The sequence below is a fragment of the Phocoena sinus genome, chromosome 14 (genome assembly GCF_008692025.1).
Source record: "Phocoena sinus isolate mPhoSin1 chromosome 14, mPhoSin1.pri, whole genome shotgun sequence".
NCBI classification, from domain to species: Eukaryota; Metazoa; Chordata; class Mammalia; order Artiodactyla; family Phocoenidae; genus Phocoena; species Phocoena sinus.
The window spans coordinates 46,050,238-46,338,595 of record NC_045776.1 but is presented as its reverse complement, the minus strand read 5'-3'; the positions used below and the strand labels follow the sequence as shown (position 1 = coordinate 46,338,595).

Below are 288,358 nucleotides of genomic sequence, written 5' to 3'. Positions count from 1 at the left end.
AACATGTTCCGTGTGTGTGTGTGTGTGTGTGGTGTGTGTGTGTGTGTGTGTGTGTGTTGGTTATTCTCAACAAGCATCCAGTCACAGCTTTTCAAGAAAGTGGGAATTCAAAGAGGTTTTATTTCCAAAGCTTATTTTAAAAGTGAGAAGATTTTTGCATGTTATGTTTTTTATATAACATTCCTTGAGCTATTTATCAAGGCACAGAATTGAAGAAACATGATAACAGCTAGTACTGGCTAGGAATTACTGTGCTTAATTAAAAATTAGACGTAGATACTGGCAACTTTGGTTTCACAGGATACCTGTCCTACCCACTGAAGGAAATTTAAATTCCACTTAGTACAATCAGTACATCAATACAGAGAAGTGTGTTGTAAGCAGATACTCTGCAGGAAGACAGAAGACGGTCTACGGCTGACTAGGAAAACAGACACAGAACTATAATTATTTTTATTGAGACTATTTAAATTGTGTTGGTTTCGAATGATTATCAAAAATATGTGCTCATTTTCATATTCAGAGACTTAGGAAATGTATAGGAAATAAGATTGACTCCTAGAGCTATAACAGTACTACCAACCACTGTTAGAATGCTATTGCATTTCCTTCCAATTTTACGTATGCATATAGACATTTAAATTTTTCTTGCAAAAGTGTGATTATGATTATATTATATATTCAGGTTGTGAGTAAGGGTTAAATTCAAGATTGAGTTTATGGATAGAGTCAAGGTCAATTTCATTGCTATGAAAACTTTATCTTATTGCAGTAAATATCTTACGACATGTTTTTAATAACCATATAGTACTGAATTATATAATTATGTTTTAAACCATTCCCCATTGTAGATAGTTAGATGGTTTATATGTTTGTTTTTCTCTTATACATTGCTAGGTGTCTTAATTATTAAGATAAATCTCTAAAAGTAGACTTTTATGGTCAAAACCTTTAAATACCATGTAAAGGCTATTTTACATGGATTACAAAATTGTTTACAGGACTTCTGATGCTCATAAGAAATATATCAAAGGATCCATTTCTTCACAAACTTAATATAATTGAATATTAACAATTTTATCTCTCTGCCAAATTCATGAGAAAATATAAAATTTTATTATTGTAATCTGTGTTTTTTTATATACTGAGGTTGCATGGTCTTATACATATACTTTATTTCTGTAAATTGTCATTTCATCTATGATTGCTTATTTTTTAATAGGGATGTTAGTATTTTTATTCATCTCTAAACAAATCTCAAACATAGTAATAAGTTATAAATTTTAAAATATCTCCCCAATTTTTATTTCTATTTTAATATTGTTAAGAGTGCCTTTTGACATTCATTCATGAAATAATCATTGAAATCTTGCTATGGGTTGCACACTGTTTTGAGCCCTATGACACAGAAATGAACAAAACAGTAAAAAATCTGGCCTTTGTGAAGCTAAAACAAAACAGTCAAAAATCCTGGACTTCATGAAGTTTGTATTCTAGTTGAGGGAGAAAGACAACAAACAGATAGAAAATTAACTGATACTATGTTAGAAGATGGCAATGTTATGGATAAAAGTGATACAGAGGAGATAAAAGATGCTAGTGATGACGACTGCAACTTTTAGTAGGGTGGTCAGGGGGAATGACATTTGAGCAAAAACTTGAAGGGAGGGGTGGGGCTGGCCAGGCAGAAGAAATAGCAAGTGCAAAGTCAACAGATGAGATATGCCAGTTATGTTTAAGGAAGAGTACAAAAAATACTGGTGTGGCTAGAATCAGTTGAGGTTGAGATGCCGTTAGAGAGGTTATAGGGACCTAGATAATGAAAAACCCAGTGCACCACTGTTAGACCTTGGCATGCACTTTGAATGAAAAACGGATCATTGCAAAATTTTACATACATAAGTGCTATGATTTGACTTATAGGCTCATTCCAGGTGCCATATTGGAAATATGTGGAAGCAGGTACCACGGTTAAGAGGATACTGCAATAATCCAAACAAAAGACAGAATAAGGTGATACTGATTTAGAATGGTCAGACCCTAGATATACATTAGGAAAGAGTTGACAGGATTTACTCAAGGCAAGGTTTTAGAAGGTGAAAACAAGACAGTGATGACTCTAAGATTTTTGGCCTGGGCAACTAGAAGGATGGAATGGTCCTTAAGATAGTCAAGTGAAAGAAAAAAGGCCATGAGATGAGATGAGATCACTCAGAGAGTGACTGTAGGTATAAAAAAGAAGAGGAGCAAAGTCTGAGCTCTAGGGAATGACAACCAGCAGAAGAGTCTGAGAAATGGCCATTTAGGAGGAGGAAAGATAGAAGATTCCTGAAATATAGGGAAAGAGATAGTTTGAAGAGGAGAGAATAACCAATGGGGCAAATTCTGTTGATTGGATAGAACAGTAACTGAGATTCAGACGTGCCATGAGTATAATGACATGGAAGTTGTCAATTACCTTGACAGGAAGAGTTTGAGTGAAAGCCTCTTGGAATCGGTTTGAGAGAAAAATAGGGGGAAAGGAGTTGGAAACAGCAAGTAAATACAACACTTGGGTTTAGTTTTGCTGCAAAGAGGAGTAGCGGCAGCTAGAGAGGAAGCTAGATGAGAGAGAGACTTATTTGAAATGAGAGTAATATGACTGGTTTCTATGTTGATGAGAAAGATACTTGGGGAAAAGATTCAGAATAGAGAAGATTTAGTGGAGCAACATATGGAGTTGGAAAGAAACCTCAGGATCTACTAGATTAATGGAAGACTTGACTTTAGATAAAAATATGGATCGTTTATTCATAGTGACATGAGGAGGGGAAAGATATGGACATAGATGCTGGAATATGGGTAGACATAGTGGTGGAAACTTGAACATTTCCTACTGATTGGCTTTCATTTTCCTAGTAAAACAGAAGGCAATTTCATCAGCTGAGAGTGACACATGCTTTATTATTTTATAAGGGCAAATCTGTTGAGCTGTTTTTTGGGGGGGTTTTTTGTGGGTTTTTTGGTGATTTCTTCCATTGCTTTTCAGTTTAGGAGTCCTCTCCCGTATTGAGGTCAGTTTTTAAATTTCCCCATATTTTCTTCAAGTTTTTTAATATATAAATTTTATTTTTTTAATTTTTAAGGGAAAAACTATCAAATAAACAAGTCTAAGTATGACACCAAACCCAGAATCCAAAAATTAATAACTGATAAACTTTACTATTTAAATATTTATGCATGGAAAAAATTTACTATAAACAAAGTTAAAAGACCAACCTAAAACTAATTCTGCATCAGCTGGGCTGCATTTGTGACTTGTAAAATGTGACAGTGTGCCAGTTTTGATCCTAGGCCTCAAGAGTCCTTGCATGCTTCCATGTTGTCTTTTGGAACTCGGCAATCACCATGTGAACAACCCTGGGTTAGCCTCCTGAAAGATGAGAGACCTCATGGAGGAGAGTCCAATTGCCCTTGCCGGGACACAAGGCATGTGAGAGAGCCACCCCATTATGCAGACACATTTGCCTGTAGCCATGAGAGTGAGCCCAGCAAGGATCAGAAAAACCACCCAGTTGAGTCCAGTCTAAGTCATTAACCTGCAGACCCATGAGCTAAATAAATGGTTGTTACTGTTTTAAGCCACTGAAGTTTGGTAGGCTTGTTATGCAAAGGTAGCTAACTCATATACTTGTTATGAGCATTTCTAAATGTTGTTGAGAGGATAAAAGATGCTTATTCAGCACCCTCTTCAGTCCCCAGAAAGAGTTAGTTCCATAATTATTAATAAGCAGTTAGTCAACATAAAGCTGATGTTAATTATAAGGGCAAATGTGAGCTTAAGATAATCTTTCCTAAATTGTTCTCTTCCAAGCACTAGTCTTACTACGTGTTTATGAAAAGAGGGATCTCTGTGGTGAAATAATTTTAAGAAAGGGTTCATACTACATTCTACAGTTGGAGCTCCACAATGTCCATTAGCACATAAAGCCTCTAAGAAGTTTTAGGTCATGGCCTAAAACCTAGTAAATACTCAACAAATGCTCATGTATTCATATCATCATCCTTATCAACATCCTTATTATTTGCTGGCTACAAATTAAATCTGTCAGTTCAGATCCTTGTAACTTTCTAGTTAATTGAGTTAATTGATTTATCTCTCAGATCCTTCCAGTCTGTTGACTTTTCATCTGAATATAGACTAAACAATAATTTTAAAATAATTTTATGAAGTTACTAAAACTCTTGATTTTGTCATTTTAGATGTTAAAAGAAAAAAATGAACTTTTATTGGTATGGCAGTGCAAGTTACACAAGGCAAATTTCTCAAAAGGGAGTTCTAAGTAAATAGATACCATTTTTATTAACAGCCTGTGAACCTAGGGTTTGGCGACACTCTTTGGAATTCACTACTCTGAGGTGATGATGGCTAAACGGAAAATGTCACAGGTGAAATATTCTCTGCTCTTTTTTTTTTTTTGCTGTACGCCGGCCTCTCACTGTTGTGGCCTCTCCCATTGCGGAGCACAGGCTCCAGACGCGCAGGCTCAGCGGCCATGGGTCATGGGCCCAGCCGCTCCACAGCATGTGGGATCTTCCCGGACCGGGGCATGAACCCGTGTCCCCTGCATCGGCAGGCAGACTCTCAACCACTGCGCCACCAGGGAAGCCCTCTCTGCTCTCTTAAAAACTGCACAGGTAAAAGGCAAAGTTAATTATCTTACTTACCATCAAAAACATAAACAAACATGAAGCAAAATTTTCAAGTAACGCTGGAAAGTCCCCTTGAAAATCCACCTCTGATGAATGCTAGTGGCCATGTATTATAATAATGAACAGGGCAAAAAAAGCAAGAGTATTTCCTCAGAGTTTAATCCTATCTATAAATGCAATGACCTTTCTTGAAACAAATAATAACAACAGTTTTCGTCTCATGTCTTTTCATTAAGCATTTCTCATTTGTTAAATTCTTCCTTTTTGGCATTGATTCTCATTGGTTATTCAGTGTTTACATGTTTTCTGCCATTTTACTTGGTGATTGTTATCAATCTACTAATTTTTTATCTGATAGCCATTTTCGTTTTTGATCTAAGCACCAAACACTTGGCAGTCTTTACTGGTCAACAGATTTAAGAAATGTCCTAGATTTTATTGTTTACCTGTTTCTCCTGCCTAAGTTGCAAGAGCTTGGAAAGCAGTTGACTTAATACACCTGGATAGTAATAATTCTGCTTGTTTAGATAACATCTCCAGTCAATGTTAGTCATAGGGATTGTGGAATAAATTTATTCCCCATGTTACCCTAAACCCTTATCCTAGGCTTCTGTATTAGCTTACTAGGACCGCCATAACAACAGAAATTTATTTTCTCATAATTCTGGAGGCTAGATGTCTGAGCTCAAGCTATTGGCAAGGTTAGTTTCTCTGAAGCCTTGATCTTTGGCTTGTAGATGGTGCATCTTTACCTGTGTTTTCACGTGGTGTTCCCTCCATACTTGTCTGTGTCTAAACTTCTTCATATAAAGACACCAATCATATGGGATTAGAGCCTACCTTAATTACCTCTATAAAGGCCCTATCTCCACAGTACTGGTGATGAGGACTTTTACATACAGATTTTGAGGGGCCACAACTCAGTACATCACAACTTCCTTCTTAGTTTTCCTCCTTAACTATATTACATAAATGCTCTGTTCTCTGTCTTTAAAATAAAGATAAGGAAGCAGTTATCTTCCAATGCTGGAAGTACCATAAAGACTCAGTTAAGTATCAGCTGATACTATTTTGGACCATCTATTACTCTACTCTGGATCTGTGAAATGAAGAGTAGAATTATCAAGGGTGGAGGAAAAACTGGAGAAAATGAAGCACAGACTGCTAAACACAAAACTAGTCTATGGCATAATGGTTAAGAGAAGAGGTTCTTGGGTCAGATTAAAATACAGCCCGGCCACTTATCAGGCATAAAACTTTATTCATTGCTTTACGTTTTAGATTGCTCATAAATCAATATTCTTCATCAAGATGTTGAAAAGGTTAAATGAGATAAGGCGAGGAGACTACCATCGAGGTCCTTGGCAACCAGTGGCTGTTATCAAAATTAACCACCCCAGGCTAATAAAGAATTCACTGTATCCCCACTTAACTCTCGTGTGCTTTCTATTCCAAAGAAGTGAATGAGACTATTTACCGAACCGAACACCATATTATTGTCCTGAAAATGATTAGCCAAAGAAATGTACCCTTTTCACTTAGGAAGAGGAGTGATGACTCTATGAATGCACTGTCTGTAAAGGGTTCTTAGGCTTACAGCTCAGTCCTTAAGCTTTGCAGGCTATTTCTTAGATTCAGCACACAATTTCTGAAAGCCCAGCAAGTAACTTCACAAAAAAATTCAGTTGATCCAAGATTCACTCACTCAATTATTATTATTAAATAATAAATAATAATAATTTATTATTTCACTCAAAATAATAAATTGGTCCCTAAAACTATGTCCAGGAGACCTTCAAGATGGCGGAAGAGTAAGACGCAGAGATCACCTTCCTCCCCACAAACACATCAAAAATACATCTACACGTGGAACAACTCCTACAGAACACCTACTGAACACCGGCAGAAGACCTCAGACCTCCCAAAAGGCAAGAAACTCCCCACGTACCTGGGTAGGGCGAAAGAAAAAAGAGAGGAAAAGAGTACGGATGGGACCTGCAACTCTGGGAGGGAGCTGTGAAGTAGGAAAGGTTTCCACACTAGGAGCCCCTTCGCTGTTGGAGACTGCGGGTGGCGGAGTGGGGGAAGCTTCGGAGCCGTGGAGGAGAGCACAGCCACAGGGGTGCAGAGGGCAAAGCGGAGAGATTCCCGCACAGAGGATCGGTGCTGACCAGCACTCACCAGCCCGAGAGGCTTGTCTGCTCACCCCCCGGGGCGGGCGGGGCTGGGAGCTGAGGCTCAGGCTTCGGTCCGAGCGCAGGGAGAGGACTGGGGTTGGCTGCGTGAACACAGCCTGCAGGGGGTTAGTACGCCACAGCTAGATGGGAGGGAGTCCGGGAAAAGGTCTGGAACTACCTAAGAGGCAAGAGCCCATTGTTTCCTGGTGCGTGAGAAGAGGGGATTCAGAGCACCACTTAAAGGAGCTCTAGAGACGGGCGCAAGCTGCGGCTATCAGAGTGGGCCCCAGAGACGGGCATGAGACGCTAAGGCTGCTGCTGCCGCCACCAAGAAGCCTGTGTGCGACCACAGGTCATTCTCCACACCTCCCCTCCCAGGAGCCTGCGCAGCCCGCCCCTGCCAGGGTCCCATGATCCAGGGACAACTTCCCCGAGAGAACTCACGGCGCGCCTCAGGCTGGTGCGACATCACGTCGGCCTCTGCCGCCGCAGGCTGACCCCCACCCCCGGCCTGAGTGAGCCAGAGCCCCCGAATCAGCCGCTCCTTTAACCCCGCCCTGTCTGAGCGAAGAACAGACGCCTTCCGGCGACCTACACGCAGAGGCGGGGCCAAATCCGAAGCTGAACCCTGGGAGCTGTGCAAACGGAGAAGAGAAAGGGAAATTTCTCCCAGCAGCCTCAGGAAAGGCGGATTAAATCTCCACAATCAAACTGATGTACCCTGCATCTCGGGAATATCTGAATAGACAACGAATCATCCCAAATTGAGGCAGTGGACTTTGGGAGCAACTGTAGACTTGGGGTTTGCTTTCTGCATCTAATTTGCTCCTGGCTTTATGTTTATCTTAGTTTAGTATTTAGAGTTTATTATCATTGGTAGATTTGTTTATTGATTTGGTTGCTCTCTTCCTCCTTTTTTTTATATATACAGATATATATATTTTTTTCCTTTTTCTCTTTTTGTGAGTGTGTATGTGTATGCTTCTTTGTGTGATTCTGTCTGTATAACTTTGCTTTTATCATTTGTCCAAGGGTTCTCTCGGTCCTTTTTTTTTTTTTAGTATAATTTTTAGCACGTGTTATCATTGGTAGATTTGTTTTTTTGGTTTGGTTGCTCTCTTCTTTATTTTTTTCTCTCTTTAATTTTTCTTGTTTTTAATATTTTTTATTTTAAGAACATTCTTTTCTTTTCTTTTTTTCTCCCTTTTCTTCTGAGCCGTGTGGCAGACAGGGTCTTGGTGCTCTGGCTGGGTCTCAGGCCTGTGCCTCTGAGGTGGCAGAGCCGAGTTCAGGACATTGATCCACCAGAGACCTCCCAGCTCCACGTAATATCAAACAGTGAAAGCTCTCCCAGAGATCTCCATCTCAACACTAAGATCCAGCTCCACTCAAATACCAGCAAGCTAGAGTGATGGACACCCTATGCCAAACAACTAGCAAGACAGGAACACAACCCCACGCATTAGCAGAGAGGCTGCCTAAAATCATAATAAGGTCACATACACCCCAAAACAAACCACCGGACGTGGTCCTGCCCACCAGAAAGACAAGTTCCAGCCTCATCCACCAGAACACAGGCACTAGTCCCCTCCACAAGGAAGCCTACGCAACCCACTGAACCAACCTTACCCACTGGGGGCAGACACCAAAAACCACGGGAACTACGAACCTGCAGGCTGTGAAAAGGAGACCCCAAACACAGTAAGTTAAGCAAAATGAGAAGACAGATACACAGCAGATGAAGGGGCAAGGTAAAAACCCACCAGACCAAACAAATGAAGAGGAAATAGGCAGTCTACCTGAAAAAGAATTCATAGTAATGATAGTGAACATGATCCAAAATCTTGGAAAAAGAAGAGAAAATACAAGAAACGTTTAACAAGGACCTAGAAGAACTAAAGAGCAAACAATGATGAACAACACAATGAATGAAATTTAAAATTCTGTAGAAGGAATCAATAGCAGAATAACTGAGGCAGAAGAACGGATAAGTGACCTGGAAGATAAAATAATGGAAATAGCTACTGCAGAGCAGAATAAAGAAAAAAGAATGAAAAGAATTGAGGACAGTCTCAAAGACCACTGGGACAACATTAACCACAACAACATTTGAATTATAGGGGTCACAGATAATTGAAACTTTCCAAATATTACAAATTTTAATTTATAATAAATTTCCTTTCAAAAGTATCTTGAAATCCTTTTATTTTATTTTGTAATAGAAAAGGATGAAAGGAAAATAATATTTCGGAGTGGATGTAATGAAAGCTACTACTAAGATTATCTACCATCGAAAGGAGAGAATTGCATCTAAGTATTGTATTTTGGATGTTTTATTTGCCTCTAGATTTCTAAACACAATAATGTCATTTGATTTTACCTAATTTCCATTGAATCGAAATGATATTTATGTTAAAGTAAAACGCACTCTAGAGACAATACAATAGTTCTCAGAAATGTAAAATGATTCCTTTTCTTTGTGCCTAGGTGCCTCTAACAAGATTCAATCTGCAGTTTACCCATCTTTTTAATAGTAGAGACTTTGGGGAATGAATGAAAATAACTGTGAACCTAGTGAAAGAAAAATTGGGCAGGAGGTATTGAGCAATCATGTTTTATGTATTCAGTTAGCAATTCCCTTTACCAAAAATTCTCTAGACAAATGAGAGGAATTAGAATGGTTATCCAGCACATTTTCTTTGAATTTCTTTTCAGCTATGCTTGGCATTCAGCAGTGATGTGTCACAAAGGTACATCGATGGCTCCACATCCTTAGTGTTCTAAGAACAGGGTAAGGAGCATGCAATGCAATAAATGACTCCAAAGTTACATGTTAAACTGTCATCTCTATCAGAATCTTTGGGTGTTTCCATTATCAGAAATATTATTCTTTGTTAGGGGGAGAAAACGAATTCAGTGTATCTTTTCTGAAGGTGAAGAGAAGTATTAATGTTTCCTTAAATGCAGACTCTCTGTAATCATACCTATTTAAATCAGCCTCACTGAGTACAGCAATGTCAGCATGTTATCTTGTAAAGAAGGATAAAATTATGCATCCTACTTGCTGAATTATTAATGGTGTTTAATTTCTCCAGCATTCACTTTTGATTCAAGGGTCATAAGCAGAAATGCATTTGCTGATTCACAAGAACAAAAATGGAAGAATTAGCCAACACTTTCCAATATCTATAGTCAACCATTGTCCTACTCTAAGAGCCTATTTCAAACCAAGTATATTATTCAGAAAAACTTTGGGGAATGAAAAAGTTAGCCTTGAGTTTTTAATGCAGAGTGATAAAGAAGAATTGGTGTTTTGAGGACACCAAAGAAGCGGAGCAAAATCCTTTCAAGTGCAAACAATCACAGTTTACAGATATACCTGCCACTCCAGAGTTCACCAGAAAGGGTAATCAGAATTTTATAGTGGATTTCAATTTATACGCTTAAAATGACTATTAGAGTGTTTTGTCAAGGTGGCCACAGGCAATCCTTTCATTTCTGGCACTGGAGTTGGTTTACGTAAAGCAATAAAAGAATAAGATGACTTGAAAAAAAAAAAAAGCAAATAAGCCAACACATCAACAAACAATAGAACTGTCTCTTGAAAATGTAGTTTTCCATAAAAATCTTAGGTTGCGTGATTTTGTTTAACCTCTCTATTCCTGCAAGTGTATATGCAAAATGGTTCTTCTGTTTAAAAAGAGTAAAATCTGAATAATTTCAGTCAAAAGCGGGAAGGGGATATTGTTACCTACAGGGGCTCGAGTCTAAAGAAGGAACAGTCAGGACTTGGAGAAGTTGGATATTGGAGTAGCTTTGACAATCTCAACAGGAGCGACCAGAGACCACCCTGTAGACTCCTAGCATAAGAATATTCAACTTCAGTCTCCTGTGCCCTTCAGTATTCTTGTTCAAATTCACATTATTGAGAGAGAACCCATAGCCCTCACTTGGGATGTGAGTATGTCCCTGTGGTAAGCTTGGGGGGGTGAAGAGTGGTTGCAGGAATGGGGAAGAGAGCGGAGAGAGAAATGACAGGGATGTGCAGTATACTAGAGTGGCATGCCCACTAGCTCATGTGGAAGGAAGCAGGGCTGCTCCTCCAATGAAAGGAGAAAGCTTTCTCTAGCAGAGGGATGGAAATATTGGCTGGACCCTGCTCCCCATCAAAAATGTAAGTAAACTGGGCTTCCCTGGTGGCGCAGTGGTTGAGAGTCCGCCTGCCGATGCAGGGGACACGGGTTCGTGCCCCGGTCCAGTAAGATCCCACATGCCGCGGAGCGGCTGCGCCCGTGAGCCATGGCCGCTGAGCCTGCGCGTCCGGAGCATGTACTCCGCAACGGGAGAGGCCACAACAGTGAGAGGCCCATGTACTGAAGAAAAAAAAAAAAAAAGGCTGCAGTGGGTAAAAGAGCTTAGGATGGGTCGCCAAATCTTCTATAAAAACAGGTCTATTTAATAATAGCAAACTACTCGTTGTTCATTACTTCTAATTTTTATTCATTGCTACTTTTAGGATTACAGGAACAATTATGCTTGGAATTGAGGTTGTATCTGCAGCAAAGATCTGTTTGGAGAAAAACAGCATATTTAAACTTGGAAATATCTGCTTATTTTGTAAATCACTGTTTAGGAAGCAGTTAGTGTATTTGGTCTATATTAAATATTTTGCTGATAATCAATTAAGTCCAAACATATTCACATTACACCTCCTATGGATGTGGTATGGTAATCAAGATATTTTGATTACCTTGAAGGAATTTAGAATATAGCAAAAGAAACAGAGTTAAAACATAGAATATCTCATGTAACATTGGTCTTATGATAGGGGTATGCATAAATATTTTGTAGTCACTCTAATGCTAGAAATGGCCAATCTTAAACATAAAATATAATACTTTAATGTTAAAATTCAAGTCCTTTGCATGACATACAAGATTCTCTCTCATCTGGTCCATAATGACATTTCCAATGACTTCCTCTCTTTTCCATTTATAACGCAGGAATATGTGTAATTTCTAAAGATGGACTATGTTCTTTTATGCCTCCATTCGTGCCTGTTTGGTTGTTTATTTGTTTGTCTGTTTCCTGGTTAGACTATGAGACCCTTGCACGGTGGCTTAATAGACCCTCATAACCCCAGCACCTGCCACAGAGCCAGGCATGTAATTGCCATCCATAAAGATTTATGAAATTAAACTGAGTTAATTGATTTATTCTCCATGAGATCTTGCAAGTAAAAATCAATGCTCATTGCTCTGCTCAGGGCTCTCACAATATTTTATCCTTCCTATCATTTTATTCTTTTTCTTCTTTATCATGGAAACGGTAGAGGACAAGATTGATGTCATTTTTCTTTTTTCTTCTTTCACCAGCTCCTTGCACAGTGCTCACCACCTACTGGGGTCAAATATATTAATTGAATTAATTATAAGTAGACTAGGCTGATCAAACACCTTACCCAGGAATCTCAATAGATGGCATCTTAGTTATTTTTCCTAACTGCCATTTTTTTAGTGCTCCCAAAACTTCAGACACTATATTTGATGCCATCTAATGTAAAATCTTATGTAAAGGATCGTTAAGATCTACCCTAGTGAGAAAAGCAGCAAAAGTTAAAATAGTCAAGTAGTTAGAGGCTCAAATAATAAAATAAAGATATGTAACAAGTGTTAGAAAAAGCAACTCTTAACCAAGTTATTTTCTCAGGAATGCACTCATCAAGATTATACTTTGTAGAACTTACTTGTTGTCCTGAAGACAATTTCAAGCATAAATATTGGCAAATAAACACCATCCCCACATTCCTCCCTTCAGTCCAACATCCTCATCTCATGAGGGTGTAAGTTATATTAGAAATAAAATTTTAAATATATGTTATACTAAAAAAATTAAAAATATATGAAATGGATGTTATGCTAGAAGTAAATATGTTTAATCTAATTTTTAAGAGTTTCATAAAGTGAAATTAGAAGCCAAAATATTCAAACACAAAAAGCCCAAATCTAATCATGTCTGATTCTAATCTCATCTCATCTAATTGTTGATTTAGGTTACTATAGAGCCAGAGTCTTCCCTGGTCTTGAATAAAGAGATGGGGACTGGATGCCAAGGATAAGAGAGCAGGGAGGGCCAGGCTGGACTGACTGTGGGATGGAGGAGAGCAAGGCAAACTGGGAGACAGAGAGGCAAAGAAATACATTACTTTTATTCTTTGTTACAGAAAACAGCTTTTGCTTTGAAGAAGTTGCTGCATATTTTCTGCCCCTGGCTGCCCCTATTTTCGATCACCCCACTCACCACAAAATTTATAAACATCTAAGCAGAAACAGTGAACAGAAACATTAGAATGTTACCTCTTACTTTCCACATTTTTTTTTTTTAATCAAAAACACATAAAGTGGAATTAGCTAGCTTTTAGTGGTAGGCTTTTTGAAAGGTGGTTTTTATCTACCACTTAATTGACATAAAATCTTTGAAACTCTGCTGATGGGTGAGCACTCCAGAATATCCGCCCCCCGCTCCAGTTCTAACCTTGGCACTTTACTTGGGTGATTGTCAAACCTAGGAATGGCAAAGAATATCCAGGCCTTCCTTTTTGAAACAGACTTGGTAATAACAAGCCAAGGGTCTACCTTATTTTTGCTGTGGTTGTTATTTGTCTGTTTGCTTGGTTGATTTTTATTTATCTGTGTTGTTTTATCTGGTATCTGGCAGTATAACAGGTACTTGAACACAAAGACTTGTCTTTCCTCTGAGTACCTCACAAAACCCAGTGACAAAAAATACATTTTAAAACTCTATCTTCTTTCCTATTTGGAAAAATTTCAGGCTAAACTACCGGGCTCTACAATGATTATATGGTGCTTTTCAACAAATTACTTGTGGTTTCCGTATTGAAGATATCATGATTAAATTAAGGAGGAAACATTTAGTATTCATCTGTTTTTCAGTGTGGAGGGAAAGATTCATTAGGTCATATCTATATCATCCGTTGAGCAATTTAGTAGGCAAGAAATATTTCGTTACAATTTCATTAATCATTCATTATCATCCACATTAGAATATCCACATAAGTTGAATGTTCAAAATAAACCATTCTGGACTGAAATCAAACCATATCCATCCAGTGGTACATTATGAAGCAAATTCTGCTTATATTTTTGCAGCAAAGCAAATTCAGCTGATCACAGCAGCATAACTTTAAAACCTACTGAATTTCACTGAAGCCTTTCTCAAATTCACTTTTGGGTCCAAACTAAGCAAGATAAATTATGTACCCAAAGGTGTTTTTCTGAGAAAATTATTAGGGAATGAAAAATAGAGGTTAGCTTGCCATGGCCTCAGTATCACTACTGTTGTCCCTTAAATTAGATTTTCACCGAGATCTGCTACTGCTATTCCGGCCTTGGCCTTGGTACACAATGTGCCACGGAACTGCAGACAGCAGCACAAGCAATTAGATCAGCTCATGTGGGTGTGTGATTCTGTTCTAAATTTGTTAAGTTTGGACTACACACAGTATTAAATAGTAGATCATAAGCTGATTCTAAATTTGGTTTCTTTAATGTACTCTATTTCATTTTATTTTACTTTTTCTTTATTTTATTTTTTGGCTGCATTGGGTCTTCGTTGCTGCGCATGGGCTTTCTCTAGTTGCGGCGAGCAGGGTCTACTCTTTGTTAAGGTGCGCAGGCTTCTCATTGCAGTGGCTTCTCTAGTTGCGGAGCACAGGCTCTAGGCATGCAGGCTTCAGTAGTGGCAGCACTCGGGCTCAGTAGTTGCGGCATGTGGGCTCAGTAGTTGTGGCGTACAGGCTTCATTGCTCTTCGGCATGTGGGATCTTCCCAGACCAGGGATCGAACCCATGTCCCCTACATTGGCAGGCAGATTCTTAACCACTTCACCACCAGGGAAGTCCCAATGTACTCTATTTCATTTTGATCTTGAGGCCTTAGTGCATCTGGGGAGTGGTTCTTGGGGGATTGGCAATTGGGCCAAGTAAGAATCACCTGGGGAATTTTTAAAGCATATGAATACTCATACACCTGATTCAACCCTCCATTCCAATGCCCTAACTTTCTCCATCCCAGATGTGTGTAAGTTGAAAAAAGTTGATCTAATATTTTGGATACCCAGCACCGTCCAATATCACAAATTACAGAGATTGCTAGGCTGGGTTTATGCTGCCAAACTTGGAGCCGAAATAACGTGGAGTTTCTCACTCAGCAAAGATAACAAAAAAGGAAAATCTTTTTGCCCCCAACTATAGAAGAGAAAATCAAAGGGACAGGGGACACAGAGTCAGGATGGCTTGTGTCCCAGCAGCGAAGAGTCGCCCCTGTCCATAGCAGAATCCACACCTCTAAAGTCAGCCTAGAAACAGATGATGGTTTCAAGGGTGGAAGGTATCATCCTCTTCCCATGTATATCAATCTTGACTGTTCCCTGAAACTACGACCAAGAAAAACTAGCACAATAAATACTGTTATTTGCAAACTGTTGCTTTATGTTATTATATCATTGGATCCTTTTCTGCTTGAAAATGGGAAAAGTGTGAGCAACTATGAAATATTCTAGTGTCCTTGAGAGACCATTCACTAAAATAGAGAAGGACCTAGAAAATGACTAGTCCTGTAATGCCTGTCTGAAACTCAGAGGTGATCACTGAGTTACCAGAATTTGGCACTTGCTTTTATGTATTAAACTTTATGAATTCATGATGATGACTCTTTCACTGACACTTTTGGTATACCCATGTCTTTTGGACCCAGTTTAGTGAAACTGTCAAAATTTTCAACTTGAAATTAAATTACTTTTTGCCATCTTCCTGGACATGTAAAGAAAGAAATCATTTACCTATTCCTTGAAGGCTGAACATGCTGCCATGTTTATTTCTGTATCCCACACAGCATAGATAGTTTATAGATATTTCTGAACCAAAAGAACTGCTACATTTGAAGTCTTCATACATGTGTACATCAACACCCCCATTTGATAACTAAAGATAAACACCTGAGTATAAGAAAGTAGGAGAAAGCCCAGCATTGTATTCTTTTAAGATTAAAGTTGTGCTGTCCCTCATTCACTCAACAGTCTTTTGTGTGCCAGTCTCAACAATGTGCCAGGCTCTTTTAGGCACTGGGGATACACAGAGAATCTCACAGTTTAATGAAAGTAAAGAGAGAAAAGATTACCTAATCTAGTGTGTAGTTTTCAATCCTCTTATTTTTATTTATCTCACACATCCGTTAATAGAACATCTATTATTTGATTTTGTGAAACAGATATACTTTAGCAACTTGTTTGGGAGAAGATGTGATTAATTTTCTTCTTGGCCTCTGTTAGACTCCGGCAGATGTCTGGACTAGTGATCTCTGCCTGTTATGGGAGTTTGGTATGAATTTAGCAAGCAAGCTTTCCCTAATTATTACTGTGTCTCACACAGACCTGAGTCAATTAGTGGGTATCTGAGTATTTTGACTTCTCTGCTGTGAAATAATACTGTAAGGATTGGTCATCACAGGGTAGATTGACATCTTCAACAAGGAGAGAGTATGCGATTTGAAATCATTTGTTGGAAAGAACAAAAGAATAGCTGTGCTTTGTAAGGAATAGCCTCATTAACAACTTTATGCTAAAGACCAAAGCTAGAGTCCACTATTAAAGAGAAACCAAAGAGAAAAACAATCTTAAAAATATAACCCACTGGGCTTCCCTGGTGGCGCAGTGGTTGAGAGTCCGCCTGCCGATGCAGAAGACACGGGTTCGTGCCCCGGTCCAGGAAGATCCCACGTGCCGCGGAGCGGCTGGACCCGTGATCCATGGCCGCTGAGCCTGTGCGTCCGGAGCCTGTGCTCTGCAGCGGGAGAGGCCACAACAGTGAGAGGCCCGCATACCACAAAAAAAAAAAAATATATATATATATAAAAATATATATATATATATATATAAACCCCACTAATTATTTTCCCAGAAAGCACTAACTGAATATAGTAAGGACTATAACTCAGATTTATAACTCGGATTTTTTTCCTAGTTTATGGCACATACGTGCAATATCATACTAGGAATACTAAATAATACTTGATTGCCTGGAACATCTTTGATTAATTAAAGAACAAAAACTTCTCACAGTTGCTTTTCACAGACGTTACGAAGTACCTAAAAGGTTCTCAGGGGGAGCAGCAAAAGCACCTGAGGTAATGAACTGATATATAAATTATATATCTGGCATATATATTATAGTTTGCACTTATATATATATTATGCATATATAATTATATATCCAGCATATAAATTATAGTTTATAGGGAAATTACAGTCCACAGTCAGACACTCAGGTGGAATGATCTAGCACCATGCAGTGTTTGGCATGTGGGAAAAGAACAATAAGATGGAAGGAATGATATCATTGTATAAGAAAAGTCCATGGATACACCTCAGTGTTTGAGAAGCAAAACCACAACTTGATGAAAAAAGTTGAGATAGATATGCTCAAAATATCTGCAGGCTGGTTCCCAGATCCTCTGTACCATATGGGGATTAGGAAATCTGTTCTCACAATGGCTTCAGGAAGAAAGGAAAGACCTACCCAAGGACACAGAACTGTTCTCTGGTGCTGTCCTAAACCTTCATAATCGGTTCTGTACCTTCATTTTCTGATATCATTTGCCCATCCTATCAGCCTGAAAATGTTTCAGGGCCCCTCCCAGCGATGTTTACAAACACTGTTAGGCTTGGTAGCTACTGCTATCTCTTTTGAAAGACTTGTATATTCTTAGGTTTAAGGGACTTATGACTTTGGCTTTAGACCTTTTGGTGAACAAATTACACCAGGATTGTAAAATGTGGTCAACATGAATAGTCACAGCTTGTCAATAGGGTCAAATCACATGGAACTAGAAATACTAATGTCACCGTTTGTTGTGGCTTTCTGACCTACAGACCAGTGAAATGACCTGGCCAAGTGTTTCCTTGTCCAATAATGCATCTCCATGTGGTAGAAGTCTTGAATTTTCCCCAGGCTCAGACTTCACTAGAATTCAAAGTATGCAGGCAGTGTATTAATGCTCAATGTATCCTGTAATGATTTTAACAATATTTTCCCATTATTTATTATGCCCTTATCTCACAATTATTTGAAAACAGGTTATAAAAGCCATTCTAGTTTGCAATATAATAAATTGAGGTGCAGAAAATAGAAGTGCAAACTATAATTTATATGCCAGGCACCAAGCTTGACATTTAAATATATTTTATAATTTAATATTCACAACAGTCAAGAAAGTTAGGAATTATTATACCTACTTTCAAGGTAAGGAAACTCAATCCCCCAAAAAGACTATATAGCTAGCCCCAAGTAACAGAAATCACTCTTTGAGGTTATTAATAATTTTGGCCCAAATAAAATTACTCTATGCAATTCTGAGATGGTAACTTGGACAGATACTGTTTTGTTTTTTTGTTGGTGGTATTAGTTTTGTTTGGCATCTACTTTATGCCTACATTTTTAAAGTATGTTTCACCAAAATTGTCTGACTCCAAAACTCCATGAAAGCCATCTGAGGAATAGATCAAGAATCAATTTGTTTTATAAAAATGCAATAGAAGTGTACTTCTTGGAGGAAGTCCAATATTTTGACATCACATTTGTAGGTTCAGGGACATTTCTAGGGTCTTAGAAATCTTAGATTTTAAGGTCTACACCATTGGTAAGAGATACAGGATAGAGTGAATCCAAAGAGGGAGCTAAAACTGAATGACACAAAATTGCTCACAGCCTGGGGACACAGTTTATTTATTCACACACATTTATTCAGTGCTACTGAATCCCCTGAGGAAGTTTCCATTTCCTCCTTTTCTCCTTCTAGGAACTTCTCTCTTGATCAGTGTAATTCCTTGACTGAATCCAGTTCTCTGCCTAGCCCATTTCTTCTTCCTGCTCTGTTAAAACAAGGAAGAAAAAAATCTACTATTTACATCCCTCTAGGATCATGGCAGTGGAGTTGGGCCTGTTCTCAGCAGACAATTAGAAGCAGGGCAAGTGGGCCTATGGATCAACCATTTAGATGATGACTCACTGCCCCCCAAGGAAGAATTTACCAAACCAATTTCCTAGGAATTATTTGCCTTTTGCCCTTTTTGACTAGATGGGGTAAATCAATTTCAATGACATAATTTCAGTTAATCTTTCCTGCATAACTTGTTTTGTTGCATGGATGTGAATCTTACCAGGTCAACCCCCAAATGCTTCAGAAGTGCTTAGGCTGTCAAACCAAACTGAAATGATTTGGCCAGCCGGGGTTATACAGAGTCAGAGGCTAACCTTGGAATGAATTACCTCATTCCTAAACCAGGAATCTATCCTCTCTCACTGCCTTTTTTTTTTTTTTTTTAACTAATAAAATTGGTCTAGCTAATTACTGGATTAGAAAACCTAAGACTGTATGAAAACATCCCTGATGGCCACAGAGGTTAAAGTGGGAAGAAGCAGGATGCATCTGTGTGCTGATTACCATTGAAGGACAAAAGTCTTCTTGAAAATCATGTTCTTCTCTAGCAACTAGCCCTTATGATGGATGTCCACCCATAGGGATTAAAAGGCTTCAGGGCTGCACAAATAACAATAATCAGATCAGGAATTGTTAAAAGCATAAGACAGATAAACCCAATGAGAAACCTTCAGAGGGAAGCAGATAAGCACTGCATCGGAGGGAAAAAGTCAGTGAGGCCATTCTGCTCTAAAAGTTATATTTTTTCTTTTCAAGAGAGGAGGAAACACTGATTAGAAACAGACAATTCGCATGCATTTTAAACAAAAATGAGTCCCATGGAATGCGTATCTTCCCAGTAGACTCTCGTCCCTGGGAGTCTGGGGCTCATTTTGCATCTAACCCTCTGTCATGGTAACCTCCCCTTACCTTTTTTAAAAAGTTGGGACCGGAAAATATACATCAGTCAGGTTATAAAGCAAATGACTGGTGACACATGAGCAAATTTAAAATGAGGGAAGACCCGTGATTGAAACAGACTCAGATTCAAAGTTGGGCTGTGGAACAGCAACAGATAAAATGCTTATTTATTTAATATTGCCTCACCCAGGTCAAAGCTCTGGCAGGGCTTCTCTTTTTTACCTCCTCAGAATCTTGATTGCCGAGGAAAAAAAATGAAATGATTCCCTGATGTAGATACGTGTTGTATCTGCCTCGACATCAACACTTGCTTTTAATACTGCCCTGAGTGACTGACGCATATCTTCAACAGCTTTATTGAGGTATAATTTACATATCATAACATTTACCCATTTTAACTGGACAATTCAATGACGTTTGCTACATCAGTAGAGTTGTGTAACCATCACCACAATATTTTCTCTTTGTCTACAGGCTTTTGCAGTTTGAATATAACTTGCCTAGGTGTGTTTTATTTGGTATGTATCCTCCTTGATGTTCTCTGACACTCCTGGATCTATGGTTCCCTGTCTGCCATTAATTTTGAGAAGTTCTTGGTGCCAGTATTTCTTCAAATATGTCTTCCACTCCCTTCTCTCCGTCTTCTGATATTCCAATTATGTATAGTGTATGGTACTCCTTTTACAATTGCCCATGGTTCTTGCATGTTCTGCTCTGGTTTTGCTTTTTTTTTTTTCTCTTTGCATTTGGAAAGAAATGAAATTGGACCCTTACCTAGCACCATATACAAAAACTAACTCAAAATAGATCAAAGACCTAAATGTAAGAGCTAAAACTATAGAACTCTTAGAAGGAAAATAAATAGGGCAAAAGCTTCATGACATTGGATTTGGCCATGCCTTCTTGGATATGATGCCAAAGGCACAGGCAACAGAAGAAAAAATAGACAAATTGAACTTCATTAAAATTAAAATTTTTATTTTTAATAAAAATAAAAGACATTATCAACAGAATAAAAAGTCAAGCCACTTACTTTTTGGGAGAAAATATTTGAAAATCAGATATCTGGTAAGGGGTTAATATCCAGAATTTATAGAAAATTCCTAAAACTCAACAACTAAAACCAAACAGCCCAATTCAAAATGGGCAAAGGACCTGAAGAGACACTCCTCCAAAGAAGACATCCAAATGGCCAATAAGTACATGAAAATATGCTCAACATCACTAATAATCAGGGAAATGCAAATCAAAACTACAATAAGATATCACCTCACATCCATTAGATGGCTGCTATCATAAAAACGAAAAACAGCAAGTGTGGGTGAAGATGTGGAATATTTGGAAACTTTGTGCACTACTGGTGGAAATGTAAAATGGTACAGCCACTTTGGAAAATGTGGCAGTTCCTCAAAAAATTAAAAGTAGAACTACCATGTGGTCCAGTAATCCCTCTTCTAGGTAAACACCCAAATGAATTGAAAGCAAGATCTCAAAGAGATACTGTTACACCCATTTTCAAAGCAGCATTATTCACAATAGCTAAAACATGAACACAGCCCAGGTGTCCGTTGACACTTGACTGAATGAACAAAATGTAGTAAATAATACATTAGAATATTATTCAATCTTTAAAAAGAAAGAAATTTTGACATATGCTACAACATGGATGAAACTTCAGGTTATTAGGCTATGTGAAATAAGCCAGTGACAAAATGACAAATACTTTGTAATTTCAATTATGTGAGACACATAGAGTAGTAAAAATCATAGACAGAGAGCATAATGGTGGTTGTCAGGGGCTGGAGAGAGAGGGGAATGGAGAGTTATTGCTTAATCAATGTGGAGTTTCAGTTTCACAAAACTGAGTTCTCTACATGGATGGTGGTGATGGTTGTACAGCATTATGAATATATTTAATACACGGAACCATACTTAAAAATAGTTAAGATGGTAAATTTTATGTCATGTATATTTTAGCACAATAGAAAAAACAACAAAAAAAGAAAAGAGCAACTAGAATACTACGTGATTAAAAATTAACAAGTACTCTTTATAACTGCTGGAGCTATGAACTGAAATAGCTTCTTTGGAAAGAAAGCTGGCATTATCTAGTTAGGTTGAAAAATGTTTATATCCTGTGGTCCCCAAATTCCATTTTTAAGTATATGCCCTAGGGGAAATCTTGCATTTGTGCAATAAAAGGCATACTCTAGATTGTCCAAAACAGTAGAGATTGTGATAATAAAAAAGTAAAAAGAATCCAAATGCCTATCATCTGTAGAACGGATAAATTGTTGTATATATTCTATGATGGAATATTACACAAAAGTGATAACTGAATTATACTATGCAAAGCAAAACCAAAAATTAATAATCAAAGTTGATAAGATACTAAAGCTTATGTGGAAAAACACTAAGAGAGAAAAACTATAAGGAAAACCACCTCTACCAGATATTGAAATAAAAAGATTCTATAATTATATGTTCAGCAAACTTCTACTGCACACTCTGCTCTCTGCTAAAGCGTCTATAATTAAACCATTATGGTACTGGTGCATGACTAGGCAGAACAGTGGAATAAAACATATAGCCCTGAAATAGAATCAAATACATATAAAAATTCAGCATGTGATAAAGGTGGCATTTCAAATCACTGGGACAAGATTGACTTTAAAATAAATGGTGCCAAGATAACTGTTTAGCAACTTGGAAAAAGATACAAGTAGATCTATATCTCACCCCATACACAAAAATAAACTCCAAATGGTTTAGGTACTTACATATAAAAAATTAAACCATACAAACACAAGAATAAAACATGGGCAAATGAATCTTTAACTTCAGAGTAGATGAAGACTTTCTAATTATGACTCAAAATACAGATGCAATAAAAGAAAAGATTAAGTTTGACCACATAAAAATTGAAAATTCATGTTGCACAAAATACCAAAAATAAAGTCAAAAGACAATTGAACAACTAGGAGAAATATATGTGACAGACAAAGGACTTTCAATATATGTGACAGACAAAGGACTAAATTCTTAATTTATAAAGAATTCAAAAATTGAGGGACAAAGAATCAAGTCTTCATAGAAAATTCTGAAAAGACATAAATAAACAATTCAAACAAAAAAGGAAATAAAATAGTCCTGAAACATATGGGAAAATATTTAAATTAAATCATAGTGAGTTATGCAAATTAACACTAAATGCAATGTAAGATCCTGGATTAGAATCTGGAACAGAAAAGAGCATTGCTGGGAAAAAATGGTGAGATCTGAAAAGGTCTGTAGTTCATATATCTTTCCAACGTTAGTTTCCTGGGTTTGATAATTGAACTATGCAAGATGGTAACGTTAGGGGAAGCTGCATGAAGATTATACTACACAGGAACTCTCTGTAGTGACTTTGTAACATTTCAGTGAGTCTAAAATCATTTCTAAATTAAAAGTTTAAAAAATCTATATATTTAGGGTCACACCATTTTTGGGAACACTGTTAAAAATCATGAGGGAGGGCTTCCCTGGTGGCGCAGTGGTTGAGAGTCTGCCTGCCAATGCAGGGGACACGGGTTCAAGCCCTGGTCTGGGAAGATCCCACGTGCCACGGAGCAGCTGGGCCCGTGAGCTACAAATACTGAGCTCTGCGCGTCTGGAGCCTGTGCTCCGCAGCAAGAGAGGCCGCGACAGTGAGAGGCCCGCGCACCGCGATGAAGAGTGGCCCCCGCTTGCCACAACTAGAGAAAGCCCTCGCACAGAAACGAAGACCCAACACAGCCAAAAATAAATAAATGAATAAATAAATTTAAAAAAAAAAAAAAAAAAAAAAATCATGAGGGAATGATAAGTATAAAATATAGGCTAGTGGTAACATCTGAGGGTGACAGATGGGAAATGGATTGGGGAGGGACACTCAGGGGACTTCAGCCATAAATTTGAAATTATTGTTCTCTGGGCATGAATACATGAGTATTTCTTGTAACAGGATTATACATTTTATATATTTGATACTTCTTTTGAATTACTGAAATATATTTAATACATGCCAATATGTGAGATTCTAGCAGAAACAGAGTTTGCATTAGAAAAAGGCTTTGTAGCAACTTGAAGTTGCGTTGCATTAAATTAGAAGACTCCTAAAAAGGCCTTTCGAAGTTGAGATTCTAGCAGAAACAGAGTTTGCATTAGAAAAAGGCTTTGTAAAAACTTGAAGTTGCATTGCATTAAATTAGAAGACTCCTAAAAAGGCCTTTCAACGTTACAACTTAAAGTGTTAGGTTTGCTTACTCCTCCATCTGTAGGTCCCTAATGTGAGCTGGCTTGCTTTTGAATATAGTAAAATCTTGGCAATCATGCAGTTTAGTTCTGAGCTCGGTATCAGTGGAGAAAGGGAAACAGTTGGAATATTTGCCTTTGGATACAATTTTAAGAAGAGCAAATGGAAGAGACTACTTACTGGCACATACTGAGAAAAATCCCCCTTCAGTGTGTCTCAAGATACCCAATTAAGATAAAATTAACACATGCAAATATTGATCCAGCTAAATTTGCCAAGGGTAGGTCTTATTATCAGTCAAGTTTCTTTATATCAAATAGCAAAGAACTGTAGAAAAGCCAGAAATGTTTTATATATTTTTTAAATCAGGGGAAATGTAACAGTGGAGAACACACTTCATTTCACTTTTATGGCTTGCATTGGTTATCGACTTGTAGTTTTGCTTATTATGACCGATTACGTGTAAAATACCAGTTTTTCCCAGGTGTTTAGCACTATCATGGGTAGTACTTTACCCTCAAGGAGCTAGCAATTGTATTTGGATAAGATACACACAAGTTAGATAATTTGCACAGAGCTAAGTGCATAAAATGGAAGGCAGAATATCGGTGAGACCTACAATGGCACATGTGCTCTGTGTGTCCTTAGAAAATCTCTATTAGAGATTTTATTGATCAAAGTGATTGGTGTTACTTTCATCACTTATTGTAATCACTTCATCCAGTTGTTGTAGGAAAAGATGTAACTTAATTCCACAAGAGTGTTTGAATGAATGAGCGTCAATTTCCTTAGTAAGATTTTTCTTTAAGGGTATAGTCTCCAAAAACAAAAATCTACCTTAAAAATTTTGCAATAGAGCAAACTCAAAAAATAAAAAGCACTTCATAAGAAAGGTACAGACAATTAGTCCTGAATTTGCTTAATATTGTCTTCACTGTTTATATCATTATACCAAGTTGTTGACCGTAATCTAATGGGTGTGTCTGGTAAGGAAAGTGGCTGATTTATTTCAAGTCTACCAAATTTTACAAGTCTGTGTGAGTACAGACCACATCAAAGCATTCACCTTTGGAGGGCCTATTTACCATGATGCTGACCCTTGACCAAAACACTTTGCATTTCCTCTTTTGGAACTGCTCTCTCAGAGCTCACAACGTATTCCGGGAAATCCTCGGTAGAGAAGCTTAAACCTTTGACAATGGATTCGATTTTTGAAAAGAAAGTTATGTGGAGTTCAGTATGGTTAATAAAATAGGTGATGAATCTGGCTAGTAGGATTCAGGGAGGAAAATGAGACATGATGACGAATGATGGTGATCGCTCCACGAAACATTTGAATGGATTTTGCACAAATGGCACCTTCATTAAAATGAGCACATAAACTTCCAATGCATCTATTTTGCAGAACAGTATTCATTTTTTGTTGCATTAGTTATGGTATTGACATTTAAACAAACAGCATTTCATAATTCCCTACAGTGGGGATTTCCCTGGTGGTCCAGTGGTAAAGAATCTGCCTTACAATGCAGGGGATGTGGGTTTGATCCCTAGTCAGGGAACTAAGATCCCACATGCCATGGGGCAACTAAGTCCGCATGCCGTAACTGCTGAGCTCGAGCGCTTCAACTAGAGAGCCCACGTGCTGTGGAGCCCACGCGCCACAAGTAGAGAAGAGAAAACCCACGCTCCACAACTAGGGAGAAGCCCGTGTGCCGCAACGAAGAGCCCACATGCCGCAGCAACAGCAACAAAAGATCCCGCATGCCTCAACGAAGGTGCCGTGTGCTGCAACTAAGGCCTGACACAGCCAAAAATAAATAAATAAATCTTAAAAAAAAATTCCTTATAGTGCAACATTGGGGCCTGGTTAAGGTTTGCTGTCTGGTTTCGGAGGAGACTTGCACGCATCTCTGACAAAACTATTCTGTTTCTGCGAGGTTAGGGCTCTTCGCTACAAGCCACTTCAGCACTGTCACCACCATGAGCCACTGCCTTGGATTCCCGTCTCTTCTTCTAGACCAGGTGGAGCACAGAAGATTGAAGCAACCTTTTCTTTCTTCACAGAGCTTGCAGCATAAACTAAAGGAAACCAGAAATCAAGACTGTTTCAGAGATGGGGTAGATGACAATGAAAGCCGCAGGTCACCAATCCCCCCAACCTACCAATTTGTTGAAATTTGATTAAAATAAAATGGAAAACACGTTCACTGAAGGAAGACGTACAGCTGAGAGACATGGTGGGTTGGAATAAGGGATGTTTTCACCCACAGAAGCTAATTGTACGCACATAGACCTCAATTTCTATCCAGAATCAGTTAGCAGAAGGTTTTCCTCTTCTGTTCTGACTGCTGCTTCTGTAATTTGCAGCTGTCTTTCCCCTACCAGAATCCTCCCAATCCAACCTGGCTGTCCTCCCAGGGCCCCTCTCGGAGCTCAGGGCAACTGATAGCTCAAGTTAGCTGGTCATACCCTGACTTTGCTGGTTCTTCTCTCCTGAACTCTTTTCTAAAAGATCAGGCCAGGGTCTTTCCTTTAGATTTTCATATTTCTTCCTCATTACTTTTCAGGCAGTAACGAAAGAGGTGAAGGGCATGAGCTTGAATCCCAGCCTAAGACCTTAAATAGCCTTTTGATCTACCTCACAGAAGTGTTATGAGGATGGAATGAGTTTGTGCACTAAAGCATAGCCAGAATCGGCTCTCAATGAATGTTAGTTATTATTATTTTTATTAACGCCTTATTTTCACTGTGCTCAACAAATACAACCTCTGTGGGCCGCCTCTGTACTCTCCCCTCACTACAAGCATTCAAGGATTCAAGGTCCCACCCTCTTCGGCTTGTGAGGAGGAGGGAAAAGGAATGCCTGTTACCTTCCAAGACTTTTATCTGGAACAGCCTTTATCTCTTTCTCTGTGGGGATTTTCCCCAGGCTCTTTTGTCCTCTGTTTCAGAGCTTATTTTTCCTCCCTTTTGTGTTACATTTGCTTCTATGGGGGGTGGGGGTGGGGGTAGAGTTGCCCTATTTATGAGTAGCCATCACCATGGTAACTTGGTATTTTGATACAGGCATGAAACAATTCTGAAGGAAAAAGAAGTCCCTTATTTTTCAACTCTGGCATGCAGATGTATGGGAATCAAAATCCTTGCCCAACATTCTATAGCTGGTTCAAATGTCAAAGCAAAGAAACAAGTTTTGTTGATATTTTAAATAACTATTGAGCAACCCCAGCACGCTATCAATTGAGCGGAACATTCTCACAATTAATTTCTGCCTCTTAGGCACTGACGCTTGCAGGCAACATGGCATATACTTTGGTGAATTCATTCTCTGAATGAAAAAATTGGTACCCATAGTCAGACAAAGAATTGTTGTGTTCACTTAAATTGCAAAGGCGTTGAAGGCATTGAAAAGGCAGTAAAAGATGTCATTTGGAGTTTCTGGGGTATTTTCATTGTTTATTGAGAGGGAACAAGACAGAAAATTTGAAAATCAGCCTGTTCTTAATAATCAGAGGAACATGGTTGCTGTATAGATAACTTACACACTGTATGTGGAACCAGGAACCGGCTGGTTTTGATTACTAAATATCTACTGTGTTCAAGGCTTCCTACTATGAGCTGCTAACATGTGTGAGTGAACAGTCACTCCTGCCTTTGACACTCTTCATTTGGTGAGGAAACAAATACTTACAATACAATGTGATGTCTCTATAAAGATAGCTACAGTACACTATCAGAGAAGAGAAGAAAAGAAGACCCCATAGAGATGAATTTTGAACTCTATTGTTAAGGGCGGCCAGCAGAAGACATTAGAGGAAATAGACTCTACCTAAATACTGGTGACACTACTGTATAGTATCTCTCTAGAATATGAACTGCTTTTATTCCCTCTGCCAAACAAGGGCAAACACAATCCCAACCTTGGCGTAATCCAATCACCTAGTTGTTCCTAGGTCCAGGCTTGCAGACAGACCCTGTGTGAATTCCCATGCTGAATTATTTCCAGTCTGCCCAATGTACCATCTTTTTTCTCACCATTGCTTATTTTGTTCCATCTGTCTGAAATCTCCTATCTCCTCCTCTTTCAACCCTACATGCTTGCTTTCTCTCACCAACTTTTGTTGACCTTCAGGCCTTAGCTTTGATGTTTCTTCCTTGGGATAACCACGGCTAATGCCCGGAGTGTGCTAATCCTCCTATTTGCCCCTGCAGTATTCTCCACTTCCCCTTATACTGGTATTTTGTGATTGCCTGGTTTCTGGTCTGACTCATTCAATTTCACTCACTTCACTAGGAAGCAATCAGTTGTTCCTTTTTGTATTCCCAGAGCCTAACCTAACTTTTGTTGAATAGATGTACAAATGAATAAAACGAGACATTGTCTATTATAACTGCTCAACAATAGAAGGGATTACCTTGTTGCATAATAATATTTTCTTGGATTCGTTATAGCGGATCTTCCTGCAAGATATTTTGATTTTTTTGGTCATTTAATTATTGAGTTCTAAGAGTTAAATATTTTGTGTACAAATTCTCTGTCTAAATATGGTGAAAATATTTTCTTCAAGGTTGAAGTTTGCCTATTTATTTTCTTTATAGTGTCTTTTGATAAGCAGAATACTTTAGTTTTGATGAAGCCTAATTTATCATTTTTTTCTTTTGCGGTTATTGCTTTCTGTGCCTAAGTCAAAGCCTGCCTGTTGTAAAAATATTTTCTTCTACTTTCCTTTATAATCTGTATAGTTTTACCATTTGTGTTTAGGTCTTTGATCCAAATCAAGTCAACTTTTATGTACAGTGTGAGGTAGGAGTCAAGGTTCTCATTTTTGCATGTGGATATCCAGATCTAGTACCATTAGTTAAGAGATTTTTCTTTCCACATTGAATTGCTTTGGCAAATTTGTTGAAAATCTATTGATTGTTGTAGGAGTATTTTGTTCCATTGATCTCTTTGGTCTATTCTGTAACAATACTATACTGACTTGATTATTATATCTTTATAGTAAGTCTTGAAGTCAAGTAGTAAAAGACCTCCCAAGTTTGCTGATATAATTATTGGTCAACTGATTAAGAATTGGCATCTTAGCAATCTCATCTTACAATTCATGAACATAGTATATCTCCCTATGCATGTAAGTCTTTCAGTATATTTTAGATTTTTAAGCATAGAGGTCATGAATATCATGTGTTAAATTTATATCTAGGGCATTCCCTGATGGTCCAGTGGTTAGGACTCCATGCTCTAATTGCCAAGGGCCCAGGTTTGATCTCTGGTCAGGGAACCAAAATCCCACAAGCTGTGCAGCGTGGCCAAATAAATAAATAAATAAACAAATAAAATTTATATCTAAATCTTTTACGTTTTTGTCACATGTGTAAATAGAATTATATTTTACTTCTATTTTCCAATTGTTGCTAGTATATTAAAAAAATGAGTTTTGTACATTGATATTGTATCCTATGACCCTCCTACATTTATTTGTTCAGTTAATAGATATTTTTTAATACTCCTCAGGTTAGTCTATAAAAGGTTATCTCTTTCTGATGTAAATATAAAGGATAAATCACTTGGAAAGTGATCACTCTCCAAGCTCTTTCTTTTTCATGAAGAAATAGTGCAATAATAATTAAAATGGTAGAAGCTACATCTATTGAGTTGTTACTGTACATACAAGATACTGTTCAAAGTACTTCATACATATTAACTCATTTAATGCTCAGAACAATGCTATGAAATATGTATGATTATTAATATCTCTATTTCCTGGTTAAGGAAATTGAAACTTAGGCAGAATAAGCTGAAGGTATTTTACAGTCTTTGTTTTTGTTACCAAGAACCTGCTCTATGGATAGAGAGTGTAATCTCTCCCCCCATACTTATTTCTGGTACCTTTGTTTTATCCACTCTTTGCTTCTTTAAAACCTTGTGTTTGCCTTTTATGCATTTCAGTTAATATCATTTTAGTAATGATAAGTTCCCTAAAATCTATTTTTTATTTATGCTTAAAAATACTATCCAACCTTGGCAAATATTCCCTTATCTCCATCTCTGCGGTGAGCTTCCATTTTTGTCCTTTTAACTGTAATACTTGCCTGTCACTAATACTAATTTTGACTAGAAGAAATAATCTTTTTCAGTCATAAGAAGTAATAAGCAATTTATGTTCCCGGAACAACAGTCTGCAACCTTTTTTTAGTTGGTTGTCCTCCATGTTGAATTATGTGTAATGGGAAATTGAGGTGAGTTACTGCCCAGTAGGGATTGATTTAGTACTACCAATCTCATTTCTTCTGGGTCCTTAGGTCCTAAGACTATCCAAATGGCGATGATAGGTCCCTATCTGTTTTGGTTTATTATGTCATCAGCTGCTTAAAATTTAAAGTTTACTTTTTGTAAGAGATACAGTAAAATTTTTTACAACCTCAAAAGATACTCTTTACTAAAACACAGCACAGCAGCACAAAGAGCAATTAAATAATGATAGCTCACTGATGTTTCAACATCTGACATCATCTTTGTTCTAGTATTAAAAACTAGTAATAGTCTCAAGTAGCTCACCATCTTGTTATGAGGAGATTTAATATACATTTAAATCTGTTAAATATTAACTAATATTTAGTTCAATCTGCAAAGAGCTGGCACACACTCAGAAACATGGGAATGGCAACCAATAAAAGGAAAATGGTTTCTTTCCCTGAGATACTTATATGAGAAAATATTATTAACAATAATGGAAGTTAGTCATTCACACTGAGAAGGCACTGTGCCCATAAGTGCCCTTGAAGCCACACATCAAATTTGCCTGTTTTTAAAATTCTGATTTATGTAGTGCCTTATTCACTGTGTAGTAATATCAGTCTTTGAAGTGCATCCCATAGTTATACCAGCCATAACCATTTCTTTTTGTTTATAAAAATAGCAGTGGGGGCTTCCCTGGTGGCGCAGTGGTTGAGAGTCCGCCTGCCGATGCAGGGGACGCGGGTTCGTGCCCTGGTCCGGAAAGATCCCACATGCGGCGGAGCGGCTGGGCCCGTGAGCCATGGCCGCTGAGCCTGGGCGTCTGGAGCCTGTGCTCCGCAACGGGAGAGGCCACAGCAGTGAGAGGCCCGCGTACCGCAAAATAAATAAATAAATAACAGTGAAGGAGCAGCTGAAATGTAATTTCCTGGAGCAGAGATCTAAGAATTGATAGCATCTTTTTAACCCTCTTTCTATCATTTTCAAACCCCAGTTCAAAAGGTCAAGGTTTCTGTTTGTGCGATTTCTAAACTATGTTGCCCCATAAAGTAATGGAATTAGCAATGATTGAAAATTACACATCAATCTAATGAATATGTGAAAATATTAAAATATAAGCACACTTCAGTTATTCAGTATAGTTTAAGGGACAAGACATTTTATTTCTTCAAATTTTCTGATTACGTGAGGTTTGATCCATTTGTTCTAGAAATATGAACCAGTTCACTCACCTTATCTCATTGAATCACTTCATATTTTTTTAAATATGGACATTAACAAAACACCAGTCTTGAATTTAGAAATGAAAATATTCATTGCATGGTCAATAGTCTTTGGAAAAGTATTATAAAAAGAGAAATTTAAAGTTTCCACCAAATCCCATAAGTGGAAGAGAGTAATTTTTCCCCCCAAATTGATTTTATTTCAAATATAAATTTTAATTCAAAATGTGATGCAAAAAAAAGTTTTGGAAAACAACTGGATAATTTAGAATTTATGTAATCTTATTTTAAGAGGTGATAATAAAAATGCAAATATGAAATTGCCTCTGGCTCTCTTAGTTAACAGAATAAATCTTAGTTGAATCATTTATCCCTCTTAATACATACTCATATTCATGCTGTAGCCTGAAAACTCTGGGGGAAAAGTAAAGGCCTTTCAAGGTATCTAGGACACCATTGGTAAACAGATTAAAGCTCATGATATTTGGCAATGTGCCTTCTTCCAGTGTCTTCTTCTCATTGCCTATGCTTATGTCCATATGGTACCTCTGTCTCAAGGTAGGCGGGATCTTGTTTTCCCCAAATGAACCAGAATCAAATTCATATTTCATGTTAATCTGCTTATTCTAAGAAATTAATGCTACCTGTCCCACATGCAGAATAACATGTCTTTGTCTGGGTTAACTGTTAGCATAATATATGGCTTTACCCTCTTGAAATGCCGTATTTATTTGGGGCTCTTATTGTATAGAGAGACCAAGTTTACTAGAGATTTTTCTACTATATCATTATGACAGTTGATTGATATTATGTATATGAAAAATATTTAAGTTAACTTTGCCTTTTGCAAGAAATTCTTAGGCCAGAATCTTTAGGGATTGTGAACCAACTAACCTTCTTTGATTTCTCTTGGACACTTCTTGGTTACCAGTTATATTTCTCAGGCCTTCTTTGATTTTAAGTAAAAGAAAATCATTTTAAGCAAAGAATTAAATTTAGAGCCAGGATTCAGGGGTCTCTTTTGGAACTTACAGAGGACAGTGGGGCTGGTGCTAAAGAAAGTCTGCGAAGGAGGAATAGGACTCCTGTCTCAAGGAGTCTCCTATCCCCTCTGATTTCTGTCTCTGCACAGTTTTTGGGTTAGTCCATAGTGGAGGCCAATTCCCTTTGTTTTTCAACCCATATGATGGAAAGTGGTTATTTAATAACTCCAAGCATACATTGGCCCCATTGACAGATGAGCAAGATGGAGCTGAAATCTTACTTGCAATGAATGAAATGTCTTCAGAAGTAAACTGGTATTAGCCTCATCCATTCTGGCCTGAAGGCTGAATTGTGTTGCATAGATATAACCGTTCCAGTTAGAAAACACATAAATGGTGAGGGGGATTGGCACCAACACAATATTTTAACTCTCAAATTCCTTACTTGGAGTTTTGACTTACAAAAGATATAGATAAGTGGAATATTAGGTCAATCAGTTCTCTTCACTGATTTTTAGTATTTATCAATAACCAATCAGATATCATTCAAATAAATATAGAGCGTTATTTAAGAGAAAGCTAGAATTGGCTTTGTAACCAGGCCTACTGAATCCTACTCTATTGTCCAGAGATATTAACAATATTTGCTGTTTGGAATCATATTTGGTAGCAAATCACATTATTTGCTCCTTTTTATTTTAGAAATAAATAGCACTAGACAACAGTATTGCTGAAAATGCAAGCACGTAGGTTCATATGCAGTCGTAACTCTAAAATATTGTTGACCCTGGCACTCTTCTCTGATGTAATGCGGTCATATTTGTTAGGTCAAAAGGCAGAGATGATAGATGAATTGCTGAGATCATGGTGTTGATGAAGCCAAGGTCAAAGGTAGAAGCTCTGTATGGGCGAAGATTTTTGCAGAGAGAAAATGGAAAGCCTGCATCTCAAATCTCACCTATTCTTGTTAATGTATACCATTAACAGGAGGGGAAACAGTGATAATGTTAAAGAAACTTCTTACACAAAAATGCATGTCTTCCTCTGTATCTAATATCAACTTCATAGATAAAGGGACATTTTCCATTTAATCAAAGAATATCTTGGTCAACAATAAAACCAGCAAATCCATACATTCTGGCCTTTATGGAAATAGATCCTCTTCACTTTCAACTATAAATCTAAAATATGTAAAGAACATTGTGAATTAATTGTTTAGTCATTCCCATGACCTAAAAAAATCATAATGTATACATATCATTCCAGAAATCTATAGCATTTTGTAAAACCTATGATTTTGCTGCAATAACTAGTGATCTGTTTTAATTTGCATAATTCCAGTTCTTAGGTTAGAAAAAAGAAGAGAGAGAAGTAAAGAGAGATTTATTATGTTAGCAGAAAAGATGTCTTGGGACCCAATATAGTGCTTTTACCTTGAGAAGTCAAACATTGTGTAACTCTAATCCATCCTGGATGCTCAAAGTCTCCACGTTTTGAAACTGACTGATGAGTCAAGGGATGTTTTGGGAAAAGCAAACTAGAAGTGTTTGGGATTTAAACAACATGGCATTATGCCTCGGTGTATATTTTCTTAGACATTTGAAGTTTTTCTTAACTAAGTCTTCCCAAACCTGTGTAGCAGTTTACCAGACTTGTTGACTTTGATGCCACAGTACGTTAGCAAATGCCGAAACTTTCAGGTAGCTTTGATTGAAGAGCTTGACCTATCTGGGATCCATGTGAGTAGTTTCACTGAGATAACGTAAATTAAAGCCAGAAAAGACGCAGCTAATACACACTAAGTACTTCTCACACAATTGTGAAAGGGTAAAACGATGAATGACCTGCCCACATCCTCTTCATTTTAATAAACACGTAATAGGATAAAATATACCAAAAAATTGTGATTCCTCTATTTTACTTTACTTACATAAAGTATACTAATGCCCGTGTGTGCACACAGATGTATCTCGTAAGGTCTATTTCTTTTCCTGATTCTGCCTACTTCCATTTTAGGTCTGGTTTATGCTGCCGTCTGTGTCTGTGTCCATCAAGCAAGCCAGTAGGTTGTGTCAGTTAACTCTCCATCACCTTCTGACATGATTCTGAGAGCAATCTGAGTGCCATTTATTCTCTGATGTACAGATTTCCTTTTAAGCTAGTGAAGGTTCCATTACTGCAACTAGGAGGAATAGACTTGTTTTTCTACCAGAATCAGAGTGGTCTCTTGTTTCTTTGATACTGTTGGATTTTCTTTTAGGAACCCTTTCCAATTTTAGCATATCTCTTTCCTACCCAAAAGGTCAGTTATTTTCTAAGTCAAAATCTCCCTTAAAGGAACATGAAAACAATATTCATAATACATTTATTAAATAAAACAATCACATGAAGAGCTGAACCATCCTATTAATATTAAAGTGCAATGAAATAGTTATATACATGTGCTTTCTTTGGTCGTTGACCACAGGACTTTATGAGAATCATTTTATTTTATTTTAATCTAATTTATTTTCCAGCTTTATTGAGATAAAATTGACACATAACATTGTATAAGTTTAAGGTGTATAATGTTATATGTTGACTTGATACACTTGTATATTGCAAAATGATTACCACTTTAGCATGAGCTAATACCTTCATCAAGTCTTATCATTTCTTTTTTTGCTGTGAGAACATTTAAGTTTTACTCTTTCAGAAATTTTCTAGTATAAAACATAGGATTATTAACTATAATCACCATGCTGTACAATAAATGCCCAGAATTTATTCATCTTATAACTGGAAGTTTGTACATTTTGACCAACATCTCCCATTTCCCCAACCCCTCAGCACCTGTTACCCACCATTCATTCTACTGTCTGTTTTCACAAGTTGGGATTTTTGAGATGCTACAAATAAGTGAAATCATACAGTATTTGTCTTTATCTGGCATTTCACTTCACATAATGCCCTCAAGGGCAATCCAGCCAATTTTGTTGCAAATGGCAGAATTTCCTATTTTTTTATCCGTTCATCTGCGGATGGGCACTTAAGTTGATTCCATAACTTGACTATTGTGTATAATGCTGCAATGAACATGGGAGTACAGATTATCTCTTCAAGATTCTGTTTTCATTTCCTTCGGATATATACCCAGAAGTGGGATTGGTGGATCATACGGTAGTTCTATTTTTAATTATTTGAGGAACTTCCATACTGTTTTCCACAGTGGTCATACCAATTTACATTCCCACTAACAGTGCACAAGGGTTCTTTTTTCACCACATCCTCACCAATGCTTATTATCTTGCCTTTTTGATAATAGCCATTCTAACAAGGTCTGAGGTGATATGTCAGCGTTTTTGATTTTCATTTCCCTGATGATTAGTGACGCTGAACACCTTTTCATGTTCCTGTTGGCCATGTGAGTATGCTCTTTGGAAAAATGTCTATTTGGTTTCCTTGCCCACTTAGTAATCACATTGCGTGGTATTTTGCTATTGAGTTGTATGAGTTCTTTATGTATTTGGATATTAACCACTTATCACGACTTTCCATAACCTAAGGCATAAAAATCTAAACTCTTTAGCATGCTATGCAGGGCTGAGCATTATCTGAACCTGATCCCACTTCAAGCAAGCCTAATTCCTTGTCACCCCATTCTATTCTACAGTCCCGTCAAATGACTTGACCGTTCTGAAAATGAGCCTTGCCATCGCACCCTGATGCTTTTGATTATGTCGTTCCCTTCTAGAATGTTCTCCCCTTGGGGTTTGGGAAATTATCCTTCCACACTCATTTTAAGAATTGCCATGATGAAGAAACAGAGTCATTTATTCTTTTTCATAGTTCCAATGCAATCAGCCTCATTTCTGCTGTGCACTTACCACGTCTTGTCGTGGCTAGTTATGTGACTCGTCTCGCTGTCGGGACAGAAGCCCCTGCAGGGCACACCCCAAGTCTTAATTACCTTTATAGACTCATGCATGGCATCATGCTTGGACAGCATAGAGGCTCAATCTATTGGTTGTTCAACAACTAAGTATCTTTCCAGGTTAACGTACAAAGTGGAATATGTTTCTTTAATACTTTGTAGTTTTTTGCACCACAAGAGTTGTCTCTTAAGGATAAAAAGATATTTCTTATTCCCATCTAAAGTGTTGAATTGAACAAAACCCTTTTAAGAATGCTTCGCTAAAAACTGAACTCTTTGACTTATGTGAATGACTATATTATTCTGCTGTACTATAAACACAGCCATAATATTGGCAGAAAATAGATCATCTTGGGAAGGTCAGATAAGTTTAGTTTGATGTTTTTAGTTTTACTTTGTCTTGACTGCGGAAAACTAAGCTGAAGTTATAGACTTCATTCGCAGGCTTATTCATAATGAACAACTGCTGTGATAATCACCTGTCAAGGTTAAAAGATCAAAATTACTATTTATATACATTTACATTTGACAAAGATTCTTCATATACCATTTCTTTTTGCCTCTCACAATAGCCTTTTAAATTGAATACACGATAGGCGTTGTTATCATGCCCATGGTAGAGATAAAGATGCCGATGCTGACAAAGTTTGTGTGGTTGATATGTAGTCATGGCATTAGTAATTGGCAATTAATTTTGGGGTGCTATCTCAGGACTTCTAGCCCTAAAATCCTTCTCTTTCCACTAAACTATGTAACATCCCTGATTCCATGAATCTGGCTACTTACAAACTCCTTCTAGAAGAAGACCAATCTATTCCTCGCTCATTCTTTCATAGATTATATATTTTTCTTTCTTATCTCTTCTTCTCCCCTTTGGACTACTTCTGCTATTTGCTGGGAACCTTAGCGGCATTACAATTATAAGGTCAACTTTCAAATATATTAAAAGGTTGACATCTTACCGGAATGTGAACAATTTACAAGTGAAGACTGAAATTTTGCTTTATTGGAGATAAAACCAGTTTTATGAATATTTATTACAATCAAAATGAAAACTAATTTAAAAGAATATGTGTTGGTTAAAAATATTGGATTTTAGAATTAGACATTCATGAGTTTTCCTCCAAGTTCTGTAATCCACAATGTGATTTTAGACAACTCGCTTATTTTTTTTGAACATTAGTTTCCTCAACTGTAAGATGGATTGTTGTTTGGATACTTTTAAAGGAAGATACGTTATTTACAGCACATCAGTAAGTGTAAGCTATGTATAAAACAAAGAATTATGTTATTGCTATATGACATTAGGCTAATTTATATTTTTGTTATTTTTAATATGACTTTTTACTGTTTTATCCAATAATCATTGATATGTACCACTGGATAATGTGAAACTAATCTACAGTCTCAGCCACATGATCTAATTTTCTCTCAAAATTCTGTTCACTAATTGTTAAAAAACCTATGGTGTGTGCAACACAACATTAGGATTACTAGGGAGTTAAAGATGTGAAAACTACATTTTAAGCTTCCTTGATCAAAACGGAATAGCTCAAAAAAAAAATTGAATAGCTCAGTACTTCAGTTACTCAAAAAATATATGATCCAGATAAAGTCAAAAAATCATCTGCTATAAATGAAGAATTGCAGCTTGCATTTAATTCTGAAAACACCAGTAAATTATTTTGTACCTTCTTTAAAACTATAGGCATACATTTTGAAAAGCACACACGGTGTTCAATTGGATATGCTGTTCAACTATACAGTCAATATTTGTCAATCATGTTTGTTCTCACATACCTTAATGAATTTTTATAATGGATAATTCTTAACATCTGACACCCACATTCTTAAGGTGATAAAAAGTTATAAGAGAAGAATAAAATGAAGAAAACTTTGGGTTATTTTTTTCCAATCACAAACATTTTTTTCAAATCTCTGAGATTAATGTCAGTTTAAAATTTGTTCTAGAAGATGCGACTTATGTCTATTAAGAATTAATTATCTGCTATACTTCTTTAACAAACTGTACTTTATTACTTTCTGAATATTTTCTTTATCTTGAGGAACCAAACCTCTAGGGCATTTTTTTTTTTTTTTTTTTTTTTTTTTGGGGTATGCGGGCCTCTCACTGCTGTGGCCTCTCCTGTTGCGGAGCACAGGCTCCGGACGCGCAGGCTCAGCGGCCATGGCTCACGGGCCCAGCCGCTCCATGGCATGTGGGATCTTCCCGGACCGGGGCACGAACCCGTATCCCCTGCATCAGCAGGCGGAGTCTCAACCACTGTGCCACCAGGGAAGCCCTCTAGGCCATTATTAAAAAATTAGTTCTTTAAGCAGCATTGAACAGTGCAGTGCAATGTCATATCTAGACCTCTGTATGTATAATCTAATAGAATTTAAGGCATGCACACCAGTCAACTGGTCTACTAACATGTAGGTACATGCAAATTTTACCAGCTAAATTAGGATATTTGAAGGAAAGCAAAAACATTTTTAACAAGGAATTTAAAAATTTAAAAATTCAGATATTTACAATCTGGATAGAAGGAACTCCTTTAAATTATAGAACTACACCCCTAGAGGTTTACACAAAGAACTATCTCTGTCAGGAGAATGTTTGTGGGCCTTCTGGGTCAGATGACTTTTCTTTCTGTGTATATTTGGGGATGCATCCTACATTTCCCACCACCTTTATTTCTTGGACTTCTTCTCCTTCGACTTGGCTGTACATTAGGACCCAGTGAGTTTCCCTACAGTTTCTTCCTTGCAGGCACCAAAGCAAGCGCGTTAAGCCCTTGCATGTATGAGCTAACTGCTGTGGGCAAACGCTGGAAGTAATAAAAATAGCTGCAATTTTAGATGTCTCCTGGGGTTTTGGTGTCCTTAAGAGCTCCATTACTTCTATTTCAATCTGTCAATCCTCACCCCGCTCTGTATCAACATTTCTGATGTATCTTTAATTGATTTCCACAAAACACCGGAAACACACAATATGACAAACAACAAAGCAAAACCCCCAAACCCTCCTGCCTGTCTTTTATGGGTGGAAATGGAGGGGTGGTTTATACACTACAGTGCTAAAAAACTGAAGTTGAATATCAAACATCCCTCACATTAATCTTTTCCCTAATGATATTTAATCACACGTATTCTCTCATCTTTACCCCATGCTTTTCTGACTTCCACCCCACACCACCACTCTCATTCCTCTGGATTTCAAATATGATATTCTTCATTCACCTCTTTTATACTCGGTCTCAACCCCAAGAAGTTATGTTCCTACACAATGCCTTATTTCCTGTAAGAGGAATTTGTATACCAGGTGGTTTAATTTTGTTTTTACTAGACCTCGTAATAAAATGGCTAGGTACTAAAGTTTAAAAAAGTTAATAAGCATTCATTATGGTGTGCCTCCCAGAACTTTCTTGAGAATTGGAGAATGTAGTTCCCCAGTAGCTGAGAAAGCTGCCGACAGACAGTCCTACTGGCAGTCTTCTTTCAAGATTGCCTCTACCGGAGAGTGCCCAGTTATCTAGGTCAGAAACCCTCCTAGGGCACCATGCATCCAGTGATTGGTCTACATGGGGCTGTAGAGATGCAATGTCCTTGCCTCAATTTAGAACAACTCTGAAGGACCATTGCAAGTTTATAACAGCCTGACATGTTAGCCGAGGTCTTCCTTGAGACAGCATGGCAGCTCATCATCTCCTTCTTCCTAATCTGGTTTCTTTCACTTGTTTTCCACAAACATCGATCACCAGAGCCCTCCCTGATAAACTTCCTGCATGCCAATCATCTCAGAATCTGCTTCCTTCGGAACTCATCCTGGGACATGTTCTTAGTTAAGTGTTAAGAAGTTACCAACTCTCTCAAGTCAGAAGGGACCTCTACAATACTTTTAGGCAAACCTACCTGGACTGGTTCTTCGCTTGGGTGATTTCACATGGTAGGTTCATTTGCTCAGAGTGTGGCCTTGGGTATTTTGGGATGGGAGCCAGGTATTAGTATTTTAAAAATACTGCCAGCACTCTAGTGTGTAGGTAAGTTCAGGAACCACTGGCCAATAACTCTGCCACTTCAAGTCTCTCTACTTTCCTGGCTGTACTTCCTTATTGAAAGGACCCTTGCTATCTCTTTGGCGTTCTTGTGTTTGATTCGGGGAATAGTTTTACTTAACGTTCATCTGTAGAGCCATGCTTTTCAACCCTGAGACCCATGAGCGACTTCAGTGTCCTTAGCTCAGGTTATGGTTCCTTCATTCTTCAAGATCTCCATGACTTATTTACGCATTGCATCCTTCCTAGAGAACTAGTGTAGTCATGTTAGAATTACGATTTGACAATAGAAGAATCAACTTAACATGCAAAAATAGTAGAAGACACCATGCATCAAAGGACAAGGGATTATTTTGTCACACTATTTACTTATTTTATCCCACCATTAAGAAGTCCATAGTTACAATAAATTGTTTAAGAAAAATAAAACTTATCAAGCAAATGAATGCTGAAACAAAAGAACAAACTAATAGCTCTATCTCTGTCCTCTCTGGGTTGTGACATCAGTAATTTCTGGGATAGCTAGGTACTAGCTTTTAATACATAAGGGAGACACATATTTGAGGCTTCAATCTATGTAGCGTCTTTCTGGAGATACATATGCTGTTCAATCTTCCAAGTTATGAATTTAATATTTGAGACCTAACATTTATACTGCCCTTTACAGTTTATAACATATCTTCACATCAGTTATCTCATTTGACATTCTCCAGTTGTGCCGAATAATTTAATAAACTGGGTAATACTGGCATTAAGTTCTTGTACAGAATGTAATCATGATTAACAAAAAGCAATTTAATGTATTTGCTGCTATGCCCTATACATCCATTTATTAAGGTTTAATGTTGCATGATGACCTAATTTTTGAAAGATTCCTATACATGCAGTCAAAGGGCTTAAGAGGAATGGTCCTATTAAGAAGGAATATTAGAAAGTGGATTTAGAATTAGGTGAGCCAAGCTAAAATAGATGATTCTGCTCACATAGCTCAGTTATTACGTCTGAATTTTTTTTGCAGAAGTCCACAAAGAAAATTTCCAAAGTAATAAAGTTTTATCATTTTAGGATCTATCATTTCCAGTCAATTTATTCAGTTTTTAGAATTTCAGTAGTTCCAAGTTTCCTGGATGTACTTGGATGTTCTTAATCTTGGTGATTAAGGAAACGGAGTTGATAGGTGTTGAAGCAGTCTGGTCATTGGGGCCTGGAATCATGGACTTTTTTTTTTTTTTTTTGCGGTACGCGGGCCTCTCACTGTTGTGGCCTCTCCCGTTGCGGAGCACATGCGGAGCACAGGCTCCGGAAGCGCAGGCTCAGCGGCCATGGCTCACGGGCCCACCTGCTCCACGGCATGTGGGATCCTCCCAGACCGGGGCACGAATCCTGCATCGGCAGGCGGACTCTCAACCACTGCGCCACCAGGGAAGCCCATGGACTATTTTGCTTCAATAAACTTGACTATTAGGGCCAAATACATTATATAAAATATAGTTAATGCTGCTTTTAGTAAAGATAACAGAGTTTTAAAAATAGACTGCAGAAAGCTGAGATTTTCTTCAACTTAAAGAGGTAAAATAAAGTCTTATCAAGGTAGGTGTACACATTGAAAAGGTGAAAGAATATGTATTATAGAATCTTAAAGTTCTTATGACAGTTCCAACTGAACCTGGTTAATAATCTTTGAAAAAATAAGAGATAACATTGAAAGTTAAAGTGAGAAAGCTTTTTGAAAGTGAAAGCATTTTCTTCTCTTGTAAATTATAAAAGCACATATGATAGGTAGATAAAGATGACTATGTCTTAATGACAATAGATAAGAATAGCTAACTTCTATGGAGTGATTACTATGATCAAGGTCACAGGCACCGTCCTCCCAACAGCCCTGTGACGTACCCCTATTTTACAGACAAGGACACTGAGAGACCAAGCAAATTATCGGAAGATATGAAGCAGTTAATGGGCAGAAGCAGGATCCGAACCCAGGGAGAATCACAGCCGCCTGTGCCTTCTGAGAAAGTTTAGTTTCTCCTTAAGGCACTTGAGATTGTTGCAGTGTTCTGGCAGGCCAGAAGTTAGTATATTGGAAAAACAAACCGGCTATGTTGGGTAAAGGAACAGAATAAAAGATTCATCTTTCTTAGCTGAGAAGAAAATGAGTTTCTGCTGGCAGACTGAATGTTCCCCCAGAGCCTTGGAAACGTTACTTTGATTTCCAAAATTGTTCAGCTTACACCAGAAAATGAAACGTTTGGGCTAGAGATGACAGGTGGGTCTCGTATGAATGAATGAGAGAGACTGTTGATAGAGGCTCGGAGAGGAAGGATGCTTGGAGCAGCTTTCCAGGTCTTGGGTCAACAGGGCACAGTGCTGTGTGCCTAAGATTGGGGAAGGGATTGATGAGTAAGAATGCTAGGACTGTACCAGTCTTGGTATAAACAGTCCAAGAAAATGACTTAGTGAGTATAAGGAACGATGAAATTTAAAAATTCCCCTCTCATCTTGGGGTCTCTGACTCCCCTCCCTCCCACATACCTCCTCGCTAATGTTCTCAGAGTGTCATAGTATATGTACGTTTCCTTGTAAAATATATGATTTATTTTAAAAATTTAGGTTGCACTCATTTAAAAGTTTAACTGAAGTATGTAAATTAAAGATACTCGACTGTCTTGACATCCCCAGTAGCAATCCTATATGGTGCCCCTAACATAAAGGATAGTGTGCAGTAGAGCTGCTTTCTCCTTTGTTCAATCACCCGTGTGTTTTGAGATAGTGTCAGCCCAGGAGCCAGACGGTTGGGCTTAAATCTTGGCTCTGCCACTTACTAGCTGAGTGTTAGTGGACAAGCCACGTAACTTCTGCTCTGGCTTCTCCATCTAAAGAAACTGGGGAAAATAAAAGCGACCTTATATATACTTTAATACATATATCATAGACTCCAAGCCATTCTGATGCTAGTGCTTTATTGTTGTTATCAAAAGGCATCACTGGAGAGTTTTCACACAACTTTAACAGAATAGGATGCTATGGGGCCTTCTCTGGACAGCCACCTGCCCCTGCCCTGCCAGCCTCTTATGTCCTCTGCCTGCCTTGTTTGCAAAAAAAAAACAAAAAAACAAAAAACTCTAGCCTCTTAGGCCTTCCCCAAGTTCCAAAGAATAAATTTAATCAGAGATATAAGAAAATGCAGAAACAAAGGAAAATAGTCAAGCAAGACAAAATAATAATAGTTTAGCCATTAAACAATGGCTCGTCTTCAAGGGCTATACATAACATTCTGAGCCATATCCTTTGAGCTGTTTTGCAGGTACTGAATCCCCCACAGGTAGAATAAGTTAACTGCATGCTGCCCACAAGCATGTAGACCTCAGACCGGCTGGAACCAGAAGGACTAGCTGACCAGAGATTTATGGCTCAGGTAATGTTCCAACCACAAGCGAGACATGGCGGCTCCTTGGAATTGCACGATGGAGACAATCACCTCTGAAAATAGAAGACTATCCCCTACCCAGCCAGTAGTCCATTCTTCTTTTCCCTATAAAATATCCAAGCAAACTTAGGGAGTGGGGAGTTGGTTCTTTGGGACAGGAGTCTACCTTTTCGCCACGATTGCCAGCTTCCTTGATAAAGCTGTCGTTTCTTTTACCCAACACCTGTCTCTCAGTAATGTATTCTTGAACGATGAGCAGCTGAGCCTGACTTTGATAACACAACTGTAGTGCTGCACCACCAGGCTGGGATTCACTCAGTAATTGCATGATGCTTTCTGATCTTGGAATTATTACATTGTGGGGGAAAAAAATGATAAGTCTATTAGAAACAATGAAGTAGGTAATTACTGTAAGCATTAAATGAGCCAATATGCCAAGTGACTAAATCAGTATCTTTGCACATAAAAAGAACTCAGTATGGTTAAAATTTTTCCATGTAGTTGAGTGTGTATGTGTTTTGGGGTATATGTGAGCAACAGGTTTAATTCAATAGAGTCTATGAGGCCATATTTTCTCCAAACACAAGAGTCAACTTCAATTTATAAGTTCATAGGGGGACTGGGAAGATAGGGCATTGATTCAGTTTGACTTACTCTGAAGGTCGTAGAGATCCTAGTGCAGTGATATGAACTAAGTAAGTACAGAAGGTGAAAAAACCCTGGGGCAAAGGAAGAAGTTTCTTTCAGCCTGTGGTTGTTGATGCCTTTATTTATACTAACGATCAAAAGGGATTTAAACAGGAAGGTAAAAAATAATCTCATGAAACAAGAAAAACATTATTAAAATACAGTCTCAAGTAACCCTCCAAATACAGAAGCCATTTAAAATTAAAATAAACTAAATTAGAAAATATTTTCATACAAACCAGTCATATTTCTCTTCTGACTTGGATGTTACCACAGTAAATGTTTTTACCACACACAATCAAAAACCCTTTTAGAAAAAAGCAGTAAACTCTAAAATTGTACTATGCAAACTGTATTTCCCACAAAGTAGAAACTGAAAAAATAAACTGTCGCTGATATATATGTATTAACATACAAGATAAAGGTACCATTGTAAAACTTGAAGCTTCTTACTCAAAGTACATTAGTTGCAGAGAAAGATCAAAAAACAAATTACAGTAGCAGCTGACTGGTATCCATGCAGTAATTAAGTTCATCATGCATTCCTGAACAAATAAATGCTTTTAAGAATTATCCTTGAGGTCAACATGTTGAAACTTTAAAAATTGAATAAATGAATCCATTATATTAAATATAGATATTGATTTAGAGTAATAGAATACCTCAAAAATATCAGCCCACCATCATGTTTCTGATTCATAAAAGCATTTCTAGTCAAGAGACCCACTCCACCCCAGCCCATTCTCCATCTATGAGTAGGCACTTAAAATAATCAGTATCACAATCCTTACATGGACATATATTTTGTTAAAAGAATAAATATATTCTCACACTTTCAAGTTGCACCTATATTCAGCACAATCATTTGTTGTAAGAGAAATTAAGGGAATCTGAATTACTTTAAATCTATAGATAATCTCCCACAAACTTATTTTAGCTAATTTCCACCCACTGAACTCTTAATTAGACTGGCTAACAGAGAAAAATGGTGATATATGAACTTTCATTACCTATACCTTATAGAAATGCTCACAATCAACCAAAAAGTAGTATCTATAGTAAGACTGAATTTGCTGCCTCAAGAAAAAGAGAGTTTTGTTGCTTTCCTCCTCCAAATGCCTTCTTTTAAAAAAAAAAAAATTATTTATTTATTTATTTTTGGCTGCATTGGGTCTTAGCTGCGACAGGTGGGATCTTTCATTGTGGTGTGCAGGCTTCTCTCTAGTTGTGGCACTGGGCTCCAGAGCGCATGGGCTCCGTAGTTGTGGCGCAAGGGCTTAGTTGCCCCGAGGCATGTGGGATCTTAGTTCCCCCGACCAAGGATCGAACCCGTGTCCCCCGTATTGGAAGGCTGATTCTTAACCACTGCACCACCAGGGAAGTCCCCCAAATGCCTTCTTAAAGGGGGTTAATCAACTGATATTTTCTAAGAAGAAGGGTTTTTGTTTGTTGATGAACACATGGTAGTAATACACCTGTCAGGTATTTTATATTTGTATCATCTCACTAGCATCTCCTATGAGTTAAAAAAAAGTGACAGTTCAGGGTAGTATGGCTTTCTTTAGGTCTTCCAGTTTTTCCTTTGAATACGAAAATGATACATTTTCCCCTCCCAATGAGGAGAAAATGTGTAAACGTACAACTGTAAAGCTGCAAGGTAAAAATGAGAGTGGAAAGAGACCTGTCTTTTTAATGCCTTTACTGTTTTCATACCATAGGAGTCAATCAGTTCACATGCCATTGGTCTGGAGATACCATGAAAAGCAGTGTGAACTATTAGTGGGAGGGTCACCTCATATGCCCAGTTCACTGAGGTTCACTTCTAAAAATACATGATTGGAGGTCACTGGTTGCAGGGATGGTGAATTGTAAAAACCAAATCAAGACCAAATTGTAAAAACCATTATCAAGACTGATGTTTTGACCCATCCTCTTTTATAGTGCCTGTTTGAAAATGGCAGTAAAACAAATGTAAATTTGTATGTTGGTTGCAAGGATATAAAAGGCAAAATTATTCAAAAATCCTTAACAATAAAGAGATGGACCAAGCTATAACAGGCAAATGCTAAAACAAAACCAATAGAAGAAGGAAGACAGGTATGGCTACATGAAGGACAGACAAAATGGAATTTAGGGCCAAAAGCACTAATAGTTGTCAAGCAAGATGTTTCCCAGTGATAAAAGCTAAAAACCAAACTAGAGGATAGAACAGTTTTAAGCACACATCAATATGGCCTGACATACAGAAATCCAAAATGCTACAGAAACTGATAAGTCAAAAGTAAGTAAAACACTAAATACTTGAAGAATAAAAGAAACAGGTTTAGAAAAATGTGTACCCTGTAATCAAGTGAATAAATATTCTTTATCAATAAATCAAAAAGCTAGCTATTTGAACAGAAAAATAGACACTTTAAACTACTCTGCTGAAGGAAAAAGGAAAAAAAGTAAAAGACAGAAAAAAAGGATACATAACTTCAGATATGAAACAGATTTTTAAAATCCTATATGGAATGTTCTATCAATAAAATTTTAAAATGTTAGATAGACACTTTTTCAGGAAGATGTAAGTTGTGAAAATTGGTCAAAAAGAAGCATAATGTCTAATACACCAGTTTCTACTGGGAAAAGCCTATCCCCACAATGGTAAAATTGTAGAATTCTAACAGATTTTTATGAATAGATAATCTCAGTTTATATAAATTATCTCAGAGCACAGAAAAAATGGCAGTCTTCCTAATTCTTTATTGAAGCCAGAATAAATCTAGGATTAACATTGAGCAAGAATAGTGGAAAAACATAAAAGTACAAAAAATTACATGTAATTTAAAAGTCCTAAGTAAAGTGGCAGCAAATCAAATACGTGAGTCTATTAAAAGAATAACATTATGACCAAGTAGGTTTATTCCAAAAAAGTTTGATTCAATATTAGAAAACCTAATGGCATATTTCACTATAATAATGGATTAATATTTTAGTATCTCTGTGGATGAAGGAAATGCATTTTATAAAATTCAACATGTACACCCATAAAATCTCAAAGTCAGCTAGCTATACCATGAAATATACCTATACCTATAGTAAATGTTATACATAATGATGAAATATACAAAACTATCCTATAGATAGAAACAATAAAAGCTATGATTGACATTATTACTAACCATACAGGAAATAAACTTAGTATTGATTTTGGAATAAGGAAAAAACCTCATTGTATGCAATAATGATTATCAGAAAAATCCAAGAGAATCACTAAAAATCTATTAGAAATAACACAGGAGTAAAGTGACAGTTAGAAACAAGAAAAATAAATAAACGTAGATAAATTTCCAATACAGCAGTAAAAGAACCATTTGAAAAAAATGCTGCAAAAGTAGATTGCACTAATGAAGTAAAAATTATAAAACAGTGTAATAAAATGAGATGTTTAATAAAACTCTATATATAATTGGAAAAGCGAGAGAGATTATAGTATTGGATGGGAGAATAGATGAAGCTATTAACTCTTCACAGCTCTATAAAATTTCCAAGAAAATTTGTTATGGAACTTGACAAAAAGTTTCTAAAATTAATGTACGAAAGAAAGATTAAGAATATAGAAAATTTTGATTAGAAGAAAGAACTGTGTGGACTGGCTTGTCAGAAATTATATTCTAGTATAAAGATCTAGTCATGTGCAGGGATTAAGTAAATGATCAGAATAAATGGTCTAGAAATAATCATACACTTCTATGGGAATTGTGTATATGATAAAGGTGGGTTATGATTGGGTTAACAAATGGTGTTTGGAAAACAGATCATGTTATCTAGGAAGTTATTTATTTATTTATTTATGGCTGCATTGGGTCTTCATTAATGTGCTCAGGCTTTTTCTAGTTGCAGTGAGCGGGGGCTACTCTTGGTTGTGGTGCGCGGGCTTCTCATTACGGTGGCTTCGCTTGTTGCGGAGTCCGGGCTCTAGAGCGCAGGCTCAGTAGTTGTGGCGCATGGGCTTAGTTGCTCCGCAGCATGTGGGATCTTCCCGGACCAGGGCTCGAACCCATGTCCCCTGCATTGGCAGGCGGATTCTTAACCACTGTGCCACCAGGGAAGCCCCTAGAGTGGATTTTAAAAGTTAGATTTCTACCTCATACAAAATAATTATCAGGTAAATTAAAGAGCTAAATAAGTGCAAAACCATAAAAAAACAGAAAACAACATAGGATAATAATTTTATAATTTGGAAGTGAGAAGACGCTCTCAAAAATCTACGGTTGAAAATACTGACAGAGTAAACCACATAAATGAAGTGTTTGTCCGTAAAACACCATAGACAAATTTACAAGACTAGCAAAAGACCGGGAAAAAAAATGCAGGTAACAAGTTCTTACTAATCAATTGGAAAAAGCCAAGTAATTCAATAGGGAAATAAAAATAGGCAATTCAAAGAAACACAAATGGCTAATAAACGTAAGAAAAAAATCACCAACCCATCTCTTTAGTAATCAGGAAAGTCATAATTAGCATGAGTTTATCTCATGTTGTGTATCATATTGGCAAAACTTTTAAACACGTGTAATGTTCCAGATTGTTGAAGATGAGGATCTATAGATTTTTATATACAGTGTTGTCGGGAGTGTCAATTGGTGTAGTGTTTATTAGGGCAATTTGGTCATGTCTCATTAAAATTTAAAATGCAGACATTTTTGTCATGGAAAATAACCCACTTCACAGAGATTCTAGCACTTTGTATGCAAGTTTTTTTATTGGCAATGTTGCAGAAGTGATCCAAATCGCTAGAAATGACCTAGAAAAACATGTTTCTTGATGGGGTCCATAAACCACGTTCATAAATATAGTCTTCAAGGTTTTATTACATTACATAGTTACAGTCATTTTACAGAGTATTTGAAACTAGCACTGTGGCCTGACTCAAAGGCTACCTTCCAAAGAAAAAAGAAAAAGGCCTTGGTTAGATTGTCTTACATTTTCTGGTTACTATTTTGAGCAGCATAAAATCCTTTTGCCAAAGAAGGAAGTTGCTGGCTTTTAGAAAGCCTCATCATCTTTTAGCTAAAAGGCACTTTGAAGTAACATTAAAACCCTTATAATTTTAGCCGTGTTTAATTAACTACTCTTCACATTCTTTAATCTAGCAATTCCACCTCCAAGCATCTAACATGCAAAGAGACAGGCAGAAGGATGTTAACTGATTGTAGCGTTGTTTGTAGAAGTGAAAAAGTTGGAAACACCCAATTACTTAGGACAGGGGTCCCCAATCCTTGGGCCGAGGACTGGTACTGGTCCATGGCCTGTTAGGAACCGGGCCACACAGCAGGAGGTGAGCGGCGGGTGAGCGAGTGAAGCTTCATCTGTATTTGCAGCTGAGCCCCATCGCTCGCATTACCACGTTGAGTTCCACCGGCATTAGATTCTCATAGGAGCGCGAACCCTAGTGTGAACTGCGCATGCGAGGGATCTAGGCTGTGCGCTCCATATGAGAATCTAATGCCTGATGATCTGAGGTGGAGCTGAGGCGGTGATGCTAGTGCTGGGGAGCGGCTGCAAATACAGATTATCATTAGCACAGAGGTTTGACTGCACAGAGACCTTAATAAGTCAATTGCTTGCAGGCTCATCAAAAGCCTATCAGTGAGTGGCAAGTGAAAACAAGCTCAGGGCTCCCACTGATTCTGCATTATGGTGAGTTGTATAATTATTTCCTTATATATTACAATGTAATAATAATAGAAATAAAGTGCACGATAAATGTAATGCACTTGAATCATTCCCAAGCCATCCTCCACCCCATTCGTGGAAAAACTGTCTCCCATGAAACTGGTCCCTGGTGCCAAAAAGGTTGGGGACCAGTGACTTGGGAAAGTGTTAAACTCTATGTGCATATTAAGGTATACTATATGTAGCAATTAAAAAGAACGAAGTAGATACATACACTAATATGGAAAAATTTCCAAGATTCATTCCTAGTGAAAAAGACAAATTACAGAAAATACATAATGTACAATCCCACTTTCATGAAAACAAAACAAAATAAAACCTTTATGGAAAGGTATATGTAAAAATGCTTTTTTGGAAAAGACTAGAAATTACATATTAAATAGCTAAGCAGATGTTCCTCCTGTATCAGGGCAGGGGGCTTCTACTTTCTGTTTCCTGTTTTTTTTAAATTTGAAAAAGTGTTTTCACAAAGGAAATGTAGTCATGAATTACTCCTGCAAAAAAGGGAAGTTTTGAAAAATACTATGTTTACATTTACTGATTGTGTATATATAAAATGCTTATTATTAGTGCTTAAAATTTATATATATGTGTGTGTGTGTGTGTGTGTGTGTATATATACACACAAGCATACCTCAGAGATATTGAGGGTTCAGTTACAGACCACTACAATAAAGTGAATATCGCTATAGAGTCACACAAATTTTTTCTGGTTTCCTGGTGCACATATAAGTTATGTTTAGGGCTTCCCTGGTGGCGCAGTGGTTGAGTCCGCCTGCCGATGCAGCGAACGCGGGTTCGTGTCCCGGTCCGGGAAGATCCCACATGCCGCGGAGCGGCTGGGCCCATGAGCCATGGCTGCTGGGCCTGCGCGTCTGGAGCCTGTGCTCCGCAACGGGAGAGGCCACAACAGTGAGGCCCGCGTACCGCAAAAAAAAAAAAAAAGTTATGTTTACACCATACTGTAGTCTACTAAGTAGGCATCAGCATTATGTCTAAAAAAATGCACTTACCTTAATTAAAAAAGACTTTATTGCTAAAAAAATGCTAACCATCATCTGAGGCTTCAGTGAGTAATAATCTTTTATGCTGGTGGAGGATTTATAATATTGCAAGAATTACCAAAATGTGACACAGAAACAAGCAGTTACGCAAATGCTGTTGTAAAAATGGCACAATAGATGTGCTCCACGCAGGGTTGCCACACACCTTCATTTTGTAAAAAAATGCAGTATCTGCAAAGCGCAATAAAGCAAAGGGCAATAGAACAATGTATGCCTGTGTTAGAGATAGTCTGTGACTGAACATCAACCATAGGAAAGTAATTGGGGGACTTCCCTGGTGGCACAGTGGTTAAGAATCCACCTGCCAATGCAGGGGACACGAGTTCGATCCCTGGTCTGGGAAGATGCCACATGCCGTGGAGCAACTAAGCCTGTGCGCCACAACTGCTGAAGCCTGCACGCCTAGAGCCCATGCTCCGCAACAAGGGAAGCCACTGCAATGAGAAGCCTGCTCACCGCAGCGAAGAGTAGTCCCTGCTCACTGCAACTAAAGAAAGTCTGAGCGCATTAAGGAAGACCCAACACAGCCAAAAATAAATAAAATTAAAAAAAGAAAGTAATTATATTTGTTTACCTGAGTGCTGCGAATTTTAAATGTTGCAACATTTGAATTTAAGAAGATAGTTCAGTTTTCATTTGGATGTACAGCAGCACAGAGGTGCAGTCTAAAAATCCATTAAAAAAAAAAGACTATTCCAATTAGCAAATTAGTAAGTTTCATTATGAAAATTCCCAGAGGTAAGGTCTGGCATTTAATGATTAGAAAAGTAACAGGAAAATATTGCTTACAGAGTGAATCAATAGAAAAGTAAATTTCACTAATATAAAATTATCTTTAAGTTAAGCAAAAAACCACATGGAGTTAATTAGAGGAGGTATACTGTGTAAGTTTTTTTCAAAGTGTACAACATAAGCATATGTAGTGAGATAACGATCATGAGGGATACAGGAAAATAGAGTGAGAATTTTTTCAAGTCTCTAAAAATCCATTTATGAATCATAGTATGACACTGAACAGTTTTACAAAACTGAGTAAGGTGGTTTCGCTTTTCTGTCCTCTGTGACTACATCAGGCTCCTACTGTACTATATGCTTGAAATTTGTTGAGAGTAGATCTTAAGTGTTCTCACCACATATACACAAAAAGGGTAACTATGTGAGGTGATAGATTCATTAAATAACATGATTGTGGAAATCATTTCACAATGTATACGTATATCAAGCCATCACATTGTACACTTCAAATATACAAAATTTTGTCAGTTATACCTCTTTAATAAAGCTGGGGGAAAAAAAAGGTCCAGTCAATGAATAGAAGTCAAACCGAAGTGTATTTCGCTAGATACATCAAACAATGGCTTCAACAGATTGCCTGGGAATTCCTGGCATCCGCTGCAGTTTCCAGGGCCAGCTCTATCCCTTTTTAGTGAGCTTTTCTTTAAATCGGTGCTCTAGTGGGAAAGGCCCGTTGGAGTCAGTTGTAACCTCAAGCACGAGCAGAAGGGCATAAAGGATGTTAAGAATGACACAAAGTTCACTGAACTTAAGGATGTGATTTGTATACCACCTTCAGTGTAGTCTATTCTTGTGTCACTCGATGTTTTTCTTCTATGATGAGAAGATCCACAGTGGTTCTCTCTGCTGCCCATTGGACACGGCTGCCACGCTAAGGGTTTTAGTGGTGAACAGTGCGAGAACTAATACACGCTTTTGTACTACGGTTCTCAACGCAACTCCAGGACCTGGATCTTTGCAACATTCAAAGCAGCTCAAGTAGAAAAGAAAAAGTTCAAACCAGTCACCAGATCCAAAATTAGCATTTTATTCAGAACGCTGGGGTCAGAGGTGTATCATTTATATTCTGGTACACAATACAGAGGCAAAGCTGTTGTCAGAAGTCTCTCCAGTTTAAAAGCTTTTTTTTTTCATTTTTTTAAAAAAACACACACTTTAGTAGTGCCACCAGTGTCAGGCCACCCCTTTCGTTTCTTATGTTTCCTTTTTTTTTTTTTTTTTGGTACAAATTATGTAAAACATTTGTGCTAAGAACTTTTCTCCCTCCCCAAACAAAAATGAAAATAAAAAATAAAAAAAATAAAAAAATTAAAAATTGAGTATTCTAACTACAGCTCAACAACTGAATCAAATGTCACTGTTTTGTAAATACTTTATCCATAACGAAAGATATAAACATGCAAAAAACCTGAATCCAGTCCAAATAATACATACACGTGTTCTGAAGTTTCTGCACTTCTCCATAGACTATGCCAATAAAACATTATGTACACATACCATTTTTACAGTGAAGTGGAAAAAATACAGTAAATAAAAAAGTGTACATGGATTAAGACCAAAATGTGTCTAACATTCTAGTTTATGAAAAAATTCAATTTTGCTACAAATTGGTGATATGAAAACTCCCTTTATTTGCAACCAGCTGCATAAGTTTTAAGATTTTAGTGGAAAAAAAAAACAAAAAAAAACTAAAGTCTAAATCTAGAAGTAATGTACATTTTCCAATCTCATGGTCTCATCCCCCAAGATAATAAAATTGCTCCATGAGTGGTTTTGTCTCTTTAATTCCGTATTTTTAATAAAAGCAAATGCATTGTAACAAAAGCGTGTCGAAGCATATCATGGTTTAACTTACTGCTCCCACCACAAAATATTTTGTCTTTTACTTATCGTTTCAGAAATCAGTACCATTAAAGCCTTAAACATAAAACTAATTCCAATCTGAAAAAGGTACAAAAAGGCACATAAAATCCCAGTGCTTCTGTACTGTAAAATTCAAGTGTAACTGAGCTCAGTGTCTTTCCAAACAGTATTGGATCACTGATATTCCCTCTGAGCCCAAACTGGTTTACAGCCTCTGCCACAGCCTCCAGCAAGCACTGTGCTAGTAGACTACAAAGTTCAAGCCTAGCTTCTGAATGCTTTTTGGGAATATCAGTTGAAATTGTTTGTACTTGTCCAAAAGCGAAGTTCACCCTGAAGTTCAGTCATCGCCTCCACCGTACATGTCGGCGAGTTTCTTGAAGCGGGGCCCCCAGTCGTTCAGGTAGTCATAATCCTGGTCGCCTCCACTACTGGAGGAGTTCAGGGAGCTCAAGGACCCGGCCGTGGAACCACTGCCTTCATAGTCAAACACTAAGAGGGAGTCATATGGCGGAGCTGTGGGATCGTTGTCAGCAGCTTTAAGGCCCTGCAGTTTGGAAGACAAGAAAAGGATGAAGAGAGGGTTACAATTAGCAAATCCACAAGCAGACGCTAGTGGTCCCGTGGCATCAAACACTTGTTTTTAAGTTTCCACCTGCAGACCACCGCATTTGCAACCCAGAGAAACTGGGGTTATCACCATGTTTGAAAGTTAGACAAAAACTAACTGTTGTCTTTTCCTCTGTGAAGAAAGAACCCTAAGGGGTCTAGCCCAGTGAGGCCGAAACATACCATGGGACAGGATTCATTGGAGAATGCGTTTGACAGGTGACAGAAATGAATGGCCAACTGCCTGAAGCTGTGAGGCAGAAGACCTTAAATGAAGTCTGGTAATGCATTCCTGTAACAGTACATCGGGCAAGACCAGTTTTGAATAATTACTGGAAGAGTAAGGTGCATGAAATAATACAGAAGGCTATGAAATCATGTGGTATGTGGACCCTCATCTATGTAGGGTCAGTCAGAGGATTCTGACAAACTGGCTTAAAAGGAATTATAGGCAAGGCAAAAAGAGAGACATAGAAATGAGTGCCATATGATCCTTGCCCTCTGTAAGCTTACAGTCTAGCATAATAGACATTATTGTAGTATGACATAAATGATAAACAAGTACCAAAACTATGAAGTCTAGACAAAAATTATCAGAATGCTGAAAACAAACTTCGACCGGCGATGAGAGCTACGTGTCCAAGGAGGAAGTGGCATTCTATTTGACATAAATTTGGAAAGATGTCAAAGGAAGAAAGAAGACGGGCCAGATGTGATTACAATACAAGGAAAGTTATTCACTAAATCATTTATGTTCTCAACAGAACATAAAATGTGAAATTAATTGATAAATTGTGATCAGGTATTATTTTTTAAGAACGGAGTGACTTCTAGCTCCCACAGGCTTTAGAAACGTCATGATCCAATATCAATACATAGTATAAACATTGAGGAAGAGGATCCTGCCAATGTAAAATAATATGTATATACATGGCTCTTAAAAAGAACTGGAAAAATGAGAATCAATGAAATGCTTATCAACACACTTAACTCCTGCAAAAGATGCTTTCTTTATACATAACTCATGTATCTGAAGCTATCGTAATTCATAATTATGCTCTACAAAACTTTAAAGATTTAATACTATGTCTTTTTGCCACATACTAAGTATTTTTTTCATACTAAAAATACTAAGTATTTTTTTCTCTAATTTTTTCCCACTTCCATTCTAGTAAGTCCAAGATATACCAATGTCTCCAAACAATCATTCTCTTTTCCCACAACTCTTAGATGTAGACATAGAAAATGGACTTGAGGACACAGGGTGGGAGGGGGAAGCTGGGACGAAGTGAGAGTAGCATCGACATATATACACTACCAAATGTAAAACAGGTAGTGGGAAGCAGCCGCATAGCACAGGGAGATCAGATCGGTGCTTTGCTATGACCTAGAGGGGTGGGATAGGGAGGGTGGGAGGGAGGCTCATGAGGGAGGGGATATGGGGACATATGTATGCATATGGCTGTTCCACTTTGGTGTACAACAGAAACTAACACAGCATTGTGAAGCAATTATACTCCAATTAAGATCTATTAAAAAAAAAAGGCCGGTGGGCTTATGGTGGCTTCACTCATCCAAGACGTGATGAACTGTCCATCTTTAGATCAGTCCTTCCAATCCACATGTGTTTTATGAGTACATATATGTTTTTTATCAGTAGAAAGGAGGAGGGAGAGGGAAAAGAGCATGAAAATTGAGGTCAGAGTCAGCACACGTAGTGGTTAAGAGCGCAGACTCTGGGGCGACGCTTCGGCTCCGCACGCACAGTACTAGCTGTGGGACCTGGGCTAAGTTCTACCAGCTTCATTTCCTCATCTGCAACTGTAATCACAGTAATACGATCATTACGGAGACCAAATAAAATAAAGGGACCCAAGGGCTCACCACAGTGTCTGGCACTTGTTAGAGCTCAAGGAATATTAGTGATTTTTTTTTTTTTTTTTTAACTTTTAAGGTTAGAGAAAAAAATTCTTGCTTTGGAATTTGAAAAAAAGAAAAATAGATGTGAAGACAAGAGCATTTTAGAAACAAAATGGCAGCTGCTTGACTTCAATCAAAAACCAGAAAGAAAAGTACACCCTACCGCTTCCCCATCCCAAAGCCTGTCTCACCAACAATCCTAACCTTATATTAAACACCACTGTTCCTCTTCTCAGGTAGACTATTTATAACCCAGACATGCCTGTGTAAAGTAAAATAAAACAAGTCTTCCTTGAACTACTTCAGTATATAAAACACAAATAATTTTGGATAGGAGTTTCTTGATCATATTTGCAGAATAAGCTACAGGGCAATTCTGTTAAGACGGAGAACTGCAAACTCCCAATTTCTCAAAATTCCTAATTCCTTTTTGTGGTAGATTGTGTTACTGTCCTCAGTGATTCACCATCCTCTCCCTGTGGGTGGATCACACGCCCGCAGCACCACAAGTGCCTCTCTGGAGCCAGCTGACTTCCCTAACCCACTGTCAGGCTTGGCTACCCGACTGGCGTTGGCCAATGAATGGAAGCAGCTGCGTGGAGGAGACTCGAAGAGCCTAACATGCTTCCACCAGGCCCCTCGCCTTTCCCCCTCTGCCAGGAGAACAGCCTGCCCCAGAGGAAAGTTTTCCTCCTGCCTGGATCCTGAAATACAGAAGATATGTGAATCATGGCATCAGCACCAAACTAGAAATACGGAAAGGTGAAGACGAACTTGAAAGGGTCAATGGCAGGGCATCATGTGTGCCTGGATTCCCTGGAGATGAAAACCATGGCCTGTGCTTCCTGTGACTTAAAATAAATGCTAGAAGCTCCCTGGTCTTCACCGGTGTGTTAAAGGGCCCAAGACTCTTCATCAAATGTCTACGCCACCTAATTAATTTCCTTAAAACAAATATAACACTGGTGATAATCCAGCTCCATACTCACCACCGAGGTTCTCAAAAATATTTCTTAAAAATTTTTTTAATCTCCTGCCCTGACTTTCTGGTCATTCTGATAGCAGTTGAATCTATGCTTTACTTTTTTTTTTAAAAAAGGGGTTAAGGCTATAAAACCGCTGAGAGGTCACTGTGCTAGCCAGAACATCAAACACTGCCTCAGATTTTCATGATTACAAAAGAGCAAAACCCAGTGAATGTTTCAAGAATTCTTAGGCAAGAGCCATCTTTCTAGGCTGAAGGTAAGAACTTAAAAGTCCCCTCCACTTGGAGAGCACTGATTTGTATCCGAGAATAAAATATGACGGTTCCGGCTGAGGCATTATATCAATTCCGGGTAGTATTTTGGTAATTCTAAAAAGATCGTAGTCAAGTCCTGAGAAACTGATGGTGACAGGCCGGCAACCAGGGTGAACGTACCGATAAATCTGGGAGTGGGAAGCGGGGCACACGAGCTCTGGTCCTCCCTTATGGGATTCCTTTATTTGTACGTGTGGACACCACGTCACATGATGTGTGACACGCTGTTGCCAAATTTACAAGCTAACTGCATGTGTTTCTCTCTCCCTACCTGGGTTTGACTAAATCTAGAAGAGGACGCGCTTGTTTCACCTTTCCTGGACAGGCAGAGCTTGAACTCTGGATGAATCTGAACTAGTTTCCATAGTGAACTGCCTCTGTCAAATCAAAGAGCTGTGGCCCTGGCTGAATTCTTGCTGACCTTATATTTATAGACTTCTGATCCCATGCTTTATGGATGGAGACATGCTTCTATAGGGACTATAAAAAACCCACATTCTTGGGTGAGGGAACACACGAAGGATGTAAGAGGAAAGAGGTCCTATTGATCCCTTACATTCAGTCCTCTATTGTCTCAAATCCACCGCCTTAGTTCAGGTCATCATTATATCCTGCCTGGACCACAGCAAAGGCCTGACTGGTCTCCCTGCCCCCAGGACTACTCCTGCTTTTTTTTTTGGGGGGGGGCAGTGTGCAGCTTGTGGGATCTTAGTTCCCAGACTATGGATGGAACCCAGGCCCTTGGTAGTGAAAGCGCAGAGCCTTAACCACTGGACTGCCAGGGAATTCCCTATTCCTGTTTCTTACTTAGAAACAACTATTGGTTCCTTTCTCAGACGTTATTTGATTATTTGATGTCACATCCTCCCCACGCCAAGTAAAACTTTCTGATTGCTATACCCTACAGCAGTGTTCCCAAAATAAGGGAGGAGTCCCCCTAGGTGTGTGCAAGATGATTTTTAATTGGTGCACAGGCACTTTAAAACAATTATTTTTATTTAAAAAAAAAGTTACAATTGATTAAAAGTTTAATTAAGTACATCATAGATGAAGTCTGCAGACATGGAAAAAACTAGGTGTTACTCAAATGCCTGATGCCTGATGTTAGAGTAAGCTATAGGATGATGTCAAAACCCTCTGAGGAGCATTCAGTGAACCTAATCTGTTCACCCACCTCTTCTGTTGCAACTCTTCTCAATTCCAGCAACCATAACTGAATTATTCACCAAAATCTCCCCAAACCTAAAAAAGTCATGTTCTTAGTGTACCTCCATGTTATTTATGCATTCATTTCCTGCTAGCTGAAATGTGATTCCTTTTGTTTAAAATGTCCCATCTCATATTTTTTCATTTAATTTCCATCCATCCATCCATCCATCCATCCACTGTTAAAAATGTCACTTCTGGGATTCCCTGGTGATGCAGTGGTTGAGGGTCCGCCTGCCGATGCAGGGGACACGGGTTCATGCCCCGGTCCGGGAAGATCCCACATGCCACGGAGCGGCTGGGCCCGTGAGCTATGGGCGCTGAGCCTGCGCGTCCAGAGCCTGTGCTCCGCAACGGGAGAGGCCACAGTAGTGAGAGGCCCACATACGGAAAAAAAAAAAAAAAAAGTCACTTCTGCTGCCTGGAAGTTTTCCCCTAACCATGACCGAGAGTAATTCCTGTGGTCTCTCTGGTCCTCTTTACTTTCATTGCCATGTTTTGGTTACACTAGATTGTGACATCCCTTTCTGCTGAGGTGGTGGTGTATTCATTTCATATCCGCTGTCCAAAACACTGCTTGACATCCAGTAAGTATTCTAGATGGTAGCTTTGTACTGTTGTCCGGGGCTTAATTTTTTCTCCTCAGCACCTCGTTCATGTTTGTATCTATACCTTTCAGAAGAAGCTAGGATTTAGGTTTAAAATATCTGCCGACATAAAAGTATACCATGATCACATGACAGTGGAATTTTGTGACTTATCAACGCCAACATTACTATGTCTCCTTCTGGGAAATTCATTTTACTGAAAGCATTTTTTTGTTTTTTTGAAAAGGAGAGGTTTCTATCTGTTTTATTTACAGTTACAGGGCAGTAGAAAGTTTTTACTCCTGAATAGTAACTTGTAATGATAATACAATACTAATGATAATTAAGAGATTTTACTATGCAACAGTCACTACACCAAGCACCTTACATCGACCTGATTATTCATTCCTCACTGCAATCTTAATAGAAGTGTCTATTATCATCCCCATTTTATGAATAAGAAAACTAGAAATCCAAGTGGTTACGTCCAAGGACCTTGACCTTGTACAAGGTAACAGAGCTGTTAAATGAGGCACCTGGATTTGAACTAAAACGCCTAACTCTTGTAGGAGAAGACAAATATATTTTTAAAAGAACATGTTAAATTTAATTAATAGGAGAAAAAAGGCAACAATTTTAAACTTCAGGAGTTTTAAACAAAGTATTCCAGGAGCACCTTCCATAAGTTTTTTAATAATATTAATCAAAAGTCAGTCCTTTAATAGAAATATGTCCTTGGTTTTTAGATTCCTGAGATAAAGAAATATACAGAATTAGTATCGTTACTGGAGGTATGCTAATATCTACTGTCGGGCTGAGATTAAATGACACTGTTTCAACTTTTCACCATCTGAAGGTCTTGTTTAAAAATCTCAAAATAGAATGAAATTCTGTGTTTAAAATTCAAAAATGTGTGATTTGTTTTACCCTACCTACCATCTGGAAACGCTATCATTTTTGAGATTTATTATTTAAATAAACAAACTAGAAAAATTTCTCATGCGTTTACCTATTCCTTACACCTGTAAACACACTCCAATTATAATCACCACTATATTTTTCTTCCTTTGGAACATTCGGTACTATGCTAAACCAAATAAAACCTGGGGATAAAGAAATCTGTTTTTATTTTAAGTGTATTTATAAAATGTGCTTGAGTTCTTTCTAGGTGACTTCAACCACTTTTAAAACTTTACCTGTATTTATTTTTATCTGTCCAATTATAGAAAGATACTGTACAGGTCTTAATGCGTGTCTTAGGTGGAAGAATCTACACAGTGGGTCTGACTGTAATCTCTGATTTAGGCCTTTGAACAGTTTGAGCTCTTTGGACTTTTCCACAGACCTGACCATCACATCCCTCGACCCTCTTTTTAGTTGTTTTCTGTGACACCTTAAACGCCTTAGACTTTCTTTTTCCTGTGTCCAAAAGTAGGGCATTTCTAGGTATAGATTTTGGGTTCCCCTTTCTACTCCATATTCCTCTGCCTTACAATCACATTCAATTTCAAGGATTCAGTAGCCATTTGGGGAATAATTTCCAAATGTGATCCTTTTGTCCATTCACGTACTCACCGAACCAGTGTGCCCCACAATGATTCCCCAGGGATACACCTCTTCCACTGGACCACAGGAGGGCCCTGAGGGGAGGCAGAAGGGATGCTTGGGATAGGAGTCATGGAGGGAGGCAAGTTCTAGGTACATTGGGATGTCGCAGGATGGTGCCCACCCAAACTCTGTGTCCCTGACCCTTCTTGGTCTGGTAAAGACTTGACTAATATCTAGAAAAAGGGCAAAGGACACTCCAGGCAGGAAAAACACTGTGGGAACTGGTGCTGGCATGGAATCACAAGCTGAGAAGAAATTACAGGTAGAGGACTCTGTTGCTGGCCTGTAGGATGCAGGTAGGGGAAGGGCCTGAGATGAAGCTGGACCACCTAATAAGAACCAGATCTAATGGGTGTCCTCTGCCTGGCAAAGTAAGAGTTCAGATACTGGAACGTTTGCCTGGTACAGAGATCACGCTAGCAGCAGCGCAGGGAACTCTCACAGAGAGAATCTCTGTCTAATGTCTCATCTACACATCACTGGCACAGGATGTACACACCATAGATATTCGGTAGTTATCTGGTAAATGAATAATCCTTAACCAAGCTCAAGATGATTTCCAAATGAGCCATTTCTAACAAATGTAGACAATTTTCAAAGTATGAATGGGTTGTATTCTGGAAGTTAATCTGCAAGTCAGTTGTTCAGAACAAACTTCTTCATATACGTATTCACACATGTTCGCTACGACCTCCAGCCACTTTATAGACCGTGTACCTGGGCGCTGTTTTAGGAAAAGGCGATTCCAAATAGAAATTCCTACTGTGTACGTTTTCCTACTGTGGCATTAGAAGGGTTGGGTAACTGAACCTTACTAACTAGATACTCTCCTCTCTCTACTGAAGAAAATCCAGTCATGTTAAAAAAAAAAAAAAATGAGTGAACGCACCAGACACAAACACAAGGTACACAAAACACGCAACTTGGAACAGCCAATATCCTCACTTCCTGAATGTAATCGGCACCAGTGAGAGTGAAAGCCTCCAGACATGGGCCCCAGTGAATCCCAGCCAAATGCACATGGGTGATGCTCATGGCTGCATGCCCTACACACCCGCCACAGTCCTTGAATTCCTTGAAACAACAGAATCTAAGAGTTACGCAACATAGTAGATGTTTAGGTTACACAAAGAAGAACGGGAAATAGCCCCCATTTCAGAGAGTATGGACGCACTCATAAGGAAGAAATAAATACTAACAGTGACACCCCATGGTGAGGGAGAGTCTTGTAACCTTCCCAGGGGTATCAAAGGGGCTTCACAGAGAAGGGGCGCTTGAGTTGAATCTGAAGGCTAAATGAGTGTCTCACGGAAGGTCAAGAAGGAAGGGCTTTGCAGAAGTTATAGTTAAACCTGTGATGCTTTTGAGGAACTACAAATAGTCCAGGGGGCTGCAGCACAGAAAGGGAATGTGGAGGGAAGAGAGGGCAGGAATCAGATTACAGACAGCCTTAGAAATGACCCTTAGTGCTTGAATTTTATCACGAGAAAAGCAGAGTGTCCTGGATGGGATGGAAGCCCACAGAACAGTGACACTTCAGGGACTGGCAGAAACATTCAGGTAAGTATTTGCTGAATTACACCAAAGCCAGAAATCTTGCTTGAAAAAAATCCAGTGCCTACACCTACAGTCAAAGGTTCACTATATCTTGAAACCTGACAACCATAGGAATAAATAATTTCTTGTAATGACGAAAGCTAAATTAGAAGTAAAATCATCAGAAGTGGGCTTCCCTGGTGGCGCAGCGGTTGAGAGTCCGCCTGCCGATGTAGGGGACTCGGGTTCGTGCCCCGGTCCGGGAAGATCCCACATGCCGCGGAGCGGCTGGGCCCGTGAGCCATGGCCGCTGAGCCTGCACATCAGTCCGGAGCCTGTGCTCCGCAGCGGGAGAGGCCACAGCAGTGAGAGGCCCGCGTACCGCAAAAAAAAAAAAAAAAAAAAATCATCAGAAGTAAAATCATCAGGCACTCTTATATATTCAAAAATATCTAGTTATATATATATTATATTTTATATAATATATATTAGTTTTATAATATATATATTATATTTTATATAATATATATGTTTTATATAATATATATTACATTTATATCATATATATTCCTGCTAATTCCCCTAACCAGGCCTATATGTATATAAGTAATCTGGAAAAGTCGGGGCATATTTTTGTACATAAAGGAGTTACCAGCATCCTGTTTTCGCCTTCTATCAGCTTTTAAATCGTGTGTACTACAAATTAACCTATTACCAATTTAACAGAAGTGAACAGATAAGTTCAAAAAGTAGCATGTATTTTAGGAATAGATAGTAATGAATATTGTGAAGACAGATAAGTTAATTTTGTTTCAAAACTTTTCCTACAAACTATAAGAGCATCTAAAAATCTAAGGTAGATTGATTATGTAGATGTAATATACAAATATTTCAAGGAAGCTCAGGAAATGAGTCTTATCTGCACGAGACTGAAGGCAATATATACAACAGATGCTTTCCACTTTGTAAGGCACTGAGACCAATTCTAATCCTGGAGATTCTGAGCGGGAGGATCTGGCCAGAGAACACGGGCCCTGCCATATATTCGCGATCAATATCAATATGTATCATTTTCTTATACTAACAATAAAAATTCGAAAGAAGAATTGCAGGGCTTCTCTGGTGGCGCAGTGGTTGAGAGTCCACCTGCCGATGCAGGGGACACGGGTTCATGCCCCGGTCCGGGAAGATCCCACATGCCGCGGAGCGGCTGGGCCCGTGAGCCATGGCCGCTAAGCCTGCGCGTCCGGAGCCTGTGCTCCGCAACGGGAGAGGCCACAACAGTGAGAGGCCCGCGTACCGCCCAAAAAAAAAAAAAAAAAAAAAAAAAAGAATTGCAGTAAAACTGTAGACATGATCAAAAGAAGCATTATAAATCATCTGACTTCAAAACTTAAGGATTAAGTGTAGGAGAACTCTAGGTCAGTAATGAAATAAGAGAATGCCATAATAATTTTGACAGTGGAAATCATATCTGTTATATTCAACAGAGAATTAGCTGCCTCTTGCAGAAGCTCTTAAAACTCCTCAACTAGACAAGTATTTAAATCACTTACATAATATTTAATTTAGCTGCTCTTCCTGTTAATCTCATATGATGGACCTCTCGTTGTTGGGTAGGCACTGAATTCTCACCATTTGTGGCATTCAAAGGGTACAGTGTGAGGAAAATGAAGGTGAACTCTTATTACATGTATCGGTGCTAATAAATGAAATTAGAATTCACTATAATATCGTTAGCCTATTTATTACTTGTAATCTAGGGAAAAAATTCTTTCGGAGAGAGTGTGACTAATACTGATAATATATACGGATGTCATTTACAAATGCAGAATATTAGTTGATCCGTCTCTTTTGGGCTGACCAAAGCCATCTCATCTGTTCTCTGTTACTGAAGCCACATTTCCTTTTGCATAAAGTTAGGAAAAAGAATTGTGTTTTAATGAACTACATAGCTGTATTCCCAGCAAGTTGTGGTCTCCATAGTACTAACTGTTAGCATAAAATGAACACCCTTATAAAAAAAAGTGAGTCTCTTTTTGCACCTCATTAATAAAGTCACCGATGTCCCCAGGGTGCGGGGCTGCAGATCGAACCGGGTACTGGGGCTCAGCATGGATGGGTCTCTCATCCAACCGTCGGATTCCGACCGGCTTGATGGCATCTGGCTCCACGGTATCAGGCTGCTGGAGCTGGCTCAAATCATAGTCCTGCAAGAGACAAAACCAACACCCCATGGGAGACGGGCATTAAGATGGAAAGTTACAACCTCTGTTTTTAAACTCATACCCAGAATGCACAGAAATGAATGAAATTTAACATAATGGAAAAGTTGCCACTAGGAGCTTTTCATGTTATGATTAAATATTTCTTTCACGCAGCTCTTTCTTCTGTGTTTTTCATTTCGACAGTCTGTGCGCCATCTGCTTTCCTATGTTCCTCATCAGTTTCCAATGGGAAACAGCAGTGAGATGAGGTCCCACTACAAAGTGACTAAAAAACCGACTAGAAAATATAGTTGTACCATAGAAGTAAAAGTACTAGCTTAATGTTGATGGGGCTCAGGACAGCTACCCCAAACTATGGCATCGTGGCGTATTAAATATCTGAGGCTCAAGCACTCTTTTTAAAAACGGCAGAAGCAGGAACGTCCCTCTGACTCTTCCCACCTCACCCTTCTTCCCTGAAACAGGTCGTAACGTTCCCATGTGAAAAGCCCCCTCCTGGACCAGGAGGAGGAAAGTCCTCTTCATCATCAGAGACTAGGATTTGGGACCTAGAACTCTGCACAAACAAACCTTTCTTTAATGATAAAAGAATCACGTGTTTATGATATAAAACCCAGAAAATAAAAAAGCTATAAAGAAAGCTATCTCATCTGTAATTCTGCAATGCAGTGGTCATATTTGGGTGTATTTTATTACTATAATGAAATGTTATTTTTTAAAAAAAATTTTTATTGGAGTATAGTTGATTTACAATGTTGTGTTAGTTTCCAAGTGGATCAGTTATACATATACATATATCCACTCTTTTCTAGATTCTTTTCCCATATAGGCCATTACAGAGTATTGAGTAGAGTTCCTTGTTCTATACAGTAGGTCCTTATTAGTTACCTATTTTATTATATACAGTAGTGTGTATATGTCAATCCCAATCTCCCAATTTATCCCTCCCTCCCTTACCCCTGATAGCCATAAGTTTGTTTTCTACATCTGTAACTCTATTTCTGTTTTGTAGATAAGTTCATTTGTACCCTTTTTATAGATTCCACGTATAAATGATATATATTTGTCTTTCTCTGTCTGACTTACTTCACTCAATATGGCGATCTCTAGGTCCATCCATGTTGCTGCAAATGGCATTATTTCTTTTTCTTCTTTTACGGCAAACCTTCTTAAAATAACCCTTAACTTCCTAGTTACTTCGCCATTTACTACTCTTAGCCCAAACCCTTTGTCTTGTCAATTCTTTACAAATTTACTGTTTCTTTGTCTAAAGGGTATAAGCTCTTCTTGCTCTGGTCACTTCTTCAGGTCTTCATTCTCTTGTGAAGGTCCCCATGTACAGGTAAAAGTTCGATCAAACGTGTGTGCTCTTCTCTTTGTTAATCTGTCTTTGTTGGTTTAATTTTCAGACTCAGCCAGGGACCTGAGGAGGGTCGAGAAAACTTTTTCCTCCCCTACAACGTTATATTGCTTTCATATTAAAAAAAACTGTTGCAAGTGTATTTTCCTTTACTTAGAGGAAGGCATTAGTTCATCAAGGTTTCAAAACCACTTCACTCCTCCCTCCCTTCAGTGGTCTAGAGCAGGGGTCCCCAACCCCCAGGGCACAGACCAGGCCCCACAGTAGGAGGTGGGCGGCAGGTGAGAGGGTGAAGCTTCATCTGTATTTACAGCCGCTCCCCATCGCTCTCATTACCACCTGAGCTCCGCCTCCTGTCAGCATTATGGTGAGTTGTATAATCATTTCGTTATATATTACAATGTAATAATAACAGAAATAAAGTGCACGATAAAGGTAATGCGCTTGAATCATCCCCAAGCCATCACCCCACCCCACTCCGGTCCGTGGAAAAATAAGTCTTCCGCAAAACCGGTCCCTGGTGCCAAAAAGGTTGGGGACCGCTGGTCTAGAGTCTGCAAACTATTGTTGGTGGGTCCAGTCTGATCTGTGGCCTGTTTTTCTTGAAGAATGGCTTTTACATTTTTAAAGGATTATTTAAAACAACGGTAACAATAAAGAAGACAAAGAATATTCTACGGAGACTATATGTGGCCCCCAAAGCCTTGCTATCTAGCCCTTTAAAGAAAAAGTTTTCCAACCTCTGGCCCAGAGGTAAGAAGCCAGGGAGTGTGGATTCTCTTCTGGTGCAGTCCTGTGGGAATGTCTTGGAAATACAGCCTGTTCACTTTGAGGGGCAGAGAAGAACTTGGGAAGAAGGATGCTCTGGGCATTGGTTGGACCTTCAGAACTACTTTCGGCTTTAGCATCAGCCAGCTGGACAGGAATGTCCAAAGACACTAACTGTAATGTGGAAATGCATCAAAATTTTAGGTTTGGGCAAATACTTTATAGTTTTCAAACCTCTAAATTCTGGTGATATAAAACGTCACATCCCCAGCTTAACTGAAATTCTCTAATTCACTGTTGATATTTACAGAAAGTACAGATTTGCTGGTACTCTTTTTAGTTCAGGCTTCATCTCTGTCTGAAACCAGCTCAAAACTGTTTACAGTTATCTCTACAGTGGTTTTGATTCATCGACGCTTGAATATTTACCATGTTCTGGCAATGCTCGAGATCCTTTACATATGTTTGCTCATTTAATGCTCTGAACAACACAGTGTGACGTTAAGTTTTATTATCCTCATTTAAGAATTGAGGAAACTGAGTCTCAGATCACCCAAGTCATCTGTCGATGGCTCCATATCTACTGAGACACAGAGACAGGCTCTGAGTTCAAATGGATTAGACTCTAAAGCCTAGCTCCTGGCGCAGGCATCTGGGAGGGCGAGTCAAGTCCCAGCTACAAGGTTGGATGGATGAGGGAGAAGGGGCAGGAATGTGAAGAATGATTACAACAACAAAGGAGTCACTGACATTCAACCCACTATGTACCAGGAGCTATACCAGCCTCCTGTAAGTGTCTTCTCACTGGTACTTCTCCTTTCTTCTTTCTGAGGAATGCTTTATTACCATAATTTTAGATGAAGAAACAGACTCGGAAAGGTTGAGTAACTTGTCCAAGGTCACACAGCTGGTATTCAATTGACATGAGAATCAAAACCAGGTGTGTCTGACTTCCAAATGTCAATCTAACACTGAGCTCTGTTCGTTGAGACGCCCTAGTTGTTCTGACAACCCTCCCCTAAACAACTCTTAACCAAGGGCTTCAACTAAGCTAACGAGTGAAGGCACTCAGGAAAAGCTCCTCCTCTGAGGGATGGACAAGGTGTTACGGGAGGGGAGGCAGGCACACAGAGTAGGACAAGCCAGAGTGGGATGTACGGTTGGTACATCGCCAAGTATAAAACGCTCAGAGAAGGAAAGAGCGCGTTAGGTTCGAACCTTGAATGACACGTGGGTTTGGGAGAAAGGACCATTCTGGTGGAATCAACAGCGTGAGCAAAGGCATGGGGATGCTGTCTCCTTTTGTGAGCGTAGAGTATTTCAAAGCACCCATACAAAACTTGAGTGAAGACACCTTGATCTTGCAGACATGGGCTCCATTTAAAATTTTATAGGACGTGTGAGTTATTTATAGACTATCTTAAAGCAGAGGCACATAATGGTATGACAGACGGGAAAGCCTTTGAAATGTTAAAATGTTATACAAAGTAAAAAGAGGGCTTCATTTAGAGAATTCTGAATGCTTACATATGAAGAAGCATCGTTTTCCAGGTGATGTTTAATTACATAACTACCAAGCTTAACAGAGGGGCTTAACCATGAGTAAGCATGTCTTCTGACAATGATGGAAGCTTTTTTTTTTTTGCGATATGCTGGCCTCTCACTGTTGTGGCCTCTCCCGTTGCGGAGCACAGGCTCCGGACGCGCAGGCTCAGCGGCCATGGCTCACGGGCCCAGCCGCTCCGCGGCATGTGGGATCTTCCCGGACCGGGGCACGAACCCGTGTCCCCTGCATCGGCAGGCGGACTCTCAACCACTGCGCCACCAGGGAAGCCCGGAAGCTTTTTGGAGAAAGGGAAAAACAGACTCTAAGTACAGGGATGATGACAGTTAATAAATATTTTTACACTGAGGGTGAAAAATGCTCTATTAGAGGTCTCAATTACATGAAATTAAGTAATTGAATCTTATGCTTGAGGACTGTCTTTAACCTGGTGACACATTCCTTGACCATCCTCAGTATATCACGACAGCTCCATATAAGAATACAGAGTGATTTCTTTGGCATAACTGGAGCCACGAGAGGCAGTGGGATGTTTCTTACGTGGAAAGGACTTGTCCACCTTGATTTCTTATACAGCTCCCACTATATCCAAAGGTTACAAGCAGAAATGCATTATGTTTGGCTGACAGTGTTGAAAACATTTTCTAATAAGTTGTCAACACTCAGACTTTGGGATATTTTACCTGAAAATAGGAAGATGTGGTGTAAAACCAGGCTTAACTTCTGACACAGAAAGCTGTTACAGCTGAGAGCATCTATCTCCTTTGGACAAGGACAGACTGTCCACCTGGCCTGCTTCGCTTATTAGTGTATACATGGATCAGCATATTCATTTACAGATTCTTACCTTTCTTTGGATAGCCCTTTCCTACTATCTTAAGAACCAGAGCAGGAAGTCTAAAGATGTCTGTGGTCAATATGTCAGGCCCATAGAAAGTGCTCACTAAAAATGTGTTGAATAAAAGTCTCAGGGATGATATTCACGCCAGATGTGCACAAGAGCAAGAAATGTGCTTTGGATCGCATGACACACCATGGCAGTGATTCACAATGGGGAGGAAGGGAAAAAGACCCCGGGTCCCATTGCTGAGACTCTTTGCCATGGTGAGTACCTCCCCCTCCATGATGCAAACGTGTCATGTTCCTCAGATACACTGATATCTAAAAAAGAGGCACAAAACCACTGATTTACAGGAAACTAGAATCTGGGTTAAAACACGTGGCTTAACTTTTCTCTGTGATGGTTTCCCTTGTCTATTGCAAATACGGGATATGAAAATCTGATGGTGGTATGAAGTGGGCAGAAGTGTCTTCAGATCACAGAGACGGTTTTTCTGTCCACATCCATCTGTGCTCTATGGCAGAGTCCTGCCCCGAGGATCCAATTTTAAGCCTTTTGGTAAGGGGTCACTCTATGTGAAATTATACACCCTAAATTATATATCTTTATAATCCCATGATGCTTTACTTAAACACACAAATTACAGCATGTAGGATAAGAATTCTAAAGAGAATTACAGAGACTGAAAACATTCTCAGGGTCACTGGGTTCATGGCCTTACTTCTGAAGATTAGAAAGAACCCCAGAAGAAATCTTTATTTGGTTCCTAAAACTCTCTAGAGAAACAGTGGATCTGAAAATTCTCTTACGATTGTCAACCTTACTTTGTCAACATTAACTTCCCAGAGAAATCCAGTTTTCAAACGAAGGCCATGGAAAATCTTATTTTAACTAACGTTTGGAATATGTGTTATTTGGCAATGATCATGGGAAGCAGGCATAGAATTAGGGTTTTTAGATATTAACATTGCAAGTAACTGAAAACACTTCTTTTTGGGTCTATGATTTAAAATGTCTTAAAGGTGACACAATTCTGGGAGAGTTAGTCAGCAGCTTTAACTCTGGTTCTGTCTTATTAAATTCCACTGACTTGCAATGATCTACAATTGGTTCAGAAAATGATACCACGAATTGACCTGAAGGCATTTGGTTACGTTTAAATAAAATAAAATGCTGCTTCAGTATAAAGTGAAATTCTAGATTCCCAGGCAAAAATTTCAGAAAGCTCTGTGGCTGGTAGAATCTACAGAATCGTGCAATTATGCCTTTTTTAAAAAAAATTAATTTATTTATTTGCGGTACGCGGGCCTCTCACTGTTGTGGCCTCTCCCGTTGCGGAGCACAGGCTCCGGACGCGGAGGCTCAGCGGCCATGGCTCACGGGCCCAGCCGCTCCGCAGCATGTGGGATCTTCCCAGACCGGGGCACGAACCCATGTCCCCTGCATCGGCAGGCAGACTCTCAACCACTGCGCCACCAGGGAAGCCCCAATTACGTCTGTTTTATAGAGCGATGAAAATATTCATTTACCATTTCATGAGTATCCAAAGAGAGCTTACTGGGTGCCTGATGCCATTTTTAGCTCTGAGAGTGTGAAAGAAGGAAACCAGCCTTTACCTGGTGCCCATCATCTGTCAGGAGTTACCTTAGGTGCCTCCTTATGTGATATCTCAGACGCTCCAAGCAAAATCCTGCCAAGAGAGTGCTGTTCTATCCCATTGATTCCCATAACTCAGAGAGGTTAATGATTTGCCCAAGATCATTAAACAGTGTGGAAGGAGCAAACAGAGACCACCAGAGCAAGCAAAATAACAACTAAAGAAAGCTGTATCTTCATATATAGAGAACAGACCTGTGGTTGTCAAGGGTGGGGCGGGGTGAGGGAGGGAAGGACTGGAAGTTTGGGATTAGCAGATGCAAACTATTACATATGAGACGGAAAAACAACAAGGTCCTACTGTATAGCACAGGGAACTACATTCAATATCCTGTGATAAACCATAATGGAAAAGAATATGGAAAACAATATATATTTGTATACCTGAGTCACTTTGCCATACAGGAGAAATTAAACACAACATTGTAAATCAACTATACTTCAAAAAAAAGGCTGTACGTTGTTGCCTGGGCCAGTGAAGAAAGGGACAGAAGAGTTTGCTGAAGGGGGGAAAATGAGGGGCTTTAAGAGCCAGAAGGGAAGTTCAAGGTGGTTATGCTAACTAGGCAGTGGAATCCAGGACTCTGGTCTGCGCACAGCTGGTTAAAGGCCTCACTGACTTTCAGTCAGAAAGGAGTCTTCACCTGGGTCCAACAACAGTCTGTCACGTGAGGGAGGGGGAGGGCTCTCAAAGTTCCTGGTCCTTTCTCAGCCTCCACCGGTGAGAACCAGGGATGGAACACAAGAGCCAGTTTGGCTGGTTGGTACAAGTGGAAAATGTTCCTTTTACAGTAGCAAAGGCAAGTAACTTTCAAATCCCCATACAGATAAGGTAAATATTTTTAATGTTTCAAGACTGAGTGAGAGAAACAAAAATACTAACATGAAAGTAAATGGACAAAATTCTCAAGGGAAAAAAAAAAGGTACCCGATACCTTTTACTTTTTCTTGCCTGTGGCAAAGGTAAGAAACCCTTCAGTCAGCCACAAAAAGGAATGGAAGATGGAAAAGGAGAACATTATTACCTCACCCTATATAGCTCCTGGCGTTAAAATAATTGAATAAAATAACGATAAGGTGTCAACACATTACTATACAGCCGCTGACAGCTAAGTTGAATACACTTGCAAGCTTTATGTAAATTACATTACAACCTGATTTTCTTCCCCAGTGAGGTGTAGTTATGTTGGTAGCTATTTACACAGGGGAATTGATGTGGAAAACGAGGTTGATTCTAGGGATTACGAAAGCCCCCAAAACAAAAGATTTGCTAACAGCTTTTCTGGTTTAAATCATAAGCCTAATAGAAATAAAGTAACTTGGAGACTTAATATATAGATGAAGGTCCCCCATTCTCTGTTTTCATCTCACTGGAGAGCCACTTTACCACTCCCCACAGTGGGAGGGAGGTGAGTCTCCATTAAACACATTCATTGCTTCTGCTTCCGTGGTTTACTGTTCATGCTGCCCTGTCACAGCTTCTTTTAAAATTCTGTTTTCGAGAATGAGCACATTCTTTGGTGCAAAATTGTGGTTCTGCTTCAGAAACTGGCACTGTTGAAATTTTATCATAACTTATTTCCCATTGTAAAGTTATGGCACGTTCTTTTGGAAACAAATGCAGCAAATACAATGCAATTCAATTTGATTCAACAAAGACTTTCTGAAGAGTCTCTTGGGCCAGAGACTTGGTTACTGACTTCATAGAGCTTTTAGTCTAGTGTCTTTTAAAAGGACACATTTAAAGCTAATATAAATTTAACATAATAGATAAAACTATTACAAAAATACGGAAAATGAAGGTGTAAGGAGCTGTGAAAGAGGTGCTGCTGAAAGAAATAAGGATATGGATACACAAAGCATTTCTAGCAGAGTAACAGGGGCTTCAGAAAGATGATATGCTCCTCTCAAAATGTGAGTTTTACCCTAATGTTTGTGATTTCCCAGTCTTTCCATGTAATTCAGTTACAGCCTTATAAACATGGACATGTTTTCTTAACCCTTTCAAGCACTGTCTTGGGAGACAAAAAGTATAGCTTTCTGAATGCATCTTCAGTAACACATTCTCACCCCAAGCCCCAACTTCTCCTTACGTAAAACAAAAATGTCACCACTCTGAAAAGGTCAAGGTCATTCTGTCTTAGCGTGACCTATTATTCTATCTTGGAGGAAATCTAAAGATAGGTAATAAAGTAATGGCAGTATTTGGCTGGGAATATGGTGACGGCATCAAAATACTTCACTCGTTTATGTCACGTTGTTTTGGAATTTCCTAAAGAGATACAGTCTTTGTTTTAAGATAAATTTACAAATGAAATCAATACAGAAAAGGGAGTATAGTATTGTGATTTTAAAAAAATGGATTCTGAAATCAGAGCATCTGAATTCAAATCCCGGCTCTACCCTATCTATCTGGGTGACCTTGGGCAGATTACATACATTTCCTGTGCTAACCTTCAGAGTATTCAACCTTTGGACAAAAGAGTGAATGAAGACTTCATTAATGGAAAGACGTCTATAGCAGGGATCAACTTTTCCTGTAAGACCTGATAGTAAATATTTCAGGCTTTTTGGGCCATCGAGTCTCTGTCAAAATACCTCAACTCTGCTGCTGCTGTGTGATAGTAGCTATAGGCAGTACGTAAGCTGTGGACATGGCGCAAGGCCACACAAAATGGAATTTTTATAAAGTTCCAATACAACTTTATAGAAATAGGCAACTGGTAGATTTGGCCAACTGGTAGAAGTCTGGCATATACCACTTAGTATCCTAGCTTTTTTTTACGTCCTGGTAACACATACTTGGCATACAAATCTTTATCTCTGTATTGCTGGGTAACTTTCCATTCCTCTAAAACTAAATGTAATAAACTTAAAATCGGTCAGGAAGAATAAACATTAAGATGAATTACATAAAATACTGTGTTAATTTACGTGAAGTGATCAGGACAGTAAATAAAAAAGTCACGTGCAAATCAAGTGCACATTAAAAATATTGAATGCCCAGTAGGGAATGGGTACCAACCAGTTCAGACCATATGTTGTCTGTAGCCTACCAGTGAGTCACCTGGCCATGAGGGTTTTTGTAAACAGCATGAGAAAAGGGATGGCAGTGTGCTAACCCAAATTCCTGGTGAAACTTTCCTTTTGTGAAATCAGTGTCACTCTTTCAATAGCTAATATATACTGGAGTTTGCAGGTGGGTATAAATGCATGAACAACTTGGAAACATATTTACAAGAGTGTGCTTTGGCCAGCAATGAAAATGTTGAAAGTGGTCTCCACAGCTATGTCCAGAGTCAGCCATCTGTTAGCTTGTTTATAAAGCAGAATGATTTTGTAAAGCAGTTATTTCGAAGAATCAAATATACCAGTTTCATTCTCTGCTTGAGTCAGAGGGTCAGGCTTGGTTGCCCACACTGGGGCTGGTTCCTGAGATTGGTGGGTAATCTTTAGAGACCGTCTTGGCTCAAGCAGAGACCCCTGGTCTCAGGGAAGTGGCTGGTTTGGTCTCCAGGTGCTTTCTTGTACCTGTGTCTCATCCTTCTGTCTAGGTATCCAGCGTGGATTTTAGATTTTAGTACCTGTTGCCCAGATTGTATCTCAAGTCTTTTCATAACTTGGCTGCTCAAATTGCTTTTCCAAGATTCTACACTTGTCAGTGTCAAAATGTGCTCAATTTTGCAAGCCATGCTTAACGAATTAATTGGGTCTTACCCTTTGCCTGTTCTAAAGCCAGGTTACCAGTGGTCATCTAATAAACTGAGGCTAAGCGCCCAGCCTCACTGTTTCTACAGAGTAACACCTGCCTGCCATAGACCAGCAAGAGTAAATAAAACGCCTTTCATGTGACCTCCATCCCGGTGCATAAGAGCTGGGCCTCTCAAGTCACACGGACCTGGGTTTGAAAACTGGACTAATGGCAATATCTACTACACAGGGTTGCTGGGATTATAAAAGATTATAAAAGACACGTGAACTGAGAGCAGGGCCCAGGGCCTGACACAGGACAAGTATGTAATGAAACACTGGCATTTATGAATCTGATCATCATTTCCTGAAGCCATCATAGATTTCAAAAAATGAAAGTGAAGTTATCAGGCTGTAATGGTTCAATTAACCCTGTAGAAAGGCTTGCAAACTAAGAGATTCTGGAAGAGGGCCCAATGCACAAACATTCTATGAGTGCCTGCGAGGTGCCAACTGTCCTAGATGCTGGAAGGAAAAAATGAATGTGACAAGTCCCTGCTCTCAGGGCCTTTAAGGTCAGGACCAGGGCTGCACACAAGATCTCAAAATAGAGGCAGACACGGGATACGCTCTGGGAGCACGTAGCAGAGACACTTGATTCAGCCTGCGACCCTGAGAGATGTCCTGAGATGGAATCTTGGGGGCTGAATAGAGTCAGATGGGGCAAGACTGTGGACTAAGCCATAAAAGTGTGAAATAGCGTGAGAAGTTCAATTCTACTGCAGTTTAAAATGCAAGGTGGAGGATCAATGGGAGGTAAAACTGAGTCATCAACCCGCAGAGTCCCCCTTCCTCAAAGCCAAACCCTGAGTCACAGGAACTGTGGGTTCTTTCCCCATCTCAGGCACTTCAACTCTGTTAAATGTGCTTTCTGAGTCATGGAGATGCCGATCTACTGAAATACTGAGACTAATTTCTAGAAATCGCATGAGACATTAATTTCATTGAAAAAAAAAAAAAAAAGCCAGTCGACACTCATACAGCAATCACATCTGGATCTTTTGGGCTTTGGAATCCCTGCCCACTAAAAAGAGCTCCTGGTACGACTCCTTTTATCCTTAAATATGTGATTCCTTTCACGTGCAAGTGCTGGGCCTCGATCAAGAAGACTTTAGTATCCCCGGGGTGCAGGGGCAGTGCTCCCCAGGTGGGGGACAGCTGCTCTCCCTGGATTTAGGTGAGCCTGACACACAGTGTCCCATTTTCCTGCTGGACCTCCTGTGTCTCCTCCGTGTCCAGGGACCCACTTCTTTCTGACACATCTGGATGGGTCAGATTGATGCTCTTGATCTAGCTGTGGGTAGTTACTGTGAGAAAGCATGTTCTCACAGAACCTCAGAAAGATTCTCTAAACTCAGGTACCTAACCAGGGTGGCTAGAGCCTTCCAGCTGGTCACCAAACCCATTTATTCTTCTCTCAAGGCAGGAGTGGAAGTGATGTGTCTCATTTCCTGGCCTGGCCCATGAAAATCTCCCACAAATCATTCCTCCTGCCCTTCTGTCACCCAGTGACACATGTATGTATGGCTAGGGTGACCTTGGAAGCCACATGTGGAAGATGGGGGAGTCACTGGCACTCTGAGCGACCACATGGAATGGCACAAACTTTCTGTCTCCATTCCAAACTCCCATGACTCGAAACCCAATTACGGCCAAGTAAGCAAGAAATAAACTTCAATGAGGCTTAGGTCACTGAAATCTTAGAGCTTGTTAGAGCAGCTAGCCTATTTTAACTAAGAGATCTGCCTAAATATATTTGTGGCTAATTCTCTTTCTTTCTTTCTCTTTTTCAAAAACCAGTACTACAGGAAACTATCCCATGGTTTCAGAGCACTGTAGTACCTTCTTCCCATAGGAATTTGGTTTTGTTCATCCAAAGCATAATAACTATTATATAATTGAATCAGAGTCTGCGAAAAGGGGTATCTACAAAGGATAAGCTGATAACATAAATCCATAAAGCTGGCCTGGTATGGAAAAAAGGAAACCAACAATTACTGGGACGCGCTTGCTGCTTAAAGAAGACGTCTCTGTTTAGTTTCCAACGATCACTGCCATGTCAGAATGCAGGCCATCTTTCCATTTTTTGAGAGGACAGGAAGAGCCAGAATCCTTTTATGTGAATTTTTGTCGGTTTTTAAACTCTGCCAGCTGAATAAAACACAGCTGCGGGCTTTTCATGAACAGACCCCCTGTGTCTGAACTGTGACTTTCAAGTGATCCAGAATCCAGCTTTCTGACATAGCCCCAAACCATCAGGGCTGGTAGCAGGTACCTTCTCAGAGAGCTCAGCACCATCTCTAGTGCAAAAGACACTAGCCCAGAGCATGTCTCGAAGACTTCAGGAACCAAATTTGGGCATTCCGAGAGTCCCCATCGGCCTGGAATGTGAAGCCTGCTGAACCCAAGAGGTGCTGGGCCTTGGGGCAAGAGACTGAGAGCAAACAGCTTCTTAGCCAATTGTGAGGCTATGCTCGACAGCAGCAGTAGGTATGGGAATTCAGAGTGGTACCCAGTGGATAACAAGGGCTGAGAACCCAAGAGTGACCCAGAGAGTGGCGTCTTCATGCAGCTATTCACGCTTTCCGTCCGGATCAGCTCTGACCAGCGTCAGAGTTAATCTCAAACGAGTTGACTCTGCGTGTGCAGATGACAAGCCTGCTCCCTTACCGCTACCCTTGTTCCCCTGAACCACCAGCTGTTGTCCTAAGGCTCCCGGCATCCACTGACTGTCACTGGAGAAACTTCTGAACGTGCGTAGCAGCACCTTCTTCCATAGACCCAGAGCCCCCGAACAGCCCAAGGCCTCGGGAACGGAAAATCTTCCCAAGTTAAATTTTAGGAGCAGAGAAAACCACTGTAGATCCTGGAGCCTACTTCAAGGAGGGGACGGCCTTCTTCGGATAAATTCAGATGACATTGTGCAAGGCACTGTTTTCATTGCTAGGCTGAGCTTCAGCTTTGCCGATGAAGGTACCATCTTCTTTGGGCTCAGGCCTGCTGGGATTTAATCCCCACCTTCACTACTTTCTAACAGTGGGGACCTTCTTTGCTGGACTGGGGGAGGGTCAAATGAAATTACGGAGATAAAGCACTTAGTACAGGTATTCAGTACCGTGCCTAATACGTAGGTTACCACACACACCCCGCCCCCCCCAGCAATAGCTTCTGCTGTTATCATGGAGAATGAAGCTGTATCATGTCAAGAGGTTTAGGCAGGGGTTGTTTAAAGACAGCACTAGTGAGTACTGCAAACATGATACACATTCAGTGTGTGTCTGTTTAATGTAACAGTAACCGTAATTAAGTCTAAGATTTAGAGAGCAGGAAGCTAACAGTTTCTGTTTCCCATCCTGGGGCTAAAAGGGGATGGGTTCCAGGAGAAGTGAACTGTCAGGCGGTTCCACTGTACATTCACCCATATTTTATTAGTGATTCTGATATGGAAGGAACCAGATACAAAGATCGTGAAAAGGGATCCAGTGTCTGCAAGCAGCTCCACTGACCAAAAGGGCACTGAAGGACATTTACTAATGAGGATAATTAAACATGACTTGATAAACACCCAAAGCCCCCCAATCACGGCAGTGAAGCAGATAAAGAAGGGACCTCACCCTCTGAAAAGAGACTGGGCATTATACTGAGTCTGTCCAACTGCCAACAGCACTGTGAGGAAATAATGGTTGTGTTCAGAACACATCTAATGCCAGTTTCAGAAACGGGCCTGACCTAGTCACATGACAATGGAAACCAGAGCAGAATATCCACACGTACCCGAGAAAAGTCTACTGTCCACAAGACAAGAGAAAAGATATGGAGGTGTTTTTTTGGTCTGTTTGTTTTGTTTTTCTTTTCTTAGGCTCTACAGTTTTAGCTATTTTGTTAAAGAAACTAGCAACCTGTGTTTTGGCACGGAACTTAAACAGAGATGCTAATCAACAGCAGGGAAGATAAAGGCTCCCTTGTAAAGGACCGTTTTGCTTTGTTTTCTTTCTAATCAGTTAGCTCCTTAAGGATACTTCCTCTGGGCGGGAAGAATAAGAATTTTGGCTAAGCCAGCTTTAGGCTAGGCATCACAGCCTCCTGGCGACAGCTGCTGCAGACCTGCCTTTGCCTGTAGCCACAAGCCTCCACCAACTAGCTAAACTGACCTCTGAGGTCTACCCATCTTTGAAAGCTGATGATTCTGAAAGACTGTCTGGCAGAGACGTCCAGCAGACCACAGCCAGATCATGACAAGCTGTCTGCTTCCTATGGCACAGTCTCCAACCACATCTGGAGGTCACACCCATGCTCTGTAAAATACCTGCTACGTGTAATAAAAATCGACCAAAACTTGTCTAGAATGTAACATGGCACCAGTTCCATTTCCGAGGCTCACTCTTGTAAAAACATAATGTCTTCAAAAAAAAAAAAAACAATAAAAAATATGAGCCAAAGTCTGTTGCCAAAAAGGCTTAATGCATGCTTCAAAGAAATAGAATTTCTAACAGGAGCCACATGTGAATTATGGACAATAGTATACAGTATACTTCACAAAACTGAACTTCTCAGGAACCGGCTATGACTTTAAGATTAAAAAGCAATGGCATCTTGTTTAGAACATGGAGAAGCATTTGGCATAAATTCACTTAGAAAGTAAGAGTATTAAATAAAGTGTTTCTTTTTCTTAAGGAAAAAAAGTAAATGATAAAGTCCATCCAAAACTTTAAAATAGAAATCTTGATGAAATCTATTGGAGAAAATATCCTAACAGATAGAGAGATATATTAGAAAGCTCTAGTAATGAAAACAGCATGGTATTGGCCTAAGAATAGACAAATAGGACAACTAGTACAGCACAGAGCATCTGGAAGCCACCCCACAGGTCCACACATGTATAACCACCTGCTTTATGACAAACAAACCCCTTCAATGCAGTGGAGATGGGTTATCGTTTTAGTAAACAGTGCTGGATAGCCAGCTAGGAAGAAAACAGAAGAGACCCCTGATCTATATCTTTTTTTTTATTGGAGTATAATTGCTTTATAATGCTGTGTTAGTTTCTGCTGTACAATGAAGTGAATCAGCTATATGTATATCTATATCCTCTCCCTCTTGGACCTCCCACCACCCCCATCCTACCCAACTAGGTCATCACAGAGCACTGAGCTGAGCTCCCTGTGCTATACAGCAGGTTCCCACTAGCTAGCTATTTCACACATGGTAGTGTATTTATGTCAAACCTAATCTCCCAATTTGTCCCACCCCCCTTCCCCCTCTGTGTCCATATGTCCGTTCTCTACGTCTGCTTCTCTATTCCTGCCCTGCAAATAGGTTCATCCGTACCATTTTTCTAGATTTCCACAAATATGCGTTAATATACGATATTTGTTTTTCTCTTTCTGGCTTACTTATATTACATGAATAATCCATTACAGATGGATCACAGACTTAATATAATAGGTAAAACCATAAAGCTTCAAGAAGGCAAGATTGGGCTTCCCTGGTGGCGCGGTGGTTGAGAGTCCACCTGCCGATGCAGGGGACACGGGTTCATGCCCCGGTCCGGGAAGATCCCACATGCCGCGGAGCGGCTGGGCCCGTGAGCCATGGCCGCTAAGCCTGCGCGTCCGGAGCCTGTGCTCCGCAGTGGGAGAGGCCACAACAGTGAGAGGCCCGCGTACCGCAAAAAAACATAAAATAAAATAAAATAAAATAAAAAAGAAGGCAAGATTTTTTTGGGGGGGGCATTCATTAACTCAGGGAGACAAAGTTTCCTTAAATAGGTATAAATGCACTAACCATAATGGAAAAAACTGATAAATTAGACTTCATTAAAATTAAAAACTTCTTTTCATCATAAGGTACCACTAAGAGAATAAAAAAGCAAGCTACAGAATGGAAGATATTTATAATACATTTATCCGACAAAGAACTGATATCCATAGTATAGAAGGCCCTCCTACAAATCAATAAGAAAAAGACAAACAACCCAATAGAAAAGTAAACAAATAAGCTGAACAGACACTTCACAGAGAAGATATCAAAATGGCAAGTAAGTCAGTAGGAACATCCCAATTAAATCATAACGAGGCATATACCACCAGAGTGGCTAAAATTTTGAAAGACTGAGAAAACCCAAGGGCTAGTGAGGATGTAGGGCAACTGGAAGTCTCATATGCCGCTGTGGCCGGGGGAGTGTGAACTGGTACAATCACTTCGGAAAACTGGCAGGATTGTACTGAGGGCTGCACCTATGTGCATATTCTAGGACCTAGAAATTCAATCCCTGAGCACATACCAGCACAAATGCGCCAAAACACAGGCATAAGAACATTCATAGCAGTTTTATTCATAATAACTCAGCTGGATCAACTCAAATGCCAAGTGTAGTAGGATGGATAAATAAAATGTGGTCAATTCTCACAACACAACGGTATTTGGCAATGACAAGAAATGAACTACTTCTAAATGTAGCATGGATGAATCTTACAGATAAAATATCGAGTAAAGGAAGCCAGGCAGGAAAAGTACCTACTGTATGACATCCATTTTTATAATAAAATCCAAAACCAGGTAATGCCCATCTATGGTGATGGAAATAAAAAATACTAGTTACTTTTGACACAGGGCATACTGCCTGACAGGGGGGTACACAGTGAGCTTCCGGGGTAATGGAAACATGCTTTGTTGACATGAGTGGTGATTATACTCTGAAACAGGGAGGAAGCCTGCTTCTGGTTGGGATAGAGAAAAGCATGAGATTATCATTGACACTCTAATGCTAAGAACAAGCCAGGTATGTTACTAAATCACAGATTTCTGAGAACATAAGATAGCTAAAAACACAATGAGATCTAACTGAATGAAAATAAAGAAACCAGCAAGCCCTTTCTAGGAGAAAGGAGACCCATAACTGTTCTTATCCCCGGAGGAAGAGTGAGAAGAGTCATTCAATGGTAAAAGGACAGATCACCCCGACTCTGAAGGAAACTTTAGTGGCCGTGAGTGGATATAGGCTTGATGGAGTCACATCCTTGGGGAGCCTGTACCCACCACCAGCTCCTTCCCATAGCCCTTTACCTAGCGCACAAACTGGGGGTCCACCAAAGGGTGGGTGCAGGGCCACAGATCTGTCATACTAAGGAGGGAGTTTGGATTTGATAATTTCCAAAGAGCAGATGGGGTGTGCATCCAGAGACCGGACTCTCATGAGGAGGCCGCTGCAGGTCAGTGATGCTTCTGACCTAAGTGAAGGCAGTGGCCTGGATGATGGTGAAAGTGAATGGATCTCATGAACCACTTTAGAGGCAGAGGAGACAGAACCTTCGGTGTAGGCTTCCTATGCTGCATATTTTATTCCGCTATTATGAGGTACAAGTTAGAGTGAATAAAAAACCCGTTATCTAATTTTGTCACAATTTTCTATAATGAGAACTGCAAATGGGAATCGTAAGAGGATCAGAGAATGGGTGGAGGCTCTTGATCTAGACGAAACTGCCATCAAAGAACCAAGAGGCAACAGGAAGACGCCACAGGAAGACCAGCGCTCTTTCAATAAAGAAATGAGCCACTGAGGTCAATCCAGAGCAAGTTCCAGAAGAGTCTTTGGACTATCAAGAAAGTGGGTAGGAAGCGACACATTCGTGCCCAAGAGTTGATCTGGGAGCAGAGAAAATTTCCCGGGTCAGGTAAAGAAGAGGTTGAAGATTGATAACAATTTTAATAAATCTTGCAATAGGTAAGTTTTACCATTTGATCTCAAGCATCAATCTAAGTGGACACAGTCAGTAATGGAAGTTAAGTCTTTCCTAAAATAACTACAACAATAAAATTTCATTAAATAATTTCTTAAAGGAATTGGAAGGGAAGAGAAAAAGCCAGATCAGCTGACATCAAGTACCCTGGTCCAGACCCTCGGATGCTGTGAAATATCTTGGTTCTTGATTCTATGCAGCATCCAGTCATGACTGATGTCCTTCTAGTTGTTACTATTTTTACCGAAGCTTCACTGAGTCGGGCTTAGGTTTATGCCTAGAAAATTATGCACAATGACATGAAAAATAAAATGCTGAAAGAAGATTTATGAGATAATGTGATCAGTATAATGTTTGCTGTTCTTGAACATAGCTCAGGAAAGTGAAAGGACAGATTAATGAGGGATTAAGCCAAACATGAATTTTAATATCCAAAGACATTTATAAGCAAGAAACCCTGGGGTATATTTATAGAGCCACTTTAATTAGTCAGTATTCAAAACAGCTTTACACATGAGTCAAGTTTTCAACAGATTTAAAATACACATCTCTTCTAAATGAGAGAATTGAGGTATTGTAAACCAAGCATGGAATCAGGAATCGGAAGATTCGGGCTTGAGTTCTGACTCTGCCAGTTACAGACTTGGAGAGCAAATCACAAAACCTTTTCAAATGGAAAATGGAAAACTCTGATGGACTGCCACAAAGATGAAACACAACAATGGGTGCGAATGTGCTTTGTAAAACAAAAAGCGATATATCCTCAAAGGAGTAAAGAAGAGAAAGAGAACATATGTTCAGAAATTTGCTTGAATTAATTTTTCAAGTTAACAGTCCTATCACTAATGTCTACGTATATACTCTGCAGACAGAGTATTTTGAATTTACTGATAATGATCCCAGACCCAAGGATTCTGGGTTCTTTACCTGACTACTACCCCCAACACTTGCATTAGTATATGGAAGTGAGAGCTATCCAATGTATCTAAGAAATACCTCTCACAGGGATTGCTCATGGATTATACTCATACCTTCCAGATAATTTCAAAAGGAACTGTATATTGATAACTATATAGTTAGTTTAGGCTGTATCATCAGACAGACCTGGATTCAAATCCTACTTCTATCACTTCCTAGTTGTATGAATTTATAGACTCCAACAATCCCTATCTGTTTGCTAACACAAAAGTGGACATAGTCACAATACAGTACACAGCTTTCAAAGATTTAAGAGGTAACAGCATTTAATGTGCTTAGCAGAATGCCTGGTATGTAGTACAGACCTCGAAAGTGTTAGTTACAATGATATCTACAATGTTGCTTCCCAGCAGATAAAGTTCTTCATTTTCCACCTATTGGTCATTCCCATCCTCGAACAGGGATGCAGCTCCTTATGTACACACAGAAGCGCATGTTATTCTATAACCAGTCAGGAGCTCAACATTTATTAAGCAACTACTGTAAGCCAGGACCATGACAGACATCACGGGTACAGAGGTGAACTGGATATTGTCTCTTACATTCTCAAGGATGTAAGATTCTTGGGAATTCCCTAGCGGTCCAGTGGTCAGGACTCAGCACTTTCCCTGCCAGGGCCCGGGTTCAATCCTTGGTTGGGGAACTAAGATCCCACAAGCCATGTGCGGAGTGGCCAAAAAGAAAAAAAAAGTAAGATTCTTGAGGGCAGATCTTTGTTGGCTCTGCCCACCTCTGTTACCCAATGATTAAAATAGTGCCTGATTATTGAATGTGCTTGGTAAGTGTTTATGAAATGAATAGCTTGTGCTTTTTCTGCCATACTGATAAAAATCCAAATTCCAACATAGAAACTATTTTTACTTTTAGTTTGGATATGCAATGAAGAAAAACTGTAAAGAAAAACATTTTTATCAGTACGGATATAATTAGTATTAGGTGTAAATCCTGGGCTCCTTGAATCAATGTTAATGATCTTCTCACAAAATAAATACAATGACATTTGGCACTTTGGAAAAAAAAAATCAATAAGCAGCACAGGCTGGAAAGAATTCACCAAGTGTCTGAGAATGTGATAAAGGAAAAGAAACTTGATCCCATTCTTTTACTCTATGTATTAACATTTTCCCCACCACTTTAATTTTTTGTTGTTGTTGTTTGTTTCTTTGTTTTGTGGTACGCGGGCTTCTCACTGTTGTGGCCTCTCCCGTTGCGGAGCACAGGCTCCGGACGCGCAGGCTCAGCAGCCATGGCTCACGGGCCCAGCCACTCCGCGGCATGTGGGATCTTCCCGGACCGGGGCACGAACCCGCATCCCCTGCATCGGCAGGCGGACTCTCAACCACTGCGCCACCAGGGAAGCCCACCACTTTAATTTTAAGATGATAAAATTTCACTTAGAGATTTAAAGATTTAAAACATTGCTCACCTGGTCTTCTTCTCCTCCACCTTCTTCATCGTATTTTAAAATATTATCTCTTACATCGTCTTCTGGATCAATTAAAAGTTGCTTGGCTTGGCGTTCCTTATCCCGACGTTTCATCCATACTACAAACATCAGAACGAGGACTAGGCAGAAAGAGAGTAAAGACGTACAGTGTAGTAATTTTAAAAACTCGACCTGTCTAATCACAGTCTTCAACATTAAAAATTTATACTTATATGGCTGGAAAACTTGTAATGCGTCTTCTACTCTGTTACCTATTTCTGGCCTCACATGACCAGAGACAAGACAAAGCAGAGGCCCTGAGCGCTAGGTTTAGAGTGTGAGGACCCGGGTTCTGCAAACTGGTGCCCTGTGAACTCACTGAGTGGACGTCTGTCCTCAGTTTTACCATCTACAAATGGGGACAAAAATTATTTCTGTCTTTTACTTTGTCTTGCCAGAGGATAGGATACGCTTAATATAATGGCTTGTAAATTTTAGAACAGCAAACAACAGTAAGTGAAATAGTCACTCGTTATTTAATTGCTGTTTCATTCCAGTTGATCCGTCATCATTCTACTCCCCAAATCAGAGAGAAGGGCACTTGTCAAGGACGGGACGTGCTGGCCAAGATGCCTTTGGTAGTACATTAGACCTGGATCAGCGACTTGATCATGAGGATTTTTGACTCCCAAGGGCCTGGGTCCTTCTACTGCACTATTGTGCTTTTCTGTTTCCTATTCCACTGCATGTTTCAGGTAAAAAAGCCAGGGGATTAGTTTGAGCACTGAAATAACATTAGGCGTTCATGCTTTACACTTCTGTGCCAGGATTAGAATCATAAATTTTCCAGTGCGTTGATGCTAAAATCAGCATTGATTCATTTTCCTTCAAAATGGCTTGAGTCACTTCTTCATGCCACAATCCATCAGCTCTAAGTCTTTCTTGATAAGGTTGGTGTATATGCCCCATGGTAGTTGAAACTGAAACATATCCTTAAGTGTACATCTAGTGCACATTCCTTCTAAAATCTGGGGCTATCAGTTTACATCCTGAAGCAAAAGATTTAATGACTCTATTTGAGCACATTTTTATTATTGGCCATAAAAGTAAATATCCTCCTTTTAAAGCCATATACATGATCTCATTTGCCATTGTTCCAGGGCTAAATCTACCAAGTGGATTATTAGTACAGCATGTAGGTTTCAAATTATAGTGAGAGTAGTCTCCACATAGGAAGTAAAAAATGCTTAGCCCTCTACAGTAATTGCTTAGAAAAAAAAAAGGGACAGCATTCTAAATTACTAGAACACTTGCAAATGGAGAAAACATAAAAGAAATGGCCAACATTTTCAAGAAAGTGATTGGTGCATAGCATGACCGCACAGTAAACTAAGTCCTGCTGCTATTCAACAATACAACACAGGGTCCAGGCAATTTATTCTTTTAACCTGCATGCTTACAAGTGGCTCCTAAAGTACTTCCCAGTGGTTAATTCCTTGCATTCCACTGAACCAAAGACTGCAAAGTATTTTAAAAAGGAGCAATTCCTTAATCTAGACTTGCTCTAAAGACAGACAGTTTATTGAGCTGTGCAATCATTTCTATTATCCAATGTGCCGTATGAAGTACAATCTCTCACTATTTTATGCAGCCCGTCGAAAACAAATACCTTGATCCTTGCATGGCTGGAGCAGGTTGCTGACTGCACTTTATATGGAGGAAAGCAATACACTTATTTTCCTAAATCACCAACTACGTGCCATGAATTCAGACTCGAATCCTAAGAGAAGGGCTCCAACTGAGCACTGTCTAATATTTTTCTATGAAAAGAGTTTGCTACAGCTCCCCAAGCGATCAGCATCAGAAAACTGCAACAGGGCACGAAAGAGGTAGGCTGGCTGGGTTTGCTGCAAACACGTAAGTGCTTGCAAGGATGCTCAGGGCTTCTCTCATTCTGAAGTGGGCGTGGCTGCAAGAAAATGCTCAGAGGTGGAAGAGAGTTGTTAGGTTACGATGAAAGGCGACAATAAAATGTTACTTTGCTGAACATCCTAGAAGCAACAAGAATTACACCTAAGAGACGAGGAAAGTACTCACTGAGCAGGATGATGATGCAAAGCAGGATTGCAATGATGGCGCCCGTGCCCAGCCCTGCGCCCACAATTCTGTCCACATCTGTGCAGTCCCCGTTGGAGTCACACTGGCAAACCTTCACGCGAAGGATGGAAATATTTGACTTGGGAGGATTACCCGAATCTGTGATTATGATTGGAACTTCATATATCCCGGCTTCAAGAAATTTTATCTTTAAGTTGAGCTGAGCAAAATCACCTATACAAAAAAGGGAAAAATACAGTCTGATAGTTCATACATTATACGATTCAAAAACACATGGCATTTTCCAGAACGTATTACTCCCGAATGGTACATATAAAGCAGTTTTCAACTATCCTGCACTGTCAAGTTTTGTTTGTTTTTTTTTTGTCTCTAAGGGCTTCTAATATCTTATTTAAACTTTAAGTAGCTTTTAAAATACATTTAAGGGGATAATAAAGCACTTAAAATTAACTTTTCATGCCAGGTCAAAGCCTCTCAACTGCACATATATTCAAATAATGAACCTGTTCTCACCATTAAGCCGAGTGATGGTCCAATTTCTCTTAATAGTCACTGGAGACAAAGGAAGATCAAAAGCAAATGGTCCAGCGTTTGGATCAATGTCATAGTCAAGTGCCGTGATGTTAATTGAATTGGGGTCCGGAGTTTCGCAAGTCTCTGCCTCTTGAGGTAGCACTTGAGGGGCATTGTCATTAATATCAAGTAAATAGATCTGCAGCGTTCCTGTTCCACTCATAGGAGGGATTCCTTAAAAGGGAGAAAAAAACCACAAACCGACGCTGAACAATTCTTTCCCTTGAGACTCACTTACGATGAAACTCTAAGTTTCCAGCCTGCTTGCCCCTATCACTGCGTAACCTTGGAAGAATGTAGTTGCCACAGCATCTCGGCAGACTGTTTTCGGTACAAGGCCACTTCATGCCTCTTTTGCAGGATGACCCTGTGCTGCCCCCGCTGGGGCCGCGGGCGCTGAGGGGCGGTAACAAGGCGCATGCGCACGCCCCTGGCCCGGCCAAGGGTGATCCGGCGCCCTCGCCGTCCTTACTCTGGGCCCCGTGCACATCGCGCTCCTCTAGGCACCGGGGATTGTAAGAGAAGCAGAACCCCGGGCTCATGATCTCATGGGCCCTACTCTTTGAGGGAGAACCAAGCCGTGTGCACAAAAGAACCCAAGAATGCTTTTCAAGCTCAGACACTGCTCTGAAATATCGAAACAGTCTACAGACAAGTGATATGGACCCACAGACCTCATCTTGGGGAGGAGCCCATGGAGAAGAGACATGTTATTTACTGATCAACCAACTACTTCCTTGAGAAAGTATTAGGTTGCTCCCTATACGTTATTTCATTGTCATCCTACGAAGTAGGTTTAAACAGATAGGCACCGAAGTTTCTGTAAACTGGTCACAGTCGCACCCTCTTAGAAGTGGTAGGGTTGCTAGTAAAGACTCGTCTGCCTGACCCCAAATCCATTCTCATTCCACTATAAAATGCGGTCTCTGTACTTACCACTTGTGAAAATTTAGACTGCTGATTTGGACTCTGCTGTGTTATAAATATTTATAAATAAATATATAACAAATATAAAAAATGTAATGAAAACATTATTATATAAACATTATATCAAATATATAAGACAATTACATTTAATTATATAATTTATATATATTATATAAATCTAATATAATAGAAATATAGGAATTTTCTAAATAAGCCTGAATATGGAAACCCAGAGGTTTAAGTGACCTGCCCAAGGTCATGAAACTAGGAAGGTGCACACATACACTCCTCAGGAGGGGACAAGGAGAAATCTCCACGGACCTCTCTAAGGAGTATGGGTGGCTCTGAGAGCAGGGAGTTTAAGGTGGAGCAGTAGGATGGCTGTTCACCATATTCTAATAGCACCAGAACCACTACGATTCTTTGTAGTTTGAGTTAGCTTCACATTTAATATTATTTGACTGCCATAACAACTTCACAGAATAGCAAGCAGCAAAAACAACAATTAATAAGGAAACAAAGGCACAGAGATTATAACAGCTTGTCCAATTATTAAGGAGCAGAACTAGGGCTCTAAATCCAGTCTTGTGATTTAAAGTCAAGTGCATTTGCAAAGCATCACAGCTACACAGATTTAACTGCTCACTTCTCTCTTGTATCAAACGCTCTTTCAAGTAGAAAACAATCCACCTTGGTGAATGAAAAATCTGGTTGTAACTCACAACCAACATATATACATATAATTTTATAGCTCTTTAAATCTCAACATAATGGTGCAAGATATATTACTTTAAGTTTCACTGTGGAGAAAGCTACCACTTACATCTGGCGAGACAAGATACAACACACACGAATGCTGTGCTTTGATGTGAAATGGCAAAAGAGGTTCCTGCCAAGTTTCAATTCTAAATATTTGAACAGTAGGTCTCATATTAGAAAGTATAAGAAATATTGCTTTGGCCCTGTCACCTTGTAGATTTCTGACAGATAATGATCTCATTGAATCTTATTATACAGGATTTGGAAAGGTTCTTTGAAACTGTTCTCATCAAAAATGTTGATATGCAACGTTTTTCAAACTGCATATCTCAGCCACCAAATAGAAAAGCCTACTATTTTTATTAGATGCTAACATTCATAGTCCAACATTAAAATGATTTTAGAAGATGGTCATGATTCAGTTTTAAAACTATTAACACATATAGAAATGTTTATTTGAGTGTTTAGTTTGTGCCAGGCACTGTTTTAAAACCTTTACATGTATAAGCCTTGTTATCTTCCCCTGTACGCTATGAGTTATATACTGCTACCATTATCCCTATTTAACAGAAAAAGGAAATGGACAGATTTAAAACCTTGTTGCCAGTCCTGCAGTTAGAAAATGATAGAACTGGAGTCTGGACCCTGGGGGTCAGGTGGAACTTCAAAGCTTCACTCTTAAACCATGTCATATTGAGAGCTGAAACAAGTCCGACTCCAGTTTAACGTGAGTCATTTTCATCTTACATATCTAAAAAAAAGTGCTCTCTATTAATATCAGCCATTTAGAATCCAGCAGAGACCCAGAAATAAAAAAGATGCTAAACTATAAGTTTATGTTTTTCAAAACCAACACACTAAAGCTCAAGTACTCAATTATTTCAATTTAGGCATGAAATTTAGAGTTTCCTAGCCTGTGGCAGACTAGAGGTAGAGAATTAGAAAAAATGCTAGATACAGACAAACTGACGGCAACAAACACATTGACTAGAAGAAATATAAAAAGACCACCTCAAAAACCACTGTGTCTGGGCCACAGAGGCATCAAGGTGCAGCAGGGCAGAAAAACCACAAAGGCTTGTGATCACAATACTAGGTGACCACGGAGGGTATAAGGACATTGGGAACATTCATTATAGAAGACAGGGAATGTATCACAGAAAGCCCAGTGGAAATGGAAAATAGAAATTGGGGCCTTAGAAGAATGAAGGTCAGTTTTCTAGACAATTGGGTTTTGTAGAAAACTTCATTTCCTGATGATGCATTTGTGATAAGGCTCTACGCTCTTAACAACATCCAGGATAATACAGTGACTATATTTAATTACGTACCATTGTCAGAAGCAAGGAAAGTAGCGTTATATATATTATTTTTCACATTTGGAGATTCTCTGTCCAAAACAGCAATTGTAGTTATCTGCCCATTCACAGGATCTATTTTTAGCCAGTTGGCAGGATCAGATAATTTTGTGTATCTACAAAATGAAAGCACAATACATTTAATATTTTTGACATGACACTTAAAAAATAAAGCCTATTTTTCAGGTTCAGTCCCAGGTGAAACCGGTGCGTTAACTTGCATTTTTGTAGATGATGGTTGGACATGCAGCCGTAACGCGGGAAAGAATTTCTGTGGCAGTGGTTTGGGGAGGTACATGACGGTTGTGTGCTGCATGGGCAGGCGCACAGGAAACATTGCAGAGGTGTTCCAGGGGAAAGACCAGGAGCCCAGTCTCCCTACTGCAGTTTGGGGTTAAGGGGGATTTGACAGATCTGATTTTAAGCTGTTATCTAGTTCATAGGATAGCAACCGTGCAGAAAAAATAGCTCAAATATATCTTCTAAGCGCGCAGGAGCCCTAATGTATAGGGCTTAAGAGAAATTTTCATAGAAGTTGAATTTTCTATCACAGAACACTCCTAAAACGTTTACCACCTTATCATGGTGGAGATGTGGTCACAGTGGGGAGGACCTCCCCCCGCCCACCAATTCCCATTCCTTCTAGGATCTCCCCACCTGGGCCAAGCCTCAGAACTACACCCTTCAAGGCAAGTCCCATGGTCTGAGCAGATTTATCTGTATCAGCTTAACCTCCTTTTTTATTTGGCGTGGGGGTAAGCTTTTCAAGCTTGGGAAACCAATAGACGAATTGGAAAACATATCCTATGTTTTGAGAGGTAAAAATCTGCAGGAGTCCAGGATACCTATTCACTAGCTATTTCTCTATCTTGATTCCAATGTATAGAGAAATGAAGGAGATACGCAGTTATTTATCTGTTAGCAACAGTTCTGAAAGAAGTTAAATAAAATATGAGCTAATTTTAAAAATTACCATCACCAGCGATGGATAATAGTCATGTGGAGTATGCTCTGCCAACCATCTACTCCCTCATTAGGAAGGATAAATTAGACTTTGCTGAGGCTGGAAATCTTTACAGATATGTTTTGTAAGTCCTATAACCACTGTACAGGTGAGGGATGAAGATAATTAGCTCTTATATCTTGGTGTTGGCATGAGTTTTCTTTTCTTCCTGATGTGTGGGGAAGAGATAAATGTTATAAGCTTCTGAGACTCCCCTATTTACTCACAGGAGAAACTTTATGTGATGGTTGGCATAAAAGCACAGGTTAAATTATTACTAAAGATTTTAAAAAAGGAAAGAGGACAGGAGAAAAGAGGCTGAAAACTTATTTCTTTAAATAATACATGAGTAGATCCATCTTATATTTCCGACATAATACACTCATGGGTCCACTGAAGAAACTTCATCAAAGAATTAAAAATAATCTCATAATAAGGAGTTTGGGTGCTAATGAAAATTTCTCACTCAGATGGCGAATAGATTTTGTGCACAGCATAGAACAGAACGTAAATTACAAAATGGCATTTGATACCTAATATTTTGCTGCATATATCGATCTGGGTCCTGAGCAGTGAACGTTGTTAACATGGTACCGGAGTGAAGACCTTCCTCTTGGCGAATGATCTTAGGATTTGGGGCAAAATAAGGGTTTTCATTCACATCAATAACTGTGACAGACACAGTTGCAGTTGACTGAGGTGGGTGCTGAATACCCTTGGCTAATGGCACTTGATTTTCTGCAGCGACAGTAAGGACATACATCCTATTTGTTTCAAAGTCGATTGGCTGGAAAAATAAAAAAAAATTTTTTTAAAGGAGAAACCATATTTTTGCAGGAAATAAGAATATTTGCGTTCTGCAGTTTATCCTTCTAGCAACTCCATTTCTAAATATAAGATATTTATATATCTTGGGCATTTCACAGATTTATGTTCACAAAATAATGCTTATTACTATTGCACGCTGTATTTATTTAGCTACATCTAACAACCGAGTTATTCTTAAGAACAGCACTGTTGACCAAAAATAAAAAAAATACTAAATAATCTGGGATCAAGTGAGAACACGATGGTGTAGATTGTACTCTCAAACATTGGTACAAAGACCACTCCTCATCCGGAAAAGCTTTTACCAGTCTGTGATGAAGTGGACAAAACGAAAACTAGAAAATGTGATTTTTTTTTTTCCTCATAAAGCTAAACTTACTCTATTTAAAAGTATCATTCATAATTTGAAGTATACATTTTAGAGTACACACACATATACACCTTAAATAAACAGTAGTGTTTGTAGGTAGAAGGACTTTTATTTTTTCCTTAGTTAGCAAACTAAAAACTTTATTTTTTCTGGCTGTTTTCCAAAATAATTTTGGGGATTTTACTGGTCTGTACAAATCCCAAATCTAAGAATGCCACTCTAGATAAAGGCAATGAGCAAATAACCTTAATGCAAATATTAACTTCCAGAGTTCCACTGAATCCCATTGTCAATAGAAAAGTTACCAGGAGTCAAGGGACCAGACTGGACTTTCCCTCTTAATTTCCCTGATCATCTTCTAGCTGAGGTGCAGGTAAGCATTACTGTGCGTAACAGTATGAAAAAAAGAGCTTGGAGAGCTCTCATGCCGTCCTGGAGAGTCTAAGAAGGACCAAGGGCAGCAGCTACGAGAAAGCCACGATATTAGCACAGACCACACCAGTTTCTTCACCTAGACCACCTCCTCAACTCTTCAGAGTTTCTTCCCTCTCACTCTACAATCCCCAGTTCAACTTCCCTTTCTGAATTATTTTCAGCAAGACGGTAAAGAAGCCAGGAAAGAAGACAATTCTTTTGAGTAAGCGCATTAGCGCCATGAAACATCCCTGACAACATTTACTTTTGCTAAGACGTTTAATGGGTATTAAGCTTATTTATCCCGCAGAACAACATTGAGACTTAGGTACCAGTTATCTCCTCACTGTCTGTGTAAGAACCTGAGGCTTAAAAAACCTGCCATGTTGTCTCCACTACAAAGGGCAGAGCTGGGATTCGAACACAGAGAGGTGGTGCTGTCACTCACTATGCTGTGTTCAGAGAATTTCCCACTCCCACCTCAAGGGGGAGATTACCATTCTACTCATGCACGTATAACATTCTTGGCAACGGAACCCTTAGTACACCTTTCTCTGTAAGACCAACATTCAGGTTCCCTTACGAATCAAGAATGTTCGGATGCGAGGCAAAGAAGCAGCTCTCTTCCCTGGGTGGCTAAAAAGAGATGATCGCTTCAAAGAGCTCTTGCATCCGTTAGTACCATCTACTTGTTAACCTTGAAGTTAACATCCCTTTTACTTCCGGCGCTCAGCTTTGTTTTATTTATTTTTTGACAATTAAGGATCAGAAGGACCAATTTCTTAAAGTCTTGAAAATAGCACTTAAAAACATCAATGTAGAGACTTCCCTGGTGGCACAGTAGTTGACCTCTGCCTGCCAATGCAGGGGACGCGGGCTCGAGCCCTGGTCTGGGAAGATCCCACATGCCGCAGAGCGACTAAGCCCGTGCACCACTACTGAGCCTGTGCTCTAGAGCCCGCGAGCCACAACTGCTGGGGCCAGTGCGCCTGGAGCCCGTGCTCCACGATGGGGGACGCCACCCATCGTGGAGAAGCCCGCGCGCCATGGCAGGGAGTGGCCCCCGCTCGCTGCAACTGGAGAAAGCCCACGTGCAGCAACAAAGACCCAATGCAGCCAAAATTAAATAAAAAATTAAAAAAATTAAAAAAAAACACAAAAGGAAATGCAAGCTAATACTTAAAAAAAAAGAGAAAAAACAGCAATGTAAATTCGAAACCTTTTAAGAGCGTAGGCCCTCTCCTTGCCTACACTCACCCTGTATTACGTCTGTGATATTTTCTGGTTTGTTCCCTGAGCCAATACTCTAATAGCAACCTGTAGACATAAGAATAGTACGTGTGGGGCATCCTTCTTAATAGCTATCAATTGGCCATCAAAAATCCATGATGTAACATATCACTAACATATCCATGGCACTGACAGCACTGTTGAGGGCTGTCCTGTCTTCACTGTTAAAACTCCCCAATGACCTGAAACACAATCATATTCCAGGGATAAAGTGAGACTATCTATGTTGGCCTCGGCATAAGTGAAAAATAACAAACGTGACTCCTCCAAATACATTAACTCAGATTCAGAGATGTTCAAAAGAAAAAAGTCCTGAGATTCAATAACAAACTAAGGGGTAGGTGGCATATATGGGTTGCTGCAGAGTCGCCATCAGAGAGACCATCGCACTTACTTTTACTACGGTGACTAAGCCATCGTTACTGTTGGGGTCGGTTTGAATGGCAAAGCGCCCGGCGGGGTCCCCGCCGCTGATTCTGTAGACGGCGTTCCAGGCTGGCGTGTGGGGCTGATCCTTGTCTGTCACAGTTAGATTAGCAACTATGATATCTACCCTGTTTTCAGGGACTTCGCCATAGAACTATAAGAAAAGACAAAGCTCAGTCAGAGGAGTGACAGGCGCCGCTGAAGGACAGTGTGTCTTGATGACCACACTGCCCTGATTTTACCACCCCATTAAATCTTTATTATCCACACTAAACGAGGAGATTAGTAATGCAGGTAATCACAGCATTTATGTTTGACTTTAAAAACACTATAACTTTTTTCGGCCCTCAAATTTTTTTTTTTGAAATTATGTTACAGTTTCATTAATATTAAATTAGCGTCCTTCGGTGAGTATCTGGGTGCGGGGGAGTGGGCAGGAGTAAAGGACTTGTCTGAGGGAAATCATTTTACTCAAGAGATCATAATTATATGCTGACAAAGTAGCATCTATCAGTCATGTGGTTCGTGCACCTGAAGATATTCATGAATATTTTGTTATAACAGCATGAAGTCTTTTTAGGGCATTTCTTCCAGGCAGCATGTTTTAACAACTTTATCAGTGGACTTGGAGAGAACGGAAAAACAAATTACTTCGGTGCCTTATTTAAAACCCTGGTGTAAGTGACAGGAAACTTAGGAGTCAGTAGCCATTCTACAATGAGAAGAATGAGAAGCAAGTTCCAGCTCTGTTTTAACGCATTTATTATTCATGACAAAACTTCTCAGTAATGGACCACAGGCCTAGACTTCTGTGAGTGACAGTCTGTACTTACTGTCATGGCAGTAAACTCTGGAGGATTGTCATTGACATCTGTCACCGTGATGACAGCCGTGGCTGTGTTTGAGAGGCCATATGTGGGATTGCCTTCCATGTCTGTAGCTTGAATTATTAACGTATACTGTTGCACTTTCTAAAAAGACATAAAGATAACAACTTAAATGAAACGAATTCCTCAAGAAGACGTAACAGTTGTTCTGTAAATGGCTCTTGATTACACACGGAAAGCACAGCATTATTCACCCTGATTAACAGGACTCAAAATTTCCCAAGTGGAGTTTACTTTAACTTGTGAAGCACAGGTCTGGTCCTTGTCTAGAGAGATTTAACTATATGTTTTCGCCTCTACTGGCGGAAAGGAAAGCGTGGCAGATGTGTGAAATTCACTGCGAAGCTGAAACTTCCATCTGGTCTCAACCTTTCTTTTTCTTCTGAACTTCACAACTTTGTCATCAAGCATTCAAGTCATGTGGTTTGTATTTACTTTCTCATACGTTAATTTCTACTCGGTTTAGGATACTGAACACAATAAAGAAACTTGAGAGAGAAGAAAGCATATATAATTCATAAAGTATATATGCTTTCCTTTTATATATCCTTAAAGATGTTCCTTCTATTATACCAAGGTTGATACCGTAATTTTCTCCGAACTTCCATTAGTGTATACTATTTACAACTATAGAGGAGAGAGACATTGTTAAATGAAGTCAAAACCAGAATAAAGGGTTTGTGTCTATATCCTTCATTTTGTAACACAGTAGGCATTTAATAGTTGCATACTCAGTGGACTGCTATTAGGGTTTGTGTCTATATCCTTCATTTTGTAACACAGTAGGCATTTAATAGTTGCACACTCAGTGGACTGCTATTTGGGCATAACACTCATTGGGTCCACAGACCTATAATGAATACGGATACATTTTCATATAGATGGTTAATATCAGATAGGCATCACTGCCTTCAAATTCCAGACTGAAGTTTTTAAAGGGGAGCCCTATTCAGCTGTAATGTGTCTAAGAGAAAAATCTTGAGATCGTCTGAAATGTCTACAGCACTAGTTGATGAAGTTCTGTATTAGGAAAACCTAAACAAAACAAATACCTGAAGTCATTAGAAATCTCTGTGGAAATTGGCACAGATAAAAAACATAGATCATTGAAACATGTTAAAACATCCTGAACAACAAAACTCACTTCTTCATACAAAAATAAACAGTCACTGCAACGAGTAGTTTTCTCTAATTCTAAATATAGCCAACATTATGAATGGCCACTCTTGAGGGATTTCTGCAGCTTAGAGAGAACAGACACAAATTGTAGCTTTTGCTTTAGTTGTTAGTGGGAAAGGCAAAAGGCAAAGAAAGGGGTAGGAGGGAAAGTCAAACCTCACACATTCAATTTTTAGTGTCTGTCCACCAAGACGCCAATCTCTAGCAGTTATTTCAGTTCCTTTTCCTTTGTCTTCCAAAAAAAACACCCACTTTTTTGATTGGAAAAAAAAAAAAGAAACAAAGGAATAGTGTTGGTTGAGCCATTTAAACTTTTCTTAACCCATAACCCCTCACCATAATGCTTACACAGGCTAAAATATTTCTCAATGATTTCCATTCCCAATCAAGAGTGTCATTTCGGCTTAATGCTCTCACAGTTAACAAGAGAATTTTGTAGGGCATTCAATTCAGCCTCCCAGCTGAAAATCATGAAAAATAAAAATTTGTTATGACTTTGAAATGCCATTTTTGTTGGCTGCTATTTGCACAAACAGATGAACATTCTCAAAAAAGAAAAAAATGGAATTTTTTACAGAAGATAAAAAATGTACATAGGTATTATCTGGAGATATGGTTCTTTGTTAATGTCTACTTTACAGTGATCTTCAGAATTATATAAGCATAATATGTACCGTTTTCCACTGAGCTGAAATATTGGGATCAGTAGCTAATACCTGAAATTTCCTATTGCTTCAAGCAAGTCTTCAGATATCTAAGTTACAAAAGAACATTGTTATTTCTAAAATGCAGTGTTTCTTCGAGTAAAGAAAAATACCAACTTGGTAAATAATATAATCTCCAATTTTAAGTGCCTGATTGGTAAAAATGCTTTTACATTTAGTAAGGAAGTCATCGCAGTCTATGTTTTAGACAACTGAACTATTTAGAGCTTCTTGCCTAATTTAGTTACTTGGCATCTGGTTCTGAATGACTGACATTTAGATTTCATAAGAATTTGACTTCCCACCCTCATAGTTTCGCATCTGATCAAGGGGGCTTTGCTTAAAAACATTTCCTTGCTTTCTGTTCTAGAAAGGACAAAGTCTCAACCCCTCTGCTTGCTGTCAATCCTTCCATGTCTGTGACTCACCTTTCCCACCAAAGCTCTCACCTTCCATTCACTGACCCCATACCTTGAGCTGTTTGTATTTATCTTCAAATGCCTATCGCATCCCTGCGCCACTGCATTTGGCATTTTCCTCGGCCTGAATCAGTGGTTCTTAACTGGAGCGATTTTGCCCTACATCTCCCCCAGGGGATATTTGTCAATAACCTGAGACATTTCTGGTTGTCACAACCGGGTAGTGCTACTGACGTCTAATGGGTAGAGACCACAGACGCTACTAAACACCTACGATGCACAGGACAGGCTCCCACAACAGAGACTTATCCTGTCCAAAATGTCAACAGAGCCAAGGTTGAGAAACCCTGGCCCAGAATACCCTTCCCCCTTTATCTGAGCCTAGCAAACACGAAGCTTAAAGTCACCTCAGAGATGACTTCTGAAAGTCCTTGAGGAAGAGCTGTTTGCCTACTCAGGACACACCTCTATCACTGTTTCTAGTTTCTGAGGCTGTTATCAGTCCATCTGTCTGTCCTCCCCGGCTACATACACACATGCCCACACCCCTCCCCAGGGTCATCGCTTTGCAGACGTTTATGTCCCTGGCATATAGCGTAATGCCCGACACAGCATAAGCAAGGGACAAATGCTTTTGAATCTGTAGCTGGTGGATGAATGTATGGGAAACCTTGGGCCTTGCATTATATTATAAAAATCACTTCAGGTTTGGGAAAAACCATCTCCTTATTTACATGGCTAGCTATCATTTATTCATTAAAACATATATACTGGGAGCGTAAACTAGCTCACTGTTTCCCAAACCGCTAAACTGATTCATATACCATCTTCCCAATTCTGCTATATCCTCGTATTTCTACACCATGAGTCACTTACTATTTATCTTGACGTGAACTCCCTTTTAAAAAACAATTTATTGTAAAAGTACTGTAAATGGAAAAGTAGCATCACTTGCCATAAATATAACTCTAAAACTAAACACAATACAATGCCTGTGCTCGGGCAGTCTCTACTTGATGGAGTAGCATCTAAAAGACTTTTGGTCCCTGGTTTTCCCCAGAGGCTTCCCTACGTGTATCAGTTAAAACCATTATACTTGTGTGCCGTACTTTTGAAACTAGAGCCCTGAACTAGAGTGCTCTAGGTGAACGAAGAGGTGAGAACAGTCAGTCATCCATTTGGCACACATTTAATGAGTGTCTACTAGGTGCCAGGCAGTGTAGTGCTTACCCGGACAAAATAATGAACAAAACCAGAGATGGCTTTGCTGCCATTAAGTGAAAGAGACAAATATGAATGGGTCACAGGGCCAAATGTGCAATGCAACCATAGTGAGAGTAGGAAGAAGTGATGGGAGGAAGCTTTCGTAGGGTGCCTTCAACCAGTCCTCCAAACCTGGAGGGAGGAATGAATGCAAGACGCATTTTGGGGGTAGACTGAGAGGAACTTGACGGCTAAATCAATCAGTGGATGGAAGGCAGGGCACAGGAAAGGGAGGTATAGACCATGATCTTGGGAAACTGGGGAGGTGGCACACTGATCACATGAAATAGAAAATTCCTCAGGAAGCACAGATCTAGGGAGATGATAGGTTTGCTTTTGAAAAGATGCACTGAGTTCAAGGATGGACAAGTAAGTAATAATGTCTGAGAACTTGGGAGGGAAGTGCAGGTTCGTGACCCCGTTCAAATTCTTAAATGCAAAGCCCCAGTTCCCTCATCTGTGAAATGGGGCTGACAGTGCTATCTACCTTGTAAGTTTGTGGGCTAAAACATTTTTTTTGAATGGTTGCTGTATACCGGGGCATTGTTCTAAGGGCCTTGATAATAAAAAAATAACATTTATTGCAAAGGAGCACTAACTATGAGCCACACTATACATTGTGTCTCATTTAGTCCTCAAAGTAAACCTATAAGGCAGGTGGACTGTTTTCATCCCCATTTTACAGAGGAGGAAACCAAGGCTTAGGGAGCCAGGGAAGCTCTGCCCATTGACACCGAGTCATAAGCGGCTGAGAAAAGATTTGAATCCAGGTCTCTCTGAGTCCAGAGTCTGTACCATTAATTGTTGCGCTATATGAGTGCCCTCCAAGCAAGTGGGAATATAGGCACGGCCTGAGGGAATCCTGAGTGGGGGAAGGAGGCGGAAAGCCAGATTCCAAGGAGACCAGGAAAAGGGAGGGGTGAGAGGTGAGTATGGGCTGCCCTTCTTAGGAGTCTGCTGTTGACAAGAAGAAAATCGAGTAACTTGAACTTTTCTTCCAGGTCAGGTTCCTGTTCAAGGTGAAAAGAGGAGCACATGGACCTCAGTGAATACCGGGAGCTGGCAGGCAGGTATGTTGTCCACGTAACACGGTCTCCGTGTATCCGGAGGAACACACGCCACTGTGTGTGCCCTGGGGAGGGGCTGAGGACCCGGCTCTTGGAGAGTGAGCATTAGCCTGCTCTATAGAGAGATGGGACAGAAATCTTCAGGCAGGGGAAACAAAAGACAGAGAAGAATAGAATAAGTTCAGATCTGTACAAGGACTGACATGTGGCTGTATGGGCGGAGGGCATCAGTGGCTCCTTAGCAGGACGTAAGAAATTCTAGGAGCTTGGACTAAAGGAGGCTTTGGGACCAGTGTGCTAGAGGGTCTGGAGCGCCACGTTAAAGAGCTCTGACTTCATGCTGTGGGTTGTGGATTATGAAGGAACCAGTGGGGTTTGTAGGAGGGAACCTGCAGAGGAGGGAAGACCAAGACCACAGGAAACAGGAGAACATTCCTTAAGGAGAGAACACAGAATTGAGGGCACGAGTAAACGTATTATTTGGCGTGGAAAACAGGAAGCATAATTCTTTCTTCATCATGAGAAAAATTATGATGAAGAGTAAAGTGATGGTGATCGTACACTGGATGCTGGGAATGGATTTACGATGGCAGCAGGGAAAATGAGAGTTAGTATGTATTGGACACTGTCCTGAATGCTTTCTGCCTTGCGTTACGTCATCCTTACAACTGTTCCATGGAGTGGATGTAATGTTATCATCCCCCTTCACAGATGGGGGAGCTGAGGTTTCAGGTTAATGCACTGAAGGTCAAATAGCCCGTCACAGGCAAAGCCAGAATGATTCAAACCTAGTGAAGCTGAGGGTAACTCATCAGTAGTCCTGACCGAAAAGGGCAGGAGATGGACGTATAAAAGCTGGAGCAAAGAAGAAAATGCCAGGAATAGGTACCACCAAATCAGGCAACAAGAAGTCAGGTGGATAAACAACAAGGTCCTACTGTATAGTACAGGGAACTGTATTCAATATCCTGTAATCAACCATAATGGAAAAGAACATGAAAAAGAATATTTTATAAAATTGATAAAAAGGATATATGTAAAACAGAATCACTTTGCAGTACAGCAGAACTTAACATAACATTGTAAATCAACTATACTTCAATAAAATAAATTTTAAAAAATGTATTTGGAAACCCCCCCAAAAAAAGAAATCAGGTGGAGATTAAAAAATTGAAGACTGGCAAGTATGGTGGGGTACAGCTTTAGGCCTGGAAAAACCCCAAGAATTGGAATTTTTTTTAAACGTGGAGATGAAAGGTAAATAAAAAGCTGAATCTCAGTAAGCATTTCAGTGATTAGGAATCACTTAAAGGTGTCATCCATCCTGGGAGGATGACAATGGAAATGACTCAACATAAAGAAAATCGTGAATTCTAATAGAAATAAAAGCATCTCCAGCCTGCACGGAGGCCCGGAGATGTCAGAATAAGGTACCCCCGGCCTCAGGCAGAATTACCATAAACCATCCAAGATAGATACATTTTCCCCATGTTAAATGACTTTTAGGAAAGGAAGGTTTTCTATAATTTTCCCTAGTAACTCGTTGTTGTGTTTAATAATTTCACTGTTAAGGAGCAATTTCTCATACTGTATCTAACCCGTGATTCACCAGTTTTGAATTCACGTCCACATTCATTTCATCGGGTCGTGGATAGCTGCTTCCATTCACCGCAAGACATCCTTACCCAAAGTACAGCCTGACTTCCGACTTTCACCCTCTAAACTAAATACAGTCTCTTTGATTTTTAAATACAGTTGGTTTGCTTTGGCAAAACTATCTTTCATTCTCTATGCCTCTTGCTTTTCATAAAACGGTGAGGCTAAATGTGATAGGAATATTACCATATGAAAACAAGATGAAGCCCCATTTCTGTATCTCACAATGAGAGTGTGAAATGAAAGAGAAATATTAGCTTTGGGAGATGAGCTATACCTACTTAGTATGTGAGCAGCCTGGCACTCAAGAGACAATATTAAAAAATATACCATATTCTCATATAAAATATAGCATTCATGCTGAATTTACTGACATTTAAGAACAGTATTTCATACAGTAATGGAAGAGGTGTAAAGACATACATGTTCCAAATATCACTGAACTAAAGGTACTACTGCAAAAATGAAATTTCAACAATCTCTGGTGCAAAACATTCCTAGAGGAAGAATTGTTGACACGTGGGAATTAATAAGCACAGTGTAATAGCCATACATCTAACTCCTAAGTAAGGTCTCAGCTTAGTTGTGAATTAAGTAATCTTGATTGGCTCCTATTACTTTATTAAAGTGTTGCTAGCACTATCTTGCGTATACAATGAATTGCAATAGTAATGTTTTCTTCAATCCAATTCAAGTGGATGCTACTTACTAAGGCAAATAAAGCGCCATAAAAACCAACTCCTAAAATCCTTGTCAATAATATTTAGTATGGTAGGTCTAATGGTTGGTTCCTTCTGACACACATAATATGAGGTCTTATCACTACAAAAGCTGGCTCAACCAGAAATCTACAAGCACGGATCTCTATGAGTTGGCACCTGGATAATTCACTCACACAGTGATCACCGATGGTCACTAATGACCTTGAGAATCTCTAAGGAAATGGTCAGAACAGAATAGAGAAAGGGTGTAAAAAATTTGTGAGGGCTAGAGTTTTCAGGAAAGGATATAAGCAGGGCTTGAATGGCAGCATGAAGAACTGGGAGGTTCAAGATCAAGAAAAATGGGCAAGACATTCCTGGCAGAAGGAATCACGTGAACAAAACACAGCAGGGTGCCGGAGCATGGTGGGCTCAGGTCTGTCACAGCGAGATGACCCATCTAGAATGACTGAAATACCTATTCCCTCTCAGCCTGTGATACTACATAATAGTTCAATACTGTCAAGATTTTATGCCTTTGCAACAAAATATTAGGCCAGAAATGTGTTTCTCTGAATTTATAACTTTAAAGGCTTGTCAGCAGAATGAATGCCATTCTTGGTGTTCAAACCTGTTAAATAAGTTAATCTTGTTTAAAGTTAAAGGGAAGGAGATCATCTCTTCTGCACTAAATCAGGAGGCCACAAAAATACTCATCATACATGTTATCTGTAGCCTCTTAGAAATACGAATGTTAAAAATTATCCTAAATTTATGTATACTTTATTTGGGCATGATTTTTCACTTAATTCCTCACCAAAACCTTTGAATATGAGGGAAAACAGAAAATGCCAAGAACTGTAAAAGTTAGACGCCAGAGGGTCATTGGCATAACTTAGTCAATGATCACATTAAATATTACATGGACCAGCAAAGATTTATCCAGTATACCTAGATCACCTGACCAACTTGAAGTTCTGTAGAAAGGAGTACAACAGATTTCTTCGTGACCGTGAGCACCGTGAATAATCTTGTGGAGTTGTTATTACCTGGAGACAAACTGTATGTGACCCTGTGCACTTTTAAGATTACAAACAAATTCAAATACAGATGTCAGTTGGCTTACCTCTCTGTCTAGTCCAGCTGCCACTGTGATAATGTCCCCAGTCTCGTTGTTGATTGTAAACATGTTGGGCGAAGGGCTGCTTGGTGCCTGGGACAGGATTCTGTACCTCAGCATCCCATTGAGGGCATTTGGATCGTCAGCATCGATTGCAGTGACCGTCATCACATATGTTCCTAGACAGAGCAGACGTGGAAAATGAATGGTCACGCTTCATGTCAGCGTCTCCCAAACGGAAGGTATATTTACCTTCTCCACCAATCTTCATTCCACTTTTTCAAAGCAACATGTAATCGTTTCGACTTGATTAAAAACACTACTGATAAGAACAGTACTCAATTCAAAAAATACTGAACATGGTTGTGACGCTTGAAAGGAAAATTTTTTTTTTTTAATTTACATCTATAAAGACTCAATGTTTCCATATACTTAGAAGACAAATTCACTGTATGATTCAAAGAAAGAACCCCTTTAGACCTTCACTGATATAAAATGCAAATACTAAGTAACATAGATGCCATCTGAAACTTCTCTTATGGCCACCAATGCCTTCCCTCTGCCGTATTTTTTCCGTTATGCAGTAACATCTAAAATGACATGCTGGGCATGATTCTCCCCAATGCCTAAGTCACTTTCTGAAAGTAAGCCAGCTGCGTAAGGACACACACTCCATTTACTGAGGTCGTGAGGAATCATTCCATGCATGACTGTTTTGGTACATTGAATATAGGGAGTTTTGCATTGTGGTTCATTATTTCCTAGGAGATTAAAAGAACATTGTAACAAACTCAGGGACTTCAATTTACTAGATATTGTGGAAAGGAAGTCTACAAAGCACCAGGATCATATAAATTCCAACTAGCTAGACAAACTGTGCAACTGAGAAGTACAGAGAAAAGTAGTTACTATTAAAGATGGTTTGTTCTTTGTGATCTTTATAAGAACTGGATTATAAAATGTTCCATCTCTAGCCTACCATCTTTGTAAGTACCCTATGGTCAGTTCTAGTTTAGAGCCTTTACCGTTGCTGTTCCCTCTACAGGGTACATTTTTTTGCCCCAGAATTAACACATAATTCAAATCTCTTTTCAGAGCTCGTCCCTCTAAACAAGACACCCTATTTGATTATGTGCCAACTTTGATTATTTTTTTCCCAACATTTTACTGCACATTTACTTGCTTGTTCGCCTTTTACATTTCTCCTCTACTAGATTTTAAGCTCCAACAGGGCACAGCTAACTTGTCACTGCTGTATCCACAGTGCCAGAACACTGCCTGGCACACAGCATGTGCTCTATAAACATTTGTTGAATGAATGAATTGTTGAAACAAACAAAAAAAATGTTTTGGAATCTTGATCCAAATACTGCTTACAATATTTCATCTTAGTCTAACTCAAGATTCATGACATTATCAAACCTTTGCCTAGAAGGATGTTTTCAAACTTACACTGCAGGAAATCGACTCATGAAATGTCTTTATGTCTCCTGATCATTGAGAGTCATTTATTTATGGGAGGGATTTATGGCAATTCATGGTCAGATGCGTAATAAATATATCTGTAATGGTTTATTTTTGACAAGTTTTATGAAACAATACTTTTGATACAATTAGAAATAATAGAGGAAAAAAGAGAATGAATGATTTTAAAAGACCAAAAACCTTCCCCAGGCAAAAAAGCACAACGTTTATTTATCCTTAGAATATATGTAAAAGCCTTGTGTTTTAGTAAGGATATGTTTAACATTTTTTGATTTTTTTTTTTTTCCTGTATTTAAAATACTGACGAATGCGACTCTGAAATGTGACTCAGAGCCACAGATGGTTGAACTTCCGGCACAGGCCCTGTCTTCCCACCCAGCTGCCTGCACACCCCACTCTTCTGAGGATACAGACAAGTGTATTTGGACCAGGAAAAGTGCCAGTTTAAGGCATAGTTGGCTATATCTATAAATTGGCTTATGCAAATCCAGTATAGATGACGAAGGAAACGCATAGCGTAAGTTGAAATGTCGAGGCTTTCTTACATACAAAATATTAAACTATAATTAATTAAGTCTCTCTAAATACCCAAACATCTCAGGAAAGCTGGCAAAATGTTTCCTTTTACCATCTCTATCCCAACTGATTTTCTTGTCCACAAGTTTTCCAAACTCAAGAGACCTTTCTGGCCTTGGTATTCCACTGTGACTGAAGTTTACAGGGTTTTCAGTACAAGAATCTAAAATCTTGGTCAAATATCACTTCACAATGGCAAGAGGCTTTCTGGCAGCTGCTCTTTCTAGGCTAGGTCACTCTCCATGACACTAGTTTAAATGCAAGGGCTGCAGAAGACATTAGGGTCACCCTGAAAGTAAGTATCTTGTGTAGCTAGAGAACAGCAATCTCAGCTGTCACCAAGCCCCCTCTCTGCTTTTGGTTTTGCCCCACTGCCTGGTCCTAGGAACGCCACGTGTTCATAAACAGAAAGACCCTGGTCTTCCAGTGTTCACTTTCTAGCTGTATGGCCTTTATCAACCATAGCAGAATCAAAGGATTGTATAGATTTTACAGTCTAGAGTCAGATACTGTAGCATATATTTTTTCAAAGGTGGAAAAAGTTATTGTGGGCAGCAGAGGGGTATTTTTCTCTTTTCTCTCTTCAGTCTGTTTTTCCCTAAGTTACCTTCCTTTTTGCCTAAAAGCAGCATGAATGAAAGAAAATGACACAAAAGGCTCACGTGATTTCTCCTTATCCTGCTTATATACGTGTTGGATTACATTGCATTTCCTCAAGCAATCTCCATATTACGATCTTTGAACTTACCAGGCTTTGATCCCTCAGGAACCGTCCCATTCCAAACCTGGTGTAAGAACTCGGGTCTGTTATCATTCATGTCAATAACATTGATGACAATGTCAATCGGGTTCTCCACTTGGTTTCCATTAATATCCACTGCATGCGCCCTCAACTGCAAGAGTAATTAGAAAACAAAACAATTTAACAGATTTAGGTCTCGAGTGAGAAGATAAAAGACAACATACCCATGTTACCAAAACAGCACAGATGGACTGAAAACCAAAAGCTATTCGTCCCATCAAAAAAAAGGAATTCCCTGGTGGTCCAGTGGTTAGGGCTCCGAGCTTTCACTGGCGAGGGCACGGGTTCGATTCCTAGTTGGGGAACTAAGGTCCCACAAGCAGCGTGGTATGGCCAAAGGGGAAAAAAAAAGCTATTTGTCCCATCGAAATTTAAGTTAGCCAAACTCTATATAATTAGGGGAGATGGAGTAGCAAAAGGTCACCACTTGCTATCTGCTAGGCACCCTGCTCAGAGCTCTATGGATTTTACTTGGTTTAATATATATACAAAAGAGTGAGGTAGAAACAAATCCACATTTGAAGGTAAGGAAATTGAGCTTCAGAAAAGCTAAGTAACTTTACTCTGTTTATTGACAGAGCCCCTGTCCAAAGCCAGTTCTGTCCAGCTCCCAAATCCTTTTGCTAAGTCCGTACAAGAGTCAGGGTAATTAAAAATGTGGTACTGGCCTAGAATAGCCATAGAGAACAAGAGAAAAGGAGAGAATCTAGAAAGAATGAAGTGTGTACAAGGAATTTTGACTCTTTTTTAATTGTAAAAGTCACTCACTCATAAATACTAAAAGTACATAAGGCAGTTGTTACTCTCCCAAGGTTGAGTTCTCAGTATTATAGGTACTTCTCTAGAAATTTTATCTTTTTCTTCCTTTTTAAACAAATATAATCACTCAGCTACTCTTGGCAAAATATCTTCAAAATCTTTTCATCCGGAACATAGAAAACCGTTTCAATCTTTTCAAAAGCTATGTACTGTTCACTGAATTGTTTCGTTAAAAGAGAATGCTTCTATGATTTTCCTGTTAAGTATGATGCTGGCTGCTGGTTTCTGTCGGATATGCTTTATCAACCTAAAGAATCATCAACATATCCTTTTTTTATTTAGAGGTTAACACATGAAACAATGTAAATTTTATTACACTGGTCTTTTCAACACCTACAGAAAGAATCTCTTTTTCCCTTGACTTACTTAATACATTGATGGTATTAAATAATAATAATACTTTTATTACATTAAGAGATTCTTAATAATGAACTATCCTGGCCATTCTACAATTAATTCTATTTTGTTATGGATATTGCTCATTTATGTGCAAGTACTGAGAATCTGGAGATCAAGAATTCACCCCAAAATTGACCTGAAAATATTTATTTCCTGAGTTTTAACCACAGAAGTTCAGATAGTGAGAATTCGTACAGAAGAGATATTTAGAATTTTTGATATTGATATTATTTGTATTCATAGATTAGAAACTAGTCTAATTAAGGACTGGTCTATTGTGTGCTGCCTTTATTAAGTTTTCCTATTAATGTGATGTTGTTTTTGTGAAAGGCTTGCAAGTTTTACTTCTTTCTTTATGTTTTAGAACAATATAAAAAGCATTAGAATTACATGTTCCTTAAGGATTTTAGAAGAATTGGTTGATAGAACAATCAAGGCCTTTGGGAGGAGGGAGTTGAATGATACTCCGGATTTAAAACATTTTTAGCTTTTTATATGCTTATTTGCCTGTTTATATCTAGGGGAGTCTTGCTCTACCACATATCAATATTTTAATACTTTTCAAAACTTCAATAATCTTAAAAGTTTGTACAAGTGCAAAAAATTCAACAAATATATTAATGAGAAAAATAAGAGTCTAAAAACAAACACATGCATAGGTGGAGTAAAAAGTACGGAATGCCATGCTAAATCAATGGGAATATGGTGTTGAGATAACTGCGCTGGCCGTAAAGGAAAAACAAAGTGGATCTATATCCCTTTCTTCTTTTACTAAACTAAACTCCACAGAGGTTGAACATTTAGAGGCAAAAATAAATAAATAAATAAAACAGATAAAATGGAGGAGATTAGCATCTTGGAGCGGGAAAAACCTTTATAAACATCTCTGGAAAGCCAGAATGCCTGATAAAATTAAAACAACAACAACAAACATCACCATGTAAAAACTATAAGTTATAATAAGGTAAAAACTATAAACAAAGTTTAAAAATAAACAACAAAAGGGGAAATACATGACAAATCATGTATTGACAACGCTAGTAGATAAAAGGTTCTTAAGAGTACAGAAAAAGATAGACAACCCCCTGCCCAAATTCAACATAAGACAGGAGTAAGGATATCATGATATTCAACATATGCAACTTAAAACGTCAAGATAATTCTTTTACCAATAGTACTGGCAATAAATAAATAATGCCTGGAATTGATAATGGAGTGGAAAGTATCTACTATATAGTGGGAAGGTAGTGCAACACAATACAACTATTCTAGAGAACAATTTCACTATATTTATCAAAATAATTCCAATTTTAGGAAATTTTTCCAAGGATGTAATGCGAGAATGTACAGAGAGATGTTCATTGTCACATTATTTATACAGCAGTTGTAAAATACAACTGAAAGAACTAAATTACCCAAATATCTACCAGTAGGTAATTACTTAAAATTACTTTAGAGCAATCAAAAATGATGATATAAATAAACAGTGATTTACTGACATGGAAAGATGCTAAATCTTATGATTGCTAAGTGACAAAAGCTGGTTTCAGAGAATGATCCCAATTTCAAAACATTTATGTATCTCTGCACAGAGAAATATCTTACAGAATATCACCAAAGTTAGGGGAAAAAAAAAAAAAAGAAAATGGTTAGTTTTATGTACTGGGATTTCAAATTCTTTTCACTTTCTTATTAATACTGTATTATTTTAAAAATTTCATTTCTGTATTATTTGAGGTTTTTACAATGTGCCAATATTCTTTTCTAAGAGAAAATGATACTTTCATTAAAAGTTTTAGTAATTCCTATAGAAATTGGAGAAGTAATAAAATCAACTTAGGTTTCTATATTAAATGCATGAAAAAATTGTTGAAATCTTGTTCCAGAAAAATGTGCAAGCGTGGCTAGAAAAAAATGAAAGAAAAATGCTTTCTGGAATTTAGACTTTAATATTAGGTAATTCTTGAGTTTTAAAATACTCATTACAATATTATTTTTAAATCAGTTTCAAACAAATACGTATATTAAAAAATATGAACATATAACTATATACAAAAGCTGTTATAACTTAATAGGAAAATGAATAAAATAGAAAAATAACACAAAAATTAGCATAAGAAATATAACTAGATAATATATCTAAGAAAAGATTGTTCAGACTGGCAGATTGATGAAACCAAGTATTGGCAGGGTTATGTGGAAAAGGGAAATCTTCATTCCCAACAGGCAGACCAAAATGGCACATCTTTCTGGAGTTAATATGACCAACAAATAACAAAACAAAAATGTGCTATCCATTTTCTACGACTCTAATGGTAATAATAATACCAGCAGGAACAGATAAAATGACAAACATAAATGTATATTAATAAGAAACTGCTATTAAAATGATAGTTTATATATTCAACGAATACTATACAGCCATTAAAAATGTTGTGGTCTTTATATAATTTATATGAAACAGTATTGACTCCTTTCATGTAAATTTGTTCTTATAAATTCTTAGCCACTTATCTGAAGGCAAGTATCAGCATGTAAACAGTAATATGATTTTAAGCAGTTTTAGTTTCTTCTATGGCATTGTTTGTTTTTTACCATGAGCATTCATCAATTTTATGAAAACAGTAAACTTATTAAAAATAAATTGAAAAGGCTACAAGTACATTTACGGTGTTAGAATGCTCAGGATCAAAGCTTTAAGACTGACGTGAGAGGCAAATGTTAAACCCTGCACACATTTGGAAGAGTATTAATACAGAGAATTATCAGCTGGCTGAAATCTTACATGAAACCGGGCTATGAGCTCGCGATCCAGAGGCTTGGTCACTGACAGCTGACCTGAGATGGGGTTGATAATGAAGATACCAGTTGGAGGCTGGTCGGCTCCCGGCCCAGTTACGCTGTACCGCAGAGAGAGGTTTTTATCTCTATCGGACCTGATCTGAGGGTCAAGAAGACAATCACATTAAACAAGGGACTAAATAAGCTCATTATCAGAGACAGGGCGTGCCACACCTCACGGTCTCTTCCAGTTACAAACGTATACCATCTCTTCCCAGAAAACCCTTGAAGCTCTGCCTGTCCTGCCCCTTTTCCTTGCTGCTGGGTGATGGGCTTCAAAACGAGATGTCACCTATCACCAGAAGGACTGGGGGCAATGTTAACATCTAAAAGAACACACACTAGGAGTAGTGCAAAAGTCAAAATTAAGGAGCATCAGTTTTTAAACAGAATCAAAGTCTCTCCTGGGACTCTGGAGGTTAGAATATTTAACCCAGTAACAGGTGTCCAATTTAATGAAGATAGAAATTGTTTACTTTTTGCACGAGTTAGGATAAGAAATAATTGTCTCACCATAGTGTGAAAGAGCCTCACATGGGAACTCTAAGATTATGGTTGAGCCCGGAAGTGAGATTCCTGTACTTGCATCGTGCTAATGTTTTTCACTGCAACCAAAGCTTCCCATGTTATTTCAAGGTGGCACCTAATACCCCAAATTCTTTATTAATAACAAAGCATGCAAGAAATGATTTTATAATATATTTCTATTACTCTTAAAAATTATACCCATTATAGTTTCACTGCCTTCTCCTCCAAATACAGCAATTCCCGGAAAAATAAGTTTACAGATGAGTGGTCATAGGAACAGGCTATAAAAAGGGAGGAAGGAGAGCAGTACAGAGAAAGGGCCTGCTGAGCAATACTGTTTGGAGGTGATGATACGAGATATTTGTGTATTAGGTAAATACCTTTAATCCAGTAACAGAATCCAGTTTTTGTTTTGTTTTGTTTTTTTAGCTAAGGCAAAATTCTTTTCTTTTCTCATTCTCCATTAAAGTAGAAACACAGAAAACACCTCGATTGGGGGGCTATGTCTTTCATTGTTAAACTGAATTATAATGCTCATTATCATAGACTATACAACACAAATAAATGACTTATTAAAAAACACAGCTTTCTGTATGTATCCATTGGAATGTTAAATTAATCCTATACAGAAACATTTACTTTCTACTAGATGGGAATACAATGACTTTGTCTTATTTTCTTTTTGTAATAAATAAAAGGTTGCTCATTTTACTAAACATGTAGAGATATCCGTCATTTTGTTCTCTGGGTCCGATGGTATGCATTTAGAGTAACTGGAGAAAAATCTCACTCTTCAGCTCTGAAAGCCTATGTTTTTGCACAGCCCCAGGGAGTCTGTTAATGGTATCAGAGGTCATTTTTTATTTCTTTAGAAAACTCTCAAACGCACTTGGTACTGGCATTTTTAGCAATGATTGCCCCTTTATTTTTTCTTTGGCCCAAAAGCTATTTGTAGAGGGCAAAGATCATCACGGGGAGTGCAGATTTCAGACAGGGAAGCTAAGGTGTGTGGGAAAGGGTACGGTGTGGGTGTGAAACATGTTGGAGCTAAGGCGTATGTATTCAGACACTGAACAAACTTTATCATCCATGAAATATAGGACTGACCCACAGAGTGCTCTATCTATAAATAATCTGAGGTAATGAAAAAATGGAGAAGAGACTGTTTATAACACTACAGACATTCCATCAATACAAAACATGTTTTAGTACATACATGTCATAAACTCTACCTTGTGAAAAAAGAGGCAAAAGCACTTCTAACATACACTTGACACATGCCATGGAGATCAATGAAATTGTGCCACCCTACCCTGACAAGTTCTTGAGGAAAAGGCCCTCTGGAATTTTCTGGCAAGTTGATTGGAGGGATAACCCAGTCTCTCTTCTGCCTTTGTAGGTAGCCATTGTGCTTAGTCAATTGTCTTGGGAATACTATTTCTTCAATTTCTCGTGATTCCTTTGCATTAAAATACAAGAAGACATTCCTGAGTACTAGGAAAACATTTTCTGGAAGTACATCAATGTCAATGGATACCTGTAAGCGTAGGAATCACAGTTTATTATGAACAAGAGAATAGGTCTGGATGCCCTCTCCTCGTCCCCCTATTAAAATAATAGAAAACACCATAAAATTGTGGGTGACAGTGTTCACTGAAAAATTGAATTCCAAAAAATTTATTACGTGGCACAGCTGTGTAAACTATGTGCAGTTTCTATAAGCCATCTTAGATAGCAGTTAATATTGAGCAAAACTTAATAGTACCCTTTTATACATTTCTCATTAGTTTAAACCATAGTTCAGGTCATGTGCTACTATGTACATTAAACTTAGATCTTGATGTGCTAAAATATAATCTGGATTTCAAAAGAAGTTTAATACATACTGCTAAGGAACGTCTCAAATATTTATGATCCTATTAAATCCCACAGAATTAATGCTGTACTTATTCTAAACCTACGTCAGTCGTGATGGATGCTGTAGATGACCCACTTTGCACATGGGGTATTAATCTCTGCTGGGTGTCAACATTTTCTTCTGTTTCTCCCTATATCTGTAGACATTTTAGCCATTAGCCCTTGCTGCTTCAATGCAAAGATCCAAGCTAGTTTGGTGGAACACAGAGAATCATCAACAACAACCAAAGCATCTTTTCACTCAGTTACCAGTTCCTTACTTTATAGTACCCAAATGACATGATTCCCCCTAACAGTTGATAGATTAACAAATTACATTTCACATAATGAAAGTCCAACATTGGTATAAGAGAACAAATATCTTTTTCTCTAATATTTATTCATATTTGATTACGGCTGTGTATATCACATTTACAATTAAATACCAGAAAAGAATGTGTGTATTCTTATCTCTCACAGTACAATAAATATACAAAATGTAATAGTCATAAAATCATGGACTTGAGATTATATTAATCAACTCAAAGGACTAGAATATTCAGAACTAATAATGTTATCATAACTTTACTGTAGAAGTTAACGTTTCTATTTAAAATTCTTAAAATAGTGCCTTACACAAAATAAGTGCTCAATAAATATTGAACTGAATTGAACTCTACTCTGTTAGAAATGTATCTTATTTATTTTATCTTGGCTTATAGCAGCTTCCACCAGAGGGAGTATATTATTCCTAAAAGTCATGTCGGTAGTATAAATAATTCATACTCCCCAATTTAATTATTAAGAGACAAGACAAAAACCCAGTATTCCTTGACAGAAATTCTTTCCTTCTACTACTATAAATCTGTATTTCCCATCTAATAAATTTGGCTGGTGACATCTTACAAACAATTATTTTGTGGTTAAATTTAACATCTTATAAAGCTTCTAAGAAATTTAAAACAAACAACTACTTCTAATTTAAATTAAGTTATAAATCTCAAAGTATAAACAAACCTTTCAAATACAGTTTAGGATTGCTGATAATATATTTTGTCTAAGCATCTTATAAGGTTAAAAACAGCAAAATACTATTGTAGCAAATGAAGTTGATACAAAGTCAAATATTGGCCACCCATTAATGAGATGCAAAGTATGTATTTAGTTCAAACTGCACATGCAAACATAACTCCATCCAAAGCCATACTTGGATACTCTACCTTCACTGAATCCTCAGGTAAGGTTGGTTTGAGGCTCAATTTTACTGCCACTTGCCACTTTTCCTGAGTCTCTTTGTCTTGAGCATATATCAGGAACTTTGAGTGCTCAGAGGAGAGGGGAAAGCTTCTCACGGCATACACCATGCCATCTGCATCCACCTTAAAATCTGCTGGTTCGCTGCTTTCATACTGTACTTTTCTTTTCCCGTTGCAGTTGCTAAACTTCACTGCAAAAGATAATAAATACATAAGACTAATTATACCACAAAGGCAAAAACAACTATTCATCTAAAGCTATATCCTGATTAGGTTAAAAATAAAATGTAGCATCATGAAACACAAAAATTTTATTTTATTTTATTTTATTTTATTTTTTGCGGTACGTGGGCCTCTCACTGTTGTGGCCTCTCCCGTTGCAGAGCACAGGCTCCAGATGCGCAGGCTCAGCGGCCATGGCTCACAGGCCCAGCCGCTCCACGGCATGTGGGATCTTCCCGGACCGGGGCACGAACCCACGTCCCCTGCATCAGCAGGCGGACACTCAACCACTGCGCCACCAGGGAAGCCCCCAAAATTTTATTTTTACATTATTAAATTTTCATTAAAAATTTTTTTTTAAAGTTACACCACTCCATTTACAGTTATTCCAAATATTAGCTATATTCCCCATGTTGTACAGGACATCCCTATAGTCTATGTTACACTCAATCATTTGTAACTCCCACCCTCACCCCTGTATTGCCCCTCCCCGCTTCCCCCCACTGGTAACCACTAGTTTGTTCTCTACATTTGTGAGTCTGCTTCTTTTTTGTTTCATTCACTAGTTTGTGGTATTTTTTAGATCCCACATATAAGTGATATCATACAGGATTTGTCTTTCTCTGTCTGACTTATTTCACTTAGCATAGTCCCCTCCAAGTCCACCCATGTTGCTGCAAGTGGTAAAACTTCATTCTTTTTTATGGCTGAGTAGTATTCCATTGTGTGTGTGTGTGTGTGTATGTGTGTGTGTGTGTGTGTGTGTGTGTATACCACATCTTTAGCCATTCATATGATGATGAACACTTAGGGTGTTGGGTTGTGAAAGAAAATGAATTAACATTTGTTAAATGCTAGGCACTAAACAAGACACTTAAGGTTATTTACTTTAACCTTAAGAATAACCACCCAAAGTAGGAATCATTTTATCTGTTCTACAGATGGGGAAGAAAATTCAGAAAGCCACCAATGCTCCAAGCTTTTGACTCTTAGTGGTTGTTTGCCTTACAGGAGCACAAAGGGATCTTCACGTCTTAAACCTTTAATAGAAACCTTTAAATGAAAGTAAAGTAAAAGAGGCTTGATAGATGCTTGGGAAGAGAGTAATGCCACATTTAGATCTCTGAAAGTACCAAAGTAACTAGCATATTAAAAAGGAGTTCTTCATTTGGAGCATAGCTTGAATGTCCCACAGAGGGGAGGAGCTGAGCCCCTCACGGGCTAATGAGAGTGTGTGGCAAATGAGAAAAATTCACACTCACTGTTACTGCCACTGACTTCGGCTAATTTGGTACTCAGCTTACCTATTTAGATTCACGTGTCAGAAAGATGCAGGCTAGGAAAGATAGAGGCCTTTGAAAAAATGTATTAGCAAAGAAGGAAAAAATGTGCCTTTTCCTACAAAGGGTTGCTGCACATCCTATGAATGAGAAGTGGGTGATCCCAGAGAGTTTGACATCGGAGAAAACACGTGGGAGGAAACTGCATAATGGTCAGTTACTTAAAATTGTTTTGCTTTTCTAATACCCCTGCCCCCACTGGTTTAATATTTCTGTTATTAAATTGTTCTGGGTTTTTTAAACAACTGGTAATTTTCATTTACTTTAATATTAAAATAAGCAGCATTTGGGACATTACTCAGTTTTAAAGAAAGGTCTTGTATTACATAATTCCCTTTGTACATTCAACCAGTGGAATCAATACCTCAACTCAAGGTCCATTGCCAAATGAAAAAGTTCTCCTTAGTGAAGTATCAATCCTGATTTCATCCTGTGGTTGTGATTTAATGCACAAAATATGCCTGGTTCACATGCTTAATTAATAATTACCAGGTTTTACTGTTTTCAAGTCATGCAAATTAAAAAGCTTATTAATTACAATGAGTGTTATGGACTGAATTCTGTTCCCCAAAATTCACAGGCTGAAGCCCTAATTCCCAGTACCTTAGAATATAAGTATATTTGGAGATACGGTTTTTAAAGAGGTAATTAAGGTAAATGAGCTCATATGGCTGGGCCCTCATCCAATATGACTGGTGTCTTATAAGAAGAGGAAATTTGGACATAGATGCACCTATACATAGAGGAAAGACCATTGCGTGGACAGAGGAAAAGATGGCCATCTGCAAGCCAAAGAGAAAGGTCTCAAGAAAACCCAAACCGGCTGGCCCCTTGATCTCAGACTTCCAGCCTCCAGAACTGTGAGAAAATAAATTTCTGTCATTTAAACCACCCACTCTGTAGTCTAATAAATGGATAATACACGAATTCCATTTGTTAACCATTGGTCAGTGTTTATTGTGTGCTGTTTTGTTCATTTATGACTTAGATGCACCATGAATATTTCCTCAAAATTGACCAGAGTCACTTCTGCCCTAGCAGCAAGCGCTGAAACTTACTTAGGAGAAAGTTTTTACAGAAACATAGAAATTAATAGAAAAAGTGGAAAACCACTATGTTATAGAAGCTTAGTTACAGCACTAATACATATTTATAATTTATATAATATATTTATTTACCATTTATGGACTTTCAAAACGGTTTTCAGGAGGACTATGGCAAAATATGTTTACAAAAAAATCTGGTTAAAAATAAAAAGGAGAGTGGACAGAAGCCACTTGAAAGGGAGAACGAGATATTCAAGGGACATGGTAAAATTAAGATTAGATTTAAATTTTCACTTTGAGATGAGGAAGGCAAACATCATAGTTACATGACTTGTGAGGAGAAATATATAGTTCACTGGAACCACGCTGTTTCTGTTATTAACATTTTCCTAATGGATAGTAGGTAAAGAATTCTGAGTAATATAATACGATTTTCAACCTTTATTTTACAAAATATGAAGCAGTTTGATCATTTCTTAATGTATAGGTTTTTAAGAAAAGGTGATGATACATTTATTTTAAATTAAAATGCATCCTTAGCAGTGAAACTATTCTGTATGATACTGTGATGGCAGATACGTGACAGTACGCGTTTGTCAAAACTCAAGGACTGACCAACGCAAAGGGTGAATCCTAAAGTAAAATTAAGGACTTTAAAGTAATGTATCATTATTGGTTGTAACAAATGTGCCGCATTAATGCGAGACGTTAATAATAGGGAAAACTATGGGGTGGGGTGGATATGGAACTCTTCACTTGGTGCTCGATTTTTCTGTAAACTTAGAATTGTTCTAAAAAATAAAGTCGATTAATAATTAAAAAGTACTTCCTTTAGGGGAACTAGCTATATTATTAGATATTTAAAAGGAGTAGATAGTTGTCAATATCCTGTCTCTCCCAAACATGAGTTCCAGTGAATTGCCCCAACGTGGTATTAGCTGGAGCTGGATAATATAACTGAATCAATAACTTTACATAAACATCCTATGTATGGAGATACTGAATATAGTTTCATGAAAGTCATAATATTTTACCTGACATGTAATAAAGCTGAAATTCTGTTATTTTAAAAACAATCGAACTCAACTTGAAATATTTTTTTTCTGACAATCTTCTTTACATTAAGACATTAATTTTGCTTAAGTGCTCAAATAACTTAGAGTAGAAGCTGCAGAATTTCAAAACATAGGAGAAAAGGAAATAAATTGCCTTAGACAACTGAAAAAGCAAACTTGATCCACTGGATCATTCAAATTTAAAACAACTCTACACACAATTAAATGTTTGTGCCTAAAAACATCATCATATTAAACAAGAAATTTATTATTAGAGCCATTGCATAGTTTACATATAATATGTAGTTACTGTGTTCTAGCCTACATAAAACTTTGTTAACATGATTAATATGAAATTAAACACCAGTGAAATAATTATTTTAAAGTACTTTTGACTCTTAAAGCAATACCTCAAATTAATGTTGACCATAAAACCATAATATCCTTATAAAATATTAATGGCAAACCACGGATCTTATATATTAAATATTTGGCAGTTAATAGCACTACATAAACCACAGAAATGAAAATGTGCAAATACACACATACAGTTTATAATTTTTGCCTGAGTAAAACACCACCCATATTTAGAAACAATTATAAGAGAACACTGTAAAATAGTTTTGTGCCTAAATATATCTTTGACTTTTTTATTGTATTTTTTTTCCCCACATTAATTGCTATTTCTGAAGGATATTGGGAAAACAGAAATAGTTTCACAGTGTTAACAGACCTTCTCCATCTATGGGGACACGGCAATATTTATTAAGGAGTTAGCTAGCTATCTATTAGTGAAGAAGTGATAGGGAGGAAGGTGGAGAAGAACTGTCTCAACATTAAGGATTTCATGGTGTTTTTACTTACAGATTCCAATGGAGAAAGGTTACCAAGTACAGGTTTGTTCATAAATCTGCTTAGATATTCTTTGCTTACTCTAGGCCCTTTCTGAGTTTCAATTTGAGGAACAATCTTTCCTAGAACCATTTAGGGTCCCCACCAATCCTTTTCACACATGCACAGTAGGATACACTAGAGACAGTTTGGAAATTTCCATATGGACCTTGGTGGAAAAAGTCATTACATTTTCTTTATAGCATGTAATTATGATAAGAAAAATGAAATACAGAGTTTTGGGAAACATACTGACTATTAAATACACATAAAACTTCCGTACAAAAAAATTTAAAAAGATCTTTAATAAGAAATTTGAGCTTATTTGCATGAAATGCCTTTTTAATAACAAGTCTTGTGACAGAGACATCAAATCCTTGATAATTACCATCAAGGCAAACTTTATTCACAAAAGTTGGTGGTAGCAAATGGGTAGCACAGAGTTCATCACTTTTTCTCCAGCTGACAGAAAGTTTTCTCGTCATGAACCATGAGGGATATACTGATTAAATTTCCTGGTCCTTCTTTTTCTTAGTTGACAAATACAATGTTGAAATTCCTTGTGGAAATGCAAAAGTTTTCATATTTTTTCATCCTAAGTATTTAAAAATAATGATAAAACTTGACTTCAAGCATATATAGGTATTGCTCTAACAGTCAATAATTCTTCCTTAGGATTTAAAATGTAACACCAACTAAATATCACAAATGAATCATTTTTATCCTTTTTCCAAAGTTGAACTTTGCTTCAAATCCATAAGCTTGGTGAGTATGTGTAATATTATTTACATGGCCTTTGCGATTTTCAATTAAGTTCATTCAGGTGCTCCAAAATGTCAGTTAAATAGGTTATTTTTTTCAAGCAAATAACTCTCCTTCAACAAATCTGCAGTGAACAACATTCAAACACACTCACAATCCATTTTTCTATTAGCTAATAAACTCTTGCAAAAAAAGTGTCCTTTGGACAGCTTGGGCACTTTGGTATATATCAGCAAATATGGTTTTCTAATCCCTGATCTTTGCATAAAGCTGTTGCCATTTATTTTCATAATATCAGTTTATGTGGTTTTAAGATTTATGAGCAAACCTTTATATACAAGAGTTTCTAGGTGAGTAAAACTAACAATCATGGGGCTCTCAGATTAAATTCCTGATGTTTATATCTTCATACCGTTTATAGCCATTATACCTTCACGCCATTATGGCCAAAGCATCAGCCTCATGTAATATTTGCTTAAAATCTTGCTTTAAAGTGTTCATTTGGGTCTTTGAATGTATGATTTACAAAAGTTTGTCTTCCTTTTTTTTTCAAAATGAATAATGCTCTTTAAGGATTCTAACGACTGCTATTAACCAACATATTTATTAATTCCTTAAAGTCATCAACATGCAATGATCACTCTTTTGATCTAATAATCTTTTTGATTAGTGCTGTCACTATGATGTGTGACATGCCAACAGTACCTCTCCTGAGTGTATTATTCAAAAGTGGCTCCTTTTCGATTTCTTCTACTTCCTTGGTTTCCAGTATAGCACTGATGACACATATATAGGCTGGTAAAATAAGAAATTCTGCCTTTGTGTGAGGCATTTTGGCCTAAGGCATTAAGTGTAAAATCCCATAAATGGCTTTTAGAACTTGATCATGTAGTGCTATACTCAATCTCATAAAGGAATTTCCTTACTTTCTGCTGAAGAGAATCCCAAATTTCTTCTGCCTAAATTGGTTGTTTTGGGGTACAGTGACCACACAATTAGTTCTGCATGTAGCTTCACTGGCTCACTTTTGCATCAAATAAAACCTTTAGACCAAGTGTGAGAATAATTATAAGGACTCATGAATTCCAATTTGAGGGAAAACATTTGAAGGGGTTTTTGTAACTGAAGTCTTTTCATTTTCCACTGGGAAAGTGGAAAGTAACATACTTTAAAATGAAATCTAAAGACAAAAGAGACTGCAGGCATGTATAGCTTCAGAAAATCTATGTGTAAATAATATACAATATACATATAATATATAAATAGTAAAGTATAAGTAATATTATCCTATAATATACTAATGAATGTTATAAATATTACAACTATAAAATAAATATATTTCAGGTCTTCTGCATTGTTAAAACATTTAAATATAAGGCATATGAAAAGCTTGGAAAATTAAACGTACTGTAATCTAAATTGGAATACTGAATATTAATTTTCACTAATTTAATAATTGAAAGTCTTACAAATGTACAAAATATAATCATTATTTACAGTTCTGGATAATCAAAAAATATTTTGAAAGCAATCCATTTCTGCAACTTACAGTCCTGTTTAGTAATTTAGTAAATTTTATGTCCAGAAAAACCAATCAATTTAATTCTAAGGAATTTGTTTCCAAAAACCTATATAAATGTAACATAATAGAGACATTTTAATTTTAAAAAACACACAAAAATTAACTATTGGTTTCCATCGAGAAAAGATTTTGACTGTTAACTTTAAAATCCAACAGGAATAAAGGAAAAAAAGCAAAAGAAGAAAGTGGAAAAAAGAAAGAGGGAAGACGAAATAAACAACTGAGAAATCTAACCAAGTTAATAATTCTCTGGTACCTGACAAAAACATAAAATTTATATATTCCTTCTCTTTTAGAATTTAATGGAGAAAAGTATGAGCAAAAGATGCAAGCAAATTAAATTGAAAGAATACTAAAAGTAACATTTGCATAAAGTTTTCACTTAGGATCAACACACTGATATAAAAACAATGATCAGGTGACTGCGGGGCTTCAGTGGGAAAGGGGACATTTTGGTGCTCACTCCATGTGCGGCGAGTACTTGGTCAATGAAAAGATCTGGGGAGATGCTATGTGGAGACTTGGGTCTATGCAAGTCTTAGCAAAAGAGAAAAATAATAAAAATAATAAAAACTTTCAGGAAGTTTTTACAGAAAGCCATGAAAGAGCATTTAAATGTAATTTTCACTATTGTGAGTTAATTTACTGACCTATTTTATAATAAAAATGCCTTCACATTTTTAACACTATAAAAAAGTTCAACCATGAGTATCTATAGCACACTTATATCCCATTCTTGGCAATCTGGTTGGGAAACACTGATCTATTTTGCCATACTGCTGAAATATTAATGCTTCAGTTGGCATTGCGAATGATGACCAATAATTTCAGTTTTTCTCCTCTTTCTAAACGTTCATAAAGATGACACTTCTCATCTCCTTGGCCTTCAGCATGACCATGTGGCTTACTTTGGCCAATAAAATCTGGGGATTGAAGTCACACATATCGCTTCCCAGCAGCAACATTTAAAAGTTGATACCCTCTACAGCCAGACAAAACTATGATTCAAAAACATACACGTACCCCTATGTCCACAGCAGCACTATCCACAATAACCAAGACACGGAAACAACCTAAATGTGCATTGAGAGAGTAATGGATAAAGAAGATGTGGTACATATATGCAATGGAATATCACTCAGCCATAAAAAAAGAATGAAATAATGCCATTTGCAGCAGCATGGATGCAACTAGAGGTTATCACACTAAGTGAAATAAGTCAAAAAGAGAAAGACAAATACCTTACGATATCACTTACATGTGGAATCTAAAATATGACACAAATGAACTTCTTTACAAAACTCGCAGACACAGAGAACAGACTTGTGATTGCCAGGGGCAGCAGGGTGGGGTGTGTTGGGAAGGGATGGACTGGGAGTCTGGGGTTAGTATATGCATAGAGAATAGATGGACAACAAGGTCCTACTGTATAGCACAGGGAACTATATTGAATGTTCTGGAATAAACCATAAAAAAGAATATATATATATATATATATATATAGAGAGAGAGAGAGAGAGAGAGAGAGAAAGAGCCACCTGAGTCACTTTGCTGAACAGCAGAAATTAAAAAAAAAAAAAAGTTGATGCCCTCTTTCCCTGCAGTGGCAATTATGAAAGGACATGTTAAACGCAGATAATAACAGGATCGAACCCCCAGGGGTGAGTGAGCCCAGCCATGGAGCACTGCCCTGGAGAGTCTCCTGCTTCCACGGAGGACTTCTTCGCAGGAAGGGGAAATTGACATTTTTTAATGTTAAGCACAGAAGAATGGGGGTAATTGTTACTGCAGCACATCCTAGCCTAACATGATAAGGTCTCAACCTGAGTGACCTAAATCCCTCTCACTGCAGCAGAATTAGGATGAAGTGTCTATGAAATGAAATAAATCAGAATCAAACTTATTGTAGATCAAATTAATACAACTAAAATATTTCTTATTACTAAAAGTGTTGGTATTTCCCCACCAAAAGCAAGAGGTTTTATTACAATGTTCTCTAAAATGTTATAAAATCTAGAGAAGCTGTTATTTCATTTTCTTTCCAGGGCAAGTCATGTAGTATTTAACTAACATCTATATACAAGTTGCCACAAAAAAAAGAAAGGAATAAAGAGCTATGATATTCTTTGTGAATCAAAACAAGCAGTAGGGATGATGATTATGATATTCAAAATATGAAATTTAGATTTTCAATTGTCCAATAATGCTATGCATACAATTTCATATATTAAACCTTTGGAAAAGCAGTAAGGTTATTACATTCTCCCTTATATGCAATTCTAGTAACTCAAAAAATTTAAACTGTTCTTCTGTTCTTCACTTCATTGATATTCTTCCTCCAGGCATCTCTGTTTCATGAAATTCAATGAAAACCCTTTCTTTTGACAGAATCCAGCTAAAAATATATTAAATGATCAGTGTTCAGGCAGAATTACTTTTTTTTTTTTTTTTTTTGCAGAATGTGCCCATTAACAAATTACATTGAAATATCACTACCTCTAATTAAATTACTCTGACAGAACACAGGTTGTGTGGAAGCTCTTTTTCCCAAATGTATGATTATTAGTCTCTGAAATTTGATGCAATTTAGTTAGCTTTATGTTTCAGGCTACTTATGTCAACAAAGAAGGATCCTAATTCCTATGTTTTGTGACAGGTTTTTGTTAATTTTTAAAGAAAACAGAGTTCTCCGAATAAACTTTGCTGAAAAAAGAAATTCTTGCTAATTGGAGTTTTCAAGTATACCACTAGAAAGGAAAAGACAAAACTAAACTAATCTTGTGTTTAAATCAATTTCAACAATGTGGCTTAAAAATGTGCCACAGAGACCAGAAAGAGGGAATGTCTCCCCAGAATGCCCAACTTACTAGGTAAGACATGGGTATACCAAGGAACAAAAGGATGTTGTACATTTTATAAAATTTGAATAAAAGAAAGAGGTACATAGAACATAATGTTCATTAAGCAACTCAGTCCTACAGTATGACATGATATCACATGAACGGAAATTAAAGTCCATTGAACTATTAAACTATTAAATCCCAAATTATTTGCCGATAGTAAAGTTACAAAACAGAAAGGATAAGATTTTTATCCTAAACACTTAAAACAATTTAAGAAATATTTATTCCTTTACTCGATTTTAGAGAAAAATATCCTTGTCATATATGAAGAAATGACAATGTACTGATATATAAAACAGCTCTTGAAAATCTGCCATAACACATAACTCATAATTTAAAAGCTGAATTCCCAATTATTACTGCCAAATTCCCCCCAAAGAAATACTGGCTCACTAGCTACAGGAAAGAACTTTGCAAAGAGCAAAGTTGGACTTTCTACAGAAAACAAACTAAAAATTTAACAAAAGCAACACCAAAACCCACAATATTACACGCGTTATTTCTAAAGGCTGTCTACGTTTTTCTAAACACGATGTGTATTAAGTATTTAATATATGTCGGATTCCATAAAAATGTCATCAATGTTACTATGTCTTTCACAGAGCCAATGAAGTTGCTCAAAGTAATTATATGAAGTCCCTAAGTCGCCAATGAAATTTAAGTAGTAAAAGCAATGAACAAATTCTAATGTAAATTCAATTAATGGGTTGTTAGTGGGTAAACATCACTGTATAACCTGGGGAAAAACATGGCCTCCATTTTTTTATTGTCTCAGTAGACCAGTTTCCAACTTTTTGAAGAATTATTGTATAAACCCTAGAAAGCTGCTCTAGTAGCATGAAAGTATTCTTCCAACAGCCTAACCAGACAGTATTTCTTAGTACTTACTCTGATCTACTGCAGATAGTCACAAGAAAAACAAGGGTAAGTAATCTATGACATACAATTAAAAAAATGGGCTATGATTTTAATGCATCAATATAATAGTAGTAAAGGGCTATTTCAAGATTATTTGGTTTTACGCAAATGCATAAATATTTGAGTAATACTCTTTTAAATGTCAATTACTTATTTATATTTAGAAATTATATTTTATGCTTATTAAATTTTTATTATAATGCCCCAAATTGCAGTCATTCCAAAATGCTGTCATTGGTTTAAAAGAACCAACCAAACAAACAAAAAAGTGAAACAAAAAATCCTCTTCAAAAGTGTTCCCCTCCCTTCTATCACAGCCTGAAATGAACATCTACCTCTGTGAACACACCAACTCAGCAATCCAAATTGCTGGGCAAAAATCTGCTGCTTCAACTGACAATAATAAGCCTTCTACTCATTAATGGGTTGACATTCCCTCTTGGAGAAATGATTACACTTCTATTTCACCGTTCTCCTTAAGTATATCAAAGTGCATGGGATGAATGGTCACACACTGTAATATTATGGCCAGCTCATGTATGCTCCACACTGTGATTTATCTGAAAACATCTTAGGTGCATGAGTGTTCTGCTCAGGGACATTACTCTGACCCCCGCTTTTCCAAATGACACTATGGCACTTAGTCCAGCTCTAAGGTAAACTTATGAAGGGTCAGGGTATCTCTAAGTTTTACAGAGATAAAGATTTTGCATGTTTGATTTACCCCATGAATACACAGGCATGTATTAAAGGATTTTCACTCCGTTAACTAAGAGGATGTCAAGGCAAGTATCCTGTGTACACACTAGTTACTCCCAACTTAACCAATTCTCAGTCTGCACGTGTTAGCTACAATAAACTGAGTTAGGCTAAAACAATATCCTTATCCCATCCTGATAAGTAGATGCATTAAGCAGACCAGTTGGAATTACATCTTTTTGCCTAAAAGCCCCAGCAATACTAATGTTTTAGGATAATATACTAAAAGCCCTATTTTTAAAAAAGTAACTTAGACGTTTGACTTCCAGAGTCATTAAAATGAATTAAAACAACAGACGTAAATAATTGAGACAAAGACAGAAAATATACACCTAAACAGGGATGATGAAAGATCTATTAAATGTGAATTTTTCATCTTCACATTTAAAAAAAAAGAGGGTTATAAAAACCAAGAACAAATAGAAATGCAAGGTATGAAGGAGACTTCTGGATAGCGTGGCATGGCACAGTCGGGTCATGTTTTCGATGGACCACCTTGCTCCAAACAGGCAGCAATGATGAAGTATAAAGAGTCTTTAAAAAGAGAGAGACAAAGCCTAGCCACACTCTAAAACAAAATAAACATCTCTGTGGACCAGAAATGAACTTAATGTAAATTGCCACCTGGATAGGAAGCAGGCAGGGACAACTGGAAGTTCAGCTTCTGTTGGGTTAAGGGGCTTGAAGGTCAGAAGACGTAGGGCACAGCATCTAGGTTGCCATTTGACGCCAGGAAATGGGGCTGGGACTGGGCTCAGAGTGGTTTTGTGCAAGGGCAGAATGAGAGATGAAAACAAAAATTCCACAATCCCAAATCATCATACATCAAACAATCTAATACTAAGGACAGTCAACGAAATCAACAATCAGAATCTAACACACTTCAAATGAATTTAATTTCATGGAACATTCCTCTGGTTCGCTCTAACCCACTGGCTACTTCTTCTGCAATTCTGTAAGATGCCTCAAGCTTCAGCCCGGCATCTTCACTTCTTTCCATTCTCACCCTAGGTGATTTCAACCAGCCCCAAGGTTTTAAAAACCACCTACACAAAGAAGATTGTTGAGAAAGTCTATATAAACCTTGACTGTTCCCTCGAGCTCTAGACTCCTATATCCAATTGCCTACTTGCCACCTCCATTTGGACATCGAATAGGCAACTCAAACTGAACAGGTTCCAAAGCCAACTCTTGATTCACTTCTGCCCTCAACAAATGCCATGGTGAACAGTTTCACCCTTCACCCAAATGCTCTGACTACAAGACTAGGAGTTGAGCTTGACTCCTGTCTTATTCCAAAAGGAATCTATCTGAAAGTTCTGTCAGCTCTGCTTTCAAAATATATCCCCAATATGGCCATTTCTCATCACCCCCACGGCACCAGCCATTATCTGGGTTGAATTACAGCTGGAGCCTCTGACTCGCCTATCACTCCCACTCTCTGCGACACCTAGAGTGGCCTTTTAAAAACATAAATTAAATCATGCTCAAAGGCTTCCTATCACACCACGTAGAACAAAACCCTTAGCAAAAGCCCTTGGCCCTGCAACCTCTTCCTCCTTTCCTCTTGGAGCTCATTGGGCAGCCACAGTCACGTAGGCGGTCTGGTGATTCCTCCAACAAGCTACACTGATTCCTGCCCCAGGCCCTTTTCCGTATATTTGAAATTTTACACAACGCAGGAGAGAGGAGAGGAAAGAATAAGAGAGGAAGCAAGAAAACTTGCACAACAGGCAGGCAGGAGATTAATTAATTGATAATTAATCAATTAATTGATTAATCAATTGCCCAGGTAAAAGACCACTAGGTTAATTTTAGTCTTTTTAGTCTTTATAAAGTCACCTTTCCTAAATTTCTCCAACTTGCTTCCCTTCTTTTTTTTTCCATGTCACTGGTAGCAATACATGATTAGAGTTGACTTTTTCCAATCAAACCAGAGAATGAATAAAAGGAATGCAAGACCCTCTTTTTATTTATTACCTGGGTTGACTAGGGATGAGTAATAGGAATCATAGAACACACAGGGGAGGAGCACAGCATATCATGCATCTTAATAAGAGCTAAGCAAATAGAGAGGCAGCAAACAAAAGTGTTTTGATGTTTGCAGCCTAGTCATTGACCTAATGAGCAAAACGTGTAGCCATGGAGGGGATGCCACAGACCACCCAGTCTGTGCTCTACTGTACTACATGACCTCGCAAACAATGGTGGTTTGAAAACCTGCAGGAGGAATGAACAAATTCCAACCAGCTCCTCAACAGTGAAGAATAAGGCAAACGACAACAGTCTAGTGCTGAGCTAGTGTTCATTCATGTATGCATGAAGTCTCCTCAAAACTGGGGACCACTAAGAATGGGCATAAAGCAACTTGTGGGTTTCAGCATCTTAACCACCAACTATAACCTGCTTCAATGAGCAGGTGGATAGGATGACCTTTTTTTTTATTTAACTTTTTAAAAAATTGAAGTATAGTTCATTTACAATGTTGTGTTAATTTCCGCTGTACAGCAAAAGGACTCAGTAATACATATATATATATATATATATATATATATATATATATACACATTCTTTTTTATATTCCTTGGATGACTCGATATAAAGAAACAAAAGACAAAGGTGGGGATTTCACCCTCTTCCACAGATCCAACAGTACTAGTTAATAACATCACATGAACTTATTTTGTATGTATGTGTGAATCCATCTATCTGTCTACTTAGTGCTGTACTCTGAATAAGTAGTAACTACAGAGTAGGTGGTCAACTTACAGAGTAACTCAGCGTGTAAAGAGTAAGCAGTCAACTAATACCCTCAGTACTACTGTTTCCAAGTCCAGAGTTCAGAATGTTTGTGATATGTCTCATTTAAATATCACCTACAATGATATAAATACTTTCAGGTACTTATTTTTTCCTATTCTTTCTTTAGTTGCCCATCTTCATACATAGGGAAACAGAAGGCCACAGAGTGTAAGTTCCCTCATCACACTGAGAGTGTGACCACTGCTGCCCGAAATTCTTTGCGGGCATCCTAAGTAGCACCCATTACCTCTCAGGACGAAGGCTGATTTCCATTTCTCCCCGAACAGCCCACTCTCAATGAAAATTAACCAAATGATTCCTTGTCTGCCATTTAAGATGAAAACTGAAACGAAGATAACAAGATCCCTAATCTCTAGGAGTTTAAAATTAGGAGGAAAGGGCTCCAATAACTAAGAGTAAAGTAGAACAATATATAACAAGATGGGCTAAACCAAAGCTTTTGACAATTACAACCGAAGGGAGAAAGGGGATCACTAAAGATGTAGTGAAATGGCAGCCGACCTTTGATCTGAGCAGAGAACGATGAACAGGACTCCGATAGGCTGCGTGGCGACAGGCAAGAGGTGGTGGCTTCGACATGATCGAGGCATGGCAGTCTGGCAGTGATGGTGCCTTCACAGAGGCATCAGTGTTTACGGAAAGAGTGGTGTCTGGATCAGCTCAGCTGCTCCTCGCTCAATGCCTTTGTTAAGGATGAGTATCTGTAAAGGATCTTTTTCTAGGGCAAATTTGTTTGGCAAGGAGTTTTGGGGACATATTATCTTTGTGGGGGGAGCGAGTTTTATGGGCTAAAGGCTTTACTGAGAGAAGCAGTCTCCAGGTAGACTGAAATCCATTCAGCTAAAAGAAGAAATGTCAACAGAGGTACAAACAAACAATCTAATCACTGATGCACATGAAATTGGTTCATAGAATTCAGGGGCAGTGCGTGTGTACACCATGCCTAAGAGACAGTAGGATTCAGTGTTAAAATTTAAATGCCATTCTAGTTTTTAAAAAAGGCTTAGCATTTCCCCTTTTCCGGAGCCCATGGGTGACCTCTTAATATGAGGAAGGCCATGAGTGGCATTTTTTAAACATGGGAATTATTCAAAAATACACAATATAATATGCAAGATGTGATTATAAAGAAATAGGACTGATTCCGCAAATCACACAGAAAAATCAGACTCATTATATAACAAGCACGCCTTGAATAAATTATAGTCCAAACAACAGGGGCACTAAATATGCACTTTAATTTGGAGTACAGTACAGAGGTAACTTCAGCTTCTAATCAGACGAATTATTCATAAAACTAAAAGATACTAAAAAAAAAAAAAAAACCGAAACACTGCTTGTATAATAAAGGCCAACTCTAATCTCATGTATTTTATAAGTAATCTCCATTAAAACACTACCATTTTATACTCAATTGAACCATACCCTCAACTAGTAGTGTACTTTTCTCTGAATAAGAAGGAACTGCATTGACGATGAGATTTTTTTCCTTATCATTCTGTTCTTGTTTGCAAAAAATAAAGAGAAGAGAGGACCACAAGTCAGTAAATTCAGTTTTGGTTGTGGTCCCACTGATGCCCAATAATCCTCTGAACAGCTTTGGATCTTCATTTCTTACGGGAAAGTCTCACTGGAAGACTGCTAATATCTTTTACAGCACTAAAAATACACATATTCTAAAATTCAATATCATAACAAATCCCTGAGTGAATATTACCGCTGAACGTGATACTCGTTTGTTTTTTTGGTTGTTTTGTTTTCATTGTTGTTGAGTAAGTTTTAAGTAAAAGACAATGGCTTCTCCGAGACAAAAAGCAAAGGACTACTCCTACGGGAATAAAATCATTTTAAATGTATTGTTCTCTAGTTATTAAAAGCTATCAAATCCCAGAGCAAAGTTAAAATCTAAGTATCATATTCCATGTAACAATGGATGAAAGGGCAGCAACAGCTAGAGTGATCGATATCATGACAATGATTCAATGGTCACTCTTCCTTTCAAGAGGTTAACAAATTACATGGGCATTAATGAATTGTATTTTATAATCTGGTTGCTTTCCTTTTGCTAGAATTTGTATGTCATCAAGAAAAGTAACAGAAGCTTAAGTTATTCTGTTTGAAACACAACTCTTCCTCTGATAGACCAATCACCTTCTTTGCATGAACAGATTTCAGTCATTTCTGTACTAGGGTGTCACAATGAGTATAAATCTTTGAAGGCAAAAGATACGACCAGTATTTCAAGTTCCAAATTCTACTCCTCACTCCCTTTAAGAATAATGAATGTCGGGCTTCCCTGGTGGCACAGTGGTTGAGAGTCCGCCTGCCAATGCAGGGGACGCGGGTTCGTGCCCCGGTCCGGGAAGATCCCACATACCGCGGAGCGGCTGGGCCCGTGAGCCATGGCCGCTGAGCCTGCGCGTCCGGAGCCTGTGCTCCGCAGCGGGAGAGGCCACAGCAGTGAGAGGCCTGTGTACCGCAAGAAGAAGAAAAATAATAATAATGAATGTCAATGAGAAGAGGTAAAGCCTGAACTTCTTTAGAAGACATTTCTTTAGAACAGTTCTTTAGAAATATTTCTCTGGAAATAAAAACTCTGGAAGATAAAAATATGCATTCGAGACAACTAAAGATGCGGTCCATGATTTCTCCTAAGTTTGCAATTTTGATAGCATAAATGCTCCTCAGGAGAGATAAATTGAGGACCTACAAAGTTCCTCGGGAGATTATACAGCAGGAAAACCAATGTGACTACTTCAAGATGAAGTAAAATAGGTACTCCTTTAGCTTTTACACGACGTATTTTCTTTTAAAAGTTTCCGATAAAATAAACTCAGTGTTTGTTATAAAGGAGACATTCTTTATTCAGTTCTTATCATAATGGCCATACAAAAACATTCTGCTGCAAGTTTTAGTTTCTAATGAGTAGCATTCTTTTTTCTTCAGGTTCAAAGTCAATTTCTTTAAACCGCCTGTTTTATATGCATATACCACCTTTTGATAATTCTTTCATGGATTACAGTTTAGCCTTTAAAACAAGCAACTTTGTTGAATATCTTATTATTTTTCTAGGCGGTTTCAAATCCCTTGATGTCTGGCAAATTTTTACAAAATTAATGAGGTTAACCTTCATTTCTCAGACTTGCAGAGTTACTTTAGGTTAACAGAGATCTCTTATTTAAAGATGACTCATAGGGCTTCCCTGGTGGCGCAGTGGTTGAGAGTCCGCCTGCCGATGCAGGGGACACGGGTTTGTGCCCCGGTGCGGGAGGATCCCACATGCCGCGGAGTGGCTGTGCTCCACAGCGGGAGAGGCCACAGCAGTGAGAGGCCCACATACCGCAAAAATAAATAAATAAATAAAGATGACTCATAGCCAAGGACTTTTAAATTTGACTTTATTTTCAGGACGGTCTACTAAACTCAAAGTAGATCTTAAGTAAGAGAAGTATGCGACACATTCTTTTTTTTTTTTTAATTTATTTATTTTTTTGCAACACATTCTTAATCTTAAACACATTTAGGCAACTAAATACAGGTTAATCCCGCTTCAAATAAATTAGATTTGTAAAAATATAGACATCTGAACTAAAATGTAAAGGGACATTAATAATGTTTTTCTATTTATAAGATTCCTTTTCATAGCTGCCTAATATTCTATTTTCTTACTCCTTTTCCCATGTCTGAATGTGTCCATCCTCCCGTATGGAAGGAGCTGAAATCTAAACGTAAACATGGCAAGTGTTCTACCATCAAAGAAGTCACAGTCTCATCTAAATATTTCTCTAGCAAATTATGTGATTTAAGATGAAGATCTACATAGTGGGGATTAGGGAAATTAGGCCACGAAATCAAAAAGCTGAAGGTGACATTTAAAAACATGTTTAAATAGAGTATCGCAAAAGGGATAAAGTTTGCCACAAAAACATGTGGCTTGTAAACCTTTCATTTATTTGCAGTTTGCAGGAAAATGTCTACTACATACAGAAAGGGACGAACAGAGTCTGTTGCCAAGTATCAGCAGCTGGATTAGAAGATGTGCAATTCTCTATACTTACAGCACTAAGGAAGGCAAAGGAGAAATACGGCTTTTAAGCATTCCCTCCTTAAACCACCACCCCTGCCCCACAGAATACATGTGCACAGGTTTTTTGTGATTATGGTTTTTTTTTTTTTTTTGGCTGCGTTGGGTCTTCGTTGCTGCTCTTAGGTTTTCTTTAGTTGCAGCGAGCGGGGGCTACTCTTCATTGCGGTGCATGGGCTTCTCATTGTGGTGGCTTCTCTTGTTGCAGAGCACGGGCTCTAGGTGCACGGGCTTCAGTAGTTGTGGCTCACGGGCTCAGCAGTTGTGGCTCATGGGCTTAGCTGCTCCCCGGCATGTGGGATCTTCCTGGACCAGGGCTCGAACCCGTGTCCTGTGCATTGGCAAGTGGATTTGTACCCACTGCACCACCAAGGAAGTCCCTGTGATTATGTTTTAATTTGATTTTTAGAATCACAGAAATTCATAGCATCACTGACTTCTTTTTTTAAAAATATAAAATATGCTTTGTATATAAGTCTTCTCATTTTATGCTACTTTGTTTTCTGGTTCAACCAAATCACTGTTAGTGAGAATGAATAAGGCAATTTCTGTTACCTGAAAGGAAAATGTAGGATTCTGCTCGGTTCTTTAATTTCTCCATGAAGATACACACATAGCCCTTTAATAAAAACATGCCATTGAATTTCCATTTCCCATAATTCCTTCTGCTTAGTGAACAAAGTCATAATAGGTATGTCAGAATAAAAACAGGGATAAAGTTCTTTCGAGTGGGCGGAAATGCCTCTGCAGCTTTTTATAACTGGAATACTGACCGTCAGCAAAAAAGAGAGATTGGGTGGCTTAACAGGGTCCACATTACATCTGATTCACTGATCCCTTTCAAATTCTTGCCCCCAACCTCGGTGCAACACAAAACCCTCCTGAGCTCTGCCGGTCCTTTTGTCTGTTTGCAAAACAAAATACAACAGAATAAATTCTTGGGGGTGGGGGTAGGGGTCGGGGGAAACAGCTTTTCTCTTTGGACAAATCTCCCCCTTTGGGTTCTCTTAAGATGAGTGTTCTACCTAGTTTTGTCAGCTAGTCACTCTCCATCACCTGTTACTTAGCAATTCGTTAAGTAAAAAATATCTGTAGCTCTCGTAGCTTTCTCCAAAGAAGCAACTTGGATGAGAGGTCAATAATGAACGTGTTTTGTGTACCCAGCAGCGCTCAAAGTGCTTCAAAGATCATTAAGGCTGGTAAGGACTCGTTGGTTTTGTAACCAGAATTGGGTATGAATCCAAGATTAAATGTCAAAATGAGTGTGTCGGAGAATACTTGTTAAAATACAAAATTTCGTAATTAGAGAAATGCACTCTATGCTCTAAATGCACCTAAAAGAAAAGATGCTCAAAGTGTAAAACATGCCTACAAATAATTTCGCTAATGGGTAGACACAAGATTCTTGAGTGCTTTTTCTCTCAGATTGCTACAGACGTTAAATGTTCCAAAAAACTTTATAAGGTTTTCAGATAGGGTTCTCGCATGAAGGCAGAACTACTTTTAACAATGGCTAGTCAGATGTTGTCTGTTCTGAAACATCACCCTTTCAACAATTAACTTTCCAGTTCATACCATATGCTAAATAGTTGAGTATAGCATGAGAGTACTGTGGGAACCAGTGAGGAAGTCTACAGAAGTATTTTGGGACAATTGTGAACCTTGGAGGATTTGGGAAGATGATACTAGGAAGAAAAGGGAATTCTGGTAGGTAACTGGAATAACCCAGAGCAGAGGAAAGAAGACTTACAACATACCCAAGGAAAGGCAAAAGCTAACCACTGCTTGAAATATCAAGTTAATATAGGGATAGAGTGGAAGATGCACCTACAGATTTAGTATAGACAAACTGTAGAGCTCTTGTAAAAATTTGGGAGACAGATGCTGAAGATTTTTGGGCGGGGAAAGCGCAAGTAGTGTTTTGGGACAAATGACCTAACTTAAACACGCAGGCTGGGATTAGAGTGAAAAGCCAAAGACATTTTACTGAAGAGATCAGTGTTTGAGCATGAACTAGGGACCCGAGCCAGTGATGGTAACAGGAATCCCAAAGAAGAAATACAGATTCAAAGAAGTGGTGAAAAAAGAATCCATAGGAACAGAAGACTAATTAGATGTGAGGAGGAGAAACGGCTAGGAAGGAAACGTAAGGAGTCGAAAAGGATTCCAATGTTTTGAGTCTAGCTGACTGTTTAAAAAGAGGAGTGGAAATGGGCTAAATTTGAGGGAGGAAATAGTTTTAGGAAAGACTCCTTTCCAGAACTGCTGATTTAAGTTAGCATTAAAAAATATATACGGGGCTTCCCTGGTGGCGCAGTGGCTGAGAGTCCACCTGCCGATGCGGGGGACACAGGTTCGTGCCGCGGTCCGGGAAGATCCCACATGCCGCGGAGCGGAGGGGCCCATGAGCCATGGCCGCTGAGCCTGCGCGTCCGGAGCCTGTGCCTCGCAACGGGAGAGGCCACAACAGTGAGAGAAGCCCACGTATCGCAAAAAAAAAAATTAAAAGTATACGAATCGTGCATCTTCTGAATGCCTGACATGGGGCTAGGTAGAAGGAATTCATAAATTACCATACAGACCTTATCAGAAGGAGCTCTTAGTTTGATTAGAGAGACAGACACACAAATCGTGTGCTCAGCCGAAGCCACAGGGATGGGGTGAAATCTTTCAGGGAGAGTCATGTCTAATCTAAAATTTTCCTGCTGAGGTGATCTTGTTTAGTTGTCTAATTGACAGAAAACACCTGATAGCCATCTCATCCGCAGACATCTCTTCAAAAAGATAAAAACTTATTGAGTCAAGCTTTTGTCTTTTTTTTCCTCCTTATAAAATCTATTCCCTTCTTTACTCCTGGACCTTTGGTAATTTGTGTTTTTTTCCTCTGCGCCGTATTCTAACTTGCTTCTACCTTTTTCAAACATAAAACTCACAAAATTAAATTCTTAAGAGCTCCAATGCTGGTGCGAATTATTGCCAACAACACTTGAGTATCTACTGAATGTAAAATAGTTTTCAGCTTTTGTAACTCTTAGGCAGGCTTGGCAACTTCTTCCGAGCCTAAAAATCTTTGGAAGGATTAATGATCATTGAGCTATGCATGCCCCATCTCTGGTGTTGTACACAGGGTGGCAGCGGCCTCTAAGAGTCATTCTTTAAGTTCTTGGTCCCTTGCTTAATGCTCTACCAGATTTATGGCTTGGGTCTCATGCCACAAAGAACCCCTTCATTTCTCTCCTTTCCACAGTCACTGAAAGTTATCTCTGGTGAGGCCACAACCTATACTGCATGAATCCAGTTCTGACATCTGAGGATTCTGAGGCTCAGGGGCGGGCAGGAACATATGATGCCTGGGATGGCAGGTGTTTGAGGTCAGGGCACATGGGCACAGTGGTCCCCTTCACTTGGCTGCATTCTTCTAGTGTTCCTTCCAATCTGCTCTTGGATGGGGGAGACTGGCGCTGACATTTCAGTGATTCCCAGACATGACCCTAATGGTACCTGACGACTCACTCCAGCCTGAGTAGGCAGCAACTCATATTTCCATTTTACAAATGAATTCATTAAAGCTCAGGGAGATGAAGCAACCTGCCGGAGGTCCCACGACTGTCAAAGAGAACAAACTGTCATTATTCGGGACCAAATGAACTACAAATAATGGTAGGTTTCTAGCTCACATTTAGCTGATGGCTTGTTAAATGACCTATTTTCTGCTCTACCAGTGCCAAGTCAGGATTTCACAGTCTGTATCATGCGTTTTTTTGGTCAAATTGAGGTTCTTCTCACGACTGATTTGTAAGGATAATTTCCCTCCAATTCTACTAGTTGTAGGGATAAGCAATTCCCCCAAATTTAGTCTTGTGTGACTATAAAACAGATCTTGGTATTTTACAGTGAGACCGCAAACACAAAGGAAGCAAAGTTAAAGTAAGTCAACATTCATGGTGCAAGAAAAGGAGAGTATTAGGCAACCAACAATGAGTCAATGTCTTTTAAACTATATTCTGATGATGACGCAGGCTTTACTATTGTCATGACTGACCAGCAATGCCCAAAATAGAAGCAAAGCCTTTTTTGACTAATTGAGCACAAATAAAAGTTGCAAATAGTTCTTATTATGATAATACCTTACGATGGTGTCACCAAAGAACAAATATCTATTTTCTTAGTTGGAGCCGGTGATGCTTATTGAACGTTGACTAAGCACTTGTGCCCAGGGCCTTGGAGTTAAGTGTCCAAGCAAGTGTGTGTCATGCTGTGGTCCTTTCCACTTGCTCTACTTTACAGCTAAGACATTGCTCTTTAGCAAAGGGAATTATATCAGCTGTACTGTCTGATTAAGATAAAAATAGGACCACTATCCTACAGCTATATAGCGCTTGAAGAGCTACAAAACTGCCTTCATATAAGCAGAGGGTAAATTATGATTTCTGCTAAGGCAGTCCTCCAAAAATGTGACGCCAATGGCAAAATAATTAACTCATTTCCCAGTAGCTAAAATTCCATGAGGAACAGAGCATGGTAATTTTCTTAGGTCAGTGCCCTGATAAACACTGCGTTCCTAAGATCTGCACTCAACACAAAAATTCTTAGTTTTACCTCCTGTTAACAGAAGTGTCAGAAACAAGGTCATCCATAGGTTGCAAAATTGATAACTGCTTGAAAGACATCAGATGCAGAAAGCAGAGGAAACAATATAAAGGAGAAGTTGAACTGACACAGTCCAGCTGAGCTTTGAAGTGGAATTCTGCAAACCCTCACTACAGTGAATACCCTACTAAGTGCAGCAGTATTAAACACAGAACACCAAGATGGGGAACTCCAGTCCTGGCCTCCAGAGACTCACAGGATAGTGAAAGAAAAACAAAGACCAAGGATTCTAGCTCATCATTCTCATATTGAAAGATCTTTGGTCCATTGATTCAGTGATTATGCCAGACACACTACATACACGATCTCATTTAATCCTAAAAACAACTCTAAAAGGTAGATGCTATTTTAGAGATGAAAAGAAAAAGAAGAAAGAAAACAAGTTACAGGGAGATAAAATACCAGGTCCAAGGTCACACGGTGGTGGAACTAGTATTTGAACATGGCTGTGTGATTCCAAAGCCTGGTATGCTTTTTCAAAAATACCTCACTGCCTTTCAGTTTTGGGAGAGGAGTCCATAGTAAGCACAAGTGGAGAGTAAAAACGTAAGCCTTGCCATGAATCAATATATTTATGAATAAAACTATCTTTCCCTTAGAAACCACACTAGATTACACATTTATAAACTAATGAAATCCTATCGTTTGATACATTCGTGAAACAATCTCTCTTAATTGGCATGTTCGTAAAAGTGGTTTCCTGCTGTGAAAATCTGTTAAAATAAGGTATCCACAGGCACCTGGGCTTCATAAATCTTTTTGACTTTTCTTAAAACAAACAAAAAAAATCACAATTCATTTAATTTCTCACTGGAATCACACATCGAGTTTTACATGAAATAAGAAGAATGGATTTCTACTGAGTACTTCTTGCTTTAATCAAAGCCTGAATCAGACCCAAGACTCACCAGGCAAAGTGAAAAAAATGGACAGTCAGCAGGCATCTGTGTGTTTTCAATGGATAAGTGTCCATGACAAGAGGAAAAAATGCCACAGTAGTGCAAGCAACACTGTTAGCAGGCTCAAAGAGATTAGGAATAGAATTAACCTAGAGATCAATCCACCTCTTTCCTTTCCTTCTTAGAGATGAATCGTTCTCAGCAGAATTAAGAAGCACTGCAGAAACAAGGTACCTGCCTCCGCATCACTTTTATACCTGTTCCTGAACTGACAGACAGCTTGTGTGCTAAGTGCTGTCCATCTGGCACTTTTTAACAATCCTACACTTTACATATTTCCTTGTAATTCATAAGCAAATTATAAAGTTCCCAATAACCGTAAGAATGGACGAAATGAAAATGTATGTTTATTTTCTAAAAATGAATACACAAAGGTATACCATTTTATCAAAATGTTTCCAATTACCTTAAGTATGTAACCCTGATTTCACTTAAATACAATTTTTTCATTCATTGGCCTTATTGAGGTATAACTGATGAATAAATCTGTAAGATATTTAAAGCATACATTGTGATGATTTGATATATGTGTACATTGTGAAGATTCCTCTCATCTAGTTAATTAACACATCTATCACCTCACATGTTTTATATGTGTGTATATATATTTATATTTATTTTTTGGTGAGGACCTTTAAGTTCTATTGTTTTAGTAAAACTCAAATATACAATAGTGTTATAGTCACCATGTTACACATTAAATCCTCAGACTTTATACATCTTATAGATGAAAGCTTTTAAAAATATAATTTATTGATGAAACAAATGAATTTACACCAAGAAACGATTTTCTCTTTAAATAGTTGTTCTTAGGTTTTGTTAAACCCTTTGTAGTTACAACTGAGAAACAGCTGTATACTAGGAGGGCAATCATCATCATAAAAACAGGAAATATGAAAGCCGTAGCTGGTATATTTATTTTGTTTTTTTTTTTTTTTGCTGTACACGGGCCTCCCACTGTTGTGGCCTCTTCCGTTGCGGAGCTCCGGAACTGGAATTACTGAAATAGTGCGTTATTATTTTACTTTAAGTGTACTCTAAGTTAGAGGTTCTTTGGTAATTCCATGATTAACCTGCCTCAGATGACATCTAAGGTGATCTGTTTGACACTAAAATCCACTCTTTATAAAATGGTATTATAGTTGGTGTATCTCCATTGATGGCCTGACATAACACACCCAAAGCATATACACATCTTAAACTTTGATAAATTCTGTTGTATTCTTCATGTTGAAAGTAAGTAGACAAATCACCTCACTTTAACATGTCATAAAATCATTCATTCATTTAACAATTACTTATTTTTCACTGAGGTATAGTTGACTTACAATGTTGTGTTAGTTTCAGGTGTACAGCAAAGTGATTCAGTTATATATATATATATATATATATATATATATATATATATATATATGCCTTTTCAGATTCTTTTTCCTTATGGGTTATTACAAAATATTGAGTGGAGTTCCCTGTGCTATATAGTAGGTCCTCGTTGGTTATCTATATTATATAGAGTAGTGTGTATATGTTAATCCCAAACTCCTAGTTTATCCCTCTCCCCTTTGGTAACCCTAAGTTTGTTTTCTGTGTCTGTGGGTCTACTTCTGTTTTCTATATAAGTTCATTTGGATCATTGTTTTTTAGATTCCACATATAAGTGGTATCATATGATATGTGTCTTTCTCTGTCCGGCTTACTTTACCTAGTATGATAATTGCTAGGTCCATCCATGTTGCTGCAAATGGCATTATTTCATCCTTTTTTACTGCTGAGTAACAATTACTCATTGAACACCTACTATGTGCAAAGCACTGTTATGAGCCTTAGGAATACAGCAGTGAACAAAACATCCCCCACTCCCACCACAAAAGTTTTTAAGTGAATGAAGGCCATGTTTACACGGATAAGTCATTAAAGGAAAATAAGGTTTTAAAAATACACTTTTAGCTTTATTTCTGCTTGAAGTCTACAAAAGGAAGGAATTTCATCATTTTCTACTGAAGAAGAAGAAGAAAACACAGAGTAACTAGAACTAGTGACTTCTAGCAGAAATCATGACCTGGCACAGGAGTGAAAGGAGCGACCTCCTTCCTACTGTGGAGATAAAATGTGGATATCTGAAAAACAGGTTTGATTTGGAGAAGTTCCTGGAGATTTGTGATTTTTAAGGGCACTTGAATAAGTTCTTTAGTGGCAGTGAGTTTTCATTACATTTCATTTCACTTCTAACTTTATGACTTTTCCTTATGAAATAAATATCCCACTAGCATTATTCTTATGGCCCACACCTTCGAAAAATGTCATTTTCATTTCAAGTTAACAAATAAAGATAGAAGAAATGATTTCCCTAAGATCAAAAGTTGGACAAGAGACGGAAAGGAGCTGGAGAGGCCAGGTTTCCAAGTGAATTATCTAAAGTGACAGGATCAGTACTGAGGAACCACCCAGAGCTAGACTGTGCATCTCTTTTTCAGCTTCTTGAAATTTTGAACAGAGATACAGAAACCCAGGGCCCTGCAGATAGCATGTTAATTTTCGGCTGAACCCTGGAAGGGAAATTCCACAAACTGCTCCACTTCTTGGCTGTTAACCTCTTACTTTGTTTCTGGGAGACTTTCTTGGGATTCTTCCAATAAACATTCATTTTTGCTTAAGTTGGTTTCTGTTATTTGTAACCAAAAGAACATTAATATTATAATGTTATCAGGTTGGACACTAAGTTCGTTCGGGTTTTCCCATAACGTCTTACAGAAAAAACCCAGACAAACTTTTTGGCCAACCCAATATATCCCTTTTCACTGGTTCATTTTGTATCCTTATTTGAATTCATTTCCTTTTTTCTAATTACCCTGCTAAAGACTTTCACTGTTCCCAACTGCCAATAAGATAAAAGCAAATCTGCCAACGTTCTGATATTCTCTGTATGGCTCTCCAATAAGCTTTCAAATCCAGGTCCAAGTGCACACATAGCCTGTCACCACTTCCATCCCTTGCTTCCAATTCTTCCTAAAACAAAATAATGGAAAAGATAGTGAACATAATTTTTTTAAAAATAAATTTATTATTTTTATTTTTGGCTGCCTTGGGTCTTTGTTGCTGTGTGCGGGCTTTTCTGTAGTTGCTGCGAGCGGGGGTTACTCTTCATTGCGGTGCGCGGGCTTCTCATTGGGTGGCTTCTCTTGTTGCACAGCACAGGCTCTAGGTGCACCGGCTTCAGTAGTTGCAGCACGTGGGCTTCAGTAGTTGTGGCACTTGGGCAGTGAACATAGTTTTAATGATATATGTTTGGCTTCAGTGATGGACCTGCTAATTATTAGATGTGGAAGTTCGCACAAGTTTTCTCACCTCTCTAAAACATAGTTACCCTTTAATAAAGTGACGATAATCATATCTTGTTCCTAGAGTTATACTAACGATGAAAAAGAATATATATATAAATAAGTAGCACAGGGTCTAGCATATAGAATGTTTTCCATAAATGACAGCCATTTTATTTCATTATGACTTAAATCTATATCTTTAACCTCAAGACCTTTCTTGAGATTCAGAGCCACAGATTTAAGGGTCTCTATGACCTTTCCATGTAGACAGACCTCAAATTTCAAATTCAATCTATCCAAAAGAAAAATTAACATCTTCATTCCTTTCAATCTGGGTTCTCGTACATCCCTTACTTTGAAGAATAAAGGATACCATCAACCATCAGTCACCTAGCCACAAGGCTAATCATCTTAAAACCCTTTCCTCATCCCACTTGAACCCCACCCTGTAAAATTTACCCCCTTAATATCTCTCAAATCCGTCCTCTCCCCTTCTCCGGGCACAAAGATCTTCTATGCCTCTCACCAGGCTTCCAACAATAGCTTCCTATCTGATATGCTTGGTCTTTGCACAGCTCACCAAATTTACCCTCCCAACAGCTAATGAAGACGTCTTTCTAAAACTCAAAGCAGATCAAGTTTAAGTCTATTAATAGCTCTCCATTGATTAGAGAATAAAGATGTACTCTTTGGACTGTTACACATGTCCTTGACAATGCGGCCATGGCCTAGAGTTAATTCTCTCATTCTCTCATCATACCTTGTTAGTGAACTCTGCTTCAATCACATCTACTTGCTTACAGTTTCTGGACCACAGCAGCCTGTTTCTGCTGGTCCATCTGAGTGGAACGTCCTTCCTTCAGCACCCTGGCAAGTGGCTATGCATCTTTCGAGGGTCATTTCCTTTATGAAGCCTCGGCAGATATAGCCCTCCCACACATTTGTGCTCCAACTGTAACCAGTTGCAAATGTAACCTTAAATACCTCCATCATAGCACTCACACTTGTATTTAATGTGTTTGTGTACCTATTTTTCCAAACTGAAAGGGCAGAGCTGTGCCTTTTTCCTTTAGGGTCACTGATGATCAGCTCAGGTCTGGCCCATAACAGGCCCTTAATATATGCTCCCTGAATGAGGGTAACAAACAGAAAGAGACAGCTAAGGGAATTTAAAATTTGAACTTCAAGAATGAAAAGCAAAGTTCAGAGTATGTTTTGGAGTCTGAAGACATTCAGCATCTCACAGGACCCACAATAATACAGAATATCATAACTGTTCATAATTATGATTTCTACTAATTAAGAAGACATTCCATCATAGCTATTCAGAGTACCCTATTGAAGGTAACCACGTGTGTGATGAAGCTGACATGTTATTCCAAAAGGGGCTGAGTCAAGCGTGCAGTTTTGTAAGATGGCTATTGCCCCTTAAATGACAATTTGAGAGACTTATAAATGTCTTCTGGTCTAAAGAATTTCAATGTGGTGCATTACTGAGCAACACCAGAAAACAGCTTACTAGTGTCTAGTAATCTGAGACCATCTCCTATATTATTAGGAAATTTGGGCAACTTTAGTGTTAAGTTGCATAACTTCCTTCATGGGTACTGAAAGTTTTAGAAGAAAACAAGAAGATAAAAATGCACTGGGGGAGGGCTTCCCTGGTGGCGCAGTGGTTGAGAGTCCACCTGCTGATGCAGGGGACATGGGTTCGTGCCCCGGTCCGGGAGGATCCCACATGCCGCGGAGCGGCTGGGCCTGTGAGCCATGGCCGCTGAGCCTGCACGTCCGGAGCCTGTGCTCCACAACGGGAGAGGCCACAACAGTGAGAGGTCCGCGTACCGCAAAAAAAAAGAAAAAAAAGCACTGGGGGAAACTGTTTGATAGCTGATTAAAATAGAGAATTACTTCTTTAAAAAATGTTGATAAATATGCAATAATAAAACATTAAGAAAATATGCAAAGATGTGGTCAGAAACCAAAAAAAAAAAAAAAATCAGTATTTTTTGACATAAGGTGATTCAAGGAAGGGATGTAAAGAGAACTAACAATTTAGAAGAAAATCTTACATTCCTGAATCAAATTATGTTGTAATATAAGACTCGGTGCTGAGAAAAACACTCTGCAAATTTCCAGAATGCATCCTAGATAACAGATCTACATATTGTCACAGACCAGAATAAAATTGACATAATTTATCCATCAGTTTCAACCTACTCAGTCAAAAAGTCTAAAGGAAATGAATGGACATTTTAATAAACTTTAAGAGCACTATCCATTCCAAGTTTAATAAACAGTTGAAAAAAAATCGTTTAGACTTTTCCAATGAACTTCCCTGGGAGCAAAACATAATTTTGCATTTAAGATTTCACTTCTGTTGAACATAATGGATGAAAGTGACAGGAGCCATGACTGATGAAGCAGAAGTAAATTTCTCCTTTTCAAGCTGCCGAAAAGGCAGGTACACGATATTACCTTTGTGAAATCTAGTGGAGGGTTGGGAAAGGAAGACGATGAATTTCAAGAAGCAGGCATTACTGGGATGTGTGAGAAACCAAATGATTGTATTTGATGGGATTCCTAGAGGGATTCCTTAACCCTTCAGATCTTCTATGGCTTGTGATCTGCCATGCTCCAGGGAGTTCACAAACGAATTACCATCACTTCCAGAAGAAGTGGATTCTCAGCTGTAGGAAAGGCAGCTGAGTAGAAAAGCACTAAGAGATTTAAATACCTAGAAGCTTGCTAGAAGCCAGGAAGGAATGAGATACTGATAAAGGTTAAACATCTGTCCATAGAAAGCCTTGACCCTCTATATTCATTGCTGAGCAAGAAGACATGTCAAAATACTCTTCATTTTACATCCCAAGATGTTTTAAGACCAGAGGGTAAGATTGGCCTCCCAAGCACTCAGCCAATAAACTGTAATACTTATGATTATCCTTTTAAAATAAAAAAAATAAAACATTAAAACTTGCCTTCTAAAGCCAGGCTAGACTTCAGTTCCATAATTATCAGTTAAGGTAAAATCGAGTTTTCATCTGATTATTTAAGTTCTCATTACAAAACATTTTATTTATTTATTTATCTATTTGTTTTTAATTATTTTTGGCTGCACTGGGTCTTCGTTGTTGCATGTGGGCTTTCTCTAGTTGCAGCAAATGGGGGCTACTCTTCATTGTGGTGCACGGGCTTCTCATTGTGGTGGCTTCTCTTGTTGCAGAGCACGGGCTCTAGATGCACGGGCTTCAGTAGTTGCAGCACACGGGCTCAGTAGTTGTGGTGCATGGGCTTAGTTGCTCCGTGGCATGTGGGATCTTCCTGGACCAGGGATTGAACCCGTGTCCCCTGCACTGGCAGGCAGATTCTTAACCACTGTGCCACCAGGGAAGTCCCACAAAAGATTGACTAACCAGCTAATTTCCATATGCAGAATAATGCTTTGGTGAGTTTGAAATGTGGTATTTTTTTTTACCTTTAGTGTTTAAATGCCGAATGCCAAAAAATAAAAGGGGAGGGGAGCTGAAATAAAATTTCCTGTTACACTTCGGCTCCACCTCTGCTTCTCCCTTGACATGATGGTCAAAGATTTTATCATGTTAAACGTATACACAGAAACAACCCTGCCAAAATATGTCACATGGTGATAAATAATTCCAGTTGTTATAAAGAGTAACTGAATTTGATATGTAATGTGGGTCCAGTGTCCCCAAAGCATACAAAGTGGGAAACGAGAGACTGACGTTAAAGTTTCTTTGGCATATCTTCAAAACTACAGTGTTATTCATGACGCTATTTCCCAGCCTACGTGGAGGTGTTTCTATTTAATATATCGGAAGCATGATACTCAGGGACATGAATCTGAATGGAAGGAGAAAACGCTGAACCCCTAATTAAATGCAGCAGTCTCTCTACTTCAGAAGAGGCAAACACTGCCAGCAAAAACAACAAACTCAATTTCTGTTGAAACAAAAACGGCAGAACGTGAAAGAGCAGCCTGCCATCAGACATTGGGAGTTTGATTTTCATCAATGGCAGGTGAAACAGCCCTCTCCTCGCACTTGTGTATGGGGAAAAAGAAAGGACGGACAATACTATCTGCATGCAAGCAGAAAGACAAACCTTGCCAGTCCACTTGCTCACTCCAGCATGAAATCCCCAGCAGCCTCTGACGCCCCTTTACGCACTATTTTTTTCCCTGAACCCACGTTGTGCTCCTAGCTATTGTACATTTAGAGGGAAACACAGTTCTTTTTAAAAAGATCCCGCTGGTGTCACATCATATATGGGAAAAGTTTTCAACCAGAGGGCTTATGATTGATTTGTTTGGGGTCATGTGGAGGTGCAAGGAAAAGTCTGAAAGAAGCAGCATGCATTTTAAAAGTCCCCTCTGTGATGTCTACACAAAAACGTGCCGTGGGCACGTGGTACTTGTGCCAAAACAACAGTCACTAGTTGCTTTACAGCTATTTCCAATTCACCTGTCACAATGCTAAACAAGCTCCTGAAACTCTACCTTCAGTGAGAGATGAAACTCTTCACACAGAGATGAAATGAACAGTACAAATACACACTGCGGTAGGACTGAAGGGCAAGTTAGATGGAATAATGCAGATTGATAAAACGGAAAACATCCTCAGCTAGATGCGATCATTAATGATACCACAGAAGCACCAATGTGCCTACAATTTTTATATGCGTTTGTTCATTGGGCATAGTGTACTGACCAGAAGGAGGCTGAGGGACTAGATGAACTCATCACCGAATAACGTCCATGACAAGGCCACATGCACATTCAGTGTCAAAAAGTAAACAACCAACAACAAAAAACCTTTTCAGCCGTATCCTGCAGACCTGTTCGCTGCTTTTAGAAACTTTCAATACAATGTAACCAGATGCAATGAATAATAATGACAGATGATGATAATCATTTTAATCGTTTGAATTACTAGACAGGAAATATTCACTCGCTTCTTCCCCCGCTATAGGCAGAAAATTACTTTCCCGTTCCATTGATGTTGGGCTTGAATCTGTGTCTTGCTTTGGCCACGGGGATGTTAGTAGACATGACACTAGCCAATGCTTGAAACGCGCTTCCACTGAGGGGCCTGCCTTCTTGGAGGATGCCATCACGGTGCAAAGGAACATGATCTGGCTACCACTGAGTTCAGGAGGATGAAGGGAATGTGGAGCAGATAGAAACTCAGTCTGCAGCTTGTATCCAAGCCCAGCCTGGAGCAGCTGAGCCTCCCCCAGTCCACAAATGCATGAGCAGGAATAAGGATTGCTGTGCCTGCCACTGAGTTTTGCAGTGGTCTGTTATGTAGCATTATTTTGGCAAGAGCTCACTAAGATAATAGTACTAATAATGATATGATTAACGTATCATCATAAATAGTGTCTATATGTTAAATAATGGTATAGGGTGAAATAAAAACATAGAGATTTCGTTATTGCTGATAGAATATAGTTAAAAGCCTCAATCAAATTGGACCTTCTTAGTTTTAACCCCCTCCAAGTTCATGTAAGTAGCTGCTGCCATTTCTTCAATACGATGTTTCAGCCTCAGCATCTCAGGCACTAAAGCAGTCACTTTCTATTCATTTGACTCTTAAAACAATTCCCGTAATGTAACTTTATTCCCCTTCTGATAAGGGAATCAAAACTCACAGAGGTTAAGTAACTTAGACCACAGAGCTAATAGGCTGCAGCTCTCGATTTCAAGTAGGTGCATCCTTAATACTTACCATATTTCAGTAAAGTTTTTTTCTATTTAAGAATGTTTAAAGGAGGAACAAGCTGACTCCACAGAGGAGATATAATGTCTTTTTCATTTTTGTTGCTCTGTAGGGACTCATCTGGCACTGAAATAGCTCTCCCATTCCCACCCCCAGATGGTCCACTTGACAAGGAGAGGCCTCTGGGGATGACTGAAAGCTCTCTTCTTGTAAAGGAGAAGTACAACCTAGAAAATTCCTAAGATAGACGTAAGTTTTAGCTCAAGAGGGTACTTAAGTTTACTTCTTTTCATCTATGATCATTAAGTTAGCTCAGTCTTGATAAGGGCTACTTATACATACATACTAAGAACTGAAAAGAAAACAATTCCTTCAAACAATTTTCCTTCCCCCTTTCTAAATCTTATGCATATTATTAAAAAACAGATAACTATGAATATTATCCTATGAATGGTAGCTTTTAAAAGATCCTGATGCACAGACTCAGTCCTTCTAAGCATTATACTAAATTATCATTAAATTCCTGTTGCTCATAAAATTCCTGTTTTATCAGATATATTTCCTAATATTTCAGGGTGGTCAGGCTATTTCATAGTAGTGGAAACTAAAGGATAGCTAACATGACACTGGGTAAAGATCTTTCAAAACTTTAAGATGTAGGAAAACTAGATATTATGTTAGGAGTAAAAATGACCTTGCGAAGATACCAAATGCACTAAAAATAACACTTGCATAATTGATAGGATGACATTATCTCTACAGTCAGTAATATCAGGCTTGCAACCAAAAATGTCTGCTCATCCTAAGAAATGAAGTCTATAAAGTAAACGGGGGTAATTGCATGTAAGATGACAGATTCTATGTCAGAATCATTCTAATACCTATCAGGAATGCTTGACTTTTAAAAATTAAGATTTTAGTGCTCAAGATTTTTAATTAAAAAAAATAATTTAATCCTTTGCTGCAAATGAACCGTACTCAAAAATGCTTCCTACTAACTGCAGAATTGCCCTTCCCCTGGTACAAGATTCTTTATGACTATGTTTCCTAGCACACAGTCTGTATCAGGCCTGCTAGGAATGCCTGTGTCTCTAGGAAAACAAACTGTATGAATCAGTGTGGTAAATACTTACTGGTATATATTTTTCTATGGACTCACTATGTAATGATGATAATTATGTCATGACATTAATTTTAATTGGGGATAACTGTAAAATACACAAAAGGAGAGAATGCACAATGAACTCATGCCAATCATCCAGAGTGGACTATTATCAGAATTTTGCCGTATGTGTCTCTTCTGTCTCTTTTGTTGTCACTGCTTAAGTATTTTAAAGCAAATCCTTGATCCCATTGGTATCTGTCTCAAAAAATGTGAACACTTTCTTACAGAATCACAATGCCATGACAGCCCTAATACAATCAGTGATAACTGTTTGGCATCATGGAATAACCAGTCTACGAAGTTCAAAGCAAGTTTGTTTTCCCATCATAGTCTATTTCACAAGGAAAATTACTTGTATTTCCCAGCACTACAATACTTTTCCAAAAGGCACAATGAAGAAATGAAAAAGTAATTAGATAAGTCATAATTTCCATTTTCAATTTATAACACATGGAAAGTAATTTGTGTAAGGGATGTATGACTAAGAGAAGACATGGTATCAATATGTATATCAAACTGGTAATTAAACAGACAAAGGGGGAGAAATCATAACTTGAATGTTAGTTTATATTTAGGCTGTAACAACAGCGAATGAAAAATTGTATTTAAACTTCTCAGAGTTCATTGTCATTAAAAAGCCTACAGAAGGGAACTCTGAAGAACATCCTTTCTTAAGTTAATTTAAATAAAAAGCTCACATCATACTTAAGGGTTTGCTTCTCTATAGGGTCTTACTCATTTGTTTGGAAAGGGAGGGAAATTCCAAAAACTGTAGGGAGGTGGTTTCAACTTCAGCTGCACACACACCAAAAGAAAAGAAAAGGAAACCAGCATGGGAACAAAGCAGAAACTGACAAAGGACAGAAAGTGAAAAGATCTGCCATGACCAGGTGGCCAGGTGTTCGCCAAGGGCTTCTGCTTGTTGGACACCAAGAAATAGATCATTGAAACAATAAATGCTGAAGAGAGTGTGGAGAAAAAGGACCCCTCCTACACTGTTGGTGGGAATGTAAATTGGTGCAGCCACTATGGAGAACAGTATGGAGGTTCCTTAAAACACTAAAAATAGAGCTGCCATATGGTCCAGCAATCCCACTCCTGGGCATATATCTGGAGAAAACTCTAATTCGAAAAGATTCACGCACCTCAATGTTCACAGCAGTATTATTTACAACAGCCAAGACATGGAAGCAACTGAAGTGTCCATCAATAGATAACTGGATAAAGAAGATGTGGTACATATATACAATGGAATACTACTCAGTCATAAAAAAAGAAGGAAATAATGTCATTTGCAGCAACATGGATGGACCTAGAGAGTATCATACTAAGTGAAGTAAGCCAGAGAAAGACAAACATCATATGATATCACTCATATGTGGAATCTAAAATATGATACAAATGAACTTATTTACAAAACAGAAATAGACTCACAGACATAGAAAACAAATTTATGGTCACCAAAGGGGAAAGGGGGTGGGGGAGGGATAAATTTGGAGTTTGGGATTAGCAGATACAAACTTCTAATATATATAACATAGATAAACAACAAGGTCCTACTGTATAGCACAGGGAACTATAGTCAGTATCCTGTAATAAACCATAATGGAAAAGACAATGAAAAAGAATATATATATAGGCTAGATCATTGAAACTAGCTAACTTGTTTTTTGAACAAGAAAAGAAATCAATCTCTCTCCTCAGATCACTAAAACATTATATTCTGTGTGTTATGGGCTGAATTTTGTCCCTACCCCCCAAATTCATAAGTTGAAGCTCTAACCCTCAGTACCTTAGAATATAAGGAATTTAAAGAAGTAATGAAGGTAAAATGAAGTCACATGGGCAGGTCCTAATCCAGTATGACTGGAGTCCTTATAAGTAGAGGAAATTGGGACACAGATAGGCACACACACTGAGAAAAGATCACGTGATGACATGGTAGGAAGGTGGCCACCTGTAAGCCAAGGAGAGAGGCCTTGGCAGAAACTAAACCTGCCAACAACTTGATCTTGGACTTTTTAGCCTCCAGAACTGTGAGAAGGTAAGTTTCTGTTGTTTAGGCCCCCCAGCCTGTGGTATTTTGTTATGACAACCCGAGCAAACGAATATACTATGTAATGCCGAAAACTCTAAAACTTAAGTCACTGACTTCATTCATAATCAGGCAAGTCAGTATTACTTTAATTTTTTAATAAGTATTAAACATTTCGTAAAGATAGTAATATGTATCGTATCTCAAAGTGAACTATAATTCATTACAATTACCAAATATTCAGTCAGGAATCGAATTTCCCTGTCATGTATATACATACGTATGCATATATACATACACATTTGCATGTAGATGTGTTTGTTTCACATATAGACTTTATGTGTATTTGTATGTCTATTATAAACCTGCACACACACATACACATTTGTTTGAATCAGATTCTGGTGAGACTGGCTCCTTTAATTTATAAGTTCTCCATCCCCTTTTTCCTTTTAAGTTTTTTGCTGTTGCTGAAGAAACCAGATCATTTGGGCTACAGCATTTCCCCACAATCTAGATCTTGGCTGACTGTAATTCTATAATGTCATGTAACATGATCCTCTGCCCTCTGTGTTTCTTACAAGCTGACAGATCTAGAAGCTCGATCAAATCCAGGCTTATTAATTATTTTTTTTGTCAGGTGACCCTAGTTCACAGATGATGTTGTGTATTCTTATAAGAAGGAAACAACAGATTTTCTTTCTTTTAGTCATTGGTGATCATTGCCTAGAAACACTATTTTAATAAGAGATGCAAAATGGTGATGATTTCTGTAGTTCCTTCTTCATGTATTAGCTGCAATACTTCTATAAAAAGGAACTTACTCCCACCATCTATTCATATATAGGGCTACCATGAAATCAAGCATTATAGAAAAAAACAAGATGAATACTTTATTATTTCCCATTATTTAACAATTTTCAAATCAATGACCAAAATGGGTTAGTTTTTTTTCCACTGCAGTCATTAACCTTGTTCATGCCAAAGCTGACCCAACTTGGGGAAACTTTGATAAGACTAGTAATCGTTGATAGTTGTGTTGCTGTGTGGTAGGGCAACAAGATATTCCAGGTCATCCCATATACTTGTGGACAAAGAATGTCACCTGCCATATCAGTAAACAAAGGATGTTGTGGCCATCAAGCCATCATCAGCCCCTGCAGCCTCAGCTGTGCAACCCGAGGGGATTCAGGATGGAGAAAAACAGGATACTGGCCTTAGGTAATCAAGGTGCAAATCAAAGAGATGATTTCATTGAGCCTAGATTCTTGCATCTTCCCATACATAGAAAAGCACGAAACTCATTAACTTGAGGTGTCTGGTTTTCTTCAATTAACAGTAATCTTTTGATGTTCTGACTACTGGTTTTTGTTGCAAAACATCCTATATCCTGGCTTCTCCCTTACCTCTTTGGAACAGTCCCTCACAGCTATCTGAGAGGCTGACTCCCAGGCTTAAGTCCTCAGTATGTCCACTGAATAACACATAATTCTCAGCTAAGGTTGTGCATTTTTTTTCAGTCGACACACTTCTTGCCATTCACCTGGAATCAGCCATTTCTTCCAAGAGGTTCCTTCTGGTGAATCTCAATGTGGACCCCAGGGGAACTCACGGCTACTGGAAGGATGTTCATTGTTTCCAGGTATTTTAAAGGACACATTTAAGAAATAAACATTTTAAAGATGAATTCATTTTGATACCTCTGACTTGATCCAGGGTATCAGGATTTTTACTCAGTCACACTAATCTTACATCTTCTTTCTCCCAACCAAAAACATGGTCACTTACTTGCTTTACCCCACAATTACACACACAACAGTTTCCAAAACTAACACTGCTACCAAATATGATTGTGAGAACATTTAAAATTTCTTTGCCTCGTTTTTTAGATCTTAGAGTATAATCCACTGAGGATATACAGTCAAACTTCTGTGTCTTAGTATCATTTGAAATGATTTGTCTCTGACTGGTTAGACCAGAAACTAGATATACAGTGAGGTTTATTTATTTCATCTTTAATGGTTGTCTTCATTTTATTGATTTTGTTTTATACTTATGTAAAATATGGACACATTTCCAGAGTCAAATCCACAAAACACCCCCCTTAAATAAGCAGTAGCACTGTTTATTTAAGTACACTTTCCTGGGCAGTGCTGTTTTCACTTAACATTTTATCTAAGAGATCTCTCCACAGCAGTTTATAGATAGCCCGCATTCCTTTTATAGCCGCATAGTACTTGCTCCGATGGATGTACTATAATCTATTCAACCAGTACCCAACTCAGAGTCATTTGGTTTGTTCCTGTCTTTAAATTTTACAAACAGCTGCAATGAACAGCCTTATTTTTTGCAATAAACTTGTGAGATATTTAATCTTTCTTCTAGCCACTTATGTCTCTTTTAACTTTAAAAAGTGGCTAACATTGTTTCAAAAGGAAGGGAATATAATGGAATAGGATAGACGCCTGGCAACTTTTCATGCACCTGTCCACTAAATGAAAGGATCTAGCGATGTTTCCAACAGAAACTATAGAACATTCAATGAACTGACGGCGATTTATAATCTAATATACTCAACTTGAGTCAAAAATAGAGTCTCAGTTTTGGGTGTCTTCATTATTTTTACAGCATACTATAGATGAAAACTTTTATAATTCCTAGGCTTTTTAAAAAACAGCTCCTGACACTGCCAATCAGGTAATCCACACTATGTAGTTGAGAAATGCAAACAGGAACCACATTAACATGAAATCAGGCGGCTGCGTATATGAAAACTTTCCAAATTTTAATGGTACAACATTAAGGGAAAAAATGGAATGAAACATCACAAATTGTGAAATGCATGTTTTATACAAGCCTAACAGGCTCCCAAATTGTTCAGACTATATTATAATATCACAGAAAAACAAGCAGGGCTTCCCTCTTAAGCCAGTCATTTTAAGGGTGATTTTCTAAAAAAATAAAAGCAGAGAGCTTTGTACAATTCTATTTATTTCATGAAAAAGGACTTGGACAAAAATCACACCCCCCCAAATTATTATAGGGCGACAGCAACGTTGATATCGTTTTCTTGCATTTCGAATCTCAACCATTTTACTGGACATCTCATTACTACTGTAACACAGTCACTGTCTGGTGTCAAAGAAGAAAAGAAAAGAAAAGTGGGCAGGGAGTCAAGAACCAGCAACAGAGAAAGAGTACAGGGACCAAAGGCAGAAGAACACCCCATTGTTTGGGGGGATGGGAGGAGAAGCAGTCTTTCTCATCTGGAGGAAAGAGAAATGGGGACCCCTGGCAAGTTATTTATGGGGGCACACACCCAGCACAACAGCAGATCCCTCTCACCCACCTATGGAGCAGGAAAGCATCATTAACGCACCCTAATAAAAACTTTGCACAAGGGTTCCTTTCTCATCTGCATGCAAAACTAAATGTCAGCAGGAGGCCTATAGCTTCAGGAAGCCGTAAAGGGAAGCCTGAACCCAGTAATGATCTGTAGCGGGGTGTCTATGGAGACAAATTCCCCTGGCTGGGGCAGATCTGACAGCGGAACTGTGTATATGTAAAACTTCACATCATTTAAGCTACACGCCCCTGGGCTTTGTAGACAAAGTATCCTCTTTCATGCTTCAAAAAGCATTAATAGGCTTTTCTACATTTTTTTTTTTTTTTCCCTAAAGGAGCTTCTTCTTATTACTGGTAACCATCTATATTCTCCAATCTTCAAAAATCACTAGCATCACATTATACTACATACAACCAGCCCCAATTTATTCTATCATTAAGGCCAACTTAAGCAAAGGAAAAAGTAATACAATATTTATTGCCTGCCTGAGAGGTGTTAACAGCCAAAACAAGTTAAAATATATGCTGTCCTTCATTTATTTCTCCAGACGTGTCTGGATGAGAAACATCTGGAAATCTCTTAAAACTATAAATTCCTCAAAGCGGGAAGGGAGCGGGGAGAGGGAGAGTTTCTTTCTCCTGTCTCAAAAGGAGCCTCACCTCTGAATCTAGTATTTGTATGGAAGTGATCTCTGGGAATTAGAACAGTTTTCCCCATTCTTTTTCTTTTACGGGCTTCCTAAAGTAGAAATTTTTCCATGAAGTACCAGCCAGAGCTTATGGGGATATACCAGAGTGTACTGAAGTACAGAATAGGAGAAGAGGGAGAAAGGGGGAGGGAGAGAGAGACAGAGACAGAGGGAGGGGGTGAGGAAGGGGGGAAGAAAAAAAGAGAAAGAAAGAAAGGACTGAAATAAAGACTAAAATAGAAAAACAGGGATGAATGTAACTAGCCACCTCTCCTAGTGTTCTGAACTTCCTGAAGAGATCGCAGAAGAAAGAGACCTGAATCTCTCAAGGCTCCAGTAATTTTGGTGATTCATTTCTCTCATTTTAGGTAAATGTTCACTCCATTTTATATTCTGTACTTTTTTAAAACAGGGCTTCAGGTTTCTGAATACATCTGGCTTGGTTTCCACATTCATTTATTCTTTTTCTTTTCTTCAAACCATTTACTAGAAATGTTTTCAGATTACAACCTGGCTTCTCGTCCCCTTGGAGGAGACTCTGGAATAAATCCCAACAAATCCCATCACTCAGGTCCTGCAAGTGAGGGGCCTTGAACTTCCAGCTTCCTTAGCTTCCTGATAAACCTGCCTCTGCTCTTTGCTACTCCCTCCGCTTGTCCTGTTCAAGAACCATGGATTTTCAGGTCCCTTCCTTCTCAGCAGCTGCCTACCATCATCAGATTTCTCAGACCCAAGCACGTCACAAATGGTGTTGTGCTACAACTCAAGTGCTGTGCTCAGTGGCCACTAAAAAACTATAAATTACTGTGACCACCCCCGTTTGTAGCTCATTTCAACATGCCTCAGTCCCTCTTGTAAAAGGGAGCTCTTGGGAGGAGAGTCAGAAACTCAGTCATCAAGGGGTTTATCTCCCGTTGACACTTCACTGTTCAGAGAGGTAATAAGATATAAGCCAAGATCCAAACCAGGGCCCCAATTCTATTAGGCATCACAAATGATAATCTATGCAACGTAACACCCAGATATCAGGATGCAGGTAACAGGCTGATTAAGGAGTCTCCAAAACAATGCTTTAATTACAGAAGATGTGTTACTCAAAAAGGCACTCAAATTGTACGTTAAGAAGAATCCTCCCAGAGCAAACGTAATAGAGAAATCTTCTGAAAGGACTGCTATTTTCAACTATAAAATGCTTCCATCTCCTAATATGGAAGAGGGATTACTGTTCTACATTCTCAGACGCTGGCTCAAGTGCGAAGAATGCTGGCTACGCTGATAATCCCGTTATTGTCAACCTCCAAAGAAATCCATGGTCACTTGCTATAGAATTGGTTCCTTGTTTTCCCAGAGTGCTGACATAATAAGAGATATTACATCAACATCTTCTCCACGGTAGTCATTGGCATTGTCATCGTCATCATCATCATCACCATCATCGTGTCCAATTCTACAATATTAAATTCTGCAGGAGACCATAAGCAAGGGTATCTTAGAGGAAGACCTAGTCAGTCCCCTGGGTAATGAGGTGATTAATGACTCAGAAAAGCAGAACAACCATCGGCATTCATTTCTTGTAGGCAACGCCAGACTTGAATGCTGGGGGTTTGAAAAAGATCGCAAAATTAAATTTCACTCTCCCTAGGCCCTGATGATTATTCCTTAAGATACATAGTAAATCTGAGGAAGAAGGCATCTTGGGGCTTTCTGGTTAAAGTGGGGGTGGGAGGTGATAGGGTTTGGGGCTACATCCCCCCACTTTCCCTATTTGTTCATCAAATATCTGAGAGCCTGCTAGTTTCAAGCTCTGCATGTCAATTTCTGCCACAATTCTCTATGATAACTGTTTGAAGGGTACTTAATCACTGTCTTTAAAAGAATTATTCTTAAATTCAAAATGTTTATCTGAAAAGCTAGAACTCAACTGGATTGAACTGGTGGCTTATTTCAACTGCACACAGGAAAAAGAAAAGACTTAGCCAAGGCAGATAATTACGAAATGTAAAATAATTTTATTTTCAAAACGAGTCACAGATGAACTTCAAAATTGTAGATATTTCATGAAGAGAAACACTGCTTTTACATGATTGAAAGTAAAACTTGGATTCCTAATCAGAGTATTTTTAGAGTTGAAGGTTGCCACCTTTAGAGCGAGAGTTCGAACAAAGGTTCTTATGTTTAATGCATCAACAGTTTTCAGAATAATTCTTGATAGCGGTGCATGGGATTGTATTGACAACCCCCTTTTCCAAATAGACCCCTTTCACTTTTCAAAGGCTAAACTCTCCTTTTCTTACTGCCTATCAAACAGACAAGCATGTAATTAAAACCGTTTTACTAATTCTCTTTTCAGTTTAGGTGCCACTGAAAGGCTGGTACTACTCTACTGTTTGAATAATGATTTCTATTATAGTCAAGTTGAATCTGAATGGTGCAAAGGATAAGTTTTACCACTGCATCAGATGGAAAAAAAAATTTAACCTGTAAGTTACAAAAAATGTGTATTGTCAGAATCTGAAATCCACAGTATGCGCACATTGAACATTCCAGAGACTCAACGCTTGCAGCATTTGTATACACGCTCCTCCAACATGAAAGAAGTGACAAAGCCCCCAAATGGAAAAGCTCAAAGTAAATTTCAAGTAACACTTGAAATAAAAGCCCTAAAACAAAAGCATCATAGAAATTTGGTTTTCTACCTGAATCTTTCTTCTCATAAACAAACACATCTACAAAAACAAAACCTCATAAACAGGAAGGGAAAACAAACTCTATAAATGTACTAACAAAGAGATTGCATGGATTTATATACTTCATGGTAACGGCAATAACTAGAAATTTATTTGAAAAATTCACAGAATCTGGAAGCAAATACTGGTAAACTCATATTGAATACGCAGTATATGTATTCCTGTGTTTGTGTTTTTGGTTTTGTTTGTTCTTTGTTTATTTCCAGCGACACTGACTAATTTTTTCATACCTTTATTGAGATATAATTCACATATTATACAATTTACCCATTTAAAGTATACAATTCAATGGCATTTAGTATATTCACAGAGTTGTACTTCCATTACCACAATTTTTTTAATCCAAAAAGAAACTCTGCCCCTCTTAGCTATCACCTCCCTTACCACCCCCCATCTCAACTCCCTATTACCGAACCCTAGGCACCCACTGATCTACTCTCTGCCTCTATAGATCTACCTTTTTTTTTTTTTTTCTGGTACACGGGCCTCCCACTGCTGTGGCCTCTCCCGTCGCGGAGCATAGGCTCCGGACGCGCAGGCTCAGCGGCCATGGCTCACGGGCCCAGCCGTTCCACGGCATGTGGGATCTTCCTGGATCAGGGCACGAACCCATGTCCCCTGCATTGGCAGGCGGACTCTCAACCACTGCGCCACCAGGGAAGCCGGATCTACCTATTTTTTAGATATACATGGAACTTCCTGACTGGCTTCTTTCACTTAGTATAATGTTCTCAAGATTCATCCAGGTTGTAGAATGTATTTCTTTTTATGGATGAAAAATATTATTTTAGACAGCTATGCCATATTTTATGTACCCATTCATCAGCTGATGGACATTTGGGTTACTTCCAATTAACTACTTTTAAAAATAGTAACTCTTACCTAGTTTTACTTTCTTGACTAAATATACTCATCCTATCAAGCTCTACAAAGCATCCTCTCCGCAAAGTAAAATAATTTACTTACCGTTCAAGATTATGGTCAAAAGTACTAAATGTCCCTGAGAGTCCAGTTGTAATAGTTAAAAGCAAGGCTCACCACCTTATATGGGCCTCAATTTTCTCATTTATGAAATGATGGATTGTCTAGTTATGGTGAAATAAAAATTATTTCTAAGTTTCAAGTATAAGGAATCTAGAAATTGATTCTCTGGCAAGGATTTCATTGGCTAAATCCATCCAGAAACAGAGGGCAAAGGAGCCCAATAGTGTAGCCCATACAGGCCAGCCTCCTGGGGCAGAGAGCGGACCTGGAGGAACAAAGAAAAGATTCCTGGTCCCCAAGCAATTCACACAGTGTTTCAAATTTTGAAAGCTAAAAGCAAAAGAGGAAAAAAAAAAATATCAGAGTTGCTTGCTTTAAATTGTCAACATTATGAGCAAGTATGCTGGTTATTTATAAACACAAAGAATGTTCCAGAGAGTCCAAATGATAAGTAGTCAGTGTGCATTTCTGAAGCACCAAGTAAGCGAAATTAACAAACACGCACACACATAAACACTCATAATGTCACTATCAAGACCACTTTGAACAATCTGAGAAGGAACCCTCAGATAAATGTTCTTAACCAGCACAAAACTTATCAACAAATTAAAAATAAACCGAATTTACTCATACAGCCGATAATGCAGACACTTGGTATTAAAAGCAGAAGTGTCAACAGTATGACCAAAATAGCTTCAGTGAGCCTTGTGGCAAGGTTATGACACCTAATGTTCATACATGAAGATAATGACATTAGCCACTCTCACTCAGTAGCAGCAGCTTTAAGACTAAACTTGGTCTTAAAAAGGCTGACAAGAAATGCCCTCCAGCTAAAGAAGAGCTGTAGAGCCAACTCATCATGGTGAACTAGATCCTGGGCTGTTCCATTAACTAGTGACTAATTGGACACAACCTGATAGGCACCATGCTATCAATAGTGAAAAGCTATTCAATCCGAAATCGGTTTAATAACATGAGAAACTGAGGTTAAATAAGAAAAGGACAAGTCATTCCCTACCATATAATAAACCATCTTTATTCTCTCTCGTGCGATTTTTGGAGAACAGTCATATATTACTCAAGGAGCATATTCCTGGATTCTCCCTTAACCAAGACTATGCCTGGTAAGTGACTGAGCTACTTCTGTTTACCATATGAAATAGAACCACCGTGAAAACTCATTCAGCTCAACCATTCTGAAATTGTAGTAACCTTGACACATTTTTTACTTGGGGAGATGCACATTATTTCAGAATTTATGCAAAGAATTTTCTACATCTTTATATTCCAGTAAGTATTTTCCATTTTGGAAATTCGATACCACTGACACTGTAATGCTACCCTTTGCTTGCCTTGTTAATCTAGAATTTGACATGCTTCTTCAAAATTTTTCGAGGTAACAATCTGAAAATATCTATATGATTATTCTCTAAGTGGTAAAAAGAGTCAATTTTTTCTGAACCTCCAATATTACTCCCAGGCAATGGAAACTGAATTTCATTCTTCCCGAAGGAACTACCCTCCTCATTTTGTCCTCTGTGCCATGGTTTTTCACTCCAAGTTTCAAGTGTCCAGAACCAAGAGACCCAGTGACAACCAACTCATCTTAACGCGACTTTCCAGGACACCTTCCAGGTGGACTGCCTTGAACGTTCCTCTCTGAAATCTTGCGAATAAAAGACAACATTGGATATCTCACCTGAAGATGAGCAGTACCCAGTCCCTGGGCTTCCGCAAGCTTATTTGATACCTGTTAGTACAGCACACACACACAAGGAATAAGATGCCCCACCAGAACGTGAGATACATGAAGGCATGGACCACGTTTCATGTGATGCTGGAGTTGCCCCCATAATGAGCCTGAGCTGTGTTCAGTGCTGACCATCCAACTTATCTGGATGCATCTGGAGGAATGACTTACCTCGCCCTCCACCTCACTTTGAAAAACCCTGAAGGTTCCACTTCCCTGGAGAGTCTATAAAAAAAATGTGATACACAAGCAGCCTCCCAACCGAGAATAATGCAAAGAGTGAAGGTCTACTCTCAGGCCTCCCGTGCATCCACAGCCACGAGAAGCCCAGGAGGCAAGATGGGCTCAGGAGGATAAGAAACACGGTGACTAGCCAGACAGCTAACCCGATCTGCACAGGATCAGAGATGGGAAAATTGGGGTGTGGTTGGGGGGATACAGCTTTGAATTAGGCAAGAACTCTGCAGGTCAAGAAAATTTACACACACACTCTCTCTCTATTATCTATTTGTCTGTCTATCTATCTATCTATCTATCTATCTATCTATCTTCTTCTCTGTATGAGGCACCTTGCCAAGAGTAAATGTTGCTTAGGAAGTATAGTATCTGCAGCTATTGTTCTGCCCTCTTAACAACCCTAACTACAACTACTGCCTTCATAATTTACAAAGTGCTTTCATAGTAATTATCCTTTTTGAGTCCTATTACCAGCCAAGGAGGTAGGTATAATTACCCTCCTTATTGCTAAGGCTGGGAAAAGTGCGTAAAAGTTGCTAAGGTTCTTGCGGGGTGGAGTAGAGGTGGACTGCAGTGGGGGTCATTCCATCCCACGGCAGGAGACGAACTCCACAAGCCCAGGGAGAAGCCAGGGCCGAAATGCAAAGGGCAAAGTGCGGAGCCAGTGCATCTGGGAAGAGAACACCACTGGTCCAGCCTCTCTTCTGAAGCTGGACGCCTCACTAGATCAATCTCTACAAAATAAAAACTGCTTGACTTTCCCTGACGCACGCAAGAGCCTTCTGGAACATCTATTGTGGGTGGATCACTGAGAAGGCAGTATGCCTGGTCCCAGCTCTCACGGAGGTCCCTGGCCTAACTGGAGACAACCAAGTGTAAACAAGTAATTAAACATCCTAAGATAAATGTTTCAGCATTTATCAAGACAGCGTAGGTAGAGAGGTGAAATTTCAGGAAATGGTAAAAAAGCATGCCACACCGCTAATTACGAGCAATACATTAGTGGTAGGATTCGGATTAAATTACAACTAGATTTTACGTATTTATTATTCATTAGACATTCTGTTTTTCAATTATTTTTTCTTCCTCCTCCACATTAGCCCACCCATTTTTAAGCCTCCAGCATTAATTTGATTTCCCAGCAATAATTCAAAGATAATGACTTGTGTCTTCGTTCTGGATGCACGGATCTTCCTCTGATAATCTGGAGAGAAAATGATGTGTATCTCCCCTCTTTTCAGACAGTGGCCTTAGGGATTTTATTCATCGTGGGGGCAGGGCCTTAGCTTTTCTGACAGATTTAAGGAACAGGAAGACAGAAATCCAGAACCGAACAAATCTGTTAAACTCATTCTCTTGCAGGGTTTTCTGCCAATTTTTGTTCCCTCCCTCCTCCCCCCACCTTTTTTCCCTTCCTTTAAGTAGGAGGAAGAAGCTGGGAAAATATGTATTTCCCAGTTCCTAAAGGGACAGGAAAAAAAAGTGCTAGTGAGCAAAAAAGCAGGTGTGTACAAGCTGGAAGGTCATCTCTGCTCTGAGCAAAAATTCAGGTGTGTACAAGCTGGAAGGTCATCTCTGCTCCCTGGAGAATGAAGCAGGAAGTTCACAAGGGCAAGTGAGTGAGTGAAAGAAACAGAGATGGGGGTGGGGATGGAGGGACATCTGTCCATAACTGTAACTCCATCATCAATGCCTTCACAGCAGAACACTGGGGACAGGAGGCCACCTCAGCCTTCCTGGGGCTGCAGGACCCTGACCCACTCTACCCTTCTCACCCCTTATCTTCCCATTAGTTCAAAAGCAGGCAAATAATTAAACCTCTTTTATTGCTAAATAAGAAACCGCCGGCATTCTGAAAAGCCGGCATGCATTTTCTTAATCAGTAAGCAACCCAAGTAATTTTGTTTATAAGCTACTTAAGATAAATCCCGCCACTTAAAAATTCGAGATGAGCCTATGCACACTGTCCATTTCCTTGAAGTAGCTTGAGGAAGCCTTTCTCCCCTCCCTCCTCCTTCTCACCTTGGGGACTTCACTAATAACCTTAAGGGTGGCAAGAATGTTGCCTATGGTAGTTCCACCATCTTTAGAAAAAGGGACGGGACTTTCTTGGTGGTGCAGTGGTTAGGAATCCGCCTGCCAATGCAGGGGACATGGGTTCGAGCCCTGGTCCGGGAAGATCCCACATGCCGGGGAGCAACTAAGCCCATGCACCACAACTACTGAGCCTGCGCTCTAGAGCCCGCAAGCCGCAACTACTGAGCCAGAGTGCTGCAGCCACCGAAGCCCGCGCGCCTAGAGCCCGTGCTCCACAAAAAGAGAAGCCACCGCAATGAGAAGCCCGTGCACTGCAATGAAGAGTAGCCCCCGCTGGCCGCAACTAGAGAAAGCCCGCACACAGCAATGAAGACCCAACGTAGCCAAAAAATAGTGATTAAAAAAAAAAAAAAAACCAAAAAGGGACTAGTTTTATGAGACTTTCTTTTTTTTTTTAAACTTTTTATTTTGTATTGGAGTCTAGCCAATTCACAATGTTGTGATAGTTGCAGTGCACAGCAAAGGGACTCAGCCATACATATACATGTATCCATTCTCCACAAGACTCCCCTCCCATCCAGGCTGCCACATAGCATTGAGCAGAGTTCCCTGTGCTATACAGTAGGTCCTTGTTGGTTATCTTTCTTAAATATAGCAGTGTGTACATGTATGGGACTTTCTTATACAATTCCTCTTCTAAGATCCTAGAAATTCAATAGACAGTAGGGATAATGATATTGCTTTTGATAAGGCCACCAATGACTGCTTAATCGCCCAAGTCAACGACTCTGTAGAGAGCTTGTCTTGAAAGATGCAGTCAGATTTGACACCGTCAACTCTGCCCTGAACCTTCACCCTCCCACCCCTAACCTAGCTCTTGGTTATCATTTTCTCCTGTTCCTCTCCCACTTTTGTGCCTTTTTTTTTTATCTCTTTCTTCGTCCTCTCTCTTGAGTGTGACAGTGCCCCAGGGCCCCCTGGTTGAATCTTCTTTAAATGGTATAAAGAGCACTTTGGCCTGTCCAAGCTAACCACCCACCTATCCCCAGGCTAGCCTTATATGACTGCCATACTGCATGCTTTCCAGCTTCTGAGCAGCGTCCGCATCCACGTGGTTCTCTCTTTCCTTTGCTCAACCTTGGAGACTCAACCTGGCATGAATCTTCTCCATCCTCACCACAATTTGGGATCACGACTTGTTAGCCGTCTGTCTGACTCAACTAGTTTCACCACGTCAGGGACTCCATCCCTCTAGTTACCCATACTACTGCTCCAGAACTTAGCAAGTAACCAATCAAGAGTTCAGAGTAACAGAACAGATGAGAAGGTCATATCTAAATGACAGAGACCAAAACCAAAACAAAACAATAATTTTCCGTGAAACTTTTACATGTAACATGGGGAGACTTGCTGAACTTTAGGATATATTCATCATCACAATGTATTATCATTCAAACAGAAGTAATCTATTAAAAGACCTTAAATACCACATCTTCTTTATCCATTCCTCTTTTGATGGACATTTAGGTTTCTTCCATGGCTTGGCTATTGTAAATAGTGCTGCAATGAACACTGGGATGCATGTATGTTTTTGAATTACAGTTTACAATGGAATACTACTCAGCCATTAAAAAAGAATGAAATAATGCCATTTGTAGCCACATGGATGGACCTAGAGAGTATCATACTAAGTGAAGTAAGTCAGACAGAGAAAGACAAATATTATATGATATCACTTATATGTGGAATCTAAAATATGATACAAATGAACTTATTTACAGACAGACTCACAGACAAGGTTACCAAAGGGGAAAAGTGGTGGAGGGAGGGATAAATTAGGAGTTGGGGTCAGCAGATACAAACTACTATATACAAAATAAACAACAAAGTCCTACCGTATAGCACAAACTATATTCAATATCTTGTAATCACCTATAATGGAAAAACTATGAAAAAGAATACATATGTATGTGTAACTGAATCACTCTGCTGTACACCAGAAACTAACACAACATTGTAAATTAACTATACGTCAATTTTAAAGGAAGTCCTTAATTGTTTGCACCCACGGCAATCATTTCTGCTCTATGCAAAGTAATATTTGAACATGAGTGGTACCATACATTCAAAATAAAAAATCCATCAATTTTCAAAAGCATATGAACTCTAGTTAGATTCATGGGTTACACAGTTATGTGCGTGTGTGTGCCTATACACACCTACATGCATACTCACACATACACACACCTAGAGTTCCTATTACTGTCTGAGCTACCAGTATACTAAATGTCAATAATCTCACATAAATTATATAGATGGTGACACAGAGTGTTTTTTTTTTTTTAAATAATCACTTTACAGATGCATATAAGCCAGAGGGTACTGCAAGAATATCAATGAGAATCATTATGCCCTGTCATTTGGATTACATTTGTTCCCTAGTGTAAACAAGCCTTCTTCCAAATAGCCCTATTAGTAAATGAAATATTTACCACACTGATAAATTTGCCACAAAATTTGCTGACCAAGAATGTTTTTAATGTTGAGAACTTCATTTCACAAGGCATTTATTTCATATCCTTTGTCAAGGTTTACATACAACAGAGGCCTTTAAAAAGCTTACTAGGTTCTTAAAAAAAAAAAAAAAGCTTACTAGGTCTGTTTTCTAATGACGTTTTTTAAGTTTTTCTTTTTAAAAAAAATCAATATAAATATAAGATCTCTTAGTTGATTGTTTTTCTTTCAAAAATATAAATCAAGCTCCTGAAGCACTAGAAAATGAAGACATTACTTTAAACTCTGCTTTTAAAGCTGACTCTGACAATGCGTCTTTAAATCATTACTTTTTTTTCAAGGTGGGGGGTGACTGTTACTAAATGGGTGACCTTGAGGCTTCTCAGCTTACCAAAGGCAGATGACAGTGCCACTCTGCTGAGATTCTTGTAAAGACTATAATGCATGGGAAGCATTTGACTTGGTACCTGGTACATTGGAAAGTACACCATATATATTTATAGAATTGGTAAAGAAATGAAGCTACTGTGGGAGGATTACAGGCTCTAGAATGCAAGTCCCTGGGTACAAAATCATTTGCTACTAGTCATGTGACCTTGGGAGGCCTTTATTCAATATGTCCAAGATTCAGTGTCCTTATCTACAGAAGAGGGTTAACAAGATGACCTGGCTCCCAGGGTTGCTGCACGATTCAGTAAGATGGCGCCTATAAAGAGCTTAGCACAGCACCTAGCCATTCATCCTCTTATTATTTCCACCGTATTAACTTCATTTAGCAGGGGCAGCAGCTGTGCCCAAAGAATTCTGGGAAACTAAAAATTCTCACTCTACAAGGATTTTTTAAATCAGATTTTGTTTTTTATTCACCAAGTTAGCAGGAGTATTTGATGCCCACTTGTGTCCACACGTACAAAGAGGTACAAAGCAGTCATGGGAAGGTGGACTTGGTACGTATATGATACCGTCTTGTCAAGCAAAGGTCAAATGATGCCATGCCATGCTGTACGAAGCTTTGAAATCACCCGAACGAGGAAAGCAGTGAGGGAAGTTGGTTGCCATATGACACATGCATATATGAGAACACTGAACCCGTTAGCGTAATACAGACACATTTTGTGTAATGCTTGTTTCAACAAAACATCATCATCCATGACACTGAATTAACACTCTAACTCCAATTTTAATGACTTGTTAGTTTGCTGGTGTGGTTTAAAACTACTTTGCCTTTATGAGAGATGCATTGTAAGAAAGGCTTAACTAGTTTCATATTTTGCATGTTATAACTAACATGATAGAATTTAAATCGTCTGGGTAAGAGGCCCTTTTTTAAATTCCAAGCTTGAGAAACGCTGTTTTTAGGGAATGCATTGATTAGTTCATCAGATCTCTCACAAAATTATACCCAAACATCTTTGCCAATCTCTGATAGGTGAAAAAGCAAAGAGCTGTGAAAATTAAATGAGATGATGCATGAGAAGTACTCTACACGGTACCTATCTCCTGTTCTTAATAAAGTTTTGTCATTATCATTACCATCATTATCGTAATCATCAGTCATCATTATCTATAGACGCATCTATTCATCTTTCACTTCAAGAAGGAAACCTGGGTGCTATTTGTATTAAGTAGCCAAATTGGCAATAAATGTTCATTTTATCTTTCCTATTTTAGATAGTTACTGTTTTCTGGTACGTTGGTCACACTGTTGTTCTAAGTATGTTCAAACTGGGAAAACCCAACAACTGAGTAACAACATTTTATTCTGCTTGTGAAAAGCAGAAGTCATAATCTCGGAATAAATATTAAATGAATAAATTACATCAGAGATTTCAGAATCTTCAAATTGACTAAAATGTAAATTTATAAAGGAAGATGTTATCAAACTAGAAATTAAAACAAGATTGATATGTCCTCTAGTAAAGGAAATCACCAGTACAAGGACATCCAAAAATTCCTGCTTCTGTTACACTAAAGCCTTCTAACAGAGTAATGTCTGAAAACCCGGAAAGACCATCATCTTTTAACTTCCTCTAAAAATCAACAGAAAAAAATTAAAAGAAATTGCAAACATCTATCGTGTTTTAAAAGAAAAGGAACAGTGGTTATCACTAACATTTATTCTCCTATAAAGTGGAAGCTTTGTAAAATTCCAGATGCTAAATCAAATCTGTGGCCATTGCAAGGGAGGCACTACTTGGTTATCAAGTTCAATACTGATTAGGCTCTGTTCAGAGAACACAAAGTTGGATCTAAGCTTTTTACCAGGAGACATCCACGCCATGGCATATATACTTAACTACTTGCAAAATGTCCTTGCACACAGAAGACATTACATTCCTTTTGCATTTCCACTTGACATGAAAACACAGTTTTCAAAAGATCTTGGAATGTGCTTTCCAAGACCTACTCTGTGCCCCAGAACCCTCCAGATTATCTCAAAGGATTCTCAAAGAACTTTCCGCTCATCTTAAGCTCCCTGTCTTGGGCAAACACTACACTTATTCAATTCGTACAAGGCAAGTAGTGATGTTCACATATAAATGAGATGGAGAATTACTGATGAATTTCTTGATTCACTAATGTCTTGATAAAAAAAGGAGTGGGCTTCCCTGGTGGCGCAGTGGTTAAGAATCCGCCTGCCAATGCAGGGGACAAGGGTTCAAGCCCTGGACAGGGAAGTTCCCACATGCCGCGGAGCAACTAAGCCCGTGCACCACAACTACAGAGCCTGCCCTCTAGAGCCCGCGCGCCACAACTACTGAAGCCCGCGTGCCTAGAGCCCGTGCTCTGCAACAAGAAAAGCCACGGCAATGAGAAGCCCGCGCACCGCAACGAAGCGTAGCCCCCACTCGCCGCAAGTAGAGAAAGCCTGCACACAGCAAGGAAGACCCAACGCAGCCAAAAATAAATAAATAAAATAAATACATAAATTAAAAAAAAAAGAGGAGTATCTATATTTCAGCAACAGGAAAGGTAGAGTGTTGAGGAAGAACTTAAGGAAAGGTAGGTTGAGGTGGTAGGGACAAGTGCTGGTGACTAACTGGGCAACTGGGGTAAGGGAGTGGAATGATGTTATCTCCAACATCAGAACCAAGTGCTTCCTGATCTTACCAGCCTGCCTCACTTCCTGAGCCTCCCCTTCCTGACATCTAATACCCAAGCTACGCTAAATTCTCCCTTCCAGTACAGTAAGTCCCCTACATATGAATGAGTTCCATTCCGAGAGCGCGCTCGTTAAGTCCAATTTGTTCGTATGCCCAACGAAGTTAGCCCAGGTACCCAACTAACACAATCGGCTATACGGTACTGTACTGTAATAGGTTTAGAATACTCTTTGCACAAATAATACATAAAAAACAAACACAAAAAATAAAGAAAATATTTTTAATCCTACAGTACAGTACCTTGAAAAGTACAGTAGTACAACAGCTGGAGCTTCTTAGCAGTACCGGCTACGTCACCGCTGCTTGTACACTTGCTTCCAGATATCCTGGGCTTGAAATAAAGACACTGTACTATTGTACTCTACACAGTCCTGTACAGTAAAGTACACAAAAGCGCAGCCACTTGTAGAAGACGCACGCACGTGACAATGTATGCCAGACACGTGAACTAACTCACGTGACTGGACCTGCGAATTGCACGTTCACATCTTTGAAAGTTCGCATGTAGGGGACTTACTGTACTGTGTTCTTTCAAGCACTCGTGCATTTGCACCTTTCTCCAGCAGAAAAACTCCTACTTATCTTTCCAGACTCTAGGAAAACATTTCCACACATCCACAGCTTTCTGTGCCCTCTCCCCAGCAGTCTCATCCCAGTCTTTTATGCCTCCAAAGACCACTGCTCACTCTTCCATTGTGAGCGTGCTTGTTTCACACAGGGCTGAGCAACCAAATCTGGGATAACTTAGAATGGGAATTTCCTCTGGACACTCATAACATCAGTCTGCCACATACAAATCAAGAGAGTAGAGCCCACCTTGAACTGTAATTGTTTACCTGGTTTTACTAGTGGACTTTCAGTTCCTCAAGCCTATAAGAATGTTTCTTATTTATCTTTGCATCTAGCAACATGTTAAGTGCTCCACAAATATTAGCTAAATAAATAATGAAAATAATCTAACATTTAGCTATTTAAATTAAGATTCCTTCTTACACAGAATTTTCAACTTTTAGGTTGTGTGTTTTTTTCAGTAGACACTTGGCCTAATTTCTCAAAGTAAAGCTCTGTAGTTAAAAAGTAATTCACCTCCTCTCCTCCTCCATAGGTGGGGATGAGCCATATTTCTCGTCCACTGAATATATTATAAAAACCCTTGTTCTCCAATCATTCTTTCTACTCCTTTCTTTAATTTCTCCATTAATTCTTAAAATACGGCAACCTAGCAAGAAAATAAATATTATTTACAAGAGAGGCATAGTGAAAGGTTCACATTATTTCCAATCTTGTGTGGGTCCTGTCTGTATACAATCAAATACATATTCAGCTGTATTTGGGTCTCTCCAATTATTTGCTGTTCTATAGCTCTGTGCTTTCCCTTGATGCAAATTATCCTGCTTTTTTAGAGATCATGGCTTTAAATTCCATAATCCCAATGAATATTTTTCCTCTGTAGGATCAATTTACTTTAAAAAAAGGATGCTCTGGTCAATGGTTTAAAGTGGTAAAGATTCCCAATTCCAGTTCTGTTATCAGGTCAGAGGCAAGATGACACATACTTGAGAAGGGGAGAGCTCTGTCAACAGGACACTGTCCTCAAAACCACAGCCCTACATTGTCAGAGCAAGGCCCTATGACCGAGACTTTAATTCTAGCAGATACAGTGGGTAACCTTTATAAAACGTGAATTATTTTTTCCAGAGAAAATGTGTCATATGATCGTACAGACTTAACTGATTTTTAAAAACTGGCCCGTTATTTTCTATATTAAAAAAAAAAATAAAATTTTAGCAAAGGGAAACATGAGGTCAGAAAAACATCTTCCTACATCTAACATGTAAACTGAAATTCTCTAGAATGAATTTACCCAGAGTCTGATTCAGGGACCCTGAGGAGTTTTCAGTGACTAATGACAGATTCCTCAGGGCTGATATTCAAAAGAGAAAGAATATTCTGGTAGTTAATTTACCAGAAGGTGGAGAAAAGACAAGGCCTGAAGGCAAAGAAAAAAACACAAAAAGACAGCTGCTGTAAGGCCAAAGAGAAATTAGCCATGAATATTGAAGGTCACTACCTGAAATCTAACACAAGCCCAGAGGCCTCTCAGGGATATTCTAAAAACCGTGAATAACACCAGAATCTAACACCAGAATACAGAAATCTCTGTTTTCATTTCCTATTTAATAAGGCAACTTGAAACAGCCCATTCCTATTCAAAAAGAAATTAAAATTCCACAGAAATTACACTAAGACACAAGTTTACAATGCAAACTGGTTGATTTTTGCTGTAAAGATGCCTCACTTTCTAAATTTTGAAGTTGTCATACAATACCGCATAAATTTAATAATCAGGTCTTTCAAAAATTAACAGCACAAGACGACAAAGGAAAAGGAAGTACTTTAAAAAAAAATCTGACACCTTTGATTATCAAAGAATGGGGAAACAAATTACCGCAAGTTTTAATACAGTTTAAAAAGTTATTTGGTTCGTATAATACTTATGGCTCATTTGTGAAATCACGCTCATGCTAACTTTTAACCCAACGACCAGCTTCATTTAAGTATTATACAGTAAATTGAGAAAGATGCATTTCTCCTGCACACTTCAACTAAGATACCTGAGCACCTAAGATATTCCACACCTTGTAATAAATACCAAGAAAGATATTTAACGATAATCAAAAGGGTCCTGGCTCGTATGTAAATCATTTTTCCAGTAATGCAGATTTCCTATAAGCTCAGCAGCCACGAACTCCTGGAAAGCACAGCTGAGCCTACCTCAGGGCCTTTTTTAAGCATTCCTTCCACTTTGAATGTCTTCTTATCCCAAAGTAGCTTTGTGATCAAGGGTCAGTGACTAAGCTCTGAGACTTGGGCTCCTGGTTGAGAAAAGGCTGTTATGAGGCTTACCATCCACAAAGGGCCTAGCAGGGCCTCTTATAGATCACTGGAGTCACTTACACTTCCCCTCATCATTCTAGATCCAGCCCTAGATGCTATTCGTCCATCTAGGTCAGGATAATCTCTCCTTTCCTGGATTCCTTTAACTCTAACAATTTACATTTAATTGCTTTTAAATTATTTACTCAAATTAGTAATTCTCCCCAGGTGTATTTTATTCCATTAGGATGGGTCCCTTTTATATCCTGAAGTACTTCATAAAGCACTAGTGAAGATAAATATTCACTGAAGCCCAGAGTGGAGCCATTTAAAATATGCTTTAGGCAAACAGCTTATACCTAGATATTAAAATTAACTTTTAGGGAATGTTTTAAAATTACAAGGAATCCCTCACAAACGGGCTATTTTTAAAGTTTTTTATAACAGCTGTAATATTTTATCTGCTAAGGTGTTTTTTGCAAGTTGCAGTATTATAAGTCTTACTTCTTAGACCATCCTACAGAAGTAATTTACTCTCTATTATATGAGTAAGGAAGCACAACATTATTATTTCACCTATCATGTGTAACAATGCTTCCTGGATGGTTCCTAAGACTTTGCTGAATAATGATTACGTCGAATCTGTAAAATTAATTATTTTCTACGCTACAAGAATCAGTCCATGTCAGCATGGTTTAAACGGCTAGCTTAGTGGCTGTGGAACCTCACACGTAATTTAACATTAAGGTAATGAAATATATGTGAATAATGTTTGCCAAAGGTGAAACATTTTAGAGCAGGGTATTTCATTTGATTAAAACGCACAGCATATGCAGGTCAGAAAGTGAGAGGTTCATATTTTCTTCATTGCCATCTCTTAAACAGTAACTTTTTCTGTAACGGCTCCTCACGTAACATATTCAAGTTCAAAATTAAGATTATAGTTTGGTAAGAAAAATCTTGCTGTGAACTATTTGCAAGCTTATTGTAACCAAATGGCTGATCCAAGTATTTTCTACCTATTACTATAAGGAACACAGCTACCTCAGGGGTTTTTTTTTGTTTTTTTTTTAAGTTTTAAAAATGGCAACCAATCCTTTTAGGCTTGGTTACATTTCTTCTCTGGGGACTTCTTCATAACCTAAGTCGATTGGAACTAGCCACAGTGGATCAAATTCCTATGAAGTATCTTTGTCACATTAAAGATTTTAAGAGGCACCCCCATCTAGAAATTAATTTCTTTTTTTTTCCTACAAACTGTTCAAAGATTCACAAGGCAATTCCTATCATTTCATTAATCCTATTTTATATTAGATTATGAAATGGGTGCATTACACATGTTGTCTTATGACCACACAGCTGTTCCTTAAATGATTGCTTTCTTAATTGTACTTCAGCTTTAGTTTCTTGAATCTAATGCAAACACACGTTAAATTTTTTTTCATTATTTAGGAATCAAGGAAAAAGAACAGGAAAAATACTGTCAGTACCCACAGGCGAGAGTGAGAGTCTTCTCTGAAGGGGAGGATTTCAGCACTGGCGGAGGACTGGTCTGAATCACCTCGAAGGTTCTTTCCCACAGGTTCTTTCCCACCCTGGTCTATGACCACAGGAGTAGGGTTTATTCTTCTTCACACTGGACTAAACTAAAAGGCGCTATAAACACTTCAGAGCAGCCTAAAAGCAAGTAACAATTTATGCCAACCCAAGCAGAAAAGAATGCTGATATGAAATTTCCTGCCCATGAACTTCCTAGGGGAGAAGTCCTAGAAAAGATGTGTGCTGTTGTTGATCTGTTTGTAAAGCCATTCCTTCAATTAGCTCCTGGAGACATAGAGAGTATAATTAAGTAACTAACTACAGATAACATCCCCCAAGAAACTCATTTTCAACATCAGGACAAAGCCTACAGCAGTATCTTGCCTAAATCATTTTTTTTTTTTTTTTGCCGTACTCGGGCCTCTCACTGTTGTGGCCTCTCCCGTTGCGGAGCACAGGCTCCGGACGTGCAGGCTCAGTGGCCACGGCTCACGGGCCCAGCCGCTCCGCGGCATGTAGGATCTTCCCGGACCGGGGCACGAACCCGTGTCCCCTGCATCGGCAGGCGGGCTCTCAACCACTGCGCCACCAGGGAAGCCCTCTTGCCTAAATCTTATATTTTATCATCCCTGTCCACCTCTCCCTGAGGTGGTAATGAATAGACAATAGTCAAAAGTCACGAGACACATAGAAGACTAAGAATTTGAAAAGAAAGGGCTTTGATCCAACAGAAACCTGGGTAACCTATAGTTTAAGCACAAGCACTGCTGTGCCAGGAAAAAAAAAATGTGGATCACATTTACCCGAGTAGAAAACAGCAAGAAAAAAAACAACTGTTGTCAAACTCTTCCAAACACAACTGAAAGAATCATGAATTATTAAGAGCTGGAAAAGACCTTAAAGATCATTTTATGGCAGAGGAAATTAAGACCCCAGAGATAAGTGACTCACTCAAGGTTACGAAGCTGGTTAGTTGCTGAACAAGAAGCAGAACCCAGATTGCCTTATTTTCAGGCCTAGGTTTACTCACAAAGTCCCCCTCCCCCTGAAGCTTGATTTCAATATGTTCTCTCATTCCTCAAAGGTATGACAAATTTAAGGCCGACTGAAAATATACATACACACACTATAGTCAAATGAATTAAAACCATGATTTTCCTTAAGGCAAATGGAAACAGGCACAGATATTACAACGTCAGGGTAGGCAATAATCACTGTCCTAAATTCAGTGTTTGGAGAACACATTAGGTTGGTTCTATGACCAACTCCTCAAACTCACATTTTTACATGGGGGTGAGAAGGAACATATTTTGGTTTAGTTAGCTCCCCAGCTGCCTTGCAGAGTACAGCAGAGAGCAATTTTGCAGAATTTAGAGAGCTGTCTCCAGCTGGGTTCACATACAATCTGCAGCCTGTCCTGGGTAGCCAGTAAACAAATCAGCCATGAAGACTTTTGTCTGACAAATTCAAATTACCGAATACCAACGGTACATGACTCAGGGCTGGCAGCTAGCATAAATGAATCCTATTTATTTAACTCTCTGTATACCTCTTAGTCGCTGAGCTTTTACAAATATCAAAGGCAGTATCCACAGTTTCTTTGTTGCCTGAAAACTAGCAAGCAATATTGAAGACAGAATTCAACCCCTTACTCAGAATTCTAAGGACATCAATGGGGTGGATTCAGCCAAAGAGTCACTGAGATCAAACACACCAGAGAAAGGACTTTTATGTTCCCTCCTTTGTTGTTTCTTCATTATTTTGCTTTCCCGGAAGTCTCAAGAGTACCAAATGATGACAGGAAGAATCACCAACACTTCAGGGCTTGCTTTTTGTGTCTTCATCTGTGGTCAAGCATCTGAGAAATGGCCAGAGAATCGCCCCGTTTACCTGGTTTCTCCAAGCCACTATCAACACATTTCACAGAGAAGGAAGGGTACTGAGAAGCCATGGCGTGGGCACGCATGCACGCGCACACAAACACACGCACACGCACACACACAGACATCACAGTCCACATATCTAAGCCCCAGGCCACCCTTACTAGGTTACTGATCAGCTAAATGATTGTTCCATTTTGGCCTGATCTTTCAACCTCATCCGCCCAGCAAAACTTGAAAACTGGGATCGAGATAGCAAAGCACCATCTCACCCAGATGCAGGAAGCTGAGAGTTTCTGGAAAAAAATCTTGCAGCTCTGCATCTCCTCCATTGCACGCCTTGAGTCCTAATTGGGTAACTAGTAGGCATGAAGTTTTTGATAACACTTTTTTCTCCCCCTCCTTCAGGGACCATACTGAACCTTCACTAGACTCCCACCCAACCAACCGGTGACTTTACCTCCTACTCTCCTGGGAAGATGGAGGCCACCAGCCATGGTCAAAGTTCAATTCCCCGCTCTTCTACCTATAAAGCTATCAGCATTCACACCCATTCCCAACTTCAGGATTACAGTTGGAAGTTCTCTTCCTATTGGTGACTAGCCTTCCAACTTTGTCCTTGACCCTGATTCCACCTAGAGACATAGGTCACCCCCCCCCTTCATTTTTTCAACTACTCTTTTTACACTTTCCTGTATGCAGGCCATAAGCTTGTTCCAAAATGACCATTTTTCTCTCCAGGCTAATCACTACACTTTTCAGGCTCTACTTGGCAGTCCCCTCCCACCACAACGCATGCAAATGGACAGGCACACGCACCCCACAACTCAAGCATACTGAGAAAAGGAACTGTGCTGCCCGGCAATCACTGCATGGCCTCTACTTGTTTCACCCTGCTTCTCTGAACAGGCTTGATTTTCCATCTCAGGTGCCTCAATTTCCCACCTGCCCCTTGAATCTTAATACCTGGGGGCATCATTCCCAAGTCCTGGCTCTTCTCACTCATCCTGAATGATTCCATCCACCACAGTATGGTATCAACAACCAGCTCCCTCCTGGGGACTCCTAGATCTGGACCTATTGGCCTGGACTTAACCGCCGTCTTCAGAAATCCATGTTCAGTGAGGGACTTGGCACTGATGTCAATTACCATGTTCACGGGCACCTTGATCTGAGAGAACGTTCTTCCAAGTGTGGTCCTGTATTCGCTATCCTTGGGTCACAGTAATCCTTGAATCCCTCCTGCATGACACTGTGTTTGGGACTTAATATGTACTTAATGTGCTGAATGAATGAACTAATTACTTCTAACATTATAACTTCCTATAAAATTAGCGTTAGAGTCATGTGAACTCATAGCAGGATAGTCAACAGCGTAGGACGCAGGATATAAACCCCTACTGCGCCCATCTTCTCAAAGGGGAATGAAAATATTATCCACCAGGAAGCATGTTTACCACTGTATTATAAACTTGTTTTAGAAACTAATGACATTAAGTGACCAGACCATAGGACCTTTGAGACCCTGTTAATCTCTGCCCAACACAAGGGCAACTTTCTAGTACGCAGAAACAGTGAGGCTAAATTTGCTCTGGAACAACCTGGTTCGCCATTGACAAGTTGATGCGATTAAGAACGTGTTTATACATTTCTAAAGAAAGGATTAATGGGGTTACTATTTTCTTAGCCTAATGAAGTGGCTTTTCAGTTCCAGAGTTACCCTACCAGTCCTTTCCAACAGCAGAATTTTGTACTTCTCCAGTTATTGTTAAGCTTGAACAATTTCTCTCCTTCTGTTTAACTCCTTAAGTCTCCTGGTCAAACTTTGCTAATTTCCTTGATTTATTAAGCCTTCATTGTTTTTAAGTTAAAAGGTCCATTTACTTATCATTCAATCACGGTTGAGGCCTTTCATTTCCCACTGAGAACAGACTGTGTACACAACAAAAATCTTCAGAGTGGAATCAGGAATGGATAAGAAGAGCAAATTTCCTGGGTCAGCCTCACATCCTGTCAAAATCAGGACCCTATGAGCTCTGTGGGAGCATTGACCGTGCTCTCAATAGTATATGAATCTGGACAATTACAAATGTATGTTTTTGCTTTTTGCTCATACACAAGCCCTACTAGGGGCTCGCCTCAAGTTGAATGGCTCCTGTGTTCAGTCTGGGTTTCCCAGGCCATGCCCTCATCTCATTAGAATTTCTGTATCCTCTGGTCTTGCAGAGTTCCCTTTACCTTCTTTTGTATCAGACAAAAGATGGTAATTTACGTCTAATTAACGGAACTGAGTCATAATGAGTTCTCTTCTCTTAGACAGCATTTGAATGTCCAAAATAAACAGCGAGATTGGGCTTTTTAGACTCCCTCCAGCTTAAGGTTTTCTAACACAATACTCTTATTCAGGCCTTCTACTTTGCATACAGTCAGAGGGCTGGAGGTTATCCACATTGTGACATTCTTTCGCTAGCCATGCCCTGAGTGATTTCATGGCATGCAGGCCGATTTCATATTTTCTGCTGAGCAGCTCTGTTGAAACAGTCAAGCTTACGATTGCATTCTTTTTATGCCTCTTCCTTATACTCTGAAATGCTAGCTTTTGCCTGTTGATGAATTTGATAGCATTCTTTATGAGATCAATTTCCTTGCGAAAGATACAAAAGGCAGGATGAAAGAGAAGTTTGATGCAAAGCACACAAAGGGCTGTGCATCTGTTGTGAAGAGAAGTGCAGGGAAGCATCAAGTGTCTCTCCCCATGCCATGAGGAGAGACAAAGATGGAATGGTGTAAACACAACGAGCCTGCCTGAAGAAAGCAGAGCACATGTTCTAACAGAAACAGTAATCGGGTTCAAGGACTGAAAGCATCTTCTTGCTCTCTCACATGCCAGGGTATTTCATACCACCCTCTACACGTGCCTGCATGCCAACACACTCATGCCCTCCTGCAATGACACCATTTGGACACAGTGAGTTTTTACTCCTGGGACTCTCTTCATCCAATCTTCTTACTACATTCGGTTAAAAAGTAAAAAAACAAAAAAAATAAAATAAAATAACAATCTTTCTTTCTATATCTCAAATACCTCAATACCCAAATATGTACTCCTTGGATATAATATTGTTATATTTTGAAAAGTGTGGCAAGGCCACTTAGCTGTCATCATCTCCTACTGAAATACATATTTTTCCACTGCTCCAGTTGTAAAAACAGCAAGAAAACAGAACAAAAAATAATGCTGACCAGGCTTCTACCATGGGAGCCCTGGGACAGGGAAATTATAGCTGCGGTACAATACAAGGACAGGGAAATCCAGGCTAGTGATTTGTATTGTTTGTCTCATTTTTCTCCCCCTCAGAGGGGGTAGAATGTAAAATTTACAAACACGAGCTCCTCAGTGGACATGCTTAGTTTGTCAAAATAAAAAGATGACTCTTTGGTAACTAGGCTCCTTAGTGAAAATGTTAAACCAGACAGTAAGTCAGAGAAAGTGAAATACTACCTTGATCAATTAGGCTTAATGGATGAGAAGCAACTAAGTTATATGGCTAAATTGACAAAAATAGGTGAAAGAAAAAAGAGACTTTCACATCAAATTAAAGTATAATTTTTTTCTTTTTTATGGGGTGGGAGGTGTAGACTGGTACTCAAAAAGTGAATTGCTTTTTTTTGTGTGGGGGGGTGCACGGGCCTCTCACTGTTGTGGCCTCTTCCGTTGTGGAGCACAGGCTCTGGACGCACAGGCTCAGCGGCCATGGCTCATGGGCCCAGCCGCTCCGCGGCATGTGGGATCTTCCCGGACCGGGGCACGATCCCGTGTCCCCTGCATTGGCAGGCGGACTCTCAACCACTGCGCTACCAGGGAAGCCCATGAATTGCATTTTTGAGTATATAAGCAAAAATCGCTCTGGGCACTTTTAAGCAACTGCCCTTACCCAGTGAGACTAAAAATCTAGTATCAGAAATAAGACATGTGAACCCTGAACATACAAATGGGTTTGAAAGTTAATTTACAGGTCTGACTCTTGATTTATTTCAAACTAAATTGGGAATCATAGGGATGTCTCCAAAATAGCTCAGAGAATCCTTTCTTACCTAGAATCCTTTCTAAAATAGTGAATTACCAGCACAAGGAACCTCATGTACTTGAATGCACGCAGACCCTGACAGTGGTGGGGCAGGAAATGTCCTTTCTGGGTGTAGGTCTGTCCTAGAGGGGTCTAGTGAGCTGGGTACCTCCTAAAGTAGCAGATAGAGAGAGTAAAGTTCCCAGCTCTAGCAGCGTCCCCAGTGGTGGGGAAGGGTTCCTAGGGGGTTGAGGGAGGTTTCCATGGCAGCCACCTTCCCAGCAAGTCAAGTGTTTCTAAACTGGGGGCTCTCTGTACATACCAAAAGATAACAAGGATACAAAACAGTGTAAGTGCGAACCGAGTGGAAGCAGAGCCTGCGTAGTGTGAGAGAAAGCAAGAGGTTTATGCTGGGTGTCAGGTAAAGGCTACAGTGCAAATTCAAAGGGAAACCAAAGCTGACTTAAAGAAAATTATTACACAGACTATTACACTTAAGTATAATTTATAATAGCGATTCTAAAAGAGCTTTATAAACAAATAAAAAACTACTTCGTTTTATTCATTATTATTTATGTGGCTTAGTTTTATTCATTTCTTCTTTCTCATAACTGAATATACATTGAATAGAAAAGAGAAAGAAGCAGAGTTTGACAACAGATTAGAAGGATGTTCCCTTTACTTGCAGTAGAAACAAACCTCCTAAAAACCTAAATGCCAAACAAACTTCTCTGACTCTAAGCCAGATAAGGACACCATGAACTGATAACTTTCTGGACGAAAGATTTTAGGACTTCAAATAAAGGAGTCAGAAACCGCATAATAATTACCACGGAAAAATCAAACAATAATATTCAGTCATCACTTAGAAAGAATAACCAGTTGCACACATTTCTTCACATTATAATTATATAATCTTCACATCACAATTATTCTCATTGTCAACAGCATTTCCTAAAATGTGAGAAAAAGTTTAAATGGTCGTACCTCTCTGTATACAAGAATACCTGTTTTTTCACAGTCTTCTTCCTAAAAAGCCTATAAATTGATGGTCTGTAAAGAGAGTCATGCTTCAATTATTTAATTATTATTTAATAAAGTTAATTATTTAAAAATTTTAAATAATGTAAAACAATTTCCACTGCAATTTCTTTCAGGCCCAATAATCTTTCTAAAGCAAATGGTTATATCTAATTTATCAATTTCCTATTTGGTTATATCTATAACTGTTTTTTAAAAGAAAAATTGGGGGAAGTAAGGTTAGCTGAAACCAGGTCTTTTTCCGAGAGATACAGTCAGCAACAAATATTTTTTTGTCACATACCACCTAACAGTGTATGACAGCTGCCAGGAACACTGGCAGGACACAAGACAGAGCCCCATGCCGGTCCCACTGGAGCTGTCCACACTTCAGATCCGTGTTTGGCAGACAGAGACCCTTCAAACCCACTGTAAATTGTGTTTTTATAAACTTTTTGATTTTATCCTTTTAGTAAATCTTTGAGGTTTCAGTGATGAGAAACTAAAGTGTAGATAGCAACTTTCAAAAAATTATTGGCTGCCATAGCTATAAGGGTCTTAGAGATCAATGAGGCTGTTCCTTTCCTTTTGGAGTGTAAGTTCTAATGTTTAATTTATAAACAAAAGTACACAAAACACAGAACTGACTTCCTCCCACATATTGGTAATGTTCTTTTTAGCATCTGTGGACTAAGATAATGATAATGAAAGAACTATTTTGAATTCAATATGCTTTTAAATGGATGCATATTGCAATTATCTCAAATCGCATCTAAATTCATTTGAAGAATAGTGGCAAACGTGTGGTATTAATATGGATTTGTGGATTGGGCATTGATTCTGAGGTCCCTAAAAGGAAAGAGCCCAAATCTCATCCACCTCCCTCATGTCACCACTGAAGGACAACTGAGGGCCAGAGATGATGGAACCATCTTGCCAAGGTCACACTCCCGTGAGCAGGATAGTTAACTTGACAACACTGAGGTCTACTAGCTTCCACCCAGGTAAAGATCTATAAACCCTGCTCCGGTGCTACCCACAATCTTCCTTCCAAAGAGGACATTTCTCCTTTACCTTTCCAGAATTCAGAAGTCAACACTGTGTATACATCCTACTGCATTCCAGTACACTCTTGGAAATGCTCTACAAGATTTTCTCCTTCCAATCTTATGGTGGATAAGAACTTAACGCAACCTAAAATATAACTTCAGGGCAAAAGACAAATTTTCTCTTACTGTACTGTAGAATGTTGCATCTATCATGGCCTAAAATCACCCAGAAGCCAGTATAATATTTCTAATGCAACTTTCTGGATTGGGGAAGAAAAGAAAAGTCTTTTTATTCCTTTTCACTCTGCTTACAACTAGAACATTGAGATAATAGAGATTAAGCCTTAAATTTCTACATCCAATAGTGGTAGAACCACAAGAGGACTGAAAAAGCATTTGTCTCCACAAGCTAATACCCAATATGTTAGTCCTTTGGGCCGTTTACATTCATTTTGCATTTAATTGCATAGGTCGACTATCCCGTATTTTCCAGGATAAAGCTGTAAAAATGATAGAATCTAGATATACTCTGATACGAAGCCACAAGAAGAAAGTAAACTTAAGAGTACTGATTTCTGTAATACCTACATGATTGCAAAAAGGTTGCTTTCGTTTTTGTTTTCCCTACTAGAAATCAACAATTAGGGATCATAAACCAAATTGAGAGCAGAGGTGATAAAATTGTACTTTCTTCCCTTTCCCTCTTTTTTCTCCCATTATTCTTAAATTACTTTGAGAAAATGGCAAATGAAAAATGCCCCCTGGCACTGAGTTGCCTTTCACCTACTCTGTAAGGAAGTGGGTTTAATTCCCTCTAGTTCAGTTAGCCAGAGACTTTGTCTTTCAGTCTGTCTGGCATATATTTCACAATTCTTTCAGTGTGTTTTTGTAAATTGGGGAAGAAAAAAACAACTTACTAATTTAAACCATCAAAGAAGGTAAAATAATATTGAGATGGGAATGGAGCAATTAATCCTAATGATTAACGCAAACTATTTTTCGAAGTGTATGTTTCCTGAAGCTTCACAGAAAAAGATACTTTAAAGACAACCTACTGATCAGCGCCCTGAAGGAGCTGCCATTGGAAAATTAACAAAATACTGATGGTTTTAGGACACTCTCAAAGGGGCTGTGAGGAAGGGACATTGTTTCCAAAGGAAAATGATAGATTTATTTTTGTCAGTTGATTAACTGAGCTTGAAACACGGCCCCCTGTATTATTTTGCTAGGGCTGCCTAGCAAAGTACCACAGACTTGGTGGCTAACAACAGACATTTATTTTCTCACAATTCTGGAGGCTGGAAGTCTGAGATCAAGGGACAGGCAGGGTTGATTTCTAATGAGGCCTCTCTGCTTGGCTTATGGATGCCCATCTTCTCCCTGTGTCTTTACGTGGTCTTCCCTCTGGGTACGTCTGTGTCCTGATCTCCTCTTGCAAGGACTCAGGTCACATCGGATTAGGGCTCACCCTGATGACCTCATTTTGACTAGATGACCGTATTTTGCCTTAATTACCTCTGGAAAGACCTTCTCTCCAAATACAGTCATTTTTAGAGGTACTGTAGGTTCAATGTATGAATTTGGAGGGGGACAAATTCAGCCTGTAACATCCCCACTAACCAAAACTTAACCCTCTTCATCTCTGTCTAATTTTCTCAGCCCAGCATTGTTTATCTCCAAGGCCAAGGAAAGAAGACTGTGGGAAAGTCAGGAAAATCACTGACCATGATGCCAAACCAACAACGGTCAGTGCTAGTCGTGGTCTAACCTTAGCCTTTTTATAACTGAAGAAATGATAACTTTTTGTGTATAAATTTGGAATGGTTATGATCAAACCAACATAAATAAGTTAGAGGAAGAGTTAGACACACAAATTTTATTTGTTAGCGCTCAGAAGCCCAAGGTGAGGCATTCAATCCAATTGTCAAAATTCTTTCAACAGCCCTATCTCAAGAAATAGGAATAAAATATTGATCAGAGGAGAAACAAAACAAAACAAAACAAAAAACCAAAAGCATGAAAATTTGTAAAAGCCTTACAAAAACTAAGCAGTTGAAAATCCTAATACAGAAATATTATTTTTGTCAGAGACCATATCTTTAAGGAAACCACAGCAGGGCAAAATCTATAACCCAGGTGGCACCAAATCACATATCTAGTATTTATTTCTAATTTTATTTACATTCCATAGAATGCATGAAATTATACGAGAAAGACAGAATCACAGAAATCTTCACATCGTTCCCCTCATTTTAACAGTAAAGGATGAGGTCCATCAAAAAGAAATTTTCCCGACAACCAAGTGGAATCATTCAATACTCAAGCCGAGGCCACCGCCCTACATCTAAGTTACATCTCTTTCCAAAGACAACCCATGAATCTGAATTCTTTTCGTATTGTTGAACAAATCACAAATGTAGGTAACACTGAACTGTCACCTCTGTCATTCTGAAGGATTTGTTCAAAAAGATAGTGACAACAGAGTTGTTTGCCTTTTCATAAGTCACCTCTTTCACCTTTGAAAATACTGTTGATGTTATAAATCCCATTTTCCAGAAAAAAAATACATAAACATATAAAATTTGGCATTTCAGAAAAATCAAAAACTCCCCTAAAAAGTACTCAAGAAGTAAAACTTCTGACATGGATCAGAAACAAAGCCCAAGTTAGAAGATTTTAACTGGAGTTTTTTGCCCCTGAGCCCTTATCTTAACTGAAAGAGTTTCCATGTAATAAAGTAATAAGGTGGGAGTTCTAAGTTTTTGGAACTCAGTAAAGAGATACTACAGAGTTTCAAAGGTTTCTTTCTGCCCTTTACTCCATTCTAATCCCATATGGAGGCCACTGTTAGCTGTGTTTGGTGTGATTAAGAAAAATATGTCTTTATCTTTTAAAGTCTAAGCAAAGTAAAAAAAAACCAAAAAAACAAAAAAGACAAAACAAAACATTCGATTGTTCTCGAAAACACAAAAGCACTTGACAAAGTTCAGACAAAACACTGTGAAAAACACTAATACTGCCAGCCGCTTGCATGACTAATACAATTTCCTTGACATAGCCTATTTCATTCTTTTACATATTATAGAGAATATGGAAAAACGAAAACTCAAAACCCAGTAGTAATTTGTTCATGTCCTTGTCACAAACAGAACTATAACTAACGTCCCAAAACTTCAATCCCACTTTTTAAAAAGCAGACAGCATACACAGGAGGCATTTTTGGAGAAACACATAGGATGATGAGAGATGGGGTAGCATATGAGCACAGACTGCCCTAAAGGCCAACTGGACACACTGTCACAGCCCACGAATGGGCAAACCTAAGTTATCCTTGCATCTGATTAAAAACTCTTAGGCTCAAATATGCAAAGAGGTGCCTAAAGTTCTTCATTATATTTCTTAAGAAATATATCCTTCTACATTTTTGAAATATTTTCTTTTTGAAATAAAAACCTCAGCTAGCCTGAGGAAAGTCACAACCGCTTTGCAGTTCGGCCTCCCCAACTGTAAAAAGGAGTTTTAAATAGATGATTTCTAAGATCTCTCCCAGCTCTAAATGCTACACTTCTAGGACTTGAAGTTTTTAACGAATGAGTGTGGGGATTTATAGCTGGCCAGGCCAATTTAATTAAAAGTTGATCAAGTTTGGGAAAATAACCTTTGATGAATTTATAGCATGTTATTACATAATTTTTCCAATAATTCCTGATCATTGCTGCTTTAAAAAAGTGTCTCAACTCATATTTTCTAGTGCTTAAGACCCTTTTAAGCTCTAAAATCAGACTTGTAAATTACCTAGGGACCCAGGTTTTCCCTCCATAAATAGTCTGGCCAGACTTCAGGCACCAGGGTTTTCTCATCTTTATATACTCTGTGCCCAATAAATCTTAGGACAGCACTCAGACATCCAATAAATACTTGCTGAATTAATGAACAAACGTAGGAGGAACTGCATTGTTATGTGTTAGGCGTGAGGAATTAAAAAAAAAAAAAAAAAAAAAGAAGAATCTGACTATGGGTTTCCACCTCCCAGGAAGCATCCGGAAGAGGGAACACAGACACATAAAAAAGAATTACGATGTACTAAGTCCCACAAATGGAGAGTGTACATACATGAGGCATAATAACAACAGAAAAGGGATGAACGAATTGGTATGAGGCCTAAGAGGTGATTACTGTGAATAACTGGGTGCATTCCAATGTCAGAAAATAAACTATATGGGAATTACGCCCTCTGTACTAGCTCTGCTTCTTTTAGGGGTTATTATGAGGGTGGTTCACACATGTATTTATTCCTTAGTCTGGATCCAAATGAAAACCCAATAACATGAGGTGCAGTTCCCTCTGTACCACTAGGTCTGTGAACGTACACATTAGAGACTTTAAATTTTACGTACATAAAAAGTATATGGAATAACTCCATAAAAAATGGAATGACCTTAATTGTGGCAAAGAAAAGGCTCCACTGGGCAAGTATTTGGGTAAAAATTATGAATAATGATTTTACACAAGACAAAATTCCAACAGTAAATACTATTAGAAAAAGGTATATCCTTGCTAGAAATCAAAGATACATAAATTAAAGCAAACTTGAGATGCCATTTTATGGCCGCTAAGGAAGCAAGACTTTTTTTAAAAATAACACACATAACACACGATGATGGGGTAACTATTGTAAAGAATACTATTAATTAACAACACGTTTTTGGAAAGCAGTATGAAAATACATGACAAAAGCAATGACACAGCTCCAAGTAATTCCACTCCTAGGAATATATGCTCTAAAAATATCCCACAAGAAATAAAAAAGATGTGAGCATTAAGTTGTTCTTTGGCATTATCTGTAATAATCAAAAAGTGGAACAAAATCCAAAATGATCAAATTAGGGGAAAATGTTAACAAATTAAAATATAGCGACACAATCTAATATTACTTATTCAATAATTTACGATCTCAAAGGCACTGCAGAAACAAACTGAAAAATCTGATATGAGGAAATGTGCAAACTATGAAATGCCACATGTACTTTGTAAATAAGAAGTAAATGGCATAAATCAACATTTGTTCTCTGGTAGCAGCAATGCTTAAAATAAATGATAAGCTAGACACGCTCTCTACTCAAGAAAAATCATATGCAAAATTAAACATCTGCCAATGTAGTAGAGGCATGCAAATTTATAGCATTAGATAATTTTTCCCATTAACATAAGTCATCTTTCAATGTCTAGCACACACGTCACCTCTTTCAGCCGCCAATTCTCACAGCAGAAAGTAACATTTACTCCAACCTCTGTATTTCCAGTGTATTCAGCTCAGATTCCTCCTAAGGCATTAATCAGGATCTCCCTTGCAGCAGAGGGTCTATGTGTACTTGTTCTGACTTGCGGGGCCGGGGAGGGAGTGATACCCCTTCCGCGCTTACACACCTGCATCTACAAAGAACAGATGTGTGATTCTTGCTTCCTGAACTTAGAGATCTCTAACAGAGCTAGACAAAAGAAATCAAAGAGGGGCTGTAAATGGAGGTAAACAGTCTGAGTTCTCCTCCATACCTATGGGTTATAACATTCAGAAGAAAATAAAGCTATGTAGTTTGGTTCTTTTTGGAAAGGAACTTATTTATTATTTATATTCATGTATTGTAGATCTACAGTGTTGTGTTCGTTTCTGGTGTACAGCAAAGTGACTCGGTTATACATGTATATTCTTTTCCATTATGGTTTATTACAGGATATTGACTATAATTCCCTGTGCTATACAGTAGGACCTCGTTGTTTATCCATTCTATATGTAATAGTTTTTATCTGTTAATCCCAAACTCCCAATCCATCCCTCCCCCATTCCCCAGTTTGGTTCTTTTTAAAATCTTGAATTCACATTAGAATATTCAAACCAGTCTTCAACCGTATCAATACAAAGAGAAGGTTGGACTAAAAAACCCTAAGGGCTCCTGCAAGTGCATTCTTATCTAATCTGCAATTCTCTCCCTGTCTAAAATACACTGCCCTGCAAGTTAAATATATTAGAAAACAGTTGCTATAAATGGCCACTGAAATGAAAGATAAAAATAACTTTTATAATTTTTTCAAAATCCCATAAAAGTTTTCAAAATTTGATAAAAATGGATAGTTTTTTTGGTTAATTTCCTTTTTTTAAGAAAAGAATACATTAGAAAGATCACAAAGGAATTTTACAAACAGCAAAATTCTCAATGTGTGTACCCTGTGTTCCAAAATTTCATCTGCAGAAAATTTATCCTGAGGAAATAATCATGTACATGATAAAGATTAAGCTACAACGATGTTTATTTCAGAATTGCATACAACAGCAAAAAGCTGGGGGGGAGGGTTAGTTACTGCTCTATAAAAAGACTTTTATTAAATAAATTGACAGCCCATCCGCATACTGTATTGCTACAGAGACATTAAAAAGACACCGCAGAATATTTAATGACACAGAAAAATATTCAAAATACACCATTAAGGAAAAACGCACAAATGTACAGTGCAAGTCAACTTTTGAAAAGTGGAAAAAAAAAAGTTGATTCTTGTTATTCTCTGTAGTTATGTTCTATAAAATCACTTCAAACACTGATTTAGTGAATATTTAATTATTGCTCCTAAGAGAAATTCGGAGTTAGGGTCCTGCACACCTCTGGTCACAACATTAAGGTCAACTAATCAATACATAACTTTGTGGTATGTGTATTTCTGCTTAGAGACACTTATTAAACATATATTGATAATTCATTAACGTTGAGCACACGGCTAACGGCACTACAACACATGCCTGAATGAAGCTTATCTGACACACCTATTTTCTCCAAAAGGCACATCACAGCCTTCTTGCACTTAGGAACACTAGATAGCACTTCAGTACTACGCCTGTGAGTACAAGAAAATCACCAACAAAAAGTGCAACTAAACAGACTGTAAGAAGGACACCTGTTTACAGGATGAGGACTGAAACAAAGCAGAGTGTTGCTTTGCTCAGTATCAGCAGGGAAAGTGTATATTAGGTGACAATTTTTTGCCACGCTGCACTTGGCTGTGAATGACCTTGAGAGAGCTGCGGGTACTGATTAGAGGGTTACAAATAAATTTTAGGGAGGAGGTGAGTTCACAAGTACAGAATCCATGAATAACAAGGATTTACTGTCCATATACAGTGTCATAGGGGAGAACTAGATGGATAAACTAGGAACAGAAGTCTCTCCATGTCACAGCCAACGAGGTCTGTCACGAGGGATATTTATTTTCTTCTCTTTGCTCATCTGCTGTTTCAAAGTAAACTTACCATGCTTCAATTGTTTTTAGAAAGTACATGATTATCAATTCAAACTTTCTAGAGCAAATGTTAATTAACTTTTTGATTAGGGGAAGAAAACAATTACTACCAAAATCCTCTAAATTATGGTATTTCCATAATATTTTCAGAACTCCCGTTACACCATTAAATATTTTATAATATTGAGAGTTACTTAACATTAACGATGTCCCCGAAACATTGACAGTGTCTATTCTGTAGGAATTAAAAGGAATGCAGGTCAAAAAAATGTTATGATCCTATGGTGAAAATACCAGATTAAGAGAAAATGAACTCAAGTTATTTATATATAAGTTTTTTTTTTTTTTTTTTTTTTTGCGGTACGCGGGCCTCTCACTGTTGTGGCCTCTCCCATTGTGGAGCACAGGCTCCGGACGCGCAGGCTCAGCGGCCATGGCTCACTGGCCCAGCCGCTCCGCGGCATGTGGGATCTTCCCGGACCGGGGCACGAACCAGCGTCCTCTGCATTGGCAGGCGGACTCTCAACCACTGCGCCACCAGGGAAGCCCCATAAATAAGTTTTAAAATATTGATGTTGTATCTCATTTTTTGTGCTTGTAGTCATACTAATAAGTTTATTATCAGTTGGAAGATTTCATTGAACAATTTTTCATCAATTAAAATCTGAAAAGTTATTTTCAACACAGTGAAAATAAAGTCAATTGGCAATAATCCATTAGAAAGAAGTTCATTAAGGGCAGAACTCACGAAAACCAAAATGACTTAGAGTGATGAAAAGATAAATAGTAAGTATAAATAAAGAAATAAAAACAAAATTAAATATAAATATGAAATACCATGAGGATAGGAGAAAAAAGAGGCCATGGAAATTTAAGAAAAACTGAGAGGCAACGAGGTATTAAGGGAAGCAAATAGCAAGTAAAATGAATGGTGTGCAATTTCAGAGAAGAGACAGGTTTAGATCCTTTTGAGTGTCTTTGAGTACATTCAAAGGTAGGAATAACCTTCGGCTTGGCCCATATGTTAAATGCAAGGTTCAAAGAATATTATATTTCAACAAACATCTGTGAAATTATGGCTTTTCAACCAGCAAAAACAGAAGTATTTCCAGATTTACAGAATGGAAACTTATGATTCTTGAACTTCTATAATGAACTGTCATTTATCCATCCATCATCCATCCATCCATCAATATTTATTGAGCACTGGTGTTTGTATTGTTCTGGGCACTGTACAGACACCATGTGTGATGTGGAAATTTTATGTCAACTTGACTGGGCCACAGGTTGCCCAGGTATTTGGTAAAACATTACTCTGAGTGCTTCTGTGAGGGTGTTTTTGGATGAAATTGAATTAAACAGGTAGGCTGAGTAAAGCAGATTGCCCTCCCTAATGTGGGTAGACCTCATCTAATCAGTCAAAGCCTGAATAGAACAAAAAACGCTAATCCTCCCCTCCAGGTAAAAGAGAATCCCTCCTGCCTGACTGCCTTCGAACTTAGACATCAGTTTTTTCCTGCTTTGGGACTTGGAACTGAACCATCGACTTTTCCTGGGCCTTGAGCCTATGGCCTTCAGGCCAGAACTACACCACCGGCTCTCCTGGGTGTCCATCTTGTAGACCTCAGGACTTAGCCTCCATAACCACTTGAGCCAATTCCTTACAATAAATCATATATAAGGGTTTATACAATAAAACATATATAAGTGTTTCTCTGGAAGACCCTTAGTAATACAGTAGTATACCGTGCTAGACTACCATGGTATATACGAGAAAGACAGAGGGCCTGAGTTTCTCCAAATCTGGTACATGACACGCAGTCTCTGGTCTTCAGTCTAGCTTGGCAGACTCTTCAACCATGAGACAATCCAATGTTATACATATTTAAGACTATGCATCATGTAAGCATATTTTAAAAATTTCTAAAAAACCTAAAAACTTTTTGTTGGAACTTAAAGGACTACAATTATTAGACTCTCTACAGCTATTACAGTAAATTTGAGACGCTAGCTCAGGACAGGCCACCTGCATGGCAATGACATGTGCTTCACCTAGCTGACACTTTACCCCTGTCTGTCCCATTGAACAAGAAGGTCTGAACGCAAGTGAGTAAGACAAACTCCACTAAGAGGGGTAAACTGGAATTCACTCAGACACATGTTTTAAAAAGGGGAAATTTTGTAAAATTTGTTAACAAGTATTACTGTCATATTACTTACGGCACTTCATATCTGATTCTAGGACCTCCGAGTGGAGGACTCACCATGGTGATTTGGATTATAACACATAATATTTCACCTCTAACATAGCTGTTGCTAATGGCTAGAATTCATGTGAATGATTTAAATAACTCTCCAGTTACACTATACCCTCAGTAGGTTGCTTCCCACTTAATATTTTTTATGTCCAAACTTCTGTTCGAGAATATTCGAGAGCTTCCCATGTTCCCATTTTCAGCTACACACATAGCTGCTACCTCCCTGGCAGTGTCATCTGAGCCCTGGAGCTATTTATACGACCCCCCCCCCCCCCACCGACTACACACAACTTATTTTCATCTCCCGTAATGAAGTTAGTGGTGAATTTTCCCGCCTCTCAAAGCCATCTGCAGCTGTATGCATTTCTTTAACAGCACCCTCTTAACTTAAATTTCTCCAAAAGCCACCTGGAGACTTGACTGTACCCACACCTGTGATGTATAAACAAATACACTACAACACGTTTCAGAACTTAATCTCACCCAGCTTATTTACTACCTACGTGCAATTTTGAGTAAAACATTACGTTTGCCAGAAATAGCAGTTCTTGGGGACTCAGTTTTAAAAAGAGAAAGAATTGATTAAAGGACAGGAATAAACTTCTCTGGAATCCAGGAAACCAAACACAATAGATCACAAAATCTGCCCTAAGTATCAAAGGGCTTCTAATTTCCTTGATTGCTTAAGAAGGCTTCCAAATACGCAAAAGTAAAAAATAAAATTACTTCACCCTACCAAGACTCCCTACTTTGGTCTTAATGAATATCCTATCAAAGCCAAAATTAGCCACTCGTGCACCTGTCTCAGGTTTTCTCTGCCCTCTCCATTTCCACCTACTTCTCTTCCTGTTTCTCAAACTGCTCAAGAGGGAGCCAGCGATGGACATGCAGTGTGAGAAGCTGATGCGTGTTCCCCTTTCCCTCGGCCATCTGTACAGAAAGGCCCCCCAGTCTTAGCAACTCCATGGGAGAGGCTGAAACCACTTCTACTGTGAAATTGGCCTGTGTCCTCGTTTCCCATTTAGAAGAGAAAGTAAAAGTGAGTGGTTCCTCCCTCTCTTTGGGGGAAACTGTGATGTTTTCCATAAACCAAGAAATCATGAGTTAATTTTCATAGGAAAAAAACCTTATTTTTTTTTAACTTTATTAAATGGAGAAATGAAACCCCAAGCATTTGGAATTGATGGACTGCAAAATACCTAAAGAATTAAGAAATGAAAAATTTCAAGCACAGCCTAGCCTGAAACGTTTTCTTTGGTTTTGTTCTGTTTGAACTAGAAATACTGGGTACACTACCATAGACCCAAATCTCTGCTTTCTGGTTCTATATATCCAGCCCGGCAGTCAAGGCTGTGGAACTTTATGCAGGACAAGAGGCCCATTCCCACACTGAGTATCCATTAGTGAGTGACAGTAGCTGGTACCTTGGGGAAGGGCGGTGGCAGAGCAGATTATTATTTATTTTTTAATGAATATGCAAATTACTCTCTTGCCTGTTGAAGTCAAGAGTTTAGGCACTTAATGTAAAGTAAACATAGAAAATCCTAAAACTTATCTTGTGGTTTGAAGCCAATTTTTGTCATCAGAGGCCTTATTTATTTGGCTTATTTGTGGGAGAGGTGGCAGGGGGTTAGGGTTGTGGCCCAAAACTACTTATCTGAGAAACGGAAATTAGAAGGAACTGTAAAGTATAAAAAGAGGCTATTAATAACTACTGAGCAATGCTAATTACCTAAGAATACCTAACACTGCAATTTGAAACTGGCTTTCAGATTATAAAAAAATTTAGAGTGTAAATGTGAAGTCAGGAAAAATACATAAATACGTACAACGGAGCTGATTACAATCATCAAAACATGATTTGCCTAGAAAGCGCACCCTGTTTTCACTAGTTACTTAATAGGCACTTGTAGGTAGGTAATCAATGAACAGCCAGTTAAGAAGTAAATGAATATAAGTAAGCGTCTTAAGCCCAACTGATACACTCTTACATATTTATAAATGCCAAAAAAAAATTAACAGGATTTTAAAATGCAATTAAAAGAAAAGTTTTGGGCTCTATAATATGAAAAAAGGCTGCACATGTGAATATCAATGGCCCAGTAGAAGTTGGAGTAGCACTTTTTTGGCAAACTCCACCAGCTGTGGCCAGTGGCACTAAACTCCTGCTATACTTTGATGCCAACTGGCTGTGCCTTTTTTCTGTCTGCCCCTCTAAGAAAACAATCACTGTTAACTCCAGTTGGTTATATTATTGATTTTGGTTATTTAAACAGATTTATAATGAAAGAATACTATAAATAATGTTATCAACAGTTTCTGTTGGTTCTGTACCAAATATTATGACTGAAAATATTGGATTGGCCAAAAAGTTCATTCGGATTTTTCTGTAAGATCTTACGGAAAACCCCAAACGACCAATTCAGTCAACCCAATATTTACCATAAATCTATGCACTGAAAGATTCCTCATGCATTTGCGTCTGAAGAAATTAACTAAAACAAAGGTAATTAAAAGTGCACAGGTAGCTGTTCTATACAATAAAATTCAGTTACCTCGAAGCTGAAATTATAACTCTTGGTATATTGAAACTAAGGGTCATAAACAGATGATAATTAATTCTCATCTTTCTTCAAACATTTTTGTAAAAACCAGGAAGTAATCCAAGAATTTAAACTAGTTGTTTTACACAGTATCCCTATTCCTCCCCACTATCTTATGGAGGTTTTAAGGAGCAAAAGTCCTAAAACTGGGTCATGAAAATAAATAAAATTATCCTCACCCAAATAAACTTATTCTTGCAATTAATTCACAAATTGAATTAAACATACTTTAATACAAATAAAGGCATTTACCTACCTAAACATATATGTGGATGCAAAAACTAATTCACCATAATGAAGTATACTGAAAATAAAATTCAACACCCTCCAGCTTCACACCATAATTTTTTGAAGTTATAGTACATTTATTGGAGAGAATTTTTCACGGTAAAAATACCTGACCTGGGGCTTCCCTGGTGGCGCAGTGGTTGAAAGTCTGCATGCTGATGCAGGGCACACGGGTTTGTGCCCCGGTCCGGGAAGATCCCACATGCAGTGGAGCGGCTGGGCCCGTGAGCCATGGCCGCTAAGCCTGCGCGTCCGGAGCCTGTGCTCCGCAACGCGAGAGGACACAACAGTGAGAGGCCCGCGTGCTGCAAAACAAACAAACAAAATACCTGACCTGCAGCTAAGAGTTCAGGGTTACAGTTCTTTTTATACAGCTCTTCAGCTGTGTGTCCTTGGGCAAGTCATTTAATCTCTCTGGACCTCATTTCCTTCCACTGTAAATTGAGAAGGTTGTGGTTGAAAAGCTCTAAAGTTCCATCCTGTTCTAATAACCTATGAATCTGTGAGAGAGAAAGTTCATAAATATTCCATAATCTTCCTTTTACCAAAACGTTACTTCCAAATATAGGTAACCTTTCATGACACAAAGCAAATGTTATGACAAGGTACTGTTCAATTAATGCAAATTTTTCAGTTACTATTTAAAACAATTCAAAAATAGAGCAGACTCTATCAAGATGTTGTGATTTCCGATATTTTAGAACACAACATAGGGATCACATGCCAATCAAAATAAATCTGAATGAAGCAAACTATTAAGTATGAATTTTATTCATACTATTAAGTATGAATACTTCCAGATTCCTTCTATCCTTTTCAAAGTAAGACTTTCAGAAGAAGAAATATAGTAAGCCTCAATTAAACGGAAGCCATCAATTTTATATATTTAAAGTTAAAAAAAATTCTTTTTACTCTAATCTTAGAGGAAAAGTTCAATTTGACATCAGAACAAATTCGTATCTGTCATTCAATAAACCTTTTACTCTTTCCTCTAACTTCTGGGGCATGGCCGTGTCACAGAACTCTAAAATGAAAATTCAAATTCACAAAAATATTCACCCAGGTCAATGCACAGTCCTTAATTAAAAATATAATCACATTCATTATTGGTGTTATAATAAATAGCCGAAGTCTCCTAATGCGTTTTATAAAAATGTTTAAAAGTAAAGCTTGAATAGAACTAGGTTCCTGGTTAACCCCTACATGATTATAATGAACCAGGAAAAAAAAAACACAACAACTGTGTGGATTAGTTAATTGAGGACCTACCATAAAAGCAGTAACTGGATGTTGTAATAAATGGGAAATGAGTAGAATGCATTCTCTTGAGTAATATCCTTATGCTATTACCTCCCTCAAAGGGCTTATTCACAAGTTCTCTGCTCTGAGATTATGAATGTGAGATTCTTGAAAATGTGTATTTCCTGCCAGCAGTCAGTCACCATGAGCAAACATGGGGTTGGAAAGTGTTATCTGTAATCTTATGAGCATCAACTTACTGGGTTTTTTTCTTCTTCCCTGATAGGTGGCTTGAATTTAATTTTTCATCTGAGAAAGAAAAAAACTATCCATAGAAATTATCCACTACAGTTATAAATTTATAGATATGATTTTTAAAAAATCATGTAACTTGTAAGTACTCAACAGTGAGGAAGTCCACAAGATGAGCTAGTCATCTGTTTCTGAGACTCAGAGCATCTGTCTCATTTCATAGACTCTTGTTTCTGGCTTAACTAAACTATTCTTTATAAACTATTTTCCTATAGAATAAGTATCTTATATATCAGCTTTTTAAAAAATCAAATTCAAGTCCTTAAAATAATTTGTAATTGAGATTTAGCACGTCTAACTGTATTAATTATATTCTAGGTCGCATGAGACAATTTTTTTTTTACAGTTAATTTAGCTACACAAATGTTTAGTGAAAATTATTTTGGATCTAAATAGAAAAATCAGAATTACATACAAAGAGGGACACACACACAAAACTAAGCATTCATTACCAATTCCCTGCCAAATATTTTCTGAGATGGTGAAAAACTTGGACAGTAAAATTGGAAAACCCCACAAGTTTGACAATTAAAAGTAGACAAAACTAGAATATTCTACTACAGTACATTTGCTGGAGTTAATATCTCATAAAAATCTAGCACCATTTTAGACTATAAAATCAAAGCTCATCAGGAATAATATATTCTCTGAAGCAAGACACCTAAAACTTAAAAGTGAACCTAGACACATGTCTACAACACTCCAATACCTACATATGTTATGTTGAAAATGTTGAAAAATTAGTTGGTTCTTGGTGTGACAGTAAAGTCTAGAATGAGAGCTGGTATGCATATTAATGCAGAAACCATGGAATCCGTGATATATTATAATATCTAAGAGTGTAGGAACACTATTTTCTAAGGCCTTAAGATGACACAAGACTAAGTAAGAAAAAGCCCCATGTAAAGAACTAGAAGAACTGAATAAATGACTTCATAGGAGTATAATATTGCTACAAGCCTTGCATTTACAAGTGGAACTCATTCCCCTAACACGTAAGAGTTACAAATAAGCATATTAGAGTTCTGCTCTACTGTATATAAGAATCAGTCAATAAAACAAAGAGGGCTGCAGAGAAGAGGGCAGAAGGTCAGAAAGGCAGTTGTCAAAAGAAGTACGGGAAACAAAGGAAATAAAAGTTTTTATGCATTTTAATTAGCCTGCTTGCAAAAAAAACCAAAAAACAAACAACAAAAAAAACAGGTGAAGACTACTAATTATCACCTTCCAGCCCCATAACACTTTGGAATCTAGCAAAAAGGAAGGAAAGGGGGTGAAAAAAAAAAGAAAAAGAAAAGCAGCCTCTCACTCAAGGCCATTAAAAACACACACACACACACACACACACACACACACACACACACACACGTCAAGGCTTCCTCCAGCTACTAACAAGATTTATCTTCAAAGAACTTTCTTGTTTACAATACAAATCTTCCCCTCTGTTTCAAATTAAACTCAATTATCTGGTGAGCAGTTTCCATAATAAAGCCTGGTAGACAGAGGAAAGCATTTCCATTTTTTCTCCCTCCATTTGATAGCCTGCAGGTTCCAAGAAGTGAAAACCATTCTTCCTTATCCCATTAGTACATAGGTGTTGAGAGGGCATGGAAACCGTGAAAAGATAAAAAGTGAAATCATTTTCCTTGGATCAGGCTTTTGAGACAACTTCCAAAGACCTGAAAAAGTATTGAAAACTCCCAGTTGCTTATTTGATCCGTAAATTTAAAAACTACTATGGGAAACATAACATTCTACTGAAAAGCATCATTAACTCTTTCTGGTCCACGTCATCTACAGTCATTGGTGTATCTAGTCATTGCTGAAGGACGAAGTACAAATTCTCAAAGAAACAGATCCATCCATTGAGATAGCAAACAGATGAAATGCAACCATAGACCCTTGAATCCTGACCAATTCTCACTCATCCCAATAGACTGGGGCTCAACTTTTAACCAAGCGGCTGCTCGAAGACACATTTGTGTCCCTTTACCAGAATTATGAACACAACATCCATCCAACGAGGAATTTCAGAGAAATCAAGTTGATTCTACGTCCTCAAAATCCATTTGTGTGTGCCTGATATACACAAACCTCAATTATAAAACTACAAACTCTGGTTTATTCTATGGTAATATTTTGCATTAGGCAGATGACATATCAGAAGGTTTTAAATAGCCATTTTCTATTGATGTGAACTCTGCTTTGCAAAAACATAAAGGGGTATTTTAAAAAAAAAACAGGTCACGGTTAGAACAGAACAGCTTTTCCCAAATTTTCTTGACCTTAACTAGAAGCAAGAGAAATGTCTAAACAAATTTGAAACACTTCCTTCTCTTCGTAGTCTATAGAATTCCATTTACCTGATCTGTGAAGAAATGCAGAATAATGAAACCCAAGTCCAGTCATCCCTCAACAGGTTCTGTCCATGTTGAACATTAAATAATACTTTGACAACAGGGCAGCGCCTTCTCCAGTACTAAAAGCAGTCTGACTAATCTTATTCAACCAGCATCTGAACCATGGCCACCATGCAGTGGGAAAATAATGAGACTGCTAACGACATAAATACTGTATCTACAAACTCTTATGATTGGAACTAATAAGGGTCAAAAGAGAAAATTTGTTCTTGAAATGCCCAACACAAATTAAGAAAACTTCCCATAGAAACAAGATTCCTAGGCCACAAAATAAATAAATTTTGGTAGATAGGCCTGTGACCTTAAGTAACCTTTAGTGTAAGTTTTAACACTTATGACAGAAGAAGTTTTGCCAGTTTACAAAGAACTGACAAATAAATAAATAATGGAATGCCATCTAAGTTTAACTGCGGGGAATTCCTTTATCTGTACATATTTAGAAATAAAGAGTCATGTTTTCTTCCCCCTTACAGGTCATGAAAGATTTAAGGAGAAAGGTTTACTGAGCATAATGCAAACTTAAAGTGGAACTCTTTGGCTGTGTCTCCTATTTTATTTATTTATTTTTTTAATTGAAGTAGAGTTGATTTACAATACTGTGTTAGTTTCCATGTCTCCTTCTAAGTATTATCATAATAAATAATATGAGATGCTAACTATGGGAACAATCACACAAATAAGACATTTTGCAATATTAGTCCTCCAAACTGGGAAATGATTTATTATTGCAGATTTCAATAACATGCAAGACAGAACCAAGTCTTCCTTCAAGGTGATTTCACAAATAGCTGGTGTCAAAATCTCTTTGACACTTTCCCCTACTACTTTGCAATATGAAACTCTAAAAACAAAAACCAAAAAAAACCCCCCCAAACTTTCATGTCTAGAGAAGCAGATCAGAAAGAAAGCTTTCTTTAGTGTTTATAAAATTATGTATTCTTATTATCATTAAAAGTACATAAATAGTGTCAACACTTACAGGGGGTTGTTAATTCCTCTTTCATATGTCAAAGCCGTATTTTCAAAAATGCTAGTTAATACACACTATTCCCTTCCTTTTTTGAATGGTCAGCCAAGAATTTACATACTATCCTTCTGGAGAAAATCCTTTTTGACAGAAGGAATTGTCACGGCAGGAGTATACAAAAACAGGGCGATGACTAACAGAAAACAGCATCTCCCTACGTGGGACCCTCTATCAGCCACATTCCTTCACCGCATCAATTGTTTCTTGAAAATAAATCTTTGCCTCTGTTCCCCAATACTTAAATTAAAAGTCTGCACTGCCAGCTAGTGGGCTGACCCCCTAAGCAATAGTAGGGGTTATCTGGAGACGGTGAGCGTACATGCTATTCAGGAGCCAAAGGTATACAGAGGATGACTTTCTGCTACCAAATAAGGCAGTGATGACCACAAAGTAAGTGTGGGACATAAGTGCTAAAGTGAACCTATTACTACTGCATCAAGAGTCCAGAAGAGAAAGATGCCCAGGCCTCTGTAGGCTGCAGCGGAAACTGAAGCCAGAGAGAGGTGGCCAGGCTTGGCCAAGGGCACCCAGCTGGCTGCAGAACGCAAATCTCTATTCTCCAAATCGTGGGTTCTCTTCACCCAGCCACACTGCCTCCACAGTCCAATTCAGAGACACAGCAGGATTGAAGGTAAATCAAGCTGAACTGGGTTGGTAGAGAAATTAAAGAAGAGGATGAAGAAAGGACACGCCCATCTGACAGTCGGCACCGAATCAGGTGCCTTCTTGCCCAGCGTTGTAACAGAGTTCTTATCAGTTCTTCTATCAACTCCCAAGGCTGACCTTCAGTGGCTCGCCTGGCCTACTTACAGGCCTTGGAAACAGGCAAGACAGATACGGCCAGGAAAGAAAACAACAGAGCAGAGCAGGACTTCTATCACCAAATCTCAAAGCCCAGCAGCCTGGCCTCGGCTTCAGTGCCCCCTCCCCACCCTGACAGAGATGAAGATGCTCAGAGCTCACGAGGCGTGAACACATCGTGTACTCAAGTCTCTCCTCCCCACCCAGGCAAGGGAATCTCACGTTCCTTCTTTTCTCTTCGGTTTCAGCTGTAATTTGAATGTTACTTAACATAACCTTGAAACAGAAGTGGCTTTTTTAAAGATTGGAAACATATGCATTTGTGGTAATGACACTGTCCACGTCAAAAAAAGAAATAACTCTTGTGCTATAATTTGTGGGAGCACAAAAACATCTTAGGAATCATCTAACCAAGACCTATCATTTTATAAATGAAGTAACTGAGGATCAGAGAGGCAGGTGTTGCTTCTTTGAAATTAAAAACACAGATGTCTGGATCTTCCTGAAACTTTCTGAGTGAGAAGAGTCAAATGCCGGCAGAAGGAACACTAAACGGAAGTGTCAGAAATTCAAAGTTTGGTTTAACCTATGTTGTTCATTAGCAGGGAGACTTGAAAGAAGGCGTTTACCTTCTTCAAACCGCGTTTACTAATATGCAACTTGGAAAGATTAAGAGCTTGAAAGAGACAATCTCGAAAGTCTTTCCCGCTCCCCCCCACCCCGCCCCCCGCCCGATCTAAAGTTCTATGATTCAGTTCCAAACTCAGCAAGAGTAGATAACAAGAATAAAGTAAACAACAAGAATCACAATAGTAAATAGCTTAAGGGCATTACAGTGATTGCTTTCAAAATTTTAAGCTAACCACGTTATACAAGTGTACACTTATTTTTGTATATATTTTCTTTCCTAGCTTCTGTCACAGAGATAGAGTTTTATATCTACAAAACTATAAAGACAGTTTGACCTTAACATTTAAGGGCAGCAGACAATGACCCTGACAAACAGTTAGTGGATAAGAGTTAGATATATTTAGCATTTAAGAAATGCACTATCAGTACACTGAACGTATTTGGAGTCTTTCGTCATCAGGAGATAGAGCATGAATCATGTCTGTGTTACTACCCGACCACTCATTAAATCTCTTCCACTACAAATGCAAGACGCTGTGTCTCCAGGACTGGTTTGTTTCATGTTTCAGCTCTACAGCCACAGACAAATTCACTGATCCAAAATAAAACCTTCTGACTTGCTGCACTCCTGTCCTCAGATGGGTTAGTGATGTCTCTGCCCGCAGAATTCCACACCAGGCTCTTAATGAGCAGAAGGGCATTCCAGGCTGCTCTCAGTAGAGAGGACACCAAATGGCCAGTGAAAAGGCCAGGCCCAAATGCCTTTGAAGGAGGCACAGAGGTGACAGATTCAACAAAAGGCTATGAAGTTCATGTAGAATTTCACAAAAGCTTCAAAGGCTCTTAAAAGAAATTACCAGGCTGGTTTGAAAAAAAAAGGAAGTTTCTTAAGACTACATTGTATTGCTTACTTGGTCATCTTTTATAAGAAATCATGTATGTGACTTCTTACAAATGTCCTCTAATTGATCACTCAAAATTAATTTAATTTATTTATTTATCTATTTTATTTATTTATTTTCGGCTGCCTTGGGTCTTCATTGCTGCGCGTGGGCTTTCTCTAGTTCCGGCGAGCAGGGGCGGCTCTTCGTTGTGGTGCGCGGGCTTCTCACTGCAGTGGCTTCCCTTGTTGCAGAGCATGGGCTCTAGGCGCACGGGCTTCAGTAGTTGAGGCACATAGTCTCAGTAGTTGTGGCTCGTGGGCTCTAGAGCGCAGTCTCAGTAGTTGTGGCGCACAGGCTTAGCTGCTCCACGGCATGTGGGATCTTCCCAGACCAGGGCTCGAATCCATGTCCCCTGCACTGGCAGGCAGGTTCCTAACCACTGCGCCACCAGGGAAGTCCCTCAAAATTTATTTTAAAAGAAGAACAAAAAAACCTCCTGAGGATCTCAGCCCACATTCAAGTAGCAGATTTACAAACACAAACAAGCAGATCAAAGCACCGTCTAAGACCCCTTATCCCTGCAGGCTGGCAAGCAAACAAGGCCCAACCATTGAAAGGGTGTCCACTAATTCTTTTAAGGAAGAAAGTCAAAGGCATAGAGACAACACAGGGAAGGAAATCAAGGGGGCCAAATCTGTGGAACAAGAAAAAAATTTTTTTAAAATATATTTGTCTGTTTTGCTAAAATTTAAGAATACTAGAAGGGTGGTTAAAAGTATAGGGAAGCATTCATATAATATGAAGACAGTAAATATTCTTTCCACACCATCTACATTTATCAGGCCCTGAGTAAAATATTGAATCTGGGTTCTAAGGTGCAAAAAGCTAAATAGATTCTGGAGCAGCGCTGCCCAGTGGGAATATTATATGAGTTGCATGTGTAATTTTACAGCTTCCAGTAGTCAGTTTAAAAAAAGAAGGTATATGGGGCTTCCCTGGTGGCGCAGTGGTTGGGAGTCCGCCTGCCGATGCAGGGGACACGGGTTTGTGCCCCGGTCCGGGAAGATCCCACATGCCGCGGAGCGGCTGGGCCCGTGAGCCACGGCCGCTGGGCCTGCGCGTCCGGAGCCTGTGCTCCGCAACGGGAGAGGCCACAACAGTGAGAGGCCCGCGTACCGCAAAAGAAAAAAAAAAAAAAAAGGTATAAAAGAAGCAAGTGAAATTAATTTTAATAGATTTTATTTAACCCAACATATCCAAAATACTATCATTTTAATATGTAATCAAAAAGGAGACGTTTTATATTCCTTTTTTTGTACTCAGTCTTCAAAAAAGTAGCCACATTACAATGTCCAGTAGCCACATCTGGGTTGCTGGCCACCATATTAAACAGAACGTTTAAATACACACACAGTTGATTGTTTGAAATTCAGAAGTGTCAAAATACTGTTGTAAGCCAGGAGAAGAAGAAAAAACAAGATGAAAAAAAGGCATATGTTCACCAAAGATGTGGCACCAAGTTCTCTGCTGCCTGAGAAGGGAAGGCAAGATAGAGATAGATTAGGCATGCATGAAACATGAGCGATTTCAACTCAGACATCAGAGAGAACTTCATAGCAACTGGGACTGAAACATCCCTACTGTAGGCATTTATACAGATCTTCTTCCTCAGAATACTGTGCAAAACGAGCATGATTTTAAAAAATAACTTAGGATTAGCTCGGAAAAAAGGACAGGGAACATGGAATACTACTGCTATACATTCCATCAAGCTTTTCATGATGATTCCTAGTGTATATAAAGTTACCTTCCACAAAAGACTGAGTGATTTATACAGACTCTAAGGAGGCAAAATGAAGATATGCATTTACCTTTTACAAAAACTAAGGAAAAATGACAGTATCTTGAAAAGGACAAAGGAAAAAGGCAATGTAAAACGTGAGCAGTCATTTGGAAAGAAATCAGGTTCCATGGTATTTGGTAGTGTCATCCTCCACTCCAACAATTAAGGTGTTAGGTGGGACAAGAGAACCGGTCCTGGGCTTCCCTGGTGGCGCAGTGGTTGAGAGTCCGCCTGCCGATGTAGGGGACACAGGTTCATGCCCCGGTCCGGGAAGATCCCACATGTTGCAGAGCGGCTGGGCCCGGGCCCGTGAGCCATGGCCGCTGAGCCTGCGCGTCCGGAGCCTGTGCTCCGCAATGGGAGAGACCACAACAGTGAGAGGCCCATGTACCGCAAAAAAAAAAAAAAAAAAAGAGATCTGGTCCTAAAATATTTCCAGTTTAACCCAGGCCTATATGCACACACTACTAATTATTTTTCTAACTGATCCTCCAACATACAATTAGTACAGAAACATGTGATGACTAAGAAAAAAAAAAAGCAGTTAAGTTCTTCATATCTGGATTACTTAAGTTTTTATTTGAATTTATTTCTAAATTTAACTGACAACTGATGAGCAATAAAATCCGCTTTCGTTTCATTTAAATTGTATTCTTTTCCTCTTCTTTCTATGCCATGTAGCTGTCAAAGAGGGTTTTGAAAAATGACTCATATTAAAGCTGTAGATCAATGTTATCATAATCTAAATCTGATGTCAGTAAAATACTTAGGTTACTATGTCATGAAAGGTTTTAGTTATGGGGCATCTAAAATTGTGAGGCCTTGAGTCAGTTATTAATATGCCATAACCTCAGGCACATTGCAAACTTTGACTCAACCTGTCCATCTTCTAAAAAATAAAACAAAACATTGTAATACCCTCTATCTAAATTGTAGGCTGCCTTCATAATGGAAACAAATATTGGAAAAATATTTTACAAGAAACAGTATTAAGGTTTAGCTTCCGCCTGTCAAAAATTTTTTAGGCTCCCCCAGTTCTCAATCATTTTCCTGCCCAACCCACCAGAGGGGTATGACAAATCCCTAATAATAACCAGGAGGTCCTAAGCGGTGACTCAGTGATGTCAAAGGAGTAGGTCCATTCTCACTCCTGGAAGATGTATCTTGCCAATTGAAACTCAATGAGTTAAGAACCCTGGAGTGCCAGGTGTCTTCAGCCTTTACTTGAAGGCTAGGAACCAAAGTGATACCTTGGAAAGAACTGGGTTTACCTAGAGTGCTGGCTCCTGGCTATAGCGGTGGCTGAAGGATTTTATGGGAGATATTCCTGACAGAGTCCTCTACCCACAGGTGCCACAGTGATGACTTCCACAAGGGGGCATGAGTCATATCACTTTCATTCCTGCCTCATTCTTCAAACCTTCCAAACTGGAAGATGCAGGAATGTCCCCAGCATGAATCACCATGCTCTTCTGGGTCTGACCACTTCAGCACCCATTCATGACTGGAAGAGGAAATCAAAGGAGTCAACCCCTAAGGATTCTCAAACACAGGCCAGTGTTTCCTACTGGCTGGTGACAAAACTTCCCACTGGTCCCCATATCTTTCTCAGGGAATTTCCTGATGTCAGGGCCCCTGGCTACCCAATCATGAAGGTCAACAGGACCCTCATCAGAACCACACCAGAACCACCACAACAACTGTACTGGCCATTTCCAGTTTGCCTAGAATACTCCAAAATCACGTAACAGATGTTAAAATTATTACCTCCATTTATACAAACATGCCTATGTGAGTTAGAATTTTTACAATGATTTTTTTCAGTGATGGAACAAGTAGTGCACCTGAACTCCACTTCACCTTCTATGATCTGGTCCAGATCTGTCAAACATGTATCCGGAAAACAAGTAAACTACATAAATCTCATAAAATTTTAACACTGCATTTTTATTAGGTCAGCTTAAGTTTCCCACACTATCCTTCCTTGAGAAGCCTTATCCTTCATTCCGACATTTCGGGTGTTAAATGATGGTAATAATTGTTTAATGCAATGACTCTCAACTCTGGGTGATTCTGCCCTCCAGGTAACATGGCCGGTTTTAGAGGTATTTTTGATTGTCACCAAAATACTGAGGCATCTAATGGGTAGGGGTCAGGGATGCTGCAAAACACTGTACATTGCCCAGGACAGTTGCACACATCAAAGAATTATTTGGTCCAAAACGTGAACAGTGCTGAGGTTGAGAAACTGGGGCGAAAGCCTTCACTAGGCGATTTTGTTCTTTGAAATTTTACTTATTTTTTAATCCAAATGACCTGGAATTGCTAAGCTAAAACGGACAACTTGTTAGGGAGAGACTACTGGTTGACAGAGTTTAATAATCAAGGAATTTTCAGACTAGATAACTTTGAAGCCTGAGCATCTATAAGAATGAAGGTGATAACAGATGATACATTTGCATAATGTTTTTTTAAATATGGTGGTTTTATTTTTTTTTATTTATTTATTTATTTTTGGCTGCAGTGGGTCTTAATTGCTGTGCGCGGGCTTCTCGTTGTGGTGGCTTCTTTTGTTGCGGAGCACGGGCTCTAGGCTCGTGAGCTTCAGTAGTTGTGGCATGTGGGCTCAGTAGCTGTGGCTCGCAGGCTCTAGAGCACAGGCTCAGCAGTTGGGGTCACAGGCTTAGCTGCTCCGCGGCACATGGGATCTTCCCGGACCAGGGATTAAACCTGTGTACCCGGCATTGGCAGGAGGATTTGTAACCACTACGCACCAGGGAAATCCTGCATAATGTTTTAAATTTTACTAATTGCTTTAACTTGTTTTCTGATCAAACTCTATGTACATTTCGAACGCCCTTTTATGAACCATTTCGGATCACACCACACAGATTTTTGCTTAATACAAAGCAAAGTTTCTCAGAAAAATAACTATTTCAGTAGGAAGTGGGTTCCTTATCACTGTAAGATTTTACATGGAGAGTGAATGACCATGCATGTGCCTATTTTAGAAAGAATTCCCAAAAGGCCAGAGGATTAAACAAGATGATACCAAGGTCATTGACATTCAAGGTTTCTCTCTAAAACCAGTCAAGAGCAAAGACTATGTGTTTCACACTTTTCCAAACAACTCTTTCATTTGTTAATAGTTTTCAAGCTATTTCCCTATTGGCCTTTGATCCTGAGCTCAGAATCAGTGTGACACAATAGACACTCGATGTTTGAACCACTAGAAGTCTGAACTCCTGACTTCCTGAAACTGAACCGGCCCTTACTAAAGGGAACTGAAAAAGTTCACACGGGCATACTCCAAAGGAATAGCTGCTTGTTTTATGTAGTAAGTACCTGTCTTAGGAATGAAGTGGGAAGAATCAGTATTTCATCTTTTTAAAAGCTAGATTACTTAAATATTGTAGGTGGGATAGGGTTCATTAAACAGCCACATCTCCCACAACTGTGTCCACAATCTGGTTTTTGAACTCTCCCTCTCCCTCCCTCACAAATTACAATGTGTTTGAAACAAATCTTCTAACTTCTGAAGTTTGAAGAGTGGCTTGTTTATCTTACTCATTTTTCTTCATACCGATATTGAATATTCCCTTTAAATTAAAATTGACTCTTACTACACAAAGGGGAAGCAATGACACATGAACAGAAAGCACACCTACTTGTGAAAACCAAACTGTTCTAAATAAGATTGGGACTGGAAATACCAACCTCAAATTAAGTGAACTAAATCCATATGGCCAGACATGTGATCCAAGGGGAATACGGATAAAGGAAAAAATATACAACAGGGACAAATGTTCACAGCCAGCAGATCAGACAACCAGCAGGCTGGGCATCCTCTCGTCTGTAAAGGATGCACAACTGGCACGGCTGCCCACACCACAGCTTCACCTGTGAACTAGTTCTAAGAGATTTTATGTAAGTGCTCCTCGATCACAGTAGGAAGAGGCTGCATGCTATCCCCAGGGACCAGAGCTTAACATCACTAGGTCACAAATTGTATTAAGGAAGAATTTAAGCTATCAAGAAAAGTGTGTATCTTTAAGGTAAGATGAATTGCACAGATCTATGCACAAATCCTGCTTTGCAGAAAGTGGCTTTAAAAACTGCTGACTTATTGTTTTATTTTATGTTAATTTTAAGATAAAAGTAACCAGTAAAATGAAAATCACAGACCTGAGAGAAATCTTAGTGATCACATAGTGCAAGCCCTGCAGTTTACAAATAAGAAAACAGGCTGACCCTGAAACCCAAATTTCCTGACTCCTGGACTGTTGCTCTAGCTAATAGCTTAGGCTGCCTGTCATCTAAATACTACGTACAGTCCTGGGGAAAAATTAAGAGTTTTCACATACCCCAACCTAAGTGTTTGACCTGACTTAATTTATTAAAAATCAAAACAAAGATTAGTGATGTGATATCTCCATCTTTATTTAAATCTTCTCTGCCCTCTGCCAAGTATAGGGCAATAGAGACATTTTCCTTTTCTGTTTGCCCCCGTTGAGTTTTGTTTTTTCCCCATGATATGATTCTATCCATACCGTAAAACAGAATCTTTCAAGATTTGTCTATATGATAATTAATATCCACTTATATCTACATGAAAGGACAGAGAATAGACTGAGTTTGAAAGAAGAGTGAGAAATGAAAGGACAGAAGTGCAAATAGGCAAAAAAGAATGAGGAACAAGTGCTGATTTTGCCACAAATGTACTGATGCATTTTTACAGCCAAGCAGTGTTCCATGTTCTACTATATATGACTTTTAGTAACATCACTATTGGTCCTCACTGTTGTAATATAATCAAAGAAAATAATCAAACAATTTCAAAAGAATACTGCTAAAAAGAACAAGGTCCAAAGTTCTCATTAAAGAGAATAAAAAAAACAAAGATAAAACAAGGTGACCAGTTTTTTGTTATTTTTTTTAAACATAAATTATCCCGTCCCCCCTCCCCCTATGGTAACCATAAGTTTGTTTTCTATGTCTGTGAGTCTATTTCTGTTTTGTAAGTAAGTTCACTTGTATCATTTTTTAGATTCCACATATAACTGATATCATATGATACTTGTCTTCCTTTGACTTCCTTCACTTCCCTCTAGGTCCATCCGTGTTGCTGCAAATGGCATTATTTAGTGCTTTTTATGGCTGAGTATGTTATTGTTTCATAATACATTTAGGGTCTGATGAGTGTGTGCGTGCTACTTTCAGGATGCAAGCGATATGAAGGTCAGTCCAGGTTTTGCTGTGTATGGGATTTTAAGAATCAAACCCAAGTGCACCTAAGAGAGGCTTAGCCAGTAGACCTTAATGGTTATTGATGCATTCCATCAACTTGTATTAAAATTGCCTCTAATTTCTTAAGATTGTTCATTCTAAAAAATCCAGAAGTTATAGTATGATTAAATGGGAAATTTTAATATCTGAATTGCTCAAGAAAGGAGAAGAATATGCATAACTACTAATGAAACAGACATAAATAAAGTTATTTTCCTTGCTCCCTGACATGACCAATTGACTACAGTGGGGGCAACTTCGTAATATATTAGAAAATTCAAAACCAAAAACGCATCCAAGGAACAGAAAGAACCTGAACCTTCAAAAAAAGATTTCCCATGATAGCAACCAGGTCTAAAGTGGATTGTGTTCAGGGAATATGGTACAGAGCAGACTGAGGGAATGGAATGAGGAAGAAGAGACTTTTGGGGCAATTATGACTGTGATTTTCACCAGATACAGCCATGATCGTCAAGGCCAGTTTTTCACAGGGATGTGGAGACAACTGTAAACACCTTAATGCTAAAGCCTATGTCCCATTCATTTTCTATCTCATGTAGTACCTGGTACAGGACCTCCACTTAGAGGAGCTTAACAAAGAACTGAAATAAATGAATGAACAGAACAGCATTCAAGAAGTCATCAGACACAGGCCAACGATAACCTGCTGGGAAACAAATGGGCCTCCAGCAGCAATTCAGTGCCACCCACCACACAACCAAATTCCGCAGATCAAAGTTCTGGAATTGGAGATCATCACGTTTTCCAGTTGAAGGAGATGTCTTATGCATAATTCATAAAGCATTCAATAAGGCTTTAATATTGACCAATATTGAGCAGACATTCAATAAATGATCTATAATCATGCAAATATAGAGAATGACATTACTGCAATTTAGATACACAACCTCTATTGTGCCCTAGGACAGAAACTGTAATCCGATTTTTATTCTTACCTTCTTCCAAAGTAACAGAAGTTTTAGTTGGGTACACAGCAGCTCAGAATAAAGTTATTTCCCTGCCTTCCTTCAGGTGGTTGTGCTTCCTATGAAACCTCTGGCCAACAGGATGTGAGGGTCAGTGATGTGTGCAACTCCCAGACCATGCCTTGAAACAAAAGGGGTATTCTCTCCCTTTCTGCTGCTTGGCCTGTAAACTTGACTATGAGCCATCTTGGACTGTGCAAATGAGGGCGACACTTTGGAAGGCAAAACAGTGACAAAGGAGCCGGGATCTCTGGGTGACTTTATGAAGCAAAGTCACCCTGCCTCCCCTGAATGTCCAGTGGCAATTTCCAAATGGCTACATGTGAGGGAAATAAACTTCCTTCCTTTTAAGTTATTGTTATTTCTAGCTCCTGTTTCACACAGCCAAATTTGTATCTTACGTAATTCATAAACCAAGTGAACAAAACCCACACTTTTTAATTATCCTTAAGTATTCTGTCTAAATTATATTACACACACACACACGATTGAAACGATACACACAAACACACATATATGTATGTATCATACACCTGTGTCTTATACATATGTGTGTGTATGGGCCCCAGTCATTTTCGGATGGAATATTTTGCTGACAGCCCTAACATATTTCTTAAACTTCCTCTCCCTAATGCTTTTGTCTGGATTAGATGCTTTCAAATATGACTAGTCAAGAACTTGAGCAAAGAAATGCCAGGATATTCCATCACAGAAAAGATACAGATTTTGATACATAAGTTGTATACATTACTTAGTCTTCTCCAGAAAGTTTTTGCTGTTACATAGTCATAGGTATAAAACAAGTACATGCTTGTCTATGACCAAAATTGATGTTGCATCCAACAGGACATAGCTAGACAGCCTGTGTGTACTGAAAAGACATGACCGTAAGAAAGAAGACAGATGAGCAGTACTATAAAAGTGATAGATATAAAAGGAAGGCATGACTTACGCCCGAGTCAGACAGAAAACATATGGTACTCCATCCACCCCATCTATCCTGTCCTAAATTGTAAACCTAAGAGTGAAACAACAGTGCTGAAGAAATAAAGACACAACATAGAATGGTCATCCCTAGACACAGACGTCACCCATCCTGTCAAAAGTTGTCTTCTTGTTTTTATTTCCTTTGATAACAATTTCCTGATTCGAAAATTAAATTGTTTGGCAAGGGTTTCAGCCCTTCTCAAGAGAAAGTCCCTTTGGCCACAGGTGTAAGCTGTTACTCATGGAATTTGACTCTATCCACAGGCACTGGGACAGCTTACCGTTAACAGGCTCATTACAAGTCAAGGACAAACAGAGAAATCCATGGAAACCACGGTGAAACACGAATGTTCTTCTTCTGTGCAGTTTCACAAAAGTATCCAGTACTTAGAATATGTTTTACTCAGTAACCAGCTTTCAATCAACTAAAATGACCACAAGAAATCCTCAGCCTGCTGGTTACCCAGGGGTGAAGGGTCAATAGAAAACACTTAAATAAACTAAATTGTCCAGCACATTACAAATAACATGTGAAAGCATGGGAATGTTTTCTTAAAGAAACACATATTTTCATCTTAACCGCTCAATTTAAACTACTCTCAAGGGCCTCAAAGGCTGCCCATTCACCAAATGCAACCTTTTCATTATGTCTCATTTTTCTTGGCCTCCCTGCAGTATTTTAACTCCTTGGTCATTCCTTCATTCTTGAGATTTTCTTTGTCCTTCGTTTACACTGTACTGGTTTCTCTCCTAACCTTCAGCTCCACGTTTGGATCCCACGATGCAGTGCAAGGAATACTCTTCTCTTCTCTAGATTCTAGGCTTTAAAGCACCAACTGTAACTAACTAGATAGATTAGGTTCTCGAAGCTCTCCCCCAGCTCCAAGTAAACCCAAGCCACACTGCTGGATGTCCTCCCCTCAGTTATCTTTCCAACGATCAGAATTCTTTATCCTCTTTCATTAATCCAACAGAAATCTACTGAGTATTGACTGTGTGCCCAGGATTAGGGTTACCAAGAAAAACAAGGTCACTGTCGTGCCATAAAATAAAACCACACTCACACTGGTGTGATGAACCATGAACGGTTCAACCTGAACCACACCTCCTTTGCTCGGCAGAACCACAGGTGCTAGAAAAGGAGGGTGGTCTTCCCTGCTCACCCCTGAAATTTGGTCTTGGTGCTTCCTTATTTTCGTCAGAGGTACCGGCAGTCTTCTAGTTACTAATACTTATTCACACATCTTGAAAGTCTTAGGCTAGGCTCCCTTCTCCTCCCGGTACCCCCTACCCAACAACTACCAAGCAGAAAATCCCAGTCGGTTTCATCAAATTCATGCTTCTGTTTTATGGCCAAGCTCCAAGGCCATGTCTGCAGGAAGCCTTTCCCAACCACCACACACACAAGGAATCACTCCTTCATGGATCCCCTAACAATTCAACTGTCTGCCATTGTGCTCAGCTCCACTATTTGATGAAAAGCTCAGAGAAAGCAAAACTGTTTCTGTCCACATATGCGCTACAGCAGCGGTCCCCAACCTTTTGGCACCAGGGACCGGTTTCGTGGAAGACAATTTTTCCACAGACGGGTTGTGGTGGTGGTGGTGGGGTTGGTTCAGGCAGTAGTGTGAGCGATGGGGAGCGAGGGGGAGCGGCAGGTGAAGCTTTGCCCGCCACTCACCTCCTGCTGTGCGGCCCAGTTCCTAACAGGGCACAGACCGGTAGTGGTCCGCGGCCCCGGGGGTTAGGGACCCCTGAGGTACAGTATTCGTGCCCAGCAGGTGCTCAAAGGTGCTGCCTTTTCTCCAAGTAGGTTTTTTTATTTCCTATTCATCCTCACCCCGGCTCTTATTATTATGTTCACAGTCTCATTTTACTCTGTGAGCAAAGTCAGCATAAATTAAGTTAGCTAATTTGTGGTTTACTGTTTTAATTCACGGACCCCATGGAAGGCGGGCAGGGCTCGTCTAGGCCATGTGCAAAATTCCTTGCGAGTCTAAAATTCTAGTCTTTTCTTCGATCTTATAAAATATGGTTAAGGAGAAATTGTCAATATGAAGATTTCTAATTATAAAACACTGAGGGGACTTCCCTGGCGGTCCAGTGGTAAGGACTCCGCGCTTTCACTGCCAACGGTCCAGGGAACTAAGATCCCCGGGAACAGGCTGATCGGTGGGGCCCAAAAAAATAAAAATAAAAAAAAACACTGAGAAATAAACAGTTTTGATTCAACACCCTATAAGGTGATTCCTCCAAACGTTCTTACACACAACTCTTTTAGCACACTCGAAGTCATGTATGTGCTTCATTCTTGCCTAAGAATATAAACATTAGCTTACAACATTTCGTATAACAGAAACTAGAAAATAAAAAAATCTCCAGTGGGTCTCATATTAATGACTTAGCTGCCATATGAAAAACAAGTAATTTCTAATAAATAGGACCACCTTTATTGAGATAGACTATGCCAAGCAAGAACAGTCTCAGAACATTGTTAGGTCATGCTGAAAGTTTGTAAACAATATATGAAGATATAAACAGCCAACAAGATGACAAATTGTGTTTTAGCACTTCATATAAGGGATCAATGTTCAGGCTTCAGTTCTGCCTGCATATCTCGGTGCAAAAGTTATAAAACGGATATCCCAAATGCCCTAAAACACTGTTCCAAATATAAAAATATTTTTAAAGTTAAGATGAAAACTGCTTAAAAGTCTCACTAAGAGCAAAGCCTGAACAAAGCACAGAAACTCAAAAGAAAGTATGACACATTCCAATTTGTTGTATTCCTGCTGCAAATGAATCTATACAAAAATTACAGTGGACAGATCACCTCTCTGATAATCCACAGACTTTTCACAAGCACGCAGCTAATCTGTGGGCATACTTTCATAAAAAGAAGTATTTTATTCCAAGCCATTTAGCAGCAGTCATCTTACGTGATTAAGTCATAGATATTACTGAAGCAGTATTTTGCTGACACTAATTTTTCTCTCCGGGATCACATGATTTCTCTTTACGCCTTCATTATTATAGGAGACACGTCTTTGGATGGACTGGGGAGTGCGCTTGGTGGAGCTTGTCCGGAGGGCGCTCAAAAGCGCTGCCCAGTCCAGAATAATAAGAAAAAACCTCTACCATAATTTTGATTGTGCTTCAGAACAGAAAAACAGACACCTCCCTGGCCCGGCTGGAATGTTTGGAAAGAAGCTGGAACGCAGACTTCATTACACTGTATTGATCTCACTAAATAAAGGGTTCGGAATGTATTGATCAGCTCGGATTAAAGCCCTGACTGTTCTGCACCATGTGAAGGCCGGTTCACTAAAGAAGGAGAAACAGAAAGCACTTTTGTTCTCCGCAGCCACAGAGCAGCGTTTTCCACTAAGTAGTAGATTAACATGATTAAAATAATAGACAGCATTCAGTTAGAGAAGAGGCAGGGAGATACAACTTGTATTCAATTCAAAGATTTCTCAGTTTTAAAAAGGATGTCATAATAAGTTAAAGGTAAAACGACTTTAAAAAGAGGAATATCTTCTTTGCAGACTTCAAGCAGAAAGGCAATTGTCTCCTCAAGACAGTTGTTCAATACAGTGGAAACCCCCCAATTATGTCTGTAGTGATTTTTTTAAACTTTAAATCTGCAGCAGCTTTCCCTTTGCCCTTGTCATTTTCAACACGACTGTGAATTGATGCATTCACATGATCACGTGCATCGCACGGAGGAGTAAATCCAAGATTAATTTTAAGGTTCGTTTTGTACATCTGCTCACTTTCATTTGGAAGGACATGATTTTCTTTAGCCAAACTCAATTTTCATTCAAAATGCCTGGATATGCTGCGAACTGATCTTATTACAATAAAAAACCGCTGTCGAGGGGTAAACATACACCCCTTTATCCTGGTTTTCAGAAGCCAGGCCAAGCATGTGTTTCCAAATTTCGTTAGTGTCCGAAATTCTCGATTTTAAAACAAATAAACGAAAAACTTGTTTTTCTAAACTTCAGCCAAAGGAATATTTCTGAAAAGTTCTTCCACCTTCTCTTCCAAGTTCAACGGGTTAAGTACTTTGATCCACTATCATATTTACTCATTATTATCATCTACATTTACTACTCCAATATTACCATATTTAAAAGACAGGAAGACAATGATTTAGGATTAAATCACTGCATTCATTTCCTCCTTATCTCTTAGGTCTCTTCAACCTCACTGACCAATAATGATTAAAAGATGACTCATTTAAAAAATAAAGTAATTGGTTGTAGTTCAGAGGAGGGTGGTTAACGGTGGGGAAATCTAGCCCCGGAACTGGATTCAAACTTGAACGCAATCCAAATCCCGGTTCAGCCACTAAAGGGCTGTGCAGTGCAGTACCTTAGGCGAGTTGCTATGCTTTTCAGTTTCAGTATTATGGAGTACACACTGCCTACTCACTGGGTTGGTTCTGAAATTTTAAGACAGTTATTTGAAAACAGTATTAGATACAAATATGAGTTATTTTAAAAATTGTCTGGGGTTTAGATTCTAAAATCTTTATGTCTACTTTATCAGGAGAACACCATAGCTGTGACGCAGATAATAAGGACTTTTCTATTTGGGGAAGCAGGAGGGAGAGACTTCTACTTTAATATTTATGTTTCAGACTATGAAGTATGAGAAAACTGACCTCTGAAGGTCGAGAAGCCAGACACCCAGCACATTACTGCCCAGCCATTGATTCATTTAACCAATATTTACAAAGTACCTAGAATGAATAAAGTAGCTGCCCTGCTCAGTTAATACACTGAATACAAAAACTAATATCAGCCAGCAGTGACTCCAAGAAGACAAGAGGTGGAAGAGAGTAAGACTCAAAATTAAAATTAATTTTCTTCTTCAAAAGGAGGTCAAGATTAAGGGGAAATACACCGAGGAGAGAGAGGAATGAGGAACTCAACCCAAATACTTGTTTTATAAGAATGGACTTATCTACCCTAACATATTAAATGCAAATTAATTTGATTTCTGAAAATCAAGGATGAAAAGGAAGGTGTAGAAGATAAAGAATCCTCAGTTGGGCTTCCCTGGTGGTGCAGTGGTTGAGAGTCCGCCTGCCGATGCAGAGGACACGGGTTCGTGCCGCGGTCCGGGAAGATCCCACATGCCACGGAGCGGCTGGACCCGTGAGCCATGGCTGCTGAGCCTGCGCGTCCGGAGCCTGTGCTCCGCAACGGGAGAGGCCACAACAGTGAGAGGCCCGCGTACCGCAAAAAAAAAAAACAAAAACAGAACCCTCAATCATCATAATGAACATTTATGTAGCATTTACTACGGGCGGGCATTGTTCTAAGCAGTTTATAAATATTAACTCGTATATTCACCCTAACAGGTTTGCAAAATAAGGACTGTTATCTTCAGTATTTGAAGGAAGGTGAAGGGGTTACATCTCAGATACAGTTTATGACCTACAACTCACAGATCCTGATTACAAGATACACGTTTACCATTTCAGAAATATTTGGGAGTGTAGAAAATATGCAAGATGGTGTCATCATTCTCCTTAAGTTGAATGGAAAATGAAAAACATGAAAATTTACCTTAAGTAGAGTATTTTTACAGGAAAAGAGATGAAGTCTACAGTTAACTGCATTGTTTAAACACTTAGAACTGCTCAGACCAACAGCACAAGGGTTCACATTTAAAGAAAAACAGGGAAACGTTTAATAAAATGAGATTGTTAAAAGGTCATACATTGTTATTCTAGAGGAAATATCCAGATGCTATGCTTTTAAAACTGTACAATTTTTTTAATTTTTATTTTGAAGACTGCTATCATTCAGAGAAAAATGGACCATGATATCCATGACTGTTTGCTTAATTATACACTGTCCTCAAGTGGATATATGAGATAAAACTCAAACAGAATAATAGGGGGAGATAATATGACTACATAATAAACTTTTAAAAATCAAAATGAATCATTTCTTTAAAATCCAGAACAGTGTATACATACGCTAGCCTTAGAGAGATGGCATGTAGCCTTTTGATAAAATATGGAATCTTTCAAATACTAGCTAGGTGCTTGTGCAAACTCTTTAGCTTTTCTGAATCTGTTTACTCAATCCCTTTCAAATATATATAAAATTTACCCCACTGGTTGATAAGATAATTATGCTAAACAACACATCTAAGCCCCTAACACGTACATAAATATAAAACACAGAGGGCTTCTAATCTCTCGTCTACAAATAATTACCTTTGAAAAAAATTTTAATATTGGGTAAATCGCTCCAATTTTCTAATCTCCTGAATAAAGAGAATGAGTGAGTGAAATCCATCATAGATTTCAAATAGTACCAAGTGTGCTGTGCTTGGCACAGGAGATAAAGATGTGAATAAGACACAGGCCAGTCCGGCAGAACTGCAAAGCTAGCATGGAAAAGTGACTTCCAACTTCCTAGAATTGCAAGGTAGACGGAGGGGGCTAGTAGGTTCTGGAGAGACAGATCAGCACCTGCAAAGATATGGCAACGTGATCCAATCTGCAACCAGGACGCATCAATAATAGTTCCCTATGACGGGGCCCAGAATGTCCACAAGGGCCGTGGGGCGAAGTAACTGCAGAGGCGAGTTTCAGGGCCAGATCCTGCAGGTGAAGCCCTTGCATGGTACACCAGGCAGCTAGACTTTGTCCTCACAGCACTGCTGGCTGATGTAGACCCATTAGGCAGGCGACAGACACAATACCCATTCTGTATACAGAATTCCAGCAGCAGTATGGAATATAACTTGGAGAGGAATTTTTATTATAAAAAAAGATAAACATTGTGTTACTTATTAAATCATCTTCTTCTGTAGAGAAAAAGAATGACTGTCAAGTCATCCAATCCACCAAGCTGATACAGAAGAAATAAGATGAAAATCTGTAGGGCTTCCCCCCAGTTCCCACGGCAGCAGTTCTGGATTTGGCTGATGGATTCAAATTTTGAGTGGCTTGGAAATTTGTAAGTCTCCCCCTAATAATAGCCAATTCAAAGTCCGGTAGCCAGAGGGACAGGTTCTTCGAGCCCTATGTGAAATCTGGGAAGCAGCCATCAGTACAAGGCCCTGAGGTGAAGAAAAGATACTTTTTAGTGAGCAATGGTCAAACCAATTTACCTATTCACAAACACATGTAAGATTTTATTTAATGTTATTAAAATGATGCTGATTCCACTGTTTAATAAGGAAAATAATCTTTTAAAAAAGCAGAGCACTAAGGCTGACTACAATACAGTAATTTAAGCCATGCCAAAAAAAAAAAACAACAAAAAACTCAACAAACATATATAATTAGGTCTGAAAAAAGTGGGGTTTATTATGGTTGGAAGCAGAGTTGCCCTAATGTATACAAGACCTTCAAGGTTTGTATTTTAGTACGAACTTAATTAGAAAATTCTTTCATAAAGGAACAAAAACGTGTGCCATTTCCTCTTTCATTTCATATAAACACATGAACTCAGCGAATTGTATGGTTAACAGATTGTGAAGCTCTATGTGCTTAGGCATCAAAGGGCATGGGTATCGCTGGCCAAAGGTGACGGTGGTCAAATATTTTGCAAAGCCGAACTATTACCTATTAACTTGTAACCTTAAAAATATGCGCAGTGATGGCCTTCCCTGGTGGCGCAGTGGTTGAGAGTCCGCCTGCCGATGCAGGGGACACGGGTTCGTGCCCTGGTCCGGGAAGATCCCACATGCCGCGGAGCGGCTGGGCCCGTGAGCCATGGCCGCTGAGCCTGTGCGTCCGGAGCCTGTGCTCCGCAACGGGAGAGGCCACAACAGTGAGAGGCCCATGTACCGCAAAAAAAAAAAAAAAAAAAAAAAAAAAAAAAAAGCAAGCACAGTGACAAATATTTGAGTTAATAAATGAAATGATAAAGAAGTGACCAATGACGAGTTGGCTGCCATCCTGGGACACTGCTGAGGTTCCCAGGACATGTGACTAAAGGAAACAGTGAAACAGTGTGGTCAGTAGGCCATGAACAAGTACGAGGAGTTCATGATAACTCGTTATCACACTTTTGATGTACTTTAACAATGTTATCATGAAATTCCTTGTCAGTTTTTCATTTGGTTTTTCTGTAATCAAATGTAAAATTAAAACTAATTAATAGGTGCTGAAAAACTTTTAAAATTATAAGTTTTATCACCTTATCACTTATGTAATTTCCTAAATTATTCATCAAGAACTCTATGTGTATGAAATAATAAGTGTGTACCCAAAATATCAGATGTATGTATATTTATTTCTCATATAGTTAGCTACCCTCCAAAGAACCTTGACAGTTAACCTACAGTATTCAAAGTTTTATTCTAATATGTTTCAATGGCATGAGTTAAGGAACTCACTGAACACTGGGTTTAGCATTAACCCTGTTATTAATGAGGCTACCTCCCAAAGAAGGACACAAAAACACAATAAATAGAAGGAGCTTTACCACATGTTCAATACACACCCTATTTATTTGGTTCTTGCAGATACACCAGTGTAAGCCAAAGCCTATCTGAATTGCTGTTTTGCTTATATTTGAAAGTAAATTTGTAGACTAATTTCAGATGCAGCCAACAATGGACAGGTCACACTCAGAACCTCTAATAACATTAGACCTTCATAAACAGGTTCAGGACCCTAGGGTTCAGTTGGTATCCTAGCCAACTCAAAACAATTAGGCGTCATATATTATGTGATTTTTGCCCCTTCTATACACAAACAGAACTTAGAATGGCCTTTGTGTGATCTGTTTATTAGCTACTCCACTGAAAATTGTAATTTGCCTTTTAAAACATCAAGTCCAAAGTTGACACATTCCTAAGGCTAGGTTATTTTTCTCTGAAAACGAATTTGCTTCCATCACTTTAATATTTTAAAATTACAGCTGTAAACATTTTAAACTCACAAACAAAACATAACTACCTGTGTATAAAAATCTATCCATGATTTAAGTAAATATGCTTTAATTATCAAAAAATACGTGAAAGAAGATGGCCTTGATTCCTTTGGTAAACATAAACCAAAGATAAACTATCAAAACTTTCTTGTTCTTAATGAAAGTTCAGCTTATGATTTGCAAATCAGATGAATACCAGTGAGACTCTAGTCCTGGCCACAACTTGGAAAATAAAATTTATTAACTTATAGAAAATGAATGAGGAAGGACTTCCCTGGTGCTCCAGTGGTAAAGAATCCACCTTCCAATGCAGGGGACGTGGGTTCAATCCCTGGTCGGGGAACTAAGATCCCACATGCCACAGAGCGACTAGGCCCGCGCGCCACAACTATTGAGTTCGCCCACCTCAACTAGAGCCTGTGTGCCGCAAACTACAGAGCCCACGCGTCTGGACCCCACACGCCGCAGCTAGAGAGCAGCCTGCATGCCACAAGGAGGAGCCCGTGCCGCAACGAAAGATCTCACATGCCTCAACGAAGGTCCCGCGTGCCACAACTAAGACCTGATGCAAGCCCCCCCAAATTTTTTTAATAAAATAAATATAAGAAAAAAGGATGACGACTCTATATGTCATCAGTCATAATTTATATAACTTTCTTACCTATTTTTAGGAAATCTAGAACTACATAAGAGAGGTGTTATTAGGTTAAAAAGCCATACTTTTGGAATAATTCAGCTTTAAGCATAGTGTCCCTTCTCTGCTACATCCTTCGCAGAATAAGGAACCTCTCTTTTCATCTGTAAAATAGACATACAATCACAGCGCTCACACCTAACAGATGATTGTAAAGCAAATGGGTGGTAATTCAAACACACAAAAAAACCTTTCATATCTAGCACACAGTGTTCAATAAATAAATACTAGTTAGAAGCATTATGACCACTTTGGAATGGCATTAGCACTAATAGAGTGACTGTGGGCACGGGTAAGTCATGGCAGGTCATCGGAGGGCCACTTCTGCTGGAGAACAGACAGAAACCCTCTGGAGACTCTGGGGCTGAGTACTCCCTCCACGCTAGAAAGCAGGGCGAATACACTGCTTTTCAAAGTACAGATAACAACAGATTATTAGTATAATTTGGAATGGAATGGAAAATAGAGTATATCACAGTCAAGGGTAAGTGTACTGTCTTGTGAAATACATATATACAAGATCATAAAATGTATTTCTGACATCTCCCAGTCATAGCAATTTGAAAACTAGTGCCCTAAAAGACACGGGTATACACCCATCCCACACAGGGCATCTGCGAAGTAATGACACCAAGCTGGGGTCTGTATGGCAGAATTAATTGGCAAAAGTCCTGAGAAAACAGAGAGCATCACAGCAGCTGAGCAGGCCTCTTCCAGCGAGCCCTGCAGGAGAAGATTTGGGCTCCGTCTCAGGGACTAAAGTCTAAAATTATGTTGGAGGCCTCCATTGGGGCCCTGAGAGCTGTAATTCTGCCAAGACTTTCCAAAGTGGAGTTCCACTGTGAGGGCAATAGCCCTCTTTAAAGCAGTTGAGAAGAGTGAAAGGATTAAATTTCCATGGGAGGCTGAGACTTCAGTAATCCCCAATTTTGATGAACCCCCTTTAAGAGTTAATTAAAAATTTAGAATCAGGCACATATCTGAGCACACATACTCATCTATTCAATGGAATCTTTATTTTTAAAAACATCTCTTTACACCATGTCCTCAGTTAACCAGACATATAACCAAAAAAATAGTTCTAAAAATCTGAGAAAGCAAATGTCATTTTGGACCCACAGATACCATATAACTACACAAAAAAGGTCAAATACGATATTCTAAGTTCTACAGTGTTTGAAAGTGATGATTTCCTTTCAAGTCTCTTCTGTCCTTTTCACAAATCTAGAATTGTATATCTTTTCTTTTTCAAAAATACTAAAACTTATGTTTAGTAAATACTAAATTTTATACTAGGAACTTGCTATAGACTGAATATTTGTGGCTCCCCCAAAATACATATGTTGAAACCTATTCCCTGATACGATGGCATTTGGAGGTGGGACTTTTGGAGCTGATCAGGTTATGAGGGTGGAGCCCCCATGATGGGATTAGTGTCCTTATGGAAAAAAAAAACAAATAACAGTGAGCTCCCCTGCCCTTTCCACCATGTGAGGACCCCATGAGAAGACAGCTGTCTGTGAACCAGGAAGCAGGCCCTCAGTGTATCAGCCAGAGTCTAGATCTTGGACTTCCCAGCCTCCAGAGCAGTAAGAAATAAATTTCTGTTGTGTGTAAGTCTACAGTACTCTGTTACAGCAGCCCAAAAGGACTCAGACAGAAACCAAAGGAAAAAATTTCTTGGATAGTGAATTTCCTTTCAATTTTTAAAAATCCAACCCTCTGAATGACATTTGCATCCTTACTTTGTAAGAACAGAGGCCACAGGGTGAAGACGACCATAGAAAGGTCCCTATGACCCTAGCAAGGTTCCTATGCAAGCACCCTGAGGATTTTTAATGACAATCCCTTACTTCACTTCTAGGCAAGTTACAGGAATACTCTGATAGAATCTTCACATAGCACATCAATCACTGCTGTGGTGATTTTCTATTAAGATCTGACCTAGAAAAACCCTTAATTTTTCTTCCTGCACTTTTCTATCTTACAACATATTCTTGTAAGAAAATCAAAATATTTTGGAAGAGATTTAGAAAAAAAAAAAAAAAGGTCCATTTAGAGAGAGAGAGAGAAAAAAATAAGGATACAGTAGAGAAGAAATTGTTCCCAAAGCAGTTTTTTGTGTCCTAAAACAGTGAGACCTACAGCTTAGTCAAAATTTCCTTTTACCCAAATACTTTTCAACAATTCACAAGCTAGCATCCCATTTACATCTTTCAAAATTACTAAAGACTTCATATTTCTTTTAATTTCCATACTATTCCCTGCAACAGATGATACTCTCCTTGACCTCATTTCCTATTTCTCGTAAATCTCCAAACTTTTGTTCACACTCATTTAATCTATCAGCTGGAGCTACAGCCAGGATTTGGGAGGTATTGTGTGAGGCCCTGAGGATAATGGGTAAATAAGTGACACGTCCCACCACATAGAGCTGACCATCATCTCAAGCCCTCAGCAGAAAAGCACAGACCCCTGATCAAAGCAGCACCTTTCTTACCTCTGTCTTGATACTTCCCCTTCCTGGCCATAACCCTGTAAACCAGTTTCTCCTGCCCCTGCAGGTGGAGAATGAGTAAAATTTCCCTAAACTTGACATCACTGGTCCAAAGGTTTCCTCTGCGGTCCTCGGAATAAGGCTGTGATGCCTCTTCCCTAAAACTGGAGGCGGGTTAAGCTTCTCCTAAAGCTAAGAACTGCACAGTAATTGAGGAATGAATCTCAGGGAAGGCTGCCATGATGTCCGCCATGCCACTGATTCACCACAAATCATTATGCACGTACTGTTTATAGCTTTTAAAGTCAGCTTCATCCATATGGTCCTCTCCAGAATCCATAATTACCTAATTCTCCTTCCCATCTCTGGATGACTCCCACCTCAACAGCCAACTCAATCCCTCACTCTGAAACTCAAGGATCTTTAAGACTTTGTCCCATCAGTCCACATTTTGGGAGTGTGTTCTCCAATAAAAATCTTCCTCCCATGTCCATCTGATCTCAGACACACACCCCTTATTCTATGTCACCTCCTTATGTATCCAAACTGCCCCTCTCCAAAGTGTTGCTCTATCACCTCCTCCAATACCTCATCCCTGCTGGATCTGGTCCCTCACTGACCTGACTTTTCAGCACATCCTATGGAGGCAGCACAGTCCATCAGGAAGAGCACAGGAGTAGACATCCCACAGACCCAGACTCAACCCCCAGTTCCACCACTTGCTAATGGTATACCTCAGGTAAGTCACTTTAAAACTGTTTACATCTGAATTTCCTTACATGGAAACACAGGTAAAGATGAAACTTAACTTCTATAAGGACCTGGAACATACAGTCACTTGATAAATAAAAAATCTATTATCATTATTGGACCATGAAATCTCTTGTTTTTACACAGTCTTCTGTTGCTGTCTAGAGCTCTCATATGCTAGACCTTTAATTAACAACAAGTATTCTGGGCAAACAAGAGGATTCATCTCTCTATCTGTGCCCAACGAGCTGTATCTGGCAAAACCAAGATGCTGCTTCATGAGGGCTACCTGTGTCTTCTATCATCTTCCATAGAAATGAATTTCTATTTCTTAAGTAGAAAACATTCAGGGCATAGAGTATGCTGAGTAGACGGTGATGACACACCACGAAAACAAACAAATAAGCGAACAACAACGACAAAAACCCCTAAAACACACCTAAGTTGCTGAGAACCTATTAGAGTTCAGAAAGGTGGGGCAATTGGACCAAATGACTGAGAAGAACTCAGATGATCTCACTAGGGAACTGAGCAAGGTTTTGTGGTCATTCTTGTAAAAGAACGGATGAGAAAATGAACTTGCACCTTGTCTGGCAACACAGATTTTAAAACCCCAGACAAGCAAGTGAGTACTGACACGTACGTGGGGGGTGAGGGCGTCGAAGGGGCACAAAATGTCCCACGCGAAGCAGCCTTTCTGAGCAGCACTGCCCTCATGAGCTGGAGGGGAAGGACTCTGTACAAGGGACAGAAATCAGAAGACAATATCCGGACCACATCCAGCCACTCATTACTCATGACTCCAAGTGAATCACCTCACCTCCGTAAACTCACTTTCATCATGTGAGCATAGAAATGTTCCCCTCTCCGCACCCCCGGGCCCCATCCTAGCTGTCCCTCAGAGTTTGGGGCAGCCAAAATAACATTTATGAAATTTCTCAAGAACTATAAGATGCTATGCAAATATAATACACTTATAAATAACCAATCTGAATGTGGAAGGTAAGGCGATTCTTACAAATTTCAACGTAGCATTGCCCAAATGTGCAGGCTGCAACCACCAGACATTATACATCAATAATCAGCAAAACAAAGGATGCATCCTGTTCTTAACTGCTTAGTTTATTTAAATGGTTGCTTGGAAAATATAAATTATGATTACTATTTGAGATAGGTTAAGCAATTAGGGCGTTTAAATATAAAACTACTAAACTTCTGAGAATATGGCACTAATAGGGATGGAGAATTCACGCTACCTACTAATTTGCTAATCATTAGTAAAGTGACAATACCATACTGGGGCTTTATCAATTTGAGTAGTTCGTGTGAGATTACCTCATAAGGGAACATTTTCCTACAGTATAAATGCAACAAGATGCTTTAATAAATGTCTTCTACGTCGACAGAAGAGATGACAAGTCAACAAAAGATGCTACAGCGAATCAAAGTGACTGAACTGAAGGAATAATTACATACATGCATAATGTGAAAATCTGCGGGGTTTAATTTCACAAAGGAATTAGGAGAACAAATATTCAGCTCTGTCGAATTTTTTCACCGATCATTTCATTAAGGTGGCCCATTATTTTTGCCCTTTAAAACCACACAGAAATGCTCCAAAGAAACATTTATAATTTAAATAATTAAGGCAAATTGGGACTATTTTCCCCGCTACCACAATTAATAAATGTGAGCTGGGCACTGGCATTTTCCAAAGCAACGCAGAGTGACTTCCTTACCCAGAAGAAAAAAACAAATATTTGTTGAATAAATGTTGGGAACACAAATACTCCCCAGGCTCTGAGAATTTCCAAATCAACATTTTGTTAAATTCATAATACCTTAATCTGAGGACACTTAATTTAAAGTGAAATTCTGAAATAAAAGACAAAAGTAATAATGAACTAGCCCTTGTTTGTAGGGTTTGAAAATGCCCTTCAACAAACTGCTCAATTAAAGTCAAGGGCTAACAGGAAAGGAGAACTTCCGGAAAGCCAGTTGATGTCAGAGGAAAATCAAATGTAGTCTATCGGGTGCTTCCCCTCCGATGGAAATGCCCTGGGTTAGACCCTGACATCAGCAAGTGAATGAAGGAGCCAGGGAAGAGGAGATTTCAACCCTAGGAATTAGAATTTATGAGCCATTTCCTTTGAAGTAACTCTTTTTCTACCAGGTAAGTGAAGAATCTTAGTCTCGATTTATTAGCACTTTTTTTAGAACTTAATAGTCTCCTCATCTGGTAAAATAAATATTCAGATGTTTAGAAAAAACAAAAATATAATAATAGTGGACACAGATATGTTTGGATTGTAAACATGAACAAAGGTTTCATCAATATCTATTTTAGACGATCCAAAGCTGTCCAAACAAAGAGAAGAAAGTAGGCTTCTTCATAAAAAAGCACTCGAGAAGAGGTAATGTACAACCTTCAGAGCATAACACCTCTAAAGATCTGTCTAATCTGTGTTTCTGTCATGTAAATACACACTAAGGGCCAACTGTGTAAGTCAGGCGGAAGAACACCTTTATTAGAATCACTTGGATTTCATCGGTAAAAACTGGAATGTCTAAAAACCAATCATATTGGTTAAAAAAAAAAAACGTTAAGAGAACTCTGGAAGAGTAATTTCCTGTACTTTTTAATACAGACACTACCAACAAAAGTTACACTCGAAAGAATAAAAGCATGTAAAGAGTGCAGAGCCATGTAACAGTCATTACGAGGCAGTGCAATTAAAATTTGATGGATTTGTATGTTACAGGGATACCACCTCATAGACTGGAAACCTTACACAGAGGAGAAACGATGCACCATCACAAAGACTGACTGGCTGCTACAGTGAGGCTCAGAGAAGGCACGTGCCAGTGCAGAGACACACGTCTTCAACAGTGGTTGGCATTCTCAACTTCACTCTTGAAACAACAGCGTACGATGATGATTCCCTTTGGGGGAAAAAACCAAACCTAAAAGACATTTCCCCCCCCCAAATCACAGCAAGCTAAAACATCCACAAAAGGAAACTAGTCCACATTGAAGAAAGAAATATCAGTGACTTTCCCCTTGAAAGTGAGCAAACTCCTACTAGGGTGCTCTATAAAAGATTCAATGAGGAACAATTAAAAAAGCAAACTTTAGAATCCTGCAGAGACAGGGTTCAAAACACAAAGTTACCGAAGGCCAAAAAAAAAAACCCACCCCAAACACCAAAAAAAACCCAGTGCTCACATCTCCAAATGCAATGAAAGGTTCATCTCTGTTCTATGTTCTGTCAACTTAGGGGAAAACCATCTACTGAGGTAGAAGTCCTCAAGATGAAATGGAGACTTTGTAACACCGATAGATGTGCTTTAATAAGATATGTGCATTCTTGAAAATAGATGATTTTTATTTTCCGTTAAGATGAAGGAAATTCATTTTGCAGCAGGAACGTCAAACAGTAGTAACTGGGGTGATCTAAATCCCCTCTTATTTATACCTACACATATCTGCCATGGGCCTTTTCTCCACTGCCTGACATGGAGAAATCCTGTTTTAAGAAAATCATAAACCATGAATTCAAATAGAATCTTAACATGTGTCTCGAAGTTGCTATAGGCTGAAACTCATCCACCACTTTTTGGTCATTTAACAATTTAAAGAGTGTGTAAGTGTGTGTGTGGTGTGTGTGTGTGTGTGTGTGTGTGTGTGTGTGTATGCTTTACTCCACCAATTCGGCATCTTATGTCATCTTAAACGTACAGATGTTATCATATGCCCCTTCGTTCAAATGAAGATTTAAAAGAAATACTGGCATTGATTCCTGGGGCTTCTATGTGTCTAGGTTGCCAGTTGGGGTCTCCAGATGGTGTTGAAGCTAGGGCCTTTTTGAAAAAAAAAAAAATCTACGTATAGGTTTAACATTTGAGTTCAAAAATCACTTTTTTAAAGTGCAAGACAGTAAGCAGATCGAGTTCAAAAATCATTTTTTTTAAGTGCAAGATGGTAAGCAGTTCATCTGAAAAACACCCATGAGTGTTCGTTAACCACAGTCTTAACAGGAGCCAACAGAAGGATGCAGCAGTGAACAATGCTAAGGCCACCTTGGGCTGCACTAGTGTGGCATCCGCATCAAAGGCAAGAAGGACACCTTGGCAGCACAGGCAGGACACAGAAGGTATGCGTTCGGTCCTGTAGGGAAGCTCAGTTTCCTCTGTTTGAAAGGAAAGAGTAAACCAGAATGTTCAAACACCACGGAAGAGACGGTTTGATGTTCAGCCTGCAGCAGAGATTTAAGGAGCCAAGGTGATTATGCTCAGGTATCTGAAGGATCTCTCAGTGTAAGTTTCCACTGCAAGGATTTTGCCCATCTTGTTGACCAGCATTGCCCTGTTCCTTGAAAAGGACCTGACATGTGATAAATGATCAAAAATACTCATTGAACAAAAACGGATGAAATGAATTACCTCAGAGCATAAGAGAACACACTCGCTTCTCCGTGCGGTGCTAAATGACGAAACAGGCACCAGTGGGTAAAATCTTTAGGGACATATGCTTCAGTTAAACTTTTTCAGAAATCACTTTTTAACAGTAAGAGCTCTCCAACGATGGAGCAGATTCTGGAAAGGAGTGATCTCCTCCTCCTGTGGGGGGAGGGGGGAGCAGTGGTATTCTTGCAGAAACTGGATAACCATCTGTCAGGGATGCTACAATGATGAAAACACTGTTTACATCATTGAACACCACAAGGGTTTCATTTTTATCCTAGCTGCCATTTCTGTACAGCAAACCTTCTGCTGACATAAAATCATCAAGCTGAAAGAAAGGACTTTAAAACCTTTTTAGGAGTAACTCAACAAAATGGGCTAGAGTGGTGCCCAAAGGCAGGTACATAAGAACAACCGTGGAGCTCATCATAAGTACAGATTTCTAAGTCCCACATGATCTCATTTTTTAGTCCACTCCATGATATTGCCCTGGTAATTGTCTCCTCTCTTCTGCACCATCACTTTCCCTCCCTACTGGAGTCTTTGCCATCAACATGCAAACATGTTACTCCCATCCTTAAAAACTATCCTTGGGACTTCCCTGGGGGCACAGTGGTTAAGAATCCGCCTGCCAATGCAGGGGACACGGGTACGAGCCCTGGTCCAGGAAGATCCCACATGCCACGGAGCAACTAAGCCCATGAGCCACAACTACTGAGCCTGTGCTCTAGAACCCACGAGCCACAACTACTGAGCCCATGTGCCACAACTACTGAAGCCCGAGTGCCTAGAGCCCATGCTCTGCAACAAGAGAAGCCACCGCAATGAGAAGCCCACGCACCACAACGAAGAGTAGCCCCTGCCCGCCACAACTAGAGAAAGCCCACGTGCAGCAACAAAGACCCAAAAAACAGCCAAAAATAAAGAATAAATAAATTTAAAAATAAATAAATAAAGTATACAATTCAATTTAAAAAAAAACAAAAAAAATCCTTGGGTGGGAGAGGGCAGGAGTGGAAGTTTGGTATTAGCAGATGCAAACTATTACATATAGGATGGATAAACGACAAGGTCCTACTGTAAAGCTCAGGGAACTATAATCAATATCCTGTGATAAACCATAATGGAAAAGAATATGAAAAAGAATGTATATATGTATAACTGAGTCACTTTGCTGTACAGCAGTAATTAACACATTGTAATTCAACTTTACTTAAATAAAAAAACAAAAAACCAAAAAAACCCAACATCCGTGGTTGACTCTGCTTCCCTCTCCAACCTCCACCCAATTTCTCTCCTTCCTTCTGAAGGAAAACTCAATCTGTAGCCAGCTTCCTTCCTCCACCTGACTGTGGAATACACCTGAGTCAAAGACGTCCAGCTACCACCATGCCTTTGAAGACACCACATCCTACTGATTTTTCCCCTAACTCTCTGGTCACTCCTTCTTGGTCTCCATTCTTCCTCTTTTTTTCCTTTTGAGTCATACCTTTTTTTTTTTTTTTTTTTTTTTTGGTATGCGGGCCTCTCACTGTTGTGGCCTCTCCAGTTGCGGAGCACAGGCTCCGGATGCGCAGGCTCAGCGGTCATGGCTCACGGGCCCAGCCGCTCCACGGCATGTGGGATCTTCCCGGACCGGGACACGAACCCGCGTCCCCTGCATCGGCAGGCGGACTCTCAACCACTGCGCCACCAGGGAAGCCCCAGTCATATCTTTAAAATAAGAAATCATAACTGTAAAGGGATGAAAAAGCTCCTGCATAAAATTTTAACAGCCATATATCCCACATATTTGAGACCCTAGTCAAAAACTATCTAAATTTTAGAGGAAATGCCCATTATCATGTTGAAAAAGGCATAAAACCAATCTTTTGGGGTTTTTTAAAATTTTATTTTATTGAAGTAGAGTTGATTTACAATGTAAACTTATTTTTAATTTTTTTTATTGGAGTATAATTGCTTTACAATGTTGTGTTAGTTTCCACTGTACAATGAAGTGAATCAGCTATATGTATACTTATGTCCCCTCCCTCTTGGACCTCCCTCCCCACCCCATCCCACCCATCTAGGTCATCAAAGAGCAAGATGAACCTATCTTCAGGGCAGGAATAGAAACGCAGACATAGAGAATGGATGGGTGGACACAGGGGGCAAGGGGAGGGTGGGATGAATTGGAAGATTAGGTTTGACATAAATACACTACCATGTGTAAAACAGATAGCTAGTGGGAACCTGCTGTTGTGTTAATTTCTACTGTACAGCAAAGTGATTCAGTTATACATATATGTACCTCTCTATATACATTCTTTTTCATATTCTTTTCCAGTATGGTTTATCATAGGATATTGAATATAGTTCCCTGTGCTATGCAGTAGGACCTTGTTGTTTCTCTCCATACCACCTCTTAATCCTGACTTCCTAACCCTGGAGTGCTCAAAGGCACCATACGAAACCATTTCTTTCTCTCTTTGGTTTTCTCCTCCTCACACTTAGTGAAAATCCTCTTATGATTTCACCCTGGGTCATGGCTTTCCTTCATACACTTAGGACACCCCACTCTAGAGCCCAGCCCACTCCACTAAACCCCAAACCCACAACTCAATGTCTTCTTACCTATCTTTGATATTCATCTCCACACACTCAAACCAAGTTCCTGATCGTTCCCATCACAGTGACTGATGTCCTACCCAGGGTTCAGACCAAATATCACGGAGTCATCCTTGACCCCTCTTTTCTCACAACCAATCCATCAAATCCTGTCAGCTCTACTGCCAAAACATATTCCGAGAACAAAGTTGGACACCTATCTCACACTACATACAAAAATGAACTCAAAATGGGTCAGTGATCTAAATAGAAGAGCTAAAATCATAAAAATCTTAGAAGAAAACACAGGAATAAATCTTTATGACCTTGGATTTTACAATGGATTCTTAGATGTGACACCAAAAGCAAGAGCAATAAGAGGAAAAACAGGTAAGTTGCACCTCGTCAAAGTTAGAAACTTTTTGCATAAAAGAACATTATCAAGGAAATGAAAAGACAGCCTAGAGAATGGGAGAAATACTTACAAATCATCTATCTGATAAGGGTCTAGTATCCAGAATACATAAAAACTTTTACAACTCAAAAATGAAAACCAAACAATTAAAAAATGGGCAAAGGACCTTTCTTTAAAGAAGATACACCAATGATACACATGAGAAGAGTCTCAACGTCATTAGTCTTTCGGGAAATGCAAATCACAACCACAAAGAGGTACCACTTCACACTCACTAGGATGGTTACTATCAAAATAAACAGAAAACAACAAGTTTTAGTGAGAATGCCAAACAATTGGAACCCTTGCATAGTGCTGGTGGGAATGCAAAATGGTTCAGCTGCTGTGGAGAACAGCTTGTCAGTTCCTCAAAAAGTTAAACACAGAATTACCATACGACCTCTTAATTCCATTCCCAGGTATATACCCAAAAGAACTGAAAAAAGGTACTCAAAAAAGTATATGTATACCCATGTTCAAACCAGCTCTATTCACAATAGCCAAAAGGTGATAAGATCCCAAATGTCCATCAATTAATGATGGGTAAACAAACTGTAAACTATATACACATATACATACGTACAATGGAATACTATCAGTCGTAAGACAGAATGAAGTACTGATACATGCTACAATCTGGATGAACCTCCAAAACATGCTAAAGTGAAAGAAGCCAGACACAAAAGGTCTGTGGAACTGAAAAGGATTTGGGAGAAAATACTTAATGGATAAGGAGTTTTACTTAGAAGTGGTAAAAATGATTTGGAACTAGATAGAGGCAGTGCTTACAAAACACTGAAAGGCACTAAATTCCATTGAATGGTTCACTTTTAAATGGTTAATTTTATGTTATGTAAATTTCACTTCAATAGATTATTTTTTTACTATTCAGAATCCACCCCCTTTTCTTACCTCTACAACTACTACCTTGGTTCAAGCCACTGTCTTCTCTCACCTAGATTATCACTAGCCTCCTACTTTGTCTCTTCTTCCCCTCATATCCCCTTTGGGGTTTTTCTCAACACAACAGCCAGAATAATACTATTTTGTCAGTCAGATCATGTCTTTCCTCTGCTGAAAGCCTTGTGATAGCTTTCTGCCTCCTAGTAGTTAAAGCCTACGTCCTCACGGTGGTCTACAGGACCCCACACAACGTGGCCCGCCACTGCTCCAGCCTCATCTGACTTCACCCCCTACTACTCTGCCCCTTCCGCTCTCCACGTCTTGTCACATGGAGGCTCTTTGCCTATGTTGCCCCTTCAACATTTCAGACACAATCCCGCCTCAGGGCCTTTGCACTTGCTGTTTGCTGTTATTTCAAATGTTCCTCTCCCAGTTATCTATAGCTCTTGGACCATGTGCAACATCAACTCTTATTCAGATGTCTCCTATGCAATGACACCTCCCCGACCATCCTATTTAAACAACAAAACCACACATTCTCCCTATTTCCCTTCTCTACATTATTTTTCACCACAGCATCTAGCATAAAGTAAATTTTACTTATTTATTGTGTTTATTTTCTACTCTCCACCAGATGCTTACTAGACAGGCTAAAAGGACAGACCGAGAGGGGCTCCCTGATCTGAGGAGGACAGATTTTTAAACCGTTCAGTGCCTGCTTGCCGATACGTTTGCACAGGTGAGGTGCGACTTACTTTCTTTATCACAGATCTGGCTGCTAGTTTGTGAGACGGCAGACCTCAGCTACTCCAAATTACTGAAGGCTATGTATAACTGCAAAAGGGCTTTAAAAAAAAAAAAAAAAAAAAAAGAGAGAGACCAACCAAACTGGCTTATCTTGGTTTGCAGCATTGCATTAAGAAACCTGGACCTAAAATACATCACATTGAAAGGGATATAAAAAATTCCAAGTCTTTTTTTTTTTTTTGTGGTATGCGGGCCTCTCACTGTTGTGGCCTCTCCCATTGCGGAGCACAGGCTCCGGTCACGCAGGCTCAGCGGCCATGGCTCACAGGTCCAGCCGCTCCGCGGCATGTGGGATCTTCCCAGACCGGCGCACGAACCCGTGTCCCCTGCATCGGCAGGCGGACTCTCAACCACTGCGACACCAGGGAAGCCCCCAAGTCTTAAATAAAGTCTAAATGATTACGATGAAAACAAGGATGAAATTTCTTAGTTCTTATGTTGATCTTATTACATCCTTAATAGTTCTTTAAAAAATAAATGCCACAAGGTATTAAAAAAAAAGTTCTCCATCCCTGAGAGTCTTTATTTCATTTGTAACTCCTAAGAGCCTATCATCAATATCCAAGAGATGGATCTCAGTCCTTAACACCTTTTCCCACAATCAACTGGGAATCAGTAAAGTGTAAAGGGCTGCCCAACAGTATAAACAAGATGCTTAGAAACCTACCTTTTAAATATCTTAAAACATTTACACATTCAATAACAACAAAAAAAAGATTTATCAAAATGTAAAAAAAAACCACACTAATTTAAACAAAAGCCAAGGTTTCCTAACATATTCATACAAGCCTGGAACACAGCAGAACTGCTTAAAATATAGATGGCTTCCCAATTCAGTAATGCGTAACATACACAAGCACTTATATTACTAAAAAGTAGTGCAGTTGTATAGTCCTGCTAGATAATAAAAAAAAATTCAGTACTGGTATCTAAAGATACCATATGACAGCTTCCTCTCAGCATGTTAATGCAGGCAAGCCTCAATCAGTAAGTAAACTAATCTAAATCAAATTCCATCTAGTTGAAAATAATCATCATGGGCTGCCCAGAGTTGGTGAGTCTGAATGCATTACTGAAGAGCTTCCTGGTAATTGCAGGTTGCTATTTATGTTGACCAGAGTTGGAGTTTACTTAGCGAGATGTCTAAGCATGCGGACCACCAATGCAAAACACACGGGAAAATCACTCTTTACATCCAGCCTAAAAACGGCTTAGATGCTCTCTGCTGTTATTGCAGTATGGTTGTTATTTCCTAGTGTCAGACACACTGCTGGTGACAGAATGAAAATTTATGATTGCAGTTATTTTATTTCAAGTAACGTGCTCCCACAAGAGATTTTTTTCTAGTTCAGTGGAGTGTAAGTTAAATATTCAAGACTAAATATTATTTTCTAAAGCCCTAAATGTTTCTGCTTGTAAACAGGTATGCACAAAATACTCATAGTGACAAGCATTGAGAGGTATTTTTTTAATCACAGGGGGGGTTTGTTTGCCTTAGCGTCACCAATTCCCAAATGCGTCTAGTAACACACAAACCATGGTGTTAAGTGGGAAATAAAGACCAACTCTAAGATAAACTTGTCACGAGACACATGGACAGGTAGGCTAGCTCTCACTCTTCCCTGTGTTATTGTATAATGGCTTTTTATCATCATCATCATCATCACTAAATTAGGTATCAGAAAGCTGGGTTCTAATTCCGGATCTATAGTTCACAATCTAAAGAACTGTACAGTCATGGGAAAAGCCTATCATGTCTCTGAGCTCCAATTTGCTTACCTGTAAAATGAGGGGGTTGGCAAGAAATGCTTTTAAAACAGAATAGAAAAATGCAAGGTAAAAATGACGACCTAAACATATTAAAATTGATCCTAATTTACAAAAGGCAAACAGAGAATACCACACGATAAAAAAGGAATGTTTTTCACCTGAGGGGAAGTAGGAAAATAAAAAACATTGTAAAATTCAATGGTAATGAGGATGGAGAAAAGAACTAACATACCTTCAGCCCTGAAAAGAAGAGTTCTACAAAAATGCACCAAAAAAGTATATACACTCTCCATTCCCTTTGACCTAGTAATTTTACTTTCGAACACAAATCCCCAAAGAAAATATCCCTAAAGAAAAATCAGAGTTCGCTAAAAAAGAATCTCCACAGCAGCACAATATGTAAGAGAAAAACTGGAAACCACCTGTAAGTGCAAAAATAGAGGCACAGTTAAGTAAAATCTGGTTTTGCTAACAAAATGGAACAGAGAGAGGCCTAGATAACCATTTTTTTGAAGTACTGACCTCTTTTCAAAAGAGTGGAAATATTCAACATGATATAATGTGAAATGTGAAGGTTTATCACAAAATACATTTGCCCTCTTTATGATTTTACCAAAAACTCTCTGATGAAAACCGTAAGAGAAATTGGAGGGATAGCACTAGCTCATTGGGTCCAGTCTTTCTATGAAATTCATTACAACGGCAGAAAATAGAAGGGGAGGATGGGAGAAGAGGACGCTCTTTAGACTAGAGCCCGCTTTTCTAACATGACTATAACACTGTCTCTCTCTAGCCAATGCTTGATGTTTTTCAAGCACCTTCACAAAGACTGTGACTTCACTGTTTGAAAAAGAATCAGCTTTCGTGGCACTTATACACCCAAATGTTAAACTTTTGTACAAAGTCTAGTGCACCAGGAACGTACACTATGAAACCATCCTATACATACGGTTGGACTACTGTCCTCCTTTCTCCAAATGTCATCAGTGGGAAATTAAAGGAAGCATCAAGAGTTAGGAGTCATGACTTCAACAGGTTTTTAGACTCTAATGTCAACCTTAATACGGTAGAACCTGCCATGAGGCAAATGCCTTGGAAAACTGTTGCATATTTCTTATGCACAATTACTTCTTTCCTTGAACACTGTAAATCATAAAACCATGGCAAAAGTGATCACTCTGGTTGGTCTTGCAATAGATTCCTCTCAGCTTTAGAATATACATGGTGAATGGACTTAGCGCAGAACGTAGAACTCGTGAATATAATTATGGTATGGTATTTATTTGGGTTCAGTGGACACACCCAACTTTGGATTATCATCTCACTAAAAACTCCAAAAAGACAGAAAAGGTAAAAAAAAATAATAAATAACTAGAATTCTTCTAAGTAACAATTCTCCCAAATAAATATAACCGGTGACAACACTCTTGTAAAAAGGAATGTTGATGTTTCACAAAAGCCCTCCTCCTTCCAAAAACACCCGTTTTTTCTAGGAATCAATACTATGAACTTTACGTTTCACACATTGAGATGCTGGTGTTCTTTAACATATTCTATGAATGATAAAGAAAAAAAAATAATGGTGTGTCAGAAGAGAAACAGTTTTATCAAAAAGGCTAAAAGATAAAAATGATAATAACTGGGCATACGGAAAGCGCAGAAATTCTACCAGAGACTGTCATACACACTCCCCTCAGAGATGGCTAGAGCACAAAGTCAGAAGTATTTTCAATCTTTTATATTTACAAGTCCAGCGAAGTTCCAAGTTTCTAGGTTATACTAAAATGACGGTTTCTACTGTCACCAGCATTATCTAATAACTAAAAAACAGGCTTTCATTTTCAAAACTATTCAGCATGCCAATGTATTTCATCTTAACTCAATGGCTTCTAGAGACAGACCGTCTGTTTATTTGTAACCAGCAAATTTCAACAAGATTTTAGAAGAAGAAAGTAGGAGAAGGAATTATCCATTTAAAAATGTATCTCAAAAATAAAATGCAAAAATGCAACAACTTCCACTGACATTTTTGCTCTGCCTGAATTATTCTTTAGAATCATATCAATATATTTTTTCAGCATTCAAATAATATTTAAGGTCACATAGGTCCTAGGATGCCACATAATAATTTACAGATTTAAAGAAAATGACAAATGTGCAGAACTCTGAGACTTGTATTAAGTTAAAAAAAATCTACACACTTTGATTTGAATTAAACCTCTCTCGCATCAACCATTAACCACTAGATGAGATAGCAATTCAGCATTGAGACAGACTGATTTAACATTTACTCATTAAAATACCACGTGATGAGGCAGGGACGGGAGGATGTCTTTAAATAAAAAAATCAACTTCGGAAAGATCACATAGGTGTAAGCAAATCACAATCAGAACAGAAATTAAAATAAAAGATAACCTGCACCACAGATGCTTAGTAGGGTCCATTTACATTTCAAAGTCCTCTGTCTATGGTATTCTTAAGTATGGTACCACTAAGGTTTGTCAGAGCTACAGAGACACTTCATTTAAGGCTGTGTGGTAGAGTCCTGTGTAAATTAATTAGTTGAGGTCGCTCAGATTTTCTAAAAGCGACTGTCTAAAACAGGCTCAGAGAGACGCACGATTTGTGGGAAATTAGAACCTAAATACAACTTCTTAATCAATTCTTCTTGCTTTCCTATTTCAATGACATTTTGTGTAATGATAAATAAGTCCATGAAAATATTACTACCCAAAATTTTATTTGCTTTCAATTAGAGGTAACAGAAGGGACTTTGAATTTTGCTTTTGATTTCGTTTTATTTCAGATTTAATCTAGACTTATTGGCAAGAGTTTTCATATGATAACTACGATGACCTTGATCCATATTTAGATAGGAGATGAGTCTATATTGGAAATTCACATATATTACAACTAAAGCAGCTATCTAGTAATTTCTATAAACAATGGCATAATAAAAATATGGATTTCATGCTCCTGTCTTGAGACTTTCTTTACCTGCTAAATCTGTTCATTATAATTTTGCTAAATATTAAAGTTTGACATGTCTCAGCAGAGATAACATTATAGCCATTTCTTTGATTCAAAATGCTAAGCAGATGATAGCTGTAAATAATTTTTAAAAGCAGCAGAATCAGATATTTGGTAAATATGATTTTTCAACATAAGTAAAATATAGGCTGAAAATTGTAAAAATTAATTGTGTGATGGTTTCCACCGTAAATGGAAAATGAAAGCTCTCTGATGTTTCCAAGAGATCGGGAGCCTTCCAGTTATGTACCTAAGAGATTCGGGAGCTCTTCTGTAATCCTAAAATAAAGTCCCTACAGTTTCACTATAGGGACAGTGAAAAATTCAGACTTATTGTACAGTAGAGATCATTGAGAGACTTTTTTTAACTGCAGCGTGGAACGGTGTTTCAAGAGCACAGACGCTGTGTGTACAAACGTATCTTTTGAGATCCTACCATTGAGAAGAGGCTGTCCTTCGAGCACATCCTGGGACAGGACTGCACTGTAAACATCTTCAGGAAATCCAGTCTTGCATAATGCGGTCTCACCAGACGCCTCCACAGACGCCTGCAACACGAGCAAAAGAATGTGTGCGGTGATTGCCACCTCCTTCAACCGAGCAACATCCCACTTGGCATAAAGCCTTGCTTTTCCCAGTATTTTGTACAAATAACCCCTTTGTTGTCAGGGTGGTTGCCATGAGAGTGTAGAGGTCAAAGGGTTAATCTTTTTGATAACTAGGGTAGAAGAAACAAATCCCACTTGTCCAGTAAAATCTAAATAATGCACATTCCAGGTTCTTCTAAGGACTGAACATTTCCATTAAAATGGTCATTGTGAATGAAAAACTCTCAAGTGAAGCAGGAGGTGGGGGGACAGCCCGAGAGTTCGGAGGCTCCACAAATCACCATCACTAACTTAACTTCGCAAGAAACATGTATACGTTTGAGTATATTGATTTTTATATTCTCGTCTAATTCTCTATGAAGTTTGTTTCAATATGCCCTTGAATTAAAGAGCAAAATTGCAATATACTTACTGCAGGATATAGAGTGTCTTATACCAAGTAAAACCAGCCAATCGGAAGTATATATTTCTCTAGACTCACAGACACAGATAGAAAACAAACCTATGGTTACCAAAGGGGAAAGGCAGGGGAAGGATAAATTAGGAGTTTGGGATTAACAGATACACACTATTATATATAAAATAGATAAAAAACAAGGACCTACTGTATGGCACAGGGAACTATATTCAATATCTTCTAATAACCTATAAGGGAAAAGAATCTGAAAAAGAATATATATATATGTATATATATATATATATATACATATATATATATAACTGATCACTTTGCTATACACCTGAAACTAACACAACATTGTAAGTCAACTATACTTCAATTAAAAAAAAAAGTGTGTATCTTTCTCTAATTTGATCAAGGGCAAGAACACATTAAAAATGTAAATAAAAATTAATATAATTATGTTTCCTTTTTATACTTAAAAATGAGAAGGTCACTATCTCTTGCCGTGTTCTTCTGTCTCATCACATACACAGCTAACTACCCAGTGGGCTGAAATCTCCATCATGCCAAGTGCTATCCACCTGCTGCCACCGTCCCCACCCCAAGTTAATTTCCCTACTTCCTACTGACATCATCACAGGATGATTAAGCCTCAGTAGAACTCATGCAGCATTTACGTTAATTATAAAAATCTTTACCCGGCCCTGATGGGGATCCAAATACAGGAGGAAGAGAGTGGACAGAAGCTGCCTGAAGGAGGGATTTCAAAAGCTCCAGGACCAGCCTTAGGAGAAGTCTGCACTGGGGAGGAGAACAAGAAATTGGGACGAAGGAGAAAGGGAGGCCCCAGAAATAGGGAGACCTCAAAACATTTGTCTGCACAGCTTCACAACTGAAGGACTTCCTGGATGATGCATGGGAAGTACTGCAAATACTGAAGTTGCAAGGATCCAGACGAATCTAGTATATAAGGATTCTTTTCAGATCCGAGAAAATCAAGAGAAAAGGACATTTGGACTTTGTTAAATCTCACACAGTATCTAATCTCAAAACTGTATTTGGAGCAACAGTGAGATATTAGGTCAGACCCATCAAACTGGCAAACAATATTAAGTCTGTTAAGGGCAAGAAAAGATTGTCTCGAGTCAAGGATACAGAGCAATCAACCCCCTTACACAGGTATCACCTTAGAGTGCAATTCGGAAACTCCCAGTAAAGGTAAAAGTAGACATATCCTACATGGCAGGTATATTCCCTGGGAAACTCTCCCATGGGCGCCCCAGTCAACGTGTGCAGCAATGTTCACTGCAGCATGGTTGTAACTGCAGGACCTAGAAACTACCTAAATGCCCATCAATAGGAGAAATGGACCAATAAATTTTCACTTAGTCAAAAAAAAAAAAAAAAAGCATTAAAGTGGAAGAATTGGAGCTACATCTATCCACGAGGTTCCATCTCAAAACAAATACTCAGTTTCTTTAACTTTCATGTAAGGTTGAAAGAGAAATTTAATTATAAATCAACCTAGAAACGACTATTATCTTTAGTAAGTTCAGAAGTCTATTCATACGACATTCCACATTCACACTGGCAACAAGGTGCACTGCAGTCTAAATCGTGCAAACAAAACCCCAAAATCCAAAGCATGATTGGTGACTGTTTTTATATATAAGGTATGAATTCAAAGGCTAATGTACAACATACATATGTAGTAAGAATATAAAAATATACAAAGTAGCGATAAGCACCAAATTTAGGAGAGTCGCTACCCCAGGGGAAGGTGAGTCAGGAAAAGCATCAGGAAGAATCCTATAGGCAGCTTTGATTTTATTTGTCATAATTCATTTCTTTCTAAAAGAATCTAAAGCAAACAGGGTAAAACGTGAAGGTGTGCACAGACATGCGGGTGCAAAGTATATCATTCCCTGTATACCCTGCCTGCTCTACGTATTTCAAAGTGAGAAAGAGAAAATCGCTAGGACTCTCTGACAAGTTAGAACTTGGGCCTCCAACAGCCATCGAGTTTGGGACACAGGGTGATATTTTGCTACTTGCCAGCTGCAACCATCCAGGCATTTATACTGGCCCTGGCACAGAGCAAGCGCTTCTAGTTAACTTTTAGCTAACTAAAACAAACAAAGGGAAGTCCCAAGTTCGCCATATAAGTTGGACCAATGTGTTCTAAATCTGTGTCCCAGTGACAGGTTAGGGGTTAAGGGGCCTTTTTACCTCCAGCCTTCCAGCTACAGAGGGGAGCCATGGTGGGGATCCAACCCCAAGAGGTAGATGGGAACAAAGCTCGGAGGGGGCAGCAGGCCAGAGACAAACAAGGGTCACATTCCATCCTGTGGGTGGTAGGGTTAGGGCAGTGTGTGGTTTTCTAGGTGAACTCTCAGAGGGCAATGAAATCTACAGACTAGAGGAAAACTGTCATCTCTTCTTTTTTTTTTTTTTTTTTTGCGGTACGCGGGCCTCTCACTGCTGTGGCCTCTCCCGTTGCGGAGCACAGGCTCCGGACGCGCAGGCTCAGCGGCCATGGCTCACGGGCCCAGCCGCTCCGCGGCATGTGGGATCTTCCCGGACCGGGGCACGAACCCGTGTCCCCTGCATCGGCAGGCGGACTCTCAACCACTGCGCCACCAGGGAAGCCCCTATAATGTGTTTTCTTAAAAACAGGCTCCATATAATTAGGCAAGTATGTATTTCTCCCTATTAATTTATTATTAATTTCCCCTCTTAATATTCAGTCCAGGAATAACAAAATTAACATGTTCCTGAAGCAGACAGGAAGCACTGAAATGAATACAATCACCAAACAGGTCTTTTGTAGATGCGTGGATATCTCATCTAATGCTCACAGCAACCTTACAAAACAGGGGCTGGGACCAAGTCCGGGATCATGCGAGGCCCCGGAGCTGGTGACACAACCCATCCAGGGAAGCCAGCTCCAACTCATGAAGCCTCTAGTGCCAACAGCTTTTTGGACATTGAAAGTTTTGTAGTCTCACCCATAATGCTTCAACGTTCTCCAACATTCATTCTCAACCCGGGGTGGTACTGCCCCCTCGGGACATCTGGCAACATCTGGACACATTTGTCATTGAAACTGGAAGAGGTGATGCCACTGGCTTTTAGTAGATAGAGGCCAGGGATGCTGCCAACCATTACACAATGCCCAGGACAGCCCCTACCACAGAGAATTATCCAGCCCCAGATGTCAATAGGGCCAATGTTGTGACACCCTGCTCCACAGTGACACAGAAAACCAGTGACCACTACCCTTAACACCCCCAGAAGTGCAGAGGTCACTATCCCAACAGCCCACGAAACTCTTACTGGAACGTTCTCCTTTTCCGAAAGCCCAAAGCCAGCTCCTGTGGCTTCCCCCCGAACACTAACTCATCACTGCGGAGACCAGGGGGAGGGCTCCAGAAGTTCAAAGAGAGGAAACCTCCTCTCAAAAAGTTCCGTGTACAAGGAGGGGGCAGTGAATCGCATGCATTTTCCTAACTTGAATAATGTACTCGGCTCTGCTGCCGAAGTGCAAAAGTGGGCAATCAGTAGATGAATAAACATGGCTCTGGTCGTTCAAATAAAACTTCATTCATGGACATCAAAATTGAAATTTCATATAGTTTTCAAGGGTCAAAAGTTATTATTATTATTACGATTTTTTGAAAAGCTTTTAAAAATGTGAAAAAGATTCTTGGCCATACAAACTCAGGCAGCAGGACTGAAGTTTGTGGATCCCTGGAATAGGAAGCTAAATTTTATAAAACACCGCCATCTCGCTTAATTCTCACAATAGCCCCCGAGGGGACTGTTAATTATCCAAATTTTACAAATAAGCAAACAGATTCTCCCTCAGAGGTGAATACCCAAGACCTCACCTCCAGGAAGAGGAAAAGGCAAGATTCTAATCCTCTAGTCTTGCCGAGTAGGACAAATAGTTACAATTCTTTGCAGAAACATGTATTAAGTGTCCACTTGCCAGGAGAAACAGAAGGAAACACAGCCCTGCACTTAGGAAGTTCAAGGCTTCAAGTGAGAGCAAAATAGAGATAATTGCAATAGAAAGTGGCAGTGAGAGGTAGAGGGATGCAGAGGGCATGGGGAGAGCCCAGGGCAGGGATCTGGGGGCCTCCCAAGCTGAGCCCAGGAGGAGTCAGGCAGTGGGGGGGGGGGGGGGCGGGGCAGGGAAGCCATCCCAGGCAGTCACTGCTTGAGCCAGAACAAGGCAGCAAGAAACAGCACACTGCCTGGGGAATTACAATGAGTTCAGTGTCACGGGAGTCCAAGAAGCAAGGCAGGGAGTCAAAAGTTGAGGCTGGAGAGTTAGACAGTGTTAGATCATAGATGGCTGGGGGCTTGGGGTTATCCTGTTGGCTGTGGGGAGCCAGGCACACATTTTCAGCACAGGCACATTGTGTTTGATAGAGAATTCTCTGATGCGTCGTGGGAAATGTGTGTGTTTTGTTGGGGGGCAACAAGTGACAGGTTGGCGACAAGTTAGGGCACAGACTTGAATCAGGCAGGGGCTGCAGGAATGAGAAAGGGGCGATTGTATCAATACGTAGACAGTTAAAATTGATTCCTCGGCAGGGACTCGAGTGGGAGGGAGGGGAGGGAGGGAGGAAGGAGGTTCTGCCTTCCTCCTCCGTGTTTCCGGCTGAGTGACCGTGGACATGAGTGGCACAAGCTAAGAAAGATAATCGCAAAATTATAACGTCCGGAACAAAGTGCTAAAGCAGCAAAATGGGATGATAAGTCTGCCTGTAGAAATCAAAGAGGACTCCACGGCTGCAGTGACATTTAGGCTCTGCCTTTAAAGAGGATTAAAATTTTGCCAGGAGAAAGAGGAGGAAGTGGAAAAGGGCATCCCAGGCAAAAGGTAGAGCAGAGACAAAGGCCTTGTTGATTTATATTGAGCGCGCAGTCAACCCAAACAACCCAGGTCTTTTTTACCAGGCAACTGTTAAGTAGTGGCTTCCGGTATCTTTGCTCTGACTTGGGGCCCTGAGGGGCAACAATTACATTTAACCCTCCAAGACTTGATCTCGATAAATTAATACTCCCATCCAGATTTAGTCATTCCTCCCGGCTGTCTGAATCACCCCAATGTCTTCATAATGATGCTACTCAGATGTTAAAGACAGGGCATGACACATGCCCAGACATGGCCCTTCCCACTGACCCAGAGCCATAAACCAGGCTCTTAAGAGGGGACAGCCCAGACTTTCAACACGCCAGACTGCCTGAGTTTGAATCCTGCCCATCACTTACTATCTGTGAGACCTCAGAAGTCCCAGTTCCCCCATGTGTACAATATGTATATTGAGACAGCACCCACGCACAGGGCGGGTGTGAGGATTAAACGAGATCACATGTGTAAAGCACTTAGAATAGTGTCTGGCACGTGGTTATTCAGTGTATTAGCCCTGAGTAATATCAGTATTGATACTATGATGACAACACGATTCTACCTCGTACATCTGTCCTAAAGCCCAGTCATTCCCAACTTACTCAGATAGCAAGTAATCTGGGACATTCACCAAAAATTCTGATTCCTGGGTCCCAACCCAAGACTCACTAACACAGAATCTTAAGAGCTGTGGTGGATAAATCAGTATGTTTAACAAGTGCCCGTGCAGCACTGGGCAGCCACACATCCAACCCAATACCTCCATCTCCCCAAACCTTTCTGAACTCCAGATATGGGCATGCCTGCCTTTCCGCCCTAGTCTCCAAGTTGAATAACTTTGCAACAAAAGGGAATAAAGAAACAATTATTTTTTTCTGTTCTGAACAAGTCCATGCTGTTTCCTAGTTACTGTGTACATCTGAAAATGAAAATTGCAAGCCAGCCTTTCCTCATTACTGGCTGCAGAATTCTGCCCCAGGTCAGCATGGGGCCCTCTATTCTTTTGTTTGAACACCACATTTTCTGGATTTGGCTTTTTTTTTTTTATGGTACGCGGGCCTCTCACTGTTGTGGCCTCTCCCGTTGCGGAGCACAGGCTCTGGACGCGCAGGCTCAGCGGCCACGGCTCACGGACCCAGCCGCCCCGTGGCATGTGGGAACCTCCCGGACCAGGGCACGAACCCGTGTCCCCTGCATCGGCAGGCGGACTCTCAACCACTGTGCCACCAGGGAAGCCCTGGCTTTTCTTTTAATTGGGACATTAATCCATCTCCAGTCCATTAGCAATTCCCCTGTTCTCCACAATTCTTCCAAGATGAAAGCAGTGGGCACGTCCTCCTGGCCCACCAGGATGGAATTCACACCGAGCAGAGGATCCCAACTCATTTAGTGCTGCTCTGTGTGCTCTACAATCAGCTCACCTATCCTGAGTTTCCATTTCCTCTTACAGGTAGTTGCTCTACTCTTCCCAGGCGGAAGATCGACCTCCTTGTCTAAAAAGGACAGAAGCATAACGGGAGCGGAGAAGTTCTGCGGGCCTGTTAGGATCGGTCTATCTGTTCTGGTTCTGAACCCACAGTGACAACGCTTTTTATTCTCGTTATGATTTTCCCATAGTCTCAGTACCACGAGCTTTCAAGCTGAGTCCACTACTCTTTGAGGTTCCTATTACCGTGATTCTTTTTTATAGTCTTCCTTGGTCACTGGCTCTGTTTTCGAATTTCCTCCAAGTCACTCCTGAATCCAAGCTCTTAAAATATTCCACCGAAGCCAGAGCGGACCTTTCCATGCCCCTATTCTTCCTGATCAAGATCATTCATGGTGACTGGCTCAACGTTTCACATCTGAAAGCAGCCCAAACCTAATGGAACCTTCCTCTTTTTCTGGCTCTGAAGACAGCCTACCTAAAACCGAGGCTCTGCTGATTATCATAAACTCTTTAAGTTTAATCAACTGAATGTTTGGGTTTCCCCCACCTCACACATCGATCTCTTGCTTTTTTCCCTTTCAGATGGTCAGAATCTACTAACAATTAAAGTACTGAGAAGGTAGATGATCAAATGCAGTCCACAAAGCTGGAAAACTCTTTTTGCTTTATATGTCTGTTCCCCTTATTCTTTATGGAAATAAAGGCAGGAATGTGCGTAGTAGTTAAGACCTGGGCCTCCAAGCAAACCTGCTTAGGTTTAAATCCTGGCTCCCCTCTGGCTACCTATGTGACCTTGACAAGCTTTATAAATTCATCTGTGCCTCCACCTTTTCCATAATAATAATAATATGGAGAAGAAGAAGAGGGGGGGAGGAGAAGAAGAAGAAGAGAAGTACTGGTCTCCTAGGATTGCTTTGAAGCATAGCAACAACACCTGATTCACCATAAGACAAGGGTTAGCTATTGTCATGATACTGTTGGGGGTTTTTTTGTGAAGACTTTTATCTCTTCGCTACATAAATACCTGAGAAATATTTTTAAAGAATTTTATGAAGTAGGAATACTGAAAAGAAACCAAGGTGATGCACTGTTGGCGGGTATGTAAATAGATACAGCCACTATGGAGAACAGTATGGAGGTTCCTTAAAAAACTAAAAACAGAATTACCATATGACCCAGCAAGCCCACTACTGGGCATATACCCAGAGAAAACCATAATTCAAAAAGACATGCACCCCCAATGTTCACTGCAACACTATTTACAATAGTCAGGTCATGGAAGCAACCTAAATGCCCATCGACAGATGAATGGATAAAGATGTGGTATACATATACAATGGAATATTACTCAGCCATGAAAAGGAACGAAATTGGGTCAGTTTTAGAGACGTGGATGGATCTAGAGACTGTCATACAGAGTGAAATAAGTCAGAAAGAGAAAAACAAATATCATATGTTAACACATATATGTGGAATCTAGAAAAATGGTACAGATGAACTGGTTTGCAGGGCAGAAATAGAGACACAGATGTAGGGAACAAACATATGGACACCAAGGGTGGGAAGTGGTGGGGGGCGGGGTGCTGGTGTGATGAATTGGGAGATTGGGATTGACATGTATACAGTGATACATATAAAAAATTAAAAAAAAAGAAACCAAGGTGACAAAGAATAAAACTTCATTCACAAACATGTACAAAAGAAAACAAGTGAAATTCCTTTTATAACAGGTGATGTGTGGGTGTGGGTGGGTAGCGGTGGGGGGGGGACAGCTCTGATGATGCTTTTATTATGCCTGTATGTCTTCCAAACAATATAAGCAAATATAAGCAATTAGTGAAGACACTTTTAAAGCAGTTAGTGGGGTACATGGTAATAGAATAATGGAACCCTTCAAGACCAATTCTGCATGACTAATTTTTTTTAAATCCAATTTATCACCATACATTTGCCAGATTCTCTACATTTCACAGGATTCCATCCATGACGTGGGAGGCTATGTTAATAAGATTATTCAAGAGCTAGTGCCACTCTTTAAAGATCTTTCTCTGCATAAGTCATGCCACTGATGACACTCTGAATTTCATATCCCTGGAAATATGCTTGAAACGTGCAGAAGTTTAACCCTGGACTTTGATATTTTTGTTTTGTCATGTACTGTCCTGGAGGGAGAGCACAGCGTTTTGAACAGGTTAACCCTTTCTTGCCTTCATAATACAACCTAGACCACCTTACGTGCAGGGGTCACACTGCCCCCTGTGACCCACCTCGTGTCCATCTTTATTTCAATTCTGTTATTAGTACAGGTCCTTGAATATATCTGGTATCAGTACTTTTATTTTTTTCTGATTTTCATTTCTTTTAATCAAGTAAGGACAAAGAGAGTCAAACAGCGGTGTTGATGCTGGTCCAGGAACCTGACAACCGTGCTGTCCTTGAACTCTGAGCTGGAAGACAGCACTGCAGTACAAACGCTTGACAGACAAAAATCAGAGTGCCTCATCGGAGATGCAGTTTAGAGTGTGGACTTCTCAGGAGTTGAACCTATCAGACCTTAGGACCATATACAAACATGTAGCAAGTCAAGTCCACAGAGGTCTGTGCAGTCGCTGATCTCTTCAGCCCCTGTGAGGGGAGGCTTCCTAGGCATCAAGACTTTGTGGAGTGGAGTCTCAAAAGATAGACAGGAGTTTACAATAAGCATCTGGATGTTTAACTTCAGGGGTAGCAACACTACACCTACAGACTGACTTGGCTTATAGAAGTATAACACAATCCTGAGACAGTGGCTCAGGCAGTTAGGCAATTAAACTGCCACTGAAAGTTCCAGAAGTGCCTACAGCAATTCCAGTAGACGTGGCCAATCCTGGCTTTGATTGATTTTGCCCCATCAACTCATTACACTCAGCAGAGACTGCAACATGCTTTTACACAAGGTTCAAAATGTCATCAAGTAGTAGAGTACATAGCATCAGACTGTGGCTATAATCAACTTGGAAATTAACTAAATACACTGAATGTTGGTGATTGCTAATATTTATCGAGTGCCTAGGAATGGTGCTACAATGCTTTCCATGCGTATATCTCAACAATCTTCACAACAACCCTACAAGGTAGGTACTATTACTACTGCTGTTTCACAGGCAAGGAAGCAAACTGAAGGGAAATCGCCATGAGTCATTTAGCTAATCAATTTAGGGATGATATTCAAACCTACACCAAAAGGCTTTGGGGACCACTGTTAGCCACTGCCCCATCTCATACACACGCACATGCACATACACACACAAACAAAACCATCAGGAAGCAACCTCAGACCCTGGCTAAGGGCTGGAAATTGTCCTGTAAGAATTAAGACCAAGTGACAAATCTACCTGCTGCCATTGTGAATTTTTTCCTAAAATATGATTCTCAAATATGATTGTGATATACGTTAACAGAATAATTACAATGTTTCTGTTCACCATGTGAAAAAAACGGAGAGAAAACATCAGGTCAAACTTTTAGAAACATCTTGTTTTTTAAGTCACCCCACTCCCCGCCCTACCCGGCCTCCACCATAACCAAGCCCAAATTCTTCTAAAAGCACACATGGAAAATTATCAGTAAATACCCACCATGGTGAGCATATTCATTTTCTGTAGGTGATATATCGATGAGGGCATAATTACAGTCTGTGATAGACTCTTTGTACGCTTTCTGTACCCCACACTCCTTGGTCTTCATGTACAATTACGTCTGTTTCATAAAACCTGGAACATGACTTCACTTTTTAAAAATGGTTACCAATGCTTCTAGTGCCTGTAACTCTGATTTAATTTGAATAGCTGGCCATGGTGATGATTTATCTCATTCTGAGTCCTTGATGAGATAATTATCAAGACAATTATACAATTATTCTTGTGAGAAAATCACATTCCCAGCACAGTCTCCAGAAATGTGCTGCCATGAAGAGGGCTCTGTCAATAACGTCAGAGTTCCAAGCCTTTCCTGAACCTGCTCCCAAAGTAGCACCCTGCCCGGCAGTGTTCTAGGTTAAGCCATGAAGAAGCCAGCGCACCAGCCCTGCATGCTAACCCACAGGTTACAGGACTAACGTCACCAGTTCCAGGTTCAACTCGGGGGGACTGAAGACTAGCATTTCTTCCACCTATGGTTATCTTGAGTAGTTTAAGTCTGGCATTTGGACAACTGCACTGTATAACCTGTAGAGGGGGAGTGCATCTTCCCTTCTCGAAGCTTCTTTCCGTGTGGAAGGAACTCTGCTTTTCTAATACTCTCATCTGTTTCCACTCCACCTGTCAGTCAGACTGAACAGCAGTTCTCGAAGTGTGGTCTCGGGATCCCTATGGGTCCCCAAGATCCTTCCAGGGGAACTGAAAAGGCAAAACTACTTCCATAATACAACAATATTCTTATCCTTTCCACTCGCATTCTCTCACGAGTGTCAAGTGGAGTTTTCCAAAGGGTGAGTGATGTGTCATACCTTCACAGAGTAAACGCAGAAGCAGATACAGGAAACCCACTGTCTTCTACTAAGTCAGACATGGAGATGTGCAGAAATACAAAAGCACAATGCTACTCTTCCTACTAATTTCGTTGTTCTGCTTTGGAAAATATAGTTATTTTTCATAAAAATTGGTATTTGTGTTACATAATGGGTTTAATACTTTTAAATGAATTAAATCAATACCATACAATTTCCTCAGTTTAATTTCTAATATGCTAAACAACGGTAGATATTACCCACATTATAGAAGCTCATTAGGGCACTTAATGATTTTTAAGAGTGTAAAAGGGCCCTGAGACCAAGAAATGTGTGAACTGCTACTCTAGAGAGAAGAGGGATGAACTGAACTTATCTGAAGGCTGAATTCGAAATAACATCTCGGCACCTGGTGCCCGGCTCTGCCCCCTACTCCTCCCACCTGGGAGTCACAGGCCCACAGAGAACAAGCGTGGTGATCTCATTTTCCACGCTGCGAGCTCACGGATCCCCTGCAGCACTTGTAGGTGGGGGGCAGCACCACCTGCAACTGAGTGCGCTTGTCTATGGAATTCTGGGGTTCCATATTGGCAACAGACAAGCCCATGGATAAAGGCCATGCCTTCCAGCCCAGATCTCACCAGAACCATGGTGAGATTTTCCTTTCCTAACTGTTGACTCTTATGGCTTCTATTTCACTCTGTTCAGAACCTGGTTCAGGGAGGAGAGGTCCCATTTATTGGGCCCCTTCAAAGACTTAGGCATTTGGTGTACTCTCTGGAGACTTTGAGAAATAATAAAAAAAGGAATCCAATGCTGGGGAAGAAAACAGTCCCGGAGGTACTGGGGCTCTGAGCAGGGGAGAAAGGGTGCTTTCCTAGGGCCCTGCCTGTTTTTCAATTTGGTGGTTTGTAGTCTTGATTGTGCAGTGTGGTGGGTTTTTATAGTTGGGCAGGTAGCTTTCAACATCAACAGGCTTTAGTTCCTAAACCACAGGGTATTGATCTTGATGTGTGACCACAACTTACGGTGGTTATTCTCTAGGAAAGTGCTTGTTTACAGAGGTAGGCCCCAGAGCAAAGACGGTGGACTTCAGGGAAGGCCATGGACCAAGGAGACAGGCCACACGGTGACCACAGCCAAATGGCAAACGCCTTTGGGTGAGGGCCGTAGCAGCATGGCCTTGGTAAAGGTCTGAGGCAGCTCAGGACTCCTGGGGGTGCCCGTGAATGAGCAGACAGCTAAGGCACAGAAAAAGGGGATTATTTCAACATCTCCTGCCTAAAGACTAGTGAGCAGAACAATATTTGCTATTTTTAAATGGCAGTGAACTCAAGAGCCTTGTGGAGGTTCTCACTTCAAATTATGAATGACAGGTCTAGGAGGGCGGCACTGGATTGTCTGCCTCTAATTCTGCTCTGCATTCGGAGGCCAAAGAAGGCACATCTTGGCTTCTTGTAACCTGACCACAGGCTCAAGGGCCAGCCTCCACCAAGCAGTCTGGACTGATCTTTATAAACTAAGGAGAAATCTTCCCCTGCAGATGGCCTTTTTTGGCCAAAGCAATCCCACAGCAAGTGGTGAGAGACAGAAAACACCTGCTCCCAAGACAGTGCATCCCCCAGTCATCTACCCAACAGAGCCCACGCTGGGGACAGTGGCGGGCTGACAGCCTCAAGGGGCTCACAGGGGAAGGCCAGGTAGAAGGTTTGAATGTGCTGGTTGCAAATCAAAATTCATCTGGGAGAGGCTCCCTGTGGGAGGTTAAATTTAGCATTCTGTATTTATCCAGGGGGAGGGGACCCACCCGTGCCTTCTGGGTTTTCTTTCAGGAAACTGGCATTTGAGATACTGCCAACTATGTGCAAGGTTCAGAAATGCCCCCGGTGGCGATCCCCATCTTTTCGGAGGTGCCCTTCCTTCTCGTCCAGCATATTCTGTCTCTGTAAGCCTCCATTTCCCCTTTGACCTCTGTGTTTAGTTCAAAGGTCACGACTTACAGACAAGAGGCTTAGCCCCATTAGCATTGGGGAAAGACTCAACCAGGGAAGGTTCTTGCCACCCATGGTGAGTCCTTCCCTCAGATGTCACCCGCTTCCTATCATGGTCTTTGGGACATTTAAGAACAGGCTCTGGGGTCATAATGTCGCCTAGAAAAACTCTCCTAGGATCAGGATCGGTTTGCTTTCCAACTTTGCAGGCTGCACAGCTACAGGCATACGCAGCTTTACTGCACTCTGCAGGTACTGATTTTCTTTTTTACAAACGGAAGGTTTGTGGCAACTGTGCATTGTCAGATGACGGTTAGCATTTTTTAGCAATAAAGTCTTTTTTTTTTGCAGTACGCGGGCCTCTCACTGTTGTAGCCTCTCCTGTGGCAGAGCACAGGCTCCGGACGCGCAGGCTCAGCGGCCATGGCTCACGGGCCCAGCCGCTCCGCGGCATGTGGGATCTTCCCGGACTGGGGCACGAACCCGTGTCCCCTGCCTTGGCAGGCGGACTCTCAACCACTGCGCCACCAGGGAAGCCCTGAAGTCTTTTTTTTTTTTTTTTTTTTTTTTTTGCGGTACGCGGGCCTCTCACTGCTGTGGCGGAGCACAGGCTCCGGATGCGCAGGCCCAGCGGCCACGGCTCACGGGCCCAGCCGCGCCGCGCCATGTGGGATCTTCCCGGACTGGGGCACGAACCCGTGTCCCCTGCCTTGGCAGGCGGACTCTCAACCACTGCGCCACCAGGGAAGCCCTGAAGTCTTTTTTTTTTTTTTTTTTTTTTTTTTGCGGTACGCGGGCCTCTCACTGCTGTGGCGGAGCACAGGCTCCGGATGCGCAGGCCCAGCGGCCACGGCTCACGGGCCCAGCCGCGCCGCGCCATGTGGGATCTTCCCGGACCGGGGCACGAACCTGCGTCCCCTGCCTCGGCAGGCGGACTCTCAACCACTGCGCCACCAGGGAAGTCCCTGAAGTCTTTTTTGATGAAGGCACGTACATGGCGTTTGTAGACGTAATGCTATCGCACACTTAAAAGAGCACAGTATAGTGTACACAGAACTTTTATACGCACTAGGAAACCAAAACATTTGTGACTCCATTTACTACGGTATTTGCTTTATCACAATGCCCTGGAATCTAAGACACAGTATCTCCGAGATGTGCCCGTGCTGCTGTGACCGTCTTGCGTGCCACATTAGACTTGAGGACTCTTTATAAAGTAAAGCTATTGATTGTCCAGGACTTCATGAAGTTGGGAGCAAGACTGTCCTGAGAGAGTCCATCTCTCCCTCTGAGGGTGATTGCCACTCTTTGGGATGAGCACACACTTGATGGGTAAGAACATAATAAACTCAATGGTTAATGCAAACTGCGGAAGGCTTAGCGGAACCCTTACTCCCTCCTTCCATATAGAGCTACACGAGCAACGTCCCACCTCCACCCACCCCCCAACCTCTGTCAACCTTTCTGGTCAGTTTGGATGAAACGACTGGGCACACAGAGCCTGGTCCCTTCCTCACCTCTTTTCTGTTGGGAGCCCAGCCTCCTTCCACAGTGCAAATGTTGCTATGTTGTAGATGACCTTAAAACAGCAGGATCCCTAGGTGGGAAGCTGGCTCTCATCCAGCACCATTAAAGATGGGAGGCGGGTGTGGTGGGGGGGAATTAATTCAGTGACCTATATGTTCTACCCTCGTCCTTCTCAGTAATAGAGGTTGTATTGTGGTTCTTTATCTGCTGACTCTTTTGTCTTATTTATCCAGAACTTAGATGGATAAGAAGCACTATTTATTAGGTCTCTTCAAAGACAACAAAATTACCAACAAGGTCTCAACATTACTGAATACTCAGAGGCCAAGGCTGAAGATCAAAAAGAAGCCAGGCCAAATAACATCCTGAGACCGCCAGCAGGGCCACAAGACCACTAGGATGGCTGGACACTGAGGGTCTGAGAGCAGACAACCAAGTCTCTTCAAGTGCTCGGGGACGCCCAAGTCCTGGGAACAGAGAATCCCATGTGCCTCTGCATTGCTGGGTGTCTACAGTTCAGGGCCAAGCCGGCTTGAGGTCAGGAAAAACAGGGCAAGTCACAGCACTGTCAACCAATCAGTTACCTGCATCTCTTAAAATCACCACTAGGGGTTGTTTGGCCAGAGACAGAAATCACCTACTTCCACAGCAGCCTAGCCTAATACTGGCTCAGTGTCAGATTTTCCCATTCATAAGGCCAAAGGTTGCTCCCGGGAATTGAGATCCTTGAAGTCTTCATTCTAGAGTCCAAATTCTCCTCCAGGCTGCAATCCTACAAAATCTTGAATACAAAGACTTATCTTGCTCCCACTGGGTCAGCTCTTGGAGACTTCCAAGGACCTGATTGTTACCGGGGGGAAGAAATACTCAAACCCTGGGAGGTTCCTAGAGGTGTGCCTTTGGGTTAAGCCAGGCTGCATTCAGACTTTTGTAAAATGGATGATGATAATGATGCCGACTTATCTCAGGAGGCTGAGGTGAGGATTACATAAGACAATGCAGGCAGCCTGCTTGGCCTGGAACATAGTAAGCACTCCACAAATAACAGATTTAATCACGAGTGAGCTTTCCAGAAGGCTCACACTCCTTGGAAAGATACTATACAAACCATGACTGAAAACGTTAGGCAAAGAGAATGGGCAACAAATAGCAAGGCCAAGCTACAGACGAGTTACAAACTTCATTCCATGGACTAGGGCTCTGCAGACACCGCAAGGAAGACGAAAGGCCGGAACATATATAAAAACAATCTCCATCGTGTTAGTAACCAAAAGAATACAAATTGAAACCAAAAAGAGATACCATTATGCAGTCTACCAGGTCGTTAAAAATTCTAAAGCTTAACTAGAGTATGTATACTAAGATTATGAAAAAAGAAAAGTATGTACATGGTGCTGGTGGAGCAGCTGGAGAACAACTCTTGCAGTAGCTGGTAAAGAAGAACAGGCACATAACTTGTAACCCAGCAATCCTACTCCTTGGGACATACCCCAGAGCAGACCAGCATTCCATCACTGGGAGCTTGCTGGAGATACTGAATCAGGAGCTCAGGGGATCGGGCCAGGAATCTGTTTAACAAGCTTTAGGTGGTTTTTATATAAGCTAAAATTTGGGAAATGCAGCCCTAGAATATCCCTGGCACTTATGACCAGGTGGCATGTACAGGAATGTCTGCAGCAGCAAAATTCTGAAACCAGACACACAGTCCATCAGCAATAAACTGAGTAAGTAAATTGTACCGTATTTATAGCATGCAGTGCTCTGGAGCAGTGAAAATGCATACATTATAGCTACACGACTCAGTTGAATGAATCTTACGGACATAATACTGAGAAGAAGGAATCACAAAAAATATATTATATCTATATATACACACATTTGTGTATATATACACACATCTACATACATACACACGTATACATGGTACATTTACACATATATGCATGATATATACACATTTATATAAACATCTCTATATATACATTTACACATATATAAAAGGAATATATACATAGATGATAAAACTATAAAGAAAATCAATGAATAATTATCACAAAAATGAAGATAACGGTTACGTCTGGGAGGAAGAAGGGAAATGGGAACAGTACTCTGGAGACTTTCAAGGCACTGGTAATATTCTATTTCTCAAGATGTCTGGTAGTTGTATGGACATATTTTGTAAACTTTAATTACTGTTTAAACTGCATATATGCTTTATATACTCCTCTACATGTACCACATTTTACAATGGAAAAAGCTGTTTTAAAAAGTCTATCCTGCCTTAATTTTTTTACCTACATTCAAATAAATATCAAACCTAGGAACACAGGCTCCGACATCAGGCTGCTGGCATTTGAATCCTAGCTCCATCACTTAACAAAATAACTTTGGGCACCTCAGTTTAACCTATCTGTACTTTGGTGTCCTCATACGTAATTGAGTAAAATTTTTTTGCAAATTAAATGAGTTAATAAATGTAAAGTACTTTGAACAGTGCCTGCACATAGTAATTACTCAAAAATAATGCAATATTATTAAGATAGAATGAAACTAAGTTAAATGTAACATTTCTTGCATCTAATCATCAATAAATCATCAACATCTACAAGAACAATGAATCTACCTTCACTCTGTTTTTGCAGATTCTGTACTGGCATCAACCAGTATGGTAAGACTACCCTTAACCCTCTCCTCTCTGCTGGGTCCTCATGATCATGTTAAAAACATTCAGAGACTAAGTAACCTACTCTAGTTGCAGGCTAGTCTCAAAACAACACACACACACACACACACACACACACACACACACATGCTTGTGTCCATAAAAGAACATTAAAGAATTAAATCACAGAAGCAAAGAGACAGACCTACGAAGACACCAGAATAGCTCCTGTTTGATTACCTGTAATTCCCAAATCAAATTGCTGACAGAATGACACTCCATATATATTCATCCCTTTCCCTAATTGTATCAGCCTAGACAACATCTGTTAGAATTAAAGGAGGAATGTTAAAATATGCGCCCTTCAATTGTGGCTTCCGCATGCCATCTAAGGGGCACTGGCAGCATTCCACGCAGAAGGACAAGTTATCCCCCTGGAACACTGAACACAGAACAGAGCTTCGAACGTACCAAGTACTCAAACTTATTCAAACAATTAAATTACCCCTTGATTATGTTCGTGTAAAACGAGGGTAATGATTATACCCCCAAATCTTCAGTTAAAGATCTTACATCTTGTTTACCATATGAAAGCACTTTTCTAAATGATGTATATACATTAACCCACCTACTCTTCCTAACAACCTTATGACAGATACTACTTATTACTCCCATTTTACAAACAGACATCCTGCGTGATAGAAATGCCACACATGCTGTCCAAGTTCACACAACAGCCAAGTGTCAAAACCAGGGCCCCAAACAGGTCGTCCTGCTCCAGAGCCAACATTCTTAACCATTGTGCACACTGCCTCACTAGGCAATCAGCACAACTGGAGAGAGAAAAAAGGACGTCCAGAAGCCTATGGCAATCTGTACTTAATAGAGGGAGCATTTGTTTAGAAAAACCAGAAGTTTTCTTTGACAAATGACAGCTACCCACATGTTAAGACCTCCTATTTCGGGGCTTCCCCGGTGGCGCAGTGGTTGACAGTCGGCGCCTGCCGATTTAGGGGATACGGATTCGTGCCCCGGTCCGGGAAGATCCCACATGCCGCGGAGCGGCTGGGCCTGTGAGCCATTGGCCGCTGAGCCTGCGCGTCCAGAGCCTGTGCTCCGCAACGGGAGCGGCCACAACAGTGAGAGGCCCGCGTACCGCAAAAAAAAAAAAAAAAAAGACCTCCTATTTCATGCCAGATACAAAAGTAAATTTCAGATAAGCAAAATATCTCAATGTGGAAATATAAAGAGGTAATCCATTTGATACAGCATGATGTTTGAGAAGACTGTGTTTGGAGGTGAACAGTCTAAATTTATATCTTGGCATACCCACCAAGGTAGTATTCCAGAAACACACCATATGTATATATATTTAATTAATTATATATAATTTTATTCCAATATATACAACTTATATATAATACATATTACATGTTATGTATATTATTATATATTATTTATTTTAATTATGAAGAACCAAGACTTCAGAAAATAAGATATCAGAGTCTTGACGATTCTTAACAAATCCATTACATACACAAACACTAGAAAAAGTAACCTCACTGTTTTCCAAAATGCTTTTATTCTAGGCCATAAAATGTTATAAGCTATCTACACATAATCCGTTGTTATCTACATTCAAATATACCACTATCCCCCTTTTAAACAAAGCTCCATTGAGACAGCCTCAAATAAAGGGAAAGACCATAAACCAAATCATGGATTTAATTCAGCTTCATTTACAAGGCACTTAGCTATAAATCAGATGGTAAATTAAATCAATGGTTATGCGATTCTCCCCAAATGTTCTTAGCTATCTGTCAAACAAAAAAGACAGAACTGTAAATAAAATTTAATGCTGAAAATACAAACACTGTATGTAAACAATTGCTTCTATGGTAGAAAACTATGTGTAAGGGCGGAACACAAGTGAAATACCAACTAGATATCAATAAGCTAAAGCCACATAAGAGTACAATCTTTCTAAATATTGTGAAGTCCACTCATGTGCAAACATAAATGAATTAGAGCTGCCTTGAAAAAAAACAGACCCTTGGTGGCCCATTCCCTCTGGATATGGATTCCTTAGTCCTTATCCTTATGCATGGAATCCTCCACCTAGATTCTAGCTCTACTCAACATGTATTATAAATGGAGAGAAAAGGCCCTCCGAAAGAAAGCTTGGGACAAGCATGGCGCTCTGCATCCTTCATGGCAACCTCTCAGATATTTAAAAAAGCTACACAAACACAAAAGAGGATCAACTATACCCAAAGATGCACTGACCAGCCAGAAAACTAGCAGTCTGTGGTATTGTAACCCCCAACTTAACCTTTTTTAAATTAAAAACAAATCTTGATACTATGTATAAAACATAATTGATGAGAACATACTGTATAGCACAGGGAACTCTACTTAATGCACTGTGGTGACCTAGATGGGAAAGAAATCCAAAAAGGGGATAAATATATATGTATGGCTGATTCATTTTGCTGTACAGTAGAAACTAACACAACATTGCAAAGCAACTATACTCCAATAAAAATTAATTAAAAACAAATCTGGGTAGGGCCTCATTGAGAAGTGGGTCACTAGGAAGCTCAGGAAGGTATTAAGAAGCATCACTGAAAAGATTAGTCTTAACACCCAAACCTTCTGCTTTAAGACTTCAAGTCAAAAAGATGTTTAGTGCTTTGTCTCCATCCTCCTTCTGATATTAGGGAAGGGCAAGAAAAGCTATACCTTACTAAATTCCAAATGTCTTTGGTTTTTGGTGAACAATATTGCCAATTTACCAGAACTAAAGAAGAAGAAATCTAGGTAGGAAAATCCACAAAAGGTGTTTCGTGGTTTGACACCATAAACACTGAAGTGACCTTTAGCTGCAATGAAACAGCCTGTTTTTATTTTTGTTTTTAACTCAGTTTTCACCTTCCTTAATCCCCCAGATCCTTCTATAGAGTCCATGAGCCTTTCCGAATTTTGTGACTATTAAAAAATATATAAGATACAAATATACAGATGATTCTACAAATTGAGTGAAAGATGCCAGCTACAAAACGGCGTACAGTGTATGACTTCGTCAAGTATGGGAATAAGCTAAACTGATATATGCTATTAGAAGTCAAGTAAATAGTAACCATTGAAGAGATGGCTCAAATTGGAGAGGGTACCCCTGGGATGCTGTGTCTTGACTGGGTGCTTATTAAATACTATGATCAATTAATGAACACTCAGCAGACTATCCACTTATACGTGCACTGTCCCGTATACATTTGATACTTTCGTAAAGAGTGAGTGTGTGTGTATGTGTGTGAAATTTAAATTTTGAATTTCCTGAAATATAATATGAGAAGCAAGACATGAGAACCCAATCTTGGAGTTGCTCTTGTGGGGGTGTATACCAAAGGAGCTGTGAAAGACTAATATTTTGGTTGCACAGAACACACTTTTCTTTACTAACTGGACCAGAAAGCCATAAAGAACAAACTGCAGACTTTGAACTGTTGTGTTAACCAATTAAGACAACAAAAGAAAAAAAAATTAAAGTAGTCACAGCCTCTGATTTATTAAAGATTTGTGTTAAGCATAGGGATTAAATCATAGCCTTTACCTTAATAAGTTTAATGTTTTTTAAGTGATTTATTTCAGAGTTCACTTAACAGCTCCCCAACCAACCAAGAGACATTTTGTTTGCTATTATAGTCAAGCCAAGTGTATCCACCCACCAACGATAGGTCAAGTTACAAACAAAATAGTTCTAGGCTTTCTGGGCAGCAAACAAATCAGCGTGTACTCAGTCATGCCACAAAACAGTCACACAAAAACCTGTTGTAGATGTGGATGTATATATTTTTAAAAGATGTCAACTGATTTCATTTGTGGGATAAGTAATTCAAATTATTCAAACACGGAAAATGTGCCATTAAACATTAAAATGTTTTAACACAATGATAGAATCTCTTGAATTTACTTTTACAGAAAAGAACACTGAAAAAACACAGTTTCAAAAAAAAAAAAAAAACCCAAAAAACAACCATGCGTAGCCTGAGGCTTTCTTGGCTCTTAGAAAGTATTTTAAATTCCAGGATTCACACACAAAAAGATATTTTTTGAGTACTTACCAACACATTATTTGTTGATCAAGACAATGTGAAGAACATTATAAAACTGATTATGAATCATTTACCTAAGATTTTTTTTCTTCTTTCTCTAAGGGAACATATTAAAAAAAAAAAATGAAAATCTTAACCAAGCATTAAATTTTGGTTTCAGATGCCAAAATAAATCAAACTATTTAAGGCCAAAATTAAATAGAGAATGTAACTCAAAAGTTAACTACCTTACAAAAACCTTATAAACTCATTAGTGAGGAATTGAAATTTCCCTCTAATTCGATATTCATTCCCTGAATATCATATTAAAAGGGTCCCAGCCTGGTGGAGGGAAAACACCTTGGGCTTTGCAGTCAGGCTTAACTCTGCTATAACCAGATATGGTTCTACTATGGATTCTCACAATAAATACTCAGACTGTCTGACTCCCTCTTTGATAGTCTCTAAAATGGAAATAAATCCACCTATATTACAAGGTTATAGAAATAATTAACTGAGGTAGCATGTTAATTTCCTTCCCTACAATTAAACTTATTTCATTTTTAAGGTTTAGTACTACCAGACATTGGTTTTAAAAAAAATATTTGAAGAGATGACAGCAAATATCTAAAGTTTCAAATAGTTTTATCTGGCGTGTGTGCTCTTCTGACTTATATGAATGACCTACTGATTATTACTAAAAATAAAATAAATTGTGAAATGTCTTAGAACTGCATATGGGAAAAAAAAACACTGAAAGGGCATTCCTTAGAATCCTTACTGGAAGCAGTAATATGAAATTCGATACTTTTTTTTTTAATGTGTGAATTGTCATTTATATTTTAACCAATTTTATTGTGGTATAATTTACATACAATAAAATGCATCCATTTTAAGAGTATAGTTCAATGAGTTTCAAAAATTATACATTCACCTAACCACCACCGTCAAGTTCTAGAGCATTCCTGTCACCCACAAAATTCCCTCATGCCCCTTTGTAACCAATCTCTTGTCTCCATCCATATCCAGCCCCAGAAACCACTAAACTATTTCCCGTCCCTACAATTTAGATTTCCCTTTGCCAGAATTTTACAAATTTTAATATTTAATGCAACAGAAGAAAGCTGAATAAACTCAAAATTTATTATAATAATGAGGATAAAGAGAGTCATTTCACATTTCTAGTTCCAATAATTTCTGGAATAATAAAGATTCCAAATTATGATCCTTTAATTTTTTACTTATTTATTTTTTACTAATTCCTTAATCCACCAAAACACTAAATTATATACAGAATGGGGGTGGGGAAACTCCACATGAATGTTTTAAATTATGATGGTCAAGTACAATTTTTTAAAAAACACAAAAACAAACATTAAAACTAAGACCATAAAAATATAAAACTATATGGTCGTACATAAGTATGCTATGGTCGAGTTAATTTTTAAAATTAACATAAAAAACAATATTAAAATAACAGTATGTAGTAGTACAGAAGTACACTATTATTCCAGGATTTATTTATTTATTTTTAGTATAGGTAAGTAAGTATATTTTGCAAAAGAAAATCTAAGAACAGATCATGGATCAAATACTTCTCCAAGTTATTGGATTATGAATGCCATATTATGTTTATAATAACACCTCCTTTTAAATGACTCAAGCTGTTTTAAAAGCATTACACCACTAATTTTCCCAATGCTACTTGAGAAAGTTAAATATCTTACTTAATTGAGGCTGTAGACCAAAACATCCGATTCTAATACTAAACACTCTTCTGCATCTCAAGTTCTAGGTACTAGTAAGGTCCACTTTAGGCTACCTTTTCACTATCAGAACAGGTGAAAAATTAAATATTCAATCAGTCAAGAGAATGTAAGAAATATCTTAATGGTTTAACCAACTAGTATAATCTCTCGGGTACAGATAACTCAGCACAGTGTGGTCATTCCACGATACAACATGCAAACTATCTATTACATAACTACCCATTAAATTTAGCCAATTTTCCTTGGACTTACTTATAAGCTCAGCCTGCTACGGGTTGTTCTCAACCCAACTTTAGGATGTTCTAGTGTTAGTGTATGTCATCTTCATCTTATTTCTACTCTCCTTGATTTTCTGTTCTTCAGTTATAGCTTCTCTCTGTGGTCTATGTCCAATTCCTCTTCATTCAGAGGCCTTGAAATCCCACTGATGATTTTGGCTGTCCTTCCCTGAAGCTTTTCTAGGTAGATACCTAGTGATTATGCTAAAACATTAGGTGGTTTAACAATAATTTTCTTGAACTGTAAGTGGAACTAAAATGTTTTGTTCCACACAGCAGGGGTTCTCAAATCTGACTGCACATTACTCCATAATTTATTAAATCAGTCCCTACCGGACTTTCAGAGACCATCCAATCTGATCTTTTGTAATTATAAATAATGCTTCAATGCAAATCCCTGTATGTGTAAATATATACATCATGCATACATCATGAATACAGACATATCTGTAAAAATGACTAGAGAAGAACTTGCTAGGTCAAGAGGCCATATTCTTTTTTAAAAAAGAACTATTATTTATTGTTAATTTACAATGTTGTGTTAGTTCAGGTATACCGCAAGGTGATTCAGTTAAACATACATACATATATATATATATGTTTATAAGTTCTTCTTCAGATTCTTTTCCTTAATAGGTTATTACAAGCTACTGAATATAGTTCCCTGTGCTATATAGTAGGTCCTTGTTGTTTATCTATTTTATAAATAGTAGTGTGTATATGTTAATCCCAAACTCCTAATTTATCTCTCCCCCCTTTTGCCTTTGGTAACCATAAGTTTGTTTTCTATGTCTGTGAGTCTATTTCTGTTTTGCAAATAAGTTCATTTGCATTTTTTTAGGTTCCACATATACGTGATATCATATATATGTCTTTCTCTGTCTGACTTATTTCACTTCATATGATAATCTCTAGGTCCATCCAAAAGAGCTATATTCTTAATGCTGAATGATATGCTATCATATATGATAAACTATTGTCAATAGCCCTCAAAAATCATACTCTATCACTCTGAATACCTGAAAAATCTCTGCATTTCAGGTTAGTTATTAAAGTCATTCCAAAGTCTTTGAAAAGGAATCATTTTGGGATATTTTAAGCAGCCCCAAGAGTCACAGAACTAGAAAGTCCCTTAGAGATCAACTAATCCAACCAGGCCCGAGGTTTTATTATTGAGGAAAATGAGGTCAGCAGAGTTTAAGAGACTAAACTACATCTGGACCAGATTAGAACCCCAGGCTTTCTGCCCTTGACACTAGCTCTTGACCTTGACACTATGTCAGGGCAGCTCACTTGCACAGAACAAAGTTATTATACTCTTTGTGCCCAAACCACCTTGGATGACACACACAAAGCTATCAATTAACTATCAATTGACAGTTCATGCCAAATTGTGGTAAATGTTGCAGGGAACGCATGTAGATAGCAGTCCTCAACATATGTACTGCGCATATATATGCAACCCAAGAGCCTGCCTGCTGTAAGTACAGTTGGAAGTTCAGACAAGAAAGTACACTGGGTCCTAAAGAGAGTAAGATGGAAAAACTGAGCAGTATTTACGCATAATCTAAAATAGAGCTTAAAAACTCGATTGTAACACAAATCATAATCTTTAAGTTCAAATTTTTCAAAAGGTCCCATTTAGATCCTGAATTCACCTTCTGCCTACTTTAAACTCATCACTTGGTATATGCAGAAGATGTAGCTCTTACTACAATATTTATCTGTATATACTTCCTCCCTGGCATGAATAGGTTTGCTTAATTTAAAACTTATCTACATTTAGTTAAATACACAAAGACTATCATCCGCTCAAATTAACTGGCATAATTTACTGAAAAATTCAAACAAAAATAAATTTGTAGAAGGAAAAAACAGAAATGTGAGGCGTAATGATTTGTTGGTACAAATTATGTTTCAGCTTAAAGTTCTTAACCCAACTTGAAAATAGATTCTAGAAGGTGTACTCATGGCAGATGTGAAATAATTACTCAAATAACAAAACCCAAATTCCAAATCTATCATATTTTTTAAATGGCTGATGAAATTCACCACAAGTCTGTGCAGTGCTTAAACTTGATTAATTTTTGTATTTGAGCCCAAAGAGCAAATTTGAATAATGTTAACTTGGGCAAAACCATAGAAAGTGCATACAAACACTACACTTCTTAAATAACAGCTGATTTCTTTTTTAAATCACTCTTCTAACTTGACACTATCCCTTTGAAAACACGATGGGGATGAGGATTTTTTTGAAGGCGTTTTAAAGCAAGATTAACTGTTGCTTTAAGCCTTGACATTTCACAATTAATAACCCTAACGCTTAATGAGGCACAACAGATTTAAGAATTGAAAATTTTTAATGCGAACGGAAATTAAGGACAGTTTGGTGCAATACCCTGTCACCAAAATAATCTGTTCCAAGAAGAATTGAGTCTCTACATGTAAAAAATACAAACTATCTAAAAGAATTTCCCCTTAAAATCTCAGTTCAAACTTTTAGAAGAAGGTCAGGGTAGACTCTGATGAAGGTATGAAAGTCTACTTTGTAAGTAAATTTTGAACTTGCAATTAAAGCCTAAAAAATTATATATAATTTTAATTTATGTATATGTATATAATTTTAAAATATGCTTATAATATTTTAGGATACACAAATTATTTTTCAAATCACACCTAGAACATGTGCAATGCACCACCTGTTAGTAATGGCCACATGCCACAAGTTTAAAAAAGGGCAGAGACGCATAAGTGGAATAAACTGTGAACACCAACTATGTTAATTCTTATTTTCATAGGAACTTGTTACAAAGTTGTTGAAAATCAAATAAACATGGTGAATACATATATGGTCTATACTTAAAATGATTATTGTATCCTAGATTTTCCACGTTCTAAAACAAAGCTTTTTTTTACATTTCACGTGTTGAACATTAATGCCTTGAAAGTCTATACTTAATAGGTGAAAATCACATATGGTTTGTGCATCTTTTTTCATACATCCTCATCCAGGGTTGAAAGCAAAACCAAGGCAATAAGACTAAGAATCTAGAATATCTGTGAACCTTAAGGAGGTGTCCTTGATGCTTCATAACCCATACAAACATATTTAAATTAGAACAATGCAGCTATGCAATTAAAATGTGAACTAGAAAAACAAAGCAGGCTTCTAATCTATTCATTACTGGATGGGTAGTAAAAGTAAAATTGGTTTTTATTCCTGATGATAAATCTATTTAAGGATTTGAAAGTCACTTGTATAATTTAAAAGGAAAGCTTGTCATAACTTTGTGATATCCCTTGATCAGTGAAGTTTAATGCTCAAATTCTGCTTTTTTTAAAAATAGGACGATGCTAATGCCTCAAGCTAAAATGAGGAAGAATAGAGAAAATCTTAAACCTGAATATCAGAATATGCAAAATTGACTAGAATTATGTAAATCTAGGTAACAGAATAACTCAACTAGTAAAGATTCTCTCAAAGTGAAAAAAAAGAAGTGTTCCAAGTTAAAGAACACTTCAGTTAATTAAAGGCATAAAGTCCTTTTGAATATTCAATTATTCTTCTTTAATTGGTCTGAAAAAATAAGGCGGCTTCGTATCTACACTAATAACCTACTCATTCTCTTTTCTAAAACTCGTAACTCCTTAGTCTGGCCTGAAAACAAATGAACAAACAAACAAACAAAAACCTAGACTTTTAATAGCAGATGACTGCAGAGAGGCCATTTTCACCTTGTGGATAGATCTGTGTTATTCTGGTGTGTAAAGCAGACCATTAGCACAAAGTCATTTCCAATCTCAGTGTGTACAATCCGCAAGGTGCACTTAACCCTAAAACTCATGTTGCATAAACTGCTCTGCTTCCACTTCTAATGACCTTGCAAACCACTCAATGTTATTGCTTGACTCGAACCCGTGAATAACCCAAACTTGATGACAAAGTTTTAATCTCCCCTTTCCTCGAGGTTTATAAAAGTCAACATGACATGGGCTTGGAAGAAACTGAGAAAGAACATACAATGGAAAAGGGAAGGGCGTGATTTGACGTTTATAAATGATATATTTTAAAAATGCTTAAGGAAATAAAAGAAAATGACCTACAAGATCCACACCTGGTTTCAAGGCAGATGACTCAAAGAGGAAATGAGATTGCTCCAGTGGTACACACTTTAGTCCCATGTTATTAGCGACCAACAAACGTCTCCTCCTGTCCTAACTTCACTGCACAGTATTCAATTAAAACTTACTTTCAGATCAAAAAGTTGGTGAGCATACCATCCACTGCTGGACTCACACTCTTAGGACTTATTATAAGTTGCCTGTAAATAAGTCAGACCATGCCATGATATCCAAAACATAATGTTTTTTAAAGTGAGATTTGTTTAATCTATGACATATTTGTTTTTTTAAAAAAATCTGATGTCCACAGGGTTAAGTTTATCTTGCTTTCCCCTTAACTTCAAACACTTGAAGTAGCACTTTTCTCATTCTTCCCCATTCAGCCTAACCTCTTCAATAAACCCCATTTTAAAAGAAACAATAAATGAAGTGACAGGAGGTGAAATAATGAGTGTGCGCTCCAAGAATAAAGGGCGGTTTTATAACAGGAGGTACTTTTGTTAGCAAGTGACTGGCAGGTCTCCTCCCCCAAGTTAGGAGAAATTCCATCCACTCCCCAAAAGTGCAGAGGCCAAAATGTCTAACAGTTTTGAAACCCCCGAGTCAGAAGAGAGAATGGGGACGGGGGAGGGGGAGCGGACTGGCGAATGGGGGAAGGGGAAAGAAAAAGACCAGCTGGAGATGATAAGAACAAAAGGAGAAACCCAAGAAAGGAGAAAGGAACGGCGGGACCCGGGCGGCCCGGGAGCCAGTGGGAGGGAGAAAGCCGGAAAGTAGGAGAACTGGACCCGGGGGAGGAGAGCGCGGAGCCGGCGCACCATGGACAGGGCTCGGCGCAGCCGCGGCCCACACCCCTCTAGGGGGTGGCGGGAGGGAGTGTGAGAGACCGCGGGCGCCAGCCCGATCCAGCCCCCGGCGCCCGCGGCCGGAGCGCGCCAGGCCCTGACTCACGCAGACCACAGAGGGACGATCCGCACCATCTGTCCCTGCCCCGGTCGCCCCGGTCGCAGCGGCACTTCCAAGCCGCGCCCGCACTTTTTGGAGCGGCCACCGGCCGGCCACTCCTAGCCGTCGGTGGTGCGCTGGGGGCCCTTCAGGCGATTCCCCTGAAGATCCTGCCCTAAAGTGAAGGCGGACACGCCCCTCTCCCGCAGCTGCTTGGGGACCCCGCCGCCCGCGGGGGCAGACTCACGACCCCCGCCCGGACCCCGCCCAGCGCGGGTGTCGCAGCCGCGGCGCGTGGCGTCGCTTCACAAGACCCGACTGGACAGCCGGGAGGGGCCTCGGTACATCCTCCGGGCGGACGCCGCGGGAAAGTTGGGCGCTCGGCCGGACTGGGGATCCGCGGCGCGGAGTGGGGAGGGAGGCTGCGACCAGCCTGGAGCAGGTGCTTCCTGCCGCGGAGGAGCCTCCCGGTACCGACTGCAGGGAAAGGCTGTCTGGCGCTCTCCCGAAGGCGTGAAAAGTAAAGGCGCCCCCAGGACGCACGCAGGGCAGAGGCAGCCAGACAGGAGAAGAATAAAAGCCGAGTAACGGAACTTCTCCCCGCCCGGCGGGATAAGGGGCGTGCGGGCCAGAGGCTGGGTGCGGAGGCACCGACTCGCGTAGACTCTTCGGGGCTAGGGGGTGAGGTTTTCTTTTCAGGTAGGACCGACTCAAAAAAAAAATTGTGAGGGCAGGAAAACAAAAATAAGAAGCAACTCTAAGCTGCGATAAAGACAATAGGACGGAGGAGCCCTCGGGCACCGGGAGGCGCGCGGGTGCCAGGGTGAGGTGGGGTGGAAAGCAAGTCCCGTAACTAAGATACCAGAGTGAGAATTCCTACTGCAAACTCGCGACCCATCCCTGCAGAAATAAACAAACAAACAAAAAATGGAGCAAAGTTCAATGCTAAGGGCGAGAGGCGCAGAAAACTGCAAAACCGGAGTGCTATCCTACCTCACCTTTCTACTGCCTAGGGACACCCCCCGCCCCGCGAGCTCGCCTGACCCCGCAGGAGCAGAGGGGGCCCGCGATTGGCCCCTTCGGGACCCGCCAAGAGAGGCGCGGGAGACCGGCTGGCTCCGGCAGCCCTACCCTTGCGCCCTGCCCAAGCCTAGTGTCTGCGCAGCTCCCGCCCGCTTGGTGCGGCAACTCCCTTCCCGGGTGCGCAGCCGGGCCCCGCAGCGGCGCGGGGAACAAAGGGACCCGGCGCCGCCCGCCCCACCCCGCCCGCGGCCCGGCCCGCGGGGACCGCCGCGTACCTGAAGCAGGGCCGCCAGCAGCGGCAGCAGGGTCCGCGGCGCTCCCACTATCCGGCACATGGAGGCGGAGAGGGGCCGAGCGAGGAGCCGGAGGCGGCGGCGGCGGCAGCACCAACAGCGGCGCGGAGAGACGGCTCCAGGCAGTTTCCACCCCCTTCCCTTCCCCTCCCCACCCCACCCCCTTCGCCGCGGCTCCCCGCTCCCCGCCAATGGAGAGAGAGCTGATGACAAATAGCGGGCCGCGGAGTCCGCGGGACTCGGAACGCGAGTAATAAAACAGACCGGGAGATCAAGGAGCTGGGGAGGGGGCGGGGGAGAAGGCGGGCGTGCGCGTGAGGGTGTCAGTGTGAATGTGTGTGTGTGTGTGTGTGTCCGCGGTGGCAGCGCCGGCTGCTCTGCCCAAAGCGCAGCGGAAGCCAGGAGGGATGCAGGCGGCGGGGACCTTGGCCGGTGGAGGATGCGGAGGTGGAAGAAGAGCGGCTGGCACTCCCCAGGAGCTCCGCAACGCGAGGTTTCGGTCTCGGGGCTTTGCTTCCTCCGGGTCCCCTCTCCAGGGCCGCTCGGCACGACGAAGACGGCGGCGAGAGCGCCGCGGGGAGGGCGCTTCGGGCCGTGAGCGCTGCGCCCACAAAGGGCAGCTGTCCCGCCGCCCCCGCTGCGTGTGGGCTGAGGACCCCTTCTGGGCTCCCCTTTCCGGTCCCTGGGAGAGTTGGAGACTGTTCGCTGGCCTCGACCCGCGGGGGTGAGGCCAGGGTCCGGCGCGGCCGCTCCCGCCGCGGCTTCCGTCCCGCGTAGCTGCCGCCGCGGCTGCCCCTGCTGGTTCCCGCCCGCCGGGAACCCGCCCGCCGGTTCTCGCCCCGCGCCGCTCACTCGCGCGCGCCGCCCCAACCCCCGCCGCCGCCGCCGCCGCCGCCTGCGCGCCCCGCTCGTCCTCCGCGAGCGCGACCAGGGCGAGCTGCCACCGCCGCTCTCCCCGCGCTCGCCCGCCCCGCGAGCTGCCTAGCTGCGCAGCCCGCTCCCCGCTCGGATCTCCTCGCGCCGCCGCCGCCCTCGCCCCCGCCTCCCTCCTCCGCCGAGCTTCCCCGCCCGCGTCGTGGCCAATCGGAGGCCACCAAGCTGCAGCGGTAGCCGGCCGGATCCGCGGCAGCCGCCCGCCCCCGCCCAGCCGAAGCGCCCCATTTTTGCTGCAACCAGCGGGGGGTCGCCGGAGGGAGGCCTGGGGTGCGCAGAGCACCGCCCCGGCAGGTGGAGGGGCTGCGGGAAAGAAAAGAACTTGCGCAGGAACTTGATTGGTGGCAGGTTCATTTGTGGACCGCGAAAGGGAATCAGAGATTAGGCTTTGGAGAGGGAATGCGTTCTCCGTCGCCTCACTCACGCTTCTCTTTCTGTTCTGGCTGTTTTTCTGGGCAGGGGCCGACACAGCAAACTGGCGACGCAGGCAAAGCCCATCCTGGCCATTGTTGTCTGCGGCGCTCGCCGCGAGCCACCTGCGGGCCTGGATGGGGGAGGCCCCGTGGCTTCTCTCGGGCGCACGCACCTCTCCCTCCTTTGCGGATGTGCTGGAACAGTCCAAGTTTGTGTGTGCTTGTTTTGTTGTTTTTCCCTCTGGGGGGTTGAGAGTGCGTGTTATTTTATTTGAAATCTCCTGTTGTCTGTTTCTACTCGTTAGTGATACTGTTCACAATTTTTAGCAAACGGTCTAAGGGACTTTGACTCCCTCCGTACACCCCCCCCCATAACAACAAAAGAAAGTAAAGAAAGAAAGAGAAAAGGGAAAACGACCTAAAACCAGAACTTGCCTTGAAAATAGGATTATCTGAGACATGAATGACTGATTCAGAGTTCGCACCAAGTAAAGGATATTTGCTTCCTCCTTTTAAGGCATGAACTTGGAGTGGTTCACAAAAAGTGAGAGACTTTACAGGTTTGGGTCACAAGCATTGTGGAATGGAGGGAAGGGTGAGAAGCAATTGATTTTGGCGAGGTATTAAGTTTTTGTCAGAACTTTTTTTTTTTTTTAAGGTTTTTCAGGTAAATAAAAATATGATTTTTTTCTAAGCGTTTCAACACTTCGGAGGTCATCGAACTTCGTTGCGGTTAATGTACATTACTCTTCAGCTTTGGGTAACTGAAGTAAGATTATTTGAATTTGAGTTTCAGGATACTGATCATTTAAGAACTTGATAATGAATCTCTAAAAATCAAGTACTAATTTCTTTGACGTAAGTGATGTAGCTTTTAATAATATACTGTCGCTGGCTAGGCTTTTCAAAATTCAATATTCATAGGGAAGTTTATGCAATTTTAATTAAAACATAATATTGTAGGCCTTTTTGAAATGAAATTCAAAAACTTTTTCTGGATTTTCTTTTCAAAAGAATAAGGAAGGTCATGTTAATTAAATTTAAAGACAAAAGGCCCCACTTGTTCTTTCTCTTCCTTCTTTGCTAGATATTATTGTCATACTATGGCTGATTGGCCTAAAATTACTCCTCGCAATAGGGTATTTATAAATTCCACCTTCAAGGAGTCATGCATAATAGTAAAACACTTAGTAGCAATATGGGGATATCCTTTGTTGTATTCCAAAGTGGAATTTATAGATCCCATCTCTATGCCTAAGAATTAAGCTGTGATCCTGGACTTGAGGCTTTACTTACATCCTCACCACTCCCAGCAATAGCTACTGATGTTTATTGCCATTCTGATTAATGTAAAGGTAGAAGAGATTTCAGCATGAATAACTATTGCTTGTTAGTATTATTTGCTTGAAGCTTTAAACACCATGCCCCTTATAAATTAAACTTATTATGACTTCAAAATCTGCTTTGGAATGCCTGTCAGTCAACTAATTCTCTGACTCCAGTAGATTTCAATCACAGGTAAGCATTGGCAGCATTTTATTCTTTTACTGTTTTATTTTATGTCCAGCTTCCATGCCTCTCACTCTTCAATGGTTATGGACTGCTTTGGAATCTTGCCTGAGTTTAACTTGATCACGTGGTCAGCCGAACCTTGCTAATCAGCCTTTGATCACAAGAAGGGATAGCCTAGTCTCAAATCAACTTATTGGAGACTTGTGCATCCATTTGATGCTAATGAAAGTAGATCTAGTGTTGACTTTGACACCCAACACAAATGATAGTTTCATTGCACCATTCTAAAGGTAATCTAATGGGGCCTTTCATTTCTCTGGGCAAGTGGTGACCCAGCTGTCAGGATTTCAGCTTCTCCTCAAGGCATTGCCAGTCTGAAGACTTCCTATCAGCTTGCTCAGCTCCAGGGCTGCAGGGACTTAGGCAGTGACCCAGAGAAACAGCTTGATTGTGAGGGAAGGGGGGAAAGAGGGGGAAAACAAGAAAAATAATAATTAAAACTAAGGCTGGACTCATAACACTGAAAATCAGCCTAATCCCTTGATTTCTGACCTAGGCACTGCTGCTGATTTACTACAAGAGGTCTGCAAATGAATACCTGCATCAAACATTACAGACACACTGAATAAATGATGCCTCTTGCACTCATGGCAAGTTTTCATATGCATGTAAATGCCATGATGATTCCTTTTTAAACGTTCATCTCAAAGAAAAGTCATAATAACTTTTTTTTCTGGTGTGTATTCTCAAACAGGAGTTGCTAAACATACATTACGTGAATGTTTTTCTAAAAGGATCCTGACATTGGAAAGAAATGCAAACAGTAGTTGTCAAGTCTGCACACACACTCCTCCCAGACACACACACCTCTGGGGCAGGACACACACTAGTCTCGGCCTCTGACACCCAGCTGAGTGTCCTTCCCAAATGTTAACTCAAGACCCTTCACGCTTCCCCCTTTCTCTCCCCATCTCCAGGGCAAGCTGGGATTATCCCTTGTCCCTTAGGAAGTAGCCGTCACATTTGCATGTTTCTCCCCAGCCAGCTTTAGTCTGTTAAAACTGACCTTCCCTGGGTTCATAGGCCTTTTAGAGTCATGGACTGTTGTAAATGAAACGTAAAGGTGGTCTGTGGAACTCCCTCATTTTACAGGAACGCTGAGGCTTAAAGACGTACAGAAGGCTACCAGCTGGCAAGTAGAGAACCCTGGCTGGGACTCAGTCTTTTACTCCCAGTCTCCCCTACGGAGCCTCTTTTAACTTTAGGAAAATTCACCTGTGTGGAATGAGGATGGTTTAAAAACAAGAAAAGGAGAATTTAATAATGCTGGGGATTTGTCTAGTATTTCCCTCAGGTATTTTGTTCTTCAAAGTATGTGTGATTGGAGATGTAAGTCTGCATTTCCTTTCACTGGTCTCCATTCTCAGCTGCCTTTCTCAGTGCGATCATCTCACGGGACTTAGTGTGATTCTGGCATTTCAAGAGTCATATCTCTGATATAACCTATAGCCAAGTGCAAGCCATCCGTTCATCTGATCCTCACTGAGAGAAGTCATGGTCTGTTCCAATACTAGAAGAAAAACCTGGCTTTTAAAAAAAAATCCACTCTAGTTTGGAAATATTATTTACCTTTCTTTTTTTTAGTATTTGAAAATGAAACTCAAAGTTTTTATGGAAAATATCACCAAATTTATCACTTGAAGTATATACAGTCAAGGAAGTGAGAAAATGAGTTTGTTATACATTTGCATGATGAGGGAAGTTATTCACAAGCGGCCCCTGTATTAGGAGGAGCACCACCAAATCCCTTTCTCGAAGGTGGAAGGGTATAATAAACAGATTATGGCTTTGAATTCAGGTAGACTTAGCTCCATGAACTTGGGTGAGTTTCTGAACATTTCTGAGGTTCTTTTTCCCTCTCTCCCAAATGTGGATAATATACCAGAATTTCTTAAGAAAGCCTGATTTGAACACAGGGCAACACACTAGGAGCTTAGCTTTTTTTTTTGCGGTACGCGGGCCTCTCAGTGTTGTGGCCTCTCCCACTGCAGAGCACAGGCTGCGGACGTGCAGGCCCAGCGGCCATGGCTCACGGGCCCAGCCGTTCCGCGGCATGTGGGATCTTCCCGGACCGGGGAACGAACCCCTGTGCCCTGCATCGGCAGGCGGACTCTTAACCACTGCGCCACCAGGGAAGCCCAGGAGCTTAGCTTTTTATCTGTACGTGTATGAAGTATGATTATTTCCACTGAGGATTTGGAGTGGAGTTACTCAGGAATCTCAGTGACTGTTCCTCTCACCTCCTCCAGTTCTGTCTGCAATTGGAAAAAAAAAAAAAAAAGCCGAGACTTTTAATCAGAGTTTTATTCGGGAGGCTCAAATTTTACAGAACAACCCGAAATCTCTAATGTAGATCGTAATGGCTCTGTAAGTAACGCACAGGCTGATAAAAGTAATAAAAAAATTGGTGGCTTTATAAAATGCATAAAAACAAATCTGAGAATATGGAAGTATTCATAGGAACAGTATAGTCAATGTCAATATATTGATTTCATACAGGAAAACTAATTCATTTTTGAATTATCTCAGAAGTTGATAATAGCAAGACCAGGACTACAACGCATTTTGCTCAGAGCTTTTCTCCTGTGAACCTGACTCTTGAAAGTTCTCGAACCACTTTCTGCCTACTCATTCCCAGAGTCCAGGTTTCCTAGTTGATTTCATGAGTCCTGCTTGAAGATCACCTGTATCTGAGAAAATATGATTTGCATGCTATTCAAGAAATCTACCTTCTACAGCAGAAGTGTGAGTATTATGGAGCACCACTTTGGATTATTTAAAAGTCAGACTGCCTATTTCTCAAGCTAAACCTCTCTTCAGAAAATAAAGACTTCGGTAACGTTTAGTGGTACCAAGCTTTTGCCCTCATGTCCTTTTAAAAGCAAAGTTCTACTTTCTGGAGAGCTCTGAAATACAGCTGTCAGTGTTTAGATGATAGTAAGACATCTTTAGTATCTACACTTTATTGACTGTACCCTTCCCCCAGTGAAAATAGAGGCAGTTGATAAAGTATTTATTAAGCTATGGATACCTGTGTTCTCTTCCCAGGTCAATGGCTGGCTGAATAATCTTAAACATTCATGTCTTTACATGCTTTTTCATCTGTAGAAGAGAAATAATTCCACTGTCCTCAAAAAATGCCAGAGGACTAAGAAAAGGACGTCAGTAAAGCCTATTTAGTTCTTTAGAGAGAAGTTCTAGAGAAATACATGGAATTCTTTAAGGCTGTGGATTCAGCTATCACAAGAGGAATGATTAATTGGTTCCAAAAGTTAAGTCACATTTTAATGATATGGCATAACCAACAAGCCACCAAGTGCTTATTAAATCTTTCTCCTTTTTAATTTTCATTTATCCACAAAATTTAAAAATAACATATTTAGCTTTCTATTACAAAAGCAACACATGTTCATGCATAGATACTTGAGAAAATTATATTGTTCTGTGCACCATGATCATTCACAGATGATTCAGAGTTGATTCTTTATATCACAGCACTCTCTGGAAAGATACAATCTGAGTTTTCCTTTTCTACAGTGAATGCAAAAAATCAACCATAGTCCCATTTATCACAGAATTTATAATGTATGTCACTGTGATTCATTCTTTACATAGCTCAAAAGAGCTGAGTGATATCACAAATAAGCATTATCCTTCTGGGAGGTCTATTATTTTGAGTCATCCCTGAGAAAGGTTTTTCAAAAACGAGTTTGCAGGAGATGGGAATGTTCTCACTTCTGATGTTGTTAGGATGGCCAATAAAAAACACATATTTGCATTTCAAAATGAATTTATCCAAGCCATCTGAAATTTCAGACTCTTTGAGGATCCCTAGGACACCTGATGTCTCCAGTTGAGGGAAGAGTTCTTTAAGGAGTCTGATCATCAAGGCTCTGAGGGAAGGGTTGAGAAGAAGCAGGGACAAATGGACACAAGTGAACAAACGAACATCAGAAGAAGGCGGGGACTAAAGAAAGCACCTGAGGGGGCTTCCCTGGTGGCGCAGTGGTTGGGAGTCTGCCTGCTAATGCAGGGGACACGGGTTCGAGCCCTGGTCTGGGAGGATCCCACACGCCGCGGAGCAACTAGGCCGCGTCCGGAGCCTGCGCTCCCCAGCAAGAGAGGCCGCGACAGTGAGAGGCCCGTGCACCGCGATGAAGAGTAGCCCCTGCTTGCCACAACTAGAGAAAGCCCTCGCACAGAAACGAAGACCCAACACAGCCAAAATAAATAAATAAATAAATAATAATTTTTTAAAAGAATAAGGTCTTTGATTGCAGAGAATGTGCTTTAAAACAAAACACCTGAGGTTTGTGCTCTCTAATGAGGGAAGGGGCTCGTATGTGGATAGAACGGGGACTATGGCCAAACTACAGGATAGGGACAAGGTCATAATCCTAGTAATTGTTCAGTAAACATTTGCTCAGTTTTTGCAACAAAACAAAACACAGGATGTGGAATTTGGACAAGAGTGTGCGGACAGCCTTTTGGCATCTAGAATAGATAGGAAGGGCCACACAACAGGGCAACTGATAAGTAACAGTCCATCTATGGCAGTGCAGTCTGTCCTCTCCCAGAATTTGCATATCTCTTGATAAGGGCAAGTCATCACCGCCGCCAGTTAGAAAGTTTCACTCAGATGCTTGCTAGTGGGGTTGTGAGCTGCTAACTCTCAACTCTTAAATTGTTTACTTCAACAAATATTAAAACCCTGTTTATACTTCAAAAATTCTCCTCTTGAGTTATTTTTGTAAAGGTGAAAATGATGTACAATGACTTTTTGGGTTTTTTGTTTGTTTTAAAGTCAAAAATAAGCACTATTCATTTGTTAGTGAGGTAGTATACGCTTTAACTAAGGAAGACATATGTTGGCTTCTTTTATTTTTTTTCCTTAATTTTCTGGAACTCCTGTTTTTTAGAACTTCACAGATTAATCCTTAATTTTCTTATCTTTCTCACCTCCCCCACCCCACAATTTCTTTCTCTCTTTTAAATAAATTTCCTGGAAGATTTCTTTAGCTCTCTCTTCCAGCCTTTCTGTTGAAAAGTTGATCATGTTTTTAATTTCCAAGAGCTTTTGGTTCTCTGATAGTTTCTTTCCTAGAAACTTGCTCTTGTTTCATGGATGTGAGAGTTTTTCTTCTCTCTTCACATATTGCTTAAAAGTTGTCTTCTGCTCACTGGATTACCTTGGTTTCCTCTCTGTTGCTTTTCTTGCAGGGTTTATTGTTGTCTCTGTCTTTGATGTTAGAGAGACTTTCTTGGGGATAAAGTTCAGTGTGCAGAATTTCACTTAATCCTCCCAGATTTTGATAAGCCACCTTACCCTGCCTCAGTTTTCCCTGGGTCATGAGTTCAGAGTTTTCTAATGTCTGCCCCACACAACTGTATAAAGAGTCTCCCCTGCTGGGACAGGCTTATGCCACACTGCAGTCTGCTGCTGGCTTGACCTTACTTATCTCTGTCCAGATTTAATCTGTGACTTACCGCTTGACAGAGGAAAGAAGAAGCCCTCGGTGATTTTCTGGAGGTTGGATGATTGCTAATATTTCCCCCTAAGTTGGTCATCTATCCCATCCCAAGGATGAGATACACATCAGTCTCAAAGGAGGCCCATGTTCATGGCAGCAGCTTAGAACTCCCACTGGGACCCAGCCCCTCCTCCAATTAATTAAGGACACCCCCATTCTCCATGTTTTAAGAGAAATAGTGTCGCCTCCACAAATTACCTAGTCCCAAATCATTTATAGTTTTCAGCTTAAAAAAATGGAAGTGCTCTATCCTCAACGTACATAATAGTTATGAAAATTATTTTTAAGGTTTTACCGCATGCTGTTGAAGCAATTCATGGGTGTGTATTCACCTAATGTGTTCACTTGCTGTCTCACTAGCTAAAACAATGCAGAATGAAGTACTTATCTATATAATATGGCTAGATTCATGATTCCAATAGACAATAATAAGATATAAATTTACAGCATTAGTAACCCAAACTTGAAATTTAGAGGAGAAAGAAGTATCTCATTAACTAATATATATATATATATATATATCAGTACAATTGTCTTCAACTATTTTTTTTTTCTGGTGTTGTCATACTATATGTGGGTGCTAAAATGTCTTAGAAAAAAAATTTCATTGGGGGAGGTGAACCCTATAAATGTATGTGAATCAATAGGTGCTTTTACCTTAACTTGCCCCCCAAAATATTGTGACATGTTCCTGGTGGGGACGGTCATTACTACTTTCCCCACTAACACGCTTGGTGCTGAGAATCACTGACTGAATATTTATTTAATTGCTCTCCACTCTCACTTAGTATAAACCTTCTATTGGGTTGGCCAAAAAGTTCATTTGGGTTTTCCTGTAACATCTTTCGGAAAACCTGAATGAAACTTTCGGTCAACCCAATATTTGTTCGAAGCCTTATGAGGTTGAATTTCATCATCTTGCTATTCAACAGGGTACCATCACTTCACCTTATAGGGATTTATAAAGATTTTAGCCACATGAAGATTGCAAGCTTGGAATTCAGAGGGGTATTAGCATCCATTTAACAGATGCATAGAAATCATTCACCATTTCACCAGAAGATTTTTATCTCCAGATAATCAGTTCTAAGAAATGTATCACTCCTGCTGAGAGTATCCGGTTTACCTTTCATTAGAATTGGGTAGAAAACCACTTATTAGTAATAACAAAGTTATTAACGTATGGGAGGAAAAAGCCAGTTTTTAATAATAAGGGAAATAATTACTCTTAAAAAAAGATGACTTTTTCAAAGACAGTGTGCAGAGAACTTCTCTGAGTGAGAACAAACTACAAGACCAAAACTGCCAATCAATTTCTTTTACCCTTAGCTCTAAGGAGGACAGGTCAACTTAGAGCAGCTCTGTACAGACTATAGCATTTATGGGGAAAGAAACAGTGGGGCAAGGAACATGCTGGCGGGGAGGGAGAACCATGGCGAACAGGAACACGGACTATGAAAACTCTAGAGAGACTTTTCTACTCCATGTGCCTGGCAAAAGCTAGTGATGAGTAGATGATGAGTTCATATAGCTCCTGCCTGAGGAAATCAGGATTAGAATAAGGAGGAAATTCTTTAGTTTGGTCAGTGGAGCCTAGAAAAATAACCCAAGACCCTGACTAAAACCTTAAAGGCGTTCCACTGTGGTACATATTTTTTCCTGGTTTTTTTGTTTGTCTATTTTTAAAACTCACAAAATCAATCCAGTTACTTGCCCATGATATACACCTTTAAGGAATCCTTTTGCATTCCTCTATGTCCTGCAGTTCAGACTACTGACAGCATCTCCTATAATCAATATAGCAAAATCAGATGATTATGAAAGTTAAAGTAAAAATATATTTGCTATTTTAAGTTTCCCAAAGTTAATGTTAAAAATCTTCACTAACAGTTAAAAAGACGTGATCCTCCACAACATTGCATTTACTGTAAACACCAAAATCATAATTAATATTCTTCCAGAATGAAACTTCTTAACTCTTTGTGCAAAATTTTGAACATAAAAATAAATAAACAAGATGAAAAGACAGCCCTCAGAATGGGAGAAAATATTTGCAAGTGAAGCAACTGACAAAGGATTAATCTCCAAAATATACATGTAGCTCAATATCAAAAAAACAAACAATCCAATCCAAAAATGGGCAGAAGACCTAAACAGACATTTCTCCGAAGATATACAGATTGCCAACAAACACATGAAAGGATGCTCAACGTCACTAATCATTAGAGAAATGCAAATCAAAACTACAATGAGATATCACCTCACACCAGTCAGAATGGCCATCATCAAAAAATCTACAAACAATAATGCTGGAGAGGGTGTGGAGAAAAGGGAACCCTCTTGCACTGTTGGTGGGAATGTAAGTTGATTCAGCCACTATGGAGAACAGTATGGAGGTTCCTAAAAAAAACTAAAAATAGAACTACCATATGACCCAGCAATCCCACTACTGGGCATATACCATGAGAAAACCATAATTCAAAAAGTCATGTACCACAATGTTCATTGCAGCACTATTTACAATAGCCAGGACATGGAAGCAACCTAAGTGTCCATCGACAGATGACTGGATAAAGAAGATGTGGCACATATATACTATGGAATATTACTCAGCCATAAGAAGAAACGAAACTGAGCTATTTGTAGTGAGGTGGATGGACCTAGAGTCTGTCATACAGAGTGAAGTAAGTCAGAAAGAGAAAAATACCATATGCTAACATATATATGGAATCTAAAAAAAAAAAAAAAGGTTCTGATGAACCTAGGGGCAGGACAGGAATAAAGACGTAGAGAATGGACTTGAGGACACAGGGAGCGGGACGGGTAAGCTGGGACAAAGTGAGAGAGTAGCATTGACATATACACACTACCAGATGTAAAATAGATAGCTAGTGGGAAGCAGCCTCATAGCACAGGGAGATCAGCTTAGTGCTTTGTGACCACCTAGAGGGGTGGGATAGGGAGGGTGGGAAGGGATATGGAGATATATGTATACATATAGCTGATTCAGTTTGTTATACAGTAGAAATTAACACACCATTGTAAAGCAATTATACTCCAATAAAGATGTTAATAAATAAATATTTTGTACCCTTAGTTACCATTTTCCCAACTTCTGTTTTGTTTAAAAATATTTGCTTTTGACCACATTTGTCTTCACTAAACATTTCTCCACCTTTGTTCTCCTTTCAGTCAAAACCTATAGCTAATATAATTTCTTAGCTCTCTGTGATTGATGCTATGTTTAAAAATCTATTTCTTCTGAGTCAGCTTACAATATCTTAAAAACAAGCAAGCAAGAAAAAACAAATAAGGAGGGGGTAAGTGGGGAGGAAAGAACAAAAGGATGCTCAGCTATCACACTGTTGACTTTTTTTGCGGTACGCGGGCCTCTCACTGTTGTGGCCGCTCCCGTTGCGGAGCACAGGCTCTGGATGCACAGGCTCAGCGGCCATGGTTCACAGGCCCAGCCGCTCCACGGCATGTGGGATCTTCCCAGACCGGGGCACAAACCCATGTCCGCTGCATCGGCAGGCGGACTCTCAACCACTGCGCCACCAGGGAAGCCCCCACACTATTGACTTTTTTAATGCTTTGTTTAAATGTCTAACTCTAAAAATGGAAGTGGAGTGGCCTTGCTCTTTGAACCAGCCATTAGGAGGTGCTCATACTTTAGAACAGACTCTTCCAAACCTTTAAGGCTAGTATAGTTTTTATGTTTTGTGTAACTGATCTTTAATTTTAGAAATTTTCTTTCCCTTGAACTTACCACTTGTAAAAATTGTCAAGCGGACAGCTCTGGAAACTGAAGTCATCCAACTAGTCCAAAAAACAAATGTTTTTGTGGCATCTCTCACCACAGAATACCAGATAAATCCATCAGGTTCAAAGAAAAACATGTATTTGAGAAAGAACAACTTCTCAGCTACTTTACCTTCAGAAGGATGTAGTTGATGTTGATTGGTGTAGAGCAGGGGTCTTCAGGAAGTCTTCCCTGGGGCTGTATCTACTTTTGTAAAATAGAAGGGTATATTTGTATCCTGAATATGCCTCCAGAGTAGATTCTACTTTCCTAATGCAGTTTCACAGCTGTTTATTATGGACACCATTTAGACTGTTAACTACCCATTTTGTTTCCATCATTGCTGCTTTTTATTTGCTGTTACAGACCCAAACAGGCTACTTGACAAGCGTTAGGTACAAACATGAACATGCATGGAAAAAGGAGACTAAAGAACAAGTAAAGCCACCAGAAAACCTGGAAGGTTTCCATTGCCTCTGAGGCAGTGTTTGGAGGAGAATAAAGGATTTTAGGCTGGGTATTTGTAATAGAGATTCTTGTTAAGGGGTTATAGGTGTCGGTACAAGTACTAAAATTTTACAGTGCTGTGAATTACTTAACTGGTTGAACAATGGCTTCAGTAATTTTGTATCAATTATCAAGTTCCATGTGACAATCAAACATTGGTACTAAACATTATTATTTTTTAAATTTCCACATTGAAGAAAACCCAAAATTTAAAATTGTACAACTGATAAGATAGAGAGATAGTTTTTTTTTTCTTGCCCATGCCGAGCGGCTTGTGGGATCTTAGTTCCCTGATCAGGGCTTGAACCTGTGCCCTTGGCAGTGAAAGCACAGTGTCCTAACCACTGGACTGCCAGGAAATTCCCATAGATAGCTAATTTTTAAAAATCATTATTACTAGGAGTTAAAGCCTGGCAAATAGGAATATGTATCTTTCATACCTTTGGCACTCAACTCATAAATGAGTCTAATTAGTCTGAAGCTCAGGCTTTTTTTTTTTTTTTTTTTTTTTTTAGCCAGCATCGCATAATGTAGATCATGACACCTACTGGCAGTTTAGGGTTTTGCACCCTAGTTCCATAAGACACTCAAGCCCTTGTTACTTGTTTAAATAAAGATATTTTAAATGTGTGCTTATGTTATGAGTCAACATTAAACTTTACTGGGAAAAATTATATCTTGGAGGATGACTATCAGTTTGGATAGGCTAAATTATGCTGTGCTAACAAACTTCCTAAAACTCAATGGCTTAAATTAACAGAGATTTAATTTTTGCACACACTATGTCTGTTGCAGATTATTAATGATGCAAAGTGCGAAGTGAAGATTGAAAGTAAATGCCACCTCCAACCCCACAGTTAATTACTAGCCTGCTTTCCCAAGGATAGTCACTAAAGACTTGAGATATATATATATTTTTTATATTCATTGATCAAGGTCTTTCTGATTTGCATCAGTTCCACACCACTTTAATTGATGTAGCTTTATAATAAATCAACTATTTGAGAAGACTTATCTTTCCCTCTTATTATTCTTTTTTAAAAAAATTACTGGTTATTCTCACCTGATTGTTTTCCATAAAGTTTAGTATTATTTTAAATTACTCCAAGTCATATTTGATTTTTATTTGAACAGCATTAGCTACCAATTAATTTGACAATAATTTTATCTGTGAAATAGTCTTCCCATAAGAGTTATTTATATCTCTCAAAAATATTCCTAATGTTCTTCATATGTTAAATGTGTTTTTATTGAAGTAGATTCTTGGGATTTTATATTTTTGTTGCAACAATGAGTGAAATTTCTTTATATACTTTTATTTCCACATTTGCTATTACCTGCATATGAACATGCTATTGGTTTTTTGTATTCTTCCCTTGTAATAAATGAAATAATTGTATAGATTTTCCATAGGATGTCATTTTGGATTTTCTTTAAATGAATCATTGTTCTTTATGTCTTTTATTTATCTCTTAGCTCTGGGTCATGTCTTCTAGCGTTGACCAAAACCTTCTGATAAGGATGTTAGACATCCTTATTGTTTTTTTCCACATTTAATGCAAATCTTCCTTGGGTTTAACTGTTAGAAATGTATGAAAGCAAGTATTTTTAATCATGTTGATGGCATACTGTATGCTATGGGTGTTCTTAATAATTGTGATCATTGAATTTTTTCAATGCATTGCTCCAAAATTATGATGTTTATGTTTTTCTTAATTGACCTAATACTTTAATGATTTATAGCGATAAAGTAAGTAATACTGATTCTTTTTGCATTCCCAAGATAACTTCTACTTGATGATTTTTTATGTAGTGTCAAGTTCTAAGATTTCATTTGTGATTTTTAAAATTCATATTCATTTGGAGATATGTTGGCTTTTTTCTTATATTGATATCCTCAGCAAAATTTCATATTTATTTCTAAAAGTATTGTTATGTTGTGTTTATTACATAATTTTATTTAATATTTGCTAATAATGTTATTAGACATTTGCTTTTATTCTATTTTTAAAAAAAATTTTGGATCTATTTATTTTTTATTTCCTAGTAATTAATTTTGTCACCCAATTCTTCCTTTTTAAAACTTGATTTTATTTTCTTTTTCTAAAATTTTGTTTGTTTGGGTTCTTCACAACACACAGAAAAATATTTCTATTTATGAATTTACTTTTGCACACCACCTTTGCTTTAACAGTTTTGTGTATTACTCTATCTTTTCCTTGGTTCAGTGGCTTTTAGAAAGGTGTGTTTTCATTTCTAAGTGGTTGAACCTTGTTTTCAGTAACAAAAACGTTTCTATTTTCATTGCATCGTTGTCAGTTAATGTGGCGCATTGTTTTGGTTTCTTTGGATTACCGACTTTGCTTTTGGTCTGGTACCAATTGCCATAGATGCTTTTTGCATCTTTTACATGAAGAAAGTTACCGGCAATGTCAAGAGCTGTGACTGTGGGGATGTTGCCCTACTTGAGAGCTAACAAGTTAGCTTCCAGTCCTGTATGAATGTTTGGAGAAGACATGCCGCTCCTGTGTCAGAGAGAAAGGATTTTAGTACTTGCAGCAATAGCAGTAGCTAGAATGTTATCATTTTTGTGTCACTTCCCCACACTGTGATTTCCATAGGTGCAGGTGAAGAGGGTCAGGTGACACCTCCACACACAGTGGATATTTACAGGAGAGGGACCCTGAGCTTAGAGAACCTGATTTTTTAATAAAAGGCAGTAAGCATGCCTCTCCTTCGTTCTGGAAGGACACCGTCTCTATCTTACAAGACTTGAAGCAAGCCAACACGTTGATTCAGTGGGAGATATTCTCTCTCTTTTCCAAGGTTATTTCCTATAAAAGCAGCCTTGGAAAGATAGTCTGGAACGAAGGCATCCAGTGCCTCTGCTCACAGGATGTGCAGAAATGCAAGACTACCATGGAGAATTATCTCCCAACAGAAAAGCAGAGGATAAATGTTATTCTATAAATCAATTCTACCTTGTTCAAATGTCTTAAATTTTCATAATATAGACACTGATATAAAAATAGAGATATTTCGGGCTTCCCTGGTGGTGCAGTGGTTGAGAGTCCGCCTGCCAATGCAGGGGACACGGGTTCGTGGCCCAGTCCGGGAAGATCCCACATGCCGCGGAGCGGCTAGGCCCGTGAGCCATGGCCGCTGAGCCTGCGCGTCCGGAGCCTGTGCTCCGCAATGGGAGAGGCCACAGCAGTGAGAGGTCCGCGTACCACAAAAAAAAAAAAAAAAAAAAAATAGAGCTATTTCATATGTCTATCTACAGTCCTTTGATGTTTAACAGGATAGATAGATAGATAAGGTTGTGTGTTTCAAACATCATTTTCTATATTTTTAATAATTTGATGTGTTTTAAGCTATTAAGCTTTAGGTACTCAGTATTTTTATTTTTTACTATTTGTGGTTTTGTCAATATATAACAACCCTTTTAAGTCCCATTTGTGTAAGTTGCCACCTCGGCTGTAATTTGAATTATTATTTAGAGCTCTCTTAAAAGTAATAAATCACTGGATTATTCAATCAGATACATTTTGCCTTTTAAGAGGGAAGTTTATACTATACTCATTAATTTTGTCAGTCTGACTTAGATAATTTTGTTATCTGTATTCTGTTTGCTTACCATTTGGCCTCTGTTCTACAGGCTATTTTGTTTATTTTTATATTTTTGGTGTTTCAGAAATCAGACTTCCTGTGCTTAACTCTGTTAGTGGCTATCTCATAATAATTAATATATATTCATAACTATTTGCTTATTAATCAAAATAGCAACAAAGAGCCCCTTGTTTATTAATTGTGTTTCCTTTATCCATATCTTCTCCCTTCCCAGCCTTCAATAATTAATCCAGTTATGTAAACTTTGTCATAAATATAGCTACATAGGGCTTCGCTGGTGGCACAGTGGTTGAGAGTCCGTCTGCCGATGCAGGGGACGTGGGTTCGTGCCCTGGTCCGGGAGGATCCCACATGCCGTGGAGCGGCTGGGCCCGTGACACATGGCCACTGAGCCTGCACATCCGGAGCCTGTGCTCCACAACAGGAGAGGCCACAACAGTCAGAGGCCCGCGTACCACAAAAAAAAAAAAAAAATATATATATATATATATAGCTACATAGTCCTCTTTTGGAGAAATTGGAATTTCTAAGCTGTTGCATTTTATTACCCTAATAATGAGAATGATTTTGTGTTTTCAGCATTAGCTTTATTCTCTATAGTCATATTTTGCAACAGCTGCTGGAACACTACCGTCACAGGTCAAAGGCCAAAAGAAATGTCCCTAAACTCTCCAGTTGCTCTGTGCTGTGGAGCCAAGGTGGAAGTGAACCAGAATTCCAGTGGGTCTAGGCAGCCAGCTCAAGGGAATGAAGTTGACCCCTTTGCAAACAGGGGCAGAATGATGAGGAAGAAAGGGAAGTTAAGAGTTCCCCTCTGCGGATGCCAGAATTCATGATGTGCTTCCCAGAGCCCTAGGAATGAGCTTCTCTTTTTCCCTTATCCAAAGTTTCTCTGGGGAGTTATGTCCTTATCTGTTCCCCATTCCTTTCTTTTCACCTCTCTGCTCCTTCTTTATATTTCCAGTATCATTTCACCCACTACCCACCTCAAACTTCATTGTCTAATAAGTGTACATTTTAAAGTAACCCAAATGTATGGGAGTACTTGTCTTATTCTGCTCTAGCTGCCATAACAAAATACTATAGACTGGGTGGCTTAAACAACAGAAATCTATTTCCTCACAGTTCTAGCGGCTGGAAGAGAGCAAGGTGCAAGCCTGGCTGGGTTCTCGGGAGAGCTCTTTTCCTAGTTTGCAGGTGGTCTTCTTGCTGTGTGCTCTCACGGCCTTTCCTTGGTGTGTGCACTTGGAGAAAGAGCGACAGCTCTCTCTTCTTGTAAGGCCACCAATCTTATTGGGTAAGGACCCCCCCCCTTATGACTTTATTTAACCATAATTATTTAAAAGGTCTATCATTTTAGGCGTTAGAGTTTCAACATATGAATTTAAGGGGAGACACGTAACAGCATTATAAACCCTCAAGACCTTCATTTATGCTATAATCTGGGCTTAAAAGTCCTCCCCATTTTTTCTTAAAGGACCAAGTTGCCGCCTTCTTTCAAGACTAGTTTAGGATCATCCCCTCCGGGAAGCCCTGATAGAATCCCTAGGTGGAGCTACAAGCTCTGATGCTATATGTTCCTTCCCTGTGAATAGCTCTGCCTTGTTTGTTAGTGTTGGACTAGCACCTTTTACCATAAACTCTTCAAGGCCAGGAATGATTTCTTATTTGCCTTGGTGCATTGGGCAGTGTCTAGCTCAGTGTAAGCCTGTAATCAATGCTGGATAAACTTAAAGCACAGATACTAGACCATCTGTGTTGAATGAGGCACGTAGAAATCTTAGGAGAGACAAAGAGGAGGAATGGTTGGTGAGGAGGGAGGGCGTGGTACCCTGTGGGGGCAGGACCCCAGCCCTGGGTGACTGAGCACTGCATCTTACTGCTTGACCACCAGGACGTCTTGGGTGCTGGTAAGGGACCCACAAGTTTTCCACCTGGTGATGACATTCCAAGCCCCTTTCAGAAATGAACATTTTGTGAATTAGTAAAAATTTGCCACAAAGGGTACTGGTCTGCAGTCTAGCATCTGGGAAAATCAGCTGCATAGCTAAGTTGCCCGGAGGACATATACTTCATAAAGTGGTAGAAATCAGTATAGCAAAACCGTCAGAGATCTTTAGGGAATAATATTAACCTCCCCATGCAGTCTGTTTTTCATAAAATCGCTTTGCAGTAAAGAAGGCCTTGTGGTGATAAGCATGTCCTTTATAGGTTAAATGGGGATCAGTGACCCTTAAATTAAGCTAGAAAATAATAATACATTTTTAACTCTAGTCTGATCAAAAAGATTTAATGTGCCTTTTAAGAATATAAAGATGGAAAAATTATCACCAGCCAAATTATTTCCAGCATCATTTTGCATGCTATACATATGCATCACAGGAAAAGGGAAAGTTTGGGGGTCAAATGTGTTAGCCAGAGTATTTTCTGTCTCTCGGAAACATACTGTACCCAAACTACATTCTCTTTTCCGATTTAAAAATAATATGAGACCTCTGATCAACAGATTTTTCACAAGATGCTAAACATTTGGGGTGAAAGGAAATGTTCTTACATTCACTTAACAGAACTGCTCTCTTAGTTGTTGGCATAGATTTATTTTTGAAGCTTAAACTGCTTGCTAAGTTCCCAATTAGAAGCTTGTGTAATTGCCATATTAGCACTGCCTTCTCTTCCTTCTCTGGATGCTCTCCTGTTACCTGGCTTCTGGGGCATCCTCCCTGAGAACCCTGCGCCATGCTCCTGGGATGTGACCCAAGCCACCTTCACCGGAAAGGGTCAGTACCGGCAACAGGAACCCTCGCGAACCCCCCAACAGTCTCCTCCTCTGTCTCCCTTTCCTAATCGATTCCAGCTCCATTCCTGAGCAATGGGAGCTAACAACTGTGAAGCTCTTTTTCACCAGTCTTTATACTGGCAAGGCATAGTATCTTTTTGATTTCATTGAAGACTTAAATTGTTTCAATATAAAATACTATAATTTCTTTAAAGTATACTTTAGTGCTTTTATATTTCATTTTACTGCCATAAATACCTCATCTTGATTCATTTTTTAAAGCTGATTACCTAAAGAAAATAACTATCTTTAAGAAAGGGCAGGAGAGTGGGCTTCCCTGGTGGTGCAGTGGTTGAGAGTCCGCCTGCCGATGCAGGGGAACACGGGTTCGTGCCCCGGTCCGGGAAGATCCCACGTGCCGCAGAGCGGCTGGGCCCCTGAGCCATGGCTGCTGAGCCTGCGCATCCGGACCCTGTGCTCCACAAAGGGATAGGCCACAACAGTGAGAGGCCCGCGTACCACAAAAAAAAAAGGTGAACTCTATAGTGTGTGAATTATATCTCAATAAAGCTGTTACTTTAAAAAAATTTTTTTGAAAACAAAAAAAAGAAAGGGGGGATACATTTGTTTACATTATAGAGAAAATTTAAAAAATCAACTATTAGTCTATGCTTTGTTAAATAAACCTGTATATAGTTTATAATTAACATCATTAAGAGTTCTTCTACAGCTGGTGAGTCTTCTGTGTTGATTGCTACTTTTTTTTTTTTTTTTTTTTTTGAGGCATGCGGGCCTCTCACTGTTGTGTCCTCTCCCGTTGCGGAGCACAGGCTCCGGACGCGCAGGCTCAGCGGCCACAGCTCACGGGCCCAGCCGCCCCGCGGCATGTGGGATATTCCTGGACCGGGGCACGAACCCGCGTACCCCTGAATCGGCAGGCGGACTCTCAACCGCTGCGCCACCAGGGAAGCCCGATTGCTACTTTTGAATTTAAGTAAATTCTTTTGCTTTAGTTCTTTTTTCTTGAAATTGAAATACTAAATAAATGTAAAGGCCGGTGGGTCAGAAGACTGCTCTCAGCTCAGGCAACAATTTAAGCCAGATAGTGAATTGGATTTTGTTGACATAAGAAGAGTTGCAATTGTGGTTTTCATTTTGCAAATGAAAAGCACCAACTTCTCCAAAAGTTCTTGTCATAATATTAGTTACATTGACGCTACATTCTTGTAATGCATCTGAGAGAGGATTTTAATCATTTCCTAAATAGAGGATTAAGAAAAAAAAGATTCAGGTGCAGCTAGGCATTCTTTTCTGAAGTGCTATAGTAATGACAAAAGGCTAGGATATTTAGAAATATTTCAGACTATGAATGGATGCCCTGGAAAAATTGCCTTCATTGACAACTGAGTTAATTATAGTAGTTCTGTTATTCAAAGCCCTATTATTTGGCTGTAAAAAAAATCATTGTAGGTTAAAAGTGGACTCACATTAGCTTCTCTATAGGTGTAGTATTTTATATAGTTTTTTACAAAAAGGCTTGATTCTTTTCAAAATCCACTAAATACAAACACTCTAAAAATATGTACACTCAAAATAGTATTCTGTGACATAAAATCACAGAATTATTTTAGGTACCGTAATATATTTATTTCAGATTTTTAAAGCAACTTTTGTAAGAATGAGTATGACCATAGTAGAAATACATGAGTTACACACATTTGAATTTGCGTTTTGTAAGTCAACGTTTATGAGAGTGTTAGCGGATCTATGTCTTTAGTTTTCCACGCAGCCCTCCGGGAGACCAGAATGTGGCTATCATGGAGTCCTTCGATTTTAACAGAGATCCTTTCTCTATAACTAATTCAACGCATGGCTATATGGGTAATTTTGAACAAGTGGATCTTTCTCCAACCTGAAAGGCTGCCAGGAGGGAGAGTGAGTGAGAAAAAGAGGGTTTCAAAGGAGTCACAGAGAACCACAAAGTAATCACGAAGCACCA

General features: G+C 39.3%; 1 protein-coding gene across 3 annotated transcripts; it reads right to left on the bottom strand.

Annotated features, from left to right (window-relative positions):
* Positions 1-53,174: 53,174 nt before the first annotated feature.
* On the bottom strand, positions 53,175-267,948 carry CDH2 (cadherin 2). Of its 3 annotated transcripts, none has more exons than XM_032602880.1 (16): positions 267,178-267,948; positions 237,081-237,192; positions 114,736-114,962; positions 112,932-113,078; positions 111,036-111,191; positions 106,979-107,123; positions 104,176-104,348; positions 96,007-96,144; positions 95,142-95,327; positions 92,379-92,632; positions 90,816-90,958; positions 87,739-87,972; positions 87,205-87,438; positions 85,108-85,247; positions 64,843-65,007; positions 53,175-54,578 (listed from the first exon to the last, which is right to left on the bottom strand). In XM_032602880.1, exons 1-16 carry the CDS (start codon positions 267,235-267,237, stop codon positions 54,372-54,374), a joined length of 2,721 nt encoding a protein of 906 aa, XP_032458771.1. In that variant the 5' UTR covers positions 267,238-267,948; the 3' UTR covers positions 53,175-54,371. The 3 variants fall into 3 exon arrangements, with proteins under 3 accessions (XP_032458771.1, XP_032458773.1, XP_032458772.1); XM_032602881.1 differs by having other exon boundaries at positions 53,289-54,578; positions 112,932-113,156; positions 267,178-267,319; XM_032602882.1 differs by lacking the exon at positions 237,081-237,192 and having other exon boundaries at positions 53,180-54,578; positions 267,178-267,296.
* Positions 267,949-288,358: the final 20,410 nt, after the last annotated feature.

Coding starts and splice junctions, on each gene's coding strand:
- CDH2 (XM_032602881.1), bottom strand. CDS start 267,237: ATGTGCCGGATAGTGGGAGCGCCGCGGACCCTGCTGCCGCTGCTGGCG. Junction 237,193..267,177: donor TGCTGGCGGCCCTGCTTCAG/GTACGCGGCGGT, acceptor CTCGTGTTGCAG/GCGTCTGTGGAGGCGTCTGG. Junction 65,008..85,107: donor GTGGAGGAGAAGAAGACCAG/GTGAGCAATGTT, acceptor TGTCTCTTGCAG/GACTATGATTTGAGCCAGCT.